Source organism: Pseudonaja textilis, chromosome 6 (assembly GCF_049901715.1).
Source record: "Pseudonaja textilis isolate UNSWEBS1 chromosome 6, rPseTex1.2, whole genome shotgun sequence".
Taxonomy (NCBI): domain Eukaryota; kingdom Metazoa; phylum Chordata; class Lepidosauria; order Squamata; family Elapidae; genus Pseudonaja; species Pseudonaja textilis.
In genome coordinates this window covers 22153385-22441742 of record NC_141995.1, presented here as the reverse complement: position 1 = coordinate 22441742, position 288358 = coordinate 22153385, and the positions used below count along the sequence as shown (strand labels likewise).

At 36.2% G+C, this 288358-nt stretch overlaps 2 protein-coding genes across 22 annotated transcripts; both read right to left on the bottom strand.

Moving 5' to 3' along the window:
• Positions 1-127151: 127151 nt before the first annotated feature.
• FBXW7 (F-box and WD repeat domain containing 7) lies at positions 127152-248341 on the bottom strand. 4 transcript variants are annotated; one of them, XM_087936035.1, is made up of 13 exons: positions 221200-221274; positions 220204-220310; positions 202615-203151; positions 158097-158179; positions 154921-155062; positions 150400-150534; positions 141942-142065; positions 141260-141396; positions 139141-139254; positions 136472-136653; positions 134998-135223; positions 131160-131370; positions 127152-128972 (listed from the first exon to the last, which is right to left on the bottom strand). In XM_087936035.1, the coding sequence occupies exons 3-13, from the start codon at positions 203080-203082 to the stop codon at positions 128704-128706; spliced, it is 2091 nt and encodes a 696-aa protein (XP_087792161.1). In that variant the 5' UTR covers positions 203083-203151; positions 220204-220310; positions 221200-221274; the 3' UTR covers positions 127152-128703. The 4 variants fall into 4 exon arrangements, with proteins under 4 accessions (XP_087792161.1, XP_026553932.1, XP_026553934.1 ...); XM_026698147.2 differs by lacking the exons at positions 220204-220310; positions 221200-221274 and adding an exon at positions 247563-248341; XM_026698149.2 differs by lacking the exons at positions 202615-203151; positions 220204-220310; positions 221200-221274 and adding an exon at positions 179628-179962.
• A 7548-nt stretch (positions 248342-255889) lies between these two features.
• On the bottom strand, positions 255890-280862 carry TMEM154 (transmembrane protein 154). Of its 18 annotated transcripts, XM_087936023.1 has the most exons (8): positions 280674-280790; positions 278078-278220; positions 273415-273729; positions 271883-271910; positions 269999-270052; positions 269504-269589; positions 265931-265988; positions 261214-261467 (listed from the first exon to the last, which is right to left on the bottom strand). In XM_087936023.1, the coding sequence occupies exons 2-8, from the start codon at positions 278097-278099 to the stop codon at positions 261422-261424; spliced, it is 609 nt and encodes a 202-aa protein (XP_087792149.1). In that variant the 5' UTR covers positions 278100-278220; positions 280674-280790; the 3' UTR covers positions 261214-261421. The 18 variants fall into 18 exon arrangements, with proteins under 18 accessions (XP_087792158.1, XP_087792142.1, XP_087792153.1 ...); XM_087936016.1 differs by lacking the exons at positions 261214-261467; positions 278078-278220 and adding an exon at positions 256730-258809 and having other exon boundaries at positions 280674-280862; XM_087936027.1 differs by lacking the exons at positions 261214-261467; positions 278078-278220; positions 280674-280790 and adding exons at positions 256730-258809; positions 280466-280554.
• Positions 280863-288358: the final 7496 nt, after the last annotated feature.

The following is a 288358-nucleotide window of genomic DNA, read 5'->3' as shown; positions in this document are numbered from 1 at the left end:
ACGCTGAGCTTCTTTCTTCTTCCTTATGGTAATTTTACGTCTTGTTCATGGATTTCTATTGAGCTTTGCCTAATAGTTTAAGGCCACTTTTGACAAATCAAATTTCTTATCTCCTGACCTTTAAATTAAGCAACATGAGTCTCAATATGGTTACAGGCCTTTGATCTTCCTGAATCCTAGCTTGTTATATTTAATTTAGCATAACTGCCTTGCAATTTTTCATTTTCTACTGATTGATTGTAATTCTGAATCATGACCAACCATCCTTGACAATTACTATGTGTAGAATCTAAAGGCAAAGCATGTAATTTTAAAGTAGAACTATGTTTATCTTTAGGAAATAACTACACTTATACGCTGCTGTTTTTCTTTTAGGCCCTGTACGTATGATGATTGCATAATATTTTCTCTGGGAAAAATATGTGTATGTTCCATAAAGTGTTTATTTGCAATCACTAAAAAGCCCCAGTCCAATAAAGAATTTCTGCCAAGTTGAGTCAATATTTCTTTGCAAACTTGCATGCCACATTTTTATACAACGCTAACCCCATTCATTCTTTTACTGTTCACATTTCAGGTCACTTTTTTTTTTTCAGAATGCCATTTCCAATACTAATAAAACTGCATCTAATGACATCAATACTAGAATGCTATTTAATCTTATTTATTGATGTACTGCAGATCCTTTGAAAATTGATATTTTCCACAGAGAACAGACAGGCATTTTCTGGGAAGCTGTACTATAACTAGCTGTCATGGCTGAATTAATCCTGTCTTGCTTTCCAAGATGGATAACATTTTTAAATATCCAAAACATTTAAGTTCATTGAATTATTCATCAACATGACAATAATGCCTTGGAATTATTAAAACTGCTTAAATAATATACCATGAATCTTATTGTTTAACCATTGGGGCAATTGCATTGATAATGCAGTACAACCTTAGTTCATTTTCAGCTTTTTCTTGATGTGATTAGTAAATTTGCACACAGAGCATTACAGCATCTTTTGAATCTGATCTGCCTGGCATACTGTTAAGATCTTTTTAACACATTCTGGGGGGAAATTAAATAAAAGGTCCACTATATATCAATATTCATTTATGTGCACATAAATACAGCTAGTCTAATATAAATATATTTCTCTTCATGCAAGCAAATTTCTCTCTGCTGTCCTCATTCAACCTTCTCTATGTACTCAAATTGTCCATACAACAAATTTTGAAGATATAGAGAGGGAAAGAAAACTATGTTACCAGGATATTTTCCTTCCTGGCAGAACATTCTATCTGTAAGCTGAAACTTATAAGATTCATCCTTTTGTTAGGCAGTGATTTATATCTTAAACCAATAATTCTGAACTCTGAGTTATGAGACTCATAATGTGAAAGCAATGGATTCAGTATATTTTTTCCTTCCTTGCTTCTATAGAGGCAAAGACATTCAATATTGGATGGAAGTACAATAAAACAACCACTAAAGAGACTGCACATTTTTAGCTTCTCAAATTTGTAAATAAACCATGATTTAAAAATAAATCTAACCAAATCACTCTATAGGAATAATAGCAAAAAAAAAAAAAAAGTACGGTGGGCCTTTAATCCATGAAATCTTGGATTCAATTGTCTAATAGGTCACAAGTTCACCTTACAGCCATTCTTTTAATCTACCTAATGCAATTGTTGCTCATAACAATCTTTTGACATGAGTTGGTCTGAGAGAGAATGACCCAGCTAATTTTCATGCCTAAATCAGGAGTAGAAGAACTATCTACAAATATTTGAAAATATCTAATAATTGAACTCTGAAATATTTCTGACACAATGTTTGTCACATATTTTGGCTTGTCTAATCAGATAATTGTTAGACTGCTTTGAAGGTATTTGACACTAAAATTCTATATCAAGTTCTTTGAACACAAGCTTGTTTGTGTGTATTGGGATTTGTTGTCTATCTTTCTCTCTGTCTCTCCCTCCCTCCCTCCCTCCCCCCCCCTCTCTCTCTTTGAATCACTTTAATGTTTGCTATATAGAAAATATACTTTGTTCTGCATGGTGATGCACTTGATCTTATCTTCCTTTAAGATAAACCTCAGGTGCTTGAAACACAGTTGACATTGTTCTGTGTTGCCCATTTAATCAACAAAGCCTGGAAAAAGTATTTATAGAAGAAATCTTATTTATACACTTACTTGTTAACAGTGAATGAATATAACATGCTTCAAGAGTAGAGTAGCATTTTCTGATGTAAAGTTATGGGCTGCCTGTAATACCAGGAAGAAGAGGAGGAAGAGAAAGCTTTAATAGAGAGCCAAATTTTGTTCTGTATGATGAGATAGCTTAGCAATAAACATAATGAAAACATGTTCTTTATTTCAATTGTATCTCTTATTTATTTCTAAGAAAACCCAGGAGCAAAAAGTTCCTTCTTCCCATCTTATTATCATAACTCTTCTAGAAGTTGGGTGGCTGAGAGAGATTGGTATAAAGTTATCCAGTACATTTAAAGCATAAGGGTTTGAGCCTTACTTATTCTGAGCTAACAGTTATGGTCATCACAATGTTTCAGTCAACTCAGTGCTTTCTAGATGTGTGAAATCCAACTACTGTAACAGTTTTTATCAATAACTGTATTGGTTCAGATTTAATTGGTTCAGATATGGAGGATCCCCAGACTTAGGAAGGTTGATATAACCATTCTACCAGTTTTCCAGGTAAATGTAGACACATGTAGCCTTGAGGTGAAATCCTAAGTTTGCTTAGCAGAAAGAAACTCCAATGGAATTTACCAAGATTTTTGGCTGCATTGTCTTGCTTTCTATACCATAGCCAAGTTTCCATAAGTTTTTTTTTACGTTTCCAATTGTAATATTTTCTTTTCTGCACCTAAACATATATGCAAAAATATCATCTTCATGAATGATAAAGTAATCAATAATGCAAAATGGAGATACAGTGAATGTCTCTGAGGAAGTTCTATTTTATAAAATCTGCTAATAACTATAGTTATGTAAATATTCGGACCTAAACAATTAATATTAATGATCTGTGGGCATTCTTATGAAACAGGAAATGGCCCTATTGCTTTGTTACTGATTATGCCCAAGTTGTATCCATACGGCATGAGCAGCTGCAAAGAATCAGAATACTGGAAATGATGCTTCCCTTGTGGACACCAGCAACAAACTATTGTATTTGCTGTTTTGATTTAAAGCAAAATAAATCTCCAGTGGAAACTGCCTGAACATTGGAGGATTATTTTCCATTTGGAATTACAATGGGTAAAATATTCTTAGACTCTATAGAGAGAAAAATACAAGGCTTTGATTTATTATCTGTTTTTAAAATGGACCCTTGCTGAAAGTGTTCAAGTGCATATTAAACAGAGTTTACTGTGGTGCATATCAGATTAGGATGTAGGATATTTCACTCTATGCTTCATCAACCTAGGCTTATCTTGGCTGAAGCAACATATAGCACTATATTCATTTTGGAAAGCAATTCCAAATTCTAGATCGAGCATGGGTTGTGGTTGATAGAGCAATACTTCTGCAGCTTCTGCTGAATGATTTATGGAGAAGCATTCGTATTGGTTTCAAAGGAAAATGTTCTCTCTGCGTGATGAACAGAAGGAGCTGGTACAAATAATAGCAACAAGAGGAACTAAATGGAATATGTGACAAGAAAAAGCAAGCGCAACCCACACTACTGAACTAAATGTATTTTTCTCATTTAATATTAATGGAAATAATTTATATGTGCATCTATATGCATGCCAGTTAATATGTGCAATAAAAGCTAGTATATTGAACATGTGCCAGAGAGGTGCCTAATATGCTGTATGTGTATATTCATCCACATATATCAATTTATTCTATATATATATTTATTTATATATACATGAAATAGTTATGGGTTCCTGAAAGCTCTACATGGATACAATCATGATGGATATACTGTATATTACATCTAGTCTCTGAGGCAGTGTTCTCCTAAACTGAAGCAGCTAGTAAAACTGAGTAAGGAACGATTGCTGCTTTGAAACTTGTCCAGAGGATTTTCCAGGAGAAAATGAGTGACACAGAATGAATTGGATAGCCTTTGACACAGATGTCCATGAGGAAGATAAGAGGAGTAAATGGCAAAACTTGTCCTGTGATTTTGCAGTGTAAGCTCCATCTTTTATTTACTTGTGACCTCAAGGGCAAGCATGAAAGGATGCATCTTGTGTTATGATGCCATAATGCAATATATTTTTTGTCATTGTGGGGTGGTATCATGGTTAGAAATGGATGCCTATTCCTTTGGCATGATCCAGCAGATGTTTCTTGAGTTCTTAAACATTTGAAAATCATTAAAATAGGGAAATATAAAATGAATGTAATATAGAAAATGAAAGCAGTGAAGAGTCAGGTAAGGAAAATTGTGGTGTTCAAACCGAATGGTTGAAGTTGAAAGTAATGTGTGATAAAAAAAAAATCAACCATTCAAACAACTGGAGACTCTTGAACAATAAATAAGAGCATTATTGGGCTTCTGGTTTGAGTCTCTTTGGTGACAGACCGAAATCCGCAACCATGTGTGGTTTCGATCTGTGCTCGCCGCTGGAGCGCCCCGAGCCGGCTGGTTTCGGGGCTAAGCCACCCCGTAGAAGTGATGAAGAGGGGGAAGACTGCCAGCAGGGTCGAGGAGAGCCACATCTGTCTTCTCCAGCTGGCCATTACTCCCTTTCCTGAAGGTGGTTGCAGCAGTGGTCAGAAATGGCCACTTCAAAGAAGAACTGAACCAGAAAAGAATGTGCAGGAGGAAGATAAGAAGAGAAAGTTTTGGTCGACCGGGTTGAACTGAAAAAGCAATAACGTAAGGTACCCTGGAATTTAAACTAAATACCATTGTTCCCAAAGAAGATTTTGAAGCAGCGAAGGAGAAAAAAAGGGAAAGGATGAGGTTTTTTTTTTCTTTCCTTTCATATACTGACAGCTAAGAGACTTAAGCAAGAAATTGAAAAAAAAATCCACTTTGACATTAATAGGCATTTAAGCTGAAAATAAAAGTAAAAGGGATAATAAAGATTTCTGGATATTTAAAAGTTTTTAAAAGCAGGAAAGGAGAAAAAAAAAGAATAAAAGGGTAGGATCTGGAAAAATGGAGGAGACTGCCTGGAACTAAGGAATGGAACTGTAACTAAAAGGAACTTACAGTGAAACTTTAACAAGATTCCCCAAAGATACATCCTAACTGAAACTTGGCAACAAAATAATAGAACCCCAGGAAGAGAAAGTGAAAAAAGAAGCAAGAAGAAACAGCCTTGGATTATTTGGATTACTTGATGATTTTTGTTTTTTGCATCTAAATGACTAAAACTTGTGTCAGGGGTACCTGTGGCGACCCAAGTGCTCTGCCAGCGAAAATGGTTTCCCAAGTTCCATTTTCGACTGCAATGGCTTCCTGCAACCCTTTGCCAGTGAAAACAGAACTTCGGGGGGCTGCCCACAGCCCTTGTGAGCTCTGTTTCCAGCTAAGATGCCTCTGGCAATCCTCTGTCAGTGAAAACGGAGCTCTGGGAGGTATGTGCAGCCCTCCCAAGTTCCATTTTCATTGACAGAAGCACCGCAGACCAGTCCTCTACTGTTTCCGGGGCAGCTCCATGGCCCAGATCCAAGTACCCCGTGGCTGGATCCAGCCCCCAGGCCTTAAGTTTGACACCCCTGGTCTAGTGGTTAAGGCATCTGAGTAGAAGCTAGGAGACTGTAAGTTCTAACCCCACCTTAGAAATAAAAACAGGCTGGATGACTTTGGGCCAGTCACTCTCTTTCAGCTCAACCCAGCTTGCAGTGTTATTGTTGTGGCAACAATAAAGAGGGGGAAGAATGAGAATTAGGTAACTCTGTCAACTTGAGTTACTTCTAATATGGGCAGAATAATATTGATCGAGCTGTGATGGTGCAGTGATTAAAATGTAGTACTGCAGGCTACTTCTGCTGACTGCTGGCTGCTAAAAGTTTGGCAGTTCAAATCTGACCAGGCACAAGGTTGACTCAGCCTTCCATTCTTCTGAGGTCGGTAAAACGAGGATCCAAATTATTGGGGGAAATATGCTGATTCTGAAAACCACTTAGAGAGGGGACTGTGTAGCAGTATATAAGAGTAAGCATTATTGCAATAAACGCCTAAAAAATAAATTAATCAAATCATGGAAGAAAATGAGGTATACAGCAGCAGTTTGAAGCATAGGTCTCACTTTTCTTGGCAACAGACTCAATAGGCATTACAGCATCAGTATAAAGGCTATTCCCTATTTGAGAGTCTCTGGTTCCCGCCTTTCTTCCAAGTAAGGCTTCCCAGATCTATTCTGTGCCTGAAAATGAACTGGTTCCAACCGGGCAACAGAAAGGTGGAGAAATCTGCCTGTGCAGATCTTGATAAGGGTAATTCCAGCACACATTGCTTTCTCACGTTCTATTCCATCCCACATACCTACCCTTTCGAAGAGCAGCTTTTAAGATTAGTCAGCCCTGAATTTGAAGGTACTTTCAATCAAGCACTGTGGCTTTCCTTTCAGCAGATAAGACCTGAGACTAATTAACCCAGAACCAGATTTTAATTAGTCTTTGATATAAACAATAAACAATTCATTTTATATATGGTGTCATAAACATATATAACATTTCCCACATGCTAGAAATAAAAATACCCTCCTGTTCTGCTCAAATTCTAGTGTCTAATGCATCCAACATACAATATTGATGCAAGTTTTTTGGATAATATTTGCTGTTATCATTGGGATGGTGACATTGTTTGATGGGTGGTATTTTCTTCTTTCAAAAGTGGGGCACCAAAGTTTTGTTTTAATGTGTGCCATTGTGTATACAGGTAAATGTCAATCAAGGTTATTTTAAAGGTTTTTTTTTAAATTTTCCAGTTAGTTTACAGCCCTTGGGTTTCCTTGGTCTTCCATACAAGTATTAATTGTGCCCAATTTTGATTCTGACCTTGGACAAGCTAGTTACCACCTATGCAAACTTCTTTTATACTTGAGCTAGAAAACCATTTGTTAATGGTTCATTCCACAATAGAATGGCAGCTCAGAATTGTGCCATCAGCAATTGCTACAAAGCCATGTATGAAGGACCAAGTAATTTGATACTGTTTAAGTATAGTATAATCAGTGGTGGGATTCAACCGGTGTAACAAAACTATGGTCACAAGCCACGGTCATCCCCATCTTCAAAAAGGGAGACGCCAGCCTAGTTGAAAATTACAGACCAATCTCTTTACCTGTAAAGTCATGAAATCAATTATTAACCAATTCATCATTCTCCACTTAGAAACAAACAATCTACTCTCTAATAAACAATTTGGTTTTAGGAAAAAACTATCATGTAATCTGCAACTCTTACACTGCAAAAACATATGGACTACACAACTCGATCAGGGCAAAGCAATAAACGCAATCTACATAGACTTCTGTAAAGCCTTTGATTCAGTGGTACATGATAAACTACTCCTAAAACTAAAATCTTACGGTATCTCTGGACACCTGCATTACTGGATAGAAGCATTCCTGTCAAATAGACAACAAATGGTCAAAACTGGGAGTGTCCTATCAAATTCTGTACCTGTCAACAGTGGTGTCCCCCAAGATAGTGGTGTCCCCCAAGGCAGACCAACTCTCTTCATACTCTACATAAATGACCTCTGTGATCATATCAAGAGCACCTGCATTCTCTTCGCTGATGATGTAAAGCTATTCAACACCAGACAATACTGCTACCCTTCAAAAAAGACCTTGACTATGTATCAGAATGGTTGAACAAATGGCAACTTCAAATCTCAACAAATAAATGCTCTGTACTACATATTGGCAAAAAATATCAGAAAATAAAATACAGGCTGAATAGTCAAGACCTTATTGATGATCCAAACTCTGTCAAGGATCTTGGAGAACTCATCTCAAATGATCTAAGTGCTAGAGCCCACTGTAACTACATAGCCAAAAAGGCATTAAGAGTTGTTAACCTAATCCTACGTAGCTTTTTCTCTGCTAATATCACACTACTAACTAGAGCATACAAAACATTTGCTAGACCAATACTCGAATACAGCTCATCAGTCTGGAACCCACATTACGTATCTGATATTAACACAGTTGAGAAAGTCCAGAAATATTTCACAAGAAGAGTTCTCCACTCCTCTACTCATTGTAGAATACCTTATGCCACCAGCTTGAAATTCTAGACCTAGAAAACCTTGAATTACACTGTCTTCGGTCTGATCTAAGTATGGTATATAAAATCATACATTGCAATGACTTACCTGTCAGTGAATACTTCAGCTTCAACCATAACAACACAAGAGCAAACAATAGATACAAACTCAAGGTTAATTGCACCAAACTTGATTGCAAGAAATACGACTTCAGCAACAGAATGGTCAATGTCTGGAATACTCTACCTGACTCTGTGGTTTTTTCCCCAAACATCAAAACTTTAACGTTAGACTGTCCACTATTGACTTCACCCCTTTCCTAAGAGGTCTGTAGGGGGCATTCATAAATGCACCAATGTGCCTACTGTCCCTGTTCTATTGTTTCTTTTATTTTTTTTTAAAAAAAATTTCTTATATGTATCCATGTATTCATAACTATGTTTTTACTTATACCTATTATCTTGTAAGCAATTGACAAATAAAATAAAATAAAATAAAATAAAATAAAATAATAAAATAAAATAAAATAAAATAAAATAAAATAAAATAAAATAAACAACCAGTTCGGTAAGTGCGCACTTCGCGCAGTGCGTTTGAAAACAGCTCTAAAACTTGCCTTCTACTGCAGCCCCACTGGGTAAAACAGCTGAGAAATGGCAATCCGCTCTGCCGTGCCTATCAGCCGGGCTTCAAACAAAAGAAATATAGGACAGACTAGTGCAGGGGAGGGTGGGCAGGGCCAAATGATCGCAGGAACTACTGGTTCGCACAAACCGGTCCATACCGGCTGAATCCCACCCAGGTATAATTGTTTCAGAGGTATTGTATAATTATTTAACATTAACTTTAATTAACAAATATGATTACTGTTTTCCTATTTTCCACCAAACATGAGTAATGGTAGCAGGATGCACAATGCACAGTGCTTAAAACAGGTATGCATATCTATATAATGTAGGTGAATGGATAAAATATGGATAGATGAGTCTTTCTATATGTTGGCCCAGAACTGAAGAAGCTTCTTGGATGAAAAGCAAAATGTTTTCAAGGAAAAACAAAGAAAGTCCAGTTGCCTCTTCAAAAAGTACCTTCAGGACACCTAGAACAACTGATATTCAGTAAAAAATTTAAAAAAGATGTTGACAGAGCCATGTCGTGTTATTTGTTTTCCTATAAGAACCCTCTCCTTTTCAAAATTTCCTGACCATCTTCCAACAGTTTTGAATGTTTATTGAAAGAAATTTGAACTTCTAATGTATTTTACTCAAAAAGTTTCTTGACAGAAATAATGTTAAAGTATTTATGCTAAGTTTTGATATTAATTGGCCCACTCTTAGTAAAATCTAATCATTATTCTCTAGACTATACTGCTTTAATTCACACTACTCGCTCCCACTTGTTCTACAATGTAAGTAAGAGAACTCTATTTCATAGCTGAATGCACAAAACTTTCATTGAAAATAAGTCTTACCTCCCAAAGATTACACAACTGTTTATTTTCCCTGCCATTTAGTTCTTTAAAATTCAAGATATAGATTTTAAATTGCCGGTGACTAGCTAGCTGGGTTGGAGGAAAAAGAAAAAAGGGTGCATCTCAAATGATGCAACAGCAAGATAGACATATTAGAGCTATCACAAAACAGCAAAGTTATTTCTTCAGACTACCGTAAGTCAGTATTGTTCTGATTTTTTAAAAAAAAATTGTTATAGAGATACTTTCAATGGTATAGATATTTCTATTTTTAAACCAGCTTCATACAATTTATGAAAGTTTGGGTGCAATCTGTTAAAAAGAAAAAAAACTTCTCTCAAAACAATTAAATTTTGAATAATTGTGATAATGAAGAACAACATTGAACTAGAGTCTTAGTAAGCAGCAGTTAGTAAGGCAGTCCGAATGTAAAATTTGCATTGGACATATAATAGCAGCTTGAGTGGCTGCTATTATATGTCCAAAAAAAGCCAATATAATCCTAAATTGCATTAACAGAGGGATACAATTGAGATCAAGTGAGGTATTAATGCCACTCTATAAAGCCTTAGTAAGCCCACACCTAGAGTACTGCATCCAGTTTTGGTCACCACACTATAAAAAAGATGTTGAGACTCTAGAAAGAGTGCAAAGAAGAGGGTGATTAGGGAACTGAACTAACCAGGATAATTAGGGGACTGGAGGCTAAAACATACAATGAACGGTTGCAGGAACTGGGCCTGGCTAGTCTAGTCAAGAGAAGGACCAGGGGAGACATGATAGCAGTCTTCCAATATTTGAGGGGCTGCCACAGGGAGGAAGGGGTCAAGCTATTTTCTAAAGCACCTGTAGGCCAGACAAGGAATAATGGATGGAAACTGAACAAGGAGATTTAACCTGGAAATAAGGAGAAACTTTCTGACAGTGAGAACAATCAACCAATGAAACAGGTTGCCCTCAGAAGTTGTGGGAGCGCCATCACTTGACACTTTCAAGAAGAGATTGGACTGCCATTTGTCAGAAATGGTGTAGGGTCTCCCGCTTGGGTGGGGGGGTTGGACTAGATGACCTACAAGGTCCCTTCCAACTCTGGTTATCTGATATCTGGCTGTTTTATCATTAAATACAGGGCTATGCCTTACTGATAAAAGATAATATTTGTAGTTCAGGTTGAAACGAAGGGTCCTTGGTGCTCTCTGAGCTTGGTTGCTTTCTTGAGGATGTTTCATTAATCAAACTAGGTATCATCAATACTAATAAGGAGTGAGGAACTTCCAATTGCAAGGCTTTGGTGGCGGCAGGAATCCGCTTCTCTGCGGGTCCCTGCTGCGCACGCCGCTGAGCTACCCCCGATCCAATTGGATTTGGGGGTTGTCGCTACCCTGAAGGGGCAGCAGAAGACAGAGGAGATCCGGGCAGGGGTCTGGGGATATCACACCCCCTTTCCCCAGCTGGCTAGACTCCCTTTTCCTGAGGTGGTGGAGCGGCTGTCAGTAATGGCAGCCACAAAGGAAATCTTCAACCGGATAAGATTGTGCAGGAGGAAGAGCTAGAAGGAGAAGTTTTCTTGGCTGAACCGGGACATTAAGTTACTTTCAAAACACCCTGGAAACCTGACTTTTGGACTGATACATTTGTTTCCAAAAGAATTTGTTACAACGGCGAAAGTGCTGAAGGAAAGTTCACTCCCCTTCCTTACAGAGAAAACAAAGGAGCACAGAAAAACCTGCTTTTTAAAGGTAAAAATAAGCTCTTTGTTACAAGTGGGAAGGAGAGGACTAAAAAAAAAATCTTTAAAACTTTGTCGGAGGAGACGCCTTGAAGATTATAAGACCATCAATTAACTGTAATATGGCTTTTAAAATACATTTGGGATTTTGCCCCTGGAGGAAAAATTGTAAAGAGAAGAAGAGGAAATAATTTTTGTTTGTTTGGATTGTTTGATAACTTTGACATTTGGAAATTACTTTAAGATTGAAAACATCTGGGTTGTTTTTAAAAATTTACAATGGCACCATCTGTGGATGAACTAAAAATGGAATATGAAAAATTAAAAGAAAGACAGCAAAATGGCAAGGATTCCTTGGGAGCTGCCTTCCACTTTTTAGAAATGGCGGTTTCTACGTACCAACAAATGCTTGAGGAAGAAGGAGAAGGAGAAGAAGAAGAAGAAAAGGAAGTAGCCATCTTTAATGGACTAAAAAGTTCGATTAAGAAAGAAAATGGGAAGAGAGGAAGGAAAAATGAGAATTTAAGATTTAATAAAACAACCAAGAAAAAGAAAAATAGGGTGAAAAAAAGGTACAATGTTAAAAAGCAATTGAAAAGAGAATTACAACAGAGAGGGGAAGTTAAAAATGGGGAGGCTAGGGGCGGGGGGGGGCAAAAAGACCAGACCGGAGAAGAAAGGGAGGGAAAAAGAAAAAAAAAAGCCACGGGCTAGAACAAGATCTCAAAAAGCAAATTTTTTTTAGAGATAAAGGATAATGGATAGTGCATAATTAAAGAAAGATTCTGCAAGAGTACATAAGATAGTATTGTAGTATTTGCATTTGAAATAGTTTATTGGAATATTTAATAAAATATTAATATTTAATAATGATAGATTTCAATATTTAATAAAATATTAAGGAGAATGTGTAAAATGATTAATGTTTAGTTATAGTTTAATTCGTTATTGTCTTAATGTTATTATAAACTTAGTATTTTATTTTCTTATTCTAAAATAATGTACTAATTAGAATTAGAATTAGAATGGAAATTATATATTTAACTATACTATAAGTTTATTGTTCTTTTATTTTAAGATTTAATATGTAGAATGTACTAAGCAGAATCAGGATGGAAATTATGTATTATTTTAAGTTTTACTTTAGGGGAAGGCGTCACACTTTAAAAGTGATTACAGGGGAAATTTTTTGCTAAAGAGAAGAGATAAATAGATGATTGGAAAAGAACGGACAAAAGATATAAGCATAATGATTTTGAAATAAGATGAAATAAATAAAACATAATTAAGAGAGTGAAAAGATGGGAGAAGTTATATAGAAAATATAAAATGGTTAATAAGATATGAATGGTATATAAGGTGAGCATGAATTTGATTTAGGTCTGTTAAAAAAGATGTAACCCGGGGCTAAGCCACTTTTCAAAAGAAGTTTTATGTTTTATGTTTTGTGTTTTGATTAGTTATGTTTTATTGTGAATTAATAAAACCCTGGAGAAATGAAACTAAAGGGAGAGAAATTTGGAAAAGACATGTATAAATGACAATTAAGGAGGTTTTACTTTTTTATGTCTTGTTTGATGTTATGTATTTTGTGTGTTTATGATTGATTGAGAATTACTAAAACTTTGATAGAAAGAAATATAATTGAACAAAAGTGAAGGGAGAAATAATGAGAAATTTGGAAAAGATATATATGTGTAAATGGAAATGTGATAATGTGGAACTATGTTTTAAAAAATAATGCTTTATTTGCCTTGTTAAAATTTATTAGTAATTCTTAGAAAGGAGGTTTTATACTTTTATGTTTTATGTTTTGTTTGTCTTCAAAAATCAATAAAACTTGTTCTTAAAAAAAAAATACTAGTAGGGAGTGAGGTTTGCTCTCAATTTAAATTCTAGTGGCTTGATCTGCCAGTGTTGGTGGGATTGGTCTTGGAGGTTCTTTGGGATGTTTGGGCCTCTGCTTTGGGCTATTAGCTTGTTTGGCAGTTGGTTGACTGGGGTATTGTTTACTTCTTGATTGTTGGTCTAATGTTGCTCTTGATATTGAGCTATGCTCATGTTGATTGCTGGTGGAGGATGTTTTAGTCTTTTTATCCCCCTTTCGGCTTGCTGGTTTTGCATAGTATGTAGTTGTTATTTATGTCTATATAAAGTACAGAGCTATGCCTATTATCTTTATTTGGTGGTATTCAACCTTTAGACCTCAGGTTTAAGGCCACTTTACATGTATTGTAAAGGGTTCAGTTATATTACAGAACCACATGCAGTATTTTATCACTGAGCAACTCACAATGATACTTCGTTTATTATGCCACCACTGTATCATTTTGATTAATTGTCATGTTGTAACTATGAATTAGGAAGCATAAATGAACATTCGGCCTGAATTTTCTCAATTAACCTTCTTGACAAGCTACCAGAGTAATGTAAATTCATTGTAAGCCTAGTAAATAGTAAAAAAAAAAAAGGCATGTGTATTTTCTTGAAGGTTGTTATTTAATGTATTTCAAATAATAATTCCCAAATAATGTCACCCACAATATTGGGAAATATACATTTGATCATTTTCCAACATAACAAAAGTTCTACAACATCTCACAATCTCATAAAGCCCATAAACATCCCATGCTTGGTAGATTTCCAGATAGTGTCATTAGCATAGTGCATGTTATTGATGTTTCTTCCTCCTGTTCTAAAAATGTGTAGATCCTTTTCAGTTTCTTTTAATATATATTCATCATAAAATTGGAATAAATAAGGAGGGAGTACACAGATTTGTCCTACTACTTTACCAATCTGGAGACAGTTTGTTTTAGTGGATAATTAGAATGGCAGAAATTGAGGGTTTGCATCATTATACTAAATTATTGATTTCTACATTATCATGTTGTATTGTACCTAGTTTAAAATGCATGAAATTTAACCCTATTATGATTTTCTTTGCTTGTATCATATTCTCTCAGGCCATATTCTATGCACCCATGAAGTAAACTGTGATGAACCCATATTGTATGAGTTAAAGAATGTATTATTGTATAGTGTGCCATAAAAGTCTTCTTTTATATTTATGCTTGATTTAATTGTTTTAAGTATTTTTCTAGTTGTTTTAATCAGTTATTTTATTATATGTGACTTGAGATCATGTTGTGAGATGAGCAGCTATATAAATCTGATCAATAAATAAATTAGTTTTGCTGAAGAGATTAACAGTTACTCTTTGGAAATGAAATGTAATTCTGTTAATAAGCAGATGGTCTAGCAACCTGTTTATTTCTCTTTTTAAAATCTGACCAAAATTGTGAGCATCTGTTGAACTCTTCTAACATTTCTAATCCACACAGTTTATGGGCTTTCCAAATGAACAATGATTTTTGAATGCTTAAACCAGAGTTTCTTGAAATTGATACTTAAATGAAGCTAAAATCTCTGTCCGCTAACAATCTGGCAGCCCACTTCATACAATTATGAATTCTTCTGAAAGAGAAGCCATGGACCTCCAGATACTGCAGGGGTATCAGTATGATTCCAATAATAATGATTAGAAAACAGCTATTGGACTTTGATTCAAAATGACAACACATAAATTAAAACACTATGAATAACTATAGTCCAGATTATTAGCTAATGCTTAGAACAGAAAGAAACTTACCCAAATCCAATAATTATTTGATGGAATAAAAACAGAAATTGGTTGAGAATATCGCCATTAAATAATAATATTTTTCAACTTCAAGCTGGGCAAGTGAGACTATAACGATCATTTCCCTTTGCCTAGAGACTGTACAGGCCTAGATGGGAAAGAGCCAATCTAAGCAACACCTACCACATCAAGTGGCTGCAGATACTATGGCCATGTGGGCCCAGAGTTTTTCGGTGCAAGAATGCCATATATATATCAGATGGGGTAGAGTTCTCCATTTAAGAATAGGATACAGTTTGGGGGCCTCTTGTATTCAAAGCTCCTGCTCAAACAGGAGATGGCCAGTAATGGAGCCTTGGCACACCTTTGTCTGATGCCCCAGTTGCAGCACTTCCTAGATTTAGAGACCTTTCAGACAATTTATGTTCTAATCACCTTACACCTTGGTACTGCAAAGTGTGGTACATGAGGCTGCCCTAGAAAACTACTTTTGCCTAGATAATGCCTATTTCCATCAAAGTTACTCTCCATTTACCTTACTTTATATAGGTCTTAAAGACCTGATTGTTGTAAGTTAGAAATAACATGAGGCAGGTGTGGTGAGGGATTCAACAAATTACAAACCATCAACCGACCAATGTCATCCCTGCTGAGGGGGATGCTTCACTGGCCGAGGAACTGTAGCTTTTTTGAATTCTGCTGTATAGTGCAGTATTGGTGCGGTGTTGGGGGTTTTCGGTTCAATTTGTGGAGTGTGAAGGATGTGTGTTTGTGTTTATTGTCATGGTCATGCACTGAAGATGGTGTCTGATTTTGTTGAACACGGTGCAATGACAATAAACTAAACTAAACTAAACTAAACTTAAGATAGAGGGAGTCTCTTGCTGGATGTGATTTTTTTTTTTTTTTTGTATTAAATAATTGGATCCCACTTTGCTTTGTTTTGAATTGTGTTTTGTATGTTTATTACATTATTAGCTTCCTAGAATTGGTTTGGAGGTCGATAGTGCCTTAATTAAATTAAACAAGGAATTCACAGTTATAGAAAATGATACACCTCTGAGAATGCATCCAGAAGGATAAAGAAAAATGCTTATATAATTGAACTAAATATACTGTTTTAATAAACATAAAAATGTTGGCTATAAAGAAGGCCTTTCGGTACAGTGCACTCCTTCCTAGAGGGAGTGAAACATGCTGTTGAAATATAGTCTAACCATAAAATTTTGGAATGCTTACAAATTTCCAATAGATTTTAGAATTGCTTCTCAGATGGGGATGAGTTGGCATATTCTGTCAAGAGCTCCCTCTAAAAGTTGGTTTTTATCTTTTTTTCCTCTTCAATTTTATTACCATGTTTCCACTTTTATCTCATCTCTACTTTCACTTCTGGCCAGTTATTCACTTGTCAGTATTTTATTTTTATTCTTATTTATTTCAAGCTGAATTCTGGATGGGCTGCATAGATATTTATTTTTAATTGAAATATTTTTAACCACTGGGCAGGGCAATGCCCTTTGTCTCTGTGACAACTACCCACCTGCTGTTTCAAGAGGCAGGCAGCAAGACAACCAGATCAAGTCAAGAAAGAGTAAGAGAAAAACCAAGAATGTACTTCAGAAAAACTGTAGAAAGAGCTCCAACTCTGTTAAAACTCTTAAGCAATCCATATAGAAGACCAGGTGCGACATTCCAAATCCTCAAGTGAGTTGCATTCTTATACCGCTCATAATAGATATGTAATATTTGAAGGGAAGGAGTGTGGTTAGATACAAGGAAGAGCAGAAGTCTATTAAACTCTCCCCTCATCCCCTGATACAGACATAGAATTAATGTTAAAAAACTGTTCAACAACTTACATATAGTCATCTCCATTTATCACTGGTTAACTAACAATCACTGGTTAAGTAACACTGGGAAACTAACAATCCTCATATATGATTCCCTTATCTTCTCTTATATAGGATTTAAATACTGATTCCATTACTCAAATGCATTATTTAATATTTACCTTAATACTTTGGACTTTAAGTACTCAGAAAACATTCACAGAAATATTCACGTTTTCAATTTCTGATGGGTATGTTGATGGTGGAATGGTTGGTTGGTTTCATTGCTGTACTTCTTCATATATCTTCTATTCAAAATAAGTATTACATCTCTCTCTCTTTCTCTTCCCTTAGACCTGTGAACCTATGGCATGCATGCCAGAAGTGGCATGCAGAGCCATCTCCACCAGCAAGCGAGCCATCACCCCAGAGCAGGTCCACCGGCTGATCATTGGGAGTTGCCGTGCATGTGCAGGGGTGGGGCACGCACAGGAGATGCACGTGCATGTGCAGAAATGCACGCCGTGCATGGGGGGGTCACACTTACACGCACAGAAATGTGCAGCACACATGGGGAGGTCGCATGCATGGGGGCCCCCATGTGCACTGGCACATGAGGACAGAAAGGTGCTCCTTTTCTCCTCCTGTCCTCCATACTGTGTCATATGAGCATAATTATTTTATTTTTTGTATTTCTTAGATCATAGAAATAAACAAGCAAATGTGTGCCTTGCAAAGGAGTATGGTCAATGCCATATAAATTTCATTTCATTGCCAATTTGCATCCAGAAAACTTGATTGAGGGCTATTGGGAAGCAGTAATTTCCCTGCTTTCTCCAGCACAAATGTATCAATGGGGGAACTGCCAGGAGGCAAATGATGAAACAAGCTTGTTGCATGTTTTGCCCCATAGGGGTAAAGCAAAAATTTACCTGGCAATGTTCTTATGTTTGTGTCATCAGTCTGATCAAACTGTTGGGTTGTGTGGATCCCTCTGTTCTGGCAGATCTGTTTATATACACTCACTTGAACACACAAACATGAGCCCAAACCTCCAAACTGTCCTCAAATTCCAGCTTCCAACTTCCAGATGCCAACAGACAACACTGACTCTGGGAAGACTGGAAAAGAGAGAGGGAGGAGGTGGTTACTCACCCTCTGACAAAAAGAATGAAACTGTCCAATCTACAATGGAGAGAGATGGTTCTGGATATAAATTATTTCCTGTCAGGAGCAAAAGAACAGGACCACACATGAAGGTTCAATTAAGCTGATTTATTGCCCATAGGAATCTTCTCAACTAATGGATAGCACCTTCTTGAGGTTAGATAAGAGACAATGGTACTTAAGGGGAGGTTGGACTTTGTTCACTTGTGGTTATGTAGGAATTCTAAGCTGATCCCACTTTTCACTCTGCTCCCAGGTTCTGTCATTCCTTCTCCTATATTTCTCAGATTGATATCAATGAGCAGGAAGAAGTGGGAGGAGTGAGAGTGAGAGAGAAACAGGTGCAGGACAGTACTTGGTGACCTCACAATTATCAGAGAAGGTGCCACTTGGCACCCCAGGTTTAAGAGAAGATGAGACATTAGAGAGATAGGTGACATGAGAGCAAATACTGGCAAGGTGAGAAATAAAAACTCTGAAATCAGATAGGACTGTTTTGTGAACCCATCCCAGGTGCAGTGTAAGAAGTAGACTGTAAGCTGCCTACTAACAGTACAAAGGAAATTCAACATTTAAACCTTTCAGCATCTGTTAGTCTATCATCTCTGTTTGTCCATATGTCTGTCTGTCTTTCTCTCTCTGTGTGTCTCTTTCCAGATTGTTAATCTATCATAAACTGTTCTTTATCTTACTAAGGTTACGTTATCTACAATAAAATATTTCAGCCATTTAAGCTGAATCTCTGAATTCCCACAAGAGTGCTAAGTTCCAGGAAAATGAATATCAAAGGGGATATAAAATGGAACATGTTCAATTTGCATGATTACTTTTATTTTAAATATTTTTGCATCTATCTCAATCAATCAATCAATCAATCATCTATCTATGAATATAGCAATAGCACTTAGACTTATATACCACTTTATAGTGCTTTACAGCTCTCTCAAAGTGGTTTACAGAGTCAGCATATTGCCCCCAACAATTTGGATCCTCATTTTACCCACCTCGGAAGGCTGGAAGGCTGAATCTACCTTGAGCCTGGTGAGATTCGATCTGCCAAATTGTAGAAGGAGTAACTTGCAGTACTGCGCTCTAACCACTGCACCATCGAGGCTCCTAATATGCTATCATTTGGTTCAAAATAATACTGTGACACTGCAACATAAATGTGGGGAGATTTGGAGTTAGATTCATGTTGATCATATTTATTTTATTCAAAAACTTGGATGTTTCTTTTCTTTCATTGCTTAAATTGCAATAGAATGAGGGATATATTCTAATTCACCAATTAAGAAAAGGCCATGAGATTTTCTTATGCCAAGAGATATACAGAAGTCATAGCAATAGTACTTAGACTTACGTACCACTTCACAGTGCTTTACAGCCCTCTCTAAGCAGTTTACAGAGTCTGCCTATTGCCCCCAACAATCTGGGTTCTCATTTTACCAACCTCAGAAGGATGGAAGGCTGAGTCAACCTTGATCCTGGTGAGATTTGAACCGCCAAACTTCTGGCAACCAGAAGCCAGCAGACGTAGCCTTCATTCTAACCATTGAGCCACCATGCACTGTGCCTAAACTAAAACTTCAGTCCTTCTTATATGATTCAATGGTACCAAGTCTGATAATAATAATGTTGGCTATACAATAATTTGATCTTTAATACAAGCTTTTAAAAATTAATTCTTTTACTATTTTTAAAATAGATCGTTAGTGGTATCCCATTCCAAAGACAGTAATGTAACAAAATCTCCAGTAATGCCGAAAACTCTGCTATTTCCTATTGCATTTTCTTAATAAAGTGCATCTTTCAATAAAGAGACTTCAAGGACTGCTTAAAGTATTCTTTAATTTCTTATCAAACAATAAAAGAATGTGACCCTGAAGCTGTATTAGTGTCTATATTATGTGTTTTAATTTTAAAAGGCAAAGAATGAGATATCAGGACACAATCCATCTAAAAAAAAATTATATCTGTGCAGGAAGGAAATGTATTCCAATTGAGAAGATTTAGGTATTCAGTTAAATTCAGACATATAACTTTATAATTTAAATTTTTGGGCTGATTAAAAAATAAGTTGTATGGGTGCAATGATTGTGATGGTTTTCAATGAAAGGAAACTAAAATAACTTAAAATATATGAGCTTGATGCTTACCTCCTTATCTCATTTACTTTCATTGTCCTAAGTATTAGAGGCTTCCTAAACCCAATTTGTTTGATTAAAATTACTTTCATCAATTAGGTTAAATACAGATATTGAATATATATTGTCCTGTTTGATGATTCATGTACTGCAGGGGTCTAGAGATGTTGATCACTCTGACTATCAAGTTGCGGTTATTTTCTATTTTATTAAAATGATGCTTTTTTGTAAATTAAGTTTCTTATTATTTTAATTGAAAAAGAGCATATAAATGGAAGTTATATTAAAATAACAAGAGAGTCAAGGAGGTGACTACTGCTACTTCGGTGCCTAATTTGATAGCCTAATTTGCTGGAGTCAGTATTTAGTTTATCACAGTTCAACTGAATGAGCTCAAAGCAATAGGGAGAAAGTTCTTATTTCGTACATTTAATATGTAGACAAACTCAGCTAAATTTACTTGACAGCAAGAAGCATACTTGAGGGAATTGGGGCCTTGGAGTTTTAATTATTTAAAATTCTAACGTTAAAAAGTGATAATAAAAAGAATATAATACCTGTGGGATTTAAGGGAAGTGAGATAAGGAGGTAACCATTGGGCCTGCATATTTTATTAATTTGAGCTTCTTTCATTGAAAATGAAAAACAATCACAATAATTGCAATTGTAACAGTATCCAATGGATTTTTTTAAAAAAACCAAATAATTGGCACATTTTGGCAGTGCATATGAATTTTCTGAATCATCTTTGCCAGCCGACCAATCGTTTGAAAAATGTTTGGCAAAAATTCAACTGCTATTAAAAATTATTCTTTCCAATTTCTAAACTATGTAATTCAATTGTATTTCATTAGATTTCTCTGAAACTTGGCAACTATTACTTCTATTCCAAGTGATTTTTCATGTTACATTTTGTGATGATCCACAAGGACTAAAATGTTTGCGGATTTAACACAAAACATGACATGCCTAATAACAGAGCCCTTATTCTCCAGAATGTTTTTGAAGGAAATGTATTTGTGTATAAGAGCTAGAAACTATGTAGGAATTTTAGAAAGTAAACCAACAAATCTTCAATGTATATGATTTTTCCCATATTTATCCATTGATTCTCCGTACAGCCAAATAACCTCCTTTGAGATTATGAATGAGTAGAGGAATATGCTTTCAAGGTGCACTAAGTGAGAAATGTGCAATTTTAGCTAAGCATTCACATAGCTTAATTAAAGCCTGAAATTGTTGAAATTCCACGTTGATAGGAAATTGATATACCGGTTGCTATTTACTTAAGAGAAACTGAGGTAAAATTGGTGTTATTAAACATAAAAATCAGATTTTTATCAAGAGGCTTAACCCTTCTTTTTTTAAAAAAAAAACACTTTCAATATGATAAGCTTCTTGTTATTTGTAGTTTTAAATATCTCTGAACCACTGAAAAAGGCTTGCAAATATATACCTTTTGACTGAATATTTGCAAATCATTTCACCTGGAACTGAAAGATATGATTTTGCAGCAATATGTTGATAAAAACTAAACAGTAAATAGTCTATCTAGTGACATGTTATCCAAGGAGCATTCATTATTACAATGATTCAAACCTTTTTCGTGATCTTTGGAACTAATTAGTATAACAAGATCCTTCTTTACAAGTGTGTTATTTCTTTTCAAATTAATAAGACTGATTTTGATAAATAAAAACATATAACTATATAAACCCTTTTAGATAGATATTGCAAGCATACATTCCAGGGCTGGGATGCTATTGGTTCTGCCTGGTTCTAGAGAGCCAGTAGCTCTGAAGAGCAGCAGACACTTAACTGGTTCTGTGTTTGCTGCTCTTTGGCCTACCCACCCGCCCGGGCTCTTACCTGTCCTTTATTTCCTGCTTTTTCAACCTCAGCTGCTTTGTGCGGCACAGCTGGGATTGAAAAAGCAGGGAAAAAGAGGCTGTTTGATCGCTGCACACCTGCACGCAGAGCTTTTCAGCTGTCTGGGCAGCACAGCCTAAGGTTATTTGACATGCGCACACTGCGTATTCACTGAACCTGTAGTAACGCCAGTTGAATCCCACCCCTGATATATTCCTAAAGAAAGATCTCTGTGGTTTTAATCCATATAAAATAAACTATGAAGACTTTAAAAATATACTTTCATCAACAACTTAATGTCATTTTATCTTTCTGGAAGCATATCATCATTGCTGCTTTAATCAACAAGATGTTTGTTTATGGTTTAGCCAATCCAAGCCACTGTGCTCAGTGAAGAAATAGAATATAATTTTTATAGAATTCTTTATCATTTATTATTATTATTATTATTATTATTATTATTATTATTATTATTATTATTACTACTACTACTACTACTACTACTACTACTACTACTACTATCATAAATATGAATTTTTAAAATAAATGATTATTTTATTGTTATTAATATCATAATTAAAAATAAGATTCAGAGTCTATTTAGTGATAGACATAGGCAGTTACATAATACCTTTATAGGTAGTCATTGTTTAGTAATTGTCTTGGACAACAGCTATGGTAGCTAGCCAATGAATTTTATCACCCGTCCATCAGAGTTTTTCTGAAGTGACAAGTTTAACAAAGCTTTGGGCTTCATTCACTTTCTTAGCTTTTAAATTTTTTAAGCAGGCCTATCAAACTGGTGGCCTGTGGGCCGAATGCATCACATTCAGGCCACACCCATCCCAGCTCTGCAAAGGACAAAAACATTGCGATACCTCACAATACGTCACATGATGTGATTGAGTTTGACACCCGTGATTTAAGCATCCAACCAGAAGCTTAACTTTGATCTCCATTGAAATGTAATGCTTATATGATGTTTCTTGAAATTCAACTCCCAGCATCCTAAATATAGGCTCAAGCCAAGCCAGCTCAGAATATTTTCTTGGGACAAACTTTACTTTTAAACTGAGCATAAGTGAGGCAAGTTTAAATCTCTTGAGAATGAATGAATGGCAGGCTAGTTCTTTTAGGCAAAGGACCCATATGTACTGCTTTTTGAGGCAGTGAAAAACAAGGCTTGAACTTGTCTGTACACTTTCTGCTTTCTATGAGTAGGTGAATGAGATGAACATTAGTTTTCCTATCAAATTTAATAGAAAGAAGCCACAAGGGGAAAAATGATTCTAGAGAAATAAACTTTTCTGGTTCTGTCAACTCTTCTAGGTAGACCAGGTCCATAGCAAGACTACTTTAATTGTGATTTATAATAATAGCATCCTGCAAGTCTGATTGTGCTGTTATTTCTCCTCCATCTTATTTTCCAGTGAATTGAGACAGTGTCTGTCTGAGCTTTTACGAATGTTATCTTATTTTTTCTCTACATTCATCTGTATAGATGGAGTATGGATTCACATAGGAAAGTGAAAACGTATTCTCCTGAATACAGTAGCTGCAACATGTGAGGATGCGCTCTGAGAACTATTGATTGCATGCTGTCAGTGACTGTTTCCTATTGAATGAGCAGAGACAGTTAAGGGAATGTAAGGCAGCCAAGTTATAATAAGTAGAATCTCTTGGTGAGTAAACAAGGCATACAAAGAGAAGTGTGCTAATGAAATCAGCTGGTGAGTTTCACAGTATGTATTTGGCTACCTTGAAAAATTAAAAGACAATTAAGAATAAAATAAAATAAAAATAAATAAATGAAAGCCTTTTACTGGTAGTGGTTTTAAAAAAGAAACAAGATAGGTTTCTCCATTCATAATGTGACCTGCAATTTTTATGTCATATTACTATTTTTAAGTAAACATAACCTGGCACATATTTGCAGTAGGTGCACACTTGTGGTTATTTTTGAAGAAAGAAACAAACAAACAAACCTTGGAACAGCGAGAGACCAGAGTACGACTTGCAAAAGAGAATGAAGATTTTTTTCAGAGCAAAGAAAAGATGTCCATAATAAATTAGTTGAACAAAAGATTAAGTTCAAGAGATGAGAATGATAATTAAAAACACCTAGAATATTCTATAATCCAGTGGAATTCAGTCAGGCTCTCAAGAGAAAAAGACGCTCTCATTGTCCAATGGAAGAAAGTGAGACTTTCTGGAACAAGAAGAAGGATAGTAGATCTCTGAACAGCAAGAAAACACAGCTGTATCATTCAACTTGTAATTATAAAACATACAGGTTCAGTGACAGTTATCTCTTCCTTTTAATGTGTTGGGAGTGACAAATGACGCTATGTTACAATAATTTCATCATGGACTTCATCATGGACTCTGAATACCTAAAAAGAAAGCTTAGGATGCTGAGGACTTAAGCAATACTACCTACCTTTTCCTTTCATTGAAAAAGATGGAAAGAGAAACTATAAGTGAACACTTGGCTATGAAGATGTGGTTGTAAATGCAGATTTGGTTTCTGAGATAACAATTTGAGTAAATTGGATCATAGTTGACTGATAATGGAATGACAAGCTCAATCAGGAAGACTTTGAACTGAATCCTGTGGAATGAAAATAATTGTGAAACAAATCCTGAAGTAAGGGCTTCATATAATGACTTATCCGGAGTAGAGTGCTATTGTATATGTGTAACTCCCAGAAACTTCCACATAATCATCCAATTGAGTGTGAAATCATGATGTGCATAGAAAAGCAGAGCACTTATATGTGTCTCCATTTGCTGCCTGTTGCTTCTCCCTGCAGCAGATACCCGACTGAAAATTAGATCATAGTGTTTATGGCCATTGTCTGCAAACTAATCTTTCGGTTATGGGAAATAAATGAAATTAATTTGAAAATGCAGGAAGACAAATATAATTTAATACTTATAATAGGATGATGCAATGACTCCTATAACTGACCTATTCAAGCCTATGATGTATTCACAATGAACAGATGTGACAAAAGCATAAGAAGTGTAGCACAAAGTTAAAGATATTCTTTTGCCACTTCAGTGAAGGTTTAATGATACTGCAGAAAATATCCCAATTAAATAAATGAAAGAACAAGTAAAATAATTGTTATTAGTGCTTATTGCATAAGATATTACAAATGTTTCAAAGATGTGAAAAGGCCACTGGAATCTGAGTTTTCCTGGCCCTAATGGCAGGGGTGGGATTCTACCAGTTTGCACCTATTCGCTAGAATTGATTGTTAACATTCTAAGCAGTTTGGAGAACTGATCATTAGAAGAAATTATTGGCCTAATCCTGTAAGGAAGGCAGGAAGGAAACATTCTGGTGTTGCCTACAGAAACTGTCTCTCCGCTAACCCTTATTACATTCTTGGCAGGACTAGACTTCCCGACTCAGGAACTTCTCTGGAGTTTCTTTTCCCCTCGCTTGCTGGTACTTTGCTTATGTGAAGTGACCATTTAAAGTTACAATGGCACTGAAAAAAGTGACTTATGACCATTTTTCACACTTACGACTCTTGCAGCATCCCCACAGTCATGAGAGGCCAGGCGAGGAGATGCGTGCGTTGATGTGAGTGAAATTGAGTTGGCCATGCCCAGTCAATAACATGACCACCAAGCCACATTCACCCAGTCACATGACCATCCAGCCACGCCTACCAACTAAGCCATACCCACAGAACTGGTTGTTAAAAAATTTGAATCACACCCCTGCCTATTGGTATGGCCGCTGGTCCACACTGGTCCGTCTCTCAGGCACCTCTACTGGCCTGGGTCATGTAATGTCATGGTAGTCTGTCTTCTCTCAGCAGGCTGATCACGTGATGATGTGATGATCAGTCTTTTCCCAGCAGGTGAGTCACATGATGAGATGGTATTCATGTGGCTGTTCGGCCCTTTTTCTTTTCTCTTTCTCTGTCTCTCTCTTTCCGCTCTTGAATTGCCTGCTTAGGTCTCCTTCCACTGCCTCTGCTCCTTCGTGGATTCCTCTGCTTGCCCCACAGAAGCCTCTCTTATCCTCCCTATTGCCTTCACTCCCTCTCCCTTTCCTCAGGCGTCTTTCACCGTTTCCTATCCTTCTAGGCCTCCTTTTTCCCATCCCTCTGAAGGGTAGTTCTTCTCTCCATCCTTACCTTCTGGCCTTTTTTTCCTTCCACTCTTTCTCTTTCTCCACCTCTTCCCGTCAAAAAACTCCTTCTCCTCTTCCCTTCTCACCCACTCCCACTACAGATGCATGAAATAAATTCAGTGAAAGATTTTAATTACCCTTTCATCTATTGGAGACAAACTGTACCAAGGATGGTCCTTACAGGAAATGAATGACTTTTCATTTTGATGATTTTATCCTTTGAAGGGTCAAGAAGAAGAAAAAATTAACTAATAGAAAAAACTTGATTTCAAGTATCTTCAACATTTGTTTGTTTGTTTGTTTATTCTCATCCTTCCAGAAAGTTTAATTACTTATTGCCACCTATTAGAAGATATACTATAATGCAGAAGATAGTGAGCCACAATCCTGATGCAACTAAGTCCTACCTAAATTAGACAGCTTGGCCTCATCACGAGTAATGAGGAATTCCTTATTAGGAAGTTTCATTTTATTGAGGCTTAAGAGTAAATAAAAACAATAAGCTTTTCCTGGTACCCACGAAATCCACTGATTAGAGAGACAAGATATACCAAGATACACTGAGTTAGGAAGGTGAGTTTTTAGCTTTTATTCTCTGTGAAATTTAGAGTATGATAGTCCTTAATTTACAACCATTCATTTAGTGACCATTTGAAGTTACAATGGCACTGAAAAAAAGTGACTTATGACTATTTTCCACACTTTTCACACTTACGACGCATGGTTGGATGATCAAAATTTGGGCACTTGGCAACTAGCATGCATTTGTGGCAGTTACAATATCCCAGGGTTCATGTGATCACCATTTGTAATCTTCACAGCTGGCTTTTAACAAGCAAAGTCAATGCAGGAAGCCAGATTCACTTAACAACTTCATGATTCATTAAACACCTGTAGCAATTTGCTTAAGAATCAGGGCAAAAAAGTCATAAAATAGGGCAAGATTCACTTAACAACTGCCTTGCTTAGCAATACAAATTTTGGGCTCAGTTGTGGCTGTGAGGACTATCTGTACCATTGTTCTATCTGTACCATTGTTTAGGGAGATTTATGTTCTTTCCTGTATAAATTGAAGATGGTATGCTTTCCTCAATCACATTGTCTTTGTCTTAAAAATGAGATAGAATACGTATTTTGAAAAGTCATTGTGATGAAATCCTAGAGCAAGGGCATCAAACTGAGGTCCTATGGGCCTTACGCATCACGACCAGGACATGCCCACCTCAGCTCCATGAAGATGAAAAATGTCACAACATGTTACAAGGTGGCAATGATGAGTTTGATACCCGTGCTATAGAGTGTCAGGATTGTCATATATTTTCATTCCCTTCCAACAGAAAGGTTGAAGCTGCTATGTTTTACTGCTATATTTTAATGCAGGGGTTTCCAATCATGGCAACTTTAAGCCTGGCAGACTTCAACTCCCAGAATTCCCCAGACAACTTTGCTAGTTGAGAAATTCTGGGAGTTGAAGTTCACCAGGCTTAAAGTTGCCATGATTGGAGACCTCTGTTTTAATGCGGCCCAATACAAGCCGGAGTGCGCATTTTTCCTTCCCTTATCTAATCTTGGCACAGCTTGGTTTGGATTGATTTGGCTCTGAATCCTGAATTGAATGGAATTTTATCCATTCTGGATTCATGAACGGAATCAGATTTAATTTTCACGTTTCTTTTTTAGAACTGTGATTGTAGAAACCATCTATAAAATTTGTTATTTGCTGATTAGGTCAAAATGTTACTTTGTCTGCTATGCATATTAAAGACTGGAAGAAAGGGAATGGGAAATAGGAAAGGATAGAGGTTTAGGAAAATTAATAAAGAAAAGCTAACAAAAACGTTTTTCTAGATTTGAAGTCAGGTGTTGTTTTTTTTAAGAACGGGAAAGAAGGTCTGGAAAGTCAGAGAAGGCAAAAGGATGAGAGATAGGATTAAAAGCAGAGGCCTTCACTTAATATTGTACACTGAAGAACAAGTAACTGTTGCTTGGAGGAATAGCAGCAATCCTGCTCAAAAATAACTTTTAAACATAAACATACTTGCACAAAAATAAACCACCAGCAGCTATATTTTCTGACATTAAAAATATATTTCTTTAGCTTCATTTTCTGCATGCTGGTATTTAACTGCTATGCTCAGCAGTAGGGAGTGGCACCAAAAGGCAATGTCTTTTCTCCTCTCTGAAAAATTGCCCTGGTAAAATGTGTATTGGCAGGCTTAGTTTCCCCAAACAAATGGCTTATGCTATTTCTGATGTTCTATGCTCATGTAACCTCTTAGATCAGGGGTCTCCAAGCTTTGCTGGCTGAGGAACTCTGAGAGTTGAAGTCCACAAGTCTTAAAGTGCCAGAAACAAAACCAAAGAGGTTGAAAGACTGAAAGTTTGTGGTTGCTTCTCTCTCGCCATCAGATATGGAAGGTGGGATTACTTCCTGATTAATTAACTTCTCCTATTTTGCAAACCTCTCTCTGGCTCCCCATGAGGCTTAATGCTTTCAAATCATGATTGAAAAAATTAATGGAGAATTGCCTATTGGAGAGTTGGCAGATCACTATGAAAAACTACATATTTCCTTTTTACTGTAGGATTAAAAAAGTAGTTTACTATTTCCATATCATTCCTGGGTTGATATTTGATTCTGAATAAATTCCCACCAAGCTATTATAGAGCTCTTCTTTACTCATAACTCACTAGAAACTCTAGGCAGCTCTAGAAAGAGCAGGGGTACGTTTCTACCGGTTCTGTCCACCTCTGTAGAACCGGTAGCTCTGAAGAGCAGCAGACATAGAACCGGTTCTATGTCTGCTGATGTTAGTGCCCACCTGCCCACCCAGGCTCTTACCTGATCTTTATTTCCTGATTTCTCAACTTCAGCTGCTGAACGAGCCACAACTGCAGTTAAAAAACAAGAAAAGAGGCCTGTTTCAAAGGCTGCTTCTCGGCAGGCAGCGTGCTAATGACGTGCTAATGATGATTTATGACAATTTACAGGCCGCATGGCTCACAACGGGCAGTGAAGCTCATAAATCCCGAACTGGTAGTTAACCCTTTTGTATCCCACTCCTGAGAAAGATTAACTTCTTTTGTGATTGTACAATATTTTCTTTCTTTGGAATGTATTTACAGCAGGAACCTCCCTCTGGAATTTACCATCTGGCATTGCATTACATTCAGCTGCCTGAGGGACAACTGATCAACCACATCAAGGGAATCTTGATTTAGATTTTGTACACAAACAAGAGGATCTCTAACCCAACCTTTTACAATTTGATGTTTCTGCCAGAAGTGTTTGGAGCTTCACCATCATCATTTCCTGCCTGTAAGCCAATCATGAGTTCATAGAGTTGGCAAACACTAGTCTAGGTCCTTGCATTGCATCATTGTGCTAGAATAAACTCATTTAAACTAACTGGTTTCCACTATTTATGTAGTGCGATGTGGGGGACTGCATTGTCCTCATAGGGAAAGATGATAAGGATGAGCAGATAAAGGTAATTATGAAATCAACAAATTATGTTCTCATAGAAAATAATGCTCAACTCTAGTAGGACTAGGAAGAATCTGTGGATTTTAGGGCGCCCAGTACTGTAAACCTTCCATCTTTAGTTCTGAATGTGTTATAAATCTTTTATTTCTGAACTCTCAGTTCTTGCTTAAGGAGCAGGTGAAAGCAATGCCCTTGACTGCATTTGTACAAATTCATCTTCTGTGCCAATTGAACTCATTCCCAGAGCAGTAGTTGATCAGTCTTGGTCTTTAGTCAGCTCCCAGTTGAATTACTGCTATGCACTTGGAAACTGCCTTTGGCAGAATGTGGCAGAATGTGGCCTTGGTATACCTATGTTACACTGTTACTTTGTGCAATTCAGGATGCTGATTATCATGACCTACGGCTGTTTATTTGTGGGACTGCCTGCCCCCCAAATAATTCCATCTACCCTACTGGATTTGATAGAGCTGGCAGGCTCTATGTCTCTTCTTTGAAGAAATGCCATCTAATAGGATTCAAGAAACATCCCTCTACTCCAAGAAATTCAGAGAATCTCAACCTTATTGGCTTGTCAAAGTGTACCTAATATCTGCCTGTTTGGGTAGGCATTAGACCAAGGTACTGAATGAGTTCTACTCATCTCAATGAATGCTTTGTAGGCAGGGTGGGATTCTACCTGGTCAGACTGGTTCTATAGAACTGGTTGTTACAATTCTGTGCAGTTTGGAGAACTGGCAAATCATGCCACTGGCTGGCCCCACCCCACCCCTCCCATTCACTCCATACATGGCATGCGCACCATTAAACTTGCCTGCATTTGGTAAGTTGCTATTTTTTCCTTTTTTCCCCCTGACCATCAGCTGTTCTGCATTCGATTTCTTGCTTTCTAGCTAATCTAAAAGCAGAGCTGAACCTTCCTTAGGACTGATGCTTCTATATTTCAATGCGGACTCAGGTAGCAGATTGCAGAATGGTAGATCTCTGAGTGAATCTGTGATTCTGTAAGAAACTCAATCTGCCTGCCTGCTTTGCCTGATAATAAAAAAATTCAATATTTACATACATGGTATGTTGTGAATTAATTTTGTGAGTTTGTTTGCTAGGACAATTTTTGAGTTTCCTTGCAAGCAAATTTTATGTGACAGACTCAGATAGCAGATAGCAGATTGCAGAAAGATAGATCTTTAAGTGAATCTGTGAGCAACTCAATCTGCCTGCCTGCTTTGCATGATTTGGGGTAAAAGTTGCTTTTTTATTTTAAAAAATGCAATATTTACAATGAATATTTATAATATTTACATACCAGCCATGCCCAGCCAGTCACATGACTACCAAGCCACACCCACAAATTAGGCCATGCCCACAGAACAGGTTGTTAAGAAATTTGAACCCTACCCCTGTTTTTAGGCACAAGTGCTTGTCTTCACCTACTACTTGGGGTTTTCTAGTGTGCTGGGGTGGTGAGTCTATATTTTTATTTTCATTTTTAAATGTGTTGTAAGCTGCTCAGAATATTTTTGAATTGGATGGCCATACAAATGGAAGAAATAATTAAATAAATAAAAAACCCTGCCAGGGCCTAAGAATTATATGTCTGCCAGATTTTCCGCACTGTTAAAATAGCATGTGGGTTGCTAATACCATCCATATTTTTTTGAAAAAGAATGTCTATTAAAGCTGTTATCTTACCGGCAGCAATAATTTACATTTTATACGTGTAAAAAGAATGAATTCTTATTTTTATATAAAAATGATAGATTTCAGTGTTTTTTGGCAAGAACACCTACAGAAAACACCTACAGATGTCATTCAGCCTGCAGAAAGGCATAGGTACTTAATGCACTTAAAGGGAACACCTACATGTTGGCCTTGTTATTTCATTTACTACAAGATTAACTTTTGCATAACTTTAAAAAAAAATTTGTGTTTTGGCATAAATGCTAAGGATATACATAAAATGTCTTCCAGATTAAAATATAAGGAACATTTATTCATGACAACAGAAAGGAAACAATTTTTTTTGTCTCTTCTCAGCATGGAGAACTTGTGGGTATAAGTACATGAATCAGCTTGCTAGTACAATGGAAGCTAGTTTCCTTGCCAACAAGGATAAATGGACCCTGGGTTAGAATATAATGTTTCTAAACATATCTGGAGAAAGTATGTTTGCATTCTTGTTTTTGGCAATATTTAAGTCACTCTAACACCCCGTATTGTCTTTCAGTATTAAGTATCATGTAAGAATGTTATAATTCATAGTTCAGGACATAGTCCAAGTCATTATAAATTTAGTTTATAATGAAATTAATATTTATCATAAAGTCTGTTAGCTTTTAATTTTGCTCTTTATTTAGATATGAAGTTGATTTTAGTTACACTATGATAAAAATGAACTCTATATATGCCTAGAGACTGTTAACATCTCTAGAGTGTTATTAAATAACTATCCTGATGCTACAGTGAGAACTACATTATTTAATTTGAAGAAAAAAAACATATTTATTTTTGTTTATTAATCTTAAAATCTGGTAGTGTGCCAAATCTTTCAATTTTTCATCAAAAATTCAACCCTTTCCAGACAGTTTTGTAAAATCAAAACCAAATCATCAGCAAAATCTCTCAAATTAAAAGCTTATTTTTAATTTTTAAGCCTACTATCTTCTTGTCTTGTCTAATAAAACTTGAAGAACCAAATAAACAACAAAAGGGATAGAGGATGACCTTGTCTTGTTCCCTTCAAAATACTGACAGTAATGGTTTAGGCAAATCACCATTGACTACAATTGATCATTTTGAGATGTATATATCATCTCAAAGTCTTAAATCAATTCTCAGCAATGTCCGTATCTTCCAAAACACAATTCAGACATGGCTATTCAAATTCAAACATAAATACACAATTCAAATTGTTGAAAGTTTTCTTGGCATCTAAGAAAATTGCACAACTTGATAGACATTCTATCACATTCAATGTAGTCCTCACATTGTCTTTTAATTTCATTTGGGTAAAATCAACATTAATCTTTATGAATAAACTATTGTAAAAACTTTTTTAGTCTATCTGCCAAAAATGATAGCAGTTCCAACATTGTTCAATAAAGAAATTGGTCTATAATTCTTAGTAGAAATTAAATCTTGTTCTTCCTTTGGTAACAATGCAATATTGGCCTCTTTCCAAGAATCTGGCATTGCATCTCATAAAATGGAATTCATCACTTTCTGTAGTGGTTACAAAAGTTGATCCAAGCCGATACGTTAATGCTGACTTCAAGAGTTAAGAAAAAAGGGTGATGTTCTAACTAACACCTTTACAGAATCCTATAAACACCATCATCATGCTCAGAAATGAACTCTGATTTCTACTTAATCTATCATGTGTTGACTTTCTTTTTTATACAATTGGGCAACACCTGTTTTACACATTATGCTAAACAGCAATGTGTTTTCTTTGATTCTGAGCAGCATCACATGTGAACACGGCCATTAGATAATGATTTGCTTCTTTGAATGGGTTCACACATCAGGGTAAAAAGGAAAAACAAACAACGTCATGGTTTAGTTTGAAGCTTGGGCCATTCGAAGAGTCCTTAGAGATAAAGTAAGCAGATAGAAGGTTCTGCTTATACCATAAGTCTATTCCCTGCAAAGTTGAAATTAAAGCATCTTGCTGTCAAATACTTGTCATCTCAAGTGAAGCCACTTCCTTTCTAGGAAACTGGTTTCACTGTTGAATGAGTCTACTAGGAAGGGTCTCCCCCGCCCCCAATATTCTATTAGAATATTCCTTCTTGTACTTTAAATTCATGATTCTGTGTTTGGTACCCTGGAATGAGAGAAAACAAGACTTATCCTTCTAGCGTATGGTATCCTCTCAGGTATGAAGAGTGCCACCATCTCTTGTCAGCCTTTCCATCTCCTTCAACATCTCTTTATGAGATTTTTCTGTAGTCCTCTGAATTATCTTCCTTATGCTTCTGTGAATAATCAGGATATATTAGAGTAGGTTAGGTTGCAGTTCTGACCTTCAACACCAAGACAATGAGAAATATGATCACCTTTATTAATTATACTAACAGAAAAGAAGAAAGCTGTAAGATGGATAATCATATGAAAAGAATTGAAAAGGTCTATTTTGGTACTGGTCAGAAGCTGGGATCAGTTCAACTCTTATTAGCTATGTTAGGATATGGTTGGGCATATTTCTCTACTTCTGGTCACTTCCTCCTGGGACCACATGGGTTTGGGCACTGAGAAGGACAAGATTTATGCAAAGACATCTTCCTGTGTAATGGCACTTTTCAGGTCTTAAGTGAGCTCTTCTTATAAACATATTTAGGATTTATTTTGGAAAAAAAAATAAAGTTCTAGTCCTGTACTGCACAGATCAAATAAAACTGTTTATTCCTGATTCTGTCACTAATTAACATATTGCAGATTTTCTCTGCTTATGTCTATGAGAGGCTTTGTGTGGATGTACTTTTTACTGTGATTTCTTTAATAAAGGAAGCAGCAGTACCACAGATGTTGCCAGCCATAGCCACTTACTGCCAGCATTGACTTCCCTTGCAGCATTAAAGACAGAGTTGTTCAATATCAAGGCCTTCTCCAATTTTATGTTTCCCTTTCTCCAAGCTGTTAGGCCAAGTGAAGGTCACAGCACTCAGAACAGAATTCTTTATTGGCTAAGTGTGGTTGGACACACAAGGAATTTGTCTTGGTGCAAATGCTCTCAGCATACATAAAAGAAAAGATACATTCATCAAGAATCATAAGGTACAATGCTTAGTGGATAGTCATAGGGTACAATAAGCAATCAAAGCATAAGAGGGCTGCTACTTGTAGTTGTCACTTTACAAATGGGAAGTATCATCAAATTATTTTAGGGGAATTTGTTCTTGAGCTGCCAAAACTGGGAGAGCCATTAGAGAGCAGCAAACAGTTCTTCAGTTTCCATGCTGTCATCTAATGGTGATGTTGCATTTTACAGACAGGATAGCTCTACGGCATATTGGTTTAACTTGCTTTTAGAGATTTCTATTTAAATGTCTAAAAAGCAGCGAACCACATTACATTTATCTTAAATGTAATTATAATTTCACCATATATGTATTACAAAATTGTTGTGTTCGTTTTCTTTAAGATTCTGCTAACAGATTCTCTAGCTGGCTACATTTGTCTTTGCACATTTATGGGCATCTTTGCAAAAAAATCTTATTAACAAAGGAAGTATTAGTTCCTCAGTTAATATTTCTCTTAAGCACTGCAGGAAATCTTACTGATACCTCTTGGCAGGCAGAAACAGTTGCCATAGAGCTGAAGTGAAAAAAGGATTGAAAAATGTTCATCTGTCTATCCTTTAAATCTTTTGAATATTTTCGTGTCCCATTTATTCACATATAAATTTTGTCCAGATAAATTTTGAACATTGACTTTTACTGTAAGATTTTGGAATTAATTTAAAAAACATAAAAGTAAATAGATTCTTGTGGGAAACATTTGGCCAGCCTCATCCTCTGCTAGAGCGGTCCAAAGATTCTAAGCAGAAAGAAAAATATATAATTGTGTTCTTAATGTCAGTTAATAGTGGGACTTATAAAATGACACAAACAATATAATATCTGAAATATTAAAGGAGGTCTTTGCAGATTGGAGTGAGAATTCGTAACTACAATATCAACAGTATCAGTAATGATATCTGCTTCTATAGATTATAGATTTGGACTATGTCCAAAACACGTTAATGAAGGAATAATGTGCAAGAGATTTTATCTAACAAGACAAAATTCCAAAAGTGAAACTACAAATGACAGGCCAAGAGAATGATTTGGAGAAAGATGTTCACCAGATATGCAAAAGAGATGGGTGAGGTTTTAAAAATTAAAAGGGAAATGCAAATTATAAATCAAGAGAATGACCTGGAAAATGTTTTCTTACTAGATCTACAAAATAGACTTGTAAAAGCCTTAAAGAAATCTGTGAGATGTGATTATGAAGAATCAAAGAGAAATCAGATCCTATGGCTTCACTTCCTAAGGCTAAGTGAAGATGTGAACTAGTGTAGATAACAACTGCTGTGAAGAACACAAGATCAGAGAGAAACCATCTTTCAAATAGAGATAAACAATATTTACATATCATTCAACAGATACAATCAAAAAACCCAAAAGGAAACAAAAAGACCAAAACACTTCCCTCACCAGCAATCAACACCCAGAGAAGCAGAATTTAACTCTAATATTATCATCCAGGACCAACAACCAGGAAGTAAACAATACCCCAATAGCAAAACAACTCAGACAAATAAGTTAACAATAAAAAAACAGCTTCATCAAGAAACACCAATACCATTCCTATCAACATTGAAAGGGCATGCCACTAGAATATAGTACTGATGATGTTACCTAGTTTGAAATGTCTGTAAGGAAACAACCAAGCTCAGAGAATACCAAGAACCTCTCAGTTCAATTCTGAGCTACAGATATTATCTTCCACAGATACTCCATAGGGTATACCTAGTAGTAAGCAATAATAAAGAAACCATGCAGACGAAACTCTTGTGTCAGGTTCCTTGGGCCTGACAATAGATATCAATAGGTGATATATCTTATCTATAAATTGCTCTTCATTCTGATACAGGATGAAGAGATATCTATTTATACTCTAATAGGGCATGAACAGTTACTAAATATATTATGTTTATTCTTGTATGAAGATTGGAAGTCATTTTTTAATATATTTCTTGTGTTTGTTTATTATATTCTCTATTTCAAACTTTAGTTTGTATTAGTTTTTAACTATAGGAATCAACATTCCTAATAAAAATTATACTTAGAAAAGAAATTGGAAGCAGATCTTTACCCTGTATTAGTGATAGACTTTTATAAATTTATGGCAGCTGCTCTTATTGCAACTGCATAATCAAGTGTGAAGGAAAAAATGAGAACTGGCTTGACTGAAGACCATCAAACTTACTTTTGCATAAACAAATTTGGCATATTTCATTTTTGAGAGAAAGCTGCACGGGATTGCTGCTGGTCAGGTAACACATATTTTGACAATTTTTAAGCCAAGAAAGGTTCTTGCTGTCAAGCACCAAATGTAAACATCTCTCTAAATCCTATTCCCTTTTTTGTACATATCTGGCCCTAATACTATGCTGCTACCCCAAAATAAAAATGACATCTTGATAAACATGATAACAATGACATTGCCATATCTATTCCAAGCCTATACTATTTAATGGCATTAAATTTATTAGTAATATTTATCTATCACAAGTACAGTTTACTATCCACAACTGCAATATAATTCTATTGAATTTGCCATTTCCATTTCACAGAGAAAGGATAAAATAGAATATTTGAACCCTCTTGAATAAAGAAATATGAATTTCTGCTTATGGCTCCTCTGGAATTCTTACCTGCCTCAAACCATTAATGATAGCCTGGCTTAAATGGCAATAATTGCTGTCAAATTGCTGTGCTAGAAGAATGATTTATCCTAAACTACCGGAAGAATTCTGAATCACAATTTCAGATATAAACATTCCCCAAATTTCAGAAAAAATACTATATTATGGTGATAGATTGTGACTTAACACACTGCAAAGCTTTAGATTGGATTATGCTTATAAATGACAAAGAACAGATCACAATAGAAATTAAAAGTGTTGTTGCTAGAAAATGATGGAATGCAAACCTAGGAAATGGAAGAAGTGGTAAATTGGGCATTAAAACAAATTGTAGGTAAATTTAGGGCCACAAATGGGCTGCTCTGGCATCAGAATTCTCCATTAATTCCAAGGTTAAGCATTTTCTATAGATCAGGGGTGTCAAACTCACACCATCATCGCAGCATCATGTGATATATCAGGACTTTCCCCTCCTTTGCTAAATTGGGTGGGGGCGGGGCCAGAAGGCTACGTATCCGGCCCACAGGCCGCGAGTTTGACATAGATGGTGTTTCTAGAATTATCAGCTGGACTTTGGAAGCTGAGCCTATCTCTATACTATAGACAAGGTTTGGACTGTAGAGAAAGCATTATAAAGACAGAGTTGCTGGGTTTTCTCCAGAAACTGAGGAAGGGCTTTTCCTCATTATATGTCTTGCCACAATCTCCTAAGCTCTCCAATCACTTGTACAGATGGGTGTGGGACAACTCGCTGGAGCCAACTTGCCTCAGGACAGTTCAATGCAGGATAACTCAAGAAAGGGGCAAGTGAATTGCAGGGCGGACCTTGTCTTCTTTTAGGTTTGAAACTTCTCAAGTTAGAAGTCCTCAAGCCTGGGGTGAACTGCAATTCTACTTGTCCCTCTCTTCAAGTGTCCTGTGTTGAATTGTCCCATGGCAAGTTAGCCAGAGCGAGTCAGCTGAGGCAAGATGACGGGAATGAGTTAGCTGAAGCAAGTTGCCCCATTCTGTCTCCAGATATTACCTTCTTGCTGTTTCTTTCCCCAACCACAAAAAGGAAACATCATGACAGAAGGACAAGGAAAAAGACAGTCAGATACTGCAACTGTCCAGCTAGAAGGGAAGCTCAAGGAGAAAAAGCTGAGGAAATTGCTGGCAGGGCACATTGTGCAAAATTCTGCATAATACTGGGAAGAAAGATGTGGGTCTAGTGACATGTAGAAAGGACTTTATGCCTAGCAGAATGGATTGCTTGAATGCTCTGAGTAAGATCTAGTACTACCCTTCTGCCATGAAAATTAAGAATCCCCCTTTTCCAATCCCCTTGCAGGACTTTTTTTGCAAACAGCTGGCCACAGCTGCACTTATTTGGATTTGCCTTTCCACCCCCTAAATACTTATCAACATATATTATGGTCTATTCATGCCTCAGGATATCTAGAATAGTCTAATCACAGAACAGTGGTTTTTATATAAAACTAAAGACTGGGGATGGGCATTCACCGGCGAGCATACCCTTAAAGAAGCCTTATCTTTTCTGGGATTCACCTGGTGGCTATGGATTTGCAAAAAAAATACACGTCTGAGTTAAGAAGGCTTTTAATATGCCTTCAGATATATGCCCGTACATGCTGTAATCAATCAAGTTGTTTCTTGTTGGAGCTTCCTCAGCTGAAATATGTATTTTCCTGGCACTACATGGCTACCCTGTGATGCCAAGGAACATTCAGCTTTTTGAAAGATGACAGGTGTGGTGTGACAGCCCCTGCCCACTCTCCAGCACATTTTCAACTTTAGTCAAACTGTGATGTGTTGAATCACACTGTTTTGAGAAGGTATATTGGCAGTGGCCGATTTTGAATGTATTTGTCAAGAAAGTATGGATTGTGATGATGGCTTTGGTATTTTTTTTATACAATCCTTTTTTAAAAAAATACAGTCATACAAACATAAACTAATGGAAACCGCAAAGGATAAAAAGGATAAAACTATGAAGAATAAAAATAAAAAAATAGAAAGTGTTCCCTCTATTGTACTTATGGGTTTGGAGAAAAGATACCTGCTTTTACTTCCCTCTAAAGCTCCAGGGAACTGATGTGAGAATAAATTATTTTCATTTGCAAGATAATTTGAACTGAGATGGCTCAAAGATACTAGAGAGAGCTTTAGAGAATATGGCCTTGATGTTTCTTACATTTATTTAATTACGTGACCAAGGATTGTGCATGGTCCTGCTCTCAGTGGCCTGCCACATTCTTGGTTGGTCATGCATCCGTAAGCCTTATAGAATATTTCAGGAGGGAATTCTTCTTTGTGACTTTTTCAGCAGTATTGCTGCTGTCACTTCTAAGCAGGAGTTCTCTTCTTGAGAAACGGTTGGGGAAAATTCTTTTTCCTCTAAAGGATTTCAGAGAAAGCTTCCACTCAATTTGTCTGCTCAAATTGCATGGAGAAATTTAAAAGGCCATTTATGCCAAACTCTGCCAGGAAAGAAATGAGAGATATTATTCACTCAAAGCAGCAGCAGCAGCAGCAGCCGCCGTTGTTAAATCAATCAGATGGGTGGTAGTGGTTATATTATCGGTGGAAATAAGAATAAGATTTACATCTCATCCTTCTATCTGAGAAAGTTAAGGGATGTGAAATTTAAAAAAATGCAGTTTAACATGGGTTAACATGGGTTATGGGGAAGAGTTCCAAGTGCCAGCAAAATCAGGAGATTCAGACAGTTAAAATGGATATAAGCAGGGGTGGGATTCAGCTAGTTCAGGCCGGTTCAGGCGAATTGGATGTTAAATTTACAACTGGTTCACCAAACTGATAGTTGAACTGACCGGCTGGCCCTGCTGACCCCTCTCCCAGGAGTCTCCACATGGCCTATTTTGGATGCAGGTAAGTGTAGGGTCTGCGTAGAGGCTCTGGAAGAGCAAAAAATGGACCCGGACATTCTGGTAGGCTACACCCACCATGGCCAAACCCACCCAGCAACTGGGCAGAGAACCGGTTGTTTAGATTTTTGAATCTCCCACCCCTGGATATAAAGCTTTATTGTAAGCTCGAGCTCTCTATAAGAATCTGAACTATTCATGGCCAAGAGAAACTAGTGGGAGATAAGAGTAGAAGGAATTCAAGGTAGGCTGGACTTAGATCTCTTGTGGGCACAAAGGGACTCATGACTGATGATGCCTTTGACCCCTCCCTTGGGGTCAACCTGGTCATCTCCTACAAAGAGATTTTTAGTGATACCAACGTTGAATCAAATTGTTGGGATGAAGTTTATGCCCTATAACTATAATGGTTTTTTTAAATTAAAGTGCACAATCCTGGGAGTTTGTCTGAATATCCCCTGGATAAATTCTGAACTTTTTAAAAAAAACTAAAGTTCTGTTGAGACATTCAACTGAAGAAGTGGAGGGATGACTGGAAAGACAGATGACAGTTCCTATTGGGCCTGTTGCTGTAAAGACTATTTTAAACTAGGCATTGCAGTTATTTTCCCACAATTCTTTTCTTATGATAACAACACAGATCTTCTCAGAGTTATACAATGGCCCCTGTGGATGACAGATAATAAACTATCTCTATTCCTTAAACTTTCTTTTCTTTCATGGAGAATTGAGCTACTTGACTTAAAATTGGTTTTTCATCTGTAAGGACAATAGTATTTCTAATATGATGACTGCAAATAGTGTGAGTAAAAGAATCCAATTTCTATAACTATTTTTCACCCTAACATCTCAATGTCTTAATACCTCAAGGCATTAAAAGACAATGGATGCATTTATTTATTGAATTGCTGCTCATGATAAGGAGAAAATACATAAGAGCATATTGATAGGATTCCATAAAGGTATAGTCCTTAGTTAATTTAGACTATTTGTGTTTGTGATAGATTTTTTTTGGGGGGTGTTCTAAGTCCAGTTTTCATGGATTTAACTGTTATTTTGCTGTATTTTTCATCTACACTGGGAAATTTCTGCATTGATTTAGCTACATCAGTCCAAGACTTTACCTAAAGCAATAAATAGAACAGTATTACAAAATGATTTTCTGTGTCATCTCTTTTCTTGGATCGTAACTTGTTTCTTTGGGTAAATATATCTGTGGAGATTCTCAGTCATCTGGGTCATAGTTGTCTCAAAGGTGCTTTTTCAAAAGGCAACTGGACTGTTTTTTTTCTTTGTGGAAGAAGAAGAAGAAGAAGAAGTTTCGCTTCTCATCCAAGAAACTTCATGGCTTCTGACAGGATGGTGGGGGCTATGGAGAGATTAGTTCTGACAGGATGGGAGGAGGGTTGGAAGGATCATATTTCTTTGCAGTTATCTGGTCTTAGTGCTCTGCCTAAGAGCTCTTGAGGCCACTTGGAGGATTATCTGTGCCCTCAGGGTCAGCTGTATCAGAGTGCAAATCGAGTTGGAATCTTCTTAGAACTGCTGAAAGGACTGTGTTGTAGATGGGAAGTCGGTGATGTCTTATCCCTCCCTATTTATTGAGAGAGGGCTGCTCAATGTTAACATAAATGGCCTCTTTTGCCCCTCTTTCAAATGAATGGTTAGGCTGAAATGGAATCCAGATAGGGCAGCTAACCACTGTTGCTCTGGGTTGTTGTGCTTGATCGTTGAGAAGCAATACTTCAATGGATTTGTAGAGTTGTAATTGCAGGAATATTCCAATCTCGGATGGCAAACCTCAGATAAAGAATGTTTCCAAGCAAATACAACACAGGTAAACAAAGTCATTAATCTAAAGGAGGATTAGAGAGAGGAAGTAAACATATGTTAGACTTTAACTAGAGATAATTAATTGTATTAATTACTGTGCTAAACAGTAACGAAAGTTAAGCAGTAACCAAAGTTAACCAATGATGGAGGATAACTAAAAATGTGTATAAATGCAAGACTAGACTCCAATAAAGATCATCATGATTCAGTTGTTCATGATCAAACAACTCAACTGCGTCGTCATTACAACATGGATTGCTGTGGGTCTTGACCTCAAACTCTGCCCATTACATTACATTGCATTTCAGCTTATCCACTGATGCTCATTTTAATGCCAGGAATAAGTCACTAGGAAAGAAAGAAAAGGGCTATGTACAAAATAAAGAATAAAATGTTCCAAACTAAGAACACAGTATCCTTATTCAGAACTTCATCAGAGTGTTTTGAGTGCTGTGTTCTTTAGACCATTTTAAGTATTTCAATACTGAGAACAATAAGAATTCAAAACAATCTCTTGCATCCTTATTTTACAATTACTTAAATAGTTGGGGTTATCTATGCTGTGTAATACCTACTGCCCTTCTAAATGAAATGAAAATAAATATTAAAAAATAAAATGTTTTAAAATCCCAATAGCAAACAAAAACATAAGTTGAGTGTGTTTTTGTAAACACAAGCTAAGCAGCACAAACAACATCACAACTGTAAAAACACACTTCATGCTTTGGATTTGAAGCTACTTTCTCTAAGGGTGATGCTGCATTGTGTGCACTTTTTCTTACACAGTTCATGGTCTTTTAAAAAATAACAACATACAAAAAAAGTCATGAATAGATATGATTTATGTTTGAAAATATATTACTTTTCATTAAAAGAAATTCCAAAGCAGGATAAAAAAAGAGGACATTGTAGCACATGAAGTTTAAATTCTAAATTTAAATGGGAACTAATATAAAAACAATAGTAAGTGTACCATTCAGACAAGAAATTATGGGGTTTTTTTTAAACATCTAAAATGGTTTTCAACCTCTGAGCATTGACTCTGAGAGTCAATTGTTGCAACTGAAGCTCTTCTTCACCAGCTTGGAGTAAAACTTTAGATCATGAAATGTTTTCCTTGGGGTATTGAAAAGTTAAAAATTATGTTTCGAAACAGTGAACAAACTACTACAATGTATTGACTTTAGAAAATTATAAATGTACGTACATTTTTTCTAAGATCAGTTCTGTGAAAAATTAATATTTATAGTTACAAAATCAGTCAATGTCAAATTAATCATCCAGTTAGATTTTAAGGAGAATGTGAACCAGTTGTATTTGAAATCTTTCCCCTATTATGATATGAATTTTAGTTCTGCTGTTCCTGAATAGAGTATCTTTCCCTACTTTTTATAAATCTGATTTAATCAGAGAACCTGCAATGTTTCCTTCTTATTTTTCTAATAAATTCTCTGGAACTTAGTGCCTGATATTACAAGATTTTTTATTTTGGTTTCAAAGAACCTGCATTCATGGGAAAGGAGAAGCAAAAACTTATAAAAATAAAGTCCATTTATTTTAATCAACTATTGAGGAATTGAATAGGAATAGGAGCCTGCAAATTAAGATTTTGCTTCCTTGTTTTCTCAAAATAAATTATCACTTGTCAGTTCTCCTGCACAAGTCATATGACAATAGCATGGAATATTTGGAAAATATAGATGGGATATTGGAAATATTAACTGAAGTATTTTTTTTTCTTTCTTGATGCATTGGTGGCAACTTATATATGACAAAGGCTGTTATTTTTAACTCAGTTATATACACTGTTTAAACTGAAGGAGAAAGACAGGATCAGACAATCACATAGCCCTGAAGTTATTCAGTGGCTCAGTTCACATATGGCATAATACACTTGATTAACTCACAACAAATGGGGTCATTTAATATATTAAATCACCATACGCTTTTCAAACTCTAAAAACCAGATGGGAATGTGCAAAGGGAGTGAGGGGGAGAGAAGAAGAAGAAAAGGCAAAAAGCAAAGAACAAAAGCAATCCTTTTTTTTCTTTAGCCATTAACCACAGATCTATTCCTTTCCAGTACTAAGACAGTAGATCAGTGGCTTATTCATCACATTAATCAATAACGTAGTTTGCCTGTTTTGCTTCTTGTGTTGAAGAAACATCAGTCATTGTGTGTGAAATAAAGGGTATGGCTTTCCATGGTGGGTGAATTAAATAAATTATGTCCCAAAAGTGCTTTTTCAGGAGGCAATTGGACTTTCTTGTTTTTTCTTTTGAAGACGTTTTGCTTCTCATCCAAGAAGCTTCATGAACTCTGACAGGATAGTGGGAATGGAGCTGAAGAAGCATCTTGGATGAGAAGGGAAACATCTTCAAAAGAAAAAAAACAAATCCAGTTGCCTCCTGAAAAAGCACCTTTGGTACAACCTGAACCTGGATGACTGAGAACATCTACAGACCTCAAGCAATTATGGTTTATTCAACAAATCATAATTAAAAATTGGTTTAAAGTAATGTGTGAACCTACAATTATATGACAGCCTTTGCCAACTAACTAATGGCCAGAGAGCAAATTATTTAGTACTGCATGTATATGTATGTTATCTATGTCCATATTTATGTCCATATTTATACCTACATTTAGTCATTATTTTATAATTCAGAATAAGTTTCATTCAAGAAATGAAGTTAAAATAATAAATTTTGTACATGCACCAATGTAATGATCTGCTTGGATGTTTTATATGATTAATGTCAATGATCTATATATTCTCCTAGTTACGTACTGAAGAATAACTTAGGATGAATGAAACCGAAATACTGCATGCCTATAATATTTACATCTTGATATGCTTTTTCATTCATCAACAACTTCACTAGAGGCATTTGTAGAGATTAGGAGTAAAGCTGATTCAATGACAATGTTTACTGCTGCTATATCTAATTTGGCCACTAGAAATACTTTACCATTAGAACTATGTTCGGCTTTTTAAAATGTTACATATTTTGGGATAGTATCTTTATAATTTTTATTATATAAAATGCAAAGAAGAAAAGAAAATAGAAAATTAAGGGAGGGAAAGGGAACGGGGGAAAGGGGGTGTGAAATACAAGGGGAAGATAAAAAGAAAGAAAAGGGGGCATTGACTTCCAACTCTTCCTAGCGCAGTACAAGATAAACACACTCTAAACTCAACTTTTTGCTTTTATACATTAATATATAACTAGCCTTTTCTATCACACCAAATCTTTACAATCAACAAAACCAACATCAAGATTTCATATATTTTTTTCTTCACAAGCACAAATTCCAGAAGTGATATCCAAATAAGAACATATTTTCCTCTTTAAAGTTAACCCAGGGGTGGGATTCAGCCAGTTTTGGACCAGTTCAAGCGAACCAGATGTTAAATTTACATCTGGTTCACCAAACTGGTAGTTGAACCAACCAGCTGGCCCTGCCCACCCCTCCCCTCCCCTCCCAGGAGTCTCCACACGGCCTGTTTTGGATGCAGGTAAGTGCAGGGTCTTCACGGAGGCTCTGGGAGGGCAAAAAAAAAAAAAAAAAAACCCTCCTGGAAGTTCCAGAAGTCCAGAAAGGGGCCTGTTTCTGGCTTCCAAAAGGTCTCCGGAGCCCAGGGGAGGCCATTTTCACCCTCCCAGATGCCCGAGGAGAGACTCTGGAGCTTGGGGAGGGCAAAAAACGAGCCTCCCAGAAATTATGGTAGGCCACGCCCACCATGGCCACACCTACCCAGCGCCCAGGCAGAAGACCAGTTAGTTGCTGGGGTTTTGGAATCCCACCCCTGAGTTAACCACTCCTGCTTTATCTTCCTTGCTATGGAAATAATTTATATTTCTATATGCACCTAGCAATCTTTGTGAGCTGTCACCATTTTTATTTACAACATTTATTGTATTCTTTCAAATACTTTGGCCTTACTGAAGGAAAAAAAGGTGTGGGGGGAGAATCTTACTTTTGTTTTTCACTCTTCTCCTTCCTTCAAAGTACTAATTTTTTAAAAAACATTAAAAAACACTTTTTAAAAAAACATTTTGGGACTGTATCAATTTCCCAGTGGGAAGATTTGATTAAATGCAAAGTTAAGGAAATCTTGGTTCTTCATCGAAGAAGTATAAAATTAGAAAAATCTAATGTCAAATGAATATGCACCTTGTTTGCCAAAACCAAATGAGATGAATTTATTCGGGCCAGCCAAAATCTAGCAGAGCTTGAGAACGAACCAAATCTTGTGCTCTGCCTGTGTCCTTTCAACTCTTTTCAAACTAGAGTTGCAACAATTGATTTGGCTAGCTGGGGTCAGCCAAGGCAGAGTTTGTCAACAAGCTTGAAACACAGCACACATGTGGTGCAACAAAACCGGGGAGAAAATGAGAGAGCTAGAACATTTCCTTTCTGGACAATGTCCAAACCAGGGTTAGATTTGCCATCAGGAGTTGCTCCTAATTGGACAATTGGCTTGTTGCCGTGCTCTTTGCTAACGGGCTTTGAAATGAGCCCAACGCTCGATTTCATTAACCACTGAGGAGGCATCTAGTAGGAAGAGATGATGCAAGGCACATCCTTGTTTTATTCTCAGATAAACAGGGCTCCTTGAGTCTATTATCTTCATGCTGACAAATTTCCCCCATATATAGTAGTTTTAATTACATCTTAGGCTGTATTTAATTGTCTGTTTTTTTTTATTGCTGCTGCTGCTGACAGCAAGACAGGTTTATATATATAATCCTGTCTTCGAGTCCTTGTGCTATGGGACTGGAATATGTGCCTTGAATATAAGGTATCTTAGTTATGCTTACTGGGTCATCTTGTAAAATCAGCAATGGGTTAAAAAGAATCACGTACAAGAAAAAACTGGTACAAGTAGTCCTTGACTTACGACTACAATGGAGTTCAAGATTTATCTTGCTAACGGAGACATTTGTTAAGTGAGTTTTGCCCCCTTTTATGACTTTTTGTTGTGGCCTCTTGGCCACCGCCCCCTCCAGCAGCCAAATCAAATGAGGATGAGGCATGGGAGTCAGGGTCACATCAGGGCAACCTGGGAGCTCTGAGCGGGAAGAAGGAATGGAGCTGGCAGAGAGAGAGAGAGAGAGAGAGAGAGGCAGGCAGAGCCTGGGCCATCCATCAGCCCTCAGATGGAGAGTCAACACCTCCCAGGTCTGGAGATGGCTAATGAGGAAGAGGAGGAACTGTTATGTCTGGTGCCTGATGTGCAGAAGGCAGAGGAGAGGAGAGCAGTGGAAATCTGTGGGCCGATTCTTGGGACAGGAGAGCCACCACTGCTAGCAAAGTCTCATCCTACCTCTGGGGATAAAAGGCGGGTGGCAGAGATGAATAGATGTGGCAGGCAACTATTTATCTCCCTGCTGGACAGACTTGTTAGCCTGCTGTGAGAGATAGACGTTTTGCTGGGGGTCCTAATAAAGGAATCATTGATTTCACCACAGAAAGTTTGTCATGTTTGGAAAGCTGGATCAGAACACTTTTCTTGCCACAGTTGTGACAAGATTGTGAATGATTGCAGTTGTTAAGGTAGTAACGTGGCGGTTAAGTGAATCTGACTTTCCCATTGACTTTACTTATCAGTTGATTGCAAAAGCTGATCACATGACTCTGGGACACTGCTGCCATCATAAATATGAACCAGTTGCCAAGCGTCCAAACTTTCATCACTTGACCATGGGGATGCTGCAATGTTTGTACATGTGAAAAATGGTCATAAGTCACTTTTTTCAGTGCTGTTGTAACTTTGAATGGTCACTAAATGAAAGTTCATAAGTTCAGAACTATCTATACTAGATAAAATAGAAAAGATGGCTTGAATTAATGACCAATTCTTTGCCTCTCTTCCTGTCAGGGCTGCCATGGAAGAGAAATCATCAGGAAAAATCCTAATTATAATAATGCAATAATATTAGTATTAAAAATGGAAGTAACAATCCAATCAGTGTTTAAATTAATGCTTTGGTAAAACAAAAGTTTTTCAGGGTAGTTTTTCATGGCATTGCTAGGCATTTCTGGCTCTAGGGGGCAGTGCTCATCTCCATTACAAAGCTGTCCAAAGACGTCTCTGTGGTCATGTGGTCGGCATGACTAAACGCCACATGGAAAGCTGTTACCTTCCCACCATTTTTGCCTATTTTTCTACTTGCATTTTTACATGCTTTTGAACTGCTAGGTTGGCAGAAGCTGGGACAAGTAACAGGAGCTCATTCCATTACACAGTGCTAGGGATTCGAACTGCCAAACTGCTGACCTTTCTGATCGACAAGCTCAGCATCTTATCCACTGAGCCTCCTATGGAACACATCAATTGCTTTTCACATGGAACACATCAATTGCTATTCCATATTATTCAAGTTTCTAATTGCCCCCATTCCTGGAAAATCCACCAGCACAGAAGCTTAGTAGGACAATGTATGACATGGAAATTCTTCTTATAAAGGAAAATATTTGTAGATCAGTGTTGAAGTGAGGGTTTTTGGTGCTCTCTGAGCTTGGTTGTTTTCTTGCAGACGTTTTATTGCCCAAACTAGATAACATCGTCAGTTTTAGTAAGGAATGGAGTTTGCTCTCAGTTTATATTCTAATGGCATGCCCTGGAATGGTCTTGGAGGTTCTTTGGTTGGGCTGTTTATTGTTGGCTTGTTTGGCAGCTCCTTGATTGGGGTATCATTTGCTTGATTGTTGGTATTGATATTAAATTTGGAGTTAATCTATGGTCATCTGTGTCAATGGTGGTATTCAATTTTTGTTTACTACTGGTTCTGTGGGAGTGGCTTGGTGGGTGTGATGTGGTGTGGTGTGGCTTGGTGGGCATGCTTGGTGGGCATGGCTTGGTGGGGATGGCAGGGGAAGGATACTGTAAAATCCCCATTCCTCCCCATCCCATTAACCTGCTTTCCAGTTCTGTTCTTCTGTGCAGGGCAACAAAAGAAGACCCAGACAATCAGCTGGGACTCAGGAGGCAGCAAATAGATGGGGGCAGGGTTAGTCAGAGGTAGTGTTTACCAGTTCTCCAGACTAATCAAAATTTCCACTACCGGTTCTCCAGAACCTGTCAGAACTGACTGAACTGACCTCTGATCTGTGTGCTGATTGTTAGTGTGGATGTGTTTTGGTCCTTTGGTCCCTTTTTAGCTTGTTGATTGTCTCTTTTGCAAAATGTATAGATTTATGTGTCTATTGATGGCTAACTTGTCAGAGTGCCAGGCTTCTAGAAATTCCCTAGTAATGTCCCTAGTTTTTGAGCTTGGCTTGGTCTAGAGTGGTCACAGTTTTCCAATTAGCAATAGCACTTAGACTTATGAACCACTTCATAGTGTTTTACCGCCCTCCCTAAGCAGTTTACAGAGTCAGCACATTGCCCCCAACAATCTGGGTCCTCTTTTTACCCACCTTGGAAGGCTGGAAGGCTGAGTCAACCTTGAGCCTCGTGGGATTCAAACTGCCAAATTGCAGGCAGCCAGCAGGCAGCAGAAGTAGCCTGCAGTACTGCACTCTAACCACTGTGCCACCGTGGCTCATAATTGAAACTATGGCTAAATCTGTCCATTGGGCTTCTTCCTCTCTCTCTTTAACAACTCCTCCGCTGTGAAGGGAACACCAGCAACTGGATAAATTCCTTCTCAACATCGCATTTCTAGGCTGTGTTCCTTTTTCTCTTCTATGGAGATCAAAAAGGAAGAGCTGTTTCTGTTCTCAAATGCTTTCAGATTTATCTGCAGCTATTTTCTACTACCTAGTAGTAGCTCAAACACATAATTTTCAGAAACATAAGTATATGTTTTTGAAATAGAAGGCTGTATTTCAACTGGATAAGTGGACGACATGTCTGGCAGTTCAAAAGATGCTATTTTGCATAGTAGTTTTTAAAAAAGAATTGGAAATAACATCTTATAATTCTGTAGTGCTGTGTTTTTTATCCTACATAAATCCTTCACTATTCCCCTCCCCCCTATCTTGTGATAATGTTATACATGTAAGTTCCCACAGTCAAAAATAAAATAATGTCATTTATTTGTTGAATCATTGATTAAGTAAAGGATACCGTATGACCCATTATTGTGCCTAATTTGCTTTTGGAGCCAAGTGATACAACTCAAAGCGTTAAAATTCCAAAAAGAAGCAATGGTTGGAAAGTAAATCAAGGAGAAAAGCAACCTAGAACTAAGGAGAAATTTAGTGACAGAGCAATTAATCAGTGGAACAACTTGCCTCCAAAAGTTGTGGGTGCGCCAACATTGGAAATTTTAAAGAAAAGATTGGACAACCATTTGTCTGTAATGTTATAGGACAGTGGTGGCTAACCTTTTTGGGCTCCTGTGCTGAAAATTGCACCCGCGCTCGCGCTCACATGCTTGCATGCCAGCACCCAGAACGCAATGTACGCAGGGCCCTCCACGCCCCCGCATGCCGTGTATCTCTGCATGCACGCAAGAACCCCCCCATGCTCACTGCACATCTCTGCCTATGCACTTGCATCTCCTGCGCACCCACGCCCCACACATGCATGCCAGATATCCAACAATCAGCTGGTGGGTGACACGCATACATGCGCAGTGGGGCTCTTCCGGGCAACCTCTCGTGTACTGGCAGAAGTGGCTCTGCATGCCACTTCCGGCACATGTGCCATAGGTTCGCCATCACGGTTATAGCGTTTCTTGCTTGAAAGGGCAAGATTGGACTAGAAGGCCTCCAAGGTTCCTTCCAACTCTGTTATTCTGTTATCTTGGGCTTTTCATGGAGAGTTGATCCTTCTCAGACTCTCTTCTATTTATGTGAAAATTAAGGAACACATAACTTTAAATATCTTTCAATAAGTGTTCCATTTTTAGAAGAATGGAAATGTGATTGGTGTCAACTTTGAAATGATATCAAAGTTTCAAACATTTTTGCTGGGTTGGATATTTTAAGTTATTTGAGCCGTCTTAATATATTCAGTCTGTTCATATGCTTTGTGTTTATATTTTATAGCTATTTATTTTTAAAATGACTTGTGCGTGTGATAGTGTCTAAATTGATTGGACATACAAATAAATCTATTTCCACACCTGGAATACAGGCATGACTTGAGGGCTGAACCTATAATACCTCTGACAGTCCTAAAGTTGAATCCCAAGCTTGTATTAATTGGTATACAGCCTTTAACATTATTAGGATAGAAATTATATGGAAGGAAACTTAAAATGAATGCATAACTACATATTTATGAATACACATAATGTCTATGTTTTATTATTTACACATAGCTTCATTTCATATTAACTTCTTAAACTTAACTGAAAACAGGTAGGATGGCAAAAGTATAAAGAAAAAAATTACAAAGCCCAGGTTGCTGTTTAAAATACCACATCAAAAGAATATTGGAAACATGTAATATATTCTGTAAATCACTGTAAATACAAACACTTCTGGATGTGTGGAATGAATTAAAGTGCAACCCCTTTCACAATACTATTTATAATTGATACTACACCCGGTCCTTTTATTCTTAGAACAAGAATGTGATGAATGTAATGCATTTTATATATATATAAATGTGTGTGTGTGTGTGTATATATATATACACACACACACACATATATATATATGCTTTTAAAGTTGTAGCAATGTTTCGGCTTTAAAAGCACAACTTTAAAAGCACAACTATAATGATGTGGGAAAATACCTGAACAAAGCTGAATACCATACATGTAAGTACCCGCGAAAACGCACACACAAACAACACACACACACACACACACACACACACACACACACACAATATATATATATATATATATATATATATATATATATATATATATATATATATATATATATCACAGGTCACATTCATCAAATAGTTAGCAGCTTACTCTCTGTGCAGGCTATCTATTATATTTAACATTAAAGGTTATTTGGTTTCCTGCCTAGATCAGAATGTAGTCTTCAGGTGGAAGGAATCAAACGGCATGTATAACTATGAACTGCTGTACAGCTGCATGCATTACATTTTTCTACAGCTGCAATCAGCCAGTTTGTTAAAAGTTGTGCCGTATACATACCCAAGGGTGCTTTTCCAAAAGGCAAATGGAGTTTGGACTAAATGTGAACTGAAGAAGCTTCTTGGATGAGAAGTGAAATGTGTTCAAAGAAAACATAAATATCAAGAAAGCCCAGTTAGCTTTTGGAAATGCACCTTTGGGAGAAACATGACCTCGATAATTGAAAATCTGCATAAATGTCACACACACATACCTTCGTTCATTCATTTGATGGGCTCTGAGCGGCAATATTTTAATCTTTAATTCAAACAACCTGTTCTTATTTTTAAATTAAACTTTGATGCTTCTCTTTCTCACAGGAAAAGAAAAGGACAAACTTGGATCTACTGCAGTGCAAAGATATTTTTCTACAACCTTGTTTCTCAACCTTGGCAATATAAAAATGGGTGGGGCTTCAATTCCCACCACCTGGGAATTCTGTGATTTGAAGTCCACATATCTTAAAGTTGCCATGATTAAGAAACATTGCACTATAAAATGTTTGTGCTGGTTTTACTAATATGTAATTTGTTCCCTTTGAATGTCACACTGTAAAATAAACCTTGGTGGACCTTTAACAATAAGCCTATATTGCACAGCACATAATTAATTCTACAGACCGAGCTATAAAATAAATGACAAGGATTGTTCTGGTGATATTTGTCAAGCTTTAAACAAAAATCTTATGCTATCATCTTTGTTTAAGAGTTGAAAGGTACATTCTAATAATCAGGTAATGAAACCACTGGTGACTCGTAGCCCAACCCTTGACTTACAATCGTTTGAAGTTACAACAGCATTGGAAAAATTGACTTACACCGCATATAGCTATAATAGTATCCATACTTTCATGTAATCAAAATTCCAGTGCATGCTAATCAACATGTAATTTACAACGGTTGTGACATCCCAGGGTCATGTGATCATCCTAACATCATGTGATTGCTATTTGCAATCTTCCTAGACAGCAAAATCAGTAAGATTCACTTAACAACAGCATGAGTCACTTGACAATTGCAGTGATTTGTTTAACAGTGGTGATCAAAAAGGTAGTAAAATCAAGCACAACAATTGCTTTGCTTAGAAACTCTGGTCCAAATTGTGGTCATAAGACTACCTGTTGCATTTTATTTATTTTTCAGATTTATAAAACTGTATAGTATAAATGATTGTGTATTATAAGAATTCATTTATATTGTTCAAGATCATGTGTGAACTATGTCATTTTGTTAAAATGTTCCTCTTTGTAATTCATGATTTATGCCTTATTATATTGTGGGTTTTTATGAACTATGACTAATAAATTATGGCATAATTTGCATACCAGGTTATAGTTTCCTAAACAAATTTTGGATTAAAAGAATTGGCTTTATCATTACACACAAACTTTGTAAATCAATTCAATTTTACAAAGTTAATTAGTAAAATTCCTTGGTGTAATAAATTGCTTTTTTGCAAGAGGAAAAAAAGAAAATAAAACCACAAAACTCTGTTTACCATCGTCATCAGTCATTATGAAAATAATATAGTATTAAATGAGGCATGTTCACATTTAAATTCTATTCATTTTCATAAGATAATGATGGACTTATTATGTCAACGGTTGTTTAACCATTGTTTACTGACAATTACTCAAAGACATAGGATTGAAAAGTCCCAGACTTATTTTCAACCATATAACCATGAGACAGGTTACCAAAGTTATGACTCAATTCTACTTGTAGCCAACCACTTCCAGTGTAGAGTCCCAGAGCATTCTCACAAAAGAGGAGGCCAAATATTTCACCCCTTTTCTTAATTTTTTTGAAATTAGAAGCAAATTAACATTAACTTTACAAGGGCTTGAACCTTAAGACATCTATCCCACTCCTTGTGATGTGAAGCTCTCTCCGTATATATTAGTCCTCTCTACTTTTGAAGTGTGACCTTTGATGTGGCACGCAAAGACTGCTACTTGTGTATTCCTAGCATAGTGTAATTAAAAAGGCAGCTTTAAAAATGCTTCATGTAAAGCCACTTACATCTGATGCTGAAATTGTTTTTATTATTGTGGATTACATACAATCGTACCCATTTATATTAAAAGCAAGGTTGCAGAGAAAAGAAAAATCAATAAAATGTAGATTCGCTGTTTCCATCTCAGAAAAAGAAAGAGAGACTGAAGGCTATTTTTTGTTCTTGACTCAAAAAACACATTAGTTAGCTACTAAAGCTGTGTAAAGTGTACACAATCAAATTCTCTTAGTATATGACTACATTTGTGCTTGCTTATCAGATGCATAGCAAATTCTGCAGCATTTTAAATCTGCTGAAATTACAAAGCCAGTTCCAAATATCCCCTTCTTTCTGCCTATCCCTCCAAGCCCTATCATATTAAGTTACAAATGGGTATCAATTGTGACCCAATTTAACGTCAGGGCAAGTAGATGTTTTAGATTCTGGAACTGCTCTTAGCCATCTGAGACAGACATTTTGTATAACTTCTCCTGAAGATTTGGAATCTTGCTGCAGCCCAGTCACAGCTGTTGAAGGTACCAAATGTATTTATGTGGTTCAAACTTGGGCACCTGTTGCAGACAACTTGAAATAAAAACAAGTTGTGGTTACGTGATAAGACAAATACAAGCCCGAGCTATGTTTACTTGACTCCAGTGGCCAAGCACTTTCTTTTGTAACACGTGTGTTTAATAGTAATTATGATGTCCATATTTCTTTTAGGTAATGCTGCTAACCATTCCCACTTTTTCAAAGCATTTCCTATTTTCTAGCATACTCTTGAAGAGTAAAGTTCTTAACAGAACCTTCCTCAAACTGCTACTTATCAAACTATTTCCTCCTCAGCAAGAGCCACCATGCTAGAGATTATGTATAAGAAATCTCTATCGACCAACTTGGACTGGATCAACATGTTAGATTATTGTCCATAACTTTTAATGAAGAGCCTTTCATCCTGAAGTGGATTTATTTGGAATGATAATAATAGCATTATGGTTGTCCCAAAGGCGCTTTTTCAGGAGGCAACTGGACTTAGTTTTTTTTTTCTTTTGAAGACATTTTGCTTCTCATCCAGAAGCTTCTTCGGCTCTGACAGGATTCCATTCCCCACTATCCTCTCAGAGCTGAAGAAGCTTCTTGGATAAGAAACAAAACATCTTCAAAGAAAAAACAAGAAAGTCCAGTTGCCTACTGAAAAAGCACCTTTGGGACAACCATGACCTGGATGACTGAGAATTTCTACAGAATAATAGCATTGTGGGTACAGTACATTAAAAATGAAATTCAGTTTGGTGTAATTATCAAGACATCAGGCTAGAAACCAGGAGATGGTGAGTTCTAGTCCCAAATTGGACATGAAACTAGCTACAGCAGGTGATGCTAGTCACTCTCTCATTCTTCCGAGGAAGGAGGGAATGGCCTAGACAACCTAGAACTACACCGCCTTCGGTCCGATCTAAGAATAGTACATAAAATTATCTACTGCAATGTCCTACCTATCAATGAATACTGCAGCTTCAACCACAACAATACAAGAGCACACAATAGATACAAACTCAAGGTTAACCGCACCAAACTTGATTGCAGGAAACAATCAAGACTTCAGCAACAGAGCGGTCAATGTCTGGAATACTCTACCTGACTCTGTGGTTTCTTCCCCAAACCCCAAAAACTTCAACCTTAGACTTGACAATCTTAGACTGTCCCCTTTTCTAAGAGGTCCGTAGGAGGCGTACATAAGTGCATCAATGTGCCTACGGTCCCTGTCCTATTGTTTCTTTTTTTATTTGTATCTATTTCATATATTCATAAACATGTTTATACTTAGACCTGTTATCTAATACTTGCTTGACAAAATAAACAAACAAACAAATAAATAATAAATAGCTTCTGAAAAAAAACATCACCAAGAAAACTGCAGGGGTCTGTACAGGCAAACTCCAAGAAATGGGAATGATTGAACAGAAGAAAAGAAAAAGAAAAAAAAATATTTACTGTTTATTATTTCAAACTTATCCTTCATTGTTTGATTGTGAACTATTTGTTTTGGTATCTTTCATTCTGTATTTTATATAGCACAACAGAAACAGTTATTTGTCATTGTTTACTGCTTCTTTATGGTAACATCAATTACACAAGTCCTTGTAAAAAAAAAAGAGTTTAGCCTTTCTCATAATTCTTCTAAGGAATACAAGGACACTGTTCCATCCTTTGGGCTCATGCATGTGCAAAAACACTCAATGCGTATATAAAATGGTGCAGGCATAAGGATCTCTTTTAGATGTGTGACATTCAGAAAGGACATTTATGCGTTCAGTTTTAACAAAATGGAAATAGCTCTTTCTAAATGAAATATAACTGTCTAAAACCATTGTTAGAATAAAAACTCCTCCACAATTATGCTCTTCATACTAAGCAGACTCATTCATGATACAAAGATAATTTTTTAAATCCACAAAGATGCTGAATGCTTGAGCAAAAGAGAAAGGAGAACTTATGCGGGGATTGGGTAAAGGGTGTACAATTTAAGATCATACAGTATTGCTTCAGAGTACCCTCTAAATTAGAAGACAAGCTGCTCCCAATAAAAATCGTTCCACACTTCTCTCCTTCAGCTGCAGATTTATATCTGTACCTGGTTATAAATCTGCCACATTAATGGAAAAAAGTTTTTCTTAATAAGGGGAAGAGTGGCATTTCTAACAAACAGGGAGAACACCAAATGATGGCACTATTACTCAAATGCTGCAATTATACCTTCTAACGTCTGAGTTAGGCAAGTCATAGGCATTGGTGTGATAATGGTGTCAGACGCCCATGTATAAGAAGGGTAAAAAGGGAATTGAGAAAATAACTATGCAGGAGCAGCATGTTAAAAAAATATCCCCATATTATGCTGGGGAAACTGCCATGTCTGGAACAAAAAGGTGGTGTTTGAAACACCATGTTGGACAAACAATTACAACAGTTTGCTGCTTGCCTCCAAAAACAGCAGCCAAACACCAAAAGTATAATAATTATTGTTATTTGATCTTTTCAATTTTTATTTGTTTATAACATAGCATACAGAAAGAACACAAAAGTAAATAGTAGGGAAGTTAGGGAAGGGAAAAGAGAAGAGAAAAGGGGGGCGGGGAGAAGAGGCATTGATTTCCAACTCCTTTTGGTGCAGTAGAATAAGGCATTAACATCAAATCTCTACTTTTTATTTTTACATAATAGTTTAAACTAGCCATTTTTATAACGATAGATCTATCTGATCAGTAAAACCCAAAATCAAAGTTCCATTTTTTTCTGCCTGAAGCACAAAGTCCAAAAGCGGTTTCCAAGTAGAAATAAAAGTATTTGTATTTCTTTCTTTAACCCAAACAGTCAATTTCGCCATCTCTGCTAAGTCCATCAATTTTTGCAGCCATTCATCCATTGTAGGGATCAAGGTGACCTTCCATTTCTGTGCATAGGGTAGTCTTGCTTCCATCAACATATATAACATCAAAGTTCCGGATTTTTTATCAGGTCTTTTTCCATTAAACCCAAAAGAAAAGTCTTTTCTTTCTATATTCACTTTAAGAATTTTTTGTACTATTATTTTTAAGAAAAAGGCTTGTATATGTGTGTGTGTGTGTGTGTGTGTGTGTGTGTGTGTGTGTGTAGGTGTGTGATGTATAATGTATACACACACACACAAAGTGGACAACCCTAGATATCACTATTAGATTGACATTGGCCATAAAAGACCTCACCCATTTATCAAAGTACAATCGTTGGATATTGATGAATTGATATCTTTATTGATATCATTGATAATTGATATAATTAAGGAAAGCCATTTATAACAATAATATGTAAAAAGCAAGTGCACTATTACCTTAGCTCGTAAAACAGAACAGTTAGAAAAAAACTTGTTATATTTCCTGCAAAAAAAAAAATCATACTTTTTTTCAAATTGGTCTACAGAAGAAAGAAGGAAAATCTCTTAAACATCTGCCACAGGACCGGAGCAACCATTATAAAATCTATTTTTTAAAAAACAATTTTCTGGAAAAACATCCTTTTATGTGTGTTTAATATTCTCAGTATAAAAAGGTTATGTAATAGCAGTGTGATTGTGTTTTTAAAAAATGAACAAAGGGATTACTTTTTAAAAGAAATGCACGTGACCCGAACCTTTATTTCAAACTGTAGTTCTATCAAGTCCTGAACTTGAAAGAGAAATTAGATGAAGAACTATAGAAGAACTATAAATATAAAATAGCTCTTATAAACCAAATTATTAGAAGTGGAGGTGACCTTAATAAAGTTCTATGGGAGATTTTTGAATGCTCCATTCAAAAACCCAAAGTCTGCACTTATCATTGCTTATGGGATCCAGGTATTGTTTAGCTCAGATGTTTATGAGTTCTCTAGAACAGGTCTCCAACCTTGACAACTTTAAGACTTGTGGACTTCAACTCCCAGATTTCTCCAGCCAGCTATGCTCTAGAATAATCAATTGTGCATCATGAAAGTTAAGTTCAACAAAAACTTGAGAATTACATGCCATCCAGTCCTGTATAAATCCTCCTGGAGTACCAATCTTGGTGAAGCTGCATTTCTGAAACAAAAATCGATTATAAAAGACTGCTGGACAGAGAAAAGTATGCAAAAAAATTCACAAGTGGACCATTCTGGCAGTAGTGTATAAATTTACAGATAATCCGCACATACAACCTCCGCACGCAACCAATTCCCTGGAAAACTGCCTCTCCTTTTAAGAATTAGCATGGTATTTCAGTATTTCCTGTATTTTTAGAAAGAGGAAGTGGTGGTGATGCTTCTTAAGTGAGAACATTTTCCTGATACCTTACACAGGAAGAAAATATGTTGAAGGTCGCTAATCAATTTGCAATATCCAGCTCAAAGACAAAAGAATTAGAATTCCCTATGCCTCCCGGCTTGAAATTTTGGGCTTGGACAATCTGGAACTGCGTTGCCTGCAGTCCGATCTAAGCATAGTACATAAAATTGTCTGTACAACATCTTCCCTTCTTCAGCTTCAACCACAATAATACATGAGCAACTTCTTCAGCTTCAACCACAATAATACATGGGTAAACAATCGATACAAACTCAAGGTAAGCCACTTCAAACTTGATTGCAGAAAGTACAACTTCAGCAACAGACTGGTCAACGCCTGGAATGCTCTACCCGACTCTGTTGTTACAGTCCTCAAACCGTCCCAGCTTCAACCTCAAACTGTCTATCATGGACCTCACCCCATTCTTAAGAAGACCTTAAAGGGGTTGTGCATAAGCGCACCAGCATGCCTACCAACCCTGTCTTACTGTCCCCATTTATCTGTATTTACTTCCTTTGTTCATGTTTAAATGCATGCCTATAATTGTTGTCTTGTACATGTTTGGCAAACAAATAAAATAAATAAATAAAAGGTTGAGTCATCTTGTTCCTGCTAGCCAGACATTGTTTTGAGCTACTAATGTGTATCCCGAAGGTGCTTTTTCAAAAGGCATCTGGACTTTGTTTTTCCTTGAAGATGTTTTGCTTCTCATCCAACAAGCTTCTTCAGTTAGAACTGAAGAAGCTTCTTGGATGAGAAGCAAAATGTCTTCCAAAAAAAATCAAAGTCCAGTTGTCTTTTGAAAAAGTACCTTTGGGGAAACGATGATCTGGATGACTGAGAATTCCCAATATACTAATGTGTATATGCCTCTTCAGAGATCTGATCTGTTTACATTGCAGCTAAATGTCCTGTTCCACTTTTGTCATCTGTAAGGGAGTAGCAGTAAAAAAGAATCCATGTACCAGTAATTCTATATCTATAAATAATGAAATAGTTTAGTCAGATATATAAAAGCAGTGTTATAATTTTTGCCCCAAACACCTGGAATTTATATGCTTTAAAATAGGGTCTCCAACCTTGGCAACTTTAAGCCTGGAATTCCCCAGAATTCCCCAGTGAGCTTTCTCAAGCTTTGATGGCTGGGGAATTCTGGGAGTTTAAGTCCACCAGGCTTAAAGTTGTTAAGGTTGGGGACCCCTGCTTTAAAACAGGAATTTCCAAACCCTGGTACATGGATTGGCACTGGGTCATGGCATGCCAGAAACCAGGCCGTGTAAAACAAGCAAAGCCAGATTTGTGGGATGTAGGCAGTACACTAAATCACACCCCCTCTGGTCCGCAGAAAAACCTCTCCCCACAGAATCAGTCCCTGGATGCTCAAAATATTGAGGGCCACTGCTTTAGAATGTCATTTGCTACATTATCCTTCAATGGGTAGAAAACCAGGACTGGCTACACATGGAATCTAAATCAAAATCTTGATGCATTCTCTTCACTGGTCTAATAAAGCTAAACTTTCTCGAGGTCATATTTGCCTTCTGCCTTTCTCTGTAACTTTTTCAGCCTTGTAGACTTGTAGACTTCAACTCCTAGAATTCCCCAGTCAGCAGGGTCTAAACCAGGGGTGCCAAACTCCCAGCCCATGGGCCAGATGTGTCACATGCTGCCCATGCCCACCCCCGGTTTAGCAAAGGGGGGGAAAGTTGCAATACGTCACGTGATGACATGATGATGTGATTTTGACACTCCTGGTCTAAACAATTGATTGTTACAAGATCTGGAAAGAAGTCCACAATTCTTATTTGGAAACAGTATATATTATTATGTTGTTTGGTTTTCTAGACTGGAGGAAAAAGTTGCTCATGTTTAGATCATTGGAGATAGCTTAGATTGAGAAAGTCGCAGGGCGGGATAATACATCTTTAGTTTGAACCTCTAGGCAAATTTTTTGAACAATAAATTACATAAATAATTAGCATATGCCAGTGTAAAAAGAGATCAGGTAACTAAATCCATGTTAAACTTCTTCATTGCTTTTTTTTTCTAAGCATTCATTGTAGTCCTCTATCTCTAATCTCTGAATATTTGTATTTTATGAAAAAGAAATATTGGCCTAGAAATAGATACTAGAGTCACTATGTTTTAGTTATTTCAACTATAAAACTGAATGTCAAATGAATAGACATATGAGATACCTGTATAAAATAATATGGTGGCATAACTGTTTATCTTTTGATGGAAATATTTTCACTGAGTCATCACCCACTCCTCTAAATCATTTAAAAGAATGCTTGGAATCGTGGTACCATGATGGAATTGGACAAATGCTGTGTTAGGAGTGCATGTAACTCCCTCAAGGTTACAGATGTCACTATATAAAAGAACAGTCTTTGCCAACATAACATTCCTCAGACTTATTAGGAATGCAAATCCCAGAATTTATTTGACTCTGCTAGCTAGAAGTATTAAATACAAGTCATGTGGAAATTATCAGATTAGGGAAGGCTAGAGTGGGGCATTCAGTGCAGGCTGTTTCTTTTGGAAAAGATCATAATCTGGATTCTATAAATAGTCTTGACAGCAATGCTCTAATCAGAAGAGGTGATAGTTTGTTTTTCTCCTGTCCAAGTTGATTAGTTCTCCAGTCCTTTTCATAATCATCACAACATGAGTTTGACTTTCCCATTGTGGCAATAAGCTGCCAAAGCTACAAAACACCGCATAGTTTACAGATGACTATCAGAAGTTCCTTTGAGTCTAATTAAAAAGAAACAAGCAAACTTTTCATCAGGCTGAATGATAGGTAACAAGAACCCTGCAATTAAAAGCTTGCCATTTAGAAGCTTCCCATCCTCCACATAGTATTTCTGAAGTCAAGGAGAAGCAAATAGTGTTTTGCTTGTCATTTACAATTTTGAGAGAATTGGAGAAAGATGTTGGCCGAGGGCACCCTCATCAGTTTGCTCTCTCTAGGAAGTTCCTGCTATTTCACCACTTTTCGTTTTAGGCTGATTTCTACATTTTCTTTTTCAAAAAGTGTTTGGGGTGCAGGCACCCATGTGTTTTATTTTCTAAGGATGACTAATGCCTGGAAGAATTCTTTTGAACAAATATTTTGTTGGTGGATAATGCATTACTGTGCAAATGCCACAACGTACTGAGGATTGATTGGTTTGTTTTTAATTAAAAGGATTACTTTAAAAAAAAAGTCAAGACACAATGGAGAGTGTCCATGGCAACATGTAACCCATGAGAGTATGATTTTCTATTACTATTCCTTTAATATAGAACTAGTTGAGCAATATAATTTCTTTCCTCTGTCTCTGTGACCTGGGTAACCATTTCTCCAATCCATATTTTTTTCCTTGCTTAGTTATATTCTAGTAATATATAGCAGGGGTCTCCAACCTTGGCAACTTTAAGCCTGGAGGATTTCAACTCCTAGAATTTGCTTTGCTGGCTGGGGAATTCTGGGAGTTGAAGTCCTCCAGGCTTAAAATGGCCAAGGTTGGAGACCCCTGATCTATAGGATTAGTATTCTCATAAGGGACAACCACAGTCAAACTTAAAAGTCAACAATAAGAAAAAGTACATAAAGTTGAACCATAACCAAATCAACAATTGTATGAAATAAAACCCAGCTGGAGAAACAATATTGTATTTCTTGAGGCTTGGGATAAAGAACAAAAAATAAATTTGATTTAACTCTGGTGATATTTCTGTGTATATTCTCATCACCCTAACAATATTAAATATATAGAACAATTTCTGTTAGAAACTACTGTTATTGATATCTCTGGTAGATATTATTTACTGTTCTATTCTCTGTATTGCATTGATCTGAGCCATTTGAATAAATTTAGAGTGAGGAAGATTTATGTTAATATTGAAGAGAGTGGGTATGCTTAACATTAGAAAATCCATAGCTATTATAACATAATCAGTGTCATAATAGGGATCTAGGAACATGCAGTTCCAGTTTCAAAGACAATTTCATTGATCTAATAATCCATATATTATATACAAACATAGGCATAAACAGTAGGCGTAACTCTGCAAGTTGTTTTACAGATAGCATGGCCAATCATCCTTGATTTTGGCATTGTTTTGCTATGAATATGACTCTGCTAAATTCAGTGCCTTTATTACTTCTATTGGAGCTAACTCACACACCCACTTGAGGCTAGATAGAAATATTTGTGGTTCAGTTGCATACCTCGAAAAAAAAAAAGAGCCATCTGCATTGTCTAAACATCAGCACAAGCTGCTAAATATACTATGGATAATTCTATTTGGGAAACATGGAGGGCAATCCAGTTCTTTCAGTGGGCAGTCTGATTTTAGAGGCTGAAGCATTTCTAATGTTCTGCTGAGAACAGACCCAGGTTGGAATTGAGGATAGAAACTCATATTTGTATGTGATTTTGCCCCTAATATTTCAAAAATGTAATTCTATTTTTTAGATTAACAATATTCACAGTGCTGGGAGGCACAAAGGCATTATCTTGCAGTGTTTGAATATCCTTTCAATTTTTCCTCAATTCTGCTCCCCTTCTCAAATATCAAGTCTCTACCCTCTGGAATGAGAGCCTATAGCAGCGGTCCCCAAACTTGGCAACTTTAAGACTTGTGGACTTCAACTCCCAGAATTCTGGGAGTTGAAGTCCACAAGCCTTAAAGTTGCCAAATTTGGAGACCTCCAGCCTACAATCTATAGAACAGTGCTTCTCCATCTTAGCAGCTTAAAGATGTCTTCACTTCAATTCCCAGAATTCCCCAGCCAGCATGTTAACTGGAGAATTCTGGGAATTCTTTAAGTTGCAAGGTTGAGAAACACTTTTCCATACCTTCTTAGGGCCATTGGATTGCATTCTTTTGTACATTTTATTGATGGGAAATGATTCAGGAAAGTGAGTTTCCAACCAAATGAGAAAACAATTCATGTCTTTGAAGGCCAAACAGTCATGATCCATAAAGTTTTATCAGTCTACTTTGAAATGAGAGCATTGTGTTATCTAAATAGTGTCATATATAGTTGCAAAATAAATGGCGGTGTTTATTAAATATTACTATAAAGTATAGCAGAAAAAGAAAATAAACGCTGACACAGTAAGTAATCTCTAACTAAAAATCTCTTCTTTGATATAAGTTTAATGGAATTTAAAATAGTTCACCTATTTCAAATCCATATAACTGTCAATACAGCATTATTTTCTATTCTGTTTCCAAAATAATCCACAGTCTTCTTGTCTATTAATTATGGCCATTAACTTTAGCTATCAACAATCATTTTAATGAAAATTAAAGTTAAAGGGAGAAACAGCCATTACTAACTTTTAACTTCACACAAAACCAGGAGTATAAAGTGAACCCTCATTCTATACAACAATGTTAGCCCAAGACAGCCTAGGTATATGTTTTACTATGAGGGTCACAATTACAGTTAAATTTCTCAAGTGGTAAATTACAGCAATGTGAACGCAACCATCTGCTAAGCTGGTTTTCTACCACAAAGGAATCTTTACTTTGCAAACACATAAAGAGTTTTAAATAATGTTTCAAACAATGTTATGCCTTTTCATTGGTTCATTGGCTTCTCTTAGTATTTTGATGTTTTAACACTATCTGGCTGTTTGAAAATTGGAAAGAAATGGAATAGGTATAGTACAACTTTTAATGCTGCTAATAACTTCTATAGAATGAAAGAGATTTAATGCAAACAGCATCTAATCAGAAGTCTTCTTTCAATTCTTCACAAACAGCCAACATAGATGAGTTTAATGCAGACTTGCTTGCTTGCTTACTTAATGTATTTTCAAATGTATATAATTGCCCATCCTACTGGATGATTCTTGGAGGTGTATTTATTGCATGATCAGTGAAAATCACGTTCACTGTGACCAATATTAAACCCCCCAGAATAGAAACAATGTGAACTACATATTTTGTTATTATCCAGTGGATCACTGGGGAAATTACATGTTTACTATAAAGAAGGGTTATAGCTTACCTATACTGTCTTCGCCAAGTCCCAACCTAACCCAAGCAATAACATTTCTGAGTCAATAGCTAACTTGTCTTTGCACAGCTCAAAATGCAGCACAGCTGGATTTTTACAAAGGCTTCAGAAACTACGGCACAGTGCCTTGTTTCTTTTCATTCCTCTACAAATAAATGGTAAAATGCTGCTACTTCACTGGTTAATATTAATTCTCAAGACAAGGTTAATACATGTGCAAGATTTAATGAGGTTCAAGACTACACAAGCATTCACTTTTTAATTTTGACATTTTTGTTATAACCTGAATATGATGTAAATACCCCATGTATAAATATGCCCTATTGTCATGGACTAGGTACACAAAATGATCACATGACCATAATGCTTTTAGAGAAAGTGCACACAAATACAAATTCAAAATTCTCCATCTAGTTTGCAGGCAGAGAAACCAGACTTGTCTGAATTTCTCCAGGGCAACATTCTTCAAAGAGAATTATAAACAAAGTAAAAACATGTAAAAAATGAAGCCAGTATCCCTCACATGATTTTGGTTATGCAACTAACCCTTAGGAGTAATAATTCAGTAATATCTGACTAACCATTGGACTCTAGGTAGTTTTTTATGACTGTAGAAGATCAATCTTCATGTATAGCATTTGGCAGAAAAAAGATATAAGTTATGGATAGCAGAACAAACCCATCTGCATGGTGTTTCATCACTCAGTAGCCTTCATGTATAGTGTTCTAGATTCAGTGACGATAGGGATATTTAAGATCTAAGGATTTCATCACAAATTTTGTGCTACAGACATGTAATAAATAATAGAGACAACAATGATGACTAAATGACTTATGGCACTAAGAGAATTGAGTGTCATTTTAACAAGAAAATCAGTGCTTGTGTATATTAGTAATCATTTTCTTCTGCTTTTAACAAGTTTTAATAATTTCTTAACCAAAACCAGTTTAAAGAAAATATTTATATACAACAGTATTATAACACAATGTAAAATCAAAATTAATAACCATAGTAAAAATAATAAAAGGAATAAAAGACCTGGAAAATTGTTCTTCAAAAAGAACTATAAAATTTACTAGATTGTTCAAAAGTCATTTTTCTTGCTCCATTGTCAAAAAACCTGACCACATACACCAACAATTCATTGATGCAAATCAACTGTAGATTTCTCCTTCCAGTGCTGTATAATAATTCTTTTATTCAGTCCCATGCTCAGTGATATCATAAACAATTCACATAATTTTTCAAAGGGAGTTACCCTGGTTCACTGTATGGGATTAGAGATTTTATTTCCACCAGTGATTGCTATTAAAACATACCCTACTGATCAATCAACATTATTTTTGTTTCTATCCTGAACACAGTTAACTTCAGTAGGATTTAAAGATATGTATTCAGGATTTTTCATTTTATTATTTCTGTCTGATGGATAATTCTATGTGTGTTCTTCAGAGGGATAAAGTACCTCTCTTTATTTAATAATACTGCTATCATTTAATTAATTGAAATCCTTTGTTATTCATGTACAACCAACCAGTAATACACAAATTATATTATGATTGAAAATGTTTAGTATCTTCTACTTTTTCTGCACAAGTATTAACCTAGAGATATATTGTTCGATAGTTTATATTTCTGTCTTTAAGGTGATCTGTTGGGACTGTTATAAACTAATATGGAATGGCTGCACTGAGGCGATACAATATGTTAGGTGTCAGTCTTTCTCAGTCCATTTAGGGGTAACATGATAGCAGTGTTCCAATATTTGAAAGGCTATCATAAAGAAGGAGGAGTCAACCTATTTTCCAAAGCATCAGAAGGCAAGAAAAGAAGCAATGGATGGAACCTGAACAAAGAGAGAAACAACCTAGAACTAAGGAGAAATTTCTTGACAGTAAGAACAATCAACCAGTAGAACAACTTGCCTTCAGAAGTTGTGAGTTCTTCAATGCCTTTTAAGAAGGAACTGAACAATCATTTGTCTAAAATGGTATAGGGTCCCCTGCTTGAGCGGGGGGTGGACTAGAAGATCTCCAATATCCCTTCTAACTTTTTTATTCTGTTATTCAGGGTCTTTGAGCATTAAGACTATCATGCTAAGAATTGTAATATTGGCTGAGAATTCTGACAATTTTATATCTAAAACATCTGTGAGGTTATTATGCTATGGAAGGGTGGCCTTCAAAGCCTAGTAAATAGATATTAGCCCATGATTAATCACAAAAAGTAATCAATGTTTTGCCTAAGGTGTAAATAATCAGCTGTAGAGAAGCAACGGGTACATGACCTTAGATTAAAATCTTACACTTTCACTTCATGGAGTCTAGTACTGTCTGTGCTACTTTCCTAAGACCCTTTATCCCCTCTTCTTGGGCTACATCTCCAGCTAGCATCTCTATGTTCTGTTTTCTTAGGCTTTGTTTCCAGTTATATTTAATTACAAAATTAAAAGTTGTCTTCATAAACTTTTGTACATTTATTAATTCAAAATTTATAGCTAAGAAGAATGCATTAGACAATATAAAGAAGAAGCCAGTGTTTATGAAATACTGTATACATAAAAACATAAATAGTATAATAGGGCATGAAAATGCTTTGCACACACATCTGTTCTCATCAATGTATGTATGAATGTATATTTAACCTTCATCGTATATTCCATCAAGGCAAAAATTAGCAGTGGATTCTGCTTTTGATTCCTACTCAGGATTTATGCGCGAGGTAACTAAATTATATTTAGGCAGCTAAATAAATTATGCCAATTATATACTATGTTGTATATTTTAAAACCTTAAAGACTTCCAGAGTTTTAAGACTGCCAAAATCTGCATCAAACCCAGTTGAACTGAGCCACAGATTAGCTTCTCTTTATTCTGAACCATCTGAAATGTAGGTTTTAATTTTTACTGTAATAACCACATTCAGGCCGCTGTATTTTTTTTTTAGAAACTGCTATAAGAAACAGAGACTTATTAGTGTCATGTTTTAAGCCTCATGGAGGTTGTGCAATAAATTCTTGAGATATATATTATGAGGCCCAAGCACATTAATTTTTTTTTGATAAAACAGCAATCAAGACTAATTTCTGTGCCAAAGTTGTCTTTGTTGCTGTTGTTTTGGTAACAAGCTGGCCTCCTGAATCTTGCAGGATAACTAAATATCCTCATGGCATATTCATGGAGCTACAAAACTGCCAGTTATAGCCCAAATATCTGACTTCAGTTGATCCTAAGACAACTTGTTCAGTTAGCCTTTTTGGCACTTATGGTCAGTTCAGTCTAAGAAGTTTTTGAAAAGATCTAGTCTGTTCAGGAAGCTGTTCCCCAAGTGCTAAATATTTAGCAATTACCTTTGCCCATAGAATAGAAAGGACACACCCTTGCCCATTATAATGTCTTGGCATTCTTACTCCTAGAAATAATAATTCACCACATCTCTGCACAAGAAAGATCCTATTCCTGTTTGTGGGGGGAAATTAGAAACCATTTTTATGTGCTTCTACACCATCTCTTCTTTGTAGTCTGGCAAATCCCTTTAATAATCTGTCTATCCTCTTATTTGCCAGCATTCTTCTATGAAGAACATATATGTCCAGAAGACCAATTAAATTCATTGCAATTGTGAACTTCGTTAGAGGCTCAATTGTTTAGCAATTGAGTTAACCCAAATCCTTTTAGGTAAGCATTTGCTCCTAATTTGATTATGTTTTGCTGTTTTCTCTTCTGTTATGCTATTTATTTATTCATTCAACTGTATTGACTGCCTAACATTCTAGAACAAAACTCTTGTTCTATCTTTTTGGACATGAAATTAAAATAGCTTATGATAAGCATTAGGCCTGCAATCGAAATGAAACCTGGAGTGAACTTGCTGGAAGCAGAGAACAAGAGATCCAACTTCAGAATGTCACATCAGCTGGGTTTACTCTCCTAGGCTACCTCTCTGCTATTGAATCTCCAGCACTGAAACTTGGAGAATAAGGCTTTCCATACAGAAGTCAGAAGCACACTGACTTTTGTCAGTGTGTTGGAAGTTAAAACCTGCCCCTCCCCTAGAGAAATGAAATATTTTAGAATATATTAAAAATAGAGAATATTTCCCCTAAAAGAGAAGTAGAAACTCAGAGAGGCAGAAACTCAGCCCACCTGAGTTAATGGGCTATTAAGGCCTGGGGCAGTGTATTTTACACAACAAAGATCTACCTCCTTCAGGCAGATTCATAATAGGAATCCCAAAGCCCTTTCATTACATCATCCAGCAAGGCTCAACCAAGCCTGGGACTCAGGACAGCCTACAGAGTTGCCTCTGTATGGCCCCATGGGAGTCTGACAACCAATCAGAATACAAGCTCAAATTCAAATCTCAACAGAGGGCATAAAAGGACTCTCAGCATCTCTTCCCTTTTCATCCAGGAGCTCCCAGGCATGTGATCCAGTCCACCATTAAACCATCTTTCCAAGCAGTCACCATGTTTCCAGTTTTTTCCTCACTTGGAACTGAACCCAGAAAGATATTTCTTCCAACAGAATGATGACAGATTCTCAGCTCATCCAGGGCAAAATTGTTGCACACAAACCAACAACAGATCTGTGACATTCTAGAACTGATGATGTAGATTAATTTCCTGCCACTTGAACCAAGACAAAGCAATTTGTTAAAAAATAATAGCCTGAAAGGGGAAAAGCGAAATGAAGCAAAAAAATTAAAATAAAAAATCTGCTCCTCTTTGCCAATGTAAACCTACAGGAGTCATCTTGGATTGTCCTTGGATCGCCCTGCTGCTCCTGCTAACATTTTGCTATAATTAAAGAAAGTAATTCACTTATGATCTACTGGAGTATAAAATGAAGTCAGAGGCAAATACTATTATTTTTCATAAACTTTCCATGACCTCTGATTAGCTTTTCAATGAAAAGTTTGAAAGCAATAAACCATAATGAAACTGGTAAAGACATCTTCCCAATGAAAAATCTGTGACTTTTTCAACTCTGCTGGGTTAACTGTAGATTGAACTATTGGATCAAATATATATATATATATATGTCTCTCTCTCTCTCTCTCTCTCTCTCTCTCTCTCTCTCTCTCTCTATCTCTCTCTCTCTATATATATATATATATATATATATATATATATTTCTCTATTCTGCAGCATTTTTTCTAAATGCATACTTTTTCCAAGTCACTTATTTAGTGACTTCATTTAAATAAAAAAATTAAAATTGTAAATTTTAATTCATTGGTTTTTAAATCTTAGATCCATTGATTGATTGATCAATTGATTTTTCCGCCTTTATTATTTCTATAAACAACTCAAAGCGGCGAACATATCTCTCTCCTCTCATTTTTCCCACAACAATAAACCTGTGAGGTGGATTGGACTGAGAGAAAAAAACTGGCCCATAATCACCCATGTTAAGATGAGACTTGAACCCGCAGTCTCCTGATTTCTAGCCTGGTATCTTAATCACTAGACAAACAAATGGTTCTCTTTGATTACGGAGAAATCAGATGATTCCAGTGATGACTTAATTTTTATCTACTCAGAAGACTAATACTATATTTTCTGATGTGTATCACAAAATTAAAATTAATATATGTTAATATTTTTTAAAAGTATATATTTACCAAGAAGGATAGTTAAACAATTTGGTATAATCAAAATTGTGCTTTCTTTCATGTAATATTAACGGGTATTCGGGGGTTATTTTCCATTTTTATTAATGAATTAATGACATCTTTAAAATATAATTTGACTGCTTTAATTATTGTAATGGAACAAGTTTAGTTTAGTTTTGACTATAGTCATTGACCAGAGCAACTTAAAAATCAAAATAAAATAGTTCCATCAAAATAGCAAAGAGGCTAAAATTAAGCCTTGGTCAATATCAATAGTCAACACAGCACCAAAGCAAAAGCTGACTTTGGTTATCAACTCCTATTTCATTTGTAAGACATTCTCATGTAACATTTTAATAACTATCAGAAGGCCTCTATTAACTGATGATGTCTCCAGTTTCTTCTATAATTGTTCTTTAGAAAGGAAGTTAAAAGTTGCCTTGAGGTTCATGAATGCCACATAAAGTGCTCTTCTGAGGGCTGGTAAGCACTTTTTATAAATGACTATAAACACTGAACCATGTTGGCAGTTTGGCGGTTCGAATCCCTAGTGCCGTGTAACAGAGTGAGCTCCCATTACTTGTCCCAGCTTCTGTCAACCTAGCAGTTTGAAAGCATGTGAAAATGCAAATAGAAAAATAGGGACCACTTTGGTGGGGAGGTAACAGCGTTCTGTGTGCCTTCAGCATTTCGTCATGCCAGCCACATGACTATGGAGATGTCTTTGGACAGTGCTGGCTCTCTGGCTTTGTAACGGAGTTGAGCACCACCCCATAGAGCCGGAAACAACTAACATGCATGTGCAAGGGGAACCTTTACCTTTATGTTTTCAATAGATCAGAACAGAATAATGCAATAATAATATTGTATTATTATAATATTCTATTATAAATATAATCCATGATCTCATCCAACATTTAGAATGCCAACTAAAAGTGTTCCAGGAAAGAAAAATTCCTTAAAATGCCTTGATTGTCAATTAACAACCATACCTAAAGTAGGAGGAGATTATAAGAATAGCCAGCCTTACACTGGGTGAGATATATTTGAACTATAATGTATATGAGCTCACCACTTTCATGGTGACTAAATTTCAAAGGTCTAATTTTAACATTGCCAGCAATAGCTAGTGTAAGGTGAACTGCTGATCTTTCCTTTAGTAGAAAAGAATATGGAGTTTGGAATCCCGCATATATTCATATTTTTAACCATCTGCTGTTTTGTAACTGCTCTTATTTGATTTAGTATCTGTTGACTTATGCATTTGTTTTCTTTTATTACATATTTCTTGTTCAACTTCATAGGCATTTGCCTGGGTAACTCAAAATATATACTCAAAGTTTTCTTTAAATAACTATTGATTATTTTAACTAAATAACGTTCAAATTAAAGTGACTTACAAATAAACATCTAAAACAATTTATTTTTAAACATAATTTGCTAAACAATTGTACATAGGCCTCCTTGGAAATGTTGTATGGATTTAGAAGTGATTATATTTATTGAGATGCACATGGAATACTATCTAATATTTCCTAAGTAATATCAGAATGCATTATTGTCATTTTGAAAACAGAAAATTAGATTATGTGATTTTTTTATACTATTGCATTAGTTTCCCAAAATGCCAAACCTTAATGGAGACAATAAATGCAAGTACTAAAGATATATTCGCAAAAATAGGATTGAAAAATCTGCTACATTTCTCCCCATCCCTCATCAATGGACATATGGACTGGGACACTGGACAGTTTTCCAAATCCTATTGTACATTTTTACAGTAGATGGTTATGCAGAGAATAATATTTGTGCTAACAAAATCTTATTGTTGTTATCTATGAGCAGAAAAAAGAGAAGCAGATATTTGCAAAACTGTTTCTGCCATGATGGAATGCCAGCAGATTTTTAATCCTAGCTGTAGGAAAGAAAGAAAGAAAGAAAGAAAGAAAGAAAGAAAGAAAGAAAGAAAGAAAGAAAGAAAGAAAGAAAGAAAGAAAGAAAGAAAGAAAGAAAGAAAGAAAGAGGGAGGAAAGAAAAACAAGGAGGAGATGGAGGAGGAGGAGGAGGAAGAGAAAGGGAAAGGCATGTATTTATGTAATATGTGAGTTCTAGTCTCTCTTATGTATAAAACTGCTAGATGGTCTTGGAGCAGTTACACACTTTCAGTCACAGGAAAGAAACAATGGCAAACCACTTCTGAAATCAAGGATCACTCCAAGTAACCTCCAAGTGCCAAGAATAACTCAAAGTCACAATATACCTATATTAAGTATGTAAAGAAAATAGTGATCAATGTAGTTACACTGTTCCCATCATTTATTTAATCATATACTGGCTTAATTTAGGATGATTAAAATAAACTGGAAGTTATTCAGCTGCATGAAAAATGTATTCATGTAGCAAGTCAGAATCTCCAGTAAGGATTTTTGAAAAGTTCTATTATTTTTTCATAACACTGAGCGAGAAAGAAAAATACAAAACAGATGTTATTTACAAGCTTGATGCACTGCTAGAAGGTGAATGGATAGTGCATTAATTAATGAGTGAGGCATAAAAACTGCATAGGGTAGAATTCCCCATAAAATTAAAATGTACAGAATTATTATTGGTTAGGGCATAATTATTCATGATAATTTATCTGACTGTGCATGAAGTACAGATAAATTTATTATTATGCTTCCAGGAAAGGGAAAGAATGCAAAATAAACTGATACATTTTTTAAAAATGCATTAATGTTTAAACTTGTTAGTCCAAACTTTTATTTTTACATCTTTAAATACATTTTGCTTTGATGAATAAGAAGCAAAATTTTCATGCACTTTATTTATTACCTTTGTAACCACAGAAGCAGATGCATCGTCAGTATCCAATCCATAAAACATCAGATGCTAGCTGTGGATTATGATCCCAACACCTGATAACAGAGGATGCTTTCACCAGCAAATTAATTTCACAGTTAGAAATTAGCAGCCCAAAGCCTCAAACCTCCTGCTGACTTTATGAATAGGCAAATAAACAAGACTTAATTCAGAATGGAATGGCCCCAACTAAATGTTGCAAACGGAATTCTGCATCAGATATTATTTGATGAGAGAAAGGAATGAATGAAAATGAATAGGAGGAAAAAACAGAAATGTACAGGACAAACAATACAGTGATGACCTCATTTAGTGACTATTTTCATTTACAACGATGATGAAAAATAACAGTTTATGACCTTCACAAGTCTACAATTCAAAAGAAAGCTGAGATTAGATTCTAAAATTGTGAGTCCACTTCTCTTAACAACTGAGTTGCCAATCCCAGTTCTATGTAGACTACTTTTTCACTAGTGAATAAAGACCAAGGGAGAAGGTATCAGGCACAAAAGATCATACATTAAGTTTCAGGTCAAAGATTTATTACCAAGTTTTTGCACTAAAGTTCAATATTAAATTAGCACCAGATGAGGATCAGCTGAATTGAATTCAAGAGGAGCTGGCCTTGGATCATTTGTGGCAACGTAATGACTCCAAGCTGATGATGCGCTTAACTCCGACTCCAGCTCTGCCTGTTCTTTTCCTACTTGGGAGTGTCGTCAATTACTGTAACAAAAGAAAAAGTTATTCTGAAACTATCAAAGATGGATAAGCAAGATAACTTGTTATCCCAGGCAGGCTAATGAGCATATGAAAACCAAGTTATGTGGCCAAGCAAAGATTCCTTTATTCCAACCCTATGCCGGGCATGATGTCACCTACTCCATATGTGCATTCAAAGAAGCTTATAAAAAATGTTGCAGGTTGGCTGGAGGGAGGATGAGCAACCCCACAAAAGAACAAATGCAATTAAAATGGCTGCTGTTGATGGTTGGGCTGCAAACCTTGTTTGTACAGCTGTCAGAGGGTTGTGAGTAGTGGTTTTGAATGGTTGAAGACTTAGGTAGAATTAAATGGTATGAATGCTGTGATAAAAAATGATACAAAACCAACTTTTTAACTTGGGAAGAAGAATAGCAACACAATGGATACTTCCCTTCTACAGAGGAACAATTGCCAAAATATGTTCAGATTCTTTTTAGGAAGAACTGTTTAGGGTTTACAAGAGCAGGGAGTAACATTAGAGTAATTGCTGAGAGATTTGTAAAAGGAAAATGGCAGCAGATCTAAGCAGAATCTAGATGTTGTGTTACTACCAAGTAACATAAAACCCCATTTGGGGAGAAACACCTGAGATTTTTGAACACACATTATGGGCAGACCCACGTCGAATTAAGCCTTTGAAAACATATGGGAAATTAAAGAAAAAAATATTCTGAATACAGCTTCTTTACACAGCAAGAGGTTTTCTAGTATGAAGTCCTGTTGCTAAGAAACTGTAATTACAAAATGTCAAGGTGAAGTATATTTAAATAGGAAATGTTTATTGTTGTAGGTATTTATCTGTGAAGGTCTTTTTGGCAGAAACAAACTGTGGATTGCACTGTCCAAACTTGTTTGAAATAGCCAGTAATATCTTTTATATAATTTTATAGAACAATAGTCAGACATTCAAAAGTTTCATTGCTTCACATTTTATGACTTTTTTTCAAAGACATATATTTAGAGAGATAAATAAAATATCTTCCACACTAATTAGACACTACAAAATAAATCTCATGTGTCAATGAGGATGGAGGGGGAAGGGCAGGCTATCCTACCTATATCATGAATTTTGCATCTCTTCCCATCCTAGCACATCTGCTCTGAAACCAGATATATTCTCCAGCTCTTTTCCAGAGGCTCCACTCATGATTTCCATTCACAAGAGTGACAGAATGAGGTAAATTTGCAAAGACAGGAGATTTTCAAAAAATGCTGGTGGTATAATATGGAGATTGGGGAATTAATATGACAGATTGGTGCATTAAAAGCTGAGCGCAACAAATGACCAGGTTGAAATATTTGCTAATTTGATTAATCATGGATTAATCATGGATTGATCATGGATTAACCATGGATTAATCATGATTTAACAAAAACTGGCAGGGTTTACATAACATAGGAATGTGGCATAGAAAACCTCCATTTTGAAGAGCAGCATATCTATCTATAAATTAAACTCCCCACACCCCCAAAGGCTGAACCCAAACCAAACACTTAGAATAGCATACTAGATGAATCAAACTGAGTTCTTTCCTTTGGAGAGATGTACAATTCTACACTCAATTGTATGTGTTTTAGCGTTACAAGATTTGCAGTCTGGATTTTAGATAATTTAGTACCTGTGGTGTAGACATTAGTTAGATATTTGGGTAAAACTTAAAATTAGATGTTTCCAAGCTGGAATCCTTCAGGTTTTGTTTCACTTGTCAAATAATTGATCCAGGTATTCAGGATGACTTTTTGGAAGGGACATTCTTTCTGCTTCCTAAATAGTTCCAGGAAACTACAGACCTATCAGCTTGACCTCAATACCTGGAGAGATTCTGGAAAAGATAATCAAGCAATGAATTAGCAAACAACAAGAAGCAAATAAATAACCAAAAGCCAAGATGGGTTTGTGAAAAAATAGTTCATGCCAGACAAATCTTATTACATTCTTTGACAAAGTGATGAAATTAGTGGACCGGGGGAATGTTGTGGATATAATTTACTTGGACTTCAATAAGGCTTTTGATAAAGTAGACCATAACCTACTACTTGATAAGATAGAAAAATGTGGGTTAGACAGCATCACCACTGTAACTGGCTGACCAACCGCACTCAATGACACTGCATTTACATAGACGGAAGTATGCACTGGGGTACCCCAAGGTTCTGTTTTCGGCAGAGTACTCATCAACATCTTCATCAATGATTTGGACAAGGGGATAGATGGGGAAACTCATCAAATCTGCAGACGACACCAAGCTGGCAGGAATAGCCAACACTCCAGAAGATAAGATACAGAAGGATCTTGACAGACTTGAATACTGGGCACGATCTAACAAAATGAAATTCAGTGCTGAACAAAGTAAGGTTCTACATTTAGGCAAGAACAACCAAATGCACAGGTACGGTATATGTCAGGGATGACTAACCTTTTTGTTGTTGCGTGCCAAAAGTGTGCTTGTGCATTCCTGCACCCATAATGCAAAGTGAGTGTGACCCCCGGTGCTCCCCCCAACCCCCTGTGCATGCACATGTCACCCCATGCACTCCCCTGCCCCCCCTGCACATATGTGAGGGACCCCGCACACTTCCCCCATCCCTTCACATGCACACGCATCTCCCACATGCGTCCCGCCCCCCCCATACATGCACGGTAGATACCCCACAATGAGCTGGCTGGTGGGAGTGCATGCGCATGTGCAATGGAACTGAGCTGGGGTGACGGCTTGCATGCCCAGAGAGATGGCTGCATGCCACTTCCAACACACATAACATAGGTTCACCATCACGGGTATATGTGGTACCTCGCTCAATAGTAATAACTGTGGGAGAGATCTTGGAGTTCTAGTGGACAAACATTTCAACATGAGCCGCAGTGTGCTGCAGCTGCCAAAAAAAGCCAACATAGTTCTAGGCTGCATTAACAGAAGGATAGAATCAAGATCACGTGAAGTGATAGGCTATACTTGGAATATGCGTACAGTTTTGATCACCACGATGTAAAAAAGATGTTGAAACTCTAGAAGGTGTGCAGAGAAGAGCAACAAATAGATTAGGGGACTGGAGGCTAAAACATATAAAAAACAGTTGTTGGAACTGGGTGTGATGACTCGGGGTATGGCACAAAATCAACACAGACAGATAATCAAAAAGAGTTCCTTTATTATCTCCAACTTTGCCCCCAATGTCCAGGTTACCTTCTGGCTGGAAAAAAACTCTCCCAGGAACAGCCTTTGACTGCAGAAAATTAAGTCCAGACAAGCCAAACTGAAGTAATTAGTTTGGCAGGGCAGGAGCAAGAATTTCAGACTTGAAGGCACGGCAAAACTCACACAGTTGGGAAGATACCAGGAACTCAGATAAGCCACAACAACACAAGATAAAGCCACATTTGCTCCCAACAGCCTTCCACATGAAGCCTGCCTTTCTTATAAACTGTCTTCCCAGCTGTGGCTAATAAAGAGAATCAGGGCCCTTTCCTCCCCCATCAGCCACGCAACCCATGTTGCTCCCTTCTCCGTTCCTCCCTGCATGCCCTAGGATGAAGAGGGGGTGGGCCTGGTTCTTCCTTTGAACTCCCTCTCCCTTATTCTATTTCTCTCCTGCTCTGTTCAGCCTCCTCCAGAGCCAAGGAACCACACTCCCATTCCCTGTCAGCTGTTCGGCTTCCTCCTCGGATTCAGACTCTGACAGGGGCATGACGTTGGGTATGTCTAGCTTAATGAAAAAAAGTACTGTTGTGATAGCGGTGTTCCAATATGATAGCAGTGTTCCAATATCTCAGAGGTTTCCACAAAGAAGAGGGAGTCAAGCTATTCTCCAAATCATGTGAGGGCAGGACAAGAAGCAACAGGTGGAAACTAATCAAGGAGAGAACCTAGAACTAAGGAGAAATTTCCTGACAGTTAGAACAATTAATCAATGGAACAACTTGCCTCCAGAAGTTGTGAATGTTCCAACACTGGAAGTTTTTAAAAAGATGTTGGATAACCATATGTCTGAAATGGTGTAGGGTTTCCTGCCTAAGCAGGGGGTTGGACTAGAAGACCTCCAAGGTCCCTTCCAGCTCTGTCATTCTAATATATTCTAAATTAAAATAGTTAATTACTGTTCCTAGCAACTTACACAATTAAGTAAAAAGAAGAAAAAGTAGCCTTTTATATGGTCTCCAAAAGGGGTCGCTATCCCCTGATCCCAAACCATCTCCCTCCTGCACTGAAGCCACCACCACCACTGGGCTGTGGACACGGAAAGGTACTTTTTGACTTACAACCACAATTGCGGCCAGAATTACCATTGCTAAGCAAAGACAGTTATTAAGTTAGTTGTGTCTGATTTTATGATCTTTTTTTTGCCATGCTTGTTAAATGAATCATGCAGTCGTTAAGTGAATCAGATTTTTCCCATTGACTTTGCTCGTCGGAAGCCAACTGGGAAGGAAACAAATAGCAATTGCATGACCCCAACATGCTACAATTATCATAAATTCATACCAGTTGCTAAGCACTCCAATTTTGATCATGTGGCCATGGTGGTGCTGCAACGGTCATAAGTGTGGCGACTAATCATAAGTCACTTTTTGTGATGCCGTTGTAACTTCAACTGGCTGCTAAACAAATGGTTGTAAATTGAGAACTCCCTCTATGGTGCAGACTGTTGATATTATTATTGCAATATTAAGACAATTGCATACAGAAAAATAATGTGTGTGAGACAATATTTATTTTTTAGTCATATGCAGCATGTTTTAAGTATGCATTTCTTCTTTCATTTTTTCTATATTTCAAATGTTTAAAATAGAGTTATTGGATTGTTTACAGATAATGAATTACAATTGTTGAGTTATAGTTAGGATTTGTTCCTGACTGGAGGTTTCCACATTTACTCTCCTTGTAGCCTAGTTCATGAAGCGTTATGTTTATTCCTAGCTGACATCTCAGCTGATCATATACATTGATCCCTACAGAGAAAAGATATTGAAGTAGCCTTCATTCTATTTATAAAACTGTTTGATACAAAAGAAGAAATCTTGGCAACAACTGGAGGACATCCTTTTCTGTGTACAGTAGCTTGAAAAGAAAATTAGTGTGCAATCCTCTTGGCACCAAAATATGAAGGAATTCAACATTCTGTAAAAACTCAGACATACAGCAGCCCTGTCTGCGGATGAAATAAGCATCTGTTAAGTTGGCCAACTACTAAATTGATGGTTTATTAGCAATCAGGTCTGGCATTTTTATTTATTTTTATTTTTTTGCAGCTTGCTTACAGATGTCCAATACCAATTTATTCGTTACACTGAGCATTTCTTAAACATATGAGAGAATTATCTAAAGAAATATAAGTTGTCCCTCACTGCAGCTGAATGACGATGAAATATTTTTCTTGGTTCAAGAGGAACTATCTGCTAAAGCTGTCCAGAATATTTTAAGGAATGTCTCAGGAAAAAAAAATGATTTACCGTAGCGCTAAAAATTGAAGAATTTATCCTTCTTATGTGACTTATGCTGTGTGCAATTGGAGAGAATAAAATTAGGAAGTTGTAGAATTTGAAAAGACTATGAATATGAATATGAAGCATATACTTTTTCTCAATCTATTCCCTTTTCTAGGGGTTACATTTTCTTTTCAATTTACTGGATCTTTTTCACCTAACAATATATCATTATTGCCATGTCTGTTGCCTTAGATGTTAAAAATTGGTTTTTCTGTTGTGACTTGTTGAAACCCCATTTATTTTGGTGCAACAATCAGTCTAAAAAATTGATACCAGAATCCTCCTGAGTTTTGACTACCATACCTAATACAGCTCTCCTCCTAAAATTACTCTTGGAAAAATTACTATATTCTTTGTCATGAATATGTACTACAGATGTAATGCATATTTACAAGAATATTGGGGAAGTTATAAACTCAGTCAGAGATGCCCTCATCTCAAACTGTCAAGTGTATGTCAGGCAGGCGAGATTCTGAATTTAAATCTTTATCTCAAGCAGGAAAGTTAAAACCTGCATATAGGTCTCAGCGATTTCTTTTTCAACCTTTCTCTTTCTAGAAAGGAAAATTTTTGTTTTAAATATGAGAAGTTAGGAAAGGAAAGGGGGGTCTCTGGGAAAAATGCATAACAATCAAGTGGTACCTTGGTACACAACTGCTTTGAAACTCACTAAATTGGTACTCAAATGTTGATTAAATATTTTGTCTCAGTACTCATTTGTTTGTTTGGTACTCGATGCACAAGCTAGAACTTTCTGGGGTCAACTGCCTTGTGACTCAGTACATTATGTCTTATGGAAAGATGTGTTTGGTACTCATCATTTTTGGTATTTATTGCATCTCCCAGAAGCAATTAACAATGAGTACCAAGGTTGCCCTGTACATAAAATTCATGGATTCTAGGAACTCAAGGGGGGCCCTTGGGTTCAAGAACTCTGTCTTCAAGAAATGGTTATACCTAATTAACTAAACATGTACCTTAAGGGTTTGTACTTTAATTTGACCCTGTGTGTTTAAAGGTCTCTCATATTTTGATGATATTTTGATAGCTATCTTTTTTTATCTTTATGCCAGCCTTATATTTTGGAAAAATTCAAAGTCAGGTCTAGTCAATCAAACTTCCATTGATAATTAGCAAATCAATGTAATCTTGTGTTATGCTCAAAACCTTAAAACTGATTCTATTAGTTTATTCTGAGGGAGGTTTTTCTGGAGATCATTTATCAGCTATATATCTCAATGTCCTTTATTACAGAATGCTTTGACTCATAAAGTTCCAAAAAAGTCTGAATTCTCTTTTCCCTTTGCTTCTAAAAAAACCCGCTTAAGTTAAATAATCCTTTAAGTAATTAAACAGACTCCAAAGAGACTGATTTCTCTAGTCACATCCTTTAATGCTGCAGAGCCAGGAAGTGGTGCTACTAAGACAACAACCACAATATACCATCTATTACTTTGTCAATTTGTGGCATCTCTCCACTTATCTAAGTTAGCAGGGAGGGATAATTCCCCAAGCAGCTGCACCAAGGCAGAAAGGCTATGCTGAGAAATGGGGAGCTCCAGAGGAGTCTTAGGAGAGGAGTTGAAGATCTACAACCTTGTAAGTCCAACCTTTGTTTCTGCATGTGAGTATCTATGGAGATTCTCAGTCATACAGGACATGGTTGTCCCAAAGATGTTTTTTTTCAAGAGGCAGCTGGAAGCTTCTTGGATAAGAAGTGACATGTCTTCAAAGAAAATCCAGAAAGTTCAGTTGCCTCTTGAAAAAAGCACTTTTAGGACTACATGTGAGTAATTTTACTTGCTATTGTTTTTGTGTTGCTCCCTTAGATTATTATTTTTTTAATCTTTAGGAGAGGACATACTGATTTCATTAGAAAAATATCAAAGAAGATATGGAATTAAAGCAAATTATTTTCCCTTCCATATACATTATATTAAGAGCTCTTATTGTACCATCTCCAGAAATGCAAATTTTCATTTTGGAGAATCTGCTCTCATTATGGTCAGGAATCATCCTATCTGCACAAATGGAGGTTTGACAAGAAGATGACTTCTTCATTTGTTCATTTTCAGGATGCAAGGAGTCAAATAAACAAACAATTAATTTGGCAGAACATTATTTAGAAGGTTAGCAAAGGTTTGTTCTGTTTCATTTCATGTTCTAAGTAAACAAGGCTGCATGATGAAAGGTAATGAAAAATCTGTTTCTGTGATGCCAAGTTTAATAACTAAAAAGCCCAAAGAATTAGCCCTTGGGAAGGCATAAACTCCTCACCAGAACTGTATAAGTATAAAATTAAATATAGTTTATATTTTGTTGCGAGGAAAATAATATAATGAATTATTGTGGCCTTTTCTAGAAATACTGAACTTCTGCATCATGTAGCCAGATAAAGCAGCAAGTAATATATAATAATGCATGTTTCGGAAGTAAGAACCTCTTGATCGAATTTACTAAAAATGTGTTACTGGCATTTTAGGAAATAAAGCATTTTTTTTTTCATAAAAGGATGATTTCCTCAGTTAAGCTCATTAGGAAATCACACATTGATTCATGCATAATTACAGGGAAATATCTGCAACTCACCACAAATCATTACCATATTAGCTTAAAGTTGAGTTAATTAATCTGTGATTTCCAAAAGGTGGTATCCTAAATAGGCAAAATTAGCATGAATAAATGATGAGACTATCAATGCCGCTTCAAAAGGTTTTTTCCTCGCCCCTGCCAAAGGTGCATCGTTTAATGCCTTTGCATGAAAAGCTGAGTCTTTTCAATGAGCGCTAAAGCTTTTCTTCCCGTGTCAGAATCTTATACTTATGGATCCAATGCCAGGTACTTAGTGAATAGTTGATAGTCTGAGCACGTTTACTTGCGCCAGACATGCTCATTGTTTTTAATGATCGTTGCAGCTGAGATGGAATTGAAAGGAGGCTCAGAGGTGTTGAAGAAATAAGTTCGGAAAGTGCTGTGCAACTAATGCTTCTGTAAAAAAATGAAGAAATGATAGTGAGCAAAACGTTTTGTGTACTAACATTAAATCTCAAAAGTCTTAGCACTAACAAAGACTGAGAACAGAAGGTCTTTTGTTTCCCAATATACATTTTGAGCAGAACAGTATTTGCCTTTTTTTTTTCAAGAAAGGATTTGCCATTTGAAAGGACCAGTAAAGGTACAGGTGTTAATCCGCTTAATTTTTGGAAGACTATCTTTACAGGTGAACCTAGCTTTCCCAGTTAGATTGCTGTATTCCTAGCCAATATGGCCCATACAACAGGAAAGAATCAAGTTGGTGATGAGAAAAGTTGGAAAAGAGCAAATACTTTTGTAAATAATGATGCAAAATTAACCCTGTTTGTGAGGAAATTGTTTGATTATCTTGGGGAATGCTTGCAACCTTCCTACCAAACAGAAAGACTGTCAGATTCAAAACTTTTTAGTATGAATTTATTATAATTCCTAAAGTTTCTAAACCTTTCTTAAAGAGGCATGTTAAAGAATGCTGCATTAGACATCAAAGAACACATTTCCCATTCTATTCTGGGTGGTGTTTTAGATCTTTAATAGTTACCCATATCTACCTCAATATTAGAAAAGTACTGAAGAATTGCACAGTCCAAATATGTCTACTTATTTATTTCAACTAACCAATCTTCTTATATAGCCTTATTTGTACAAGAATTGGGGTGGGGACCCACAAGGCTAAATTATATTTCTTTCCAGAGTAATTTTTGGACCTGACTCTTAAGTTAATCAGGTTACTGAGGGGTTATCAGCTGTTTTCCTCATAGTACCTCAGAGTTGACATGACATGATATAAAACATTTGTATACAATCTCCCTTTAAATTATGATACCTGGATGAGGAAGAATATAATAAACTCCACTGTACTCTCAGTTTCTGCTTGAAGAGCAGATGATGGACATGGCCAGGAAATCTTCCACAGTACACAGATATATCACACCTTGCCTATTTCTGCATCAAGAGATTCTGCTCAGTCACTCGTGCCTTGAATTCTGTTTGGAGTATTGAAACACACTCTCCGTATGGCTGCCTTTAAAAATATTCCAGAATTTGGTCAAGAATTCAACAGTACATATAATTATGGCACAGTTCAGTACACTCATGCTTCATAGGTGCACTGGATACCCAGTAGGCTTCCAAATCAGTGAAATGCTGGTTATGAACTATAAAGCCCTACACGGCACAGGGATGGGTTATCTGCAAGATGGTTTCTCTCCAGTTGTCTCTGCTCATCACATGTAGAGTAAGGAAGGTGACCTTGACAGACATATGCAAAATATTACCTGAGGAAATGACACTGAAACATTTTTTAAGTCCAGAGCATAAGATAATATTCAGAAGAAGCTTGGGCAGACATCTCCTTAATTCAGAAAATATAGCACAATGATATTTACAACTATTATTATTGCCAACCTCAATTGAAGCAGTTTTAGTCTTTCTAAAAAGCTGTTTTCCTGCCCTGGTTTATTTAGTGGGGCTGATACCATGAGATTTCATATGATGGGCCTTATTTGGTCTGTTCTATAAATCCTGGTGGAATCCAAAAAGTGTGCCTTCTCTGTTGCTACACTGATCTAATTGAACAACATTCTTCAACTCACCCAACCCCCATCCCCATGTTTGCATAGTCCCAACCAGTAGTGGGATCCTACCTTAGTCGCTACCGGTTCGATGGATGACCACATGTGTGTGTGCCCCTACCACGCGCGCACCTAACAAGGCAATCAGCTGAGAGGATGACCCTCCCACATTCCCATGTGCTTTTCAGTCTTTTATCCTCTCAGCTGATTAGCTTTTTTCCCATCCTTTCAGCTGATTGGAGGCTTTTTTTTTTTTTTTTTACTACCGGTTCACTCAAACTGGGCCAAATTGGTAGCATATCACCACTGGCCCCAACCTTCCTGACCTTAATTCTTTTTGCTTGTTTTGCTTTCAATCACTGGGCAAGAGATGAACCCATTCAGAATGAGAGATTTCTGAATGGATTATATGATTCAGAACAGTCTTAATCAATTAGCTCAATTAGCTTAGTTAATTTAACCTACTTTTACATTTATAATATGCTTTTGTATCTATATACAGAATAACAGAGTTGGAAGGGATCTTGGAGGTCTTCTAGTCCAACCACCTGCTCAAGCTGGAAGCCCAATCTCTTCTTTAAAATCTCCACTCTTGGAGAACCCACAACATCTACTGATTAATTATTATGTCAGGAATTTTTTCTTTTGTTCTAAGTTGGTTTTCTCCTTGATTAGTCCATTGTCACACAAACTTAGAGATCAATAATGGTTTCTTTAAAGTGTCTCTGTGTGTGTGTCAGGTATTATTTCCGAACACCACAGTGCAAGCTGGCCAAGGAGATTAGGAAAAACTGACAGGGAAGGGATATTGGAGTTTCTATGTTGTAAAACAAGCCATTCTTTCCTCATTCAGTTTAGAGCTGCATCAGAAGGCATAAGTTTGTTCGGCTTCTTCTTCAAGAATAAAAGAGGTTTCTAAACATTAGCCCTGTAAAGATCTCCGGACAAAATATCAGAAACAAAGCATCATGGCAGATTCATAATTTGTAGCTCCAAAAGAAGCAGCCAAAGATTGCTTCCTATATGTTTTATTCCATTACAGTTATTACATTATAAACTGACCAGAATTGTCTTGAACTGAATGAGCAGTATATCAAAAGGAAGGAAGGAAGGAAGGAAGGAAGGAAGGAAGGAAGGAAGGAAGGAAGGAAGGAAGGAAGGAAGGAAGGAAGGAAGGACAGACCCTCGTTATTTGCTATTTCATTGTTCTGCATTTTTATATATATATTTTGTTTGTTTGTTTGTTTCTGGTTTGTTTGTTTCAAGTTGTAAGCTCTCCAGAATTACTTTTGTGGGTATAATAGCTATATAAATCCAATAAATATAAAACAAACACAAGATCTCCATACTATTGAAATATGGTGCTCTTTGCATTTTTTTTTAAAAAAAAGCTTTATTATATTTTCAACTATAGAAATAAAAAAACTAATAAAACTAATAATTAAAATAAAAGAAAGGAAAAAGAATGGAATGCAAAGCAAAGCCAAAAGTGCAAAAACAGAGAGATGACTTCCAATTTTCTTTTACAACAGATATAAGAAATATGGTGCTGTTTGCAAGGTTAGATTTATTTATCTATTTTTTAGCTCCTTCAAACTAACATCAATAGTCAGTACAGTCTCCTAGCCTGAGGTTATCCTATGGCAGAAAAAAGTGCAATTTGATCCTAGAAAGAATTCTGCAAGTAAAAAGGTTCATAAGGTTAGCTGAGTAGGGCTCCTGCTCAAAAGCACAAATAATAATTTTATTTTCAATAAAGAATCATCTTTGTGATAGCTTAGACTATAACAATTCTAGCAGATATCATACACCCTTTCCTTATAGCCCAGAAGCATTTTTCTTGGCTGTATTAGCATTTCCTATTATATCTCACTGTGTGCAAGTTCTTCTTGTTTGTAGTACATAAAAAAAGATTACATTTTATTTTTCAGGATCTGGAAAGTTGCGTTAATGGAAGAATATATTTGATCACATGCCTTGGTTCACGTGAGAGCTTCAGTATATGAGTGCAGATAGATGAATCTGTGTGTCTTGCAAGAAATCTGGATTGTGTGACTATGTAAAAAAGCATGCGTCAAATAGAAAAATAAAGAAAAATTATCTTTCTCTACCTGTATGATTAAAATTCTATACTAGAAACTGCCAGCACAACACATGAAGAGTTCAACTAGTTATTTTATTGCTCATGCCTATTTTACAGGAATCTTCCCAGACTAGCAGTTTGCATCCGGGCCAGACTAGATAAGGTTCAATGGTATTCAAGGGTGGAGAGGTTGGACGTTGCTCTTTTGTGCCTATGTAATGATTCCATAGTAATTCCCCATTGACTCCTCCCAATGATTCAGCCAGACTCTCTCCAACAACTCACTCTCTTAGGAATTCCTAGCCACCTTCCAATTTGATTATTGTAATGAGCTCCACAAGGGGCTGCTCTTGAAGAGTGTCTGGAAGCTTCACAATACAAAATGCAATGACCTCTGCTACTTAAGTTGTAAGCCAGTCTGCTTCTGGGTATAATTCAAGGTGTTGGCTTTGACCTTTAAAGCCCTTCATGACAGGGGCCCAGGTTATCTAGGGAATCATCTCTCCAATTATAGTTTCCTACCCCAGCAGATCCAGCAGAAGAGGCATGCTACAGTAGTCCCATCTGTTAGGAAGCTACACTTGACAGACCCAGGAGGCAGGTCTCCTCTGTTGTGGTACTCACCTTATGAACACACAGACATCCCAAGTGAGGCTGGCTCCACCCTGTTGATTTTACTGAAGTCCCTAAAACCTAGTTATGCCATCAGGCCTGGAGACCCAAGGACCGATGAGATACTGAGGTGGCCCTATTGTTGTTAGCATCTTTTATTCCTTCTTAGCCTTTAATTGCTTTTTTAATAAAAAGTCTGATTAAGATTCTTTTTTAAATATGCTAACAGTTTTATAGTTTTGTTGTATGCCACCCGAAGTTACTTTATTTATCGATTTATTTTATTATTTATTCATCAATCTATCTTCATGAGATGGCTGCCCATCTCATGAAGATAGATCGACAAATAAACGATAAATAAATAAATAAAACAGAGGGGTCAAATAAATGATTGATCGACTTAGCATGTACTCCCCAAACATTATCCCCAATACCAGTAGCACCTAGTAGAAAAGATTTTTCTATCCCTGCAATAAACATTAATAATATGTCAAAACTATAACTAGCTACATATTAGATCTCCTTATGCTTTTTTTAAATCATAATTGCTTCACAGGCAGCATATACCAAAGAATATAATCAATGTTGTTGTTGTTGTTTTTAAATGTTTTTAGTGATTTTATGATTGGTGCTTCTTATTTTGGGTGCATTGAATAAATAAAGCAGAAATAAAACAAAACAGAACAGCAAAAAAAATAAAAATAACAAGAAAAAGGAAGAAATTTTCTAAGTTTATAGAAACAACAAAATGTATTTTAAAAAATAATTTCACTAGCAGAAACAGCAAAATTCTCAATTCTCTGCATATTTTATAAACATGTGAGCATCTTTGAACATTAACCAGAGTATTTCATTGAAATTTTCTCTCTGCTATTCTTTACAAGCTGTTTCTGGAAAGTAGGCAATTTGGTTACAACTAATATTTAAAGATATCTGTACCAGTGAATAGCAAGGTGAAATTGAGATATATCTGTTTAATGTGGCCCTAATAGTTCAAGGGCTGACAGATTTGTTGGCTATAAAGTTTTCAGCCCAGGTTCGACATCCAAGTTCCACATGACAAGGTGAGCTCCCATCCTCGTCCCAGCTCTTACCAACCTAGTCATTCAAAAGCATACAATCATCATCATCTTCTTCTTCTTTTAATGACCCCATAATAATTTGCGGGATGGAGTCTAGGCAACTGAATGGACCTAGCAGAGTTCAAAAGCATACAAATGCAAGTAGATAAATAGCTCCCACAGCATAGGAAACAGTGTTCCATGACATCATGCTGGCCACATGACCATGGAAATGTCTTCAGACAGCGCTGGCTCAGTGGCCTTGAAACGGAGATGAGCTCTGCCCCCTTTAGTTGGTACTGACCAGTAGAGTCAAATCCACAGGTACTCCTTTACCTTTTAATAATTGAAGAGACACAAGAAAAGACAAAGTTCAGACACACAGGCAGGGTAGAGAGTTTGCATTTATTCCTGTTTTTGTGAGAGATTGATTTTTTTATTTTCCTTTCTTAGTTAAGCTATATTTCAGTTTTCATGTATTTTCTGCCTATGAATGGCAGAAACTTGCTTCACAATTTCTGACAATCATGTCAGGATGAGCTCCAGGGAAACACAAAAAGTGTGTAAACAACCAATGCTTCTATTATATTTGCCTTAAAATTCAAGCTAAATCTCAAAGCAAAATAAAAAAGGAAGAAAAGCAAATAATGCAGTTGAAATGATGTATCTGACTTAAAATAAAAGTATGCAGTGACATTATATATCCAGATACTTTTTTCCTTTCCAAGCAATCTTGCCAACTGACTCTTTCATTTCTTGTAATAATGATCCTGTGTGGCCTTAATACAATTATTTGCTCCTAGGCAACTATGTTAACATATGGAATTGAATTTAATCCCTAGGTATGTTCCATGGATAATTGTTTTAAATCTATGCTGCATTTGACAAAGCTGCATAGAGAAACAGCATACTGAAGAGATAATATAGTTAACAGAAGAAGTTAAGACTGGGTACAGGCAAGGAAATCGTAAAGATTTTTCAAAAAAGAAAAAAAAACTAGAAAAAGGTAACTCACTGCTTCGTTTTGAAATGAATTGGCTTTGCATAATTGATTCCAACTTACTAGAGTCTAAGATTTGAGGTGTTCAGGCTGAGAACTTACTAGCGATACTATAAAGAGTAAAGAAAAGCATGGGTTTTTTTAAACATTTAGGATGACCATAGTACTAAAGGTGTGTTATGGGCTCTGAAGTACAGCAAAGCCTTCATGTTGGTTCCTCTATACACAGGGGTGGGATTCTACCAGTGGTGGGATTCAAATTTTTTTACTACCGGTTCTGTGGGCGTGGCTTGGTGGGCATGACAGGGAAAGGATAATGTAAAATCTCCAGTCAGAGGTGGTATTTGCCGGTTCTCTGAACTATTCAAAATTTCTGCTACCAGTTCTCTAGAACGACCCCTCTGGAGTCTATGGTTCAGACTGGCTCAAGCGAACCCCTTGCTCCAAAGATCAGCTGACAGTGAAACCGCTCTCTGCAACGAACATATGGGCCTGCCTTCCCAGCCTCTTTCCTGTGCTTTATTTCCCTTTTTAAGAACACAGCTGATTCGCGCAGCAGAATGGTTTGCTGCGCCTCAACTGTTTTATTCACAAGGACTGCAGTAGAAGATAAATATTAGAGTTTTTTAAAATGTGGAGCACGTGCAAAGCGCACATGGGAAGCACACAATCACCGAACCATTTGTTATACCAGTGGAATCCCACCCCTGCCTATACATGTGAAGTAGGACTTGCTGATCGTTTTCTTTATCTGTGATTCAAAGTGCTCTTCATAGCTACTGATACTTCATACGATACTGAATATAAAGCAACATTATCTTTACATGTAATTTCTCTGGCATAAGGATAGACCTGTACAAAATTTATCTATGAATAACAAAACTGATAAAATACATATAGTCAAATGTTTCCTCAAATGTTAGTTTCCAATAATTATTTTGAACTAGTCCAGTGCCAACATGCAAAAAATTCATTATATTTACTTCTTCAGCATTCAGGTCTGGTTTTTCATTCAATTTCTGTTGCTGCTCTTTCTAAGAAGCTAAATTAAATTGGACAAACATAAACAGCCAAATTTTTAATCTGAAAAGTTCTACCTTTGTTTCCATTGGATCAGTTTCTTAAGCCTGCTTTCTTGCTTGTTTATTTATGTATATATGTGTTTGTTTGCTTATTTATTTATCCAAATTATAAGACTGCCAAAACTGCAATCCATAATATATCAGATAACAGATCATTATGGTTGTCTATAATCAATATGCAAAATACTGACAACAATTGTTTTCCATTTTCAGGAACCACAATTTGAGACAATAATTAACTGTTGATTTTTACTTCTTTTTAATTCATAGTAACAATGATAGGCTCACACAGTACACATAAGTCCTCAAACCCCAGTCCATAGACTAGCACCAGTCCGGGTCATGCCAAACAAGTGAAGCTCCATCCATGGGCTACAGAGAGCACGTGAAACCAGCCCACCCTCCTCAGATCCGCAGAAAAACCTTTTTCCATGGAACTGATCCCTGGTACCCAAAAAACTGGGGCCACTGCTATAAGACACCAACAATGCAGCCTCATTAGTTTGCTGCTGAAACCTCACTTATTGGGTAAATAAAATTTATATACATGTTGCTCACCTGACTTTATAATATGCAAGGTCAAGGTAATGTCTCATAGGACTGGGTTTTGATAAAAACATCCCCTATATTCTGAATATGTCTGTCTGTATATGCTGTATTTATTGTAAGTATACATCTTCCTATGTAGTTTAGAATAGAGTAGAGTAGAGTAGAGTAGAGTAGAGTAGAGTAGAGTAGAGTAGAGTAGAGTAGAGTAGAATAGAATAACAGAGTTGGAAGGGACCTTGGAGGTCTTCTAGTCCAACCCCCTGCTTAGGCAGGAACCCTACACCCCTTCAGACAAATAGTTATCCAACCTCTTTTTAAAAACTTCCAATGTTGGAACATTTACAACTTCTGGAGACAAGTTGTTCCACTGATTAACTGTTCTAACTGTCAGGAAATTTCTCCTTAGTTCTAAGTTGCTTCTCTCCTTGATTAGTTTCCACCCATTGCTTCTTGTCCTGCTCTCAGGTGCTTTGGAGAATAGCTTGGTTCCCTCTTCTTTGTGGCAGCCCTGAGATATTGGATCACTTTATTTTCATTAAACTGGACATACCCAGTTCTTGCAATCGTTCTTCATATGCTTCTCTGCATTCTTTCTAGAATCTCAACATCTTTTTTACATTGTCACGACCAAAACTGAAGACGATCAAGATGTTTAGATGATCAAGCTTAGATCAAACAAGAATTGGGACTTGCACTGTTTGAATGCAGAGCAAATTACATACTGAAAATTTAGCTTCCTATAGAGATAGCATTCTTATCTAAATCATCTTCTGTTACAAAAAAGAAAGCTATGAATAATTAGAAATTCAACATTTCTATAATGTTTATTTACTTTGAGTACATTTAATAAAGATGTTATATTAATAAGGATTCTGTATTTTTTTAAAAATATTCTCAATCCTCAGATTGTCTTTTCAACATCTGGCAATGGATCTTATTCAGCAATGCATATATAACATTTCTTGGATATAATTGGAAAACATGGTTTCCAAATCAAAGTGATTTTGAGTAAATAGAACACTAAATCGCCATTTGCTAACAGAGACAATAAAGAAATAGTCCACTCATATTAAGTCAAAAAGAGAAGACTGTTTTAGAGGAAATCATTATATATCTGCATCTTAATTTTCAATTATATATTTTGAATATCAACGAATTTTGGAAAAAGACGTAAAGCAAATTCCTCACCAAATAAAGTGCACCGATGTGTGTACTATCCCTGTCCTAATGTTTCCTTTTTATTCATATCCATTTTATGTATTAATAATCATGTTTATACTTATATATATTATCTAATACATGCAGATGACCTGAATGTGTTTTACTGCAGGTTTGAAAAGAAACTACAGCCACCTATCTCCAAAACCCACGTCTCAAACACATCAACAACAGCCAAGCCTCCTACAACTGGCCCCAATCCATTGGGTTCACAATCTCTGGTGATCACAGAAAAAGAAATGCAAGATCTATTACACAGACAAAAGCCAGGAAAAGCACCAGGGCCAGACAAGATAACTCCTTCTTGCTTAAAAGTCTGTGCTGACCAATTGGCTCGCATCTTCACCTGAATCTTCAATAGATCACTAGAGATGTGCTATGTTCCTTCCTGCTTCAAACATTCTACCATCATCCCAGTGCCAACGAAGCCCTCCATCAAGGAACTGAATGACTACAGACCAGTTGCTCTAACATCTGTAATTATGAAAATCTTTGAAAGTCTTGTTCAGTCCCACCTGAAAACCATCATGGATCCGCTGTAAGATCCCATGCAGTTTGCATACCGAGCAAATAGATCGAGAGATGATGCTGTTAACATGGCTCTGCATTACATCTTACAACACCTTGAATCTCCAAATACCTACGCAAGGGTCCTCTTTGTAGACTTCAGTTCAGCTTTCAATACCATCATTCCAGACACTCTTCTAAGTAAATTAAACCAACTAGTGGTACCTGAATACACTTGTAAGTGGATCATAAGCTTCCTAACAGACAGGAAGCAGCAGGTGAAGCTAGGCAGAATCACATCTGATACCTGTGCAATCAGCACAGCCCCCACCCCCACCCCAAGGCTGTGTGCTTTCTCCACTTCTCTTCTCCCTATATACCAATGACTGCATCTCAAAACGATCCATCTGTTAAAATATTGAAGTTTGTTGATGACATAACAGTGACTGGTCTCATTTGAGTCAATGCCGAATCTGCATACAGACAGGAGGTTACACAACTTGCCTCATGGTATTACCGGAACAGTCTGGAACTGAACACACTCATAACCATAGAAATGGTGGTAGATATTAGAAGAAGCCCTCCCATACTACCACCTCTTACAATACTAGGCAACAGAGTATCAACAGTAGAGACCTTCAAATTTCTAGGTTCTACTATATCACATGACCTAAAATGGACACCTAACATCAAAAATGTCATCAAAAAAGCACAACAAAGAATGTTCTTTCTGCGCCAACTCACAAAGCTCAAACTGCCCAAGGAGCTGCCGATACAGTTCTACAGAGGAATCATTTAGTCTATCATCTGCACCTCTATAACTGTCTGGTTTGGTTCTGCAACCCAAAAGGACAGACACAGACTTCAGAGGATAATTAGGACTGCAGAAAAAACAATTACTACCCACCTGCTTTCAGTCAAGGACCTGTATACTGCACCAGTCAAAAAGAGGGCTGTGAAAGTATTTGCAGACCCCTCACATCCCAGACATAAACTGTTTCAACTCCTTCCCTCAAAACGACGCTACAGAGCACTGCACACCAGAACAACTAGACACAAGAACAGTTTTTCCCCCAAAGTCATCACTCTGCTAAATAAATAATTCCCTCAACACTGTTCAACTATTACAAAATCTGCACTACTATTACTATTAACCTTCTCATCACTCCTTATCACCCATCCCCTCCCACTTGTGATTGTAGGACTGTAACTTTGTCACTTATATACTTACGATTTATATTGACTGTTTCCTAGTATGATTTGATTGCTGATTGTCCCCTATGACTATCAAGTGTTGTATGTTATGATTCTTGATTCTCAATGAATGTATCTTTTCTTTTATGTATACTGAGAGTATTTACACCAAGACAAATTCCTTGTATGTCCAATCACACTTGGCCAATAAAGAATTCGATTCGATTTGATTCTTGACAAATAAATAAATAAAAATAAAAAATAAAAATTTCCCAATCTAGCACCATAGTTCTGCCCATTACAAAAAAAAAATCCAATAGTTAATTATAAATAAAATTGGCTACAAATATTTTTAAAAAACTGTGAATAGTCATCTAATGCCAAGGTTTTCCAGTAGTATAGGTTTCAGATAATTACAGAAGAAATTGTCAGCATTGTTTTATAACAGGGCATCTCCTTGAAAAGTCAATGTGATGAGTCATTTTTAGTTTAGTTTTAAGGCACTTGAGCTAGCGAATTCCTTAGTATGGAGAAAATAGCCAATAGTTCAAGAGACCATTTTCTGACAGATTTACTGACTGAAGGGGACTCTTCCCCCCCGCCCCGTGTCTTACCTGCTTTGGTAAAGCTCTCAATTTAGTCCCAGTGTTGACTCATAGTTTTTCACATATAGGCTGACATTGTTGAAGAACAAAATACTTAAAGCTTTAAAATGGTCTAGTTATTATTCTTTGGGTATCTAGTAGAAGCCAGACAAGTGGCAGCTATATATTTGTTTTCTTAAGTTTTTGCGGGTATTTATATGTATGGTATTCAGCTTTCTTCAGGTATTTTCCCACATCATTATAGTTGTGCTTTTAAAGTTGTAGCGATGTTTCGGCATATATGAAGTCCCCTGTGCATCTTGCCCTGCCACATACATCAGACAGACCCACCTGGATGAACACAAAAATGCAGTAAAAAAAGCTGGAATACACTCCCTCACTAGTCCAACACATGACAGACACAGGTCATAGCATCGACTTCAATGGCACCAAAACCCTAGCCACTCTAGAAAACCCCAGCTACAGAATTATCAGAGAAGCCATAGAGATTGAAAAACGGCCTGAAAGCATGAATAGAAGAGATGACTCCACCAGAATGTCAATTATCTGGAAGCCTGCGCTCACAGACAAAAAAATCTCCACACCACAAGCCAAATAAAAGCCTGGGCACAAACAGACCCCCCCCCCATACCTCCAGTTCAAACACACCCCAGCCAGCCACCCAGATGAAACCTAGCTTCCAAATAAACAACAGCCAGCCATTGCCTCGAAGCCAAGCCACAGTAAAAGCCCCCAATACATGAAACACAATGTTGCCAGCTAATCAAGACAAAAAAAGCTACAAAACAGACAGAAGATATTAGAAACACCAATCAAGCAGAACACAGCAAACTCCAAGATCAATAAACGCAGACCAAGACTCCCAACCAATCAGGATGAAGAAAAAACCATTCTAACAAAGCACGAGGCTAGCACCAAATTTAAAACAGAAATGGCTGTGAAAGCCTGACTCACAGACGAACACAATACAGAAGCCTGATGATGGCAGAGATTCTGCCGAAACGTCGCTACAACTTTAAAAGCACAACTATAATGACGTGGGAAAATACCCAAACAAAGCTGAATATCATACATATATGTATATGTGTATGTGTATGTGTATGTATATGTATATGTATATATAGTGTGTGTGTGCATGTGTGTGTGTGTATTTCCCATTCCCTGTCGTGGAATAATGAGTAAAAATAAACTGCATACTGATTTTAGGAAAGAAAGTCACAATTGCTAAAATAATAAAATAACGATCCTATTTAATAAGACATTGTTATTGTAGAATGTAGCCATGCCTTAATTATTACCACAGTAGGAGTATAATGGTGAAAGTGCTTTTAACAGTTGCTAGTTCTTTTAAGACTGTTTCCCTGTAGGCTGCCATTAGCAATGTAAAAGATTGCATCATGATTTTTTCTGGAAGCACTTCAGTGAGTTTCGTTCACTCTGGATTTTATAACTAAGCAAATGTTAGTTTTGAAGTCCACCTAACACTTCAAAGATTTCCAGTAAAAATATCTTGGGGGGCGGGGGGGAATAGGGAAAGGTGTGTTACTAAAAATTGTGTTTTAAAACAGTGGTCACCAACCTTTTGGGCACCAGGGACCGGTTCTGTGGCAAGAGGTTTTACCATGGACCAAAGGGGGCGTGATTTCATATGCTGCCTGTATCCTACGGATGGGGCTTCGCTTGTTTGCACAGCCTGGTTTCTGGCATGCCATGGACCAGTGCCAGTCTCAGACTGGTAGGTTGGGGACCCCTGTTTAAAAGATATGTTATAAAGGAAACTTTCATTTTAAAGTCTGAGAAATTCACAAATTGAAGAATCACAAGAATTCTTCTACCTTTAAAAATATGTCGACAAGTTATTAAACATCTGGAGTGAAGTGATTTGTGCCACCTTCATATGTTACCAGATGTTGTGCATGTAAACAAAAAATCTTCTTTTAAAAATTAGCCATATAAAACTGTTTTACTATTGAAGACAATAATGCAGACAGGTGTTTAGTGATTTTTCACTTTCATAACTGCTGTGATACAAAAAAAAAAAAAAAAGAACTCAACTAGGATATGACTAAGCTGCCAAGTTGCAGTACCTGTCCTCTTTTTAACCTGAAATTTTGATTTTCACATTGGTGCTGGTTATAATATATTGAATGAATAATGAATCGTTATACTTCTTATTTTTTAACTCACTTTTAAGAAGTATAAGTCTAAGATCTGAGTTTTTGTCATCTGAAGAAATAGATGAATAGATCTGAAGATAACTAGTGCCTAATATCTTTGCAATGTACATTCAAGCTAGAATAGGAATTTTTATAGATGTATTTACCTTCCAGAAGATTACAAGGGGAAGTTCAGCCAGATTGCCTGGGAAAACCGTTACATAAAGTAGGGACAGCCACAGCAAAGACGCACTTCCATTAGATGGCAATTTTTCAGGGAAGGGAACTATCTAATGTAGTGGGATGGGCAGATACCTCCAGGAAGACATTGAAAAATGCTCTACTAATTCAATGGGCCTTATCTCCCAGAAAAATGGAGTTTAGATTTAGGTGATGAGGTTACCGGGTTTATTCTTGATCAATTCAGATCCTGACTTCCTCATCCATCCAATTTCCAGGCTTGAAACATACTGACCAGCACCTTGAATTGCATCCAGAACTGAACTAAACTGTTCTGAACAGAATTTGGGACCTTATATCTACAATCATAGGTTTTGGCTCTCTAAAGCTCTTGGACCAAGGAGAAGCCATTTGAAGGTTTGTTTTTCATTTTGTTCTTTGGAATTAGGAAAGAAAATGAAAACTAACCAAAATAAAAAGGTTGACTAATTCATCAAAGTGGGGTCATATATTGTATCTTCGTTAATTCCTCTATCTGTTCATAAAAAGCGAATAACATTTACTTTGTTAATAATAAACAAAACAGGAAGCTTATTGATCTGCTTATTCAAGTTTTCTTAAACTGTAATGTCATAATCTTGCCAGGATATGATGTTTCTGAATATTCTGACAAGAATCCTTACAATTTCTACAGTTGGTTGGTAGGAAGAGGGAGCAGCTGGTGAACTGAACTCTCCAACTACTGGTGCATTTCTGCTCTCAACTGTACTCTCCAGGGAAAGTAACTAAGGCAGTGAAAAGTGAATAATCCCCGCTTGCAACCCCCAGTACTGCAATATTTTCCACAAAATGCATGACACCCTTCATAGTTTTATAGATGCAAGAGATATTCTTAAAACCATTACAGACTTTGTGAGGAAACTGAGTAGGTGTTTGCCATTTCATATTCATATTCATGCCCTGTGGAAGCAACTGGCAGGTAGCAGCAGATGTCAGGCTCCAGACAACCTATTAACTTAGTGCCTGTTGAACATCCTTAAATATGTATATTCAAACTTTTTAAATAGAGTTCTTATCCCAGTGTGAAAATAATGCAGCATGAAGCAAGTACTGCCCATTTATATTTCCCCTTTAGCCAGTGGTGGGATTCAAATAATTTAACAACCGGTTTTCTGCCCTAATGATTTCTTCCAACAATCAGTTCACCAAACTGCTCAGAAAGTTAACAACTGGTTTTTCTGAAGTGGTGCAAACTGGCTGGATCCCATCACAGACTTTAGCATAGTACCAGAGGAAGCGCCACCAGACATAGCAAATATGTTTCAAAATGGGACACTTATTCCTTTCCATCCTGAAGAACATACCACAAGAAGATAGTCAAGAGCCCAGCTCTGCATCTAAGGCTGTTGATACTCTAACATTGATCAAAAGTGAATTTAAGAATGATAATGCCTATTTGTTCTGTTTATGGTTTTATGATTCTGTCTCATTATATATAACACTTTTGAAAGTGTTTTGTCATTCTGTACAATGCCTAGCATATGTTCTGACCCAAGCTTCATCAAACTTAATGAAACACAAACTTATTTTAAAAGCAAAACCTTTTTTAATACAATGCTGGGAATTATTTGTATTCCCAGCCAGAACTAATTATAAACAATTCCCTCAGATAAGAGTATGCCATTCAGTGCTGAAGTCCAATTAATTATAACATAAACCAACCATAAAAAACCAACCAGAGTTCACAGAGCTTAAAGAAGGACTTAGAATCTAATCAAACTGCTTTGCTTCCTGCAAAGGTTTCGTCATTGAGGTCTGACTTTTATCCCTTATGGGAGGAGCAATCACATCCCAGCCTTACTCCCGAGTTGCCCCTTCTGCTTCATCTGCTCTCGCCTTCTAGCAGCTTTGCGCACAGGCGCACTGGGAACAGGCTCCCCTGGGTCCTCTGCTTCGCTGCTGCCAGACTCTGAAGGCTCTGAAGGCAGCACCCCACTCTCGGGTGGCCCTGGCCCCATCCCTGCATCGAATGCAGGACCCCCGTCAGAGTCCTCCCCAGACTTCCTGCCTGGTCCCCTTTCTGACTTACTGTCTGACTCCACTGCCGTCTGCACCGGCTGCTGGTGAACCACAACAGCATAAATATTTTTCTATGCATTTATTTACAGTTCTCATGACTTCTAGACAAGTTGAAGGAGACAGTTCTAAAGAAATTAAACAATAACTGACCTAACAAGTAATATTGGTGGCACTAATAGTAATAAAAGCTAATTTTAAAAAGTAATAGACAGGCAATATAGATACAGTACAAACAAAACCTCACATAACATGCTGGCGTTTTTCCTCTTCCCTTCAAATGTTAAATGTTTTAACAGCAATAGCAATAGATAATAGAACTCTTGAAGGAGGAGGAGGCAAAGGACAAGGAATTAATGCAGAAGTGAAGGATCTTATCTCTAGTTAAATAGTGGGAATATAGACCATCAAGGATGGCCTGAGTATACAACATTTTCACATTAGACTAGAAAATGAAGATGCTGTTTGTCAAGCTGCTTCTTAATCAGTGGATATTAGTGAATATAACAGAGAATAATATGCAGTGGTGATAGTTTCAAATTCTTCCTAGCATTAGAGAGAAAAGAAATTACAGGAAACAATGCTTTTAGCTATGGGAATCTCAAATATTGACTATTTTATTATTTCATATGCATGCTACTGTGAACGAGGAAGTATTATTAGAGAATCAAAAGGCAAAGAGGAGTGCTTAATTGTATTACGGTTTCCTGAGGTTATATAAAATACATTATTTGATTTCACTAATGATGAGATCAAAGTGCCTGCTTTTATAGTAAGCAATTTGCTACCTTAAGCACATTCAATTTTAGCACTGCAACAAAGTTCCCTACTGTCTAGAGACAACTTCTCAGAATACCAAGAAACCAAATAAATGGATTCTAGAACAAATCAGTCACTGAGATGCCAACAAGAAGACCCAAATTTAGACATTGTAAAAAGCTAACTCTCTGGAAAAGTCTTTAATGCTAGGCAAGTAGAAGGAAAAAGGAAAAGAGAAAGAGAGCTTGAAGTGGATAGATTCAATTATAATTGTGATGAGGAAGACCTGAAGGATTAAGGTGGGGAATAGACATCCTATGTATTACTATTACTAAGTGTTGACACTGAATGGCACTTAATCAGTCATCGAATCAATAAATAGAACAAGTGAGAACAAACTCCATTCAAAACAAACATAAATAAATCATGGGGTGATGGGAATTTTAGAATCAAGGATGTAAAAAGAGGGCATGGGATTAAATCTTTAAGATTCTAGCTAGTTTCTTTTAGATAAATTACATTCAATTACCATCTCCTTCCTAGTTTGTACTGTATAGTAATATAATGGTTTAATGAAATCTGTTAGTAGGCTAATGTTTTGAAATGTGATAGTCTGCAGTATTTTTTTTCCAAACCTTATTCTTATATTAAGCATTGGTACAAGTCAGCGGTATTATGAGATCTTGATGATAATGCCTTGCAAAATCCATATTCATACTCCTTGGCACTCAAATTTTTGTTCTGTAATTCAGCTGGTTACTTTCTCCTGGTTATTTTCTCCCGGTTATTCCCCAGGCAACATCCTATGAAGCAGATTCACAGAAGGTTGGCAAAGAAGTGTGACAAGGCTTTATATTCTCCTCTTATTTATTCAACCTATATGCTGAATATATATTACAGGAAGTGGGTTTGGAAAAAGATGGGTGTGGTTTTAAAATTGGTGGAAGAAACATTAATAACTTGAGCTATGACACTACCCTGAGATAGACCATAATGCACAGGATCTCCAAAGCCTAGTAATAAAAATCAAAGAGAAAAAAAATGGGACTAAAATTAAATATAATGAAAATCAAACTGAAGACAACAAGTGAAGTTACCAGCCTTAGAATTGGCAATAAATATATCAAAATGGTCGATAATTTTTGCCTTTTAGGCTAAATCATCAACACTAAGGGAACAAGCAGTCAAGAAATATACTGCAGACTAGCAGTGGTTATAACAGCCAGGAACGCCTTGAAAAAAAAAAATTCAAATGCCAAGAAATATCTATAACTACAAAGACCAGAGTTGTGTAAGCCGTAGTATTCTGTTCTATAAAAGTAAAAATTAAAACTTTGAAGAAGCAGGATAGAAATAGTATTGACACCTTTGGACTTTGATGTTAGAGAAGATTCCTTAGATTACCAAGGATAGCTGAGAAAATAGACTGATGGATAGTTGAACAGATCAACCCCTTGAATCTCACTCAAGGCACGTACAACCAGATGCAATTTATTTTACTTGGGACACATTATGTGAAGAAGAAATCATTTTCTGGAGAAGACTCCAATGCTGGGAAAGGTAACGGTAAAGAGAAGAAGACAATTAGAAGCAATGTAGTTGGACTTAATCACAATGGTAATAAATGCACAATTGAGTCCTGGAAGAACAGATTTAGGGTAGATTACCATGGAGAAAATCTATATATGTGGTTGCTAAAAGCTGAAAACAACTTGATCACATGTAATCAATCAAACAATTTTCCCCATACCAAAATAATGTTTATGAGCCTGTTTCAAGGCTAATTATGTCAAATTTAAAGTTAAATTGACCTCCAAGGAAACCCATTCACACAAAGTCAAATTTTCTCTACCAGTCAGTCATTGCTTTGATCCATTTTGCACAACTTGTTCTCCAAGAACAAAAAATGTAGATAGAAATAGTGGCTGAAAAAGCCAGATCACCATATTAAATGAGCCATGGTGGTGCAGTGGTGGAATGCAGTGCTACAGGCTACTTCTTCTGACTGCTGGCTGCCACAGTTCAGCAATTTGAGTCTCACCGGCTCAAGGTTGACTCAGGCTTCCATTCTGAGCGGGAAGTACTCCCAAATTGTTGGGAGCAATTTGCTGACTCTGTAAACCACTTAGAGATGACTGTAAAGCACTGTAAAGTGGTATATAAGTCTAAGTGCTATTGCAGTAGTGCAGCCTTGGTGGCCATTGATTGTGGTCCTACTAAATGCCCCCTTTCCCCCTTTTGTTCAATTGTGTCCATTTCTCAGAGACTGCCTGGACAAAGCCTTGCAGTTTTCTGGTTTTTTACAGGTGGTTTGCCATTGCCTGCTTCCTAGGGCTGAGTCAAAGTGAATAGCCCAAGGTCACCCAGCTGGCCTAGTGCCAAAGGCAGGACTAGTACTTAAGTCACTGGCTAGCCTGATCATTTAAATATTACACCAAACTGGCTCTAGCAAATGCCCATTACTTGCAGAGAAATGAAGGCATCCCAATTTTGCCAGCATTGAAAACCAACATGTGAGGTGGGGTGGGGGGAAATCTCAGTAGAGTTTGTTATTTACCAATAGAGGAGAATATTCATAGCTCAGGGTTGAAATGAGACTAACACCAATGATGTTATCTAGTTAGGGTAATGAAATGTTTGCAGGAAAACAAGCAAATTTAGAGAGCACCAAGTTTGTTATTTCTAAATAGTGGGATAGGGGAAATCACCACGGCAGGAAAATTGCCACGGCTGTTTGATCACTACCCAAGGATGTGTTCAGCAACCAGAGTCAAACATTTTGTGGATTTTTTGGTTGGCACCCGGTTTGGTCATGGTCAGAAGTGTTCATAACCCAAGATTCCACTGTAAATGAAAAAAATATGGATCACAAACATCCAATTTCCCCTTAGAATTCTCTGACAGAAAAGGAAAATTCAAGATTCCTTCAATGATAGCTAACGTTCTAGTCTCTGAGCAGTAACGTTATCCACCTGCGTGCTTGACCATTGGTATAAGGCAAGGGTCTTCAAACTTGGCAAGTTTGAGACTTGTGGACTTCAACTCCCAGAATTCCTGGAGGAGGAATTCATGACTGGAGGAAGAATTCTGGCAGTTGAAGTCTACAAGTCTTAAAGCTGTCAAGTTTGAAGACTCCAGTATAAGGTTTTGCTATGCAATGCAAGGTCGGTTTCCAACAGACATAACAATACTGACGTACTTCTGAATGTTCTATTCATCTAGCCATAGAACATTTATCCAGAAATCTGGAAAGTCATCTCAGTACTATTTGGACAATGTGACCCAAGCATGCATAATCTTCACTGTAAGCCACAGCTTCTTCTGCGCTACTCCCCCATAAATCCTGTTTTTACTAGAGTGCTTTTCTGATGGAGTCATGAGCATCATTATCTTTTTTCCTGAGCTGATTGAATTATGGTGGCAATTGTTTTTCATACTGCTATATCCCAATTTTACTAACCTTGTCTATGAAATAAATGAAAACTAAACTTTCCTGGGATTTCTTGCTTTATGTATCAATGAGGCTACCTTTTTTAAAAATTGAAAACAGGTACAGAATACAGAATATAGGGAAAGAAGGGGATTGTGCATAACACTTTCTAGCCATTGCATGCTCCAATGTCCCAGATGAAAAGAATATGGAAGAAAAGATGAGGTCTTGCTGTTGGAACCGGCTGATGTGCTTCCCATACCAGTGATGAAGTTGTTAAAGGAAGTGGATAAGAGCATTTCCAAATCCATGAAGAACTTCATAGTGACGACACCTCTATAACTAAAATGTCTGAATGGTTAAGAAAACTCTGGAAAAAAGTGGCAAAACTTCAGGTAACTATAAATCTTAAGATAGAAACCACAGAAAGTAGGAATAGCAATGCCAACAGCAAAAACACTTACACAGTGCTTTACAGCTATCTCTAAGTGGTTTACAGAGTCAGCATATTTTCCCCCAACAATCTGGGTCCTCATTTTACCCACCTCGGAAGGATGGAAGGCTGAGTCAACCTTGAGCCGATGAGGGTCGAACTACTGGCAAACAATAGAATTAGCCTGCAATACTGCAGATAAAACAATGGGTAAAATATGTGAGACAATCCTGGAGTTAAAGTGCATGCATACCCAATAGCTATGTGAGAATCATCTGCTCCATATGCCACACCTTCTGTGCCATGTGCCTAATTGGCAATGGCATTAGAATGCTCAATCATGTAGTTTATTCAGTTGGCCATGCAACATGATGTAAGTAGGCACTCCTCAATACTGTGTAGCATCTTGACATGGCCCCGTTTAGATAAAGAATTTTGGAAGAAGGAGACAACGAGCAGACATAGTACTGCCATGATTTTCTGTCACTGGATACCTTTCTTCAAATTCTCTCTAAGCCATAACAGAATGGAGTAGAACAGGGGTGTCAAACTGGCGGCCGGCGGGCTGGATGCATCATGCAAAGGCCACGCCCACCCCAGCTCTGCGAAAGGGAAAAAGTCACAAAATGTCACATGACGGCAATGTGACGCCACGAGTTTGACACTCGTGGAGTAGAACTTCAACAAAGCTTTGCCGCAACAAGGAAATGTTCTGAATAACTGAGAAATGAAGAAAGAAAGTTTTTAGCTTCTGGTTTTCTTGCCTGAGGCAGGCAGGAAATGGGGCATACCATACCTGATGAAGAAGCATTTTCCCCAAGACTAGCTACATTATTTTGAGACTTGAGAAGGAGGAAGAGTTACAACTACCACTCTGGCAGTAAAAATGAATGATGCAATAAATAAACAACATTTTTTAACACTTTTATTGTATGCAGTGTTAGCTGCCCCAGGCCAGATGGTGCTATGGTTATTATTTTTCCAATCTTTTCATTAACTAATTTTTAAACAAACTCTTCAATGTCAATTAATCTAATGGCAAACTTGTCAGGCCATGAAAATAGAAAAGCATGTTCAGCCATCATCTATTAAAAAGACACATTGTCTAGTTACGGTCAGCAGAAGTGTAGTTTTGAGGAAGGCAGGCAAAGAGCAGTTTGGGGACAATAAGAAGCTATCCAATTTAGATGCAATAGCTAGGCTGAAATTTACAATGGCCATCAATTATCATGCTTTTAAACAGATACTGATCACCAGCTGGGTATAGGAAAAGATTTTTCCCTCTGGTACAGAGTCCCAAACTGTCTGTGTATATTTCTTCTCCTGATCATCAGGCCATTGTCAGAAGCAGGATATGAGGCAGGATGGATCATTGATCTTTCCAGGGCATCAATCTCTCTGTTCTTAATTTTCTTTGCAGTCTGCTCAAATTGGAATCAAGTTATTTATACCAGAGTAAAATTTTCACAGCATATTGTAATAGTTTCAGCTATCCTGCTGTTATCACAGATAACATCTTTAAATAATCCAACATTGCATCCCAAGCAGTACAATATCTTTTTATAGGAGTTGGGTGCTTGGCTGGTTTTATTATTAGTTGCACGGGGCGAGGGGAGTCAGCTGCTGTTGTCTTAATTATATCAATTTAAAGTCAAACATCAGTTACAACATATTGCCAAGCAAACAGTAACAGTAACATGAAGAAGCAACGCGGATGAACTTTGAAGATGTAATTGAGAATGTGGTTTTTGATTTTTTTAAAAAGAACAACATAAGCATTGCCTTATTACTTGGAGATTTATATGTTCCCTGCCTTTCCATTATTTCAGCAGTTCACCTGGCCTAAAGCACATGTGTACCACAAAGTCAGCAAGAGACAGGTGGATTTTTTTATAGATATGAATTACAGATGCTCCTCTGAGCAATACATCCAGATTTCCTGAGAAAACTGGCTTGTTATTTTAAACAAACAGTGGAAATTATTGTCAGCTGCCACCTCAAGCTTGCTTTTGCTTCCCTGATATGCGATGTCAGTCTTCCATGAAGGGGGACAAAGTGGGGGGATGCTTGAGAAACCGAAAGTGGATGCTAGGCCATCTCAAGAAGCTGCTTCAAGGTCATCCAGTTGGAAGAAGGAAGGAGTGGCATACCAGAACATGCCTGAACTGACCATTAGGAAAACAGCTTGCAAGATTTTAATTGGTTCAGGTGGGAAATGAAAGACTGCTAAAGAGGAGAAAGGAGGGGAAGATATAACAGAGATTTTGCAGTGCAAATCTCAGTCCTGGCTATGCGTTACTGCAATATACTTGATCTCTAATAAAAAATAAACCTTCTTCAGCAAGGATTGTTTTCTACTTAGAGGTTTATGTTTGTGGCAAGTCTGACAATTATTGGAAATGAAAGTGCAGATGGTTTGCTAGCTCAATTTGTTTTATGAGGAATACTTTCATTTCTGATCCCAAGCTCATCAAATCAAAGACAAAATCAAATCTCTGAAGAGCAAAGATTTTAAGATTTCACTTGTTACAAAAGTTCTTTCTCCAGTAAAAATTATTTTAATACAATGACAGCATAGCAAACTCAGTGAATAATAGATGGCTCATTTTTATGATTAATTTGTAGTTGCTTTTTTCACTTGCATATTGAAACTAAGCTAAATCACATGTATAAATGGTTTGCATGATTTATTTATAATTCTCTGAATTTATAGAGTTTATGAAGTGTTGAGTCTGTTCCCAGGACCTTATCTTTCTATTCAGTCTTCTTCTTTTTAACATTCTCTGAGGAAGAAAAGGATAATTTGCTCCAGGATAAAAGCCTAATCTAAAAATTATTACACAATACTATGCCAGTTTGAAAACCATGCATAATATATATGAGATTCCAAAAGAAAAAGAAGGATTTGATGTGTACATGAATTCATGTATCAAGCAAAGTGCCTTGGAATCTTTCCCATGTTTATGAGTTCACGGGAATCTACTAGCCAAGCAATGATGCACTTTCTGGCTAACAACTTCAAGCAAAACTTTCAGCTAATCAAGCTTCCTTGCCAGACAGAAACTGAATTCTTTACTCTGCTTCTAAGATCTGTGCCTAAAAAGAATCACCTTCACTTTTTCATAAACTTTAAGAAAGAAGATTCCAATGTATTAATGGGCTTTTCTTGTTACGGCCATCACAGTTTTACAAGCTGCAAATTTAAGGTTGGCTATTACCTACAAAACCTTTCATGGCACTGTGTTTAGTTATTGGAGAGATTGCCTACCTCTAATTGTTTCTGCCTTCTCTGTGCATAGTGGCAGAATGGGTGCAACAATTACCCTACAGGATTAGTGATTACCCTATAGGACCAAGGAAGCATGCTCTATCCGCTGCCACCCTTGCCTGCTGCAAGAAGAAATGCATATGGTGTCCACTCTTCCAGGGTACCAGAAGGCCCCTATGGCCTAGCTTTCTTCCTAGGCCTGCATATCTGTGTAGCCTTGAAAGTGTTTTCTATTGTATTTTAATGGGTATGATGGTTTTAAACAGTGCTGCCATGTTTGTTTCATGTGTTTTAAAACTTTAATTAGTTGTTTTAATTGTAAGCCCCATAATTTTCTGGAGTGGCCAGCTATAATACATTTGATAAAGTAAATAAATTTGCCAGCTTTTCTATACTTGTCATGGTGGCCAAATTATGTTGCCTTAAAGCTCCTAATGCTAGCACGGAGGTGTTCTACATTGGAGGTATTATCCTATGCAAAACACAGCCACACAAACATAAAGTGGATTCTAGGAGTTGAGAGATGGATTGAGAAAAAAAATCCTATGGTAAAAGAATGAACTGAGCCTCATATTCCTGAAGCACCATTCACTGCCTTGAACCAGGCCTTTCCCAGACCATAGAAACCTGGATATACTAACATTGCTTGCAATACTCATCCATTTATGATATCATGCAAATAAATGTATGCAGGAGAGAGGAGCTCATCTGGTATAGGTTCTGAATCAGTACTTTGGCTTGGCAGACTTCCAGGTAAGCTTATAAAATTATAGCCTCAGTAAACTGGAAAATTGGAAATAGCAGTATACAACTAAGCTTTGGATGTTTCCCCATTACTGAATTAAAGTGCTCTCCATCTATCCTTGAGTTAGCAAAAAAATTATACTGGCATGAAATTTCCTGCCCCATTGCTGATCTCTCTCTCTCTCTCTCTGTTCTAGTGATTGGAGATATGCACAATATGAATTATTCCTCTGGCTTTCCTGGATTCACTCTTCAGAATGCCACAGCCAACAAGAAAATACAGTACAAAACTAGACTGACAGAGAGATCAACTCTATTTTTAAAATTGTAGACAGGTTCAAAAGTAATGCTAAAAATAATGCAAAGTTGTTTAATACACAACAAATAAAACATCTATCTATAAGGAAAAAAGAAACAACGCAACAAACAACAGAGGCATCCACAGAGGATCAAATTTTAAAGTCAGACAGTAGCCATGATCAGATGAATGAAGTCTCCTTTTTGGATGTATCACAGTGCATATTATAAAGGGGGGGCTTTGCTCATGTGGCTTCTGATATTCCCCCCTTGCAATCCTACCTGACAAGCAATATCACAAACTGCTTTGTATTTTATCCTTGAAGGTTTACATGCAACCTGCATTAGGCAGTTACCTGATGACGCTGTGTTCCTTTGAATGGAGCCTAGTTACAAAGGCCTTTGTATTCAAGGCCAAACTCAGTACCATAAGATCCTACAGCTTGTCAGCCATTAAAAATGAACCACTTATGTTTAAAGTATGGCTGATTTAACAAATCAGTGTCTCTATTTAATGTCTATCTAGGTTATTTCAAAGAAACCCTAAATTAATACATTTTACTGTATCATATAACTCAAAACCTAAACTACAGTTAAAGTAATAAGTTTTATTAAAGAAATATTTTTGTTTATATGAACATATGAATATGAATTTGCAGTTCTGTAATCTAGAATAGTTTTATGCTAGTACAGTATTAGAATGTAGTTTGCAATTCAAAATATGCATATAAATAACTACATATCATAAGAATGTGCAGATTATTTTAGAGATCCGAAGGGGATTTGGCCAATTCTAACTTTTGAGACTCAATGAATAATAATAATAACAAACAAGCAAGATATCTGAAAACAAAATAACTGAGAAAAACACAGGCTTATTTATAGTATTAAAAAACACAAAAAAATCTAATTTGAATCTCATTTCTGATTCTATTTGAGAAAGTACCCTAAAAATAGCAATAGCACTTAGACTTATATACTGTTTCATAGTGCTTTACAGCCCTCTCTAAGCGGTTTTCAGAGAGCGCATATTGCCCTCAACAATCTGGGTCCTCATTTTACCCACCTCGGAAAGATGGAAATCTGAGTCAACTCTGAGCCGGTGAGACCCGAACTGCCAAACTGCTGGCAGCCAGTGATCAGCAGAAGTAGCCTGCAGGACTGCATTCTAATCACTGCACCACCACGGTTCGAAAAAATGCGATTTTTTTCAAATTATTTCTTCTCAGTGTGAGAAAAGCTGTGCACAAAAAGGCCATAGTTAAATATCTGTGTGTGTATTTAGGTGTTTATGTCTATACATGTGTGCATGTGTGTGCACGTGTGTGCGTGTGTGTACATGTATGTGAGTGTACATGTATATGTATACACCATGCACACATACTTTTAATCTTTAAAAGTCACAAAGTTATGAAAGTAGGATAGCATGACATAAGAGTAAGAAAAATGGGACAAGGAATCAAAACAAATTTAATAGCTTTGTCCTTTTGGATGCTTTGATTTACACTTTAGACTCAAATAGATCCACAAAACCTGAGCTAATAATATCTTTCATGTTTGTTCAGAATCTGCTTAAGACTTTCCTCTTTACTAGCTTCCATGACTGAGATGGTTCTGAAACTTTAAACCTAAATGACTTCTGATTATTAAACATAATTATCATTAATTATTATTCTGATTCATTCTTGCCTATTTTGCTTGGCAACTGCCTATTTGGATCAATAGGCAATTGCCAAGCAAAATAGGCAAGAATGAATCGGAATAATAATTAATGATAATCAAGCACATGACTTGTTTTTTCAAATCCACTGGTGTATATCTTGTATGTAGGTATAAGTTACTATACATTGTGTAAGTTCTCAAACATACAAGTGTTAAGTGATGCCTTTATGATCTGCCACAAGATACATTAAAGGTCAAATCCCATTTCTATTTTGCTTAGCCTTGAGTACTATCTGAATGGTCTTATTGTAGGGAATAACCACAACTGTCAATCTATCAATTCCACCTGAAAAATTAATAAGGCTTTCCTAAAACAGTCTCCCTCATCTGTCAAAACTGTAACAGTGATGAGCCAGGAGGCCTTAAGCCATTTAAGCATACATGTTCCTTAGCACATGTGCAGTCATTACTATGCCAGGCCTAGATAGATTCCACTTAACAAACATAAAATATATATTGCACTTTTTAAAAAAGGGTGGGGGGGAATGCCTGCTTCTTGGACAGTCAAGTGTTCTTCACTTATTAATCCCGTTAGGGAAGCTTTGACAATATATTGGTAAATGGGAGAGTAGAGAAGAAGGAGAAAATAAATCTGGAGTGAAAAAAGTAAAGTCAAGCAAGTTAAGTACTCTGGTTTTTCACTAAATTGGCAGGCAACCATGCTTTCTAAGTTTCTGAACTGCAGGTTTGTAGATACTCACAAATTATTTAAGAGTAAATAATAAACAGAATGACTATCCTTTGTCTGTAAACTGATAATCCTGCATATCAAGTTGAATAAATCTAACTGGTGTCACAAGAATTTTGGGATCCCAATTCAAGCTGGGATTTGTTTGGTTACTTGTGGGTCATATTGATGATCAAAAGGAAGGTCAGAAACAGTACAGGAATCAATTCAAGTTTGAATTAAAATTCTGTTCACTATTGTTAAAATTCTTTCCATACTAGTATTTTTATATCTTTGTTTAAACATTGTAAGATTTGCAGGACAAAACGTATTGGCATCTCTATACTATGTATGTTCAAACATGCAACACTGAGTTGAATACCAAAATGTTTGGATTTTTTCCCCTTAATCCCTTATCCTTTTATGTTGTATCTTTGAGATTAAGAGCCCAAAAATAGGGTTTCCCATATTACAAAGTAGTTCCATTATACTCCAAGATTTGTTTTGGTTACAGAGTAAACTAAAATCCATTTGAAAGCAGATCAACTGTGGAATTGCTATTATGTATCTCTGTTTAAATTAGTAATCTGGTACAGCATCTACTTCACATATTATCATATTCCAAGAAAACTGAACTTCAATTTTATAGTAATTTTATTAAAAAATAAAAATATAGCAATAAAAATTAATACAAAATAAAACAAGAAAAAGAAAAAGAAAAAAAGGTGCAGAGAAGAAAAAATAGAAAGACAAACAAAAAATAAAGAACAAATAAGAATATGACTAAGAAAAAAATTATATAAAGAGGCAATTTTCCACCTTTGCTGCATATATAAACAATTTTAGTAACTTATTACCTTCTCTTGAAATACAATACATAATTTCATCTTCCCATATTCCATCTCATTTCTTATCATTAACACCTTATCATTTCAATCCTGATATCAGCAAAAGTTCATCAACTGATATAACAGCATTGTCTATTTCAATCTTGATCAAATAAATAAACTTTATATTCCTTCCCTTTATTTCTAACAAGCATTCCATGAAGTTGAAATTGAATAAGGTTTGGGCCTTGCTTGATGTCTTTTTCAGCCTCAGTTGTGAAACAAAGTTATAAAATTTATCCCAAGTTATCAAAATTTTAATATATGGTGTATAACTCCATCAGTAATTGCCAAGCTAGATGGATTATATCGTAATAAATGCCATGACACATTTTGACCATATGTGATGAACATGGGGGAAAACTTAAAAGTACTAGAAAGAAAGACACAGAGAATTTTAGTAATCAATTTGAAAATGAAATCATAATTCCTTATTAGGCATAATTCAAAAACATAATAAAAATAGCATGCTTGACTAAAATATATATTGACGATGGCAAAGATAAATTAGATACAAGAAAAAAGATGCATGCTTTTAAAATTATAGCAATTATATTAAAGATCAAAATTTTCAATAAAACAAATACAAATAAAAAAGGATAAAAAGAAAAATAGAAGGTGAAAAAAGAAAAGGAAGAAATATGAATGAAAATAGAAAAAAATAGTAAATAGAAAAAAAATACAAAAACATGACTTCTCTCTTTATCACAACAAATGTATACAATTTTAGTAATTTATCATCACAAAATCTCCAAAATCGTAAAGCCTACAAACTTGAAATTTGGCACGTATGTTCCTCTTGGGTTCTAGGTGCTCACTAAGAAAGGATTTTTCAACATGACCACCAAAGCATTAGTATTTTGTATATTATTATTAACAGGCTCTGATGCTAGGGAGTTCTACTCCCCATCCCCACCTGAAAAAAAAATCTGTTCCAAATGCAAAACACAAGGAGTTTCAGTTTCAGTTTCACAGCATCAACCAGCTTTAGTACCGAACAGTTGAGTTAAGACACGCCCAGGCTCCTTGCTGTCTCCTTCTCGCTCACACAGCAAATACCATTTCAGTTTCCAAACAGCCCTCAACTCTCTCACACACTGACAGGACGCTAGCCAGATGAATACCAATGGATGCTGGTAGACAGAGGCACAATTTTCCCCCCTTACTTTCCTCCCCCAAAACTAAGCGCGACCACATACTTTCGTAGTGAAGGATGGGTATCGAGTTAGTTTCTGATGTAATCAAAAGTCCATTAAGGGTTACATGTCTATTTTAACCTTGATCAAATAAACCAACTTTATATTTCTTCCTTTTAGTTTTTAGCAATCCTGATATTTAGTATCTTCAAATAATGTAACTTGATTTTTTTTTTCCTTTCTCCTTTTCCCCAAAATTCTTCCAACCTTTAGCACGCATTTTGTTTTGAAAATCCAATATAGGGAAATTATTCAGGTCACTCACTTGGTTGTTTTTTTTATATCCCTTATAATTTTTAAGAAACCTTTGTATGTCCACTGTCACATATTTTATTTCTTTTCATTCTTGTAGCCTGTCATTTTAAAATCCACTTTCAAATCAGTCTCAGCCTTGTCAGGTAAAACTTGTTCTTCTTCCATAGCATCTCTTAAACACAATCTATAGAAGTTAGACATTTGGGTACATTATTCTTCAATATTTCCAATAATAAAATATTTTGTAATATTCTATTTTTAATTCAAATTTTAGTGTTATTTTCTTTTAATTGTAATTGTTGGTCCCCTCTAATTTCCTCTAGAGTCCACTTCTGAAAGTCTTTTTTTTTAAGAACTCAAGTCAAAAGTATTTTATTATGGGAAGGATTCCTATAATTAACTCCAAAATCTTATTTCTAATTTATCTGGAACCTTAGTCCATTTGTAATATTCTAAAATCACCCCTTTCTATCTTCCCTCCAAATTTTTAAGTCATTAAACTTGTATTTAATATTTCTGCCACTAAATATTAAGGGAAATTCACCTGGTGCTATAAAACATAATCAATCCAAAGGTCCCTAATAGTTGAAAAGCAGACAATTTCTTAAAAAAGAAGAAGTATGAGAACCCAGTGTCTTTTTAAAATTGCTGACTCCAATATCTGGAGCATTTCAGAGCAATATCAAGTCATCTCCTTGTGTAGAGAATTATGAAGAGCTAGTTCTTCGTTCTGCTGTAGTCATTGGCTTTTAGTGATCTTTTGCCTGCCATTTCTTCTTCAGGAGAAATTTCATTCAGAACATTATTACAACTCTAAAGCCATATCCAGTAATTGCTAGTTTCAAGAGGAACGTCCTTATTTTGCATATGCTTCTCGCGTACACTATTTTTGTTTTTGAATTTTTGTTATCAGATGGAAGTCCTTATATTTGTCATTAGTAAATGTCCAGGCTACTCGAACCACTTCATTCATAATTTTTTATTCTAAGCCAACCCCTTCACTTGGAGTCATCAGCAAAATTAATGTATTATGTTTATTTCCAATAGATCATTGATAAATGCGTTGAGCATCATTAGTCCTTGATGCTTTTTCACCAGGTTGATACAGAACTATTTACAAACAGCTATTTTGTTTAATTACCCAGTCAGTTGCAAATCTGCAGCCTGCAGTAACTTGTAGCCCACATTTATCTAATATCCACCAGGGCATTGTGAAATCCTTAATCAAATGCTGTATCAAGATCAATCTATAGTAGATCGCATCCTTCTAGTAAACTAATCATTCTGCCATAAAAAGAGTCATTCGTCCCCCAAAAAATTGTTCCTGACTAATGTGCTGACTCCTTATAAAGTAATTTTTTTCCTGTGTTCTCTCCTTGTAAAGTACCATTTTTTTCTACATACTGTCAGACATGCTGTTTGACAATCAATTCTATTATCTTTCTAGTACAGACTTTAAATTAACTCATCCATAGTTTGCCAGATACTTCTTCCCTATGTTGAATAAGTCTTCCAGCACATTATTGGAATTTTCAGTCTTTAGAAGATTTTGAAGATTACAATCAGCAGTCCACAGATCATTCCTGCTAGTTCTTTCAATACCCTGGTGCATAATTCATTTGATTTGAGAGACTTAGATTCATTTAAAGCAGCAAGATTGATTCTTACTATACATCTATCAATCTATAATTTATTTAAGCATTTCTATATTCGTCCATCTTAGATCAAACGCTTGTGGTTCCCAAACAACAATTAAAACAATATGAATAATAAAACAACTTAATACAAAATTGTATTAAAACCATAAACATTAAAAAACTGACATCAAAGTTACTTCAGATGCATTCTCTCTTAAATCTCCTCACTTATCTCACCCTATTCCAGTCCTTGGGAGATAAGGCAGATCTTCCGTGCCTTTTGGAGGACTAGAAAGGTAGAGACTTGCTGAACTTCAGAGGGCAGAGTGTTCTATAGGACAGAGGTGCTCATGGAAAAGCTTCCATAAATGTCAACGTTTCAGGGAGGGGACTAGGAGCATGCCTACCCTAGCTGATTTTGTAGGATGGGTAGATGTCCTTATGGAGAGACACACCTATAGGTAACCTGGTCTTGTGCCATGTAGAGTTTTCAAGGTGATAATCAGCACTTTAAATTGTACCCACAAGGAAATTGAGTGCAAGTTATAGCTTCCAGGTGACCTTCAAGGGCAGCCCCAGGTAGAGCACACTGAGGTAATCTAAATGGGAAATGCACCAAGGCATGAGTGACAAAACCACCTGGTCCAGGAAATGGTGCAATTGGTGCACCAGATAAATCTGTGCAATGCTCATCCCCAGCCATGGCTGTCATCTATTCCTTGAGCAGGTGGAGGATCTCCAAATTTTACACCAACTCTAGGAGGATCTCCAAATTGTGCACCAACTTAGTCTGGGGGAGGGCCACCCCATCCATAGTCAAAGAGAAAATATTGTGTAGGTCTAGGGAAAACCATTCTGCCTTGCCAGGGTTGAGCCAAAACTAATTCCTCCCCATCCAGACTCTTACAGCCTCCGTACAATTGGCCAACACTGCCACAGGATCACCTGTCCATCTAGGGATAGAGGTGATATATAATTGGCATGCACATTATTAGTATCCTGATAATAACACACCTCATACTGATGGATGGCCTCCCAACCATTTTTGTTTAGATATTAAAAGGAAAGGCAAAATGCTTGAGTCCTGAGGCACTCCATATTTCACGGGCTTAGGACGCAGCCTCTCCTTTCCCACCAACAGTGACTAGAATTGGCCACAGAGGAAGGAGAATCAGTGACACTCGCACCAATCCCAAGCCAGTCGAGAAGAATACCATAGTTGATAGTATCAAACATCACTTCCAAATCATCAACAGATGCAACCAAAGCCATTTCAACACTGTGCCCCAGTCTAAACCAAGACTGAAAATGGTCCAGATAATCTGTTTCATCCAGGGCATTTTGTGGCTATGTGCCAGCTACCCTCTCAACAACGTTCCCTAAAAGGGAAGATTGAAAACTGAACAAAATACTACTATGTCCAAGGATGGCCTCTTTCAGAGAGCCATACCACTTTCTACCTCTATGTTTTCCACATTCTTATTAGGAAGGATTCCTTTTGTCTTCTGACAGAAAAAAACAAACACAAAGGTGTTAAACAATTCCATTTAATCCCTATTCTCTGTAATTACTTTCCAATGTTCTTTTACAAAATGTCAAACAGATTCATCTCATTCCAAGCTTAAGTCTTCATTTTGACTACTGAAAAAGTAAAAACAAGTGTGAAACGAGAGCCAGTTTGGTGTAATTTGTAAGATACTAGACTAGAATTTAGGAGACTGTAAGTCCTAGGCCTCCTTTAGGCATGGAAGCCAGCTGGGTGACTTTGGGTTGTTATTCTGGAGAAAGTAAAGGATAAGAACTTTATACAGTATATTGATACTGCCTTGAGTTGTCCAAAAATAATTTAATAGTAATTTGTAATCATAATTCTGTTCTCTAAAGATATGAAATTCTAGAAAAACGTATCAGTAATTAGAAAAAATCTTCACTGGGTGATTCTTATCATGATGCATGATAGTTTATTGTCAACAAATATGAGAATTCTCTACTCTCATCTGTCTGCCTACAGCAGTACACCGGGAGGTGGGGAGGATTCTTCCAGTTCGTCTCAGTTCAGCCAAATCGGTAGCTCCGAGGAGCAAACCGGTTCTCTCTGACTATCAGCTATTGGGCCCGCCCACCTTCCCGCCCTGGCTCTATTCTGACCTTTATTTCCTGGTTTTCAAGCTCAGCTGCTTCACGTGGCATAGCGGATTGCTGTGCGTCAGTTGTTTAACACACAGGGAGATTGCAGGATTGCAGAAGGTCAGTAGGAAACCCTCTGCGCACATGCAAAGTACACATTTGGCATGCATGTGTACTCACCGAACCAGTTGTTACACTGGTTAAATCACACCCCTGTAGTACACATTTTAAAACTAGATTTATGTTCTTTGACCACAAAAAAAATAGAAAGTTAATTTATCTCAGAAAACCTTTCATTTTCCATCATTAAAGGCCTAATTCCATGGCTCCTTTTACTGTATATTGATTCCTTTCTTCAATGCTGGCTATTCACTTAGCAGATAATAAAGAACAGATACGGTTCTCGAAAGGTAGCCCTATATTGAGTTCATTACTGATCAAAATATTGAAGAGAATAATAAAAAAAAATCCTAACTAATTTAGAAAGTGGTACAGGATTCAACATCTTATAATTCAGAAAAATAAGGTTATGAAAATACATTAGAAGTTAGGCATAACAGTTGTCAATATTCACTAACTAATGTTATAAAAAGGAAAGTTAGATAAAAATGGAAGATACAACATATTGAAGAGATGTTAAAAGATATGTTGGTTTAGTTTCATTAGTCTCTATATAGTGCAAAGGTCTCCAAACTTGGCAACTTTAAGACTTGTGAATTTCAACTCCTAGAATTCTCCAGCCAGCATAGCTTGGGGACTCCTGCTATAGTACCTTTCAGATGAACCACTGGAGATTTTGAAACCCAACTGTCCTTTCAGACTTTTGTTAAATGTGGAAATTGGTTTTACACTCTTTCAATGCTAGAGAAAGTTAAGAAAACTTAAATAATTTAGCTTGTATCCCTCATTTAGTTGTATATATAATGTGACTGCAAAAAAGAAGGTAACCAGTCCGCTTATGTCAGTGTCTGAATGCTCCATCAAGATATTTAATTACTTTCTCAGTACTTTATTGTTAATAATCATTTTATCTAATTATCAATTATTTAAAAATAGCTTCATTTATAGATCTTTTTCCTTGTTCAGATGTAGTAACTTGTAGTTACTGCATCTGAATTATTAGAGAAATGATCCCATTAACTGGGTATGAACAGATCTATCTCTTACCATGCATTGTATAGATCAGAGTTCGTGAACCTTTTCAGCACCAAGTGCTGAAACGGGAGCACGTGCATGTGCATGGGAGGAAGCACTAGAAACTGAAAGAGCAGCTCCCTGGTACATGCACATGGGAGCACTGGAAACCAGAAGAACAGCTCCCCGGCATGCATTGGCATATTGGGAAGCTGAGCTTCCAGTTACTGGCGCAGGCATGTACACCAGCCACCTGGTCTTCTGCTTCCTGGCATGCATGCGTGTGCGAAGAACAGTTGGCCGGCGTGCACGGGCACACCAGAACCCGGAAGAACAACAGGCGACGGCTGGCATGCCTGGGGAGATGGCTCTGCATGCCACTTCTGGCACATATGCCATAGGTTCGCCATCACAACCATAGATCATACATCCAATAATACAGTTTACTGCATTACAATACAGTAACTAATTTACCTTTTTTTTTTGCAAATAGCTCACTAATATTCTTCCCATTATAAACTCTAAACCTAATCATACATTCCCCTCCACCGCACCCTGCCGGGAATGAATGTTTCTTGCCAAGGATACCCCAAACAAATATATTCTGCCAATGTGAACTCTCGTATTTCAACTGCACCATGCTATAGCACATGGATATAATTAGAAACAAATTATGTTTGCCTCCTTTTGTTCTTTGGCATAGCAGTTTCAACAGGCCAATCTTTATAAAACATGATCTGAATGTTATTCCAGATATCAACTTTTCCACTTTTATAAGACTAGATTAGAAAATGTCTTCATGTCTAGCCGAAACACTCCAGCTGTTCCTGCTTTCATCATTGCACAATCTTCTACATTAGTGACAGTGCAATACTTTTACATATAATATTTGCTATCCCACCAGTTTTTTTCTGATTCCCATTCAATAAGCATTCCTTCTGTGCCTCATCCACAGGAGTCACCGGTGAATTTTTATTACTCGGTCTCTTTAATCCTAATCTGACATGTTAATCACTGTGAATTATGCTGGTGTAGGAAGACAGGAGAAAGAGATATATTTTCCAACTTCCTTTTGCCATATTTTCTTTACCAAGTGTTTTCCCTTTGCTTTTCTCCACTGCTGTCAATATGACCAGTGACCTACTTTTAGAAGTTATGGTCTAGAAATACTATAAATTCATGAAATAGGAAAATCAGGTGCAATTAATAATTAGTTAATAGGAGTCGCAAGAAGCATTCCTAGTCATATTAATATATAATAATAGTGCCTATTTCAAATTATAATTAAAACCTTTTTTCTATGAATATATCTGAACTATTTGGGGGACTGTTTTGTTTTGTTTTTTTGCTAAATTTGAGCATTCCTCTTTTAGTGACAAAGCTGGGAAGCATAGTGCAAAGCCTTAATTGGTATTGCTGCTGGCACCAAAACTCATTAAATGAAGATGTTTCACTGAGGCAGAAAATACATCTGAATGGGTGGGCATAAATAAAGGGACTTGGGTACTAAGTAGAAAACAGAATATAATACGACAGAAAAGATTAAAGGAATTCCCTCCACGCATCATTGGTTGTTTTATACATTATGCAAGTGAGCAGTTCTGCAAATCATTCAGATACTTCATTTTGAGCTTTTATGAAAAGGAAGAAATAATAAATCTCCATGTAAAAAAGGAATATGTTTTGCCATACAATCAGATTAATACATGTACTAATTTGAGGTAGATCTGTAGAGTTTGAACATTAGGGCAAAGAGAAAAGATTCAAGGAATGTGCTATGCAACTGGATCGTGATTTTGCATCAAATGCCATTTTAATCAACTCTCCAATTACTAAACATAAATCTGTCTTTATATAATGAAGCAGGAACAGCAAGCCAGATTTGGTACCACACCTGTTTCTACCACAAAAATAAATTAGCATTTACTATTTTTCTGTTAATTTATTCATACAAAATTGGCCTCTGTTATTGTAAGAGGTCAGAGTAATGAGAAACAGACCGAAAATAATAAGGAAATCCTTTGAAAGTTTTGCCTTTGTAAAAAAATCACAATGTAAAAGTAAAAAAAGAGAAAGTATTTGACCCAAATATGTGCAGAGTAAAATTATAACACATTGAAAGAAGTATAAAAAGTTATTAAAGTTCTTAAAATGGAATTAAAAGTGTCACAAAGATAAAAGTTAAAATAACATTTACCTCCTTTTTATTGTTCCGTGTGTACAATTTTATCTTTTGACAGGTTGTGTGTTCTAAATGTTAATGTCTTTTGAATTCCATTATACTATTTTAATGTAATAAAAATGGATTCTTGGTTTTCAAATGTTCCTTAAAATCTCCTGTGAATTGCAAATGCATTGACAGTATAGTTAAGAAATCTCGTAAAATGAAGCCCTATAAACTGCCATAGTATATTAGACATTCATAAACTCAGCGTGCACCAGATTATGTTGGGCAGGTTTTTAAACATTATTTCTAATACACAATGACAACTTGTTCTATCCCAGCTGTGCTGGATGTCGGTAATCCTGCAAATTGTGGGAACTGTTTTAGTTGCATTGGTTAATTGCAAAGAAGACTTGTAATGAATAACTTGCACAGTGCCTCATTCTTTCAAACTTGAGCAACTGGTGCTGGATAGTGTATTTAAGCCCTTGATCTGCTTTCTATTGTTTGGATTATGAAACCATATAGACTAGGGGTGTCAAACTCAATTTCTTTGAGGTTTGCATCAGGGTTGTGTTTTATCTCGGGGGGCTGGGGGGGCATGGCCAGCTCGATGTCACTCATGTCGGGGTTGCCTGTATGGCCGGGCACTGCCAGTGAAAACAGGCTCATGAGCTCCATTTTTAGCTGCGATGGTCTCCTGTCATTGAAAACGGATCTCAGGAGTGCTTCACGAGCTCCATTTCTGGCTGCAACAGTCTCCTATAAGCCTCTGCCAGTGAAAACGGAGCTCAGGAGGGCCACATGCAGTCCTCCTGAGCTCTGGTTTTTTCTGGCAAAGGCAGTGCGGGCCAGTTTTTTGCTGTTTCCAGGGTGTCCCTGCAGGCCAGATCAAAGAACCCCGTGGGCTGGATCTGGGCCCCGGCCTTGAGTTTGACACCCCTAATATAGACAACGGATGTTTTCCCACGTCTTAGAACAGATTACAAACTCCAGTTTTTCAACTTGTCCTTTCCTCTGTAACACCAACCCTTTTCCATTTTTCTTCTAAGCAATACTTATATTTTAGTTTTCCCTTATAAAATAAACCTGGATTACTGCAGCATGTTATACAGTATGCAGACCTATATGTGAAGATATGTCCTAAACTCCAATCAATGTATAGCAGTGAGAAAAGGACACAGTGATTTTGAACATATCATTCCACTTGACTGGAATGTATTAATTGCTACTTAGTTTTCGAGTCCAATTGAAATTGTTGGTTTTGAAGCTTTGAATAGATAGGATATGAAGAGGATATTTACTTGAATAGGCCCTATTTCTTGCTTGATTGATGAGAGATTTTTCTTCTAGGCACTGTCACCTAAAAGATCCAATGTTTGAAAAGGAAATTAATTTTCCTTACAAAGTACTTTTACTTTTGTAATATCCTTACCATACATCTTGCCTGGTATCTTCACAACAACATATCTAGAAGGAAGGAAAAAAGCTTTCATCCCTTGGCAGACTCGTCTTAGTTAACAATTATCAGCTTTTAAAGTTGCATTTAAAGTAATACTCATTTTAAGGTTCTCAATTCTCTCCTAACCTAGCCCACTTGCTTTTGTTTTCATCTTTGCAACAGTTACAAGGGATTTGCCAACCAAATATTACCCAAATAAGTAAATAAATAATAGCAATAGCAATAGCACTTAGATTTACAGCCCTCTCTAAGCATCAGTATATTGCTCCCACAGTCTGGGTCCTCATTTTACCAACCTAGGAAGGATGGAAGGCTGAGTCAACCTTGAGCCTGGTGAGATAAACAAAAGCAAGCTTTGCATAATATCAATGTGAAAAATTGCATTATTTTTTTATAATGTGTCCTCTCTATTGTACACTTTTTAACTCTTCCATTTAAGTTATATTAATATAGTCATCCTTCAGCTGCCAAATCAGAACAGATATTGGAAAAACCCAAGTAGGAAATGCTAATTCTTTTGCCTAGATCAAGTGTATCATAACTCCTTATTTAACTATTGGAAGGCAGTTAATTTTCAGGTTTTCTTACCAAACCTCCCAAGTGTATTCTATGTACAACTAATGGTATCCATATACAAGCATTGTTATCTAGCAATTCAATTATAAGTTCAGACTTAAACAAGAACCCAAATATCATCAAAGATGCCTTGAAACTATAACACTTTTTCTACCTGTGTAACTTAATACCGCTATGGAATGTTGGAAGATGTCCAATAATAGTTAAAATTAAGTAGATAGAAAAATTGTTCTTTAAACACATGCTTCAAGAGGGAAGCATTAATGATCTAGGTCAGAGGTCCCCAATTCCCGGTCCAAGGACCACCACCGGTCCACAGCATGCCAGAAAGCAGGCCACGCAAACAACTGAAACCTCATCCATAGGACACAGGCAGCTTATAGTGCCCAAAAGGTTGGGAGCCAATTGATCTAGGTGGTAATTGGCAGGACTCAATCTTTAGAAGCCCTTTGTTATAAACTGGAGGTTTCATTGACAAGTATTACCATGAAGAAGCTCAAGACTCTCTATTCGAATGCAAACTATAGTAAATCAATTATTTTATTAGTTAATTGATTAGTAAAATCACTTATTTGATTTACATCTTGCCTTTCACTCAAGACAACATGTTAGTTTTCCTGAGCTGAGAAGGAAATGACCAACTCAGTCATTCAGTGAACTTCCATAGTGGAAGGTAGAATCTTTCTACTCCTAGTCCAACATTTTAACCATTTCTTCCTTTCCTTTCTTTCTCTCCCTCTTTCTTTCATCTATTCATCTACCTACCTACCTTCCTACTATCTTATTAGTAATACACTAGAAGCTAAAGTTCAATGTAGTCATAAATATTCACTTCAGTGGCTTCCAGTTTTACATTCTTGCCACCCAGAGTCATTTTGAGTAAGGCAGCATATAGATTTAATAAATGATTAGAGTTGGTCACACAGCCAAAGGACCTGGGATAGCATATTTTTAAATAATTTTAAAGGTACTATTACAGAATATAAGCTGTTCCAAAGAAAGTTGCCGTTTGCAGTTGACTGGTGGTAATTTTTGTGTGTACCAGATGTTTTGGCGTTACACCGTCTTGTATTACTATTGGTATTACTATATACTTTTGCTTTATTTTGCCATAGTCATTGTATTTCTATTTGCAGGACTTTATATTTTGTGATTTTCTCACATTCTTTCTCTTCTGCTGTCTCCAGGTATTGCAAAGCCCCACCATTCAGACTTTTTTCTTTCTCATTAACAATGGTGATTTGTGATTTAATGACATAATTGACATAATGTAGATAAAATTGGATGAATTTTGTACTTTACTAGTATCCGCCAACCAAAGATGATGTAGAAGATGCCGTCTAAGAGCTAATTTCAAAATAGCAGTATCAATGAACTTATCTCAACATCTATGCAAGACAGATTATTCCTGTCCTGATCATGTTTATCAAAAATTCAGACATCTTCCAGAGATACTTATCTAGAGATATCCTTACAAACTTCTATAAATAATACCATCTATTTTATTGCTGTTTGGATTAATTTGTATCTTTGTGGTTTAATTGGGAAATTAGGTTGTTTTATTTTTATGCAATTTTATTTATATGTTGGATGTTCGACTGTTAATCTTGTAACCCTCCAAAACTTTCTCAGTTTTGTATGGCAAAAAAGTCAATACATATTTCAAATTGATGTAGTATCTCCACTTCATGGAACATTGGTGGATGGTTAGCTACACGTACTGATATTTATCCAAATTAGATGTTTTATTTATGCAGGAATCTTGAGCTCAGGGAGTGTTGAATATATTGTAAATAGTTACTGCTCAAATTTGAATGCCTTTTGTTGAGAAAAAAGGGCAGACCTAGGAATGGTAAAAAACCATTGATTTTTAGCATCTTCAAACTGAAGTTGCTTAGGCATGATTTTATGCTAATTCAGGGCTCATATATGCAGCTGGAATATAAGCATTTTGGTTTCATTACTTATTAACATATCTGCTCCAATAAAGCCAGCATTCTCAGATCAAACTTTTATGAAGTGAATTAGAGAAATATATTTCCCACTGTGAATAATGCCTCTTCATATATAATTGTAGGGGAAACCTAAATGCTGAGGTTCAGTGATTTAGCCCAATGTGCTAATCATAACAGCTGCCCCCTCCCCAAATGGAGATATTCCCACTATAGCAACATGTGCCCTTAGGGATCATGTCTGGCAAAGATCAGTGGCCTAATGATTCTATGCAGTGAAAAGTGAATAATCAAGAGTATTTGTATTCTGCATTAAATAAGATCAGAGATTTGTGCTTATTAGTTGGTCTCTTATAGACTGATTGACCATGTCATATACTTGAAGTCTGATAAGCAGAAAATGCTAATGTTTGCAAAGGGCCGAATTGGAGTCAGTTTTGTTGCAGGGGTTGCAAGGACTTGTGCAAGCAGTTGCCAGGATTCAACTGACCAGAAGTCACCAAATAAATAAATTAAAATTAAAATTCTGGGCAGCAGAGAATGATAGTTAAAGTGTAGTTGAAAATGAATTAACCTTGTCAAGTACACAAACTGTTTTAAATGACAATTATAAAGGAGGACGACAATCTTTGGGCCCTTTCCCTTAAACAAGGAAGTAATGTGTTTCAAAATCCTAAATATATTTTCTGCCAAGTTAATTTTCACTGAATTATTACCTTAGTTACTATTGAGATTTTTCATGCTTTGAATGAATTGGGAAAATAAAAGGTTTCCGTGTATTGCATGCGACTGACATAAGGAGAGGCACTTTTATATGCTCAATCTCATTTTAAATAGCAAAATTGGTTTTGTCAAAGCAAAATAATTTCATAAGCCATTAACTTATATATCAGTTAGCAGCCCATTAAACAGCAGTTTTAAATTAGCAATATATACCTTCAAAAAACCCTGTGTGTAAAACAATGTGAACAAAGATAAGAATCATGAAGCCACAAAGCTTATAATTATCATACTAATCTGTTCAAACCTTTCAATGACTAAATATAAATATAAAATCTGAATTTCAACCTACAACTGAAATGAATATCAGAAAGATAACAACTGTTTACAGACATATCCAGGAGTTACTGCTTTACTTCAGCTGTTATACAGCCTCCAAACTGTCAGTTTATTCCATGTATATTATGTACTTACTGAAATATCAAACTAACACATGACATGTCAGGTTAAATGCAGAAATCCATATTCAAATATTTTAAAAGGCATATTGTATTTCTGCCCAAGTTCACTGGGAATAAAACTGAAGCAACTTTGAAATAGGAATAAATATAATTTTACCTATCTACTTAGCCAGAAAGATAGTATATTGAATAAAAGACTTTTGAAATTTAAGATTTTCCCCGAATTAAATCTACCTTAGAACTTTTAGTGTAGATCGCAATTTGCAGCACAGAATAGCTTGTGTATATATTGATATAATTAGTTGTGCTTTTAAAGTTGTAGCAACATTTTGGCAGAATCTCATCTTCCATCAATCTCATTTGGCAGAATCTCATCTGCCATTCTGCCAAAACGTTGCTACAACTTTAAAAGCACAACTATAATGACATGGGAAAATACCTGAACAAAGCTGAATACCATACATGTAAGTACCCGTGAAAAAAAAAGAAAATCATATAATTAGTATTTATAGTTAATTTTGGGAAAATCTAATATTGTTATGGAATATTGGCAACAGTGCCTGCTAGGAAACATAATTTATTTTTATAAACTGTTATTGTTTCTTGCTTTTTCAGATTCAAATTCAGTTAAGATTTAATTTTTATTGGGAATAAACTATTGGGAATTTGGAAAGCATAAAATTAGTTTGGTAACTATTATAAGAAGGCTTACATAAAGTATCTAATTGCATTAGGCTAAAGTGAAAATTTTGTTTAATTTTATATTATCAGGAAGGTTGGAATCACAGTGAAATACTGTATTATAACATGCATTTTCCCATCCTTGAGATTTCATTCATTTTCTGCTTCTAGCCCAGGTCTGTCCCTTAAATAATTCTACAAAAATCTCTCTCTCTGTGTATATGCATATAAAAAAACCTGTTGTTAACATTAGTGACTTATTTGAATTTTTGCTTTGTTTCTACTCTTTCTGTTTATTCAATTTCTAATTTCTTTTCTATGATGAAATTGGAAGGAAGAAGACTGCTACAGTAATAGAACAAAATAAAATATTATACCTTATTCCTTTATGCTCACGTGATAAAGTCCAGACAATGGTTAAACAATTTTTCCTAGTGTCTATAGACAGACATTATTTCTAGTTATTTGAGTCCACTTATACTATTTGTAAGCATGTACATGAATATCACAATATCACCCTGGTTATTCCAATTAATGTGTGTGTGTGTGTGCATATAGGGAGGGTTGAAAGAATTTTCAATATTATATTGTAGTGTTTTAATTATCACCTTGATTTAGTGCCACATTCCAACTATTTGCCTTAAGTCTGTAGACATTTCCTCCTATTTCCAAGAATTCCTCATTAGCTTCTTGTAGTACTGGTGGAACCTGTTATACTTCCTAAATATTGTATGAAGATTTTCCCCAAGTGAAAAAAATGGCAAGCTTATGAAACTCTTTATTCATTATATTTCTATTTACTTTATGCTCTTTACCTTATTTTTAATTAAACTGAATATTGATGCACGTTTCTTAATTTCAGATTTTAGTATTTCCTTATTATAATTTTCTAATAACCAGTAACTAGAGAAGCCTGTGGTGTCCATTCTCATGGTAAGGGTCAGCCCACTCAAGTATTAAAAAAAGGAATACTGAAAGATGTCGCCCATTATGAAATGAGAAAGATAGGAATCTGAGAACAGACCTTGGTGGCTCCCGTAGATTCCAAATAGTTTCCTATGAGGAGGAATGTCCCATTATTTCCTGGCTGACTACTAAATTTGCAGAACACTTGCCCTATTTGGTGATAGGACAACTTTTAGTTTGACAGAGATTCTGTAAAGTGTATTTGGCCACTCATTTATTATAAACAACCTTGAGTTGAGCAATAAAAAGTATATCAGAAGTATATCCATTTACATGTAATAAACAAAACCCATTAATAGGGTTATTTTCATCCGTCTGGAATCGTCCAGAATGCAGCTTCAGTTAGTGACCCAAGGTTTTATTCTGCTTATCAAGGGGAAAAAGTTTCTAAGAACCAATTTTCTAATCATGTGAAATTTCTTGTCCCTTTGCTTGCTGCCCCTTTTCTAATCCCCAAAGCCCCCATGTATGATGTTGTATCATCATAGTGGAACAATACCATTCTATTGATTATTGTGCCTTTTTGCAATTTTCTCTACAATATTTCAAGGTTTTAAAATAACTATTCTAGACCTGGTTAAATGTGTAATGAAAATTATTTTATTTCCATTTCTACTTACCTCCAAAATATTTGTTCTTTGCCCAAAGCTGTGTACTACTTTGTTTTCTGGTATTGAGCTACCAATTGTGCTTCCAAGATTTCTTTCTTATTCATTACCAATTTGATTACCAATTATCACGAAAGTAGCTTTTGTACCCACACACATCATTTTACAATGACTAATACTGAACCATATTTGACCTGTCAATATCCTACATTTCCAGTTTACAGACATATTTTTGGTGTTTTTGATTAACCTTTTTTGTTCTAATTGCCTTAGGTAATCATTATGTCAGAAAGCAGAACCATTGTTTAATCCATTTGTAGATCAGGCAGGAACATATATAATACCTTATTTACTTTTACCTAACTTAGGCTGCTTACATTTATAAAATCAAACTGTTGTTCCAATTCCTTCAGAACATGGAATCAAAAATGTTTTTCAGTTGATTCTAACAACCAGGGAAATTAGGATTTTGCTGGAAATCTGAAAAGTCAATTCAAATTTTATATGTTTATCCTATCACACAAGTGGATAAATACTTTTGTAATGTTCCATTCCATCCAAACATGGGAATATTGCAGTATTAAATCATTAGTAGGAAGCCTTTTTAACATGAAAAAAACCACATTTTATTGCACTTAATTTATAAGAAAATAAAATTTCTAAGTGAATCAAATCATAGACACAATCCCTTTAAAGGTTTTTCCTCCATCCTGTCAGGTTGTTACATATCTAAAATTAACAAATTGAAATCTGATTTCTTTAAAAGAAACAGACTATAAATAAACCAAAAAAGGAGGAAAAAAAAAAGATCAGCTAGGATACAGTGTTAAACCACTTTCACAGTTCAACTTGAGTTGTGGCTCTTGGAGAATGAGGCAAATCAATTTGACAGTTGCATTCTTTTTTATGACAACTTTAACAGAAAAACTGAAGCATTTTTGCTTTGTCAGTTACTCACCCAACTGTAACAGCTATTCTCAAATTTTGTAAAACACTATAACTGACCAGCAATTTTGTTTTCACTTTTGAATATTTTTTTAAATATATTGTCAGTTTTGTGTCTGTTTATTCCATTCACCACAGCCCTCACAAAGAAACTTCCCCACAGAACAGGCTGCAAGAGCTTTGTTCTAAGGAATGTATTTTAATTTTTGCCCAGAAAAAAGAAAAAGAAAAAAGAAAATAAGCGTTGCACACACTCTCTTTACTTGCAAGCAAACTTCACTCTAAATTGTCTGAAACTTTTCCATTCACAGCCTCTTAGAGGCACAGTTGGCTCAAGTTTCAGTGGCAAAAAAGTCTCTTCTCTGTAACCAAACTAGAGCAAATTTGGAATTCAGTCTGGGACTAAAACGTCACAGCAGAAAAAAAATAAAAATATTTTTTTTTCCTTTCATTTAGCAGCATAAATAAGTTTGGCCACTGGGAATACAGTACAGGGCTGGGACAACAATCCCATAATTGAAGACCTACTTCTAGCACCAGCATCATATATTAAATCCATCTGAGAAATCTTCAAATCCAGGACAATTTGCCACCTCAGAGTAACTTATGCATTGAAGAACATAGATGGAAGCAAGAGTAAAAGAGATCAACGAAGACTAATACTGTGATTGACATTGGCAATGGTTGGCAAAAAAAGCTGTAAAACTGTACAAAACAATTCACAGTAAGTTTAGCTTTTCCACACATAAAGGACTCTGCTTTCCCAGATGGTGTCTTGCTTGAAAGACAATAACTGATAATGGAGATATGAACCTCCTTTCTAGAATAAGGTAGAGTAAAAGAACAGGATTAACAAGAATTGTAACAACTTCTACATCTCAACAAAGCTCAGTGATCATTGAGAGGAAAACAGAAAAGAAATAATTGCACCTGGCTTGATATAGAAAGTCACATTTTGCAAAGCTGGCCCTTTCCAAGGTGAAGTCTTTGATGTAAAGAGAAAAGCAAATGCCTCTTTTGTCAGTTACACTTTTCAATTTTGTTTCTTCTCTTTTGTAGCCTGTAGGTCTTTAGGATCTGTTGCCCCAAGCCAACATCCTGCACCACCAAGGACAAGGGTTTTGTTTTTTGTTTTTCCTTTTTGTAGAGGGAGGGAGAAAGGACAAGAACATCATTTGCATTTCTGGACAAAATAAACTTTTCAAGCTTCACTTTATATCCACATCAAAGTCCAATACCAGCAGCTTGGTTTCCTCAGTCCCATTCCGGCTTCCAACTGCACACACTAGCTTTGTGTTGGAGGCTCTGATCCTCCATACAACACCTCCACTTCCTCCACTTTCCAATGTAACTAGATTTCGGATAAATTCACCCGTTTTTAAGTCCCATAATTTTACAGTCCCATCATCTGAGCTGGTAATTACAAAGTTCTTGTTGAACTGTAAACAGGTCACAGCACTCTGATGCTTGTTGGGACCTAGAGCAAATAAAAATTCAAAATTAAGTTAGCAAGAAAAGTAACATCAGAGTCTACTAAACTAGCCCTCCCCTCCCCCAAAAGCAAATATGACATTTTTCTATAAAGGTAAAGGTTTCCCTTGTCCAGTCATGTCTGACTCTGGGAGGCGGTCTCTGTGTGTGTTTCTTAGCAGAGGGAGGGAGATTAAATTAGTTTAAATCCAAAATACAATTGATGGAGGTAGGTTCTTTCTCCTAGGCAACTCATGACCTCCAGCATAGAAAGCCAGGAGGGATCCAGGCCAAATAGCAGAGCCAGGTTTGGAGAAAACTAGTGCATCTTGGGCAAAGGGGTGTTTATTTACTGCATGGGTGTCAAACCTGATCACGTCACATGACGTATCACAATGTATCACGTCGTTTTTTTGCCTTTGCGCAGATGGGGTGGGTATGGCTTGCATGTGATGCATCCGGCCACAGGCCACCTGCTTGACACCCCTGACTTACTGGATGTGATGTAAAAACTTTTTTCCATATAATTATAATTTATTAAATTGTAATTTATATAGTATTAAAGTTATAGTACTTACACTGGTTTTACTTTAACTGTTTTCTTTGGTTAAAATAAGGAAATTTGGATATATATATATATTTTAAATGCAAAATTTATTTCTTGATGATATTTATCTTTAGATTTTTCTCTGTATTAAAACACTGAGATTATTTTAGACTGGTGAAATGTGCATCTGTCAACAGAATGGACATATGAATGTGTTTTTGAAGATAAGACGTTATTTGGGATATTGTGCATTGGAGATTATCTTTTTTAAAGGTGTAATGGTTCCTCTTTGTCAAGTTAAGTTTGTTTTTTTCAATTTTGTTTATATTATGATGTTGGGACAATTTCATGACTTTTAAATTGATTTTGTTATAGTTGAGAGGTACGTTGTGGAATGTTCCATTTTATATATGTTAATTAATATTGAAATGTTAAGAGCTTTGAATGAATATTTTTGCTGGTAACTGGAATAATTGTTTTATTCAACACTTTAATAAAATTATTTGGAAAAAAATACTGTACAAGTTTTGTTTTGGTCTTATTCTATAAGAAACCCACACCTGACTGAATACAATTAACTGTCTTAAATTGTTGCTGCAGCATTACAAGTGTGATAAGCCACCAAAGGTACTTTCCTTGGAAATTTTAGTCTATTATTTTAAAAAAATCAGTTCCTATAGTAATTGCAGATTTCACTTATGAGGGAGAGTATAAAAAATCAAAAAACTGAAATATGTTTTCTCAGATTATTTTTCTTACAGAATGCTTGCATACAGATATAGTATGATCCAGTCGTTTTAGTTGAGAAGCCAACAATTTTTCATTTTCTTATTCCAAAAAGCTGCTTAAAACTCTTAATGAATGTTCAATTTCAGAGGCATACAAAAAGCCAAGCATCAAGTTGGCAGACCTAAATAGCAACAGCAGAAGCACTTAGACTTATATACCACTTCACAGGGCTTTACAGCCCTCTCTAAGTGGTTTAATAGAGCCAGCATATTCTAACTTAACATAATCTGAGTCCTCATTTTACTGACCTCGGAAGGATGGAAGGCTGAGTCAAACTTGAGCCTGGTGAGATTTGAACTGCCAAATTGTAGGCAGCCGGCAGCCAGCAATAGTAGTCTGCAGTACTGCATTCTAACCATTGTGCCACCATGGCTCTTCAAAACTACTATATAGTTCTGCGTTAGGAATTCTTACATAAATATTTACAGTTTCTTTAGCCTTGCTTTCCAAATTACACAATAAGTTTTTTCCTTTCATGCAGCATATACCCTTATAAAAGCTTTGAAAGCATCCAACAAAACCCTTGGATTGTTTTGACTATTTAAAGAAAAATATCTCAAACATCAAAATCCATGTTGACGATTTAACAGTGAAGCATTAAAATACCACTTTAAGCAAACTGAACACTTATTTCTAAACCATTTATAATGTATCTGGAGCATGGTCAAATATTGTTAATAGAAAGAGTGCAAGAAAAGAGAACATGGATTCACATAAACACTACCTTTGAACCAATCTTTTTAAATTATATATACAGTAGATCACAAATATGCAATAATATATAGTCATAAGTACACGTATAATAGATTAGTATTGAAATACTTTCTGACTTAGTTACATAAGGCTATGAAATCTTACCTTGTAACGTCTGTAAACACTGTCCTGTTTTGATATCCCAGATTTTGACGGTGGAATCTGCATTCCCAGACACAAGAATGTTGTCTTTGAGTTCCATTCCACTTGTTAATGACTGGTGACCTGTTAATGTGTGAATGCAATTTCCTGTTTCCACATCCCAAACTCGGATTGAAGTGTCAAGAGATCCACTCACCACATGGATACCATCAAACTATGACAAAAGAAGTTTACATATATCAACATATTTATATTTTCCCCAAATTGTGATTATTCCTAGTTGCCTAATTATATTCAGTGTTTTATCTGTTCAGAACATAAATTGATACGAATCTGAGAATAGTCTGAAATTACCAAGTTTAATACATATTAAGAGAATGTATGCTATCACAAATTTACCAAAATTATCCATTTTTTTGTTAAGTCTAAACACTTTGCTTCAGAAAGCTACTTTCTACTGCTTTGGAACAAGAAGTCAGTTTTGTGACATGGAGTAACACTTGATTTTAAAAATGGTTCGGAGCATATGTGCCTCCATTATTTATAGGAGGAGGTGCAAGTAGGAAAAATGTCATCATACTGAAAGTTATTTCCATATATTTAAGTTTAATATGATTTAAACAAGATGCAAGATTTATTTTCTAATATCTACTAACAGACTGAAAACAATTTCTGCTCACCCGTAATTCTATAAAAGGCATACTACAATACGGGCCATATTAATGTATATTTTCTTTCATTCCTATGTTATATATTGTTTTTAAAAACCATTCAAACTGGAAGCACTTGTCCTTTTTTTAAAAAAAGCTAGTAGATATGGGTTACTAATTATAAAACACAAGTTACATTCTCAACTATAGTTAATTAAAACTGACAATGATTAGCTGAAATAAAGGTCAACACAATTTAAAATTCTCCATTATACAGTTAGAATTTGAACATAAATATTTTTGAAGCCATTCTGGATACATATTTTATAGCTATAATAAATATTCTATATTCTTAATGGACAATAAATCATATTTATGTCAAAGTGTCAATTCCATACCCTTTTACTTTTACTCACATAGTTCCCTCTTTCTATCAGAGAAAACATCCTTAGATACATATTGTGTTAGGCTTTTTAGTAGTTGGACTAAAATCAACAAAAAAAACTTAGTCATGACTAGCCTGTCCCAGTAATTTGCATGGATTTAGTTTAAACCTCACAGTCTGGATCAAAGCCACTCAATCAATCAAAATATAAAATGTAAAATTTTATTATGACATATAGATATGAAGAAATTTTAGCCTTTCAAGAATGTCTAATAATGCAAAGATTGCTTAATAATGTGAAGATTGTTCCTTTAACCACTAAGAAGTACATCTGCAAATAAATAGATTTAAATATATACTGCAAAACCAAATTAAAAAGATTTTTGTCCTTCCCAAAAGCTGGATTTACACATTTATTATTCTATAACCAAAGTATTTTACATATTTATAAAGCTTGTTTTTATAAAGTTCGAATGTTTCACTATTGCACAAGACAGTTTATTCCTTTCCCCTCTGCAGGTTATCAACTCTAGATAACTTTTGAAAAAGTATTCTATTAGTTAATGAGAAGAAATATAATCCCTTATTTTTAGTCTTCACTGCAAAAGGAAAGATGAGACGCACATAAAAAACTAATCATTTCAATAGTACAATAAATGGAAGTTGGAAAATGGAAATTCTGCATTGCATTTAGACCATGAGTGCCTAACTCTGACATGTATGAATAAATTAATATGCATGTCTGTGTGAATATGTATGACAGAATGCCAGGTAGCTTGCTACTTTTTGGAATTGTCCTAGTACTAATATTTTTCACATACTCTATTATTCTACTGGCCTTTTTTCTTAACTTAAAACAAATAGCTTGGACCAAGCAATTTACCAGACATGTAATAAATGAGAACACATACTGTCATAGCAAATATCCTTTATAGCATGAATTAAAATGACCACTTTACCACTTTTAAAACATCAAAGAGAAAAAAAAACTCATTTCTTTTAAGATGCTTATAGTTATCAAAACCTGTACCTAGCAATGAACATGTGATTCTAATTTATATTATAAATGAAAATTTTTTATTTTTCATTTATTTATTCATAAATTTTCATTTATTTATTTTATTTATATTATATTATTATCAAATTCTTTCAGACATACTAACTAAGATAAAACGTTGTTTCAAACCCTGCAAGATACACTGTCATCATGTAGTGGACTTTATATCTGATCTCTATCGGAAAGAATCTAGTAATTGTGACAGAATCTAATGGTTACTTGTACCAGCAGCTGCACACCTCTTCATTTACTAATGATACACATGCCATTCTTTGTAAGGAACCTCTTACTTTACACTGTATAAATTGATCCATGTCTATGCAAAAGAATAACCAGATTCAAATCTAGCACTGAAATATCAGTACCAAAAAAGGAGCAAAGTAAGTCATCTTCTCCCTAGAACAACCCATCCCTGATGTTGATGTGGGTAGCCTTAAGCAAGCAAAGATTTTACTCCCAAATATCTATGCTCTATTAAGGGATTCAGTTTGTTTGTTTATTATTTATTTATTTATTTATTTATTATTAATACATACATACATACATACATACACATTCCTATCTAAGAAGTTATTCTGATAAAGTGATCTGTGGTACAAAGAAGCTAACGTGATAATAATTTTGTAAGTCTTTGTGATATTAGAAAACTCTATAATATATGTAGAAATGCTGATGATGTTTTGTTATTAAACTGGCTTTCAATGAACCTCAGTCAGTGGTTATGGACAGAATGCCATGATAAAAGTTTAATTGTCAAAAAAAAGAATGTGACTTCAAGAGCTATAAATCAGATTCTCTAATCTCCACAATGCAATTAAAAAAAATAAAATAAATCCTTGTTAAAATAATTTCATGTTTTTCTTTTTTTGTAGCAAGTATAGTAGACGTGGATGTAATAAATGAAATATGCAATAATCTCTATTAAACTGGTTTAAACATTTGTCTTAATGTTTAAAACATTTCAATTTGATTAAATGAAGCGAAGTAATCAATGCAACTATATTTACACTTTCAATTTTAGAAGTAGTTATATGTTCAAAGTAGGTGCATGAAAAAGTTAATTAAAATAAAACTGATATAACTTTAATATAACTGTTTGCAAAGCACTTTCTTTAAACACAAGTGCCACTATTTCATGGTTCTTATTAATTTATTTCTTGTAATAACAAAAATAAGTTTAAGAAATGCTTTAAATGTAAATAGACATTTATTGTCATTAACAGATCCATCCACTGAGAATTATTTATTTTCCAATTTAAGTATATTTAAAACTTAAGAGTCCATCTAAAATCTTTTACCCAATTCATTAGTACCTTATTAGAAAAAGATATTTACAGATCTTTCTGTAACACAAGAGAACACCATAATAATACATTAATAAACATCCCTATTCATTTTCAGTGGTTATTATTATGGTTATTATTAATTTAATATTAATTAATATTAAACAAATTATTCAGTTTTAAAAGATAAGAAACTCATCTCAAATATAGGAATGTGTAATCAGAACAGCTAGCATATTCCAGATGATCTGGAATGAATTCTTATAAGACAAATGGCTTTTTAATGTGATAATGTAACTTATAAGATTAGATGAATAGGGAAAAGAAGAAAAAGGACAACATGGAATGCATAGACTGAATCATTTGACCTCGTTAATTGCCAATAATTGTACTGGCTGCTCAGCCAATATTAGTCACCAATTAATTACTCTGGTTGAATACTGATGGCACAGTACAGAACACTTACCTGTAATGAATAGACTCTATTAGTATGCCCTTGCAAGGTGTGTAGACAGGTTTCAGTTTCTGGATCCCAAACTTTGACCATGAAATCATAAGCTCCACTAACAACCCTCCTGCCATCATATTGTACACATCGGACTGCAGCTACATGACCCATCAGAACATGTAAACACTGGCCTGTTTCTATGTCCCAAACTCTCAGGGTGGCATCTCGAGACCCACTGACAACTCTAGGAAGTGGAAAAATAAAAATAACGTGGCTGTTTTAGCAGTATTTAGTCCAGACTAAATCCAGAGTTGTATGTTTAAGCAGACATTTAAATTGACCCAACTTATAGATAGGATGATAAAAAATATTTAACTGAAATATTACAACCCAGATTTTTGCAGTAAGTTCTGGAATTTCAGAAATAAATTGGAGATATGGAATTTAGCAACACATTAAAATATAAAGATTGAGATTAAGGCTCTTAAAACATCTTTATACAGATAGTCCTCGACTTATGGCCACAATTGAGCCCAAAATTTCTGTTGCTAAGCAAGACAATGGTTAAGTGAGTTTTTCCCTATTTTATGACTGTTCTTGCTAAAGTTGTTAAGTGAATCACTGCAGTTATTAAATTAGTAACATGGTTGTTAAGTGAATCTGGCTTCTCTACTGACTTCGCTTGTCAGAAGCTCACAAAAGGTGATCGAAAGGCCTCTGGGACATTGCAATAGTCATAAATAAGAACCAGTTGTCACGCATCCGAATTTTGATCACATGACCATGGGGATGCTGCAAAGGTCATAAGTGTGAAAAATGGTCACAAGTCACTTTTTCAGTATTGCTGAAATTTTGAACGGTCACTAAACGAATGGTTGTAAGTTGAGGACTACCTGTATTTTTCTTCTATTTAATATCACATTATTTTACTTGGAACACTGTATTATAAAATATTCATATTGATCATAATCCCAGGTTTAAACTACCTGCATGCATCACACATTTTAACAATGAATTGAAAGTAGCTGCTTCTGTATTTTAACAATGAATTGAAAGTAGCTGCTTCTGTATATTGATTTGCCTTATATCTTGACTTAGAAACTATAACTGTTTACCTTCTTTGCAAGAAAAAGTGCAAAGTATTTAGTACAAATAAGTATTACAGTAAAAGAAAAAAAACAGCAGGAAGAGCCTTCATATTGAATAATTAATTATAAATTAATAATAATTTGAGCAGTATTCTTATCACATCTTTTTGTATATTTTTTTGCATCCTCTTTTTCCCTCAGGAAACTTTTTGATTTTTCTGAATTTGAACATAAACGAAAGAATACAATGTATAATCCATATCAGTTTATTGACATTTACAAGTTGTCTAATATTTTTCTATTAAATATAAAACTTCAACAAACTATGTACATAAAATACAATACTTAAATGTCAAAAGTATGCTTGTTACATTTAAAACAAAGGATGCAAGATAAATGCTTACCTTTTTTCATGGAGATGCATGCAACGCACAGTTGAGGTATGCCCATATAATGTATGTATACATTCTCCAGTCTCTGCATTCCACACTTTGAGGGTCCGGTCTGTAGATCCACTGATGATTATATTGTCCCTCATCTGTGAAGACCAGACTCCACCTGTATGTCCAACAAGTGTTCTTAAACACTGAAAATAGACAATTAATCTAGTTATCATTTAGACAAAGATAACAAAAGGCAGATGAACTAATACAAATTATAATTGCACATAGTAATGTTCCACATCCTTCAGGCTCAGACCTGAGATAATCATGTGATAATATCAACACAAGAATTTTCTCATTGGCCTTCTTCAATTATCCCATTATATACAAATGGATTAGTGGAACTGTACCAGCAGGTTAGCTGGGATACATTCAAATATATACTTGACTGAAATCTGATTCAGGAACAGCATAAATCTGAATGTTATTGCAACATGTGCAAGAAAGGAACAGCTTGCTTTTTCATGCTACTGCATCTTCAAACTGTATTGGATTTTGCTGTCCAGGACTAACTTAAATCCCTGGATGAGGGGCTCATGAGACCCATGAGTTGTTCACCTGTTGGAGGGGTTCATAATTCTAGGAGAATGAGACGAGAATTGCAGTAGTTTCTATACTTATAGTATAGAGTATAGACCTATATTATACTACCAAGAATAAATTAATATATGAGGTTTGAGAACACTACTGCATCCAGATCTCTCTCTGATCTTTCAAGCTGAAACAACTGAGAGAAACACATTTTACCAGCTGTACACCTTCTTAGAAGAAATTCATTTTAAGGATGCAGTGCTTAAGCTGAAAACATCCAAGCTTAAAATGCTCTTGAACAGACTTTTAAATGACAGTAGACAAGGATATAAATACAAACAAATGCTGTTCTATACCCGGACATTAGTAAAAATCACCATGCAGATATGGATACGTAATCATTGAGTCATATTATTTTCATTTTTTCCAGAATTCTAGTACATTGCTGATTAATAGACTAATGTGCATTTGTATACATATAAAAACCTCAATATTCTTGGGATGCAAATTCAGAAGATCTCCCATTTCTCCAACTTTATACTTATAAAACACCTGAGGTTTTAATGCTTAAAACATCTATATTTTCATTTCCAAACCTAACTTCAAATCAGAATTGGCTTTGACTTAAGGGTCTTGCCACTCAACAGTAACAGGTCTAGACATTACATTTTTTTATAACTTGAGGGGAAGGAAACAAGAATTCCTCATAATTAATGTGCAGCCCATTCTGCTATGCTAGAGAAGAAATGTATGAAAGTCAGAGACTAGGCCTACATCCAATATGATTGACTCAAACTTCTCTACAGAAAGGTTTGCAGAAGTATTCATTGTTCCCAACTGATCATTCTTCCCAATTAAAAACAACAAATAAACTCAGATTTAGGAGTACTTTCCTAAACCATTTCTTTATTATTTCTTTGAAGCATTTTTCTTCCAAGAACGTAGAGGATAAAGCATTAAACCATGCTACTGTGGCTGGTACTTATGGTACTTGCCCTTTGCTTTGGGCTGGAAAATATTCTGAATAGCCCTATTGTTTCTTTGGGCACTTTCTGCTACTAATTTTAGTTGTGTATAACTGCTGGAAATATGAAAGGCAATTTAATTGGAATTTGAAAGAGCACAGTATTTTAAATATAATGGTTTTCAATTAGGTATTACCCAGAATGTAATACAGGTGAAACTCGAAAAATTAGAATATCGTGCATATAGTGGATTTGGGGTTTTCATGAGCTGTAAGCCATAATCATCTCAATTATGACAAATCATGGCTTGAACTATCTTGCTTTGCATGCAATGAGTCTATCTCATATATTAAGTTCACCTTTTAAGTTGCATTACTGAAATAAATGAACTTTTGCACGATATTTTAATTTTTCGAGTTTCACCTGTAAATGAAATGGGTTAAATTCTAGTAATGCTGTATTTAGTCTGGCTTAAATACCACCCTAAAGTAGACTAAATTCTAGTGAACAGCACTAAATCATCTTCTACATCATCTTCTGAGTAGGAGACACACAAATTATTGTAAATAAACATATATTTAAGTGTTATTTACATTAAATTAAATGCCACATTCTATCTGTAACATTGCATTTTTCTGTTTATGCACTACAATTATGTTAAAATCATTTAGGGTGGGGGGACAGCTATGTGGCAATACAAGAACTGCTAATATGCTGCCAGTGACAATACCGAATTCGTATAAAAGAATAGCGCATACGTAGTGCAATATATGATGTTGATCTCAACTTCAACATTACAGTGATGAAGTAACATTGCTCAAGAAGGAGTTAAGTTTTTGAGCCCAAACATGCATAATAAATAATGGGTTATGAACCATATATCAGCCCCAGGCTTTGGGCTTTGTTCTCCATCTTGCGAGATGGCCTTTTCTGTTATAAAGCAGAATACCACATTTCATATATGAATAGGGAATTCTGGTTTAAAATGGGGAGTGAAGTCAATAGGAAAGTATAGGAGACGAAATAGAACAATGGATTATGAATATTAGACTGAGCTACAGAAAACATATTTTACAAAGCAAGGAATATATTTTGGATGAACTTTATTAAATGTAATAAATGTATTTGATTTACCTTTCCTGTAACTGCTGACCAAACCTTTAATGTATTATCATCAGAACCACTGACTATTCGGTTACCACAGAACTGAAGACATGTAATTACATGATCATCATGACCTTTGAGCACCTAAAAATATATAAAAAAACACCCATCTCAGACAAAAACATAATTGATTATACTATTAAATAAAAATTGTAGTTCTTATTGTTTTTAATTAGGATATACTTCTCCTAATATGATGGAACATGTGTTTCATTTAGCTTTCAGCTGTTTAATCCAGTTTACCTTTGTGAACAAGTAGCAATCAACTCATAGCAAGCTGCCATACTGCAATATAGAAGGTGGGGAGGCAATCCCATCGTGAAATTAGACAAAAATGTTTGGCTCAAAAAGCAGACTTCTTCTCTGTTCATTGGTGAAATAATTTATATCATCCTTTTGTCCATAAAAAATTAAAAGGACATTTACAAGCTCAGTGTAAACTTCCATATGATCACGTTTGCATAGGCAAGTCCCTTACTAGTTCTTCCCTTAGAGAACTAATAAATATCCCAAATGTGTTTTTTCAAGAGGCAACTGGACATCCTTGTTTTGTTTTGTTTTTTTAAGATGTTTTGCTTCTCATCCAAAAAGCTCCTTCAGCTTAAGAAGCTTCTTGAATGAGAACCAGAACTTCTTCAAAGAAAAACAAGGAAGTCTAATTGTCTCTTGAAAAAGTACCTTTGGGACAATTATGACCTGGATGACTAAGAATCTCCATAGACATAATAGATCTAAAGTTGATTAATTTGTACAAGCCTGAATTATATGCCTGCAGACATGCTGTGATTTAACATATATTAAAATAATGCTATTTTTTCTTTTCTGATAAGCCTCAGTAACATTCCTCAAAAATTTCTGTATCTTAATGAAACATTTTGAAGACAAATCTATTACATTATGGCTTTTGAAATAAATATTGTAGTAAAATAATGCCTAAATTAAATTGCTCTTCACTAGGATACAGCAACAGTTTTCATTATGCACTGCAGTAATGGGCTAATCTTGGTCTTAGAAACAAATAAATTTAACTGAAAGGGCCAAAAAATTAACATCTGTAGCAATTATTTACACAGCAGCAGATCTGGCAGTATGATTATTCGATTAGTACAATCTGGCAGTATTAAATTTACTTGCAGAAGTTCATTTCATCTTTATGACATATTAAGGTAGAACATATACATCTTCCTAGGAGATTCTTGCAGCAATCTGTTGTGGTTTGAAAACAACTAGAGAGTTTGCTTTTCAATTTAACTTTGTTAAATATTCTCCTAATTTGAATTATTTAGTGCTTAATCTATGAGATATCATGACCAAAATTCAAGTTCCATAAGCTATGATTAACCATAATACTGTTGATTAAGTGGTATATATTTATAGTGACAACCAATTTTGTTAATATACATTGAATTACAGGTATAACTTGGCATATTAAAGGAGCACCTTTAACTATTTAAAATTCACAAAAGGATAACATCATTGGAACCGATAATTTAATTGTTATATCTTGCATGCTATAATTTGCCTTATTTTTAGAAATATTTGCCATTTGGGGAACCCTGACAATTGCAGAAATCCATAAAGAAAGCAAGTATCTCCTAGTAGGATATTATACCTGCTAGGGAGCCTCTGAAAGGAAGAAAAGCCATACAGAGACCAGTAAGAGATAAGTAGCTTCCATTATTCAGAAAATGGATGGGTTCTGAGTAGTTTTACCTACTATAATTTTTAACTTGAATTTCTCAATAAACAGCATTGAAAACTGAACACAGCTCACTTTTAAATTCAATTTTTGTTGACTGTGAAAATTAACATATAAATGGAAGCATTTATGCTGTATAGGATATGCTAAATTGCATGTATGCATTAAAATGGACAAAAATAACTAACAGCATAACAAGAAGTGATGAAAATTGTTTTGAGCTGCAGTACTTATATGGGAGAAAAAGATAATACAAAATATTGAAGCTGAACTTTTGCAAATTATTTGAACAAAATTAGATTCTTAAATATTAAAACTAATCAGAACGGACCAATACTAAGATGTGATTTTACTGTGTTCATAATAGTTTATTCAAAGATGGGTGGTTACCTTAGGAGATTTAAGTTCACCTCGCCGCCAGTTAGTATCAATTCTGTGCTGTCTGATGTAAGCACTTTTCCATGGGCTATGAATAAAGCCTGGTTTTATTACTTTTCTTCTCTTGATATGTAATGGTTCATCAATTCCTATATATTTTAAACAAACCCAAAATGATGTTAGTTGCAGGTTTCATCACCCGCCCTTTCCAAAATGATAAACTATTGCCAATTGTGTAACATACTTAGTGATGTCTCACCTGTTTGTCATGCAACAATTCTATCCTCCATCCAATTTATCCTAAAGCCTTACACTAGAACCCCTATTTATTTACCTGTTATCTCAACTATCTCATTTAAACTTTTTAAATTAAATATTTACTATTCTCTGTGAGCTGCTGTTACTCATTTTCAAGCTTTATATATGATCTGGAGGAACCTCATGAGGCACATCTCTTTCTGTTCTTTGAATCTACAAACAAAAAGTTCAGCAGCCCTCAGGTGGAATTCCAGAATTCCAGCCGCGAATACCAGAATTTGGATAATTTTTGACTTATTCGATTTAATGTAGCAAGTTAACATATATTTGGATCTGTATTACTGGTGAAATATAAATATTCAAAATAATGATCTTTCCATAACCAAAGGCATTTTTTTTTCAATGAAGCTCAGAAGACAAAAAAAATTAACCTTACCTTCTTCTCTGCACTTCTCTCTCCATAGAAGATTGTCTTCTGCCAGAATTCTCCAGTATCGACATGTTTGTGCTGCCTGCAGCAAGTCCTTGGGATCCAGGAAAGAAAGCACATATAGAGCCAGCTACAAAAATTTAAAAAAACAAAAGTGGAAGTTGAAATTCATTGATAGAATTAGGCAATTTACTGGGCCTTATATATTCACTTATATAATCTAGAAATAATGATTATAACAAACACAAGATGCCTAATACCTGTATCACCCCAACTTCTCAAAAATCCCCCCCCCCCCAAGTCTTGAATCTTAGAGGCTTCTACAAATACTACTACTACTACTACTACTGGTGTGGAGTCCTTGGTATTCTCTTAACTGAATTGTTTGCTTGCAGATTACCCTGCTGGGTAACATCAACAATATGAGCATGTACAGGATTTGCTCAATAGCCTGCCAGTTTTGGTGAGGGTGTGGTTTTGACCTTGGCAGTTCTTTGATTAGGGTATTGTTTTCTGCTTGATTGTTTGATGGAAATGCCAGCTTATTTGGTGTTAGCCGTTGGAAGGAACATGCTATGATCTTTTTGTTTCCTTCTTAGCTTTTTATGGTCTTGTTTGAACACTGTATAAATATGGCTTATTTATAGATGTATACTTATGGCTATAAACCAGAAGTTCTGCATTAGACATAAAATCAACTAGGTGGTTCTTGGGCTCTATCTCAGCCCTAGGAAGGAGGCCATGGCAAACCACTGAGAGCCAGTTTGATCTAGTGGCTAAGGTATCAGGCTAGAAACCATATGGCTTCTCCTTAGGCATGAAAACTAACTGGGTGACTTTCAGCAGTCATTCTCTTCTATTGGAATCGTATATGGGTGTCAAATGCTTCAGAAAGCATGCAAATGGAAGATAATTGCATGTAGCAAACATTGATTAAGAAATGACTGTTTTTCTGCATGAATGCCTATGACAACATGCTCTGCCCACCAGAGTCAGATATAAACCTCTACTAAACTGCACAGCTGGGTGGAAAATAACTCAACAAAGCAATTGATAAATGATGTGGCTAATGATAATAGATGCTCACAAATGACAGCATACCATACATAATCTCAAAAAGAAACTGGAGCAATCCCTAACCCCAGAACACAGAAAAATGCTGATAGCCCATCAAGATTAAATTTCTAAAACAAGCTGTAAAAAAACCAAACCAAAACTCGAAACCAAACTGTATAAACTAAACCAAGAAGCAAAGACACACCTGAACCCAAATGGGTACCCAACATATCCAGCTTCCCACTATACAGATCCAGAAAGATCTCAACTACATAACACAGACACTACTTATCCGTTACAATTCTTTGCAGTCTTAACAGCGGCATTAAGCACAACAGGAATTCTCATAGAAATCCAAGAAAACAAAAAGCAATCAATCACACAGACCAGAAGAATACTGAAGCAGAGCCAATTCAAAGCAGAGGACAAAACAGCCCTCAAAAACTTAAAGAAGGACCAAATCATCACCATCCGCCCAGAAAACAAAGACCAACCATGGCTATGATGGACAGAATGTGATACGTACAAAAAATCCAAAGATTTACTGGAATCCAAAGAAAAATCCAAAGAAATCTACTTCCCAGCAAACACCAACCCAACACTTCACAGGCCAGTTAAGAGAATCGTCAATAACCTAACCAAGAAAAGTCAAGTAAAAAAGAACAGTGGTGGATGAAAAGCAGTGGAATCATTCTGCCACTCTTCTATGGACATCCAAAAATACACAAGCTGACAAAACTTCTTTGTCCAATTATATTATTACCAGGGATCCCAACATACTACATTGCCAAACAAGCTTGGATATTTTATATTGGGAAGTGACTCTCCATTATAGTGTCTCCAGAAAATCAAAGATCTAAAAATAGAAGCTCGTGAAATTATAGTTTCAACATCATAACATTTATATATACATAGATCCAGAACTAATGGCAGTAGCACTACACAACACACCCAATCTAACCAAATACACCAGTGGTTCCCAAACTTTTTCAGTCTACCACCCCCACCCCCTTGGTGCTACAAACTCATCCTCAGTGCCCCACACCTAGGGGTGGGATTCAAATTTCTTAACAACTGGATCTGTGGGCATGGTCTAATTTGTGGATGTGGCTTGGTGGTCACGAGACTGGCCGGACATGGCTTGGTCACATGACTGGGTGGGCGTGGCTTGGTGGCCATGTGATTGGGTGGGCATGGCCAGGTGGCCATGTGACCAGAAAACCAAATACAAGTGGTCCTCGCTTAATGGCTGGTTGCTTAGCAAGTGTTCTAATTTATGACTGACCTCCCCAGAGCTACTTGAGCTGTTTGGGGAGTTTTGACAGCCATGCACGCACACACACACACATGCCCTTCTAACCCTGCTGGAACAGGTGGTTGGACTAGATATCTCATTCACTTTCTCCACCCTCCCTTTCTTTTTTCTTTCTTTCTTTTTCTTTCTGTCCCTTCTCTCCATCCCCCTCTTTGTCTATCCCTTTTCTTCCTTTCTCTCTCCCTTTTTCTTTCGTTTCTTGTCTCTTCCACTCTTTCTTTCTCTCTTTCCCTCTCTCTTTCTCTCTCTATCCTTTCCCTTCCTCCTTCGTTCTCTCCTCCTAAGCTAGGAGACCCACCTGAAACACACACACAAACACACTCTCTCTCCCTCTCTCTTCCAACAAGGTAGTCACCTGGCAGTGTCGCTTGTGACGAGTCTCTCAGAGTCCCAGGGACCGGGCACAATTGCCCGTTCATTCCCGGTCCCACATTGCCCAGAAAAGCCAGCAGGCAAGGCTTCTGGGTCCAACAAAGGGCCGTGGTGGGACTTCCACCCCTCCCTATTTTGGGGAAAGAGCTGGGAATTTCAAGCGAGGCTATAGCCTCGCCCACTGCAGGAGCTACAGGAGAAGTGAGCTGCAGGAAAGGTGAACCAGCCCACCCTGACTGGCTCACCTTTCCTTCTGGCACCAGCTGTGGGAGAAATGTAAGTTTGTAGGCAGTCGGGAAATCCCAAACCACAGCAGTTTCGGCTTTCCCAGCTGCCTACAAACTTACTTTCCTCCTGCGGCTGGTGGCAGAGGGAAAGGTGAGCCAGTCAAGGCAGACCTGTTGCTACTTGGCTCCCGGCCAGCCCGCATCTCGTCAGCTGCTGGGGCTCACGGGTCGTGGTGCTGAGAAGGAGTGTGGGAGGCAACCAGGAAACACAAGGCTTATGCCGCCTGCATCGGCCCTCTGCCAGCTGCCCCTCTGAGTGCTTTAGCCGAGTGCAGACCACCGCTATGCAAGCTCCATGGGTGGAAGATCCGCTCTCACGAGACTTGAGTCGCATCATTCTCACAGTGGAGGCCCGCATTCAGCCAAAGCGCATAGGCTTGTGGGCAGCAGAGGAAAGGGGTGGCAGGCAAGGGGTGATGAGGGAGGCATAGCTCCCTGGTTGCCCCCCTGCTCCTAGCAAACAAGGCCCAGCCGCTGCGGAGAATCCAAGCGGGACCCAAGCAGCAACGGGTTAGCCCTGGCTTGCCTTCCTCTCAGCCACCAGCAAGTCAGGCAAGTGGGGTGGGGGAAAGCTGAAATGCACCCTGTGAAGGGGCCACCTCCAGCACTCCTCTGCCACCCCACTGCCTCTTAGCAGCCCCCTGCCACCCCTTTGCCTCTTAGTGACCCCCTAAGTCATGCCACCCCCCCCAGGGGGTGGTACCGCCCACTTTGGGAACCACTGAAATACACTAAGATCAAAATACCTGGAATCATGGACCTCATACATCTCTGACTAACTACCTACTTTTGTTTTGATAAACAAATATACTAACAAATCAGAGGAACACACGTGGGATCACCACACTCAGGACTCATAAAAGAGATTATAATTCAGTGTCCAGAAACTATCGCAATTCCACACATATAGCCAAAGGTATGGATCTAATATGTAAACACCACCTTCATCATAATAAAAAAGAAACAACTAGAGAAGACACACCAATCAACGTCTTCAAAGTAATAAATTTCATAAGGAAAGAGGAGAACTTCAAAACACTAGCACTCCCAGATATCTTCATCAGCAAAGAAAACAATGGCAAATTAGAAATGTAATTCTATTGAAAAATAACTCACACTAACCAAGTGCTCTATTACCAAGCAACAATCCAACCTCACACAAGTGGATCTGTATAAGAATGTTATACAGCAGCAATACAAAACACCATAAAAAGGAAACAGACTGCGTATATGATATCTTCCAATAAAATGAATGTCTCCATAATTTTATCCAAAAGTGCCTGACCACTCAACCTGCTATAACCCAACTAACACAAGGTCTAAAAAGGATAACATGCCATGCATCAAAAACATCTTGGAAACAACTAACTGATATTATAACCACATGACATCATCATAGCACAAAATCCAAACAAAGTCCTCCAAAACATCTTAAGTAAATGACCCAGGAGCCCAAAAATACAAACAGGAGCCATTTATAACATATAGTTATAAGTGCTATTGCTATAGTGTAAGGAGTGTAAAGCCACCAAGTGGCAGAGAGAGATAGAAAACTAGCAGAAAGTATCCATGAATACCAACTATCTGTCAGAAGAAACATGAAAACTGGTTAATCTCACAACACATGGTCACATTCAGCCATAGTTTTAACTGGGAAACTGTGAGCATCTAAGGTAAATCCAAAAATGCTAGGGAATTCCTGGAAGATTGCGATTCCGACATAACAGCCATCAGTAGTCACACAGAAATTATTCTCCATTAAAAAGAGACAGTAAGAAAGCCAAGAAGGAAACCAAAAGACCAGAACACATACTCTTCAGCAGCCAACATACAAATAAGCAGAGATTAACACCCATTTTTAACAAGAATATGTTAAAACTTTTGATGTGGTATTCACGTAGTGACTTCAGATTCAATTAATGATCACTGCAAATATTGTAAAATCAGGCTTGGTTACATGGGTTCCTTGACTTATAACAGTAACGCCTTATGATGTAAATCTGATCGTAAGTGCAGTCGTAAATAAGGCTTACTTATAAAGGATGACAGTTGTATCAAATGAAAACCTTATTCCTAGCATGAAATCAGGGAACTCCTTCCTTATTTAAAAAGTCCCTCATATACGCTTTACTATTTTATGTCTGGCTCTTCTGCATCTATGTTTGCTCTGACCCCAATAGCTATGCCAAGGCTTAAGCAGCATATAACTGTTACAAAATGCTACAGACTTAATATCTTGAATTACCCTGCTGTGATTGGATTAATATTTTGAAAAAAATCACAAAATCATAAATGAGTAATTTGAAGGCAAATGCTGTCAAGATCATGGATACTTATGCTAGCCCCTACTGTTTTTTCTATTCTCTGGACCTCCTTCCAAACTCTTTACCTGCCATAGGATTCACCTGTAAATTATTTTGTGCTACGAATCCATTTGTTGCATCTTCATGCATTTCTTTATGTGATACATGATGTTAAGGACTACCTTGTATACCAGGGGTCCCCAACCCCCCCCGGGCTACAGCCCACTACCAGGCCGTGGCCTATTTGCAATTGAGCCATGCAAGCGGCAGGCTGGCATATGCGCACACATGCACACAACTCAACTTGCACAAACCCAGGTGGGTGCACATGTGTGTGTGCCAGCCTGCCACTTGCACAAGTTGAGCTGCACTTGCGCATGTGCGCTGACTCAGTTCACTTCTCCCCCCCCTCCATTGGGCTGCCAAGCCGCAAAGGCTGCGGGCCGCTGCTGTATACAATAAATGTTGATTTTCTAAAGGCTACTAAACTTTTTAAAAGAGTCAGCTTGATGTAGTAGCTAAGGCATGAGATAGAAACTGGAGGGCTGTGAGTTCCACTCCCATCTTAAGCACAAAACTAGTTGGCTGACCTCGGGGCTGCCACTCTCATTCGACCCTAGGAAGAAGACAATGGCAAGGTACTTCTGAAAAACTTTGCAAAGAAAACTCCAGGGACTTGTCCAGGCAGCTGCCAAGAACAAAACAAAAACACCTAGCTTAAAAAAAACCTCCAGATAAACCTCACCTGACTCTTGCTTGGGAAGCAGTTAGATAATTGGGTAGTTGCTATGCTTAAAAAAAGGCCCAAGGCTTCTATCAGGCTCCCAACACTGGCTATGGAACTGGTTAACTACTATAATAAGCTTTTCAAATGAGAACATATAATTGTTCTAAATCCAGTCTATTTACTCTCTCCGTTTTCTATGTCAAGACTACCACTTTGCCAAAGACCATGGAACATATATTTGGGAATTATTATCTCCCTCTATATTCAATTTGATCTTCATAATATGAGACAAGACAATGTTCCATCCCATAATTAAGTCTGAATCAGAATATTAGTTAAGCATTCCTCAAGCTGAATAACAAAATTGATGATATTGATGGGAAGCAGACAGTAAAGTTGGGAAGCAGAGTGGAATGCAGCAATCTGAATTACTTTAGGCCAAAATTATCATCTTTTTGCACCATAAAAGCTGTACTCGCTGTGCCTTCCTTTCCCTATGCACATTGCAACAAAACATAAGACCTCAAATATGTTTAGAAAGTTCAATTTCCTGAAATATAGTACAGGTGATGGAAATGATTAAAAATACAGCCAACCAAACAACATCTATCCTGATAGGTTGAATGTGGCTGTTCAAAACTGGCTAATGTGTTTAATACATCCGTCAAAACAGGATGATATCCTGTTAAATGTGTTCATTAAAATTGGCCAAAGATATTGGGATTGGGAGGGGAAATGTGTTTGACAAAATAAGCTTACACTCAAAATTATACAGAATTCTCATGACATTTTTTCAACCCTACTTTCACAGATTGGCAAAAAAAAATTAATTGAAACATAAAGCATTCTTTGGAAAAATGGTCAACTAAAAAATTACTAAGACCTACTTGTCCACTTAATCTTTCCTTTCTAATTAATACTTAGGACATGTATTCCCTGTAACAACTTTACTGATATTCTTCAAATGCACACTAGACATCCTTCCATGAGAAAGGATTTTAGGTAAACTGAACATTTAATTTTTAGGCAAAAGATTTGAAAAAATAACAGCAGAGTGTTCTATTTAAGCAATATTATTTTAACTACAGAGAAGCTCAATCTAGCAATGATTTACATATTTTGGGGGCTTTGCCAACTTTATCTATGGATTGGGTAGCATTCCCCCAGTCAGAGATAGCTCACAATATGTGTTTCTTTCCTAGTCAAGGAACAAATGACCTCTTTGGTTAGGAAGGTCTTTTTATATATTCTTCTGATCTGATGGTCCAACTGCATCCTTTCCTGGATTGGGAAGCCTACTCATGATCACTCATGCCTTAGTCCCCTTCCATTAAAAGCACTGCAAAATGTTCAACGTGAGACTATCCTTGAAGACTCAGAAACTACAACTGTTACAGTATGGTTGGTGCCAGCTGTAGCATGAGACTCTCCTGTAACGCTATTGCAAGTAGTCCTTGACTAACAATCATTTGTTTAGCAACCGTTCAAAGTTACAATGGTACTGAAAAAAATGACTAACAACTGTCCTCAAAACCTATGACCATTACAGCACCCCCATGGTCACATGGTCAAAATTTAGACTCTTGGCAACTGGCATATATTTACAATGGTTGCAGCATCCCAGTCATTTTGCAACCTTCCTAGCCAGCTTCTGACGAGCAAAATCAAGGGAGAAGTTAGATTTGCTTAATGACTATATGATTCACTTAACACCTGCAGTGATTTGCTTAACAACTGTGGCAAGCCAGTCATAAAATCTCACTTAACAACCTCCTTGGTTAAGAACTGAAATTCTGGTCCCAAATGAGGTTGTAAATTGAGGACTACCTGTGTGCAAGTCGTATTAGTTACTAGTAGGCTTGTGAATTCAAGGTGCTAACTGTTATCTAACATGCCCTGCATGATATAGAAGCAGGACTGGTTGTATCCTTATGTCTGCCCATTTGATAATACCCAACAAATTCAGCATGTTTTGGGTCTCATCTATTAAACAGTGTCAGCTCATGAAGTTTGCTGTCTCTGTCATTGTATATGCCCTCTGGAACATTTCCTTCAACATCTACACAAACCCAATTTTATCTGCCTTTAATAATCTAAATTATTTTAAATTAGTTGTAAAGCTTCAAAAAACTACCAAAAAGACCATAACAAAACAACCTGGGACATATAGTAAGTTAGTCAATGAAATAAAGTCATTGGTCTTGCTAGTACTTTTATTTAAACTAAGAACTACATTATTAAATCATAGCAGTTTTCACCTTCCAAATTTTTTTTAACACCAATTAACAGTATTATGCTGAAAATATTGAGGACTGTAATTAGTGAGGAAATGCTTAAAGGTGGAAAATGACAGATTATATAGTCAAACAGTACCCAGAGCCCAATATTAAATAAGGATCCTCACCTCTTTGGGGAGCAAGGAAATGAAATCTCTTTGAAACTGGGGTTCGATCACTTGCATCATATGCTTCACTTGAGTAGGTTCACAACTATCAATCAATTCATCTAAGGCAAGCAACTTCTCCGGTCCACTCCAGCTCTGAGAGATACAAAATTGCATTTACTTTTCATGCTATTGTTTCAATAAACTATACTTAGAAAATCTTTATAACATTTGGAAACTGTTATAATGAACTGTTGAAGTTAAAAAAAATATTTATTCATATTTTATTTAATCATTTAAATTCACTGGTCACCTATCTCCAGTGGAATTAGGGTGGAGTACAATTAATAAACCCCAAAACAGCAAGAAATATTAAATCAACAGACATGCTAGACTGAAATTGCTAACAAATCGCACAATATAAAACAGAAATATCAAAAATCAACCCCAGGTTGGGACTAGAGCCAGATTTTCAAGGCTTTCTGGAACCCTAAGAAATATTACTTAAATTACTAAAAACTAACAGGTACATTTAAGAGAACCAGTTTGGTACAGTGGTTAAGGAATAAGGCAGGCCAAAAAACAGGAGTCCATAGTTCTAGTCCCATCTTAAGCACAAAGCCAGATGATGACATTGGGCCAGTCAGTCTCTCTTAGCCCTGAGAAGAAGGCAAAGGCAAGCTACTTCTGAAATCTTGCCAAGAAAACTGCAGGAACTTGTCCAGATAGACACCAGAGTCAACACTGACTCGAAAGCACAAACGTAATAGTTATAGTTAGCAGAATGTAAGAAAAAACAGATGTGCAGTTATATAATTTAAAAAATAAATAAATAAAAAGAAAACAGATTAAAATGAGTTTTTAGCAGTTATTTGCTGATAACCATGTGATCAAAGCTATACTCCTTTGTATTTTTGTATGATATCAACACAGATAACGAAGTGACCACCATTTTGACTTTTTTGAGAGCTACCCCCTAAATGTGGGTTAGACAGCATTACAATCAGATGGATTTGTAACTGGCTGACAAACCGCACTCATCATGTAATCCTTAATGGAACTGCATGTATATGGAGAGAAGCACGCAGTGGGGTATGGTACACAAGTTTCTGTCTTAGGCCTAGTCTTCAACACCTTCATAAACCATTTAGATGAGGGGATAGAAGGGGAACTCATCAAATTTGCAAACGATACCAAGCTGGCAGGAACAGCCAACATTTTAGAACGGGGGGTCAAACTCAAAGCCTGGGGGCCGGATCTGGTCCATGGGGTGCTCTGATCTGGCCCACAGATCCACCCTTGAAACAGCAAAGGACTGGCCTGTGATGCACCTGCCAGCGAAAATGGAGCTTGGGAAGACCGTGGCCAGCTCTCCTGAGCTCCATTTTTATGGCAGAGGGTTTCAGGAAGCCATCGCAGCCAGAAACGGAGCTTGGGAGCCTGTTTTCACTGGCAGAGTGCTCAGACCACCAGATGTGAACCCGACACAAGTAATGTTGAGCTGCCCATGCCCACCCTCACCCTCCAAGGTCAAATACAACCCTGATGCAGCCCTCAATGAAATCAAGTTTAACATTCCTGCTTTAGAAGATAGGCTCAAGATCCAGAAGAATCTTGATAGACTCGAACACTGGGCCCTACAATTCAATGGTGAGAAAAGTATGGTTTATGACTTAGACAAGAAAAAAACAAATGTCCAGGTATAGAATAGGTGGTACCCAGCTGAATAGCAGTAACTGTGAGAGGGATCTAGAAATCCTGGTGAAAAAACCTGGTGAAAAACCAGGTTTTTTCCTGGTGAAAAAACCTTAAATATGAGCAAGCAGTGTGCTACAGCTGCCAAAGCCAACAAAGTCCTAGGCTGTATCAACAGAGGGATAGAATCAAGATCATGTGAAGTATTAGTACCACTTTATAATGCTTTGTAAGGCCACACTTGGAATACTGCATCCAGTTTTGGTCACCATGATATAAAAAAGATGTTGATATTCTGGAATGCAGAAAAGAACAATCAGGATAATTAGGGGACTGGATGTTAAAATTTATGAAGAATGGTTACAGGAACTGGATATATCTAATCTAACTAGGGCTGATTTGATAGCACTCTTCCAATATCTAAGGGGCTATCACAAAGAAGAGTGGGTCATCCTATTTGCCAAAGCATCTGAAGGCAGGATAAGAAGTAATAGATGGAAATTTATCAGGGGGAAATCCAATCTAAAACTCAGGAGCAATTTCCTGACAACAACAACAATTACTCAGTGAAATGGCTTGCCTCCAAAAGTTGAAGTTTTTAAGAAGAGACTAGATACTATACCATTTGTCCAAAATGGTATAGTGTCTCCTGCTTGAGCAGGGGATTGGACTAGAAGACCTCCAAGGTCCCTTGCAACTTTTTTTTTCTTTTCTGTTATCAATTCCTGGAGTTAGTTAGCAAGGAAAAACGCCATATATTCAATCTTTAAAATGTACTTCATTAAACATGAATCTGCAAATTATACTTATAAGCATAGATTACTATATTGTATTATGATTCAACAATCAAAAAGTATGATTTGAGATTCTGAATACGTAATTTGCTCACTGACTGCAAATAAGGTCATTCTTAAATGGACACAGAAAATAATTTCATGTTATTTAAATCCCTGATGGTTAAGTACTTTATATGCTTGTTTTGACTGTATGAAAATTCTGCTGACAATTAGCTGTCAAAATATCTGAACATGCAAGATATTACTGAAATTTCCTTATAATTAAATATATATTAATGATGGAATCAGCTCGTCCCATCTTTACTCTAAAATAGGATTAACAATTAATAATCCTATTTAAAGTCTGCCACAATAAATCACTTTCGCTTCATGATTACCGAATTCTCTAATGTTCATTAAAGATGAACAATTATGCTTCTTTTGTATTATGGGAATTCTCTATACATTTTATAAATATCAAATATGCTTTTGCCAAATCTGACTCTGTCAGTTAGTTCTGAACATCTCAGAAATGCTGGAGAGTTCCTCAATTTAAGCACCCAGGTTGCATTATATTCTGCTCACCCTAGAGATATATCTAGCAGATGTATGTTTTTCGGTATTTCTTCTTTGTTATATACCAGCCAGAACCTCGTGACACTTCACCTTTTAAAAAAATATATTTCAAGAGAGTTGCATTAAGATGAGATTTTTTGGAAGCAGAAATCCTACATGGAACATTTTCCAACATATTTAGGGAATCGAACGTTGCATGCAATTTTAATAATATGCATTTTTGTTCTTGAATAATATTCATGTTCATTGTTTGACTGTATATTTTTGAAAAGTATTTTGGAATTATATAATTCTTTTTCAAGAAATATTAATTTTGTTACTATTATTCACTCATTTTATAACAATTCAATGTAGCCTAATAAGGATGGTTGAATTTTAGAGCTTTTTAGGTTTCATGCTAGTAAATAGCTAATATGGTATATTACATACTGAACTAATATTTTTAAATATTCAATGGCAGTAACTACTGTATATTCAACTACACTAAAAAATGGAATTACAACATGCTAATTTCTATGGATGTTATTGCATTTAATCTTTAAAACCAGTACTATACATAATGTACTATATGAAGTACTATATGAAGTGGTTTATTTATTTTTTAATATATGAAGTATTTCAAATTAGAAATAATCTTTTGTTTTAATTTATAATTAAGATCTATAAAACTATCTTTTTTAATTATGTGCCATCAAGTCGGGGTTAATTCATAGCAACCACCTAAGATAGATTTTCTCCATGACTATCTGTGTCTAACCTAATTTTTCAATAGTGCAACCATCACTAATGTAATTAAGTCCATCCACCTTGTTTTATACTTGGTACTGTGTCTTTAAACGTATTTAATTAATTTAATACATCCATACAGGATCAATTAAATAATGTGTACTGCATTATAATTTAATGTTTGACATTGAAATTTAATAAAAATAATCAAAGAGGCATGGTGGCTCAATGGCTTTAAAGATGCTGGAGAAGCTCTATGCTCTAGCGGTTCAAGTCCTATTACTGCATGACGGAGTGAGCTCCCATCACTTGCCTCAACTCCTGCCATGCTAGCATTTCGATAGTATATAAATGCAGTGGGAAGATAAAAGTACTTGGTGTTTCAACACATGTTCTCCAATGCAGTGTGATGTCACGCTGGCCACATGACTACAAAAATATCTTCAGGCAGAACTGACTCAATGGCCTAGAAACGGAGGTGAGCACTGTCCCCTAAAGTCAGGTACAACTAGCAGACAAAACACACAGGTTTAAAAGGTTTTAAAACCTTTTGTAAATGTTACCTTTGCTTTATTATAATAAAAGGGCTGGGGAAAAAGAAAAAGAGCAGGCTACACACAACACATAATTATTCATTTTCATTATTTCAAAAGAAGAGTAGAGAGAGAAAAGTGGTGTAACTTTATAGTGAAACGTTCTAAATTTGTTCTAATAATAAAAGGGTATTCTGAATTATTACAATTAGCTAGTTAAAGAAACTTATTATTACCTGAAACATTTTCAGCCATTCCTGAAGCCCAGTTGGTGGCTGGATAGATGTAATGCGACGCCGTTGCTGTCCTTGCCCATTGGCTGCTCTCAGATCTCCAAATGTAGTTGGTGTTGCTGAACAAGGCACAAGCCCAGTAGTGCTATGGCAGGAAGAATAATTCATTCAGATTCCAGAAATATTTATTTCTATTAAATATAACATTTCCTTTAGCAAGCTCAATTCTAATTATTTAAGCAAATTTCATTATTATTACCCATCTCCTTTACAAATTCAGTGTTTTGATATTTTATAAGGCTAGGAAACTTCCAAAAAGGCTATATTTAAACCCTATAAAATTAAGAAAATGTGAGTCATGTTTAGCTTAATTTATTGAAGAAGGGATGCTATCCAAAAAGAGTAACGAGAAATCTGAAGTATTACTTTAGATGTTTCAAAGGGCTTACATTGATTCACTAGTATTTTTGAGCTTCAGTTACGTAATCAAATTACTTTAAATCTCACAATCCCTGGTGTTAATATACCAGTTTATAGTCATCTGGGCATTGCAAGGTAATATGCTGAATCTTAGCCATAAAACCTCAACATGAATTCATGAGGAAAGTACAAACAAAAATAGAGCAAAAACACAGCCACTGGGAATTAAAAGGAGCAGCACTATACATAGGAAACTTGATTTTTCATAAATGAAACTAATATACCCCCCTCCAGATGCACATTGAAAAGCAATAAAACATTTGAAAATGTGTCAGGAAAAATTAGTATGTCCAGTTATCATGGAATGATGACTGTCACTGAAAACAGAGTAGTAAAGACAGTAAGGAGTAAAATATCCTAGTTGAGCATTTTAGAGCTTAAAGTATGCTTGGAAAGACCGAGGACTGGCAAAACGTAGAAGCATAATGTACAAATATTTTATTGCACTTTTACTTGTGAATAATTAATGTGCAAGTGGTACTGTGGCCGTTCGTTGATAATATCATTATGTAACTGGACCACTGACTAATTCAACTTTTCCTTTTTCCTTCTCCCCTGTATAGCTAGCCAAATCTGTTCTGGATTGTCCAGAAAATATAATTTTAGAATTATCTTTATATAAATATTATATTAATCAAAAATAAAAATAAAATTTTAATCATCTTCCAGAATAAAAGTACAGATAGTCCTCAACTTAGGACAAGTGAGCCGAAAATTTCTGTTAAGTGAGAGTTTTGCCCCATTTTATGACCTTGTCTCAGTTGTTAATTGAACCATTGCAACTGATAAGTTAGTAAACTCAGTTGTTAAGTGAATCTGGCTTCCCCCATTGACTTTGCTTGTCAGGAGGTTGCAAAAGGTGATCACATGACCTTGGGACAGCATAAATATGAACCAGTTCCCAAGTATCTGAATTTTGATCATGGGGATGCTGCAAAGGTTGTAACTGTGAAAACAGTGATAAATCACATTTTTCAGTGTCATTGTAACTTTGAATGGTCACTAAATGAACTCTTATAAGTTGAGGATTACGTATATTAAAAATTAGAGCTGGAAAAATATTCAAGTTTTAAAATAAATTTAACCTCTATAGTCTGTTGTTGATTACAAGCATATTTCATATGGATTTGCCTTTGAACAGACTGAATTATGAAAAATACTTAGCAAAATGTCTGAATAGCAATAATTATGAAATTCAAAGCTTGAATTCAGAGTTTTTCTAATCCATGCATTTATTGCTAGCATACATTTGAATACTTAGCTGCTGACTTATTTGCTTCTCAGATCTTCTGAGACTCAATTACTATAGCGCTAAATATTTGAAAAACATTTATGTAGGAATACTAAAATGTATTTAAAAGAAAAATGGAGCTATGGTTTTCTATTTTCAAGTATTTTCAGTTAGGAGGACTTCAGGAAGTAGGACTACGAAAAAAACTTCTGCTTCAAAAACTACAGTTAGGGAGACCAGAAGTCAAAAACACTCCAACTGAAAGCAAAATTAGGAGCTAATGTCTAATAAGGGCATTACAAATTAAATTATTAAATTTTTCATAGATTTAAATCATAGATTTAGATTTCATAAATTTTCTCTTAAGATTATAATAAGAATTCATTTATATTAACTATGGTATTATTTTCATTTGTCTAATAAAAATTCAAATAGTATTTGATTTCATGGATACAGGTTACTAAATGATATGAAATCAATTCCAAATATTCCATCCGTAATTCAAATCCAAAAACTAACATTGCCTCATAGTAACATTGTCTTCAAAAATGCATTGTTTTATAGGAATATCTATACTATTCCACCCCCACCAAAAACCCGCCAGAAATAATTAGAACCAATTAGACTAGAATGAAGGAGTTCTCATATTTTTAATGTTAACTTCAGTCTCAAAGTAAGTCCAGAGTCACACTTTTGTACACTGGGCAGTAATGCAAATATTTATCAAATTTATCTGCTGCCCATCCTGCACTTCAGGAAACTCTGAGCATGATAGATGATTTTTTTTTATTTCTTAAGAGTTAGCAGTGCCGAAAACATAATTGTGAATAACATATACATGAATGTATTTCAATTCATGAAGAATTTAGAAAAGAATTTATATTTAAATAATAAATAGTCTGTTAAAGCAAGTTTTTACAGTGATGCAGATTTGTACATGACAAAATGCAGCAGAGCTGTATTTAGTTGTTATGGCAACCAGTTAGTAGTAAAGCTGAACTGAATGCACTGATACTGAAATTCCTGGCCAAAAGAAATTAAAGGGTTGATAAACTGACAAGGCTGGCTCATGATGAATGTATGTTGCTTTAATTTATAAATGGAACTCAACTCTGGTACGGTTATAATTCAATGAGTCAGGAAATATCATGCTGTTGCATGCAAGAATATTATGATTAGCATCAAGATATATTGTCAATTCTATATTCCAAATAATCCAGTAAACTGTTAAGTGTCCTGACCTGCATGTCTCCATGCAAAGAGTCTGCACGGAGACAGTGTTATTAAAGACTTGTAACCCATTATTTCTAATTCAGAATTAAAATATTTCTGTAGTTAGCATTTAAATGTCAAATTTCGGTCCTTTGCAGAGAACGGAATTTTGGTTTGAGTATAAACATGAAATAGGTGCCTGGACAGCATATGATAAAATATTTGAAACAGATGACAGTTTATTACACCAAATTACCTTGTATATTCTGAGACTTTACAGGGTTTCTTTCCCAGTGAGAAAGAACGGACCTCCGAGCCATGGTCTAACTTTCTTTTCATCTGTAAAATGGGACAAGAGAAAAGATGTTAGCTTACTACCTTAAGGTAGAACTGTAATGAATAGTTTATATTACTTAAAAAAAACACCTTTTTATTAACCCCTTAGTCCCTTTGAATGACTACACTGATTTATAGTTAAAAAAATACAACTGAAATAATTAATTTTTGTCCAATAATTGGACAACAGTCCAACAACCTTCTCTGCATAGTTATTAGGCTTCCAGAATATTTGCTATATTTATTTCTACAAGCTTATACATTATAATTTGTCTTCTATAATCTGGTTACATAGGTTTACAAGTACTAGCTTTTTAAATTGCTCAGAATGAAAAAATGCATAAAAATAAAAAGGGAGATTAAGATGAGAACCATATTGCCTCCATTGCCTTTAATAACTTTCTGAAAAGGATTAAAATATGCTTATTCTTCCAGACCTTGGAATGGGATAGTTATGGAAGTCTTATAGTTTTGTTTTAGTTTTTCAATCAGCTGTGTTCTTTCATATTTGTTTTTTTCTATTTCTTTTTAATTATAAGTTGTTCAGAGTTGAGAAATCAGGTGGCCTACAACTGAATGAATAAATATATAAAAAGGTCCTTATATAATTATTTGAGAAACATTTTATGAAAAGGAATCAAGAACATTAATTCCTTTTCTATGAGATGCTCCTTGCATTTCTCACCCCTTTTGACAGATTTAATAAAACTATTCTTTACTAATGAGAATAATGAGAGAGAGTGTGAATGTATGAAGATTTGAGTCCAACTTCCAGAGATTTTTTTTTAAAGGTTTTGTTTTAAAAGTACATCTAACTGAAAAAGAAAATATACCCAGTAATCAATATATTGAGTCAAACAAATTATTAAATGTTAATATGGTCAGTGGTTTTTAGAAACTTCTAGGCAAGCAATTGAAATTAAAACTGTATGCTTTATAACATATAGTTTCATTACTGTATGAAATTGCTTAGAACAGGTTTATTAAAATCTATTTATAACACAAACTTTTCAAATTTGACCAATGCAGCCATAACTTGCTACACTGGCAAAGTAACATAGCATACATGTTTGAGCAGAATGATAAACATAGAATTTAACAAATTTTATTATTGTACATTTTTTAACACAATAAATGTTTTAAATAATTTCTATCATACCAATACTTATTTTCATATTGGTTTTGGTAATGCCCAAGGTACACTGCCTTTCAAAGCAAATTATGTTTTTCCCCTATTAAATGGATATACATTGAGCTGGTGGTACTGGTGCTTTGGTAACAAAATTTTGATAACAAAAATACAGTAAAATTTTCCAAGGCTTTAAAGTGTACTTATGGGCTTCCACCCAATGTATTACATTTTATTTTGGACAACATTGCTCTGCATATTCATTTCACTTTCTCAGCATTGAAGCTGTTCTTATAGTTAAGCTATCTGTGCGGCTCATATGGAGCAGAACTCCGCATGTTACCAAACAAAACTAAAAACCAAAATGAGAAAACAATCTCCTTTTACAAGCATGCCTCTTCTTTAAAACAAGACACAGAATAACAGAAATCATATTTTTAGCCCTGTGCAGGAGAATATGGAAACCACTGAAAAAGGATTCCTCATATTACTATCTCTCAACCCCAAATTAACATTAACATGTTTATTCAGGAAAAATGTTTTCAATCTTTAATTTGATTTTCCTACGGGATAGGCATGATTAAAAAATGGCGTTCACAGAAAAAAAATACCATTCTTCAGGCAAATTTTGGGAGTCAAGAGGTGTAACATAAACTCCCCCATTAAACACAACTTCATTGTTTTAGAAGTACAGGATATATTCAAAACAGTTTCTATAGTTGTCAAAGAACGTTATCAAAGTCTTATTTTCTCAATATTTGTATTATAAACTTTTTCTATCCCTATTTAATCTAGACTGTGAAATATGCAGTAGCTCTGCAATGCACACTGTATTAAAAAAAGATCGTAATAAATTATCATACATCATTTAAAGAAGTTTATTGCCTTTAGAATAATTTAGTGCAGAGCTACTACATTATGTAAAACATAATAATTACTCATGAAAACATTTGAATCTTATATTAAAATATTATGTAGTATTAGCATTATTATTTGAAAGAACAGATCCTGTAGCCTGTTTTCTGCACTGCTACTGGGCATGCACCAGGCACATCTTTAAAATTCCTCCCTGATGCAAATATATATAGAAACATAAGAATTATTTGTTTCAAGGGCAGCAGCATTAATAAAATAAAAATACTTTTGGGAAGACAATATGCAAAAGAGAATACGGAGGGAAGGTCTACTTTAAAAAAAAAAAGCTTGAAGTGCTGAGCTGAATGTGAAGACCCATTTCAGTCGAAGGTAAATAATCTTTTCCTGGTTTCTCATGCCGATTTTAAAATAAAAGCATTTCGCATCTCACGGAGCCTCTTCGCTGTTTGCCTTCATCCAGCACACAGAATTTTAAGCATCCAGCCACCCACTAAGAGGAGGAGGGAGGGAAAACCACGGAGATACTGCAGCCATCTACAATGATAGGGATTTTTCCTCCCTTCTTCCTCTTCTCCCTAACATACAGAATAATAATGCCTCTTTCGAAAGCGCGCGAGTTACTTACTTTGTAAAAAATCATTTTTAAAGTGCCGTAGAAGCCCATGTTGTCGGTATTTTTCCCCTTTAGAGATTCTGTGCCCCCAAGTATCCGGCTGCTTGGTAGTCGTTGGCAATATAAACCTTTTTCAGGTAGATATGTCACAGATTCTAATGTGGACATGCTCGGACACGTCAGAAAAGGAAGACCGGGCAACGGAACCAGCAGCCAAACTCCACTGCGAACGAGAAGGAAGCTCGCGATCCAACAGCTTCGCCCGGCACACATACATACGTACGCAGGGGCTTGTCGGAGAAGAACTTGAGGGAATAATGAGATCGGGAGGGAAGATTATTGGAGGAGCCTTTGCCCAGTCAAAGCCTTGACTGAACGGATTCCTCCCTCAGCGGCGCAGGGAGATCGGATTACATCTTCCCTCACGCTGAGAATGGTGCAGTCCAAGTTTCAGCAATGCAGACTGCACATCAATTACATGGTGCTCCGTTCCAAGGAGCCTGTGAGCATACAGCATGGGAAGGACTTCGGCAGGAAATTAAAGCAGCCCCATGCCTTGCTCACATTGGCCACTGGGACTGGGGAAACACGGAAACTCTGTCGTGCCGAGGCCAATAATTTATCTCCCTCGTTTTAGGCAGGCAGAAGAGTACCGGCTAATTCTAAATTGCCAGCTGCAGCAAACAAGTTATTTTTTTTCCCATTACAAGTGTAGTGTGGCCCTCAGGCAAGCTGACTGCACCTTTAAGCCAAACCTAATGGATACAGAAAATGCTATAATAATCTGACATAAGCATTCCTTTTAGCAATCTCATTTCTTATCTGAGAAAAAAAAAACTCATGACATTGGAATATTTAACATTCAGTCCAATCTTACTAAGCATCATCTACCAGGAAGTTACAAATATTAAGCTGCAATTTCAAAATGAGATCATCTAATTCACCTTAAAAGTGGCACACTGAAAAGGTTTTCTAATTGCTTTTTGGATAAAACTAAACTGAAAAATATTTACTCCGTGACTTTCCATGGTAACTTGCTTCCATCACACTTTTTTTAAAGTGTGTTTTTAAATCTGTATTCTTTTAAGATATGCTAACTGTAGCCTTTATTCAGAAAGTATGAAATTAAAAACAAAAAAAGAGCATTACTTAGAAATGTAACTGTGTCCATTACTTAGAAATGTAACTGTTTCACCATTAGATATCCCACAGTACCCTATTAAGGAGGGACATTCAAAGGGAAGGCTTGCATATCCTATCAGGAAACAAGTAGTGCCCTGTTCCCTTTGATTAGTTCCTACTATTAGTAAATACAGCTCACTAATAAAAGGAAGAAAAGGAACTAATTCTTTTATAAAAAAAATATGTATCAACTCCAAGCAAAACACAATTGGAAGCTCTTGATTTCTTACATTGGTTTTGTTTAAGAGAACAAATCAACATCACTTCTTCAGATAACACTAAGCAATCATGGACAAAGCCATGGTCATTGCTACAAAGCACTAACCAGATTTATCGAAACACAACAGTTCAACATCTATAAAAGGAGAATCATTTCTACTGCAGGGAGATAAAAGCAGTACAACATTATACAGTATGTTCTAGATGCACAAACATAAAACTATCAGCAGAAGTTTGCTAAATCAAGTAGAACTATCACATATTCTGAACATGATGCTTTCTCTACTGTTAATATCTGCAGTATGGCACTTGTGTGGAAGGTATGTTCATAAGTTTCTACAGATGGCATCTTTGCCATTTAACACAGTGTACTTTCCCTCCCTTGTACTGTAGCATAAAATATTAAGAAAATGCCTTAAATATTTTAAAATACTACTTAATTTGCCTACAGTCTATTATTTACTTCAACAAAATTCCCTTAGAGTAATTCATTACGCTAAAAATGGTTATTGGGTTTTTTTTTTAGTGTGCATAGAATATGTGAGTTTCTAATTTATTATCTATTAGTAAGCAACTCCACACACCATGATTGTTGTGATACATTTGCACCATTCTGCTGATTCATATCATAAGCAATGTAAGAATTATACACGTATATATAAGTCATCGACTTATAACAGTTTGTTTAGTGACCATTCAAACTTACAATAGCACTTAAATAAGTGACTTGTAATTATTTTCCCATTTATGACCATTGCAGCATCCAACAATCATGTGAAGAAAATTCAGATGTTTGGCAACTGACTTATATTTATGACTGTTGCATTGTCCCAGGTTCATGTGAATACCTTTTGAAACTTTCTTACAAACAAAGTCAATGGAGACTTTGCTTAACAACTGTGTTACTAACTTAAGAACAGCAATGATTCGCTTAACAACTTAACATTTATGTAGCATAGTTTAATGGACTTCCCTGTTTCATTTTATTATGACAAATTCTCCAAAATACCAGTAGGTAATATTCAGGAAAAAGCTGGTATTAAATAAGACAATAACATTTAAATTTACAGGAAATTAGGCTGTTGTCTCATAGTAAGGGAAGGAAGAAATGAAAGTTATTTAACAACTTAACAACTTTCCAGTAATAGTAATAAATAAATCATGCATAAACTGGAATCAAGTGAAGATGAAGGAATCAAGAATACTCTGAGCTGTTAGAGAAGGCAATCAGCTCCCTCAAGCTGCAACCTAAGTAAGTGCAGATTATGAGCAATTATTTTAAATAGTTACAAGAATAATTTTTAAAATTTAAAGTTAGCAAATATAAAGACTAAATTGTTAAATTATAAAAATTATATCCTTATTATGAAGAGGAGGAGGAGGAGGAGGAAAACTTATTAGGAAGCCAAAATTCAAAATTGAGGAACTAATATTGAGTTCTACTCTATAATTTCTTCAGTACCAGTATCCTATAATAAAATAGTTCTATTTATCCATTTATGTTGGTATAGTTGAGAATTTTGAAAGAATATAGACTATTATCTGAATGTTTTAAAACTGCCATAATGGTTTAGAAACATAGGCAGGCAAGCAGACAGACAGATTCAGAGCTGTACTATACAGTATTATATAAAAGGCACATTACTTAAAATGAGGCCTTAAAATGAAGTCTAAAATGAATATATAGCTGTCATCTTTATTTTGGGGGGAGGAACATTTATTTTCTTTGCTATTCATCCAATTAATGGATGAATGTTAGGAAAAAAAGAAGGCTATGCCTATAGTTTTATGCCCTTTATTATTAGTGCTTCTTCTTGGTTGTTGCTATTAAAGACCAGAACGATTACAATAAGACCATCCTTATAAATGATCATGGAAAAAGCAGCCTACCTTCCATATATAAATAAGATCTGGGTAGACCCAGAGGGGCCAGTGTTTCTCTTTGAAAATTATGCCTGTCTGGATTTCCTATGTGATATCAGCTTGGACTCCAGAGCAAGGAAGTTGAGGTAGTGCTTGTCATTTGGGAAAGCTTTCAGAAGTTCTGTAATGCATTAAACTGGATGTGAGACCTTGATGCAAAAGATGACTTTATCTACAAGTTGGCAATGGAATCCCTAAATTTGATAGTCCTTGAGCATTTTATCATGTCTCTAGATAACACAGAACACAGACCTATTCTATCAATTATGATCTGGATTGAAAAACATTTAAGATCCTGAAGTATCCTAAAAGAAACACATGACCTGTTTTTGGTCTTGGGGCATTGCAACATGATTTGAAAGTGAAGATGTTACTATTACTCCTCCGTCATAATCGGATTAGTCTTTAATGGTATTGCAACTTGCTGGAGCTACTCCACCCTTAAAATTAGGTAGAACCATTAGACAGGTTTGCCCCAGGCAGTAATGGATCTGGAGGATTCCAGCAAAAGCTCAGGGTTTTTCCTAAGCTTTGTGTCTGGGGCCATCAGTCCTCTGAGGTATGCCAGATAAAAAAATAAGATACCAGAATTTCAGGAATGCTACTTTATTATTATAAGGGTAAGAACAAATCTGAAAAGCTTGTCCAAGTTCCCATATTAGAGATTACATTGCTGAAATAGAGCAGTGAAATGTAATTATTTATATTTGGTTATAACATCCACATATAGGTGACAAATAGCCCTTTTTCAGATGACCCTTTCCTTGGATTACTCAAATCACAGAATCCAAAGTGGTCTGGTGAAAAAGGTTCTCAAAAACGCTTAGAGCTTTACTTTGATTAAGCAGTTCCAGTCAAAGTAAAAATATTTATTTTTTTTGTTTGGTTAACTGGGAAGGTTTTATTCTGTGTCTTTTAAGGAAGTAGATGGTATACTTGGGCTTTCATGGCTAAGGAAAGACTTGACCTCGCAGACTCCCACTTTCTAGCCTGATGCCTTAATCACTAGACCAAAGTGGTATTGCATTATCTTACAGTTGTAGATATATGTCTATATAATATATAGTTAGGCTATGTCTTATTACAGATCACCTGCTGATCAAAAAATACTGCAAATCCAAGAAAGATTAATTAACAAAATTATGTTCTGTTTCATATATGCCTACTGACAATATGTTTCTTAAAAATGAAAACAAAATCCTATTCTTATATATATTACCATATCCAAGATGCTGCAATTGATAGTATGAGAAAAGACATTCAAGCAAGTACAAACAATAAAACTGCATTATAACATGAAGTAGTTTGGGGTTGATGTAAACAAAAAATATATAGTTTCTTACAATTTGTATCCTAGAAGGATACATTTATACCTGATTTGCTGCAATGGGATCATGTGCATGTTGAATTTTCTTTTCAGCAAAAAGACAAAAGAAAGGCATTTTGACTTAGCTGGTCAAGATTTCTGGATCTGCTGTATTAATAAATTCCCAGACTTTTTTGCATTGAAAAAAAAAACAATTCGTATCATATGTGGGAAATTTACATTGGTAATTTTTGATTCTGACTTTATCATTTCTATATTTTATAATGTCAACATATTTATTATTATTTGGTCTCATATTTATTACTTTAAAATATAAACTTTTCATTTCTTTTCTTCATGATGTGCTATTATAATTCCTATGGGATGAATCAAATGGAACAGAATCTTTCAATTTATGCATGGCTACATTTATCCTAGACTTTGGAAATAATTAATTCAAGTAAGTTATTGATGATTTCGGAGTTTTAGGACAAAAATGTTTCTAAAAGATGCCTGCTGATTTGTAGCTATTAATACAATTATATGAATATCATCTAATAGAATATCCTTTAGAATATTTATGCAAGCAGTTTATTTAAATATGTTCAGTTTAATATTAGATAAAATCTATCTTCAAGTAGAAACAACTTCCCTCCCCCAAAATAGAAAGATGTTGATTTGTGTAAGATTTTTGGTTCAATGTTCTTTATTTGTTTATCAGTAGTGGCCCTGTAGTCCTCTGAAATTCTGAAAGTGAACACGTTGGTTTCTACCTAGGTCCTTTTATGTGTAAAGGTATATTTTACAATTGCCTTATGATTATTTCCCAAATTTATAACTATTGTTTCTTTATTAAAATATTTATTGCCTTTCAGTGAGATAATAAAGGCTAATAGATAATGAACAAGTCATCATCAAATGGGAAAACTGAGTAGACAGTTGTGCAAACAGGCCATTTTCCCCTTTCGTGTGTTAATTTATATTCTAAAAAGGGTTTCCAAAAGCTGAATACCTCTCAAGTTCTGAATTCATAGGCTGACCTTAGTCTTTCTCAGAATGATTTTTAATGTAGTCTGCTATCAGCAAAATCCGTTTAAAACACATGCCCCATCTGCCAGGTTCCCAAATGCAAAAGAACTTCTTATACTTGCAGACAGTGCAGCTTCTGCCTGCTTCGCTCCTCTAAATACCAGCTGTATGATAATGAGCAAAAACAGCCGAAAAATACTGCACAGTAACAAAGCTGGTACGAAATGGGCAAAACAATGCTCCCACTCAAAGCAGCAATGGCAGCATGAACTTTACAGATTATCCATTGAACAGAAATGGGGGAGGTTTGGAGGGGGGTAGAAAAGGGCCTGTACAGATAGTGAAAGAAGGGGGGAATCCACGGGGAAGAATGAAACTCAAGAAGGGGTACAAGCGCTGAATGAAAAGCCTAAATTCTAAAGTACTTTTGTTAGTATGCATGAATCAGTTCTTCACATTTTCTACAGCTTACTTCTGATGTACTAATGATATGCCAATTGCCATTCCGATCATTTACATATTCAGCCTATTTCCAAAAAAGGCAGACATTTCCTATAATAGTCTATTCACAAATTATCATTGGGATTTACAGAGGCTATGATGAAAGCAATATTTATAAATTACCATACATTATTTCTCATAGCTACAGTTTTCTGTTTTCAGTGAGAAGTATTAATCACATTCTTCTGTTTATTTATTTCCCCTCCCAAAATGATTTCAAAGTCTCCCAACAAGAAAAACCAAAGTATTTTCAATGTATGCTTCAGCTTCAGAAAAAGGTTTGTTTTTCAAAATCATACATACTTACTCAATTCTTTGATTACCTGAAAATCCAACCATAATAAAAGCATGTTTATGTTAAGTATTAAAACATCTTACAACCAGTATTATTATCAGTATTGTACACATTTGTATAATTTGTATTGCTAGGCATGAATAAAAATCATGGCACCCACTAAAACAGGAGGCTATCATCATCATCATCATCATCATCATCATCATCATCATCATCCCTTATTTGGGAGCTTTCCAGATTTATCTTGCCAGTATTAATGATGCTAGATTAGGATAAAGTTAGATCCAGCAATGCATATAATCTCAGTGTTTGAATTGTAAAACTACTGAATTATGAACACCACAGAATCCAGGAAATATGTGTATACTACATATCTGTACATATATATATATATATATATATATATATATATATATATGGATCTTTAGTTGTTCGGGTTTTCTCCCGCGTAAGATTCGAAGTATCTAGGCAACGTTTCGATGAAGTCTCATTCATCATCTTCAGGCTTCTGTCTTCGGCTCTTGCTTCTCAGAGTGATAATTCACGGGAGAAAACCCGAACAACCAAAGATCCACATACAAATACCCGTGAGAACCTCAGAAATATATTTATATAGGAAGTCCTTGACTTATGACCACAATTGAGCCCAAAATTTATGTTGTTAAATGAGTTTTGCACCATTTTAGACGCTTTTTGCCACAGTTAAGTGAATCACTGCAGTTGTTGAGTTAGTAACACAGTTGAGTATATCTGGCTTCCCCGTTGACTTTGTTTGTCAGAAGGTCACAAAAAGGGATCACATAACCCTGGGATGCTGAACCAGTGGCCAAGCATCTGAATTTTGATCACATGGTCATGGGGATGCTGCAAAAGTAGTAACTGTGCAAAGCAGTCATAAGTCGCTTTTTTCAGTGCCATTGTAACTTTGAACTGTTGGAAGTAGAGGACTACCTGTATATTAATTCAGAGAAAACTTGTTTCAACCAAGGTATATATCTATACACTTACACTGAAATATGTATATTGGCTGATATTTTTACTATCTCAATGTTACTGTTTTTCCTTAAACTATAGTTGTATTTTAAAGGTTATAGGATAGCTGCTTTGGTCATTTTTTCCCTTTCATCTTAACTATTTACAATAAATGCAGCTTGTGTTGTACAATCCTGACATCTACACATAGTATTTTTCATTACATACTGTATTAGAAGCAACATATAAATCCAGTCAAGCTAGAATGCTAATTCTTCTAATATATAAATGCTCACCAGTCTGCAAAGACTGCTAAGCATATCATAGTTAATACTTTATAAAAAGTAATAAATGACTAATGACTGCTGGAAAGGAAAAAGAGATATTAATAGTTTTTCTATTCTCAGTATATCTGTGAAAGAAATAGAGAAAAGGGTATTAAGAAATGAACACCAAAAAATTGAACTATTTTTCTGTTTGTTCATTTGGGTTTTTTTTAAATACATTGGATTATTAGATTTAACTAGATTTTTATTGTATGTATCCAAGTAGATACATACAAATACTAATTATTATTCTTATCATACTTATTAATTCTAGAATGTGTTAATTAAGATTTATTTATATATTTCTTATCATCAAATCAGTTTAGGTCAAATAGAATAGAAAGAAAATAGAAAAATTAGCATTTGTTTAATATTTTTCCATACTAATCTACCTAATAAATACAATATGAAATATAATATTTCAACCCAAAAATCTGCAAGAGATATACATAATTTTTGCAGAGCCAGAATTTGTTTAACGGTTTGTAGAATTTGTACCAATCCGTCTCAACCCTTTTTTAGTACAGTGTTGCAGTGCCCCTACATGTTCAGTAACAGAAAAGCATGTCCGTTTATTATTAAACAGCATCTAAAGGTCTCAAAAATTGCTAGTACTTGCTAAGTACTAGAATATGTTTTTAATAATGCATTATTTCATGCTATATTGCATGTGGAAATAATCATATTCAATGAACTAGCAAACTATCTAAATGAAAAATTGAGATATTAATACTTAGAAAAATAGTCTAGATGTTGCTAACATTCTATGGATCTGATTTCAATATTCAACCACCTTGTTTCAAATAAACCAGGCTTTCATTGCATTCATGACAGTTTCAGTTTCCTCACTTTTGTTTATAAATTGGGATAAAATATGGCAGTCTGATATTTGGAAATCATGCTCCAATTTCTTCATCAGAATCATAATAATGCCAATTGAGCTGAAGGTTTTGGAGCTATTAGTTCACCGCATAAGAAAGAAATCTGTTGCAGACTCTAAAAACTGCAGGAGATTCCTGGAGGGATTAGATAGTAAAGATCTACTCTTGTTGCATTTGCAGTTATTCCAAAGATGCAAATAATTTGATATAGTTACACATAACATCTCTCTAGACAGAATCCATGCAATTCATTGCTAAGCAATCAAATTGAGAACAATAAAACAAGTTTAAGCAATACCAAATATACTGTTTAAAAACCACAAGCAGTCCAATTAATAAAATAAAAACTTAATGGGTACAGTCTGCAGAAATAATGTACAAAAATTGAAGTGTTTTTTTTTACTAACTTCAACTGCTTTCTAAGAATATCTTGTAATCTAATATAGGGGATTCCCTCTATAATATACTATGACATGAACTGAGGCTTGTTAGAAATGCCCCAAACAGAAAAGTTGTTTTTTTTAGGTATGCCAGAATTTAAATGCCCCAAACAGAAAAGTTATTTTTTTTAGATATGTCAGAACTTAAAAGGAAAGCAAAAGTCTATAGGACTATTGGAAGGAGAAACAAGTGGGAAAGTAATGAGGAAGAAGGCAGAATGTCTTATTCATATTTATATATTTTCTCAGAAGAGAAACAAGGCACTAATTGTCCATTGTTAGTTAATGGAGAGGGCTGCTGAAGATAAACAAGGAGAGAATAAAAGAAAAAAACTTTAATCATTGGGAATTATCAGTGGAGAATATGGCAGAACTGTAATCTCTGAAAATTACAAGAAAGCTGGAATAAAAAAATGGAGGAACGCAAATGTTGCCCACTCCTGAGCTCCATTTTTGCTGGCAGAGGCAGCGCGGGCTGGTCCTTCACTGTTTCCAGGGTGGCCCCATGGGCCAAATCTAAGCACCCTGTGGGCAGGATCCAGCTCACGGGCGTTAAGTTTGACACCCCTGATATAGACTAAGTGACAGTACAAATATGCAGGGCACAAAAGCAAAACTAATGGCTAACACTTAAGAAGGATTTTCAAAAAGATCTAAACAAATTTGAATACGCAGACGAAATGAACAGAATTTGTTCATTTGATACACAGAAACATAAAGTTCTGTATCTGAAAAGTAAAAGGAGACAAAGAATGAGGGAGTCTTTGCTTAGTATGTGAAAGGTATCTGAATATTCTAGTACAGGGGTCACCAACCTTTTGAACCTCATGGACCATCAAACTCATAATTTTAAATCCCAGGGACCACTAACCAGTTCTGTGGGCATGGCCTAATTTGTGGGTGTGGCTTGGTGGTCATGTGACTGGCTGGGCATGGCTTGTATGTAAATATTATAAATATTTATATAAATAGAGTTTTTTTATTAAAAAAGAGCAACTTTTACCCAAAATCAGGCAAAGCAGGCAGGCAGATTGAGTTGCTCACAGAATCATTCAACGATCTCTCTATCTGCCATTGGCTACCTCAGTCTCTCAAATTTGCTTGGCGTGAGTCTACACTGAATAACAGAACCTTCAGTCCTAAGGGAGGTTCAGCTATGCTAAAAAGCAGAGCCAAAGATCTAAAGACTAGCTAATCCAACCATTTCCTGCTTCCTAGCTAATCTAAATCTCCCAGCAGAACAGATGATGGTCAGAAAAAGGAAAAATAGCAATTTTAGCAGGCAAATTTGCCAGGTAAGGTGTGAGTGGGCAGGGAGCGTTCCTACGGGCCATGTGGACAGCGCAGCCTTGTGTTTCTGCACAGCCTGGATTAATTGCTTTGGGGGGAGTGCTCTGGGGATGAAATTGCGGCCCATCAAAATTTTCTCACAGCCCACCAGTTGGCAACCGCTGTTCTAGTAGATCACAAATTGAACATGAGCCAACAGTTGGTAGTTTAAAAGGTACTTAGGGATATGTTAGCTGTCCACAGAATACCGACTAATTTTCTTATTCTTTTCTGTCTTGGTGAGATCCTACTTGGAATACTACTGCAAACTTATGGCTAGGAAAAAAGGTAATCTTATACATTTGGGATCAATTTCTTAATGTCTAGCAAATATATAAATGTGAAGAACATTTTATCAGTTATGGAATAAATGTAGAAATATTTTTATTGGTTATTTCTGACTTTTTACATTTTCAGTGATCTGTTTTAGAAGGTAGGCACAAACTCATACAAAACCAACACAAAGAATTAAATACATTCATTGTATATTCTATATTATTACATACTATAGACTAACAAATAGTAATAGTTTTTTTTTCATTTTTGAGCGCATGAAAGCATGTTTAATTGATATTATGATTACAGAAATTATTAACTTAGGAAAGCATTTTTAAACAATTATTTAGAGCAGTTATTTCTAAAACTTTTCAATTTTGATGGTACTTTTTAAAATCAAAAGTGTTCAGATCTTTATAATAGTCATACTTCTACTTGATTAAAATAAATAAGGACAAAAATCTGAATTCCTATACTCCAAAAATCATGAACAATTCTTTTCAAGGAATATACATTTTATATAAGCAGAAGCGCATCAACACGCAACAGAAAAATAGTTGTCACTTAGAAGGTCATCATTAAGATCCAAAAGATTTCCATTCACTTCCCCACAACACAAACCTTTTATTTAGCAAAGGATAATTAAGAGGCTAATACACACAAAATTCAAACACGCACCTATGTACTTATTTTGTTAGGATACAAAAAATCTTCTGCATGTGTTTAGAGAAGGCTGCCTGATTACTGCTGAGGGAAGGGGAGCAATAGATTCAGGTAATGCAGTGGTTCCTATGAGACTTCATTGACCACTGAGGCAAGAGACTGGTTTTTCTACCAGCAGCGACCAGGAAGCTGAAAGGATCTTCTCCGGCTGCATTGATGTTGATATGTTGATATGAGCCGTGTGAGTAATCCTCAGGGGAAGATTCTGCCTCTTATTCAATGAAGCCCCTTCAATGTAGCCTCTATCTCTCAGCTCCACTATTAAGGTAAGTGGAGTGAGAAAGCCTATATACTGATGGGGAGAGAGAGTGAAGCAGCTTTATAGCAAACTTTTTAAATTACAAAAAAAAAAAAACTTCTACAAGGACATCTTCTCTAACCCAGATTTTGCCCATTTTATGTTTTATCAGGAAGGTGTGGTTGTGATTCTCTCCACTCGAGAGTCATAGAAATCTTAGATTGATCATAGAATCATATATCATAGAAAAAGGCCATTTAGGGGCTGCCCCATCCTGTCAAATGCTCTGGGCCCCAACATTTATACTCTCTCTAATATTATTTAAGAAAGAGGTTAAGAATATCATCGTTTTTTAGGCTTAAATGTAGGTAGTCGTTGAAAAGAGTTATCATTGCTTAAGTATGTACTAAGCCTATGTTTAATTATTTGGTTTTTGTGTTGATTTTGATAAAGCTTATCTTTTTTAAAAAAAACTTTTGTTTTATATTATTGTTGTGAACATTTTAAGAGCCTATGATTGGGCAATGTACAACATTTCTGAAATAAGTTAATATGAATTATATGGAAGAACTGGCAGTGCTATGCTGAAAGTACAAACAAGGCCAACTATTTATTTATCATGTCTATATGAAAGCAGAAACTGAAAATCTAAATCAATGAATCAAAACTGCATCCGTCCAGACTTTAGCTATTATCTTATCTTGAGATCCTTAAGCCAACCCTTGCACCACAAACATTTCCAAACCTTGTTTCATCTATCTGATAAAGTAATAGTTAAATTGAATGTAAATTCAATATATACAATTATGTCAACAATAATGCTGTTCAGGAAGAAGACATATTCTCGAGGAACAAGATCAGAAATATAAGGAACCAGTAAATAATTAAAACCAAAATGAAATTAACATCAAGATAAATATTGTTAGCATCGAATAGTAGGTCTGTAATAAACACTTCTTTCTTTCCAAAGTGCAGGGAACTTTGCCAAAATTGTGAATTGATACCCATCTTGGAATTAGGGAACCTCTTAAAATGGGATGTTGAAGAACAACGTGCTATGAGAAAAATGTGAATGGAATGCAACTGCACTAAAGCAAATAGGCAAGATAGCCTGCATTCTTGTCAGCTGTTGGCGTTATCATGAGAAGAAAATGTATAACAGTATTATTAATAGCAACTTGCTTTTAGGAATGTCTACCATTTGTAGCTCAGAACAATTAGAATGGCATATTCATTTATACACCACTAAAATACTAACATGGCATTCCATGGCAAATATTTAATAAAACAGATGTGATAGTCTGTAATTTGGTATTTGCAGACAAAATGTTAAATAGGGCAGACTTCTTTCACAGGACTAGATTAATTTTTGCCCTGCAAACTCATCTTTTTTTGTGTATGTAAATTTTATTTGAGTTTTCACAAAGAGAAAAAAAATACAAATAAAACATCTTTTTTGAAAGTAGCATAATCCCAGGTTACATTTCTTCATACAGACACAAATTCAGATTCATGCTCATTTTTATATTCTATTCCATATCTTATTACTATTTTACATTTTCTGCATAGCTTCTCCCCTCTTTTAATTTTCTCAATTTTATTTTAATTATCTCATCTCAATTCAGATCATTGTATTTATATTTTTTTGTCTGTCCTGTTTCAATTATCTATTATCTTTTCTTATTAAACAAAATTTCTCCTGTAGTTACTGATAGGAGTATGATGCCTTTATATCTTTCCCCTAAAGTTGTAACATTCAATATAATACATAACTTCCATTCGGATTCTGCTTGGTACATTCTTAAAATGCACACTGTATTCTTAAAAAAAGAAAAAATATATAAATATATATAATTAAAACAACATTCCATTCCAATTCAATTCTATCATTAATATTAATATTCATAACATCTTTAAAATTACTTTTCAATTAAATATCATACTTCTATGGGAACAATTATAAGCTTTCCATAGGTAATTCCCCCCCTTCACTTATATTTTATAAAATATTAACTAATTAAAATGTTTCTGTTCCTTCCTAATTCAATTTTCTCATTTATTTTATTTCACTTATTTTATTCACAAACATTTCACTAAATTACACTATTTTATCCCTCATTTTAATCATACGTTGTTTCCAATTTTCTAAAGTTATTTCTATTACTAATATAACAATACAATCTTATGTACCTTTACAGAATCCCTTTTTCAGTTAAATTTTCACACATTATCCCTAAATAGGTCGTGTTTCTCTATATCTTGCTCCAGTCCTTTGTAACTTCCTTTCCTTCTACCCTCTCTTCTTCTCTCTCCCCTTTTTACCCCCTTGTCTCTCTACCTCTATTTCTCTCTTCTGTATTCCCCTTTTCTGATGCTTTCCAGTATTATACTTATTTTTCGAATTATTTTTCTTTTCTTTTTCTTCCCCACATAAAATTGCTTGTTCATTAAAGATGGCTTCTTCTTTGTCCGAGTCTTCTTGTTTTGCAGTTGTTTCTTGTTGTTTCTCATAATTCCAAATCTCCATTTCTAAGAATTGAAAAATGAAGCCAAAAGAACCCTTCCCTTCTTGTGCATCTTCTTTGTACTTTTTAAGTTCCATTTTCAATTCATCCAGAAGTGGTGCCATTGTATAAATTTTTAAACAACCACCCAATTGATTTTAGTCATTTAAATATAATAACCAAGAATCCAAAGTTCACCAAATAATCCAAATACACGCAAGCTGTTTCTTTTTTGCTCTTTTTTTTCACTTTCTCTTCCTGAGGTTACTATTTAGTTGCAAAGTTTCGGTTAAAATGTATCTTTTAGAAGTCTTGTTGAAGTTTTACTGTAGATTCTTTTTAATTCCAGGCAGTCTCCTCCCTCTTCCAGATCCTACCCTTATTCTTTTTCTCTCCCTTCCTGCTTATGAAAAAGAAAAATTTTAATGTCCAGAAATCTTTATTATCCCTTTGGCATTTTGTTTTATTTCCAGCTTAATTGCCTATGACTTCAAAGCAGATTTTTCCAATTTCTTATTTAAGTCTCTTAGTTGTCAGTATAGGGAAGGAGAGAGAAGAAAAAAAAAGCCAAACCTTTCCCTTTTCACTTTCCTTCGCTGCTTCCGACTCTTCTTTGGGAGCGATGTTATTTTTGTAAGTTTGTAAGTTTAAACTCCAGGGTACCTTAGTTGTTGCTTTTACAATTTAACCTGGTCAGCCAAAACTTTCACTTCTTATCTTCCTCCTGTACATTCTTTTCTGGTCGAGTTCTCCTTTGTGGTCGCTATTTCTGACCACCGCTGCAACCGCCTTCGGGAAAGGGAGTAATGGCCAGCTGAGGAGAAGAGATGCAGCTCTCCTCAACCCTGCTGGCGGTCTCCCCCCTCTTCACCTCTACGGGGTGTCTTAGCCCCAAAACCAGCCGGCTCGGGGCGCTCCAGCGACGAGCCCAGACAGAAACCACGCATGATCGTGGATTTCTGTCTGTCGCCGAAGCCCTTCAAACCAGAAGTCCCCTGCAAACTCATCTTAAAAGTCCTCTTCCCCCAAAGTAAAAGGGGAGATTCTGAATTTCAGAGGTGGAATTTTCATGCTTGATGGTTAAAATTCTGCGAACTAAGAAATATTTTCAAATTTAATCAGAACACAGAATGAAATACTTTATCAACATGTATTTTTACAAAAATATATTTAATATAGTAAAAGTGCACTATTACAATATATAATGTAGTATACTTTTGCAAGTTGGCCAAACACAAAATTTAATTTCTGTGTAGTTATATGTATGTTTTTCGAAACATTGTTTGAATTCTGAAAACTTTGTGAGCTACTGAAGCTTAATAATAAATCATTTCTTTCAAATGAATAGTTTAGTTTATAGTCTTTATCCAAAAATGTAATCTTGCTATGGTCACAAATGACTCATCTTTTTAAAGCTAGCACTCTATAAGGACTCTCATGAGTGGCAATATGTAGCAACTTGGACAAGTCTGGCATTAATAGAAAGTTAGAGAATACAAAACCAGGGCATACATTTTGCTGAGACCAACTAATGGAGAAGCCATTCAGACTGAAAGAGATGGAAATAAAAAGTAGGAGCTGCTAAACAGTACACTTTTTTAAGGTAAATGCTAAAATTTGACTCATTGAACATTGTTTTGGGGATATTAACTATGAATCCACGCAGAAATGCAAATGGTTGGTTTACATGTTTGAAAACATCTAGAACAAAGTTGGCAGTCTGATGTTTATATTAGCTGCAAAGTGTATTTTTATTCCAAGAGGTAGAAATCAACCAATCAAACAAACAATAATTAAATGAGATTACAAACATTTCTTTTGCAGCCCATCACACTTCTGCCACATGCAACATCTGCATATTAAATTTTAATTTTAACATTAATATAACAGTCATATTTCACAGTTTTATTAGTTTCTAGGATAAACTTTATTAGGATACCTTACCTAATTATTGTAAAATAAAATCTGAAGGTGGCTACAATTCATTGATTAGTTTCAAAATATATTTAGCTGTTCACATTAAATTAAGCTGGGAAGGTAGAGGTCATTTCAGAGATAAGAAAGATGAGCAAGATCAACTTGTTTGCTTTCCAGTACCCTATGACTACTGGCCACATACTTGATTATTGCAAGTATAGACATTAATATTTTATGAAGTTATTACTGTTTTGCAAAACTCAAGAGTATAATTAAAATTGTAACACTTTCAATATGAACTTGTTATAAGTATTTTTCAGTGTTTTTCACTAAATATACTACATAGCATCAAGAGTGCTAAAGCAATGCAGATAAAGGTCAAGTCTAAACTTTTATCATTATCTATGTGTCTCTAATGACATTATCAAGAAAACCTTGGAACTTTGTAGCTTCATAGAGCAAATCTCCCAAATGCTACAAATCATAAATGAATTTTACTGGATTGAATTGTGCACAATAAAAGTATGAATAACCAATCATACCTCCCCCCAGTCATTTCAGTATTGCATTACTTTAGGTTGCTATAAGCAAAGTATCTATGTCTATTCCTCTTATAGTATTTGCACATGGAAAAAAATTGAGCAAAGACAGCCCCATAGACAACATAGCCCCGTGCTATATAGGGCTTTAAAGGTCATAACCAACACCTTGAATTGGACCTGGAAGCACACCAGTAAACAATGCAGCTTGCGCAGCTGAAGTATTATATGCACCCTTTTTTGGGCACCCAAGATTGCTCACACAGGCGCATTCTGTAGAAGCTGAAGCTTCCAGATATTCTTCAAGGCTAGCTCCATTTAATCTGCATTGCAGTAATCCAAACAGATGATGATGGCTATCAAGCTTGCACTATATTAGCATAAGTTGCATGTCCATGTATTTGTAAGTTTTTAGTGTTAAGTGAGATGAGTAGAACTATTAACTGTCTAGAGCACCGGTGTCAAACTTGCGATGTCACCGTGCCATCATGTGATGTTTTGCAACGTTTTTTCCCTTTGCGGAGCAGGGGTAGATGTGGCCTGCATCTGACACATCCAGCTTATGGGCCACTAGATTGACACCCCTCATCTAGAGAGATACTAAACAAACAAGCAGACTTCAATGTGTAAAATAACAGGTAGATGACTAGATAAAATTAAAATGACTTCAGTTTCTGGCTATTAGTAGAAGGCTGAAGCTTCTAAAATTCACTGAATCATGTTGCAAAATTGCCTGCTTTGATGGGAATAGAGAAACTGACAGGAATGTAATGTTTCTGCTCAACGGAAGATTGAATCAAGGCAGGAAAACTATTTGGAAAATGCTTCTTTGCAGTGAAATGAGCAAACCAAAATGACAATGTAATTTTCTGTAGTATTAATATTAATCAAGATAAAAGTTGGAATCAGGAATTCTAATGATGAGTCAATCAGGAATTCTACTGATCCCCAGAAGTGGGATTTCATTTAGTTGAGAAATACAGTTTACTTAGAGGTTTCAGTTATGAGCTACAGAATGCTAATACATCTGCATGTTAAAATGAATAGATCCAGCACTTAATATATGGAGCTAGACCTCTTTATGCTTCTTGATTGAAGTAACAGAAATATAGATGGCTACTGTTGTGTTCTATAGCCATTTATAGTAATGTGCTCAATGGAAGCTGAATATAACTAGTGATAGAGACACATAAGACATGAACTGTCAGATCTCCTAACAGAAAGTATTTTTACTGCAAGGATTGCTGTACGCTTTTGCTTCCTATACAGTGATTGAGTTCAAACAAGAAGAAAACTGGTATTATAGAGGTTTAAATAATTAAGAATGTTCAAAATATTAATCATATTTAAATTTTAAATGTACTTCCAAATTGTTTATCAGTCAACTCTTAATCAAAAAGAGTTATGTTTTTTTTTCTTAAAGAGAAATAGTCTTAACCTTTCAGAAGCATTACTAAGCATTGTTAGCACATCTGTTTTAATGAAAGTAAACTACGGCATACATATCAGGTAACCCCACCGACAGATCATCTGACCTGGAGTCTAAATGAGAAGGAAACTTTCTAGCATTAAGTGCAAGCAAGATCATTTAAATACAATTATATTCAGTGGTTTCACTGTGTAAATTTTTGAAAGAAAAATAAATTTTTTGTTTGATTCAATATCTTGTCACATCATGGGAGAAAATAATTCAAAATTCAAAAAAAATATATCATGTTAAATTAAACAACTCATGTAATATTATGTGATCAAAGCATGTTGTTGAAGTATAATTTAATTAGAATTCTTTTTAAAAGTTTTTGGAACTAAGAAACATTTAAGGTAGAAATGAAATATGAAAATAATATAAGAAATTATTTGACATTATTAATAGTATTTAAAATTACAATAATTTAAAAGCTAGCAATTTATTACTGAGAAACCAAGACTTTTTATCAAACATAGAAATGTTCAGTGCACTTTAATCATATAAAGTATTAATGTTAATATTTAAACAAGGTAAAAAAATATGTTTCTCAAATAACATGTATTTATTCTTCTTCTGTATCAGCAGTTACAAAGAAATACTACACATTTTGTTTATAATCTTGTAATTTGTTTTTTTCTTACTCTAAAGAAATAAAGGATTTATGAATTGGAAATAATTACAACCAAATTACAGTACTTAAGATATGTAATTTCATATCTTAGGTATACCTCTTCCCATACAAGGGAAAAACATTTTCACACTTACCCGTCTACGACAAAAAGGAAGACCTTGGGTAATGATGCTGATGCTAAATATCTTCATCACAGTTTGGTGTGGCAAAGGCTCTTTTGTACTTGGAAGATCAAAAGAAACCAAGCCATGATTTAAGGAAGTTTTCCCTGGTTTTGACATTATACTATTGTCACTTGGTCCAAAATTATTTGCAATCAAAGGGCATTACTAAAAAATAGTAATACAAAATAGTATCTAGTACAACTGACGATTTTAAAGCAAAGATTCAGCTTTTCTGGGCCTGCTTTGCCTTTGTCTGAGTCTCTCTTAGTAAATGTCTTGACCTGTCTGCTGCTAAGTGAAGTACAAGCTATCCTAGCATAGACAGGAATTATAAATGACTATGGCGACAGACTGTCCCTGCCAATCAAATAGCAACTGGCCCACCCATGCAGTATCACTAACACATATACTATCAACGTAAGTGACATGGAAAAGAAAGCAAATGCTCAGAACTAAAACAGCTGAGTTACCAAGTTAAAGTCAATTATGGTTCTGATAGGAGTTTTAAGTGAGATGAGGCTTTAACGTTTTAGATTACAACTATTTCAAACAAATACACTATTAAATCTTAATCATAGAAGTAAATTATACTTCTTAGGACTTGAATTGTGTACCCATCTTGGTGTGCGCATGTATGTGTCTGTGTAACTCATCTATGTAAGATTTGTTTAATTTGAAATATATATTTTATTGTTAGAATAATAAAAGGAAAAATGTCTACATTAGATTACAACAGTAGAATAAAGCAGGGAGAAATGAAGAATAAATAAAATCATCATGGGAAAATTTTCTAGTAATACATTCTCCATTACATTTCCCACAATCTGGATATTGTGCATTACAGTGAACATTGAAGATTGCTATTATTTATTTAGTCTCATGGGTTTTTTTAAGAAATCATATTCCAAGGGTCTAAAATTGTTTTGCTATGTAATATACAGTGCATAAGGGAGCCAGTCCCATTTACATTTGATTCGACTTCTATTATGGATATATTCTCCATTTTGCCATTATTACATATTCCACACTGTTCAAAAAAAATAAAGGGAACACAAAAATAAGACATCCTAGATCTAAATGAATTAAATATTCTTCTAAAAATACTTTGTTCATTACATAGTTGAATGCGCTGACAACAAAATCACACAAAAATTATAAATGGAAATCAAATTTAGCAACCCATGGAGGTCTGGATTTGGAGTTACAGTCAAAATTAAAGTGGAAAAAATCACTACAGGCTGATCCAACTTTGATGTAATGTCCTTAAAACAAGTCAAAATGAGGCTCAGTTGTGTGTGTGGCCTCCACGTGCCTGTATGTCCTCCCTATAATGCCACGGGCATGCTCCTGATGAGGTGGCGAATGGTCTCCTGAGAGATCTCTCACACCGGGACTAAAGTGTCCCCCAACTTCTGGACAGTCTGTGGTGCAACATGGCGTTGGTGGATGGAGCAAGACATGATGTTCCAGATGTGCTCAATTGGATTCAGGTCTGGGGAATGGGTGGACCAGTCCATAGCATCAATGCCTTTGTCTTGCAGGAACTGCTGACACATTCCAGCCATATGAGGTCTAGCATTGTCTTGCATTAGGAGGAACCCAGGGCCAACCGCACCAGCATATGGTCTTACAAGGGGTCTGAGGATCTCATCTCGGTACCTAATGGCAGTCAGGCTAGCTCTGGCGAGCACATGGAGGGCTGTGCGGCCCCCTAAAGAAATGCCACCCCACACCATGACTGACCCACTGCCAAACCGATCATGCTGGAGGATGTTGCAGGCAGCAGAACGTTCTCCACGGCATCTCCAGACTCCAGACCCTCCAGATATCTGTCACATGTGCTCAGTGTGAACCTGCTTTCATCTGTGAAGAGCATAGGGCGCCAGTGGCGAATTTGCCAATCTTGGTGTTCTCTGGCAAATGCTAAACGTCCTGCACGGTATTGGGCTGTAAGCACAACCCCCACCTGTGGACGTTGGGCCCTCATACCACCCTCATGGAGTCTGTTTCTGACCGTTTGAGCAGCCACATGCACATTTGTGACCCACTGGAGGTCATTTTGCAGGGCTCTGGCAGTGCTCCTCCTGTCCCTCCTTGCACAAAGGTGGAGGTAGCGGTCCTGATGCTGGGTTGTTGCCCTCCTACGGCCTCCTCCATGTCTCCTGATGTAGTGGCCTATCTCCTGGTAGTGCCTCCATTCTCTGGACACTAAGCTGACAGACACAGCAAACCTTTTTGCCGCAGCTCGCATTGATGTGCTATCCTGGATGAGCTGCACTACCTGAGCCACTTGTGTGGGTTGTAGACTCCGTCTCATGCTACCACTAGAGTGAAAGCACCACCAGCATTCAAAAGTGACCAAACCATCAGCCAGAAAGCATAGGAACTGAGAAGTGGTCTGTGGTCATCACCTGCAGAACCACTCCTTTATTGGGGATGTCTTCTAACTGCCTATGCTTTCCACCTGTTGTCTATTCCATTTGCACAACAGCATGTGAAATTGATTGTCAATCAGTGTTGCTACCTAAGTGGACAGTTTGATTTCACAGAAGTGTGATTGACTTGGAGTTACATTGTGTTGTTTAAGTGTTCCCTTTATTTTTTGAGCAGTGTACAATTTTGCTCTACAAATCTGATACTGGCAGCAAAATTCCTCTAACATATAATTCCTCTGATACATAATATGTTGTAACAGGAATAAAAATTAACATGAAAAAAATGAAAAGTTAAGAAATAGACAGTATAAAGTTTAAAAATGCAAATATTATTTAAAGAAATGACTTCCAGTCTTCTTTACAACAGTTACAAATGGACCTATTGCCTCTTCTCCCTCTTCAAGATTATATTACAAAATTTTCTGTCTTCCGGTATTCAACCCTTTTTAATCAACAAATCCCAAAATAACTCATTCTATTTTCATTTTTAAAAGTTAATAAAGGATCTTTAGTCTTTTGTAAATGTATTTATTGTTTAATCCCCAACCAAACAGGTCACTTTTGCCATTTCTGCAAATTCTGCCATTCTTCACAGTCTATTTCTCCATTGGAGAGTATTTCAGTATTTTTCCATCTTTGTGCACATAGTAGCCTTGCTGCTGTTATCATTGGAGAAAAAAACTTCCATAAATATTTTCTATTTGGCTGCTGATAAAAAAAAAGGTTCTGGTTTCATCCTGATTATTAATTTTTAAATATTGATATCAAAAAATTATTTCAATTTCTTTTTACAGTCCTCCATTACTGATTCCTTTTGTAGCAAAGTTTGTTTAGCTTCCATTTATAAGTTCTAATCTCCCCTTACATGTTAAAAGTCATTGGATTATTAAAAGTCTTTAGCAGTATCTCCACTTTGCTATTACATGTAACAAGATTTTTAGAAATCCAAAACATATTTATTCTTCAGCAAGATCTGTGTTTTTCAGAGAAGTATTTTTAATTAACATTTTAATGCCTCTATAGATTCAAAGTTATCCATCATTTTTTAAAAATAGCTATCCGTTGTTTTAATGCCTTTCACAGAGATTCTATATTTTTGTGGGCAAACTATGCCATTTCAATTTCAAAAAACCCCACCAATTTCCATATTGCAAATATAGCTTTGTTATCATTTGAGGCATATATTAGAATCTTAGTTTATTCAAATTAATTTCAACACTCACGTATTTACCATAATCATCAATCAATGCCAGTTTTTATCGTAATTGTGGGTTTATATACAAAACAACTCAATTTTGCTTACTTGTCCATGACATAATAAATTATTTCCTCAAATTTTTATGAATCAAATATTTTTGTCCTTCTTATGTTTCCTGTAAACAAATTGCACCTTAACTTTAACTTTTTAAAATAGTGAAATATTTTTCTCTTTTTTGCAAGGTATTTGCACATTTTATATTCCACATTAGGCATTTAAAACCCATGTTTACCTTGTGAACATAAAAAGTCTATACCTGTAGTGTCTTTCATAGTAGTCTCTTCCTCAATCTCTTGCTGCATTTGCTGCAGAGCTCCTTCCTTTAGATCTACTTGTATCTCCTCCAATTCCACTTTAAATCTTTCAAGGAAATATCCCGCTACTTGGACTGAGTTAAGCATAAATCTCTGCTGCTTAAAACTTAAAACTCTTATGTGTGTTTTAGATTATCCCCCCCCCCAACTTATGCAGTAGATCGTCAATTTACAAAGCAGCATAAGGGACTAGATACATTGCTTACTGAATTTTCTATGTCTACGGAAGAGCAAATACATGAGTATCTTATTTATCAAATTTATTTGCTGCCCATTTGTGGTTCAAGGTGACTAAACATTCCTGAAAGAATAAAGATTGAAGGACATTAAATTATTCCTATGATCATTTCATTTCATTTTGTTTTTCAAGTTGCTTTACATTGATTAACTTATTATTTGTTACAATTTGGCTTTCTTTTGATGAGATTACTGAAAAAAACAGAAAATCAAGACATTGGGGCATGAGACATTTATTTCTTCAAGTGTTGTTTTGCATTCATGAAGTTATTCAGTTTTCCTTTTGTTTAAGGCAAGATATTACAAGATTTAATGGAAAGATATAATTTTATGCATTATCAAACTACAATCCCTTTGTTAGAAACCAGTAATTTAGAAAACACATTCATCTTAAAGCTATTTTGTTATGATTCCTAATTTTCACTAACATTGTTCTTCTCCCTACCATTACTCCTATTTATGTCTGGCACAGATTAATCCTCTCCCTTCCTATGCAGGTGCATTTTTCTAAAAGTAAGGATCTGGGAAAAGGTTTGATCCAGGTTGAGAATTACTTATTTTTCATTTTCTGTGCATATTTTATTTTCATGGTGCTATATGAGAGAGAGATCTTCAATACAAAAATATATGGCATTTAGAAATATATTTTCATATTATAGAAACCTAGAATATATTTTCAATAACAGATTTCTCACATAGAGAGATTTGAAAATTCTGCATCTATTTAAAAACTTATTTTAAATACATGCTATAGGTGAACATGCTTTGTTTTGTAAGTTTTATGTCAGAAAGTCTACAGTGCAAAAATAGTTATTAAAATGAGATTGTATTTTATTTTGAATACTTTGCATGTTCATGTAGCAACATGCAAGAGTTTTTCAACAGTAGGATTCTTGTTCAAATAGATGACCCGTAGTGATCTTCTAATTTTATTGAAAAAGTAAATGTACTTGTACAAAATCTCAAATCCTGAGTTTACTGAGAGCTAATCACAAACAAATGCTTCTCATAGGAAGCAGGTTTTTTTGTAAAAAAATTTAACACGTAGTGTTAGGAATGCAAGTCACCTAACAGTTGGGTTGGAAATATATAAACCAGGATAGACATTTAATACTGTATCTTTAAGGGAATGCTTAAATTGTAATTGGGTATGGTTCCTCAAACGGCCATAAGATGGAGCCAGAAACCTGGGTTGTTAGTTGTTTTGTTGTTGGTAGTTGCTTGTTGGATGTTTTGGGTTCCCGCGTTTTCCCTATTGATTGTTGCTGAACATAGTTCTTCTTGGATTTGATGTAAGTCTGTTACTGAACTGTTTATGATACTGGACTTTGATTTTAGATTATCCCTGGACTGAAAACTGACTGCTTTAACCGTGTATGACTTGGACTGCTTGTTGGACTTTGCTTAATCATTCACTGGAAGTAAAAACCTACATTTTACTATACAGTGTATCTGTGTGCTGGTTGTGTGTTATTCCTCACCACTCTCACTACGTCTCCCTGTGTGCACTCATTCTCCTAACAGGAAATTACCTCAACCCATAGTATGGTATTCTAAAGCAGGGGTCCCCAACCACCGGTCCCTGGACCGGTACCGTTCCGTGGATCATTTTTTACCGGGCCGCAAAGCTTGGGCACCGCCATCTTGTTTCGATGGCGCTTCCGGGTTTTCGGTTGCTTCCAGGTTTTCGGTTGGAAAGTGCTTCCGGGTTTTCAGTTGAAAAGCAGCATTTGGGTGCTCGCGCCTTGGTTTCGTCGAAGGGGGGGGAGGCTTTGAACGAAGAGCCATCCCGATGGCGGTGGAATCTCACGTTACTCAGGTCCCGGTCCGTGGAAGAATAAATAATCGTGAAACCGGTCCCTGGTTCAAAAAAGGTCAGGGGCCAACTGTTCTAAAGGATAGTATTATAACGAATAATACTATCTCTGTGCCTATGTGAAATTTGTTTCAAGTAAGTCCTTATGTATTGTAGTTTCTTCAAGAATTCTTTAACATCCTCTGTAAATAACTTCCCTCAGATTAGCATTTAAAGCTGTTTTATGTGCCTCTGAATGGAAAAGTGAATAAAAATTGAATTATAGGTAATCCTTGTATCATTCAGTGACTATTTGAAGTTACAATGGTGCTGGGCAAAGGGGACTTAACAACCAGTCTTCATATTACAGCCATCCCAATGGAGATGTAATCATGACTCTGAAGTTTAGCAACCAGCTTGCTATTACAACGTTCCAGCATCCCATAATCATATGACCAACCTTTACGAAATTCACTGCTGACTTCCAACAAAGTCAATAGAGAAAACCAGATCAAAGTGACCACAGAATTCACCTAACAATGGCAATTGGGACTGACAGAACTGCCGTCATAGGTCAGTGAGCTAATGAGATCATGCTTTATGAGAGTGTGGCTCAGTGCTAATTCTCAATCCCAATTACAACCAGTGAGGGCTACCTGTAATAGAAATATGATCCAGACACTTCCGGTTGCAAGGCTTCGGCGGCGGCAGGAATCCGCTTCTCTGCGGGTCCCTGCTGCGCTCGCCGTCGAGGTACCCCCGATCCAACTGGATTTGGGGGTTGTCGCTGCCCTGAAGGGGCAGCGGAAGACAGAGGAGATCCGGGCAGGGGTCTGGGGATATCGCACCCCCCTTCCCCAGCCGGCTAGACTCCTTTTTCCTGAGACGGTGGAGCGGCTGTCAGTATGGCAGCCACAAAGAAATCTTCAACTGGATAAGATTGTGCAGGAGGAAGAGCCAGAAGAGAAGTTTCCTTGGCTGAACCAGGACATTATGTTACTTTTAAAACACCCTGGAAACCTGACTTTGGATTGATACATTTGTTTCCAAAAGAATTTGTTACATCGGCGAAAGTGCTGAAGGAAAGCTCACTCCCCCTCCTTACGGAGAAAGCAAAGGAGCACAGAAAAACCTGCTTTTTAAAGGTAAAAATAAGCTCTTTGTTATAAGTGGGAAGGAGAGGACTAAAAAAAAATTTTTTTAAACTTTGTTGGAGGAGACGCCTTGAAGATTACAAGACCATTAATTAATGGTAATACGGCTTTTAAAATACATCTGGGATTTTGCCTCTGGAGGAAAAACTGTAAAGAGAAGAAGAGGAAAATTTTTTTGTTTGTTTGGATTGTTTGATAACTCTGACATTTGGAAATTACTCTAAGATTGAAAGCATCTGGGTTGTTTTTAAAAAAACCTATAATGGTACCATCGGTTGATGAACTGAAAATGGAATATGAAAAATTAAAAGAAAGACAACAAAGTGGCAAGGATTCCTTGGGAGCCGCCTTCCATTTTTTAGAAATGGCGGTTTCTACGTACCAGCAAATACTGGAGGAAGGAGAAGAAGAAGAAGAAAAGGAAGAAGCCATTTTTAATGGACTAAAAAGTTTGACTAAGAAAGAAAATGGGAAGAGAGGAAGGAAAAATGAGAATTTAAGATTTAATAAAACAACCAAGAAAAAGAAAAATAGGATGAAAAGAAGGTACAATGTTAGAAAGCAATTGAAAAGAGAATTACAACAGAGAGGGAAACTTAAAAAGGGGGAGAGGAGGGCGGGGGGCAAAAAGACCAGACTGAAGAAGAAAGGGAGGGAAAAAGAAAAAAAAAGCCACGGGCTAGAACAAGATTTTAAAAAGAAAGTTTTTTTTAGAGACGAAGGATAGTCTATAATTAAAGAAGATTCTGCAAGAGTACATAAGATAGTATTGTAGTATTTGCATTTGAAACGGTTTATTGGAATATTTAATAAAATATTAATGTTTAATAATGATAGATGTTGATATTTAATAAAATATTAGGAGAATGTGTTAAATGATTAATGCTTAGTTAAAGTTTAATTTGTTACTGTTTTAATGTTATTATAACCTTAGTATTTTATTTTTTTATTCTAAAACAATGTACTTATTAGAATTAGAATTAGAATAGAAATTATACATTTAACTATACTATAAGTTTACTATTCTTTTATTTTAAGATTTAATATGTAGAATGTACTAAGCAGAATCAGGATGGAAATTATGTATTATTTTAAGCTTTATTTTAGGAGAAGGCGTCATACTTCAAAAGTGATTACAGGGGAAATTTTTTGTTAAAGAGAAGAGATAAATAGATGCTTGGTAAAGAACGGACAAAAGATATAAGTATAATGACTTTGAAATAAGATGAAATAAATAAAATATAATTAAGAGAGTGAAAAGATGGGAGAAGTTATATAGAAAATACAAAATGGTTAATAAGATATGAAGGGTATATAAGGTGGGCATGAATTTGATTTAGGTCTGTCAAAAAACTTTTCAAAAGAAGTTTTATGTTTTATGTTTAGTGTGTGGATTATTTATGTTTGATTGTAAATTAATAAAATCTTGGAGAAATGAAATCAAAGGGAGAGAAATTGGGGAAAGATATGTATAAATGATAACTAAGGAGTTTTTTTTTCCAATGTTTTGCTTTAGGTTATGCATTTTGTGTGCTTATGACTGATTGAGAATTACTAAAACTTTGATAGAAAGAAATATAATTGAATAAAAGTGAAGGGAGAAATAATGAGAAATTTGGAAAAGATATATATGTGTAAATGGAAATGTGATAATGTGGAACTATGTTTTAAAAAAATAATGCTTTATTTGCCTTGTCAAAATTTATAAGTAATACTTAGAAAGGAGGTTTTATACTTTTATGTGTTATGTTTTGTTTGTCTTCAAAAATCAATAAAACTTGTTCTTTTAAAAAAAAATGTGATCCAGATAAAGGCGCCATAATATGCAATTGGAGCAGATCACTCACTATATGTTGGCAGCCTCTAGCTGTTATATGCTGACAGTTTAGATGTGGAAATTAAGATATCTTTATTCAGTATAAACTTTTTAGGATCTAGTTTCCTAGAGGTCTGATTAACAATCTATTAGAAGAAAATTCCAGTGAGTGGTCTTTGTTCAAATGAAAAATAATTCTACATGAAAATAATGAAAATTGTGTTCATAAATTAAATAAGTTAAAAAACATGGGAGGTTTATTTTTGTGCACAGAACTTCAGCATTTCTTCAAAGAAAACACCAATTCCTAGTTCACTTCCCCTACCTGCTTTAAATTAGTGTTTCAAGAACATTTGTCTTCATTCCTACATTAAAATATTCCACAAACTATTTCAAATATGTAACACAAACCCAGCTGCATCATCTTGTGTTCTTCAAATATTCTAGAAATGTCACTCCAATCTTTATTGGATATAACATGATTTATGTGATTAAGTTAAACTCTTTGGTTGTCTTAGGATAGTACCAGCTGTTAAAATAACTACTACAGTTGCTCTTGAAGAATTTGCTTGGTGATTGTTTTGTTGTGTACTGGTACACCTTTAAAATACATGCAATAATTCAGGCAATCTTTCTTTTATATCCATTTAAGACCCTAATTTTTAACAGGGTAAAGACTCAGAGAGTGATAATGCAGAAAAGAAAAAATACAGTATTATGGTATATCAACAGAAGTATCATTTCTAAATAGTGGAAGTAATTTCTATTTTACTCTGTGTTGTTCAGTAGATATATTGATTATTGTGTGCAGATGAAGTTAAAGGTGGTTATACGTAATGTGATCATTAAAAGTAAAAGAACAAAGAAAATGATCAGGTTACTAGATTAAAAAAAAAAATTCTAAGAGGACCTTGGTGGAAATTGGGCATTTAGCCTTCCTAAGTAAAGATTGAGATGGGATATGATAGCATTTTTCAAGGATCTGAAAGAATGTGACACAGGATACAAACTTGTTTTCCATTGTTCCAGAGTGCAGAACATAAACTAATGGATTATAGTTTTTAACTGAATGTTAGAAAAACGGTAACACTGGTATAATAAAACCAGTAGTTATAAAAACTGGAAGGCTCACCTGTGCTAGATGTGCTCAAACTCAGTCTAGAGAGTCAGCTATCAAAAATTATTTCTATCCCAATTTCTACAGTTTAGATTATAAGACTTAATCATATCACTAACTTTGTAGATCACCTTTGGAGGTTTTTTAAGGAACACAGCAAGATAAAAAATGATAGTAATACTTTTAAAAAAAAAGCTATTGTTTTTCTCAATCAGTTCCATAAACCACATACTACGATTTACTATAGCATGTACCTAAAAGCTGTATGAACAGAAAGAGAAAACGAGACCAGAAGCCATTTTAACAAGCAATGGCATCTTCATACAGCACTTAAACAGTATTCCTGTATTAAGAAAAAAAAGTCATGCATTGATTCTGCAGTAGCTGGAGAAAGTGATAAAACAGACTGTTGCCTTATCGTTTTTTTCTAGTAAGGAAAGTTCTTGAAATCTGCTGAAATCCCTTCATTGAATGATTTGTGCTGTTTGGATGGTTTATTGCACAGGGCCTCTCAATTGCTTAAAAATGGCTGAGATGGTCCTTTCCTTTGATCCATCCTAATGGGCCACAACTGAAACAAATTAAATATGACTAGTGTCATGCAGTGTCAACATGTCACTTCTTTTTTCTGATTTTTCATAGCCTTTTAAGTGTAAGGTAAGAAATCTCTGCTATGGCTTCTGGAATAAACAAGGGCATTATCTATTGCTTTATTTTGATAGTACATCAGATGAAAGGCTGTCAGCATTCCATTAATTGAGCAGAAGAGAATGCAATTAGGACACAAACTCTATATGATACACTAGTGTCAGCTCTTCAAGACAGGCCAGGCCAGAAAACAGACACTGCAAAAAACTATTTGAAGTCAATTTTTGCAGGGTACAATATCAGATCCTGAAAGCCTGCCAGAAAGTACCCCATTTAAATTCCTGGAATTACATGAATTACGGAATTCTCCCATTTGCAAACTAAGGTACTATTACAGGGTTTCTTTGTGATCTGGTAGTTAATGGTCTTGTGAGTTTAGCTGCAGGAAACTAAGGATATAATTTTCTACATCTCTTGATGCAAACTGGTTTCTACTACTGGTACCTCTTTTAAGTAAGTCCTTATGTATTGATGTAGTTTCTTCAAGAATCCTTTAACATCCTCTGTAAATAACTTCCCTCAGATTAGCATTTAAAGCCGTTTTATGTGCCTCTGAATAGAAAAGTGAATAAAAATTGAATTATAGGTAATCCTTGTATCATTCAGTGACTATTTGAAGTTACAATGGTGCTGAGCAAAGGGGACTTAACAACCAGTTAACAGCCATCCCAATGGACATGCAATCATGACTCTGGAGTTTAGCAACCAGCTTGCTATTACAACGTTCCAGCATCCCATAATCATATGACCAACCTTTACAAAATTCACTACTGACTTCCAACCAAGTCAATAGAGAAGCCAGATCAAAGTGACCACAGGATTCTCCTAGCAATAGCAATTGGGACTGATAGAACTGCCATCTTAGGTCAGTGCACTAATGAGATCATGCTTTATGATAGTGTAGTTCAGTGCTAATTCTCAATCCCAATTACAATCAGTGAGGGCTACCTGTAATAGAAATATGATCCAGGTAAAGGTGCCATAATATGCAATTGGAGCAGATCACTACACGTTGGCAGCCTCTAGCTGTTATACGCTGATAGTTTAGATGTGGAAATTAAGGTATCTTTATTCAGTATAAACTTTTTAGGATCTCTTCTAGTTTCCTAGAAGTCTGATTAACAATCTATTAGAAGAAAATTCCAGTGAGTGCTCTTTGTTCAAATGAAAAATCTATATAAAGACAACTTTAAACTGGCTTGTTTATGTTTATTTATTCCCATTCTTTCTATGTAAAGGACTTCTTGCTTCTTTTCAGAAGGAAGGGTAGTTGTTAAGTATTTATTATTTTCAAATTACTTATTTTTAAAGATATTTTGCATTGTTTTTAATTTTGTACATTGCTCAGAGTCACATTTGTGAGATGACCAGTTATATAAATTTACAAAATAAATTTACTTTGATGTCTGTCAGTTTTTTTATTAGTGTGAGAAATAATTCACACAAATTAGTGGATTCACTCACCATGTCTGACTGAAATCAAGAGGAATCTTATTTTGGGGTACTTCAAAGAATAAAGGCAAAAGTTCTGAGGAAGAAAATTGAGATTGTAAAGTTAAGTCCAATTATTATGGTTTGTCTGGATAATTCAGTTCTGCACATGAAATCTTCAACAAGATAGAAAGATAACTATGTCCTCAGATGTCAACATTTTGTGGCTAGATAAATACGACAGTATTATGAAAGCAATTTGCCACCTTTTACTTCAAAGACAGGGGTGTCAAACTGGCAGCCTGCAGGCCAGATGCATCATGTCCAACCCAGCTCCGTGAAGGCAAAAACCATCGCAACATGTCACATGACATCATGACTCAGTGAGTTTGACACCCGTGTTCAAAGAGGTTTTCTGGATTCTTAATTTAGTGTATAGGCAGGCCATTTATTGACAGTCTCTGATTCAAATATAAATCAACCCAATCCCATTTAGTTTCCAAATCCAGACAAGTCTGGCATTTGTTCAAAGTCATCATCATCATTTTTTAAAAAACATTTTATTAAACAAAACAATTAAAAACATTGAACATGGTGAAGTTGGTTGGACGTGATTTTGGGTCAATATTGTGTGTGTGTGTGTGTGTGTGTGTGTGTGTGTGTATTCTTAAGTTTTCGCGGGTATCTATATGTATGGTATTCAGCTTTGTTCGGGTATTTTCCCACGTCATTATAGTTGTGCTTTTAAAGTTGTAGCAACGTTTTGGCAGAATCTCATCTGCCATCATCAGGCTTGTGTATTGTGTTCGTCTGTGAGTCAGACTTTCACAGCCGTTTCTGTGTTAAATTTGGGGCTAGCCTACTGCTGTGCCAGAATGGTTTTTTCTTCATCCTGATTGGTTGGGAGTCTTGGTCTGTGCTTATTGGTCTTGGAGTTTGCTGTGTTCTGCTTGATTGGTGTTTCTAATATCTTCTGTCTGTTTTGTAGCTTTTTTTTGTCTTGATTGGCTGGCAACATTGTGTTTCCTGTATTGGAGGCTTTTAGTACAGCTTGGCTCCGAGTAAACGGACGGCTATCATTTATTAGGAAACACACAGGCGACTCGGGAGTAAGGCTGCAAGGTAATGGCCCCTGCCCCTCCTTCAAGAAGATAAAAGCCAGCTGTGAAACGAAAGTTCTTTGCAGAAGGCAAAGAAGTTTTGAAACTCCAGCCTCGTGGATATTCCAGTATTCTAAGTTTGTATTTGAAGATTCTTGTATTGCAAATTATCATCAGGCTTCTGTATAGTGTTCGTCTGTGAGTCAGGTTTTCACAGCCATTTCTGTTTTAAATTTGGTGCTGGCCTATGCTGTGCCAGAATGTTTTTTTCTTCATCCTGATTGGTTGGGAGTCTTGGTCTGTGTTTATTGGTCTTGGAGTTTGCTATGTTCTGCTTGATTGGTGTTTCTAATATACAGAAGCCTGATGATGGCAGATGAGATTCTGCCGAAACGTTGCTACAACTTTAAAGCACAACTATAATGACATGGGAAAATATCCTAACAAAGCTGAATACCATACATATAAACACCAGCGAAAACTTAAGAATATATATATATATATATATATATATATATATTCATTCCTATAAACAATTATTCAACTATATACATATATACATGTTGTGGTTAGCCGGCAGCAGAAGTGGACGGCTGAGGAGAGCGAGGACTCAGATGAGGGGCCAGGTCCATTAGGGAGTGGACTGCTGCCTTCAAAGATTGTGGGGGATGGCAGCAGTGATGAGGAGGTTCCTGAGGAGCCTGTGCCAAGTGCGCATGCACACAAGATTGCTCGTAGGAAAGAGCAGCTACAACACACAGGAACTCGGGAGTAAGGCTGCAAGGTAATGGCCCCTGCCCCTCCTTCAAGAAGATAAAAGCCAGCTGTGAAACAAAAGTTCTTTGCAGAAGGCAAAGAAGTTTTGAAACTCCAGCCTCATGGATATTCCAGTATCCTGAGTTTGTATTTGAAGATTCTTGTATTGCAAATTATTTCTTGTCTGTTATCTTTTGGCAAGTCTTGCACAGTTTGGCAAGGCTTGTGCTAATCACAGCTAATTATTTTGCAGAAGCATTAAAAGGTTTCTGTTCCCTTTGGATTGTGTTTGATTTGTTGGAAAAGGGCGTGGGTCAGAACAATACATTTGTTCATTCATATAATACATTTCTAACATCGTCTTCTTTTCATCTCATCCAATCATCTACCCTTTCCCTTCAACTCCTTTCCCAACTGAAGACCTTCTTCTCTGCTCCCACCAATGATAGAATTTATCCCAAATTGTGTAGTATGACGATTCAGCTTTGTTTTTTGTTTCTAGAGTTAACTTGTCCATTTCAGCACATAGTAAGATTTTGTTTATTATTTCTTCTTCACTTGGTATAACTGTCTCTTTCCAGTTCTGGGCAAAGGTTATCCTTACTGCAGTAATAATGTGTATAATCAAATAAAGCTCATCTTTCTTATATTTTTTTGACATAATTCCTAATAGAAAGCATTCTGGTAGGTGATCTACTTTAAAACCCAACATTTCCTCCAGCCACTTCCCCGTCCTAAGCCAATACCCCTGCGCTTTTTTGCAGAACCACCACACATGGTAATATGTTCCCCATTCTATTGAACATTTCCAGCAATTTGGGGACTGGTTTTTGAACATCTTGGCCAGTCTGGCTGGTGGAAGGTGCCATTGATAGAACATTTTGAGCAGATTTTCTTTATAGGCACTGGCCATCGTAAGCTTTTTATTTCTGTCCCATATTATTTGCCATTGATCTAAATTAATGCTGTACCCAAAGTCTCTGGCAAGTAAAGGAGACTATGGTTGTATTAATTAATAGGCTAATAGGTACAGTTTCCCTATCAATTTATCCTCTGCTCCTAAGAGAATTTTATCTAAGACTGTTTCTTGCATGTTAATTCCCCATTCTTTTTTATCCTGTTTATACCTTGCTTGTAACTGTAAATATTTCCACCATTCTAGATCCATCCCATGATGCTTTAGGTCCTGTCTAGTTTTTAACTCTCTGTCCCCATTTTAAACATCTTTGTAGGTGATAGCTTTTCTTTGTTTCAATAGGTTTGGATATGTTGCTGCCTCCAATATTGATATCCAATTTGGCATTTCTAAATATATCTGTTTTCTAGTTTTATTCCAGATCTTAAATAGTGTTTGCTTAATTCTATGTTGTTGAAAATGTCGGTGTAAGCCTGGCTTGTCAGGCCATAGAAACGTGTGCCATCCTTGTTGCAGGTTGTGTCCTTCTAACTGCAGGATTCTTCTATTTTCTAATAGTATCCAGTCTCTAACCCATATAAATGAAGCTGCTTGATGATAAATTTCCCAATCTAGAAGGCCAAAACCTCCCCTTTCTGTGGCTTCTTATAATAATTTAAGTTGAATCCTCAGGTTTTTTCCCCTGTCATACAAACTTAGAGGTTGTCTTGTTTAGTTCTACAAAGAAGTTTTGGTTCAGCTTTATAGGTATGTTTTAGAATAGAAATAACAATTTTGGGAGCACATTCATTTTAATTACTGAAATCCCTCCTGATAATGATAGTCTTAGGTTACTTCATCTTGCCAAATCGTCTTTAATTTGTTAATGTAATTTATCATAATTTCTTCTTTAAGTGTGGTGCCTCTTAGAGAAATAATAATTCCTAAATATTTAACCTTTTTGACTATCTGTATATCCATTTTTTCAGTCATTCCAGTCATATTTTTAATTAGCATTTTCTTTTTGTCCTCATTAATTTTTAGCCCTGCAACTTTGCCATTTTCTTCTAATAAAGCATCATCAGTTTTCAATTGATGAGATGTTGCATTTTTTTTAGTTCAGTGCCACTGTCCTATATCATCTTGGGTCAATATCACAAAAATATTCCTCTTCTTCAATGTATATATAATTGTATGGACAGCAAAGCTTTTTTCAGTTCTATCTGTACAGAAAATCCTTTATATCTTTCATTTATCCTATCTTTAAGACATTTCTGAGAGGAATCATAAATTCTGTTTGTCCTTTCTCCTGATACACCACATTTTATAAATATACTTTGTGCTGTCCAATTCTGCATTTTATCTATTATTCACTTCTCCCTGGGTCTGGAAAATGTATATTAATTTAAAATGTTATTTATTTTCATTTTTAACTATTTTATTTCTTTCCGTCTGTTGGCCTTATGACCATAATAAAAACATGATTTGATAGTCCAGTAAGTTCTGGAGAGCATTCCACTAATACCTTTTTTATTATCATAGTTTGCTTTATAATATTTGTGATACATATGTATCATACAATCTGTCAGCTAAGCGTCAAAGGTCTCTAATGGATACCTTTCACAAATAAATGTAAGTGAGGGTGATTCTGACAAGTACTTCATACCTTGTCAACTTTGTTTATACTAGCTGCCATGCAGACCTAAAGCCTACTCTATTAGGACTCAGGAACATCTGGAAACCTTCAAATGTATATCAAATAATTCCATTGACATCAGAGAGAGTGATGGAGGTAGTAAGGCTGATGTTCACTTAGTAATAATAATACTCCCAGTGACTCTGGGTGGTTACAACAATAAATTAAAATAGAATTGATTTTTTTAAAACTATAAAACAAGATAAGAACAACAGAACAGATGGAATGAAATGAAAGATGTCACTCTCCCTTACCAAAGGCCTGGGTGAACAGCCAGGTCTTTATGACACTTCTAAACAACAGCCAATTGTTGGGGCCCATCTGGCTCTTTAGAGAAACCTCATTCCAGAGGACAGGTACTGCTACAAAAGGCACATTTCCTGGGTCCTGATAGATGACATTGTTTAATTAAAGAAACCCAGAGGATGCCAATTCTACAAGATCAAAGTGGTTGGGCAGACACTGAAAAAGGAAGGTAGTCCCTCAAGTAACCAGGTCCTGTATCATGTAGGGCTTTACTGATAAGCTGCCACCACACCCAGAAGCAAACTGGCAACCAGTGCAGCTTGCAAAGCAGAATTCTTATCTGGGCATATCAAGGCATCTTTCACCACTATTCCCACTGCTGCAGTTTGGACTATTTGAAGCTTCTGGATTGTCTCTTAACAGGCAACTGAAAATGATGAACCTCTCTAGTCAATACGAGTAGTCTTTACTTCTCAAATAGATACTGCTTCAGTCTTTCAAATATTATAAGCAAGTGTCTAAATAAAGGTTAATTAATTAAAAACAATTAATTAAAAATTAAAAAGTTTTTAAGCAGTTTCAAATAAACCACTGTAAAACAGTGATGTTAGCAAGAATATATTTAAACATGAAAAGCTTAAATATTCAACAACAGAACAAGCAACACTTTTCAAATGTCCTTGTTAATGACTCCCAACTTAATAGCAATACTAGTAGCACTTACATACAATTCCCTAGTGCTTTATAGCACTCTCTAAGCCAGGGGTGTCAAGCTTGCAACCCGCAAGTCAGATGTGTCACATGCTGGCCCTGGCCCCACCCTGTTTAGCAAAGGGGGTAAAAAGTCCTGATACGTCACGTGATGCCGCCATGATAACGCAAGTGTGATGGTCCTGGTCTAAGAGGTTTAGAGAGTCAATATATTGTCCCCAACTATCTGGGTTCTCATTTTACCAAACTGGGAAGGATGGAAGGCTGAGTCAACCTTGAGCTGGTGAGGATCAAACTCAATACTGCAATACTGCATTCCACCCACTGCACCACCACAGTTCCAATTAAATAAACATATTAATCTCTCTTCAATGAAGATAGATATATTAAGCAGAAATGAACAATTTGTACAACATCTACATTAGCACTTGATAAGTATCTTTAAGATTTGTATCAGCATCACAGTTTTTGTAATAGATCTGAAGGAGAAAGGACCACTCACACAACCTTTGGAAAGAGTACTGTCTTTCTCTTTCCCTGTAAATCCTAATTAATTCTTTCTAGTAATCCCTATCCAAATATAAGGGACTTGTAAGGAACCAACACTCATAGTTTTCCTTCACACTTTTGCCATTTTAGGTACAACTTCAGATATATAAGCTTCATTAAAGAAGCAAAGAATTAAAAAAGCAAAAAAGCAAGGTTTTTTTTTACAATATCCAATGTCTGTTTAGATTTCAAAATGTTAAATACAGTACTGCTAAAGCTAATATGGTATCGTGGTTAAGGTACTGGACTGAGAAGACTAAGGTTCAGATTTACTGTTTCATATAGAAGCTGACTAAGTGACTTGGGACTAGTCACTCTTTCTCAATATATTTCATGGAATTCTTATTTAAAGAAAACTTGAAGGGAAGGTTTTGTACATCATCTTCATCTCCAGGAAAAAAATAGTGCAAATAAATCTATCAAACTCTAAAGGGCCAAATAACCCAAGACAACAAAACAGAAAGAGCAAATTGCATATTAAATAACGTTATTAGTTATAAGCTTGTAAAATTAATGATATTGAAAATACACAATTATAGAAAATATTCAATATATTCAAAATCCAATATTATATTCTTTACATTCAACACTACGCCTTGACAGGTTCTATAACTGATTTTAAATATTATCTGACACATACACACAAATACAAATTAATCATTATAGGAAGCAGTTGCCTTAAATTGGTGGTAATTTGCATAAACATTACAGTCTCAGTCTTTATCGAGTAATGTAAATAGAAGAGTCTTTGCTCCAAAAATATTTACTATGTAGCTAGCGAGTCCAAATTCTTTTTATTGGAAAGAATTGAAATGATTCTTATCAATTTGTTTGGATGTATCTTCAAAAATTCAAAAATCAGGACAAATATTCCTTTAAAATGTCATTCCATCCCATTATTATTTTTTTAACTGTCATAGTCAAGAAGAATTACCCACAGTTTATTAATAATTTACATACATATAATAAACAATTTCAGATAGTTCCCATAATTTAGTGTTATGACAATACTGAAAAAAATGGGACTTGCAACCACTCCTCAAACAGTGCCTTTCAAGAGAATCAGGTGATCAATGCCATTTGGTAAGCTGCTGATGAGACGTAAGAAACGGGCTCCTAACCAAGTGCTTGGGGGTTGCTTGTCATGCTGAAACTTGGAGATTGTTTGGGGCAAGATTCTCTCAAGCATGAGGTGGCAAAAATGTCCCAGTGCTTCTCACTGCATTGCAGTTCTGGGACTGCTTATGCAGCCCTGTTCAGGGGCTTTTTGGTGTGCTGTGCCATGAGGTCACACCTCAGTGGTAGTGACAAGTCCAGGGGAAGGAAGAAAGAACGCACAACAATCAAGCTGAGGAAGAGGTCCACTGGCAGCTGTGGTGGGAGAATATAGCAGCTTTTTGATGATGTTTGGGTGGCCAAAAGGGCAAGGATGGAGAGGAGCAGACTGACAGGGGGAGATGCAGGAGAGGTAGTCCGTTGCCTTGGAAGAACAGAGGCTTGAGACTGGAAGGACTAAGTTAGATCTGGATTGGTCCTTCTGGTACTGCAATTGTGAAGCAGGGCGGACACAACCATTTAACAACCACTTCATTTACAGTTGCCAGTCCCAATTAAGGTTGTAAAGTGACGACTATCTGTATTCCATATTTTAAAAATTATGGCCACAATTGAAACCAGAATTTCAGATGCTAAGCAAGGCAGTTGTTAAGTAGCCCAATTTTATGAACCTTTTGGCCATAGTTGTTAAGTGAATCACAGCTGTTGTTAAGTGAACCATGCGGTTGTGAATCTGGGTTACCCTATTGACTTTGCTTGTCAGAAGCCAGCCAAGGGTCACAAACGGCAATTACATGATCCTGGGACACTGAAACTATCATAAATATGCAGTTGCCAAGCACCTGAATTTTGATCACATGCCCATGGGGATATTGTGACAGTCATTATGTGTGAGGAATAGTAGTATGTCACTTTTTTCAGAGCTATTATAACTTTGAAGGGTCAATAAATAAATGATTGTAAGTTAAGGACTACCGGTACCCTTTGAAAAATATCAAGAGTATAAAAAACAGATGTTTTGTAAATGTTATTTATTCTGGAGCATCACTGAATGTTATATATGAATGCATCTAACTGCACCCTCTAGCGTTCACAGTTTAAAATGGCATTTTAATAAGTTTAGGAAATATACAGTAACTTACTATGAAGTTATTTAGTAATGTTTTATTGCCTTGTCAATTCATGTTTTTAACCTTCTTTCTTGAAAACTGCCTTGAGTTGTTAATCAATTTTAGTGTTCCTTTAAATCAGACAAATAAATGAAATGCTACTGTGCATCATCATCCAACAGAAGGAAAACATTGGCTAGGTTGCTAAACTAAGCTGTATGATGCTGACAATGGCTTGTGCACAATAGCAGTACTATAGTCAAATGATAAGGAAATGAAGTTTTGGGTTCAAGAACTCAAGCCAACTGCAAGATCAAATTAGATTTGTAATTATAGGTAGGAGGAGGCAAAACTAATCCACATTCTTTCCTGATTAGCTAAAAACAGTAGATAGTCCTCGACTTACTGTACAATCACAACTGGGATCAGAACTGCTGTCGTAAGTCAATATAATCATAAAGTGAAATGCCACATGGCTGCACTGACTTACCGTGGCAACCCCAGTTCTTCCTGTTGCGGTTAACTTGGAATCCCGGGTCTTTAAGCAAATACCCACCGCAATCCAAATCATTCCTAGATTGATGCCTCCCAGCCTTGAGCTTCAGTAAAATAAAGGGCAGCCTCCAACTCCCCCCACTGACCTAACTTGCTCCCTGCTATGCCATTTTGGCCACCCAGCCTTGCAAGCAGTCCCAGAACCAGGCAAGCTCTGGGCTGCTTGTCACATCCTCGGAAGCCTTCTCTTTCCAGCAAGTATCATTATGCCTCTCCCCATCTTGCCTCAGCAATGGCAGCTTTCACTAACTTGCCAGCAAATGCCAGTATTAGCCAGGAGCATGGCACAAAAGGAAGTTTAGTGCACCGTGGTGCCTTTAAGCTGCTTTGTGCAGGGTTTAAGTTTCCTTTATGCCAAATCAAGCCAGTCCCATCTGGCCCAGCAGGCAGGACAGGCACACGTCATCATGAGTGGGACCCAGAAGACCTTGGTGAATGAATGTCAGCAAGGGCAGTGGAAGGGCAGGATGGCAGGAGGCCAAAAGGGCATAGATGGCAAAGTAGGCAGGGTGAGTTGCAACTACCCTGTGGTTTAAAAGCAGGAGGGCTGACAAACACGTGGATTTTGATTACTTGGGGTGTGAATTCAGGGGTGCTGCAATAGCCATAACTTTGGGCACAATGTAAGTCTCATCGTTCAATGTCGTCACAACTTCAGTCATAGAACAAATAGACTACCTATACAGATTTTTCCCCACTTCATATCTTAATATAAGTGATTACATTTCTGTCGTTACTTACACTGTGAATCCCTTTTTCACCTTCACAGCACCTGAAATAGTATTTTCGTCCCAATAGTAGGTTTCAAATTAATTTCAGTAACTCACAGGCTGCCTCCCTCACATCTTGCCTGTTTGTGCTTGGAATGGAACAATTAATCTACAAAGCATCTTCACAAGTATGTTAAACTACATCTGGCAGTACTACTAGAAGCTACCTACCTATCCAACTATGGCATGCATAAAAACAAACCACAGCAACCTTTGTGATGGCTAGCCAACATATCCTGTTCTTTTTACTTGATTCTTTTAGTTTGTAAATAGTTCAAATGAAAAATGAAAAACTTCAGTGACATTGGCAGACCTGAGAATAGCGGACTCTAGAACTGGAACAATCCCTTTTTGGGTTTTCTTTTTTTATGGCAAAGAATAAAAGGAAAGGTAATCACAGCTGTATTCTATGTCAGGGATCAGCAACAGGAATCATGCTTTATATTTTTGGGGTGAATGTGATAATGCAAAGTAAATAGAACAGATTTTTTAAAATAGCAATTGTTTTTGAGAGGCCATCTTAGGGATTTTTTTCTTGCTTTTTAAAGCTATTTTAAGCCTATTTTTGGGATTATATTAACATTTTTGGATACTTCTCAATTCAGAATGGCAGGGAACTATAATACCAGTTTTAACAACTCTGGTGAAAGGCTGATCTAGAAGACCATGTCCAATATGTATGAGTTTGCACTGTGTTTTAAGTGAATTCACCCATGATAGTAATGATTACAAATTACAATTAAGGCATTTCTTCTTAAACAGTTTAAACCATGGTTCACATTCAGATGTCATGCTAGATTTAACCACATCATGGCTTAGCAAGTCAAGTCATGCAAGCAAAATCACAGATAATTAAATTCCTAATTTCTAATATATAAAAACCAGAAACACTAAAATGGAAAACATTTTCTTAATAAAACATCAGAATAGCAGAAAAAACGTATTTTATTATTGCAACCAGGTTTTGACAGCCTATTTGCAAATACAGACTTATAAACAAAAGTAAGTTAAAATATTTTCCTGCAAAATCTGATGTTTGAGAAATTATGAGAATAAGCCTATTTAGAATTATGAACATTTAGTTCAGAAATTAGGAAAAATGCTTTGACGTAAACCTTAATACAGATTTTTAAGAAAGCAAGAACAGAAATAGTAATGCTATTTTTATTTAGTTATAGATATTATGCTTTCAAAGAAAAATGTTTGGACGGTGCTACAAATAGTTGATAAAAATAGAATATATTCATCTTGGGAACTTTACTCTCTACATTCTAAAACTATATACTTAAAAGTATTTAAAGTTACTCACCTTAGATTTAATATAGAATGGCGATGACTGCTGATGTATTGCTAAGTCCATGTTACCATTTGAATTTGTGATACTGTTACAATTAGTTTGCTCATCTCTGCTGCTTTCATCGGATTGATCAAAATCATCACTGTCTTGGTCCATTTCTTCTTCTTCCTCCATGTCCTCCTCTTCCTCTGGTATGCCAGTATGTTCATCTTCTTCCTCCTCTTCTTGATCTTCATCTACTTCAATAAATCTGTTGTTGTTTTCTTCCAACTGAGATTCATTTCTACGACACAGTCCAGGTTGGCCTCCACCAATTTCCCCATTTCTTGCAACAACTTCATCTTGTTGTTGTAACTGTTGTTCCTCCTCCACAACTCGATTCATCTGCTCTTCATCCACTTGGCTTGATGAAGTATTACCTCGAATAGACCCACCAGTTCGTCGTCTCTTGCTGCCAACAGATATCAGTTCCTGATTCATTTCCAAAAGCCAGTTTGCTACTTCTTGGACCTTCCCTAAACTATCTGAAGATGCAAATGTTTTTACATTCTGAGAAGAGAAAAAGAAGAGAACTGTCACAATTATAAACTTTATTATACTCTTAATTATATAGATCTAGATAGAAAGGATATCTCCTCTTAACACGGAATACTTCTGATATAGCATGTCAACTTAATTTTATATTGCAATGAACTTATTGCAAACAAAATCTTGTTCCTATGCATTTTAATAAATATTCTGTTTTATGTATTAAATTAAATCTAAGTGGTATAGGAGGAAATATTAAGAACAAAACACTATATTCCCACAATAACACAATAAGAATCTTATAGACTATTGCATTTAAATTTGACATAGTTGATAGTGTCAAGTATAATGAAAATATTTTAAATAATGACATCCACTCTTGAAAAATCTATTTCACAACTGATTATGGGATGTATTTTCTCTAATTGTGGAAATACTTTAGGGGAATGGAAATGCATAAAATAATATATACATATGTGTAACTGACAACATAAAAACCATTAAAGATTTACAAACTTATACATTTGGCTAAAAGATTACAAAAGTATTAATAATTCAAAAACCATTTTGTAAATTCTTAAAGAATTTCAACTGTTCTAGTTAAGAGCCATGGTGGCGCAGTGGTTAGAATGCAGTATTGCAGGCTACTTCTGTTGACTGCCGGCTGCCTGCAATTTGGCAGTTTAAATCTAACCAGGCTCAAGGTTGACTCAGCCTTCCATCCTTCCAAGGTCGATAAAATGAGGACCCAGTTTGTTGGGAGCAGTATGCTGACTCTGTAAACAGCTTAGAGAGAGCCGTAAAGTTTAAGTATATAAGTTTAAATGCTATTGCTATTAAAAGTATTGCCATAACTGCTCAGGACATTTTATAATCCAAACTAGGTAACTTTATCAGTGCTCAGGTAACAAAATGTCTGCAAGAAAACAACCAAACTCAGATAACATCAATATCTACCACATGAAGCTATAAGAGTAGACACTGTGTTGCTATAAGCCTGGAAATATATGCATGCTCACCAAATGTCAACTGAACTTCAAACACATGTTGAATATATTGTAAGAGAATCAATAAAGGAGAGTATTTGTAGCTCAGGGTTGAAATGAGGGATTCTCGGTTTACACTAGCACTGATGATTACCTAGTGAACACTAGTCACTAGCACTGATGATGTTACTTAGTTTGGTAATGAAACGCCTGCAAGAAAACAACCAAGTTCAGACAGCACCAAAGACCATTCACTGTAAGAGAAATCAGCACTAGTCCTTTCCTTCGTACTACAAGATCAAGCTCCACCTACTTACACATTGTCAGAGGCTGTAACAAGCAGGGAGAGCGAAAATCATTCATTTATTCATTCTTTCATTCACTTACTTATTACTTATTTACTATTTGTTAAATTTGTTTGTTGCACATCACCATGACAATGAAAAAACAATGAAACTGTGATGATCGTAGCAATTGAGATATTGTTTTTGTTGTTAGATTCCCAAATTAAAGCTTGATTTCTATGAGACAAACAAAACTGCAATTGTATTATTAACTTATTAAATTTTTAATCTGACTTAAATAAAAATTAATATCCAAACATCTGTGAAAAGGAATTAGCATGCAAAGTTTATACTGAGAATTCAGTCTTTATAACAAAAGTAACACAGTACATACCATTTTATAGACATTAAAAAATATAAAATCATTCCATGTTAAGTGAAATTAAATGTTTATAATAACAGCATGACAATAAAATTTCATATTATTCTAAATTTATTAAAAATGTAAGTTATACATGATTTCACCATAGCCTGATCTTTCTACTGTATAGGTAGTTCCCAGGTTACAACCAAAATTGAAACCGGAATTTTAGTCATTAACTGATGTAGTCATTATTTTTTATTAATAAAAGTTTTATTGTTTTTTAAGACAAACATAGGCAAACACAACATAAAAACATCAAGCCATTTTCCATATATATACATACAGTGTGTCGGTTGGTTTACAAATTGTTTTGTGCTTCCACTTCGTCGTCTTCAATTACAATTACATTGTATATGTTCTCATATTGTCAATTGAATATTCCTAAATACATTAATATCATTGTTAATCAATCATTTGACTACACTATTATTCATTCATGTTTTACAAGATAATCCATATTTACTTAATTTGTTTTATGATAGTTCATATTATCATCTCAAATCTATCCTATAATCATTTTGTAGATATAATAAAAATACATCTTTATATATTCATTATGTTCTCAAAATCTACATATTTCATTATCATGTTTTATTGTCTAACCATTGATAGAATAGATCCCAAATTTTATAAAATTGTTTATCATCTTGTTCTCTGATTTCAAATGTCAATCTACTCATTTCAGCACATTCCAATATTTTCTTAAGACGTAGTCATTGTTTTAAACTGTCACTAAATCATCAAAAATCAAGGACTAATAATTCTATTTTGTCCTATTTTATTTCAATTGGTATTCTGATGTAGCAGGGTGTTTACTATGTTCTATTGCGTTACTGTAAAATGTATACAGTATTTGTCAATTGGGTTTTACAAACACTGTGAAATAAATACCAGTAGTAATCCCTACTGAATATTTTGATATAGTAATTGACCCCAATCCTAATTTTTAAAAAATATTTAAGAACTGAGGTGGATTGAAAATAAAAGTGCACATTAAATAGTTTTAAAGCCACTTGTCATCAATCTCATAGTATAAGCATACCGTATAAACAAACACTATTCTGAATATAAAAATATAAATGATATTGAACTCAATGAACTTTTTAAAATTTTATACATTTGTATAAAACAAATAAAAAGGCATATGTGCTATTAAAATATTTAAAGTTGTAAATATTTTCTTAAATATTCATTTTAAATTTAAACTAAATCTTCAGTTCAAAAGAGTAATTTCCAATAGTCTCCAGAAGTATGAGACTATACTTTAAATCTTTATGGATTTTTTTGCTTTACTGACTGTAGGAGTAAGATTTGTAGACCTAGAAGAAACAAGATTATGGAATATTAATTTACATTAAAGGGTAATAAAGAACTAGCTATTGACATTTTTAATTGGCTAAGTATAAAACATTAGCATAAAACTGGATGAAAATATGGCAAAGACTGGAAGAAACTTTGGGATTCAATTCCTCCAGTTAAACTAAACTGTTTTAGAAATTCCATCATGCATTTAAGGAATCGTAATCAAGAAATCAAAGCCAAAGTATCTTTGATCAGACAGAAGTACTATTTGGTTCCTTAAATTTTGACCCAAAAGACCCCACCCACCCCCAATACAATATGATAATACGATACAAGACTGAAAAGCCAAGTAATTTAATTTGTTAATAGGAGATACAGCACCAACTGATTCACTGTAATGAGAATGCTATATCTGAACAAAAAATAACAATTAAATAGTTATTGTATGATTCTATCGGAGATGTTATGAAATGCTTTAGCTTGCTATAGTATACTATTACTCTTGTATTGCTTAATTTTGTTCCCTAGTAATATACAAAAACAACACACTTTTATTTACTGAATTTCTCTTGTGTATGCAATGTTATGAAATTTGACTTCAAGCTGGACTAAAAATGAGACACATATCACATCAGATGCATTTGCACATTATTCCACTAGAGGGTAGCTTGTTCTGCTTATTAAAGTAACTGACAGATTATTTTAAATAAACGTAAGATGTTACTGAAATCATCAAGTAAGAAACCTCCACGAGCTTGTTAATGTGTTTTTAAAATACATCTTTTATTCAAATGGAAACTAAACAATTAGTATACGAATCTCAGAAATATCTATAAAGAAATATTTTTATATATTTGTTTCCATAAATGTTAAATTTGTTTTAGGTTGCCTAATCCTAAATTTATCTTAATTATCTTAATATCTATTTATTCATGAAATAAAGTTTCATCAGCTGAAATCACAGGATGTTGTGCTGGAGAGAAGATTTTTTTTCTTAATTGTTGGGAGCTACCTAAAATTAGAATACAATGAAAGGTAACATAGTAACATAGTTACTAGGACATATTATGGGTTATTCTATCAGAATTACAACCAATTTAGAAGTCCAGATTCCTAATTTTCTTTCTATTCAATTTGATATATCCACCATGGGTAAATCTGGAACATATATTTTCTATATATCTAGGGAAAAAAAGGATTCAAATTTAAGGATACCCCTAGATCTTTCTTCCAGTCTCCTCCTAATCAGAGCTACTTAAAAATTAGTTTTGCAATCAAGAGACCAGGTTCAACTCGTGCTCCTTTTACTTCGCAGAGTTAAAAAAACAACAACAACCTAGACGTAATCTTGACTCATGACTGGTTGCTTAGCGACTGTGCAAAGTTACAATGGAACCCCGCTCCCAAAAGCTATTTACGACAAGTACTGAAGTTATGACATCCCTCCCCACAATCATGTTGGGCGGTTTGGCAACTGGCTCACATTTAGCATCAGTTGTAGCACACCCTGGTACAAATGACTGTTCTTACACTTTTTTTCTGAAAACCTGCATTTACTTCCAGTTTTGCCAGGCTTACTTATGGTTGTAAGTTGAGGGCTACCTATATTACTATTTTTTGGAAAGTCTTGAATAATATTTTTTTAAAAGGTTTTCATGAGCATGAACAACTTGAAATTGAGTTTGGAGAAGAAGGTGGAAGTATGAGTTTAGAAACTAACTATTTGCTGACTGTTTTTATTTGTTCTGGTCTCAGGGTCCATGACTCTAATAATAAATTGAATTGAAATTGAACTATTCTGGAAAGAAGTTTGCAAAATCAGGTTTGCATTTCTCTCAAGTGACCAAATATATATTGCTAACCGGGCAGGTTCATGCAAGAAATGCTTTTTACTAGTTTAGACCGGTATGTGTACTTTAAACTGAATGGGAATAGATGTAATTTCAATTATTCATGGTAACATCATTAGGCTGGACTAATGTAATTCACTCCCTTTCATATCATCATCATAGACAGGCTAGCTGAAGAAATGGGGGAATTGTCTATGCAGGTTGGAAAAGGATGATTTATTTGTATGAGGTATAATAACACAAACATGATCCATGCTTAATCAGAGGCAAGGCTTGTCTACTTCAACATCCTTTCTCATGCAAGCTAGATGTATGTAAGAAGAAAAAAATATAACAGATTTTTCTGATTCATAACTCCCTGAACACACACACACACACACATACACACACAGTGTTTCTCTAACAATACGCCCCCCCCAATAGGAAGACCCAGCATGTTTTCTAGCCCCTCCCCCCAAATTTAGGCCTATTTTAAAACATGCAAAATTGGGGGGGAAAGGCAGGGGGAACTTGCCATTAGGAGCGCCCCACAGGCAGCTACACCTCACCATCAGCCGCTCCTAACAGCCGATCATGGCGGAGTGCGGAGGGCTCCCTACCCCCACCAAGCGCCTTTGCTGCAGACCCAGGTCAGCAGGCAGGCGGCGTCGGTGTGGATGTCCGCCAGCAGCATTTCAGCTGCTTCTCAGGCCTTCGTAGCTTCCACGGTTCCCACCAGCGCTGGCGCCTCTCTCGCCAGCGCTGTCTCCAACAGTGTCCGAGTCGCTCCTGCTTTTCCCCCATCCCCATAAGAACAGGGGAAAAAAACATTTTGGGGTACCTGGGAGTGTTGCGCACTGCATTTTGGTTTAATCCCGGCCAGCTGGATGGGTGTGAGAAGAGCCAAGCAAGTGTCTCTGCTGCTGCTACCCTTGGTGCTCCAGCCTCGGGCTCTGCAAGTTTCCAAAAGTCCCCGTCGCCCGCCCGCTGACCCAGGTCTGCAGCAAAGGCGCTTGGCAGGGGCAGGGAGTCCTCCGCGCTCCGCATGACTGGCCGTTAGGAGTGGCTGGTGGCGAGGCATAGCTGCCCACAGGGCGCCCTATATACACACACACACAAAAATGCCCTTTCCACCTTTATGGATGGTCTGTGTCTTCCTCAATCTCAGGTCTTCTACCTGAAGCCTCTCAATTTAGGAGTCTCAATCATGAGTGATCCTACTACCACAGGGACCACTTTCGTCTTCACTTTCCATATCCTCTCCCACTCATGACTTTCCTAGTTCATGCATCATATTTTGAGGTACGCAGGTGAAGCATTAGGGGGGCTTTGCACAAAGGCCCCTTGTCAATCCTGGAGCTGACCTGACCGAAGCCGATTTTGACTGCTTCAGTGTTGCCACACTACAGCTGAGGGACAGGGAGGGGGGATTCTGTAACCAAAACAAAGTATTTTCTCTTGAAAACTAAGGACATTCTCACACCTAGTCAGAGGAAGGCGGAGTGATGCTACCCGGTTGCCACACCGTACCGAGATTGGACCATATGACTGATTGTTTTGAGAAAGTAGAAATTTTTTTACTTTTAATTAGATGAAAACTGTGGGAGTCTTCAGAGTTGGTTTTCACCAGATCTGTGCCAATATGATATTTCCAATAAAGCAATTCTTTGAGGAATCTGCTTGCCTTGGAGTTTTGCTTGATATGGATTTATTACTTGGAACCCTGACATTAAACTGACACCTAACACTCCTACTGGTAAGTTAGGTACCAGCAGTGATTTTGACCACCACGACCAGTCTCCTCCATCAAAGGTAACACTCTAATCACTACACTATCCAGCCACTATTACGTATATTAAAGCAGTACTACTAATTATACTAAGATACTAGATAACCAATATAAGTAGAATCCACAAAAGTTCTTAGATAAATGAGATTTTTAAACTATTATTTCATGCTTTGTAAAAGGATGTACTGTATACATATAACTGAAATTAATTAATTAAAATACACACACACACACACACACACACACACACACACACACAGAGGTATATGGTATTCAGCTTTGTTCGGGTATTTTCCCATGTCATTATAGTTCTGCTTTTAAAGTTGTAGCAACATTTCGGCAGAATCTCATTTGCCACCATCAGGCTTGTGATCATCATCTGCCATCATCACAAGCCTGATCATGGCAGATGAGATTCTGCCGAAACGTCGCTATAGCTTTAAAAGCACAACTATGACGACATGGGAAAATACCCGAACAAAGCTGAATACCATACATATAAATATCCGCGAAAACTTAAGAAAATATATATATATACGCAGGTCTTGGCGTGTTCGGGTCTTTTCCTATGTAAGATTGAGAGTATCTTGGTGACGTTTCAACGAGGTCCCACTCGCCATCTTCAGGCTAGTGCTTTCGGCTTCATGCTTGTGTGAGCAAAGCATGATCAGAGCTGCCATCTCTCTATAAATACTGGTGGGGAAGTTGGCTTTGTTGTCATTTCTTGATTGGTTGATGGGAGTTGATGTTTGCAGATTGGCTGGCTTTTTCGTAAGAACATGTGTGGCTGAGGTATTGACTGTGTGTCTATCAGCCTCCTGTGTTATAACGACCTGGGTAAAGAGCTGTGTGATGACCTTCTGAGTTCTATTGTTTTGACATCCTGGGTCTTGTGCTCTAATCTCCTGGGCTGTTGGCTGTGTTGTAACATCCTGAGGTTTTGTGGTGTAACCTCCTGAGTTCCGTGATGTGATATCCTGAGCGGGTGGCTGTGATGTGACGGATATCAATATGTATGTATGTATGTATGTATGTATGTATGTACGTACATACATACCAAACCATTTGTTCTGTCATGTACTAAAAAGTATTAATTACAATTATGTGAATACAATAGAATCAAAACAAAACTCTGCTAGTCTGACTGGACATTCCAGAAGGCAATGCTTTTTAATTAAGATGTCACTATTTCATTCTTTCCATACATTTATCCAGCAGTAAACATCACAGGATTGTTTCTACTTTTCTCCCAAATGAGTTTTCCTACCTTCTCTTTAAAGGCTGATCCCACCTTCCTAGAGATTAATAGTGTTATTTGATGTCAGGATTCATCTTTAATACAGAACTTATATATGTACTTTATACCCTTTAATGCATTTTAAAATTCCAAATAAAAGGGTCAGCAAAAAAAGACATGTAGATTAATTTATATTCTAGCTTCCTGTATTTCATTTGATAATTTCTTTCCTCCATGAATCAAATATTTAATATTAATGGCCAAATCACAGAATAAAGGTTCACAGTTAACCAAAAAAAATTATATAGGAATCAAAATTCTTTTAATAAGAAGACTAAGTTGAGGTAAGTGAATAGGATAAATATAGCATTTTTTAAAGAAAAATTGGGCAGTGTAGAAAAGTGATAATAGATAAAATTACTGGGACCAAAATGTAAAGTATATTATTACCATAGAGCTATGATAAAGAACAAATCACTGGGGCCAGATGGATTACATCCCAGAATTTTAGAGGAGGTCATTTCAGAACCACTGTACCATATCTTTCAAAAATCCTGGAGCACCGCAGAACTACCAGAGGACTGGAAAAGAGCTGATGTGGTTCCCATCTTCAAAAAAGGGGGAAAAAACAGACCCAGGAAACTATAGACCAATCAGCCTAACATCAATACCCGGGAAGATACTAGAAAAGATAACAAAAAAACAGATCTGCCAACATCTAGAAACAAGTAAAGTAATAACTAGCAGTCAGCATGGGTTTGTTAAGAAGAGATCATGCCAAACCACTCTTATTTCATTCTTCAACACAGTGACTAAATTAGTAGACCAGCAAAATACTGTGGATATAATATATTTAGATTTCAGCAAGGCATTCGACAAAGTAGACCACAACCTACTTCTTAGTAAGCTAGAAAAAAGTGGAATAGATAGCACCACCGCTAGATGGACTCACAACTGGCTGGCAAACCGTACTCAACAAATATTCCTTAATGGGTCTAAGTCTACATGGAGGGAAGTAAGCCATGGGGTGCCACAAGGCCCAGTACTCTTCAATATCTTCATTAATGACTTAGATGAGCGAACAGAAGGGGAACTTACCAAATTTGCAGATGATACTAAGCTGGTAGGAATAGCTAACACCCAAGAAGATAGGCTCAAGATCCAGATGGATCTTGACAGACTCGAACACTGGGCCATATCTAACAAAATGAAATTCAGTGTAGAGAAAAGTAAAGTCCTACACTTAGGCAAGAAAAACCAAAAGTACACATATAGACTGGGTGAAACTAGGCTCAATAGCAGTAACTGTGAGAGAGATCTTGGAGTCTTAGTGGACAACCAGCTAAATATGAGCCAGCAGTGTGCAGCAGCAGCCAAAAAAGCTAATGCAATCCTAAGTTGTATTAACAGAGGGATACAATCAAGATCAAGGGAAGTACTAATACCACTCTATAAAGCCTTAGTAAGACCACACCTGGAGTACTGCATCCAGTTTTGTTCACCACATTATAAAAAAGATGTTGAGACTCTAGAAAAAGTACAGAGAAGAGCAACCAGGATGATTAGGGGACTGGAGGCTAAAACATACAATGAACGGTTGCAGGAACTGGGCTTGGCTAGTCTAGTAAAGAGAAGGACCAGGGGAGACATGAGGGGCTGCCACAGAGAGGAAGGGGTCAAGCTATTTTCTAAAGCACCTGTAGGCCCGATGAGGAATAATGGATGGAAACTGAACAAGGAGAGATTCAACCTGGAAATAAGGAGAAACTTTCCGACAGTGAGAACAATCAACCAATGGAACAGCTTGCCCTCGGAAGTTATGGGAGCGCCATCACTTGAGACTTTCAAGAAGAGACTGGACTGCCATTTGTCAGAAATGGTGTAGGGTCTCCTGCTTGGGCGGGGGATTGGACTAGATGACCTACAAGGTCCCTTCCAACTCTGATTATCTGTTATCTGTTACCTAAAAATTATTCTTCTAACTGTACATCATCTTTATATTTAGCAACAGCTGAAGCAGCAATATAGATGCCTCACAGAACTAATTAGATTACTTTCTGTTTCAAGGTAAATTGATATATGCACTCCAAAGAAAAGAACAGTCATAAATGCCACCAATTTAATCTATTAATGTAATGAGATTTAAACTTTCCAGATGAATGAAATGAAATGAGGCCAAGAATATATTCAACCATTAACATAACTAAAACAATTTTATTTCTTATAAATAAGATTTCCTGCCACCATACAACTGTTTAACTTCCAGAACAGTTTCCTTTTTATTATAATATATAATGTAAATGCACATTTATGCAGGCTTTAAAAGAGGAATCCAGAATTCACAAGTAGCATGGAAAAAATTATTCTCTCTCTCTCTCTCTCTCTCTCTCTCTCACACACACACACACACACACACACACACACATACATACATACATACACGTAACATTTTTATGGCAAAAGAAACAAAGAATTGTTCTGATATGAAGTGAAAGTCTTAAGTGATCCACCTCTTGGCTTAAAATAATCATTCTATAATTTCACATTTCACTTTTTTAATACATGCAAGAATGTATTTTAGCAATGGTTACATATTTCAGCTACTAAATATACTGTACATGTAAAATAGAAGTAGAAACAAACTATTTGTTAATATAAATCTAATTTCTTTATTTTCGTATCTATATCTTTTTTGTGTACGTGCTTTCTAGTGAAGAATGCTTGCTTGTTTCACTAAAAATTGTTGCAGTGTCCCTAAGGGTAGTCTTTTTTTTCAATCTAATAATATATTTTTTCTAGAATGGATTCTTCTTCCCCTCAAGTTGTTTTCAGGAGATTCCAAAAAGGCCAAGATTCCTCAATATATCACACAGCTGCTTCTGGGACAAAAAACTTGCTTATCATGCTATTTCTTGGGTGCATACAGAGCTTCATTTTGATATTGGAAGTAAATCACTGCCATTAGGGATCTTTCTCCCATCATAAAATCAATGTATAGAGCATATTTCTAGACTGAAATTCTGAGGACAGGATTTTTCTTTTGTTACAAAGATCACTCAGGGAATTTTTCTGACTTGAGCAGCTTGGTATATAAGTTTTAAATAGATCCTTCTGAATACTGAAGAACCATATAGAATAGAGTTAACCATGGACAAATAAAAGAAAGAAAATAGTCTGAATAGCTTTTAATTTTAATTGCGCTACATCAGTAGACGCTTCCTAGCAGATTCAGTGTTGGGTCTTCATATATTGTGACACAAGGAAAAAAAACCTAGAACAACATACTTCATAAATGTGAGAAAACCAACTTTTCCATTCTACATTATGATAGGAAAGCAATAACACTAGAGGACAATAATTATCGTGCCCTACTTATAAAAGGGCCATTTCAGCAGAGACTGAAGCTAAAGAATGTGTTTGTAAGAGGAGAAACAGGGAAAAGGAAGAAGCCAATTATTAGTAAAGGTCAGGACTGAATGTAAAAGGAGAGCCAGTTTGGTGTATTGGTTAAGGTGCTAATCTGGAGACTGAATTCTAAACCTGCCTTAGGCATGAACTACTCCTTTCTATGTTGTTACAGGAAAATAAATATTGTGTCACAAAGCATTATTTTCCTTTAGGGTTTATCCCAATCCCAATTTCCTTTAGTCCTATTCTCTACCATTTTCAAAAATGCAAACACATTTGTTTTTCATTATACTTTATTTCACCTGTGTTTCACTGCCAATATAGTTACAGTCAGATATAAGTTACATGCAAATGTGATTCATTTGGCACTGACTCTGGAACTTCAGAACTTGATGAAGATTGGCCCTGACAATGAAGTGAATGTGTCCTCTTACAGAAAGCATACTAAACATGTGAGCCATCATACATTGTTCAACCAGCATAAAAAGTTGCATGTTGTCAGAAAACTTGCCTTTACTCACTACATTTAGCCATCTCGTTGATGCATTCGTTTACAATTATCTAACTATAGTCTGTTCCCAGGACAATGTTTTCTGAAGTATATTGTAAATAATAGTTCTTTTTAAAATGCAGTTGAAATAAAATATTGTAATTATTATACTGGTGTTTAGAAGGTATTTCAATTCATGCTCCAGGAATTGATAGGTTTGAAGAGGAAGAAAAGTAGTGTGATGCCTTAAAAATATACTAACCCACCCCCGCAAAAGAAAAACTTGAAGCCATTAAGACAAAATATTAATATCTATGCCATCTGTGTAATTATATTATGCTATTTTATATATAATTTGAAGGAATTAGACAAACACACCCCTTAGAACAAATAATTTTAACAAATAATTGATATGTGGTTTAATCCAATGCCCTCCAGATGTTTTGAACCACTGTTATATGGCTTTATGGCAGTTTTAATTCCAAAATTGTGGAAACCACCATCTGGTATACATTTACTTTGAGCAGTCTGAAGACAGGAATACTGTAGACAGTTCAGATCACCTTCTAGTACAGATATAACACTATGAAATATTCAAGTTACAAAGCACAAACATCAAAAAATGCAAAAATAAAGATCTGATAGCTAGGTTCTCTTATTGAAGTTTCAATAAAGAATCTGAAACTCACTAGGTTTCCTCTATCTCTGGGATCTCCTATTTTGCCGTCCAGGTATTGTTTATGTAAGCTAACTGCATTTCAATTCTCTTTTATTCTGGTTTAATGATCTTATTCATATTGGCCTGGCTACTGTTAAGTATCCGCAACTAAAATTCCAGCATTCAAAGTAAGCATGATATTTAGACAAGACATGTGTTTAGAAAAAGGATAAAACCCTAAATTAATTTGGGGAGCATTTTCCTATTGGTTGCTATGAAAACACATCAAAATAAGGATTCTCAGGAATCTACATCATAAGACTCAATAGTGTTATACCAAATGCAATACCACTGCAATACATGCTACTGCTAAAAAGTGTCCTTTCACAGTTTGTAGAAGAGAGGTAAGCAATCAAACTTACTAAAAATTTTGACAAAGAAGAGAGAAAAAGCTACCTTCAGAAAACTGAAAGGTGTCATATTGTAGATGGTCACCTATTGTCACCTGCTCCAGAGGGTAAGATTAGAACTAACAAGATATATTTTCAGGGTGTAGATTAGATATTAAGAAAACCTGTACAAATGAGATATTAAGAAAAACCTGTTAACAATAAATACTATCAGTCAGTGGAATATGCTGACAGAGTGATTTCTTCCCCTTCACTGGAGGATTACAAGCAGGCTAGATAGTTATTTTAGATGGCGCAGTAGTGAATCCTGTAGTGTGCAGGGGATTGCATTTGATCTTTAGGTCCTTTCCAACTCTGAGGCTTAAATATATTTTTGAACCCAAAGTTTTACAATGGTAATGTACAGGAAAAAAAATTTCTTTAGAACTGAAGAAAGAGGAACTTATCTATTAAGTCATATTTTCCCATGAATAGCTACTCTTGTTTACTTTTAACTTTTTTCTATTTTTTTAGAATATACAAATTCGGTGGAACCTATTAGTTATTTGATCACTAAAATAAAGTAGATTAAATAAATTAAAACCTTAATATCTAAATAGGATGTTTTAGAAAAACCTTAAGAGGCCGTGGTGCTAATCATAATACATCTGATTGAAATTCACAATCTGATAATAAATGGCACTGAAGTATGTACTATACAAAATCTCTTCATCTCAAAGTTGCTATTGGTAATCCTCAATTTACAATCACAATTGAGCCTAAAGTTCCTGCTGCTAAGCAAAACATATGTTAAGTGAATTTTGTTCCATTTTACGTCCTTTCTTGCCACAGTTAAGTGAATCACTATAGTTAAGTTACTAACATGATTGTTAAATGAACCTTACTTCCTTATTGACTTTGTCAGAAAGTCGCAAAAGGTGATCACATGACCTTGTCATAAATATGAGTCAGTTGCCAAGCATCTGAGTTTTGATCATGTGACCATGAGGGTGCTTTGTGAAAAACAGTCATACTGTAACTTTTTTCACTCACTTTTTGTAACTCACTTTTTTCAGTGCTGTTGTAACTTTGGTCGCTAAACTTACTGCTGTAAGTCAAGGACTACCCATGCTTCGTAATAGTTAAGAATTTCCTCCATACTTCCAAAGAAATTAAAAATAGTTCAGAATAACAACATTAGTGATACAAAGTAGCACAAATCCCATGTGAACATAAGAAAATGTATGTATATTTTCAGGAATTTGCAGACAATTGCTATGTTTAAGCACCTTTTTCTCTTTATTTCAAAATTCTGAACTGTATTATAAATGTGTGTACAAAAACACAGCCACATCAGCTGAACTGTTAATATAAAATAATGCTGTTTACCAATGTGTGTACACATGCACATATACAAAATATTATACTCATCCTTACAGGTGGGTTCCTTGATGTGACTTAAGCCATTATGTCAATATGGATTCAAGCCAATCAAGTTTTCTCCTTCCACATGGCTATATCTATCTATGACAGAGTAATAATTATTATTAATCTAGCTTAGAGACAGATTAGATATGATATGTTGATTCTTAAAGAACTATAAAAATGGCAAATATATTCAGATACTGAGAGAAGATTGGAGACACTGTTCAAAAGAAAAAAACCAAAACACTCCATGGGGCATTTGTGCTATTTTAGTAATATCTGCCTATTTACTCAAGGATTGCATTTATGTGGCTTCCATTGGTTTTTGAATCAGGTGGTTTTCAGATCTCCCACATATCAAGTGTAGAATAGCGACATTAAAAAAACAAATAAAACAGCAAAATATGTATGTATGCTTTGTTAAATTTATCAATAATACTTATTTAGTACCTATATACTAACTTAAATTGTAAGTCACAACATTTAATTGTGTTAATAATTTATCCATTGATTAAAAAAACAGAATAAATGTAAATTATACCATATTTTAAACAAGACATAAAATTGGGAATCACACACTTAGGACTGAAGAGAAAATGCCAACTGCCCTGACTATCTTGGCTATAGTCAGTAATAGACGGCATCTGAAACCCAACAACCTTGCAAAGCCACAGTTTTATTTTAAACCACAGATGGTCAAAGACATTGATCTTTCTTGTTGCCTAAGGATATTGTTAAAACTGGCATCATAAATATATGTTTACAAAAACATAGATTAAATTCTACAAAACGTATTTTTAAAACTAGAACCCAAGTTCTAAAGAATATAATGCACATATAGGAGAACCGCAACAGAAAGAAATTAAGCAATTTTAATTCAAATGAGACATTCCAGCATGTCTAACCCTCTTACAGCAACTTCATACTTTACTTCAGGATGTTCTTAAAGTATTCCACAATTCAGAGCAAGCAAGTGGTTATCAGGGAAGCTAGTAAATCACCTGATTCCATTATAAAATCAATTACTGCAGCACATTTCTTTTGCTACACAACCTAGAGATAGCAAAAGCATATTATATAGCTGCTGCAAGGTCAAGAAACCTAAAGGCACTTTAAAATGTGGCTTATATTTAGCTCAACATTGTATTCATATTAAAGGAAATATTTTAAATAAATCTAAATAATTACCTTCTTTGGCGGATTAGGATATTTGATGGATAATCTCTGCAACTGGTCTGATGTATGGCTGCAAGATAGGAGATCGGAGCAGCAGGTCAAACGGCCCAGCCTCTTCATTAAAGAAGAAATAATGCTGCAGCCACAGCCACACATTGACTTGCTCATCAGATGAATTCATTCCTTAAGAAATCAGTACTGGTTCTGGCCCATAAACAACCAAAATTGGCTGACTGCCTCATTCTGCAGCTTTCTGGCAAAAATTAATACTGCAAAAAAATTTAAAAAGTGGCTCTCTAAAGCTGATGCTAGCCACTCTCTCTAAGCTAAGCAAAGCTTGCAATTTTAAAGTGCCTTTTACTACTACACTTCCATGAGAAAAGCAATTTTGATAATGTCTACTGCTTTGTAAAAGAGCTATTAACTAAAGTAACAGACACTATGCACTAAGTAGTTTGTTGTTTTGTAGCTTTATGTCTGCAATGACATTCTCTGTCCAAGTTATTCCCGCTCTGAAAGCTCAGTCCTTTAGCAGCCAACAGAAAATAACCACGCCCTGTTCTGCCCATATTCACTATGAAAGATCCGCCTAATATCAGGGGAAAAAATTATTTGGCATTGGTAGGAGTAGAAACCGTGAGCAATTTAAATTACAATTGAAATATGATTTGCAAGAACAACTGCCATTTAAAGTGTTTAATAGATAGGGTATCTATAAATTACACTTAAGAGTGATTTTTTTTTTGCTCTGTTAAAACTTTGAAGTTCTGTCTTTGTTACAAATATAACTGTACTTGAATTAAAAAGTAAAAAGCTATTTTCTAAACATAAAGCTGAACAAAGAGACAACAATGCAAGACAACACAATAACAAAGAAGGAAACAAATTTCAGCTAAAGAAAACCCAAAGTAATTAAAAATAAAATCCTTGCAAAGAAAATATTGTATTGTTATGCAATGCCAACTTAGACATCTGCTTGCAAACTATTTCATTTAAGTTGGAAAGAAAAGTAAATAAAAACAAAATGTTTGTCCTTTGTATATAAAAGCGTGGATAAAATATTTTAAAAGTGGCCTAAATAATAATAATTTTTCAAATTTAACTTAAGTGAATTGCAATGTAAAATAAATGCATACAGAAAACTTGAAGCAGTACTAAGTGAAAAACCCTACATACTAAAAGATGGCATACTGTCCTTCAGCGTTTAAAAGCAATGCATTTATTTCGTTTAATGCAGCATAAATTAAAGCATTTGCCAAGCACACTCACATTAACAAAGATGCTTACAGTATAATCCCACTTGAAATAATTGTCATTTACACTGATAGCACTGTTAGCAGCTACCTACAAAATCTTAGTCATCAGGTAATTTAATAAGCAAGGGGCAGGACAGCAGCTTAAGACACATATTTAAGCAAAACTTCTTGTTTTCACACTGCATCAAAAGCTATATTTGTTCTGCCTCCTCCCCTCCACAGAGACTAGTTACAGCTATATTGTGCCAGGATTGCTTCTTCCTTCAACCTTGCTCTGCCCTTTTGATATTTACATTTTTATTAATTCATTTTCCAGTAATATTTAAATGCAAGCAGCCAGTGCAAATTAAATAAAAAAGCCTTTTGTATAAAAAGATTCTGCATGCAAACAAGCAAATAATGCAGTAACCTTTTACTCGCCTGCTGGAGGTACTGTCTGCTGCATAGAATTTTAAATCCTCATCTGCAGATGCAACTGAGCTGGTATTGCCAAGGACTTTTGCTCTTCCTGTGCTGATTCTACACAGCTATTCATCAGAGAAAAACATTACAGAGAAAATGTAAAGTAATATTAAGTGGAATCACTCAAGATGACATGGAACAGGTCAACTTTGAAAAAGTCAACTGCATCTTGTGTAGTCACGTTAGTGAGCCAATAAAGTATTATTGCTTATGCAGGTTTGTACTGATACGTAGCACATGAAATCACGGCAAGCTAATAAAAAACATAAGCAGAATTAAAGTCCATTGATCATCCTTGGCTGATAATTTAAAAAGTGTCTTTTCTAAGGGAAAATTTCGTGACTGTTTTCCAGTCGCCTTTTTCATGAACGTCCAGACTGTGCATAATTCTAACAAATACGATTAAAGCTATCCCGTGCAATTTCAAAATACTTTTTTTTAACTTGGGTCTTAGCTTGCAAACAACCACTACTACCATAGAATTTATTTACAAAAAAACAACAAAAACATATACCTGATATCATGGTTTAAATGAAAATATAAGGATCAGTTTGTACTGGGCCAGCGAAGGCTAAGTAAGTTTTGGGTTTTTAGGTTTTGGAAGATTGTAAAAATGTAGCTGTTGCTTTGAACACAGATACTGAATTGAGATTAAAATAATCCACTTAACAAAGCTGCTTCATCAACTTCTTTATTTGTAATTTTTCCTCAAGAAAATCAGGCTTTAATGTGTGTGACATCCAATGCCATTTTAACGGCATCTACTTGTCTAGTTAAAAGAGAAACGGCTTCTAATCTATACTATATATAATTCAAGATTACTAGTTATAATAATTTTGGGCTATACTGAATATAAAACATATAGCTATTCAATGAAATTTACATTTCCCCAAACAGGAATGAAAGATTAGCAATTAAGGTTGTTATTCATTATTTATGTGCTTTCCCTCTCACCTCATGTCAGTCTCCTTAATGTACTATTGATTCTCAAGATGCATAAAGATGGAGCCAGTGACAGGCCACATATAGGAAACCTTCCAAAAAATAAAGCGAAGTGATGGCTTAAATGGATATCCTCACAAATAATTTGAAAGGCATAAAATCTGAGTGACAAACATACAAATAACACTGTTTTGAAGCAAATACTAAACATGAACCAGTTTTTTCCTAAAGCAATTAGATCATTAATATCACTAAATAAAACTTTTAAACATGACTTGTTGAACAAGAAACAATGTGCTACTTTAATGCTGAACCATAGTCAGTAAATTCACACATCATATTAAACCAAAATAACAACTCATTCTAGTTTAGCACAATGTATGAACCAAGCCATTAACTGCATAATGAATTTACTTCAATATTTAAAACAATTCTTTTAAGACAAAAAAGCCTTATATTTATAGTTATTATTACATCCGCTTATGCATTCATATCATTTAATATTAAGATTTCATTATCACAAATGTGAGTAATTTCATAACTTTAAATTTATGAGATATGTGTGATAACCATTTTGGATGTAAATATATTATGAATACTGAAACATGATTCAACCAAACTTCATGACATCAGCTACAAATCATCATCATCCTAACTGTGACAAAAAATTTTTTAGAAAAAGTACAGGTAGTTCTCCACTTACAACAGTTCATTTAGTGAATGTTCAAAGTTACAACAGCACTGAAAAAAGTAACTTATGACCTTTTTCACACGACCATTGCAGCATCCCCATGGTCACATGATCAAAATTGAAGTCCTTGGCAAATGACTCATATTTATGATGGTTGCAGTGTCCCGGGGTCCTGTGATCACATCTTGTAACTTTCTGATAAGCAAAGTCAATGGGGAATTCACTTAACTGTCTCACTAACTTAACAACTACTGTGATTCACTGAACAACTGTGACAAGAAAGGCTGTAAAGTGGATCAAAACTCTCACTAACAAATGTCTCACTTAGCAACAGAAACTTTGGGCTCAATTGTTTTGAAAACAAGAACAATCAATGCACTTTCTATCCCACGCTACTGCTTGAACGCTGATTGTAAAGAATTAGGTTGCCAAAAACCTTCTCAACAACCTTCCAGACACAAAAGATTGGACACAATGCAAGAGTTGACCAGTAGAGTTAAATCTTTAGAGGAGACGCATTAATACCTTCTTCAAAGACATCAGCATTTACCCCTCTCAGAGCAAGTCATTCACTACAGACCAAATTCAGCCTATTGCCCTTAAATACAAGTCAGGTAACTCCCCACCTGCCAATCAGGGTAATCTCTTTCCACTTTAGGTGTTCTTCATATTCAGAATCCTCTCCTTCTCATCTCTCCACTCACTTCCCCATCATCCATCCAATCTTCCACCCCAGTCTCCTATTTCTCCCATACTTTCAACAAGATTTTCTCTCTTTTTCTTTTTTCATTCTAGCACTATTCTCTAATTTAATCCTTCAGCCTAGGTTGCTGTACTTTCTTCTCTCGTATTTGTATAATTCCAACTTCTAATACAGTCTTTTAATCTGGTCACTCCCATTCTCACCTTCAACATAGTCCTTCAATTTAATTTGCTCCAATTGAGCCCTCCAGCATAGGCCTTCTCTCTTATTTTCTCCACTGTTGCCCAGAGATGATATTCAACCAGTTCGCAATGGTTCAGGAGAATTGGTGGCAGTGATTTGGTGAGCGTTGCCTAAACAGTGAAGACCCCTGGCCGGCCACGCCCCCAACCCGGTCTCCCGGTCGCTCACTTGCCCTGGTCGCACTCCTAGCTTCCGCTATGTGGCAGCCACGGTGCAGCTCGGGTGGGTGTCCTGCGGCTGCTGCACATGCACACTGCGTGTTTAGCTGCTACACATGCAGTGCACATGTGCAGCAGTCCCAGGACATCCGCCTTCCTGCCCGCCCTCCCAGAGCACTTCTCCCGGCAGACACGCCTCTTCTAGCCCGGCCCAGCCAGCCAGCAGGTGGCCACATGTCCAGCCGCCCCTTTTTCAGTGCAAGAAGCCTCCCCCAACTGGCTGACTGTTCTCCTTCTTCTCTGTTAGTTCTGTATGGCTGAGGAGGAGGAGGGAGGCCAGTTGGGGGAGGCTTCTTGATGAGAGGCCCCTTTTTCAGTGCAAGAAAACTGGCCGGCTGCTCTCCTCCTCCTTAGCCATACAGAACAAACAGGCAGAGAAGGAGGAGAGCAGCCGGCCAGTTGCACTGAAAAAGGGGCGGCTGGAGGAGACCCTTTTTCCATCTCTAGCCACTTCTTTCAGAGTGCTGCATCACTCCGCTCGGACTTGCTTGGGCAAGTCCCTCTGGTGCAGCAGGCTCAATGGGTGGACCTGCGTGGTTGGCGCATAGAACGCGGCTGTGACAGCACATTGGAGAAGCGGAGCAAAGCTGGAGGTCAGTACAGCCACCACGTCTTTTTTTTTGGTGCGACTTTTTTTGGAGTCCAGCTGCACAGAAAAAAACATGCAGCGGCTACAGGTATCTCGTGACAAGGGCGAGATGTGCGCTGGCAGGGAGCCCAGCGACCACAATGGCTCGGCCCTGGCTTGCCTTCCCTGGCAGCCAGCCACGGGAGGAAGGTAAGGTTTCAGGCAGTCGGGAAAGCCAAACCCAAGCTGCCTAGCTCAGAGCTGCCAGCAGTGGGAGGGCCGAGGCTGTAGCACACATATTGCTTGAATTTCCCAGCCCCAAAAGTGGGAGGAGAGGAAGTCCCACCCGTGGCCCCTTTGTTGGACCCAGAAGTCTTGCCTGCCAGCTTTTTCGGGCAACATGGGACCAGAGTCTGGCCGAGAAGAACCCTTGTATTGAGCAATGCTACCAGGTGCTTGGAAGTGGGTGTGTGTTTGTTTCAGGTGGGCGTGTGGAAGCCTGTGTGTGTGTGTGTGTGTGTGTGTGTGTGTGTGTGTGTGTGTTTCAGGTGGGTCTCCTCTCCTAGCTTTAGAAGGAGAGAGGGAAGGGGAAAGGGAAGGGATAGAAAGAGAGAGAAAGAGGGAAACAGAGGGAAACAGAGAAAGAGAGACAGTGAAAGAGAGAGGGAAAGAGAGAGAGAGGGAGAGAGGGAAAAAGAAAGAGACAGAAAAAGAGAGAGAAGAAAGAAAAAGGGAAAGAATAAGAATAAGAAAGAAAGAAAGAAAGAAAGAAAGAAAGAAAGAAAGAAAGAAAGAAAGAAAGAAAGAAAGAAAGAAAGAAAGAAAGAAAAGAGATAGACAAAGAAAGATGGGATGGAAGGGAAAAAAGAAAGAGGGAGGGAGGAGAAAGTAAATGTGATATAAGGATGAATGGATGGATAGCTAGATGGAAGGGAGGGAGGGAGAGAGAGAAAAAGGAGAGAAGGACACAAACCCTGGCTTCAGAAGACTCTTTGAAACAGCACAGCAATCTAGGGCTGGAAGGGATCTCGGAGGTCATCTTCTAGTCCAAGGGTCTTCAAACTTGGAAAGTTTAAGACTTGTGGACTTCAACTCCAAGAATTCCTGAGCTACCATGACTGGAGGAGGAATTCTGGAAGTCGACAAGTCTTAAAGCTGTCAAGTTTGAAGACCCCTGTTCTAGTCCAACCCCCTGCTTCAGCAGGAGATCCTTACAGAATCATAGAATAGCAGAAGGAACCTTGGAGGCCATTTAGTCCAACACCCTGCTCCAGCAGGAGACCTTATATCATCTGGAATCTAGATTATTTTGGTGCCTCAACAGAGAAGAAAATTGGCAGAGGAGTTTACTAGGACGAGGCTGCCATGCAGAAGAAGGCAGAGATAGTCCTTCATTTATGACCACAATTGAGCCCAAAATTTTGGTTGCTAAGCAAGTGCGTTGGTAAGTGAGTTTCACCACATTTTACTCAATCCATTGTATCTCCTGGGTCTAACGGTCATGTGCAGGCTAGGGAAGTAAATCTGAAGGTGTATGCAATGTTCTAATGTACAGAAGTTATAGTTAAATGTGTGGCAGAAAATGGTGTGTTTTTCCAAACACAGTGAGATTGAATTTGTATAGTTTTAGAAGAGCTGTGTGTGTGTATGTACAAACACATACAGTATATATAGTAGATAATGTATCTTTTTGTGTGCCTATACACACACTATACTATGTAATGTGTACGTACACATATGGTATATATACATAGGGTTAAATAGTGTATTTTGGATGTTCAGTAGTAGTAAATAAATAGAGAGGGAAATTGTATTGCTTTGAGGCCAGGCAAGGCACCCGTTGACCTGAGTGATGTCAAGTTAGCCATGCCCCCCCAGTCACATGACCACCAAGCATGCCCACCCAGTCACATGACCAAGTCACACCCACCCAATCACATGACCACTAAGCCATGCCCACTAAATAAGCCATGCCCACAGAACTGGTAGTAAAAAAAAAAAACCCACCACTGTTGTTGACTCTTTCTCTCTTCCCACTCAAACTACTTTCACACTTGGTGCCTGCACTCAGTCTCCTAATTGGCTGCACTAAAGCTTCTCCCAAACTTTCCTAAACTGCATCAAAACAGTTTACAATCTCTTAACATTTTTTTTTGGCTTTTCTCTACACAGCACTACAAGTTTTAATGGCAACCAATTTGACTTCCATCTTCACTTGTCCTTTAAGTCCACAGATCTCTAGGCATATGCAGCCACAATGGTTCTGCAAAAGACAATTTCCATTTTGGCTTTTTTTGCCATACTTCTGCTGCAGAGTTCACATAGTACAATTTTTAGACCCTGCTCATTGTCTCTCCAGCCTACACCCATTCTATCTAATGCCACTATCAATTAAGTTAGCTCAGTCTCAGTTTACCTCATTTATTTAATTCTCTCTCTCAAAATCCATTGCAAACACACCACTTAACTATCATTCTTTAATATACTACTTCTTAAAGAAAATTCCTTATCTTTAATCTCCAAAATATACCCATGTAATTACCTGATTAAAAAGACTTCCTTCCCTTCAGGATTAATATAGTTGCCAATTAGATTTTTGAGAATATCATTTTTTAAAGAAATGCAGAGAAATAATATATCTGCAAAGCTTTAGTTTATCAAGAAGGCCTTTAAATCCATGTTTTGTCATTTCTACTTTTTGGTCATGAGTCACAGTGGCGGAGTGGTTAGAGTTCAGTACTGCAAGTTACTTCTGTTGACTGCCAGCTGCCTGCAATTTGGCAGTTCAAATCTCACCAGGCTCAAGGTTGACTCAGCCTTCCATCCTTCAGAGATGGGTAAAATGAGGACTCAAATTGTTGGAGGCAATATGATGACTCTGTAAACTGCGTACAAATGGCTGTAAAAACTGTAAAGCAATATATAAGTCTAAGTGCTGTTGCTATTTATGTTTTCCCTCCCTTCCAAAAAAGTTTGCACTTGAGCATCCTCAGAAGTGAAGAAACCGCAAATAATTCATTTGAGTTTCTGTGTAATATTCTTATATTTTGTTTCTTATAATCTCACTATATGTGTATGTATATGTATATATATATATACTATATATGTGTGTGTCTGTGTCTGTGTATACATACACATACACACATACATATATATGTTTCTTATAGTCTCACTATCTGTTTTCCCCTAGAATATATTAAAGTAGTTTTAGCTGCTGCTCTTAAACAAGGTAATTCTCATTTATCATCCACTCATTCAGAGACTGTTCAAAAAGTTGCAATGGGGCTAAGTGAGGGATGTTTATGACAGCTTATTGTAACTGAGGCCAGATAGTGTCCACATAGTATTGTGATTACAATCTGGCTGCTTGGTAAGTGGCTTGACACATTCCATGGTCACATGATCATTTGCAACCTCCATGGTCAAATTCTGACAAGCAAAGTAAATGGAGAAGCCAGGAGGTTACAGACTCACTTTATGATAGCAACTGCCAAAACTGCCATCATAAGTTGATGTAATCACATGATGCTAATGCCTTACAACTTAGAGTCAGACTTCCTAGTCCCAATTACCACCAGTAATCAAGGACCACTTGAATTATTTGCCATATCAAAATCAACTTTTTAATATTCTTTATTACTAACTTGCATTTCTTTTGGTCAAGTTTATATTCTTGTTTTTAGTTCTAGTTTTTAAAGAAAATATTCTTTTCTTTGACAACTTTTCTTACTCTGTTCATTAATCATATTACATTGACTTGGATTTGGTTTTTGAAATATATTTTCTAAATAAATTTCTATTGTTATGGTTGGAATAATTTTCAGCCATTATAAAAAGACTTTGTCTTATCATTGCTTGTTATTTCAAGGAAGTCTATTTTCTATGTTTAATTTTGTTTTGCTACGTCTTACCTTGTACCTAAATCCAATCTAATAACATCTTAAAAATGGGCTTTTTGGTCAAAACAAATAAAAATAGTAGCACAAGTGGCTGCAGAGCGAATTACAGTTAGCAGCTTTGCTTAAAAAAAAAAAAGATAAATGGCATCCTGCAGAAGGAAAAAAATGCAAAAAGCTAAATATGAACAATGTTCTATCTTTAACTGGTTCTAAATTTGCCAGCTCAATTAATCCTGGCTAATGAAAATGGGTAAATAATTCTGGCTCCTATTTCATATTATGATAGATAAGTTCGTTTTGATATTTAGACATTTATTTAGAACCAATATTTGAAATATTCACGCATGATTTTGGAGGATTACATATATGTAAATTCCTCCAAAGGCATTACAATTATATTCTATAAAAAGATCACTGAAAATAGTTAGAAGGCAATTGGTCCAAGTCCAAGCCTGTAAGAATTTGAAGACCCTACTGAAACGTTTGTGGGCAGTGATAAGACGTTTAGCATTCAGAGGACAAAAATATAGGGCCTAACTGGTCTCTTCACAATTCCCAGAATTTTAAAAGCAGATGTTGGTTTAAGAATCAAAAAGAGTGAATATATTAAAAAGAAGAACATGTATACGCACAACTAATTCCACTACGCAAACACAAATGTCTTAAAGACATTTAAGTTTTAAACAAATATTTAGCTTCTAAGGTTTAAATTTAAAAGCATTTCAAGATTCGTCTTATATTTTACATGCCTGTCAATATATTGCATGTACATCCTATTTGGTGAGGTGTAGCAATGATATATTGATTTATAACTTAAGTCTCTAAAATAAAGATTCTAGAGGTGCATGGAAGATTTCAATTGTGAGAGGAAAAAATGGTAACAAGCTTGAATTAACACAAGAAAAAAATAGATATATTCTACACTTGTGAAATTAAGGAGGAAGAATGTACTGTATCTGAGAAGTTATAGCCTGATGGGATGGAGTAGATTTTAAAATTACATACAGGGAACAAAGATATGGATTTATAATGAATACAAAAACTAACATGCAGAACGTATATGATATCATTAGACTGCTGTGAATACATATAAAAATGAGAATTCAGTGGTTGATGAGAGCTGACTGTTCCATTTCATAAAATGGTAATAAATCAAATGAGCTTTTGGGGGCATTGAAATTGTATTTTTGGGAAAAATTGTGCAAAATTCTGTGTGATATGACCCAAGTTAAAAGATTATTCTGTTAGGTGATATAAATGGACTGAAAGAAGTTTAATGAATGTACAAAAACAGTGACCAGTCTTTCAGAGAACCATGAATGAATAAGATGACTGATGATCATCAGCTTACAAAACAGCCTGTTTTCAAATATCTACTTTAAGAATAAGTCTATTCATACATGGAAAAGCAATCAATGGAAAAAAAACATGCCTCTTGGTTATTTATGATAAAAGTCTGAGAGTATTTGTGAAAGATACAAGAGTAAAGAGATATTCTAAATGTTGATAGTGTCAAAATGGACACAGAAGAAAAGAAAGAAAGGTGAAAGAAATGAAGCAGAATGACTGCAGGAAGAAAACAAATAAGTCCTATATTAAAACATTATTACTAGACATACAGTATTAATATCAACAGAATGAATAGGTATGAGAGAAAAGATGCTGTGGATTGTATTTGAAACAGAATAAAAAACATGGTGTTATGAATACCACTCAAGTATGCTGGGAATATAAAAAAGAAAGCTTGATGAAGCAATGAGGTAAAAAGATTATAGATGAGAAAAAATACACATCAGATAAAGATTGCTACAAAAAAGCAAGCATAAAAGATACAATATGTATACAGAGAAAAAGATGGTTGTAAGAATGGAGTCAAAATGAAAACAGTTAAGATTGAAAGAAAGTAAAAATTGTTTTTGAATTCGATGAAAAAGACTAAAGCAAGGAGTCTTCAACAGAGTGAATGAAATTAAAAATAAACTAATAAAATGATTTCACTTGAAAAGAGAAGTTAGAAGCAAATATGGTTTGCAATTATATTAAAAGTTGAAGTATATTAAAAGTAAATTAGATTTAGCTATATTTTTGTTGCTTTTATCTGCTATGTTTATTTTATTTTGCTTATTATTTCTGAAAACATTTTTGGACTCTGCAGAATATCATATGTTCCAAAAGGAACAGAATGGGCTTTGGTCTTAGCTGAGACACCCCTTCTATACATGCTGCAAGAGAGTCCAGGTCAGGGTAAGACATCATCGAGCTGAGTCTGCCAAGCTGATAAAGCCAGGCCTTGTTGCTAGGCACCCAGCTTTCGGCAAAGTAACTTGACAGACATGGTGTGTCTCTGAAAAATGGAAGAATGAGAAAAACCTTCCCCAACCACTACCAGAGAGAACCAGGGTGGGGCTGGACTGTTTTGCAGCATGTATAGAAGGGGCATCTCAGGTAAGACCAACGCCCATTCTCCTCCACACTGCTGTGAGAGTCCAGGTCAGGGACATACCAAAGCTGGCGTGTCCTAGGGAGGGTCTAAGTCTGGTCCATGTTCTCTGATTCCAGAAGTACTTTTTGGTACACTCTTCTGCCAAATGCTGCCTCTGCAGAGGCAAAGGGATCCAGTCTATAGTGCCAGATAAATGGAGAGGGCAACGTCCAAATTGCCTCCCTACAGATTTCCTATATGGTGGCCTGGGTAGCCCAGGCAGCTGATGTGGCCGCGCTCCTGGTTGAGTGAGCCATCAGTCCTTTGGGCACCGGGAGAGATCGAGTCTCATAGGCTGTAGTTATACAAGCCCTTATCCATCTACCCATCGTGGATGGGGAAGCCTTGGTCCCTAAAGAAGCAGGCTGGAAAGACACAAATATAGCTTCCGTTTTACAAAAGGTTGCAGTCTGTTTAATATATAAACGGAGAGCCCTCTGTACGTCCAGCGTATACCACTTCCGTTCCAACTCATGGTGGGGATTAGGGCAGAAGTCCGATAGGACTAGTTCTTGTGCCCTGTGGAACCATGAATTGATTTTTGGAATAAAGGTGGGGTCTAAGTGCAGCACCACTCTATTTTGGTGGAAGATGCATAAGTCCTGTCTTACAGAAAGAGCTGCCAAGTCTGACAACCTCCTGGCCGATGTGATAGCCACCAGGAAGGACACCTTGAGAGTCAAGAAACAAAGACCCACCGATCTCAAAGGCTCAAAAGGGAGTCCCATAAGGTCCCAAGTGGGATACCAATGGACCACCGGTGGATGCAGATTTGAGGCCCCTTTCAAAAACCTACGTACAGCCAGATAGTGGGACAGAGGGTCATAATTATCCCAAGACAAGGCAGCAACCTGTCAGCGGAGCATGTTTGGTGATAGCCCCCTATCTAGGCCTTCCTGCAGGAACTCCAGCACTTCTGCAACTGTGGCTGAAGCAGAGAGCCAGTTAGTTTTAGAGCACCAAATGCAAAAGGCTCTCCAGGTAGCATCATAGATGCGATTTGTGGATGGTCTTCTTGATGCTTGGATGGTCTTTTAACCTTAGATGACAGATTGTCCTTTATCAGTGATCTCCACTCAAGCGCCAGGAACCACTGAGGCTCTGGAAGGAGCAGAGTCCCCTGGCTGAGGGAAATCTTGTCGGGCGGGATCCTCCAAGGGTGAGCAACTGACAGGTTCACTAGGTCTGCAAACCAGGGGCACCTGGGCCAATGGGGTTCCAGGAGCACTAGCTCCGCCTTCTCCACCAACATCTTCTGAATGACAGCCAGAATTAGAGGAAGAGGTGGGAAGATGTAGAGGAGACCTGAAGGTCATCTGCTCCGAAATGCACTGGTCCCTTCCGCTCCCTGGGTGGTGAACCTGGTGAAGAATCTCTCCAAGTGAGCATTCTGAGGAGTGACAAACAGGTCAACTAATGGGAAGCCGAACCTCCCCAACAACTACATGAACAAGGACAGATGGAGGCACCATTCCGAGTGATCAACCCCGGCTCAACTGAGCCAGTCTGCTTGGATGTTGTCAACCCCCAAAATGTGGTCTGCCCCTGAGGGACAGAAGATGCCTCTCTGCCCATAGCCTCAAACGTTCGGCTTCCTGCATCAAGGCCTTGGACCTGGTTCCCCCCTTGTCTATGAGCCTTGGTGGCCATATTGTCCATCATTATCAACACATGAGACCCTGTCACCTTGTCCCGGAAATGTCTCAGAGCCAGATAGATAGCCCTGAGTTCCAGCCAATTGATGGGGCAAGAGCTATCTGCCTGAGACCAACAACCCTGAGCTATCTCAGTGTGCAGATGCAGCCCTCAACCATAAAGACTGGCATTTGTCATGATTTTGAGTCTTTCTAGCTCCTTGAAAAGATGGCCCCTCCTGATGGCTTGGAACTGCCACTACCGGAAGGAATGCAAGACCAGTGGAGGAACCTGGACCCTGATGGATGAGTGGCTAGTTCCAGCCGGTTGGAATGGCAGCAGGAACTACTGCAGAGTCCGGGAATGAAGTCGGGCCCATGAGACTATGGCTACACAGGAAACCATCTTTCCTAGGAGCTGAGATAGCAGAGACAGTGAAACCATATGCTGATGCCAAATTTGCTTCACTAAGGCCTGTAGACTCTCCTGCCGATCCAGAGAAAGGAAGACTTTGCAGGGGATTGTGTCTATGACCGCCCCAAGATGTAAAAGATGGGTGGTTGATGACTCTTCCTGACATTTATTGAGAAACCATGTTCCTGCAGAATCTGAATCGTGGTTTGAAAGTCTGCTGGCAGTGAGGGCTGAAGATAATTAAATCAGTATATCATCTAAATAGCACTGGACCTTCACAGGCAGCGCTTGTAGGAATGCTGCCAATGCTGCCAGAATCTTTGTAAATACTCTGGGGGCCAATGACAGGGCATGATATTAGTAATGTCTGTTGTTGTAAGAAAATCGAAGGAACTGGTGATGATGTGGCCAGATCGGGACATGGAAGTATGCCTCCATGAGATCAATAGACAAGAGGAGGTTGCCCTCCCAGACGCTCTCCAGAATAGTCCAGAGGGACTGCATCTTGAAGCGCCTGTATGGAATGAATTTGTTCAGGAACTTGAGGTCGAGAATTGCCCTCCACCCCCACTGAAGCCTTTGGGATTACAAAGAGCTGGAAATAGAACCCCAGCCCCCGATGGTCCTTTGTAACAGCCTGGATAGCTTTGATGGCAGATTCCATGAGAGCCTATTTGGATCTGTCCAGTGAGATGGGATAGTGGACAAAGAACTTCAAATGGGGGGAGAGGGATTCAAGATGAAGGCCCAACCTCACAGTTCAGAGAACCCAGGCATCCGATGTTGTCTCCTCCCATTGCGACGCGAAGAATGCCAGGCAATTTCCGATGGGAGGAGAAAGGCAGTCACTTAGAGCTCCAGAAAGACTGGCCTTCTCCACCTCGAAAGGGCCAAGAGCAAGGATGGATGCATCCTGTTCCTACCATGTATTATTTAAAAGTACAACCAATGCTGTTTTGTCCCATGTTGGGGCCTGAAACCTGAGTGAAAGGGTCTGGATAACCCACATTCAGGATTCCCCGGAGTTTGCAATGCCACCATCTTCTCAACCACCATCCCTAAAAAGGAAAGGTGGGAGGCTGGACAAAAATTGTTCAGAGCAACAGTGAAGACTTCTAAAGGAGAGGCATATCACCCTTGTTTTAAAGAAGCCAGAAACTTCCTCTCCCTCAAAGATGAATTCATCTTCAGTTGGACCCACCCACATCTCCTCCTGAGTGGACTTTGACATTGTTTGCTTTCTCAGAACAACAGGGTCAAATTATTCCAAGATAACTGGGTCATTTGCTCCTCTGGCATCTCAGCAGACTTGACATCCAACTGGGAATAAAATCAGACAATTTTAGCTGCCAGATGCACAAAAAATTCCTCTATGTGGTCCTGAAAGTAGGCGTCTAAGCTGCCCTTCCCCCAAAGGGTTAGGGTGATATGCTGAGCACATGACAAAAGCAGAGAAATACTGATGTTTCACTGCTCTTCCCACCATGTGATAGGTGTTAATAGCAGCTCTAACTTGTATCCGATCAGACACATGTCCTGTTTTTCTCCAGCGGTGCTTTAGATGTCTCTTGATCTTTTTTAACCCCCTCAACTCCTCACACTGAGTACTGGGAGTGATGGGACAAAAGACAGGTTGTACACCCACAATTCTGTCCAAGGCTCCAGCCAGCTCCCTATTTTAGGCAGCAGCCAAGCTATCCAGAGGACTGCATGATCATCAGATACTAGCTGTTGTGGTTCGCTGGCAGCCTGTACAGCTGGTAATGAGGAAGAACGGGGACAAGTCCAGGAATCTGGAGAGGACTTGGACGAGGGTCCTGCATCTGATGCAGAGATGAGGCCAGGACCATCTGGGAGTGGGGTGCTGACTCCACAGCCTCTACAGTCTGGCAGCAAAGAGGCCGAGGAACAAGGGGAGCCTGTTCCCAGAGCACATGTGTGTGTGTGTGTGCAGACCTGCTAGAAGGAAAGAGCAGCTGAGACAAAAGAGGTGACTTGAGAGTAAGGCTTGGAGGTGATTGCCCCTCCCATAAGGTAGAAAGGACAGGCAAAGGTGAAGAAACCTTTGTAGGAAACAAAGTCGTTCATTCTGGTTTAGATTAAACCTTGAAGCTCTGTGTGGACTTTGTACTTCAGTTGGTTTTTTTATACTTCATTTGGCACTTTTGTTGTTGGCAGCAATTCAAAGGAGAGAAAGATGGGTGCTTATCTCGAGGGACTGTTTGGGACTCATTGCAGGCTGGGAATGAACATAATTTCCCAGCGTTGAACTAAAACAAGAGTTGTTTTAACTAAGCGTGTGCTTAATTACAGTCTCAGGAAGCCTTGGTCAGAACACTAGCCCCAACTCCCTTTGAAACCCTAGCAAGTCCATCAGTTGTGAGAAACTGGTAGATTCTGGATCACTGTTGAACAGAAAGAATCATTTCATTCCTAGGGTCAGAATGCCAATAATCCTAGAATTATCCCACAAAAGATGTGTGTGTGTGTGAGTGCGTGTGTATGTACACATACACACACACGTACACACACGTCATTTAGTGTACTCCTGTGCCTTAATACACAAAAATCCAACTAAAAGCCAAAATGCAAAGTTAATGAACCCATAATGAACAAACATTAATCATTATTAATTATTGCCTTATTTTCTATTGCATTCCTGAAGCAGGGTGTCAAACTCAAGGCCCACCAGATGGATCTAGCCCACAGGGTGCTTAGATCTGGTCCATGGAGCCACCCTGGAAACAATGAAAGACCAACCCACGGTGCCTCTGCCAGCAAAAACGGAGCTCAGGAAGGCTGCGAGCAGCCCTGCCAAACTCTATTTTCACTGGCAGGAGGCTGCAGGAGTCCATCGCAGCCAGCAACTCAGGAGCCCATTTTCACTTTGGCCACCACAAGCCTCCCCAACATGGGCGACACTGAGCTGGCCACGTCTCCCCCAACTGCCTGAAGTCAAGGACAACCCTGATGCAGCCTTCAATGAAATTGAATTTGACACCCCTGATCTAAAGCCTTGGTACCTAATTTCTCTACTTCCAAATTCCATCACTTTTCGCCTACTATCACTTGCTTTTCTGCAGCTATCGACAAATCCTTCACCCAAGCAATGCTCACCTGATTTCAGTTAGAACCGAAGAAAATATATTACCCTAAACCAAGCTGCTGTTCAATGGAACCATTCCCATTTATGCAGAAATATAAAATAAGATTTAAAGACTAGTAAAAAAATAGATATACTTCCTGAACATGAATTTCAGATATCCTAACTGATTCTCATACAGGCGAATATTCCAATAAATAAGAAAGGTGGGAGTGAAGAAGAAATTCCTCAACCACTTTTTCACAATAGGTTCTGCTGCTCTATTTTAGAAAAAGGACAACCTAAGCAGCTAGTTCTAAAACGTGTAAGGGTTTGGCTTGGAAAAATGAAAAGGAGCCCTGCTATGCTTCCTCCTTTCTAACAACTGATGTGTATTTCAAAGTTCAACTGAGTGCTCGGTTGAAACCTAGCCCATAAAAAATCAATAGGACACAAAATGCGGGCTATTATCTATTCACAACCATCTTTGGTAATAACGTTAATTGACATTAAGCAACTTGAAATGTGTGTATATGCACCACCTTTTAATTCTGCACTTTAATTATTTGGGTGAATGGCTGTTTCAAAGATCTATGGAAGTACCCTGCCATTTATGGCTTATCTTCAGAAAAAAATATCTCTGTACTATTTTTGAAGTCCTTTCTAGCCATTTGGTCATGATAGCAACATTTTAATTTAATTTCACAGTATAATTTCTTCAAATTATGAAAATTCTTCATCCAGGACATTAATTTAGTACATATGTATGTATGTATGTATGCATGTATGTATATAACATTTTTTTCGGCTATACAAATTTCATTGTGTTTTGAATCCAAGAGTAACAATTCATAGATGAAATAAAAATTAAATATGAAGTTAAATTTTTAAGCAGGTCCACTAAAAGACAATTAATGCTATATTTTAAGGTTCTATGCTGAGCTTATCTGAACACACAAGCTATGAAGGCATTGCAGTTTTCCTTGCATACTTCTGTTCTTCACAAAAAAACTTTTTATTGTGCTTTAGTAGAAGGTCAATGGCTATCACTTCACTACTTGAGCACAATAGTGAATTGAAATAAGAACTCATTGCTGTTTGGACCGACAAAGCTACCAGTATGCCTAAGCCAATAAAGCGATTTGTTCATTAAAGCTACTAATAAAGCAACCTTTTGTTAGTCTATGAAACATCAGAAGCATTGGAGAATGCATCAAACTGCAATATTTCTGGCTTTCCCACAAAGTCTAGAAATGTCTCTGAAAGTCTTAGTATTTTTATATAGGTTGAAAACATTACCAATTCCCTATTTTTTGCCAGTTTATTCATAACTAAAAATCAAACTCTCTCCTTACAATCACTACACATTAAGAATGTACTGTGCTTTTAACATTAATCCCAAATATGTAAAAATATAAAACTGGTCTACAAAAATAAAAAGAATGAAACAACTTTAAGTGAGACATTAGTCCTACTGTGATGGTACTTAACAAAGTTTTACATGTCTGTTTACTAGTCCAAGAGGCAACAGTCAACAGGATTCATTCCCGTTACTGAAACTGAAACATAGCAGAGTTGCCCTTTTTTATATTGAGTGATGAGACATAAACTGCTCTAAATCTAATTTTCCCTTTCCTTATGCATTTTTTCATCTCTTGGCTAACAGTTCATTTTAAGTTCAGCATTACAAATTTCAAGTGTCCATTCTAAAATAGATTAAAGTAGCATCCCAAACTATCAAACATCTCTTCCTTTCATGTATTAAATATTTTAATTAGGCCAATAATCATATGCTAATGAAATATCCAAAATATTTGTATTATTGTAATGCGCTCTATATGGGGCTACCCTTGAAGACCATTCAGAAGCTACAGCTCGTTGCACAGTGTGGTGGCGTAGGCAGTTTCAGGGCCCTAAGAATGGCATTTGTAACACCACTGCTCTATAAGCTGCATTGGTTACCAGTCTATAGTCTGCGAATGCAAGTCTGTGGGAGCAATTTAAGATGTTGGTGATCACCTTTAAAGCTTTTCATGGCATGGGTCCAGGTTATTTGAGAAACCATCTCACACCGCTGGGATTGGCCCATCCCACTCGTGCCGGCAAAGAAGGCATGCTACATGAGACATAATAAACAATCAGAAATATACATTTGATTCTTAATACAGAGAAATGCTCCAAGTCATCCAGTCATTTGTTGCACTTCAGTTCAAATGTAAAAAAAAAGGTCTACTTAACTGCTCTTTGTAATATTTATCATAAATATAATCTCAACGCATAACATATCTATGGAACTAGGGAAAGCTAAAATTTTGCCTAAATCACTTGAAAAACCTCTTTTTTTTCTTATCTATCAAAAAATAGCCAACATAAATATGGTGTAGAACACATACTGTATCAACAATCCACTCTGCAAATCAAGATATTTCTCTTTCTAAGGTCGTATAACACTTTTACAAATGCTGATATGATGAATGTCATATAGTAGGAATACAACAAAAGAATATACATATCCTTACTAATAATTATTATAGTACAGCTATACTAGACTGGCTACGAAAGAAAAAAATTAGACAATATGTTGCTTTCATATTCTATCTGTGTTTGGGTCATCAGAACCAACTTCAAAACTTATATCATCACAGCAATCCTTTCATCTAACTAAAAGATGAGCATAAAAAAATACGAATTGCTGACAATAGCAATCCCACTCTCCCATTACACGAAGGGTTTACTAGTTGGCATTTCGAACTCAAGATAATTATAAATAATAACATGATAGTGTCTTGGCATGAACCTTTACAGTGGCTTCCCATCAATGAAAAAAACAGCCCAGTCTCTACAACTTCAGAAAACTGGATTTGCAGCATTTTTAATTCCATCACAGCAATGTCAGAAATACATTGGCTCAATTGCCAAACAAGGAAAATGTTTTGGAATCACAGGCACAGAATAACGTAAATCCAAATTATGGAGAAACCCACTTATTATATGTCGATGCATATGCATGTATCAAATGTTTACGGCTTTTTTGAGAATTGTGGTAAATAATAGTTAAATATTCAGCAATGATTTACTATTACAAGTATCCTATGTCAGCACAAACCTTAAGTGCTTTCATTCCTTTCTCTTAAGCAAATACTGTATTAAATATTTCTCAGAAGGATTACAGCTCTCCCCATTTAAATCAAACCTAACAAACTACCGGTATGTATATACAGCATGACTGGATCTTCTGGTTACAGTGTGAGAGAACAAATAGTCGAAAGACAGTTTATGAGACAGAGGATCCCTTATATGCTTCTTCTGTATCTAAAATCACCCTTTGGAAGATCTAGTCCCGATAATTATGTTGGTTCAAATCTTCCTGAACTTCTGCAAGAGCTTAAAGACCTAGCTCTATCAATTGGCTTGGGGCACCAAGGAGAGGCTTCAGAGATTAATAAAACAGATTAATATATAGATTGATATACAGATCCCATTTCTCCCCCTGCTCATCCTACTCTCTCCCTCCCTATCTTTTATCTAAGGCTGCGTCTTGTGTGTTGAATTTTATAGGATTTTATTATACAGATTTATCCTTTTAATATTGTAAGCCACACAGAGGTACCCTATGGTAAGATGGTTAGCCAATCAGTCAATCAATTGGAGGCCAGCAATACAGAAATTATAAATTGTATAAAAGGCAACCACTAAACTCCAAATAACAAACATTAAAAATTAGAGGAGGGAAAGGACATTGTCCAGTAAAATAAAATTTTGAGAAGCCAAATTTGTGTGGCTTGTGTGAGGGTGTGTTAACATTCATGGGTGAGTTTTACAAGAAGGAAAGCAGTCTTCATTTATGTTTTGGGGGCGTTTATTTTGACTTTACTACTTATAAAATCAAGATTTAGAATGCTTACAATAATCAGCAGCAGCTATTCAGGGAAAGAGGTGCAATCTGTACAACAAGCTTTTAGAACAAGTGAAACTATTGACAGGGTGAAATCAAAATCCAAGTGTCAGTAGAAGATAAAAGCCTCAGTTACCTTATTTCAAAATATGAAATGAGCTAAACTTTTCACCGTTCAGTTCTTAAGTTTCTTTTTTGTTTCTTATAATCAAAACAGACTGAAAAGAATGTTCAACTCAGTGCTCAGAAAAATAGTTTATCATTTTGGGAAGTCATTTAATCATGAAGTTTGAGAATAGTCTAAACCAGCAGTCGCCAACCAGTGGGCTGGGGACCACTAGTGGGCCGTGAGAAAATTTTGGTGGGCTGCAGAGAAATCTCACCCCCAAAACACTCCCCCAAAGCAATTAATCCAGGCTGTGCAGAAACACAAGGCTGCACCACCCACATGGCCCGTGGGAACCCTCCCCGCCCACTCACTCCTTACCTGGCAAACTTGCCTGCTAAATTTCTATTTTTCCTTTTTCCGACCATCATCTGTTCTGCTGTGCCATGAGATTTAGATTAGCTAGGAAGCAGGAAATGGTTGGATTTGCTTTCTAGCTAGTCTTTAGATCTTTGGCTCTGCTTTTAAGCACAGCCGAACCTCCCTTAGGACTGAAGGTTTGCTTGCAAGCAAATTCAGTGCAGACTCACAGCAAGCAAATTTGAGAAACTGAGCTAGCCAATGCCAGATAGATAGATCACTGAATGATTCTGTGAGCAACTCAATCTGCCTGCCTGCTTTGCCTGATTTTGGATAAAAGTTGCTCTTTTTTTATAAAAAATTCAATATTTACATGCTTGGTGTGTTGTGAGTTAATTTTGTGAGTTTGCTTGCAAGCAAATTTATGTGAGACTGAGCTAGCCAATGGCAGATAGATACATCTCTGAATGAATCCTGTGATTGTGTGAGCAACTCAATCTGCCTGCTCTGCCTGATTTTGGATAAAAGTTGTTCTTTTTTTATAAAAAAAACCTCAATATATATATAAATATTTATAATATTTACATACAAGCCATGCCCAGTCAGTCACATGACCACCAAGCCACGCCCATGCCTACAGAACCGGTTAGTGGTCCCTGGGATCTAAAATTATGAGTTTGGTGGTCCCTGAGGTCCAAAAGGTTGGAGACCCCTGGTCTAAACTATTTCTTCTTTTGTGCAGCTATTTCTTCCCTTACCTCATCTTCAGTTTTCTCTTTTTCTGTTCCCTTTCAGTTATATAAACCTCTCCTCCTACCTCCAACCTTTTATCTTTTTTTGATGTTTCCAATGGAACCAAAGAGAGGAATTTGTGTATAGAGATAGTCTTCAACTTATGACAAAATTGGAACCAGTTTCTTTTGAAATTCAGTCATTAAGTGAGGCATCACATGACTATACCCAATTTTCTGTTTTTTCTGCCAAGGTTGTTAAACAAAACATCACATGTCCATGACTTAGAATCTTCCCTGCCGGTTTCCTCATTGACTCAGAAACCAACTGGCAGGATGCAAATAACTAGCACATGATCCTGGGATTCTACCACTTGCATAAATGGGAGATGGTTGCCAAGCACTTGGATCATGATCACATGACTGCAGGGAACTTGAGATGGTCGTAAGTGTGAGAGCCAATCATAACTCACTTTTTTCAACACTGTAATAACTTTGGATGGGTGTTAAATGGTTGTAAGTTGAGGATTTTTATCATGTCTCTTTTTATATGTGCAAGTGGATGTTTTTTTGTGAAAAAGATAATGGAATATGCAGCTAGAATTCTTATTTTCAGGCAAAAGTTAACTGGATTGTTTTTGAAAAGCCATTTCCAAAATAAAGTTGTTCTAAGGGACATCAGGATTGGGGATCAAATGGATCTCAGGAAATGATATTCTGTAAACTTGGCTGCTTGTAGAGTGTGTATGGAAAATGAAGGCAGCTGAAATCAGGATCTCAGCTTAATGTAAATTCAATGACATTTTAGATCCCTTGCTTTACTTATTGGTATTTTACTACAGATGTTTACTATTTGTATTTTTATTATCTTTTTTTATTTGTCTTTTGTCTCTGCACTCTTTTCCCAAAATGTCTAAAGCAAGGGTGTCAAACTCACAACAACATGTCGTCATGTGACATATCACAACTTTTTTCCTCTTCACTAAAACATAGGTGGGCATGACCAATGCATGATGCATCCAGGCCACGAGCCGCGAGTTTGACACCCCTGGTCTAAACCAAAGAAGGGAAGAATAAATCACTTGTACTTACAGTTAACATGGTATCACACAAATGATGGGCAAGCAACTAAAGTTAAATAAGGCAATTCTGAATTACTGTGCAACAGACAGTATTTCAGTAGGAAAGGCATTAATGGTACTATGAAGACAGCTTAAGTTTCATGCAGTTTCCATCAGCAATGCACTGGTCTTGTGAATCCTCAATATTTATGCACTTACAGTACTACACTAACTTAGATTAACTATTTAAATGTCCCCCAATCATTCTTATTTGCAGATAGTGATTACAGGAGAAATTTAGCTTTAAAGTTTTATATAACAATTGTTATTTTAGAAAATATTTCTCATTAAAATGATTAGCCAGCTTTGAAGAAGTCACTATCACAATCTAAATACACAATTTTGTTACTTAATGCTATTTGAGACCATTTTTTTAAAAAGCAAGAATACAAAAATAAAAACCATTTAAAGATATATAGCTTATTTAACTGATTAAAACCTATTTAAAACAAACTTTATTAAAACAAACTACATTTCAACATACTATTTTTCTTATCCATCCACATAATTTATCTCCTTTGAATCTACCATGCTAATTCTTCTATAGATATCTATTATACTTAAAGCTGCAGTTTTAAGCAAAAATAAATTCCAACAATTTCACTTTGAATAGTTGATGTTTCTGGTCTTTTTTTACATTTGCACCTTTTCATATAGTCAACTTCTTTTCTAGGCTTATCCAAACTCAAGTTTGTATGCTGTTCTTGGAAACTTCCAACTTTTTTCTGAAAGCCATCTTGACTATTTTTTTCCTTCCAGCAAATAAAAAATTAGGAAAGTCAAGTATGTTTTAAAAATAAAATAAAAAATAAAATATATCTATGATATATCTTGAAGCAAGTGCAAGTAAAACAACGCCCTTGACTGGTGGTATCGAGGAGGCCCTTCTCTCGTATGGCCTTCGCCACTTGGAACATCTTACCCACAGAGGTGAAGGCAAGCACCTACTCCTCAGGTTTTCCAGAAGTGTATTAAGACTTGACTCTGCTAATTAGTATGGCAATATAAAAGTGTGATGTGACCCTGGTAAATAATAGTAACAATATTCAATGCCCAGTCAAAGGGACAAATTAAGCTTAAAAACATGGCTTGTAACACATATATACTACAATTTAACTCTCCAACATACATTGCCCTTCGAACAGGTTTTGTGGCTTAACATGTCAAAGATTGTAATTTTCAGTTATCAGCACACAAAGTTAAAATAAGCAGTATATTTTGTTACTGGTACAAATAGTACATAGAAAAACAACATATGCTCATTATTTTAGCATACTGTGCAAACGCAGTCACTGACCAATACTTCCCTGTGTATTATTGTATCCAAATCTATAAATTTAATACCTAGCTGATGAGTACTAAAGAAAAACTTACAACCTACTTTTAGCTGCCTGAGTTGAAACTGATGAGGAGTTATTCAAGGCAAAGGTTCATGAGGTAAATAGCACTTAGCGATTGGATCATCTTATAACAACTTTTAGGAAGCCAATGATTTCATATTAAAAATGTAGATACACAAAATATATCTTTAATTCTTTATCATGGAATATACTTCACTACTCTAAATTTCAATCCAGAGACATAGAATTCAATAAAGTCAGTAAATATTCAGAAGACTAAATCAACAAACTGCAGAACAGCAAATAGCTAATAACAAATACCAACACAATTTTAAATCATTTCACAAATATATACTTTGTGAGGAGACTAAAACAGAACAAATAATATGTACTTGCAATACAACACACATAAAGTCATGCTCTGTATTCAGGTCAAGACTGAGCAGAACTTTAGTTACAAAGCAGAACAAAATTAGATAGGAAACCCAACTAAAGTCAACATATTTAAGTAGATTAGAAGTAAATTGTGTTCCATAAATTTAGTTCCAAAATTTAACTTTAAATACTAATATGCCTCTTTAAAAATCTAGGTTTTATTACATTTCCAGTTTATTAGAGGTAAACAACCAGCAAAATGAAACTATAAGTAAAATGGTAAAATATAACCTTTAAATACCAAGCATTCTCTGTACTACAATAATATTATCAATGGTCAATTAAATATTTTGAAATACAAACTTGGCTGCAATTGTTCACATGCAGTATACTTGTAAGAAACACTTAAAGATACCATTGGTATATTTGTTTAAGTCTCATTTGTCTAAATAAGAAAACACGGTTGTCATTTTCAATCTTATTAAGACAATTTGTTCAGTTTTGAAATTATCCTGATATGTCAAGAATTCCATTCTTAATACTCATCCTATACGGTCACATCTGGTTGGCACAAGGTTGGAGATATTGATTGTGCAAAATGATCCACCATATTAATTTTTACTATACAAGTAACAATTTTTCAAAGTAGCTTTTCCTTATCTCAAAATCATTGCTGAGTTTGAACTACCAATGATTTTGAATAGTATTTTCACATAAACTATTTATCAAACTGAATGCTACCTATTATATGTAAAGGCCCTCAAGTTGCTTATCACCAAAGCTAGATTAGGATCTTATGTCTCTCTATAACAAACAGAGGATATTTATCATTTGAAAATATTATAAAAAGATTCTGCCCAAAGTAAACTAACATGAAAACAATTTCAGAACCTGAAGCCACTGATAATCTATCTACAACCTTTTTATCTACAAAAATATGATTTATTGTTTGTAAGTGTATTATTATCTAAGGACTCCACGTTTAAGAAACTAGATATCCAGCATTCTTCATATGTTCAACACAATGTTAAAAAACAAAACAATTTGTATGTTGTAATCAAAACATTCTGACAAATTTGTGAAAGGCTAACTGAAAAGTAGAATTCTGTCCTATTGTGCATGTTTATTATAATACAGCTTTTAATTATAGTGATATGCAATTTTTGCTATATAACCTCAACATCAATTAACATTTATAACAAGCTAGCAATCATATCATACTTTAATTGGACTTTCAATACACTTCAAGTGAAGCTGAAAACCATTCCGAAAAAAAATCACAGAAAATGGAACCATGTTAAAGCAGAATTACTCCCTAAGGATTCAAACAGTACACAAAAAGTACAATTTAGAAATAAATTATATGAAGTTTTTAAAATGTAAGGTTTCTTACTGTGTACTCTGAACTTTAAAGAGATAGTAAATAGTCCAATAGTAAAAGATACACTGTAAATAATTTTACTGCATGAAATAATTTTCAGATATCTAAGTATGAGAATATACATACCACTATTCTATTTATTCATGTCTTTTTCTGAACTCACTAGATCCAGTGGCCAAAAAAAACCAGTTCCTGATCCTTATAAGAAGTAACAAAAACTATTTCACTTGCCAAATTTCTCACTTATATACACAAGATATTTGCTTTGTTTAAACGAGTAGTCCACATCATTACATAAACATCTCAGAAGCATCTTTCCATTTCAAATAACTTATTTTCTATATTGTGAATATGAATGCACATTTTCTCCCATTCTTATACATCAAGCATTCAAATTGATTGCCAGTCTGATCAATAGCTACCTAGTCAATTATAAATATGTTTTACATTTATTATTTCTAATTCATAAGTGAATGGGAGAGGGACAGTTTCCTTCCTTCTGCAATACTCATAGATAAACATCATAGATAACATCTGTTTTAAGAGGTTTGAAAGATCATATAGAGCAGGGGTCTCCAACCTTGGCCGCTTTAAGCCTGGAGGACTTCAATTCTGGGAGTTGAAGTCCACCAGGCTGAAAGCGGCCAAGTTTGGAGACCCCTGATATAGAGCAGATGGGGGGGGGAGATAATAGAGTTAAAAGGATAATTGCCACAAGTATAAGAATTAATCTTGCCCTTATTCTTAAGATAAACTCATAAAACTTAATATCGTTACTTGAACCAGCCTAGGTAAATAGGGATATGCCAAGCAATATCCATAGTTGCTCAGAAATAGTGAAATCAAAAAGGCAAGCTGCAAGTCTGTTGATAAAGTAACCTCTGAAAACAAGAACAAATTCAGATCAAGTAAAAAAAATAAAACTAATAAGAACGATTTAGAAGAATCTGGGGAAAGCATCTATTTCATAGTTTCCAGGAGGTAATATGTAAGTATTTCACTATCAGTCTTTAACATTAAGACTGCAATAAAAATAATTTATGTACTTTATAAAAACTACAGTATGCTCATTTCCATTATTTTCTGATGCAAGACCAGCAATTACACAAACATAATTCAAAAATGTTTGTTCAGAAGCATGTTCTCTTAAATCCAGTAAAATTTGTTATCTAAGGTACTCTTTTAGGATTACATGTATAACAAAGAGATGACAGAAGAGGCCATAACCTATTATTATTCCCTCCAGAGTAAACCAATTCATTCTTACATATATTCCTTCTGTAGTAAGGATAATTTAAGACTTAACTTTTCTAAATAGAAAATATATATATAAAAATAACTTTTGTGTAGACTGTGTAGAATTTTTTAAAAAATTTACTCAAGCCCTTTCCATTCTCTATTAATAATTTATCTCAATAAAGTTTAAAAACTATGCTTTTTATAAACAAATTATATTTGAACTACCATCGTAATACTAAAGAAGAAACTACTGGGTAGGAAGTGAAATATTTCAAATTAAAAAGAAGTCCAGTTGTCATGACTCAACTTCCATCCAATGTGGTTTTATTTTGACTCAGTATACTGTATAAACCCTTTACGTTTTCATATGTATTACAAACTCATACAATTGTGATTTAATAAATCATGGATAAGCAAACTAGGCCTTATTTAATTATGTGAATGAAACTATGTTTTTATGTAAATGCTTAAATTCATTTAAATGAGTGCACAGAAAATAGTATAATTGTAAAATGCTATGCAGAAAAAATAATCTATTCAGAGAAGTTTCCCACTGAATTTAGTAGCAATTAGTGAGAAGTAAATATATAGTCACATTTATTTTTGTCGGCCCTTCCATTACCTGAGTTTTCACATACTATACATATATTCAAAAGTATACACAAACACTTCATAGGTATCTGTTTTCAAAAGATTATCGTGTTAGTTGAAACAAAAGCCAAGTCCTCTGTCAACCTTATGATCAGCAAATGTATTATGGGATAATTTTTGATAACTAAGGTTCACTTCATCACACATGGAGTTTAATCTTAGGAAATATACATTTACATTTGGTAGTATATTATACATACAATTTATATACAATAAACCAGATAGACAAATATGGTTTTCTTTCACAATGATATCCTATGCATCTGGTGAATAAGGCTATAGTAAATAGAGATCTAACTCTGCAACAAATGTACCTGTTGGCATTATACACATTTTCATTGTTTTAAACAATATATGGGGCTTTGAAGCAATATACTTTAAAATATAATTTAAAACTTTGCAATAGAGGAATGCAAGACTCAAGGCAGAATGTTTGATTCCTCAAATATAAGGAATCCCCAACTTTTAAGCAAAATTAAAATGAGAACACTATAACTGCTGATAACTTTATTTAATAACACACTGTTTTAACATTAAGTGGTGTTGCCCATTGTGTAGACAGAATATATTTAAATACACTTTAGTTTTATTGCAAACAGGGAACCCATTCTGGGTAAATAAAGCTTACGCTATTGAAGGTAAAATGCCAAACCCGACTACTTCTCATCACCCACTAATCAGCCTGTAGGCGAATTATTGCCTCCATGGTGCAAGAGGTCAGTGTACTTAAAACTACTTCGTTTCTAGGGAAAGAAAAAGAAAACAGTCCGAATTTCTTAACTGGCCCTCTCAAACCCTTCTCTTCTCTTATTAGTTGTTCAACAAAGGCATTTAAAGTCCGTTCCCCCCCACCCCGCACTAATGCTGTTTTTTTTTTCTTTTAGGGCTGACCCTGAGGGAGAACCCCCCGCCGTAGATAACAGGGTGGGTCACTGAGCGCAGCAGACCATGCAGACAGTCCTGCAACGTGAGGCGCATATGAAACAAGGGACAGCGGCTGCCCTTTCTATCCCACCAGGAGCCATTCAGGACAGAGCCCAGCCATTCTCTCCGGCATCCTTCCCATCCCTTTTCTCGGGCGATACCGGGGAAGAGGGTGGGGAGGGGGAAAGCACCACGTGCATCCCCCAACTACCGGGCCTGGAGACCCCAGGATGCTAAGATTAGGCCCCCCACCCCCGACCCTCCCTCCCTCCCTCCACCCCCTCCCCACCCACAACTTCATTCTCCGTTTCACTCGCCTTGCACACTTCGGAAGCTAAAGCAGCAGCGGCGGCGGCGTCCAACCGGCTTTCCGGGGATAACGAAGCGGAGCTGGGACCAAGCGGAGAGATTGGCGGGATCACCCTTCTTCACCCCGCCGGGGGAGGAGGAGGAGGAAGCGGCCAACAGGATTAGGCAGCAAGTTTGAGGGAAACGGGGCTCCTCCACTTCGGGGGGCTTCCGAGGCGGACACCGCTTGGCGTTCCAGGACTGGTCCCCGAAGCTTTCGTCGCCTCAAGGCTTCTGGGAAACTCAGTGGCGGCGGCAGCGGTGGGGCCGGGAGTCGCTTCCCGCGGAGCAGCCGCTGCCGCCTCCACCACAGCGCTACCCGCCGCTTCCCCCGGGACCGGTCCGGCCACCCCCGGCCTTGGAGGGGGAGGCGGCCAGAGGGTCGGGCCGCGGCCCCAGACCGGCTCTCGCTTTCATACACTCCCGAGTGAACCGCCGCCGCCGCCGCCGGTGGTGGTGGTGGTGCTAGGGCCCCAAGCAGGCAGACGGAGCGCGGAAGCGGCACCGGGCGGCCAGGGTCAGCGCCGCTCCCGCTCCGCGCCCAGGCATGTGGGTAACGAATTCTCCGTGCGGGCTCCGGTCACTCCGCGGGACGGATTCTGAGGGAGGACGCGGAGAGCCCCGCTTCGGCCTCGGAAGAAAAGAGAGAGGGAGGGAGGGAGGGAGACGCGGAACCACGAGACGGTCCGCCCGGCGGTACAGAGCCGCTTCTTTGCCTTCCCTCGCATATACAGCCAGCGGTGGGAGGGAGGAGGGAAAGAAGGGACGGCCCGTCTACGGCGGCGCAGGTGGATGACAGAATCGTAGCCTGGCAACAGGAACCTTTCCCCCGCCTCCTACGGACGCGAGTTAATGACGTAAAGAGGTTGAAAGGCTGAGTGCGTTCGTGGAGACGGTTGTGTAATCCCGGACGCGGGGATCAATCATTGAGGCGGGAGGGAAAGCCTGGTCCTTTATTTGGTTTTGCGCAGTCGCAGTTGGCGAATTAAACAAAGAGGTTGGAGTTCGGTGAAGGGGTGACTTCGTCCATGGGGTCTCCAACCTTGGCCACTTTAAACCTGGAAGACTTCAACTTCCAGAATTCCCCAGCCAGCAAAGCAAACCTGGCTGGGAATTCTGGGAGTTGAAGTCCTCCAGGGTTAAAGTGGCCAAGGTTGGAGGCACCTGGTCCATAAGACAGCAGTTGTGTCTAATCAACGTGGGAGATAGGAGCAGTAGTTGGGGGTGGGGAGAGAGCCAGATTTGCCAAACACAAACTTGATGTTCAGTTGAGATCTTAATAGCAAGCAGCCATAATGGCTATAGTGGCTATACTCCTTGACAGCACTTGGTTAATTATGGTTAACTATGGTTAATTTTTCATTTCTTCAAGCAGAGGTTTTTTGATTCACACAAGCGCACTGGTGGATTCACTGTACTGTAAATGAGGCATCCTGGATTGAATTACTTCCTCAGCCATGGAACTAATTTGTTACCTATGTGCGATATGGTGTATTCTGTGTTCTGGGTTATGTTGAGTGAACCCAAAACAAAGTACTATATTGCATAATACCATGTTGGCATAGTATGGTTAAACCAATAATGGTTCAGAAATCATTCTGTAGTATGTTGTATGAACTTAGGTGCCAAATTACTTGAACCACTAACTTTCATAGCCAATCTGTTAAAAGGTTTGATTTTGAGAAAGAAATATGAATGAAAAGTTAACAACATAATGCTAAAAATAGATTTCCCCACTTCACATATTGTTTTACCTAAGTATAACTATTGCAACACCATCGTAAATGCTAACTGGGGCTTCTTGATTTTATTAAGAAGATGCTGAGTGGTTGACTCTGTTATCCTAATCCACAAACTAGCTTACATTGCTTGACAAGAACTACTGTATATTTGGGCTTTTTATGTGAATCTTGCCTGTGATCTATTTCAAATGTTGCCTTACTTGCTCTTAAACGAGCTATATTTATGAGCCGCGGTGGCACAGTGGTTAGAGTGCAGTACTGCAGGCTACTTCTGCTGACTGCTAGCTGACTTGCAATTTTGCAGTTCAAATCTTACCAGGCTCAAGGTTGACTCAGCCTTCCATCTTTCCGAGGTGGGCAAAATGAAAACTCAGATAGTTGGGGGCAATATGCTGACTCTGTAAACAGCTTAGAGAAGGCTGTAAAGCACTGTAAAGTGGTATATAAGTCTAAGTGCTATTGCTATATTTAACATATATGGATAATCTGACACAGGGGTCGCCAACCTTTTGGACCTCAGGGACCACCAAACTCATAATTTTAGATCCCAGGGACCACTAACCGGTTCTGTGGGCATGGCCTAATTTGTGGGTATGGCTTGGTGGTCATGTGACTGGCTGGGCATGGCTTGTATGTAAATATAAATATTTATATAAATATTGAATTTTTTATAAAAAAAGAGCAACTTTTATCCAAAAGCAGGCAAAGCAGGCAGATTGAGTTGCTCACACAATCACAGATTCATTCAGAGATCTATCTATCTGCCATTGGCTAGCTCAGTCTTTCACATAAAATTTGCTAGCAAGCAAACTCACAAAATTAACTCACAACACACCATGCATGTAAATATTGAATTTTTTATTTTAAAAAAGAGCAACTTTTACCCAAAATCAGACAAAGCAGGCAGATTGAGTTGCTCACAGAATCCTTCAGTGATCTATCTATCTGCCATCGGCTAACTCAGTCTCTCAAATTTGCTTGCTGTGAGTTTGCACTGAATTTGTTTGCAAGCAAACCTTCAGTCCTAAGGGAGGTTCAGCTATGCTGAGCCGAAGATCTAAAGACAAGCTAAAAAGCAAGAAATCCAACCATTTCCTGCTTCCTAGCTAATCTAAATCTCATGGCACAGCAGAACAGATGATGGTCGGAAAAAGGAAAAATAGAAATTTAGCAGGCAAGTTTACCGGGTAAGGAGTAAGTGGGTGGGGAGAGTTCCCACGGGCCATGTGGGTGGCGCAGCCTTGTGTTTCTGTGCAGCCTTGATTAATTGCTTTGGGGGGGTGCTCTGAGGGTGAGATTTCTCTGCGGCCCAACAAAATTTTCTCACGGCCCACCAGTGGGCCCCAGCCTATCCTGTTGGTGACCACTGATCTAGTGAATCTGATCATTACAGTCAAATAGCAAGACTTTTGACCCATTTGCTGCAGCATCTAATAAAAATACAGTTTTCCAGTATTTTCAATAAGACTGTGAGAAAACATTTGCTGATTCTTCAGCTAAATAGCAGAGAGAATGTTTTAGCATTCAGAAGGCTCCTTGCTCAACTTCTAGCATTACTAATGTTAAAAGGAGCAAATGATAAAGGAAAATCTCTACCTGAGACTCTGGGAAAGTTCTACTGAAGCAAACACTTTTGAGTTAAGACAGGCAAATAGTGTTACATGTTATAAATGTTGTCATTGACTGTCTTCAGTTATTGGCCAAAAATATTGGGTCAAAGACAGTCTTCAGGCAATAAAGGATTAGCCATCCTATCCAAATTGACATGAATATTGGATGTTGGCATATCCAATTCTCACTAACTCAAAAGTCTTACTTAGCAAACCACAATAATTACAACAAAATTAAGCAATTCACATTATGATCATATGCAGGCATTTCTACTCACTATATGAGTGGCCTGAAGAGATCCACATATTTTCAAAGTTATGCTAGTGAAAATTAAACAATAGAACACATTGATGCTACATAATTCCACAAGTGGCAAATTTATGGCTAACATCATCCCTTTTCCCAGCTGAGTTTGTATCTTTCTTAATACTTGGAAGTGTATTCAAGGACTAACAGAATACCTACTGCTCCCTATTGTTTAGTTGCTGAAAAGGCTAGTTTATCCATATCAACAAAGAAATGGCTTTGGCTAAAAAGAAATAATCATTTCCTGAAGAGGAAGGTATAGATGCCATGCTAAGATGTCTAAGCATCACTAATACCTCAAGTCCATCACATGACTTGCTGGACTTATGACATCAGTTCCATGGAGTCTAGCAGGCCATGTGACCACAGGTGCACTGCAACAGCTTTAAGGACTAGTCATAAAGCTAGTTTTTCAGTGCTGTTGGAACAATAGAGATTTGTAAGTATCTGATGTGATGTACTGCCCTAGGTAAATCTCAGATGAAGTCCAGTTGCTTTTCCATGAACCAACCCATACTTCAAAGGTATTGTAATGTACAGGTAGTCCTTGATTAATGTCACCCTGTTTAGTGACCTTTCAAAGATCATTCAGTGCAGTGTGACAGCACTGAAAAAGTAGCTTTGTGACCAGTCCTTATAGCTGTTGCAGTGTACCTGTAGTCACATGGTCATGTGATCTGCTTGACTCCATGAAACTGATGTCATAAGTCCGGCAGGATCATGTGATGCTTCACTTAAAACTATATCATTTAGTAATAGAGTTGCTAGTCCCAATTGCAGTTGTTAAGTGGAGGACTAAGTCTGGATTTTGCCAAAACATTGATCAGGTTCATTTCTGATCCTCTAGCTCATAGATACAAACGGAGGATCCGCCAGTTGAAATCTAATTTTCAAAGGAAAATGTAATGCCACGCTGCAGGGGCTGAATAGCATTTCTTGTAACAAGAGCCATTTTGTTCCTACACTGGGAAATTAGACAAGGATATCAATACCACAGGTTCTTCTTTGTATTGATTGGGAATTCAGACATTTGGAGGACATCTGAATGAAAAGGGTGATTCACATGCATCGGTCCAGGTTAATGGATACAGATACATACCACCAGCTACCATCTGATTACACTAAAAGGCTGGTAAAAATGATTCCGTTCCCAAGAGTGGAATTTACAATGGGAAACTTTCAAACCCAAATGATCTCTTCATTTTAAAGAATTACATCTGAAAGATTTTGGCTAAGGATCTCTTCCTCATTTCCTACTCCCTTTGGCATCAGATCCTCAACATACTGTATTGTTCCTATCCCAGAAAATAGTTGGTTGTTTTATAAGAAATGCTGAATTATTTATGTAGTTCATAATTCTTCTATGACTGTGGTTACTTCAGATGTTGGCCTTGCATTGTTCTCGCTTTTAAAAAATTTAATAGCAACAATAAAAAGAAAGCTCTCCCTAGTATGTTTCTTCTGCCACATTGTTATACATCATTATTCTAGAAAGATGTTTCCAATTATTTACACTAGCTTCTACAGCAGTACATACAGCCATGCTGTACTTTTCACCACACCATTTTAAAAACGAGCGAAGTTATGCCCAGTTGACTTTAAACTTGAAATGGATACCGTAAGTTTTTAATCTGTATGATACCTATTTTAAATGTGGTCAATCAATCAAATAGTTATTGCTGTCATAGATCAGTACAAGCAGAGTGCTCTGTGGATAAAAGAATGAATGAAAATATACAGTAAGTGTGTGTATTCGATTAAATAGACTTCAAATTAAATAAAGTTTAAGAAAAAGTTAAAATACATTTGTAAAACAATCTAAGTAACATCTGTAAGTGAGGTCCAGGTTGCAGCCTACATGTAGTAATTGTATGTTTTGAGCGTTGTGCTGGTCTAGTGGTGAAGACGCTCACCTCCCACTCAGAAAGTTGAGAGTTCAATCCTAGATAGCAGCAAATGTTTCCAAAAAGAAAAAAAAATATCCGCTGCAAACTGTGTGTGGTGTCAGGAAGGGGATCCGGCCAATAAACACTCAGCTCCATCCAGTTGCCTAAAGTCTACCCCGAATTAAGGGATTACAGGGTCATAAAAAGGGAGTTGTACATATTTTTCATCACATTTTCACAAAATTCTGCACAAATATGAACAAAGCATGGTTTTTGGTTCCTTTTCCATCCTCCCAAACATATTCAACTGACTGACAATGAGGAGGAGGGCTACGAATGGGGCACTCGGCACCATTCTAAGGTGCTACTGAATATATAAACATTTTTCTGGGGGTTTTTTTCTTGTTGTTCTTACCTGGGCCATGACCCTTTTTTGAATTTGGTCTTTTTTTTTTTTTTGCTGTCTTTTGCCTCACATACATTTAGTCCTCAGTGCTCCGTGGTAATTACCTTGTTGATAAATACACATAGTGGTGAGCTCTCTGTGTGATTTTTTTAATGTAATTTTTTCCCAACACTTTACAGGTTGGAAAGAAGGCCAATAGAGCATGTTTCATCCAACCCTTTTTGCCTTGGCTGCCTCATCAGAAAGGAGGAAAAAGGATGGTTTGGGAATGGAACAGTCAGCAAAATGTGACCTGCTTCCTATTCCATTAAAAATACATGACAAGAGATTTTTTTTTTCTGAATTTTTTCTACACCGTTTCTGGTATTCTGATATTCCATTTTTGAACTTGACTGTTTTTTGGAAGCTTATCCTGGCATATCAAATTTTCTCTTGCTCTGGTTTTGGAGTTATCCAGTTGATAAATAGTCAATTCTGAGACTTAGTAGTACATAATTTATTTCCAACATCCTGCTGGGATGGAAGAAATAGAAAGAAAGAAAATTTATATTTTTCACAAGTATTCCCTTACCATAATTTTTTTATTTTATATTACAATTTAGTAATATAAATATATGATTTTCTATATAGCAGCATAATTTTGTACTTAGTCTTTAAGCCCAAAGTGTTCTGCTTACATTTGGTAAAGTACACAGACCATTGGACAAATATTAAACTGTGTGGATGAAATTAATTTCTTTAAAAATGCAGTCATGATATAATTCATCAATAAACTAGTAAATAATGAGCATATATTACTTTATTTCTGGACTTATGCCGATGATCTCTTTTCCCAACTATTGATTTCATTTAATTCCCTGATTTATTTGTAGGCTTAGGAGTGACTCCAGAGGATAGTTGGTTAGATTATCCGTAAGTATTCCATGCCAATGCTCTTCACAACTTAGTCACATTCTATTAAGAGACTATGCTCAGGATCAAATTTTTCCTCCCTTAATAATAATCTTGCCAACTCTTTGATTTCTAGTTGGTTTTGCATAAGTTCTTGGATATTTTTAGAATGTCTAGATTTCATCAAAAGCTAAAACCAGAAAGACGTGAGCATTCTAACTCTAGTTTCATATGGACTTGCAAACTTTAATTTGATAAATATTTGTAAATAATTTATTTGTAGCATTCAGATATTCTGAAGGCTAGAGCAGTTCAGTAGGGAATATGCATAACTTAAAACTAAAACCAGAGGTTTTCCTCTTAGGTTCTATGGATAAAAAGCTTGAAAGGAAAATTTGGATCTTTATTATTTGTATGTTAACAGCAGAAAGAAATGTATATGCACAAAGACGGAAAGATACGTTAATTCCCACAAATGAAAGAATGTATGGTAACGTTGAGTTGGCAGATATTGCAAAATTGACTGATGTAATTAAAGGAAAGAATGCATCTAGTTTTGTTTCCGTTTGGATTTTGTATTCAAAAGTGAAAAAATAAAACTCTTATTTTAGGTTTGGATGATTAGAATGATTTTATTGATATGGAAAAGACTTGAAATATCTAAAAATCTAAAACAAAAAGTTGAGGCTATAATTCTATTGCATTGCAAAATCTTGGAAATCTCTTCTTTTTATTTCTTTTGTATCTCTTTTTGCACATATCTTTCTTGCTTTTAACTTTCTTTTTTTTTTTGTTTATTTTTATATTTTACCTTATAATAAACTTTAATATATTTTGCTTTTAAACAAATAGGAATTAAGCATAGTTAAAACATTCTTCAGGAATACCCAGGATAAAAATGCAGGACATCATCTATACACATAATATTCTCTACTTTATTTTTAACATCTAGAGTCCTGACTGACATATTCGGTAACGTAATGATTGACTTTTATTGGATCACATAAAATAATATTATCAAGAAAAATAATTAAAAATGCCTTGGAACATGTGAGCAAAGTTTAAGGAACACTAAAGGCAATTAGTTTTGCCCCATTTTAGGACCTTTCTTACCACAATGTTAAGTGAATCATTGCTGATTAAATTAATAACATGGTTGTTAGGTGAATCCCCATTGATTTTGCTTGTCAGAAAGTTGCGAAGGGTGATTCAATGACCCTGGGAGACTGCAACTGTCATAAATGTGAGTCAGTTGTCAAATGTCTGAATTTTGATTACATGACGACAAAGATGCTGCAACGGTCATAAGTGTGAAAAAGTGTCACAAGTTAATTTTTTCAGTGCTGTTGTAACTTTGAATGGTCTCTAAATGAACCTCTGTTAGTCAAGAACTACTTGTACCTTGTAATCAAAAGGAAAATGGGGTTATCAGACTTTTCTTATAGCAGCCTGGAAACAGTTAATACCAAAGAAGCTTTTATTTATTCCCAAATAGTTCAAAATCGTGGTATCAAATTATAAAAAATACAGAATTTTTTCTGGGTGTGGTATTTCCATTGCAAGGTGAAGATAAATTATTTCTAATCCTTTCTGCAATTGAAACACTTTCAGATCACCCACTTGAAATATCAAAAGCTCTAAATTTACAGTAATTAAGAAATCAATTGATTAATCCATTAATCAAATGCAATTCATAAGTTACAAGACAACAATAGCAAAATGATCAAGCAATTTACTCAATGCGTGGGCTATGTTACAAACAGCTCAAGCCAATGTTTAGACCAGGTGATGCTTTAAGATTCCTGCCTGTGGTTGGTAAGAAAACAGCTTTTCAGTGGGAGATTGCTGCCCAATTTCCGCTGGACTAAAAGAGAGTTCCTTAAAAAATGAAATTTCAGGACTATTTCTTACTACACATCACTGGTAACTGCACAGGTTTCTTAGCAACTGTAACACTCGAGCACCAATTAGCATCTTTCCCGTTTAGGATGAAGCCTCTGAAACATCTAAATTTCTGAAATAATGGCATGAAAATTACAATCACAAATGCTCTTAAAACACACTCTACTTTTTTTAAAAATCAACTTCTAAGGCACAACCTTGCTGTGACGCTGACATCTTCACTAAATTCTGAACTGGCCCTGTTTGAATTATTATTCTACCACAATTTAATAGTATCAATTCAGAATGAGCAGAAGGAAAGACAGACAGAACTACACTGCAGACATTTTTTCCACTCAGTTTTCAAAAGCAAAGGGGAAAGACATATTTCACAAACAATAGAATTTGTTTTTGTAAAATTTATTGTCTTATACAAGCTCAGTTTTTCTTTATAGGGGCCAGATTCCCGCGTATTTTTATGTGCAATTAATTATTAGGTTTATGTGCTGCAGTAAAACAACTTTCACACTTTGAGATAGTTGTTTTAACTATCACCATCATCATCATTATCATCATGAGCCATAGAGGTGCACTGGTTAGAATGCAATACAGCAGGCTAATTCTGCTGATTGCCGGCTGTCAGCAGTTCATAAGTTACAGTTCGTAAGTTCGAATTTCAGCAGCTCAAAGTTGACTCAGCCTTCTATCTTCCGAGGTCAGTAAAATGAGGTCCAGATTGCTGGAGGCAATATGCTGACTCTATAAACTGTTTAGAGAGGGCTTTAAAGCACTGTGAAGCAGTAAATAAAGTGCTATTGCTATCATCATCATCATTTTAGCCATTGTCTATTCACTGCAGGATGAAGGCCACTTCAGCAATACAGTCCTGAGCTTTCTTTTGCCAATTAGGCCCACAATACTTGCTGGTGTTGTTGATCGATCTTGTTTTCAGTCTCTTTTGTAGACACTTTTTATCAAGTGGGATCCATTCTATGACTGCCTTGGTCCACCTGCCATCAGTTCTTCTTGCTATGTGACCAGCCCATTTCCATTTCCGTTCTTTTACTCCCTTGATGATTTCATTTGTTCTCTATTCCATGTGCAGGTTTTTCTATTTTGTCTTGTAATGCTGAGCATGTATCTTTCCATGGCTCTTTGCTCCATTTGTAGCTTTTGTATCTGTTGTGAGACTATGTTTCACTGGCATATATTAGAGCAGGTAGCACATACTACATTAACATATATTAACTATATGTTTTGTATATTGCCTATATATATTGTCTATATATTTGCTGGGCTTTACATATTTATTTGACAGTGTGTGGGTTTAAAGTAATCCCTGATTTTTGTTAAAGAAATCAGTAATTTGCCAATTATATCACTATAATAAATATCTTTTAATACTATATATTTTGACTGAATTACATTACTCTCATCATGACCAGAGTTTTTATTCTCTGAATTTCAATATAGATTTCCCAGCCTCAGAGGTATGTAATTTCTTTAATGGTAGATTAACTAGGCATATTCATTGAGGTGGAAGCCTTATACAATAGCAATCTTCAGATGCCAAAAGAACTGTGCCACAGAAAAAAGCAAAGCCTGAGGCCCTACAGATCAGGAATAATTTTAATGAGTTAATAAGTTAATTCAGCAATTCTCAATATTTTCCATCATGTGGACTATTACATGATAATTGAAATGGTATACAAAAAGCTTCCATCCTGGGCCAGTCAGAATTCTTTAGCTGACGAAGTCCACAACATTTTTTAAATTTATTTATATCCCACCTTTATTATTTTTACAAATAGCTGAAGATGGCAAATGTATCCACCTTCTTCCTCCTATTTTCTCCTCAACAACAACCCTATGAGGTAGGTTGGGTTGAGGGTTAGTGACTGGCCCAAAGTCACCCAGCTGGCTACCTTCCCTGCTACCTTTATTTATTGGCTAAGGAATATGTAAGATGCCTTACATTAAACCAATTTTATCTTTCTATCTGATTCGTAAATATCAAATATAAATCTCACTCCGTGACCCTTGAAGGAGTAATTAAAGCTTCAGGAAAGGTTAGGGCAGAATCTACAGACAAAAGGGAAAGAGCAAAACCAAACCCCCAGGACCTTGGAGAGCAGCAAATAAATTGGGCTGACTGAGCTTTATTCTGTTACAGCAATAATTTAATGCTTTCTTCCACACAGTAAAGATTTATATTAGATAACGCGGACTTTATTTTGATTAGCTCTAGTGCCTAAGGAGTCTAAACTGTTGATGAGCCTTCACTTCATTTTTCAGCCTCACGCTTTTAAAAGGAAAGCAATATAGAAAATCTGCTGAAGGGTTTCTGGGGTTCTTCAGGAGGCTTCTGGAAGCTTCTGAACATGGGGCTGAGTCTTGTGTCTTGTGCTGCAGTTTAAGGCTTCAAAGTATGATAGGGCCTTTCTGATTCAGAGGATGTCATAGTCCAAAGGCAAGGGAGATATTTCACATCTGCTGTTGAGGTAACAAAAGAGATTCTCCTAGCACCATTTGCAAACATTTGGAAATGCTTCATTGAAACTTCTAAATATGTTTAAGTTAATTTTTCCTTACAAAACACCCAGAGCACTTTTTATTGAGCACTGGTGTGTTGAAGAAAATCATTGTACATAGGTATAAAATAATATTTTATTCTTATTTATATTACACATATATGATTACAATATAAAACATTTCATCAAAAACATTACAATGTAAGCTGTAAATAAAAAATGGATATACTACAGGTAACATGATTTCTACAAATGTTATCAAATGATTATTAAGCATGTTTCAATTATCTTGCCAAATTGTTGAGGCATTTGTGTATATAATAAATATGTATTTATATACTGTATGTAAGATTTGGGGAGGAAATCAATGATATAGTTTAATAGCTGACAGAAACAATTCAGTAATACCTTGCTATTGGGATTTCCTTGCTTTTGGGACTCTGTAAACTATGGCTGATGTCCTTGTCATCTCTTAATTGATTACTACAGTTTACTCTTCATAAGGCTGCTCTTGAAGATGACCTGGAATCTACAATTGGAACAGAATGTGGCTATCCACCTGCTGATTTGTACCAATTTATTTAAAAGCATTATCTATGACGTACTTGTTCATTATTAAATCTTTCATAGCTTGAGTCATCATTATTTTTGGAATGATTTGCAGTACAGTGGTACCTTGATATTCAACTGCTGTGAAACTCATCAAATTTGGTACTCAATGCATTTTAATGCAAAAATTTTGTCCCAGTATTCAAATATGTTTGGTTCTCAACTCACAAGTTAGAACTTGTCTGTGTCGGTTGCCTTGTGACTCACTATATTACTCCTTATGGGAAAAATTTATTTGGCATTCGTTGTTTTCGGTATACGTTGAGCCTCCCAGAACCAATTAATAATGAGTACCAAGGTACCACTCTATGTTGGATTTGCCTACCCAACCTGAGAGATCATGAGTCCAGGGCATGGAAGGTAGTCTAGTTAAGAGCTGTCTGTCATTCATTCATTAAAATAGTTTGTTTCCCAAGATCAAAATGATTCCCACTCTGCTAATATTTAAAAACTATATTTAAAAATGTATTTTCTCACAAGGATCCTGGGTAGAAGCAATGATCAGATTTTAATGTGTATTTTGAATAAATTATTGTTTTTACACTTTTATAATTGTAAGCCACATATAATCTTGTGTGAAAGTGACAGAAAACAGATTACATACAGGCTTGCATACTTAAACATTTTATTTCCCCAGTTTGTTTATAATTATTTACTATATATCTTCCTTCCCAAAGATCAAGGCAACCAAAGTAAAATGAAGCTACATTACCCTTATTACAACTCTATAGCATAGGCATAGTTTATTTTGATTATTTAGGGCCATACAGTGAATAACGTGACTGAAAATATTAATCTAGATATTACTGGTTCAAATCTATTACTCCATCAACTGGGCCTTTTTAACCAGTAGACAGGAGTTTCATGTTTCATTATACCTTTCCTCTTTTAAAGTTGTTGGTCATAGACTACATAAGACTGCTAATAGCTCTGATGTAAAGTGCGGAGCTCTTCCAAAGTTTATTGCCCATTTGTAATATGATAAAAAAGAAAATGATTAAATGCATTGGAAGTAATAATTTTACTCGTAATTAAATTTTAATTTCATTTAATTTAACTTTTGGCCTAACCTTGATCTATTCCTTTGTCTTGGACACAGGACTTTTTAAAATATGCCTATTGGCACATAATCCAAAGGCTAAATGCTGCCCTTGATTTTTGCAAAAATTTTCTAGTCTTAATGCCAATACCCTTTTAACGATCTCTTCAGGGATTTCTGAATTGTTTCCTGCAGGATTGATAGCAATTTTGCTACTGCATTTTGAGCAATGTCATTCTGAGGGGGAAAATGTGTTGTGATAAATAAGAAACTCTACCCTAGCAGTGATAGTCAATTCAAAGTCAGAGCCTCATCATAGCAATTAAGGAAGAGCAAAATATAACTTGCATCAAGTCTTATTTTTTTTTTAATTCAGGGATTTGGGGAAAGATCAAGCTAATTATGCAAACTCCACAATTAATCTACCCTATGTCTGTTCAAGACTACTTAACCCAATATTGTTATACTCTTGAGTTGGAGAATAAATATTTGATTGACCTGATAGGCATGCTATCTATCAAGAATATAAGGATTTGCTCTTTTTGAAAGTCCGTGTCTCCCCAGTTTGTTATCCTTTGGGAATTTAGGGTTGCTGCTAAATTCCCATTCAACATAATCAATATTAGATGTATCTCCAGGCTTTTATATATTGGGTTAGATGGCCAACAGTAACATTAAAGTGGATCCTAGGAATAAAATCAAGTGTACACCACATAAGTATCTTTTTTCTAATTTATTTTTCACTGTATTTTGTAGTGTTCCTTAATTGTGCTACATTATAAATACAAAACTGAGTTAAATACATGAATTCATGTAAGAATTTACATCTGTATGATAAAGCTCCTATAAGCTATAGGGAACGTGGACATTCTTATATTTTTACAGATTGCAGTTGACATTTCTAATCATGATAGGTCCTTTCTTATTCAGAGGATGTCATCGTCCAAAGGCAGGGAAGATACTTCACATCTGCTGTTGGGGCAACAAAAGAGATTCTCCTAGCACCACTAGCAAACCTTTGGAAATGCTTCATTTAAATTTGTCAATGTGTTTATGTTATTTTTTTCCTACAAAACACCCAGAGCACTTCCTACTGAGCACAGGTGTTGAACAACGTATTAAATATAGCAAAAGTTATCCTATGTCAGGAACAAAAGATCAGGTCCACACATGAAAGTCTAATTAAACTTATTTATTGCTAATCAGGCCTATGCACAGGAATCTTCAACTCACTGTTAACACCTGCTTGGAGTTAGATAAGGGTCAACAGAATTGAAGGAGGAGTAAGACTTAGTTTGCTTGGGATTCTAGCCTGATCCTTCTTTTAATGTCTCTCTCTCTCTCTCTCTCTCTCTCTCTCTCTCTCTCACACACACACACACACACACACACACACACACAGGTTCTTCTACTCTTCTACATCCGACCACTTTCTAGTATTTTAGAAGGGCAGAAGGTGAATTGTTTTATTTTGAGTTTGGCACACGTGTGGTTTTTCTACCCAGACTGAAAGAACATTATGCCAACTGGTGAATTACCATGGACAGGGTTGCCTCCATCAGAGCATATTCCAATTATGGTGTAGTTCCTAAATATTTTTTTAATTAAAAACTATTTTTTAATTTTAAAAAGCCTATTCTTAGAGAGATTGGAAATTGTACCAATAGTGGCTTTTACACATTGCGCAGATCCATGGCTGAAATTTGCACTAAAACTCTGTGTGCTATGAAAACTGTGATTCTTAAGATAAAAGGCTTTGAAAACATACAATCAAGAAATGAGACTTAAGCTTTAGGAAACTGCAGATTCTTCCCAGATAAAAGCCATTGTCATCTAATGACTAAATTGTATAATGACCCTATCCATAGATACTCTTGGTCACTTGCTTATTGCAAATCTATTGGTTGTACTGAAATAATTGAAATGTTGTGAAACATTCTCTGTACAAGATTCATTTCTGCTGCCCTCATCTGTACAAATCTCCATGAAGGATTGCCATCAGCAAAATCGATGCCAAGCATCGTGTTTCAGAACTGTGAAATTTGCTTTCCAGAGCAAGGAAATTAGTATGAAGGGCACAGTACCATCGTTTTTACAGGCATTGCTGTAATAGACAATCTTACAAAATATATCATTTGTGTCAATAAAAAGAGTAAAGACAACAAAATGTTCCGAGGAAATACTTGGAAGAATATTGTTCTCTACAAATGCTTCCTCACTATCACAGTGTTAAAAATTGATTTCAGGATTTCCATCTTTCAGAATGTTATCAATATATAAAACAAAACCATCAAAGAAAAAGAAACAAATGATCAGATGAGATGAAGATATTTCATATCCAGAGCATCTCGGAACTCAGCAACAATGTGACTTCTGCTTTTCTTCCTTTATTTCACATAATTTCTTCTTTATCTTAAGATTCACAGTCACTGTATAAAATTTTTAAAAGATTAAACTTCATCTCAACATCTGAGGAAAGTTTCTTTTTTTGAATGCTCACTTTTTATTTTTTTGTTCTAACTAGGTTATGGCCAGTCAGTTTCAATGTTTAACTGAGATTTTTATTTTCATATTTTCAAGGCTATTTGTCATTAATTAAATATAAGCCATGAATATATGTATTAATATCGGTGTCCAAATTACACAGAATCTTCTATCATACAGAATAACAGAATTCTGGATTTGCTGCAACTAGGAGAATGGTTGTGAAATCTAACAAGAAAGGGTTTGTAATCTTCCATGTTTGCACACAAACTGATCAAGGAGAGAAGCAACCTAGAACTAAGGAGAAATTTACTGACAATTAGAACAATTAATCATTGGAACAACTTGTCTCCAGAAGTTGTGGGTGCTCCAACACTGGAGGTTTTTAAGAAGAGATTGGATAACTATTTGTCTGAAATGATATAGGATTTTCTGCTAGAGCAGGGTCTTGGACTAGAAGGCCTCAAAAGTCCCTTCCAACTCTGTTGTTGTTCTTTTAAGATTGAGTGAAGAGATTCCCTATCTGTTTTCTCAGAAACTCTTCATTTTTTTCCTCAAAAGAAATATATAAAATACTTTAACTTTGGGCCAGTCTGAAACCCATAGCTCTCTTCCAGGAATCTATGATTGTGATATAAAATTAATCATATTTCCTTCAATATTTCATTAGTTATAGAGTTACCATATTTCTGTGGGGTTCTGTACTAAAAAAAGATTTCCACATGTCAGATCCCCTCTTGAATCTACTTCTTCTTTTTGTTTACCAAATACTCCCTCCTATTTTGTTCACCTACCCCAGATACAATAGCTTGTAGTGATCTAACTATACGCATATTAGTAATTATATATCTAAAATGTGTCCCAGAGTCATATGGCCAGGAGCTAGAAGATATCAAGCAGAATATAGAAAATAATTTACTGATCAAAAGAGAGATGAGGTTCAGTAATATGGCAAAAGGTTTTAGCTTTCAACTGTTATACAAAAAATAATAATAATACTTGCCTATCTCTGAAAGGAGCAAAACAAAGCAAATTGACCCTTAAACATCTTTCTCAGCTGTAATGCTGAAAGTTTTATTTAGCTTTTTTTTAAAAAAAATGCCCATATTTTAAAATCTGTAGTAACTGCCTCTAAATTGATTACTTCTACATATCTTAGCCTTCATGTTCGACTATAGAATACAAGCCTTGATTTGATTACTCTGGACTGAACTTTTATATAACTCTTTTGGTTAGCTCTAGAAATTGTGTTTAAAAGATTGATTTAGAAAAAAACTCATAGGATATTTTTACAGGTCACAGGAGAGCACACTGTATGTAAATGTGGTATAATAGCTAATCTTTCCCAACACTTTCCCAACATTTTCCAACTGATTGTGTTGTCCATGCTTTTCTTCTCCTACTCTCACTAGCAATACTAGGTGTGTTTGGACTGCAAATGCGGGTGTGGGTGATGAGTATACTTCCAGGATTTCTGACATGCACTAGATCGTAGACCTCTCCACTAGAGCAAATGGTCAGAGATCTTCCTACCCAGAGATTTTATTCAGGGGTTTGTTTGTTTTTTGCCTCTCGTGCTGCAGTTATCCCAGAGAGGCTTATTTTTCTACATCTTTTACTTTAGCAAAACATGCAAGTATTGTGAATTAGAGCCACAGTATATGAGCCTATACTTGCACCATCATTTACAATAAGGTAGAGCCATCTAGTGGTAACAGTCATTCTTCCTTTCTCCTTTCCTCTCCATTTATTTGGCTTTTCTAATCAACCATATAGTCAGGGACATCATCCCGTGTATTCTGCTGAACTCTCCACTTGAAAATGTTACTAAGATGGGAAAATAAATTGGATTTATTTGCCTTCTCAAATACAATGATATTTCAATAACCTTGAAAAGAACTGTAGCACTAAGTTTAAGGGTTGAATTTGTAAAGGCCATTGTAAAATTCTTGGACATTGACAGTGAGGGAAAAAAAATTAAGAGCATGTTTTAAATTATGTTTTCATATTATACAATAATACTATAAGTAGCATTTGGAAAGAAAGTGAAATTTATCTCTATGCCTTGCACAATCGGATGCAAGTTCATTTAACATGTTTACTATTATAGCAACCCAGAGAACCTCATCTTAGGTCTTCCTTCTCACAAAACTAATTTAGAAGCCCTTCCCCCAATTCTCAGGTTTAGAAAGCCCAGGAAGGAAGTAGAAGAAAAGAAAAATGCCATTTCTCCTAGTACTACGGAGTTGGTTTTGACCATGGAAAACTGCTCTGTTGCAATTCAATCATTACAGAACTAAGGAACAAGCAGGACTGTGACCTGAATCTCAATGGCATTTCTGATAGACCATTTACACAAGGAAGCCTCTGCTCAATCTCACAAGAGATTGTTTTCTGAAGGAGCCAAAATAAATATAGGTAGTCCTCGACTTACAACCACAATGTAGCCCAAAATTTCTGTTGTTAAGCAAAACATTTGTTACATGAGTTTTGCCCCATTTTACGACTTTTCTGGCCACAGTTGTTATGTGAATCACTGCAGCTGAAAAGCTAGTAATCTGGTTGTTAAGTGAATCTGGCTTCCCCATTGACTTTGCTTGTCAGAAGGTCGCAAAAGGGGATCACGTGACCCCAGGACACCGCAACCGTCATAAATATGAGTCAGTTGCCAAGCATCTAAATTTTGATCACATGACCATGGGCAGGCTATGGTCATGATAACTATGAAAAACAGCTACTTTTTTCAGAGTCACTGTAACTTCAAGTGGTCACTAAGTGAGCTGTTGTAAGTCGAGGACTGCCTGTACAGGCTATGGTTTGAGGAAAACAGTTTTTTTTAAATTAGACACAAGCGAGATATCAAGGAATAAGGGGAAAGAGGAAGAGGTAACATTTCTGCAATTGTGGATCTACTGACAGTGTCATTTTTAGAAACTGAGAATTATAAGTACCTTGGGTTGGTGTTAGAATCTTTCTCTTCTTTTACAGGAGGCAAATAATCACTTTCTCCTGTGAAAAGACAATGAACTGTTAGTTTTGCGAATTGGCGGGACAGCAATTCAGTTGGAATAGCAGTGTCTGGGCTCCTGCAGAATGTAGATATAGGTTTTCCCACCTCTCCCCCCTCAAAAATAGTATGGCTATGTTAAAAATGTCTCAGAAGCCATGGTAGCCTTTGTTTCATTTATCGCAATGCATTCTGTGCACGGCTCTCCTCTCCAGCATTTTGCTTTTGCCAACCAGCTAAAAATAAAATGGATAATAATAAACTGTCCATTGTATGTTTGTGAATTGCTATATCTGTATTCCGTTGGTTTACTCTTGCTGTGGAGTTTGTGGATTTTATGCTGTGACTTAGCAGGACCTGTCAAGTATGATGCTGCAAACCAATGCTCAAAATCCATTGAGAGTCTACAGAGTTACCCTGTGGTAACATGGGCAGCAAATGAATGGATCAATGGACGGACGGACGGACAGACAGACAGATATCAAACCACTGGCAAGTACTATCACATATAATGCCTAGCATTCCATCTTTTGCCATATAGTAGAAGATCAGACTTACTGTCATTCATATTATTTGGCAAGTGCTATTGTTGCCAACCAGAGATAAGTGGCATTGCATTGTATGCAGTGTAGAGGCATACAATGAATACCTACCTAACCCTAACAAAAGCTCTCAGCTTTTATAAAATCTCACCCTTTTGTTATTTTGGTGTAAAACTATATACTACTCCATTTTATGTCCTATCTATGCTATAGGTGCAGATATTTTGTGGTTTTCCAAAATGATTAACCTAGCAGGACTATCTACCAGTTTTCTTATATAAGGCTTGTTTAGGTGTACACAATGTAATTGTGTGTTTCATGGGATTTTGCTGTTGAGCACTAGAAATCTATTTCTTTGAAGAGACGTGAAAGTTTTGGAGAGAGGAAAAATACAATTAAAAATATATGCAGTATCAGAAAATTGAATAATTTACTACTGCAGCTCTATAAGCATGCAACTTCAGAAATCTTGTACATGGTCTCAGAACTCTTTTGCAAAGTATCATCAAATTACAAATTAAAATAATGCAAAAGGGAGAAATGATTAAACGTATGCAAAATATTACATTAAACTATATATAATTAATTGAATTTAAATTCAGTCCAATTCAGTTATGTCCTGATATGGCATTCAGATTAAGTATGTCCTTAGTTCCAATTCAAATTAAGTATGTCCTTAGTACCAATATGGTTGTGCAAATGAAAATGCTACAACCCCCTCCCAAATTTATAGAAATTCTTAGTAATTCAGTCTTCAAGTCAATCTATGCTTTATAAAGTTTCATAAAACAGGAAGGCAAGGAAGTGAGTCACTTTATTAAAATAATATTCCTATTCTGGCTCAGTTAGAAAATGAGATGCCAGGTTTCTGAATGCTGTACAAACAAATGAGGGATTAGATTGTTTTTGCAAACTGAGGCTTAATTTTCATACAGCTTAATCAAGACCTGTGATTATGCCTTCTCAAGCCTGATTTATCATAAATCAGTATTCATTTCAGTATTTATTGGACAAACAGGGCTGGACATATGACCATAAAAAAAGAACAAATATTCACTGTGAACCTTTAAGCATACACATTTTTTAGTCAGGGCGTGGAATTGATCTATATTAAACTAGAGAAAGAGATTTATACATTTCCAGTCTTAGTTGGAGCAAATTGCATACATACAACTTTTGTTGTATCTACAGATTTTTGTCTGTATGGGTATCTGCTACAAATGGGTCACATTGATAACAATAATGCACATTTTAATAATCCACTAATACTCAGCCACCATTGCTTTCTCTTATGCAAATAATACATAAATTGTGCAAAGTAATAATATAACATATTCAATGAACTGCAAGTAGTGCATATTTTCAGTCCTACTATAAGGGAAGAGTGGAAGCAATCAAATTCTGGCCATTGAGTAGAAGATAAGTTTTGTGCAAAGTCACAAGGGATAAGTTTTATATGGACTGTACTTTCCAGTGTAAATGTTGTTGCACAACTTGCATATGAATTTTACCTGACATGTGCAGTTTCCTCCTTGCATGTCTGGTCTTTTTAGATTTATTCTAAACTAGATTCTTGGTGTGCAGGGTATTAACTATTGAACTAAAACTCATAGCTAGCTATCCAGTCCAACTCAACTGGAGTGATGAGTGTTATAATCCAATCTATCAGGAAGTTGGGAGGCTAGAAGGGGGACTCTAAACCTCTGTTCTGCTTGTTTGCTTACAATTTTTTACAAATGTAAAGATTTTTATGGCTGCCCATCTTAGAGCACAACTCTGGGTGGCTGACAATAACAATGAAACCACAAACAGTAAAAACCATAAAAATTAAACTAAACACTAAATCCTAAGCCCGTCATCCTCCTGGGATTGCAATGGAACAACTTGCCACAGCCAACTCACCATGGCCAACTTGCCAGGCCAGCTTGTTGCAGGACAATTTCATAATTCTATTTAAAGAAAATAAAAAATTTATTAAATTATTTAAAGTACTTAAAATAATTTTAATTTTTGCCATTTACATTTCATTCTGTCCGTCCTTTTGCATCCTTTCTTCAAAGATTCCATTCATTTCTTTGATATTAGCGTAACTCTTGTCCCACAGTGAGTTGTGCTGTGGAGAGTTGCCCATGGTGAGTTGTCCTACAGCAATTTGGCCGTGACAAGTGTCCATGGTGAGTTGGCTGTAGCAGGTTGGCCATGGTGAGTTGGCTGTATCAGATTGCCATAACAAATGATCCAGTACTCAGTCAAAGTCTTGATGCCTACATATATTTCTCCTTTCCTGATTTATTCTGTCATTTTTCTCTAAGAGCCAAACATTGTTAATGTCTTTCTTGGACAAACAGCTTGATCCTATATTCCCCCTTTCAAGCAGCTTGATTTAATCCAGTGAAAGAGACAAACATGCTTAGTGATTAAAATAAAGAATCCAAGAAACACATCTTAAATATAATTGTATATGCAGTCTTTGCTTCCAGACTGGACTAGAATCAAAGAGAGGAAATTATGAAGGAAAAAAATCTTCCATTCCAGATAATGGCAGCTAGGCAGTCAATCTAAAAAATCTAAACAAATGGCCCCAAATGGTCCTTGCCTACTTTGCAGAATTATCCCAAAGAGAGAACTGAAGAAAAAGCTCTAGAAGCTGTGAATCAGTTGTAAAGTATATTATAAATTAATACCAATGGCCTCCCTTTAACGTTAAAATCCCGCTAATTTCAACGAACACCAGGTTCATTTTAAAATATCACAAACATTTATATGTTCAGAATAAAATATAATTTATGTAAAGGACATCTTTTTGTATTAGCTCTTCTTTAAAAATTAAAGTTCTTAAAATAAAGAGCTTATCTTTCTGCTCCCATTTTATGATGTGTATTATCTACAACTGTTTAAAATATTTATCAATGTCAGAGACAGACATACCAGGGAAGAAAAAAAAAATCATAAGTCAGATGGGGATGAATACACACCATTTTTTTTCAAGCTGTTCATCCATTTATCCAGTTCTTCCATCTCAATTTCCATTACAGAAGGTGTATCTTCTTCAAAAATAGGACTGAATAAGAAAACAAAATATTTTGAAGCTGGCAATTTACAATTGCTCTTCTTTAGTTTTCCAATAAAATTGTTTATATCAGACACATGCTCAAGGATAGCTAAGTGGCTTTAGTTTGGAAAAATAAATATTATTAATTAGATTACACTGCAGTTGAATTAGCAACTGCAGAACATAGATATCATAAGATACGTAGATGTGCACATGCAAAAAAGCTAGATTTGTGGTATAAATGTGTAAATTGATTCAGAGGATTATGAAGATTAATGCTGAACAATTTAAACAGAACTTTAGCTCTTGAGACTAATGGTTAAACAGTTGGGAAAAATCATGGAGTGTTGTTTTTATATATGATAACCATAAAGGGGTTATTGTACATGCAAAGATGGAAAGATCTGGCAGTACCTACAATGGAGGAATAGTTGGTGAAGATGATAGAACTTGCTGAGATGGTGAAATTGACCTGTTTGATTAGAGAAAAGTCAATGCAGGTAGTCCTTAGCTTATGATCATGAGACCAGAATTATGGTCATAAGGCAGCCATTAAGCAGGTTATCACATTACTGTGCCTTGATTTTACAATCCTTTTTTTGCAGCATTTGTAAAATTAATGCTGTGGTCATTAAGTGAATGCATCAGCTGTTAACAAATACAGCAATTGTTAAACAAACATATTTTCTTCTAGGGGCCACACAACATGGACTTTATAGTATTATTGTACTTGATAAATAGCATGGATTTTTCCTGTATTTTAATTTGATTTTTAACCTCTTTTAATTTGAGATCAGTAGCTTATCAAACAATGGCCGATTATAATGTAGAAACATCTTTATTCTGTTGCTGGGTGAATGGATTGATAATTTCTAGCATTCCTAAACTACAAGATAAAACAATCTTGGCTCTCCAGCCCAGAATAGAATAGGATCATATATGTCTAAATAGGATGACTGTAGTTTGTTTCTGATAAAAGACAGAGCTTGTTAATATTAATTGACAACTGCTTTGTCTCTTTGTAAACTCTAAGCAGCCTTATGGCATTTTTCTTCATTAATATCTTAAATTTTAACCCCTTTGTTTGTCAGAGCTCATTTAAATGTGGTATTATGGATGTAAATATGTGATAAGTTTAACTTCATGTAAATTATTTCCTATGCAAAGGGGAAGATACTTTTGTCCTATCCAATCAACTTTTCTTTTGTAATTTCTTTTCATGTCTTACTTATAAAAGGGAATGTAAGATGAGTCTTGAGGTTCTCTCTTTGAATGAGAGGAATTCTTTTTATCAGAATGTTCTGAATAAATCATAATAAAATGATCTTCCTGCCTCAGTCATTTAATTCAATTTATTGAATTTATGCATGCCTAGGGCCAGATTTGGCTGTCACTATTATGGATATTTTTTTTTTGCTGGAAACCAGAAATAAACACCAGAACCAGGAAAAATATGCAGAAAAACAGTCATATGACTGAAGGATGCTGCAACTGCAATCTATATGAACTGGTTGCTAAGCACCCAAAATTAAGGTGACCAACTTTTTTACAATGAGAAGGAGGACAGAAATAAATTGAAGGAAAAAAATAAAGCCACTGGTGTTCTCTTGTGCGTGGCACACTCTCTCAAAACAATTCTCCTGTGTGGAACGCATGCATCTCATAATCACGTCTCACCGCACTGTACCGAGCCTTGACAAATCGTCATGTCAAATACAAATAAGTCACATCACACACAATGGATTGGATCGGCATCAATCAAACACAGAGATTTACAGATTAGTCTTCAAATATCAAAAAGGAAGATATGTAGGAGGACACTTTTCAAGAGAGGACAGAACTTACAAAAGAAGGACTGTCCTCCCTAAAGGAGGACAATTGGTCACCTTACCAAAATGCAACCACACATCATTGCAGAGTATAGGTATGTGTGTGTATATCACCATCAGGATTCCACAATAGGTCGTAAGTAGCTCTGGAGAAGTCTATCATCTCTTCAGACAGTTGCTAAGTGACTGGTAATTAAACAAGGACTACCCCTGGTCTATATTTATTGTTGACTGGAAACCTTTAAGGATTTTGAGTTTTTGCATAAAACAGTAAAAAGATGAACTTATGACCTATGGTTCCGATGATTAGATAGGACAGATTATAGAAAGAAGAGAGTAATGATATAACTCTAAAGCAAGAGGTGGGGAACTATGTCCCCTTTATGACTTTTGGACTTCAATACCCAGAATTCCTGTGCCAGCTTTAAAATATAAATAATGAATGATAAGAAGCAGGCCTATAAATTTCTTACCTTTTACCATTTTCACTTGCTAGCTCATCTGAGGAAGAAAAAAAAGAGATGTGCTTAAGCCAGCTGGATGGGAATCACAGGAACTAAATCCAACACATTAGCAGACCAAAGATTGGGAAAGGCTAGCGCATGCAAACTATCCACCAATGTTACTGGTGAAGAAACTTTAAATAACCTATAGCACATTTATACAGTAGAAGAAATATCCCTATAATGACTTGTCTGCAACTTTGATAAAAACAAATGCAGAACAAAGCCCAAGGCTCATAGAAAAATAGTAGTTAAAATCTTTTTCCCTTTCAGAATGAAATGAAAGGGCATACACTGGCATAATTTATATTTCCCTGTAGTTTAACATCTTTATTCACTTCTTTTGAAACCCTATCAGGCCTCTTCAACAGAATAATGTCCCCTGCATACAATAGCCCGTAGCCTATTTTCTTGGACTCCTTAGTGTCAAGGCAATGATCACATAGATGGTATGAGAGTGCACTGCAGGGAATGGACTGGCGTGATCCCTTCTCCATCGCTTTTATTTTTTTTCAAGTTAAGTCCAATATGAGTTATTCAGTTATGAGTTATTCAGCAAATACTCTAGTATGTGCCTTCATTCTGCTCTGGGGGACTCCAAGGCACTCCCCAATGAGTAGCTAAGAAACAAGATTCTACTTGACTCAGCTCACCTTTGCATTTGTCTGCTAAAGGAATTGCCTTATGCCATGCTTCTCAGAGAAGTTGGGAGTGCTACTCCTCACCAAAAGCATATTGGTTGGAAATTGGGGGATTAAAGCCCTGCCACACTTGCATACCCTTGGGTATGCAAATATTAGATGTACTAAGATGTAGGGAGGGAGGGAGATAGATTTTAATCCCAGGTAAAAATTAATAGCTGAAGTAAATTGGATGACTTTGGTATACAGGTGAAAGAGTAGAAGAGTAGAAAAGAAACTCTCTGTTTGTCTTATTTTGTTAGGACCCATAAGTGCCCAGATTTTTTTGGAAAGGCAGATCATAGGTATCCCCAAGAAAAGTGAGGATGGAGCATTGCTTAACAACTTGTTCAGAGATTCTACATATAACATTTGTGAAGTGATAGCCATAGAGTGCACTTTATCAACAATAAGAGAGATTTTCTTTGCTTTTGCAAAGAACATTTTTTTAAAAAAACTTTTGTTTGTGATCCGTTACTAAAATTTTGGGCAGTGTAGGATTATTGGGAAGCCTGTTCTATCATAGAAGTAAATGAGGCTAGTACCCATAGCAGAGATAGATGCTCTAGATAGAAGTGGTTTTATGTGTTTTGCACTACCATAAAATAGTTCATTAGTTTTTTTTTCTTCCTGTATAACTCAAACTGCAATGATAACACATCAGACCTGTTTATACTTGAAAGAAGGATTTTTATACTGTTGCTGACTAAGCTAAGAGGGCTTTATAAGACATAAATCTAATTGGGACATTCCCTTTACAGCATGAATGCTATTTTCTCCCACATGACCCTTATTTCCCTACCCAGTGATATTAATATTTACCTTCTTGGCTTTGTTTCTTTTTGCGACGTTTTACAATAAAGATGACCAGGATAATCAAGAGGACTAAGAGCAACACTACAGAAACTCCAATTATCACAGCAGTATATAAACCGGACTCTTCCTCGTTCATTTCTGTGGCAGAAGTACTTTCCATTGCAGTATCCTCAGTTTCAGTGGGTGTTGTGGCATTTTGCTCTTCCGATTTATTAGCAGAAATTGAAAATAAAACAGAACTAATAGATCCTATTGTGGTGGCCACAGTAAACGGTATGCCATCACCAGACTGTTCGTGATCTGCCATTGTAGTTACGGACTCTATAAAAGAGGAAAAACATAACCAATATTATTTATCTATTAATATTATTGTGAATATTTATATTTTGATCTCTAACATTCTGACAAAGTAAGGATGAGTACAGTATAATTGTTCAAGAACTGCTATTGATAATTAAATTATCATATTGAGATTTATTTTGCAACTATCTTCCCCTGATTATGTAATGATTCATATTTCCTCGTTCAATGGATATTCATTTTCACCAAGTTTGGTCAAGACTCAAAGGGTAAACTTTAAGGTAATAATCCAGTTGAATGTTCTTTTTATGAATAACTACAAAGCATTCAGGAAAATGAAATTAAACCCAAATTGTACAAAAATTAGTAGACAGTGACAAAAAGTTGAATTAAAAAACTAGCAGGAAAATTACTGGAAGATTTTTCAGTTAACATGCACACATAACAGGCTTTTTTCATCTTTCATTTTGAGGTTTAATTTGGCATTTGAGTATAATTGCATTATTTGCTTTTTCACTCAAATGATACGTCTCTGTGATTTTTATATTTTTCACCCAAAGTAAGCTTTTGCATTCTACTTAAGTATCTTGCAAGAAATCCTTGCCACATTGGTTTACTTCCAATCCATTTTCAAGCAAGAGTATTTTAAACAATGGAAGAAACTCCCACTATTTCTTATGTTCTGCCCCTCTTTGCTCTCTTGAATCTTCTGTGAGAACATACAGAAGTGGGTATTAATAGGAAAAGCAAATAATGTTTAGGTGGCATGCCAAGCCAGTCTTTGTGGGTACCTGATTTATTTCTACCACCAACCCCTTTTCTTTCTAGGACATTAGAAACACAAATGTTCAGATGCCAAATAGATTGTTTTAAATAACTGAACTAGTGAGCAAATCCTTTCTCATTTGGTTTTATATGTACTATTATTGTGTTGTGGTTTGCCAGCAGCCTGTGCAGATGGAAGCTGAATCAGACAGTGGGGAAGAATGGGGACCACTTCGGGAATCTGGAGACGACTCAGATGAGGGTCCTGCGTCCGATGCAGAGATGGGGTCAGGACCATCTGGGAGTGGGGTGCTGCCTCCAGAACCTCCGGAGTCTGTCAGCAGCGAGGCAAAGGAACAAGGGAAGCCTGTTTCCAGTGTGCATATGCATAGAGCTGCTAGAAGGCAAGAGCTCAGAAGTAAGGTTTGGAGGGGATTCCCATAAGGTACAAAGGACAGGCAAAGGTGATGAAACCTTTGTAGGAAGCAAAAATTCTTTGTTCTGTTCAGATTAATCCTTGAAGCTCTGTGTGGACTTTCTACTTCAGTTGGTTTTTTTTATAGTTCATTTGGCACTTTTGTTGTTGGCAGCAATTCATAGGAGAGAAAGGCAGGTGCTTATCTCGAAAGACTGTTTGAGACTCATTACAAGCTGGGAATGAACATATTTCCCAGCACTGAAATAAAACAAGAGTTGTTTTAACGAAGCGTGTGCTTAATTACGGTCTCAGGAAGCCTTGGTCAGAACATTGTGTGGTTCCCACTATTTTTGTAATAACAAACAAATGAATCGTATACACACGTGGATGTGGATGTTTGTATGTATATATGTACACACACAAATACAGATGGTTTCTGAAATTAGTCAGGTAAAAAACGGACTTTCAAATTCAGAGCAAAAGGTTTACTGCTGGAGCTGTAAAAAAGGGGAAATCAATGAACAAAAAACCCTTTTAAAAAGGTATTCCGATTTATTAATCAGTAATACATCATGACAATAAATCCATTCTCTCCAAGTATTGAATTCAAAATGCATTCTGAAAGCTTGATGCTACCGTTGGTGAGAAGTAAATATTTGTTCTTGCCTTCAACAGCAACACATACTTCAGACACTTTGCAAATTAATTGCTCCCAAAATAACTTCAGTCTGAGCTCTGTCACTCCCCCATCTATGCCAGATACTTAGGGAGAGATGGGGAAGATAGATAAAAGAATGCAACAGTTGATTGTTGCAACATACCAATATTATGGCTAAAGAACTTCTGACTACATGGCTAGGATAACTTTATCCATCTTTGTTTGACACAGAAATCAGCATATCAAATGAATTCACTAAGAGTGAATTAAAACGGTTATAATTACATTGGCCAACTTATTGGAATTCATCCCAAAAGTGTTCAATAGAAGCCAACTACATGAATATCGTGTAGAGAAAATTCTACCTAACCAATTCATAAATTGTTTGGCAAAGCTGTCTATAAGTAAATGGGCATCTTTAAAAGTCATGTCATTCTGAAGAAAATATCTAAAATTGCGTGTTGGCCAGGTATTTTGGAGAATTCCCACAATTGCTCTTGCTATTGGCCATCCTAGCTGAAGAAGATGGAGGTCAAACTCTGAAATATGTTTACAGCATCAGGTTGCCTGTTCCTTGTTGTGCTGTCCCAGTCAGTCTATGGGAATTCAATAGTTACTTAGGAATTATGAGCTGTTCCCTTAAGGGAATGTATCTTGGTAAATGTACTTAAAGGTATCCTGGGAAACGTAGTCCATGTCACGTGACCACATCTGTAATCCTGATTGGTCACTGAATTGACTCTTGGTGGGTTGGGGGAGGTTTTCCTCACTTTTGCCTGAACTCTCTAACTCATGGCAGCTTCTTTCTATCGCTACGAGATGGATTAGGAGATAACCATCTTTTACTACAAGGATTGGTCATTAAAGAAGAACTTTGTCACAAATGTGAGTTATGAGGATACCTGGTGAACCCATAAATGTACTTTGTTATGGATGTCTTGTTATGTATTTGCATCTGTACAGCTTCAAATCCACCGCTGTACAGGATACAGAAAACGTGTTTAGATTATGAGTAGACAGTCTGCAATTAAGAGCTGCTTGATGTGCCACAGTGAGCCTATGTAGAAGGAAAAACACATTCAACTAAAATGCCCCTGTCCCTCCTTATCCCAGTCTCATTTAAGGATACTTGCTTGCAGATTGATCAATCCAGCCCTTCATAAAGATCTCAGCTGTGATGGTATGCATGGTGATGACAAGGGGTAAAAGGAAGAAAGAGCACCAGACTGTGACAGGGCAATGATTATAGAATGACTAATGGCGGTTGCAGCAGACAAGTCTTGGCAATAATGAGAAGGGAGATTTCCCAAGAAAAATGTTGACCAAACCTTTATTAAAGTCCAGTTACTGGCAAGCGTCTTCATTTTCATTCAATCCTATTCATGCTGGACAGGAAGAATCCTTTTTCTTCCTGTCAGTCTGGTGCCATCCCAATCAAATGTGTGTCCTCTTTTTTCTGTATCCAAGTGATTTCCTTCTGCCATTAAGGATCATCTGCCTGATGGAGACTGGAGCATGCATTCTTAACAGCAGGAAATGCATGATAGGAATGAGCAAACAGGCTCTGCAATGAGTCCTGGGAGACTGATGGATGGAGACCAGTGAAGCACATGTTAATGGTATTATGTATATATGAAAAAAAACTTGTGTATGTGTGACCCTGTTTTGCAATCTTTGTACTTTTGGAACTAAAAAATATACTTGTATGCATCTTGGCCTTGGGATAGTGGTGATAAAGTGAGATAAATATATCAATTAATTTTTAATAAAAATAAAACCACTATTTCCCCCACATATAAAAGCTTTCCATCTGAAATTAATTATTAACATGGCAAAGCATCCTAGCCTATGAGTTCCCAACGGCAGTGATTACAAGCCAGAAAGGGCTACATGACAGCATCATCTTGTAGTCTAGGTAGATAAAACCCTTCTTTCAAGTTGGGTATATACATTCTAGGTGAATCAACATCTCCTGCCCTTAAAAAGCCATCATTGTATTGTTCTTAGAAAAATAAATAGTTGAGGGAGTGATGTAAGTGAAAAGAAAAATTCATGCTTATAAAATTTAGTCCTATCAGCAATTACTTCTTTGTGAGCTAAAATTCTGACAGTGGACGGTTCCAATCCACATGGAAGCATGTGTCTCTCTCGAGGCGAAAGGTCCCAGATGCAGATAATACTCTTTGCACACATAGAGAGCCTCTTTGTTTATTATCTGGGGTGACTAGAAGCGGGCAGGAGCTACTATTCAGTTCCTTTATGTTGGACTGAACCCACCTGGATTGAACACATGAAACTTGCTGCTCCTTCAGACTAAGTAGATATCCATGGTATTTTTGTTTAATACAGTAAACCATAACACCAGATTAATAAATGCATATGCAGCACTACATTACAGTGCTTTAATAAGATTTTTTTTTAATGAAGTAAATATTTGTTTCAAGTTCTTTTTTTTTTTGCATAAGGTCATGTAAATAGTCCATTTGAAAAGACACCGGATATAGATACTTCTCCTCCCCCTTGTTTACCTTCTAAAACAATAAGCTTCATTCTGCTGTTCTTTGCATGTTCTTTGTTAGGAGGAATTACTTTTGATTTCCTTGCTTGCTGCCTTCCATGCCTTATTTTAAAGATCTCACAAACCCCAGGAGCAAATGGGGAAAAGTAGAGGCTGCAAAGGAAAGGGAGATGTGTGGAAGCTGCAGTTTTTCCCATGAAAAACAATCTTAAGCCTGTGGAACTCACTAGGGACTACTTTAAGAACTTTATCTCTGCATGAGGAGTGAGGATAGGTGAGGAGTTAGAATTTCAGGCAAAGGGTAGTATCTCAGAAGACACAGAATGTGAAGAAAGGAACCTTCCAAATGGTTTGTAACTCACATGGGTAACCTTCAAGTACACCTCTAATAGTTGTTCAGCTTGATCCAACAGATCGATAATGAAGTGTGTTTCATCATGGAGTGACCCAAACCATGGTATTGATCCAATACAGGGGTGTCAAACTGGTGGTCCATGGGCCGGATGCATCACACTCAGGCCATGCCTATCTCAGCTCCATGAAGGGGGAAAATGTTGTGATATGTCACATGACAGCTACAAGTTTGACATCTGTGATCTAATATATTTAAGCAGTTTGATGCAGAGCCACACAATGCTATTAAACCTAGATAACTTGAAATTTTTGGGTTCTTCTTATCTGTTTTTTTTCACATTTGTCTATTCTGATATGACATATTCTTCAGTTCTCATATAAAGACATATATAATTGCATCCACGTTTGCATAAACTATCTTGATTTGTATGTCAAATAATATTAATTAATTTAGAGCTTACTGGAGCAAGAACTGCAATCTTTTGTTATTCTTTTGAACATTCCTTTTTATAGAGACTCCTTTAGCAATTTAAAAAGTTTATAAGCTTATAATATCTTTCATAAGAATTTGGTGATAACATGGACAAACTTTTATACATTCGGTCTTTATATAGTTGCGTGTTTGCAGTATATCACTTTGCAAGTACCGTGGATGGAGAAATTCACGTATGATAAAGGCTACTGAGAATGACAATTGAAAGGTGACAAATAACCAATATCAGATAAGTATTTATGACCTGAATATTATATTCTTAATTTTAAATATAAACATCCTGCTTCTCTCCGTCCCTCTCTACTTTCCTGCTAAATTAAGGAACAAAATAAATATATAAGAATTCTGTGATAAGATGCCTATTTCAGCCTTTAAATCTGATTTCAGCTATTTCATACAAAAAAAGGGTCAGAAAGTTTAGCCCCACCAATTGCTGTGACATCATCCCATCAGGAGTTCAGTTCCTATAGCCTTCAAGAACTGCTGTTTCGATTTGTACTACCCTTTGCCTGAAGGTATAGTCCCAACTACAAAATAGTTGTCTATCTAGCATTAGGGCTACATGCTCTAATACTAAACAGCAAGCTTAGACGTGCAGAAACTAATTCAGCAGGTAAGCATGATGACATCTACAGCAGTGAAAGACATGAAGCAGACTGGTGGGTTTTGCCCTTTGCAGTTAACTTTTAGACAATATTTTTTCATTCATAACAATTGAGAGGTAAATCTGTAAATATTAGGAAATCAAATGATTCATCTAATTTAGGCATTTGGCTAATGTAGGTGGAGTATAGTTAGTATTTTATAGACAATTGTTTTAAAATTAAAAGGAAAAGCAAACAATTAATATTTTAATATAAAAATGTTTGCTCCAGTCTTCCCAACCGTTATAGTCTGCACATTTTAGATTATAAACTACATCTGTCTGGCCACAGATGATGGCATTTACAGTCTGTTGCTTTGGAAACAAATTAGAAAAACTTGGTTATATACATAATTTAAAATGTTACATATATATATATATATATATATGGATTAGAAATATATATATAAATTATATATATATATATATATATATATATATATATATAATATATATATATATATATATATATATATATATATATATATATATATATAAGAATTTTCTAATGATTTTTATCTGGAAGAAAAACACCCAACACATTTTTGTTGTTCTTTGACAGAGTGCCTCTCTGAAAGTTAAATGCACATCTTTTAAATTATACTACTTAAAGAGCAAGCTTTGCCTTATACATTATTTTAGGAAGTTAATCCTTCCTTAAAATTATATACGTTCTACCGGTCATGTTAGTAGATCATGACAGTTTTGTTTCATTTGCCTCTAAAATATAAATATCACAATGTTTCCTAGAAATCAACTTAGAAAAAGAAATTATTTGTATTTATTAAGAGTGCATTACAATAATAGGAATACAGGCATTACTGTTTTAAAAAATCCAAGTGAATTAATATCTTAAGCACAATTAACAATGGGACAGAAACACAAAATTCATTCACAGATTAACACACCTTGGATTTGTAGTTCAAACTGGATCCATGGAAAGACAAGTCAGCATGCAGTTGGGAAACAACACTGAAAGAAATGGTGCAGGCTTGTATAGTCTTTGCAGGGACCAGATTTTCTGGGTGTGACACATCAAAAACAGTTCTATAGCCCGGAGCATAACATTGTCTGCGTGGTTATTCTTAACAATGCAGAAGGCATGTTCCTACTTACCGTGGAAGTCAGATACTCCACTCAGCAACAGAAAGAAGGACAACAAAAAGTTGTACTTATTCATGTTACTTCTCTAAAGCAGATGTGATCCTGCTCTCATTCTTTTGTACATTTCCTGCTTACTGCTTCTGTGGTAGATGTATAAGATGCCTTAGGAAGATGTGCTACGTTCAGTTACTTTTAGGAAGTGATGTAATTCGGTTTGGGCCTATCAGACGAGCAAACAATTGCAAAAGGTTCCTGCAAAAGCTCTGATTCAACCAAAAAAAAAGTGAACAGTGAAACTCAGTGACAGATTAAGGCTCACTGGTTCCCTAAGCACGGACAAATCTTGGTGCCCCCCATCCTTTGTACATACTGTACAAACGAAGCCAAGCTTAGGCTACTTAAAAGTTTTTATGGTTAGGGTTAGGGTTAGGGACCAATAAGATGTGGGTCACTGTGAATATAATACACTAAAGTTGAGATCCCCAAAAATTTGTATAGACACCAATGCAGGAATGTATGGGGCTGGGTGCTGGTTTGTTCTCCAGCTCCTTCTATATGATTAGATTCTTCCTCATTTGTTATGCAGGAGGCTACCTTATAGCAAGATAGACCACTAACCAATAAAGATGGATTAGTAGCTGCAGGAAAGTATTTTCTGGTCCTGCTATGAGGCTGACCCTGAATCTGCTGCATGACATGCCAGTGCTCCGCTTCTGAGCTATATAGATTTGTCTGTATTTTTCCCAGTTTGATCATCAATGAATTGGCTTGTGTGTTTCTCCCTCCCCCACACACCTTTTTCCCCTCCCTCTCCTTTAATCTTATAATTGAAGTTATCTAATTAACACTACTGTAAGCAAAGATGCTTTCTTTTGTTAATTAGTTAATGCAAGAATTTTTTTTTAAAAAAACGTAACTAAATCTTGATTCCTTTTGCACATAATTTAGAAGTCAAAATTTTCAGTTTAGCATGTCATTTAACTCCAAGTTAATTGCCATTTGGATTACTGGAATCCAGAGATTTTAAGTTTAACATTGTTGATTTTTTTAAAAGTTTGATTAAATATACATAATATCAGTTTCTTTCGATTCATGACAGTTTACAGGAAATGCACACAGAGCAGATACTGCTACAAACAATAAAAGATCCACAATAAATATAATACTAATATATTAATAATAATAACATTAAAATCCTTATCATGGGATTATGTGATAGACACTCCACATCCTGATCAGGATGCAATGACATTAATGGCAAGAAATCATTTAACTCCTAAGGGCATTTTGGAATAATTCTGTTTTTAATACTTTCTGGATGAATATCACAAAGAATATTACTCTACTTATAGTGTTGCCATTGCCATTGCCTATAGTTATCAGTTTCCTCCCTCCCTCCCTCCTTTCCACCCTCCCTCCAATGATTTGTGAAAATATGAAATTATCAGCAGCTTTTTCTGTGATATATGTATAGGATAAGCTGAGTGTTGCCAGAGAAGAGAGTCCTAAAAAAGTTTTAGTGCAGGTGGGAGGCGCAGCATGGTGGGTGCGGTGGGACGGATGCCTCCTGTATCACCCTGCTGTTCTTGGGCTGTTTTTCAGCTGTTTTCAACCCGTTTGAGGGGCTGTTTCTGGTTTTGACCTCTTTTCGGCCGATTTTTGGCCTGTTTTGGGCACAGTTTTTTATCTGGTTTGGGCCCGGTTTTGGCCAGCAGAGTGCTGCAGGAGGCCATGGAGGGTGAAAATGAGATGCAGGCCTCCCCGCATATGGCCCATTTTAGCCACCAGAGGCACTGTGGGCCGGTCCTTTGATATTTCCAGGCCAGTCCTGCAGGTCGGATTTAAGCACCCTGTAGGCCAGATCCAGCCCAAGGTCCTTGAGTTTGACATCCCTGCTTTAGTGTAACCCCTTAATCCTACCAAATGACTTTATAAGTCAAAACCCAACATTCTGATTTGTTATTCAGAAGCTTATTGGTAAGGCATGCAGAGCCTTGAGTACCAGCATAATAAGCTTTTAGACATTAATCCTGGCCCCATAACTGAGCTGATAAACTTTGCACCAGTTGTAGTTTTCAAATGCTCTTCAAAGGCCAGTGCAATGGCCTGCATGTAAAGAGGACAATACTTAGGGCTTCAGATAGGGGCGCAACCGCTGCAGCAGCTGGAGACATTGATATGACCAATGATGAGATGATACTATCAATTCCCACTAACAAAATTTTGGACTTAGTGGTGCCATGCCAAAAGGCCTTTGTTGTTCTTGTGTCTCTTTTTGTCAGTTACGAACAATCAGATCCACACCTGAAGAGTTCAATTAGCCATTTTATTGCTCAAGCCAATAACACAGGAATCTTCTCAAACTGGCTTTTGTCCAGACTACATAAGGTTCAATAGCATTCAAGGGAGTGGTGGTCAGACTTTGCCCTCTTATGTAAACGTAAGGATTGCAGACTCATTCCCCATTTAACTTCTCCCCTTGGCTCAGCCAATCTTTCACCAACACTTTTCTGCTTTAATGAGATTTTGCATATCCCTTTAGTAAAAGGTTTTCCTGGAAGTCTGCATGTTCATTACAAATACATCAATCAATAAATGCATTCAACAACCACAAGATTAGAGAGGTTGAAAGGTGGATTAATCTATAATATGATTAGTTTATTTTGGCTTAGCAGTTATTGCCATCCCAGTTATTATGACTTGTAAGTTATGTTTTACAGCTTATGGTTAAATTCACTCATTGTGGTTTATTCAAAAAGCAATAGTTAAGAAAAAGCATGCCTTTGGAGAAAGGAATTTAGCTAATGATTTGCCTATTTCGTATATGATCATGCATGATCAAACAGGCACTCCAACGTTGAACTGTGAGTTTCTCTACATTCCTCAATAAAAATCATTATTGTCACGTTTATATTCACCACTATCCCTAGAATACAAATCAGAGTTTAACTATTTGATTGTTTTTGGATTTTGTAAGCTATTCAAGGTCTGCTGAGCTGGATGACTACAACAAATTTAAATGACTAAATAAACAATATTTCATTTGGGATGAAGCACTTCCATTTCTGTAATGGGAAACTGAACCAGATTCAAGATACATCCAATGGTGTTGAGTAGATAGCATAGATAATAACATTCATAATTTAATAGGTAGCTTTTACAAAATATGGTTTTAATAATAATTAGTGCTGATACATTTTAGATGCATTAAAAACTCCCTTTTTATGACCCTGAAAATAGGGAAGACAGATATTGTTACCTGATTTTTTTTTCAAGAGTACAAAGTTCATAGAACTTTCTGCCATGTTTTTTGGGTGGGGAGGCTTATGCGTAATATAACTGGAGAATAAAATTATCTGTTCAGATATCTGTAGATATAAGTCTCTGTTGGTTGTAGGTTTTTTTTCCAACATTACAGTAGACTGATGAAGTATGATAAGAATGTAGCTGCAAGTACATTCAGCCGTACAACCTTATATTCACAATAGCCTTACTGTTCTTTCCCTGGCCTTCTCCCTGAAATTCACATTGTGTACTTCGGCATTTCAGGTTTTTCTTTCGTGTTTATCTGTTGAGCGTGCAGACTGCTAACAGTACAAGTTTCAGCAAGATTGGGATCAGAATTAGGGTGGAGTTATGAAGCATATTCGCTGGAGGTTGAATTTAGGGACATAGTTACCTACAGACTGCAGGCTCTCCAGTGTGACAGCACTGAAGTGTTTTTTTTCCTAGAAAACAACATTCTGAAAACTCTGTTGCTTGCATTGCCCTCTGCTGTTTTGCTTCCAGTCCAACTCTTGAGATGGAGGGCAGGAGAAGCAGATCTTCCATTGTCAGTTCATTTTACAGGGTTGGACAATAGGCACCAAAAGTGGTCCTGTAGCTCACTTCTATCTCTTCTCTTGCCATACGTGATTTAACTGATAGGAATGGTGATTCAAGAAGGGTGAAAGTAGGAGAAGCAGATCTTGGAGTTAGGGACCTGCTCCTAAAAAGTCTCATTTCCCTTTTTCCCATTCCTCGCTTCTCTAAGTTTGAATGGCCAGAGAAACAGTGAGAAGAGCAACTCCTTTGGTGTCAGTGCTTTTGTCCTGTGAAGTGATTCCTTGGTAGGACCAAAGAACTGCTACCCGAAGACCCTGTGTTCCCTTTCTTTAATCAAACTGATACCCTACATATTAGGATTAGGCATGGTAACACCTAATCAGGGGTGGGCTGCTACCGGTTCTCCCCGGTTCGGGTGAACCCGTAGCTAATTTTATGGCCAGTTCAGTGAACTGGTAAATCCCATCCCTGGTTGGCCCTGTTCACCCTTCCCCTCCTCTCCCCTTCCCTCCCCGGAATATTCATGTGGCCCGTTTTGGATCTCAGGTAAGTACAGGGCCCATGGAGAGGCTCAGGGAGGGTGAAAAATGGGCCTGCAAGAAGTTCTGGAAGGCTGAAAAAGGCCCATTTCTGGCCTCTGGGGGGCCTCTGGAGCCCGGGGGAGGCCATTTTCATCCTCCTGGAGGCTCAAGGAAAGCCTCCAGAGCCCAGGAAGGGTGAAAATGCTCCCCCCCATCATGGTGCAGGAAACCAACCAGGCCACGCCCACCATGTCCACGCCCACCCAGCAACCGGGCAGAGAACCAGTTGCTAAAAATTTTGAAGCCCACCCCTGCACCTAATCCATATGTACATATGTATTTTTGACCAGTATCCCTCCTCTTTACTGACCATCTTCTCACCTATTTTCTTTTGGGTTAACTCTACGTCTTCCTCAATTCACCTGCTGTAATTTCTAGTTCATCAGAACAATGGCAACTCCTATTTTTCTTTCTTGCTTTAACAAAAATGTTTCTCTCTGAAGCCACTTCCTTGCAAGTGCCCACCTTTCACTTACGTATTTCACTCTCTCATCTTCTCTTATGATCCACTTGGATCCTGGATCTATAAAGATGGCACAGACTAACATGTCACATGGAAGCCACTCTCAGCATGTCTTCTTGTCATTTAAAAATAAAATGAACAATGGGGAAATTATAAGATAAATAAATAAATGGATAGCTTCTTTCTAGCAAGCATGGCATCTTCAACTCATAAAGTTGTTTTTCAGCAAAGCTCAGCTCTTAGTGACAGGACTCACTTGCATCCTTTATTTCCTTGACACTAATGCAGAAGTGCTTTACTGTAGCTATCTTCTGAGATTTTTTTTCTTACCAGTGCTGCCTGCAACCCTCAACTTCCAAATGACCTATCATCCAAGTGTTAACCAGGGCCAATTTGGTTTAGCTTTCAGGATTGACCAAGGTCATTGAAATGCTGCTTACCATAATTTAAAACAAAAACCATCTAGCATCATTCCAAATAGTTGGAGAACTATGGATGCATATTGTTAATCAGTTTGCTTTTTGTTTGTTGTAAATTTTAAGTTTTAGGGTGGCACTAACTAGCCTAGGAAAACAACCAGCAAAAGTTTTTCTAAAGAACAATTAGAATTTTGCAAAACATTAGTACCATTTTTTTTAAAAGGAAAAAAATCCCTTCTGTTCAGCAGACAGAACAAATTTGAAGGTAACATGAAACAAATACAGAATTGACAGAAGGAATCTGGCAAGTTTCTTGGTTTTATCAAGTTTGAAGGCAACATCTATATTTAGATCTAATTAGACTTCATCCTGAGTGATCCTGAGGATACAAAAAGGTGCAACACCCATTATGATTTTTGTTTCATCAACCAATATATCCAAAGATGCCTCAGTCAGCATCCAGCAAGCTCTCTGCTTCAGCTGGCTTTTCCCTTCTTTTTCCCTTTTCTTTTAAAAGAAAACTTTCAGTTTCATCCTAACAAGATGCCTCCTGACCCTTAAGCTCATGGATCATGGGGAAGGGTCAGAAAATGCAAGATGGCAGTTATAACTCAGCAAATGTTCTACTCTCTATGAGAGCAACGGAGACACAACTTATACTGGATGGGATTAATTGTAGTGCCTGAATTTTCCCAGTTTAATGGGTCCTTGAACTTTTCAGTCGTGGAGCTAAATAAATTACCAATATTTCTGGTCTGAGAAACTATGACTGTAAATGTAAGCCTTACACTTTGATCACAAATATTATATATTGATTACTTTGGACTTTCCAGACCCCCCTTTTCTACTGGGACTTAGGATACAACATGGATTGCTGTGGATATTTTTGGTTCCATGTTATTTTTCTGTTCTTTGTGAAAGGCTGGTGCAGTTTTTCGCCACTTGCACAGTTCCTTAAAAGGGCTAAACTGAACTTGCTTGCTTAACTGTATTCCCAGGTGCGGTTTCAAGAGAAAGATTTTGCAGAAAGCTAAAATTACGAAACAATGAAATGACTAATAGTGACCCTTCTGATTTTGTAACCAGAGGAAGTTGATGTTTGTTTTTCACGTATGTAGACCTGCATATAAACTTCAGCCACTCAGCTCCTATGTAATCATGGTAACTGTCTAGTGCATTTAATAGTCAAAGAGATAGGGAATAAATTTTCAAAAATGTTAAGCTTGAGATGACAAACCTGCCCCCTTCCAAATTACTGTCATCACAGGTTGATATTTTTCCACTCACTGGTGATGTTGAGAAATACATGGGAAGTGGTATCACCGGGTTAAACCAATCTTTTTGCTTAACACATCGTACAGATGCATAATCAGGCCAACACCATCTGACAATAAGCCAGAAGAGAGGCAAAGGAGGCAAAGGGGAAAGACAAAACGTGTGTGAGTGTGTGTTTATTTATTCCACATAAGTGTGTCACGTGTGGTCTGGGATAATCAGTGTTCATTTTTTAAAAGCATTTTCCATTTTATTTAATATTTCCCATCCTTTTTACCAGGTTTCCATGGGTGGTTTCCATGGCACTTCTCTTATTCTCATAACAACTCAGATCTTCTGAGATTATATTGAAAAGGTCATCGTTAAGCATTGCATCCCAACAGATGTTTGAACGATCCAGGAAGCTGATCTGCATGTGCAGGCAATGCTTAATGAAAATGGAACAGAAAACAGAGCGATTGCTAAGAAAGATTTATTTGGCTAAGGCACAGGAATTTTAGTCCACAAAACTCAGTGATGGGCATAATCCATTTGACAAGTACAGTAGAATAAAAGAAGTGCAGAATAAGAGTACCTATGGAAATTTTATGCTTTTATTAGTCACACAGTCAATATTTTCTTGATAAGGAGTTGTAATATACAGGCTCAAATTTATTATTGTTTTTATATAATATAAACTGCACCAACACATAGTGCTCAGATTCTGTTTCCTTGATGGTTGAATGTTACAGTTATAGCCAAGGATTGCGAAATAGCAAAAACCAGGAAATTATCTGTACGAGCACATATGATAAATGTCCACACTGATATTTGACATACATGGCTTGAATTCTAGCTCTCAGAATTTCTTAAATAGAACCAAAAGTATTTTTTTTGAAGCATTTCACTCATAATAGTGTGTTTTGCAACATAAAAATGAGATTTACATTTATGTGTCTTGCAACATAAAAGTGAAATACAGTACACATATTTGGAATAAATAAAAAAACATGAAGCCTTCCCTTCTGGAGAGTATTATAGTCATGTACTCATGCATCACTTATTTATCCTATGCAGAAATATATATTTAGACGATTGTTCCCCTGCTATGGAATTCTTTGCATTCTGTTGTTTTCTGATAATCTGAAAAAAAGC

What these genes read in the sequence shown, in the direction of transcription:
- FBXW7 (XM_026698147.2), bottom strand. Translation starts at nt 203,082, where the DNA reads ATGAATCAGGAACTGATATCTGTTGGCAGCAAGAGACGACGAACTGGT. An exon ending in AATGGCTGAAAATGTTTCAG is followed by an intron (nt 150,535 to 154,920) that starts GTAATAATAAGT and finishes TGTATCTCTCAG; the next exon opens with AGCTGGAGTGGACCGGAGAA. An exon ending in GGTCAGCAGTTACAGGAAAG is followed by an intron (nt 136,654 to 139,140) that starts GTAAATCAAATA and finishes GTCTATTTTCAG; the next exon opens with TGTTTAAGAACACTTGTTGG.
- TMEM154 (XM_087936015.1), bottom strand. Translation starts at nt 280,737, where the DNA reads ATGAATAAGTACAACTTTTTGTTGTCCTTCTTTCTGTTGCTGAGTGGA. An exon ending in GCAAGTGAAAATGGTAAAAG is followed by an intron (nt 270,053 to 271,882) that starts GTAAGAAATTTA and finishes CTAATCAAACAG; the next exon opens with GTCAATTTCACCATCTCAGC. An exon ending in GATTCTAACACCAACCCAAG is followed by an intron (nt 264,807 to 265,930) that starts GTACTTATAATT and finishes TTCCCATCTTAG; the next exon opens with TAACATTTTCAAGTGGAGAG.